The 288,358-nt window shown below is 37.0% G+C and overlaps 16 protein-coding genes and 1 pseudogene across 25 annotated transcripts; 11 read left to right on the plus strand and 6 right to left on the minus strand.

Moving 5' to 3' along the window:
- Positions 1-260: 260 nt before the first annotated feature.
- LOC109078356 (GTPase IMAP family member 7-like) lies at positions 261-10,193 on the plus strand. 5 transcript variants are annotated; one of them, XM_019093654.2, is made up of 4 exons: positions 261-564; positions 8,800-8,921; positions 9,059-9,116; positions 9,274-10,193. In XM_019093654.2, the coding sequence occupies exons 2-4, from the start codon at positions 8,805-8,807 to the stop codon at positions 10,176-10,178; spliced, it is 1,080 nt and encodes a 359-aa protein (XP_018949199.1). In that variant the 5' UTR covers positions 261-564; positions 8,800-8,804; the 3' UTR covers positions 10,179-10,193. The 5 variants fall into 5 exon arrangements, with proteins under 5 accessions (XP_018949199.1, XP_018949196.1, XP_018949198.1 ...); XM_019093651.2 differs by having other exon boundaries at positions 261-460; positions 8,797-8,921; XM_019093653.2 differs by having other exon boundaries at positions 261-460.
- Positions 10,194-14,892: 4,699 nt separating this feature from the next.
- On the plus strand, positions 14,893-15,461 carry LOC122136046 (annotated as a pseudogene).
- A 5,811-nt stretch (positions 15,462-21,272) lies between these two features.
- LOC109065394 (sterile alpha motif domain-containing protein 9-like) lies at positions 21,273-24,578 on the plus strand. The gene is made up of 2 exons (XM_042716592.1): positions 21,273-21,641; positions 21,856-24,578. The coding sequence occupies exons 1-2, from the start codon at positions 21,615-21,617 to the stop codon at positions 23,317-23,319; spliced, it is 1,491 nt and encodes a 496-aa protein (XP_042572526.1). The 5' UTR covers positions 21,273-21,614; the 3' UTR covers positions 23,320-24,578.
- A 2,689-nt stretch (positions 24,579-27,267) lies between these two features.
- Positions 27,268-33,152, minus strand: LOC109065331 (GTPase IMAP family member 9-like). The gene is made up of 5 exons (XM_042717579.1): positions 33,137-33,152; positions 31,570-31,660; positions 30,496-30,584; positions 29,798-29,923; positions 27,268-28,956 (listed from the first exon to the last, which is right to left on the minus strand). Exons 1-5 carry the CDS (start codon positions 33,150-33,152, stop codon positions 28,088-28,090), a joined length of 1,191 nt encoding a protein of 396 aa, XP_042573513.1. The 3' UTR covers positions 27,268-28,087.
- A 177-nt stretch (positions 33,153-33,329) lies between these two features.
- On the plus strand, positions 33,330-38,496 carry si:ch211-113e8.5 (uncharacterized protein LOC100307103 homolog). Its single transcript, XM_042717580.1, has 3 exons — positions 33,330-33,335; positions 37,460-37,508; positions 37,679-38,496. The coding sequence occupies exons 1-3, from the start codon at positions 33,330-33,332 to the stop codon at positions 38,359-38,361; spliced, it is 738 nt and encodes a 245-aa protein (XP_042573514.1). The 3' UTR covers positions 38,362-38,496.
- A 2,936-nt stretch (positions 38,497-41,432) lies between these two features.
- On the minus strand, positions 41,433-51,586 carry LOC109044826 (dual specificity testis-specific protein kinase 2-like). The gene is made up of 11 exons (XM_042716593.1): positions 51,364-51,586; positions 50,336-50,896; positions 46,808-46,929; positions 46,499-46,547; positions 46,264-46,410; positions 45,574-45,656; positions 45,302-45,392; positions 45,131-45,214; positions 44,403-44,489; positions 44,187-44,283; positions 41,433-43,416 (listed from the first exon to the last, which is right to left on the minus strand). The coding sequence occupies exons 2-11, from the start codon at positions 50,510-50,512 to the stop codon at positions 42,371-42,373; spliced, it is 1,983 nt and encodes a 660-aa protein (XP_042572527.1). The 5' UTR covers positions 50,513-50,896; positions 51,364-51,586; the 3' UTR covers positions 41,433-42,370.
- Positions 51,587-54,488: 2,902 nt separating this feature from the next.
- On the plus strand, positions 54,489-60,925 carry LOC109091257 (fatty-acid amide hydrolase 2-A). 2 transcript variants are annotated; one of them, XM_042716594.1, is made up of 11 exons: positions 54,489-54,743; positions 55,471-55,553; positions 55,631-55,767; positions 55,847-56,056; positions 58,025-58,144; positions 58,307-58,442; positions 58,770-58,887; positions 58,959-59,078; positions 59,436-59,547; positions 59,751-59,939; positions 60,007-60,925. In XM_042716594.1, the coding sequence occupies exons 1-11, from the start codon at positions 54,558-54,560 to the stop codon at positions 60,192-60,194; spliced, it is 1,599 nt and encodes a 532-aa protein (XP_042572528.1). In that variant the 5' UTR covers positions 54,489-54,557; the 3' UTR covers positions 60,195-60,925. The 2 variants fall into 2 exon arrangements, with proteins under 2 accessions (XP_042572528.1, XP_042572529.1); XM_042716595.1 differs by lacking the exon at positions 54,489-54,743 and adding an exon at positions 54,777-54,888.
- Positions 60,926-63,455: 2,530 nt separating this feature from the next.
- On the plus strand, positions 63,456-68,428 carry LOC122135861 (thioredoxin-like). The gene is made up of 5 exons (XM_042716596.1): positions 63,456-63,692; positions 66,368-66,472; positions 66,559-66,624; positions 68,092-68,157; positions 68,305-68,428. The coding sequence occupies exons 1-5, from the start codon at positions 63,669-63,671 to the stop codon at positions 68,368-68,370; spliced, it is 327 nt and encodes a 108-aa protein (XP_042572530.1). The 5' UTR covers positions 63,456-63,668; the 3' UTR covers positions 68,371-68,428.
- Positions 68,429-72,756: 4,328 nt separating this feature from the next.
- Positions 72,757-185,961, minus strand: maml3 (mastermind-like transcriptional coactivator 3). 3 transcript variants are annotated; one of them, XM_042716597.1, is made up of 5 exons: positions 184,816-185,961; positions 121,272-122,843; positions 75,033-75,302; positions 74,780-74,855; positions 72,757-73,840 (listed from the first exon to the last, which is right to left on the minus strand). In XM_042716597.1, the coding sequence occupies exons 1-5, from the start codon at positions 185,230-185,232 to the stop codon at positions 72,867-72,869; spliced, it is 3,309 nt and encodes a 1,102-aa protein (XP_042572531.1). In that variant the 5' UTR covers positions 185,233-185,961; the 3' UTR covers positions 72,757-72,866. The 3 variants fall into 3 exon arrangements, with proteins under 3 accessions (XP_042572531.1, XP_042572532.1, XP_042572533.1); XM_042716598.1 differs by having other exon boundaries at positions 184,840-185,951; XM_042716599.1 differs by lacking the exon at positions 184,816-185,961 and adding an exon at positions 184,447-184,807.
- Positions 185,962-200,069: 14,108 nt separating this feature from the next.
- Positions 200,070-205,087, plus strand: LOC109103922 (short coiled-coil protein A-like). Of its 3 annotated transcripts, none has more exons than XM_019117271.2 (4): positions 200,070-200,310; positions 202,981-203,052; positions 203,164-203,244; positions 203,449-205,087. In XM_019117271.2, exons 1-4 carry the CDS (start codon positions 200,247-200,249, stop codon positions 203,589-203,591), a joined length of 360 nt encoding a protein of 119 aa, XP_018972816.1. In that variant the 5' UTR covers positions 200,070-200,246; the 3' UTR covers positions 203,592-205,087. The 3 variants fall into 3 exon arrangements, with proteins under 3 accessions (XP_018972816.1, XP_018972818.1, XP_018972817.2); XM_019117273.2 differs by lacking the exon at positions 200,070-200,310 and adding an exon at positions 202,463-202,609; XM_019117272.2 differs by lacking the exon at positions 200,070-200,310 and having other exon boundaries at positions 202,881-203,052.
- On the minus strand, positions 204,846-214,141 carry clgn (calmegin). The gene is made up of 16 exons (XM_042716600.1): positions 214,089-214,141; positions 213,747-213,838; positions 212,949-213,122; positions 212,705-212,778; positions 212,311-212,369; positions 212,030-212,171; positions 211,867-211,948; positions 211,473-211,665; positions 211,014-211,203; positions 210,645-210,758; positions 209,392-209,548; positions 208,996-209,211; positions 208,780-208,896; positions 207,153-207,303; positions 206,952-207,067; positions 204,846-205,849 (listed from the first exon to the last, which is right to left on the minus strand). The coding sequence occupies exons 3-16, from the start codon at positions 213,120-213,122 to the stop codon at positions 205,769-205,771; spliced, it is 1,866 nt and encodes a 621-aa protein (XP_042572534.1). The 5' UTR covers positions 213,747-213,838; positions 214,089-214,141; the 3' UTR covers positions 204,846-205,768.
- A 1,242-nt stretch (positions 214,142-215,383) lies between these two features.
- On the plus strand, positions 215,384-236,297 carry LOC109103923 (N-alpha-acetyltransferase 15, NatA auxiliary subunit). Its single transcript, XM_042716601.1, has 20 exons — positions 215,384-215,654; positions 223,038-223,122; positions 224,681-224,785; positions 225,376-225,533; positions 227,406-227,540; positions 228,583-228,736; positions 228,918-229,037; positions 229,133-229,228; positions 229,315-229,421; positions 229,505-229,577; positions 231,232-231,401; positions 231,584-231,736; positions 231,821-231,949; positions 232,045-232,258; positions 233,007-233,200; positions 233,369-233,477; positions 233,632-233,730; positions 233,906-234,049; positions 234,147-234,244; positions 235,297-236,297. The coding sequence occupies exons 1-20, from the start codon at positions 215,601-215,603 to the stop codon at positions 235,495-235,497; spliced, it is 2,598 nt and encodes an 865-aa protein (XP_042572535.1). The 5' UTR covers positions 215,384-215,600; the 3' UTR covers positions 235,498-236,297.
- Positions 236,298-236,672: 375 nt separating this feature from the next.
- LOC109103924 (ras-related protein Rab-33B-like) lies at positions 236,673-244,120 on the plus strand. Its single transcript, XM_019117275.2, has 2 exons — positions 236,673-237,038; positions 243,023-244,120. Exons 1-2 carry the CDS (start codon positions 236,823-236,825, stop codon positions 243,494-243,496), a joined length of 690 nt encoding a protein of 229 aa, XP_018972820.1. The 5' UTR covers positions 236,673-236,822; the 3' UTR covers positions 243,497-244,120.
- Positions 244,121-245,799: 1,679 nt separating this feature from the next.
- On the minus strand, positions 245,800-248,428 carry LOC109104321 (GTPase IMAP family member 7-like). Its single transcript, XM_019117668.2, has 2 exons — positions 248,325-248,428; positions 245,800-247,688 (listed from the first exon to the last, which is right to left on the minus strand). The coding sequence occupies exons 1-2, from the start codon at positions 248,326-248,328 to the stop codon at positions 246,922-246,924; spliced, it is 771 nt and encodes a 256-aa protein (XP_018973213.1). The 5' UTR covers positions 248,329-248,428; the 3' UTR covers positions 245,800-246,921.
- A 13,511-nt stretch (positions 248,429-261,939) lies between these two features.
- Positions 261,940-263,624, minus strand: LOC109070136 (GTPase IMAP family member 4-like). The gene is made up of 2 exons (XM_019086733.2): positions 263,523-263,624; positions 261,940-263,420 (listed from the first exon to the last, which is right to left on the minus strand). The coding sequence occupies exons 1-2, from the start codon at positions 263,611-263,613 to the stop codon at positions 262,705-262,707; spliced, it is 807 nt and encodes a 268-aa protein (XP_018942278.1). The 5' UTR covers positions 263,614-263,624; the 3' UTR covers positions 261,940-262,704.
- Positions 263,492-268,892, plus strand: LOC109070135 (GTPase IMAP family member 7). Its single transcript, XM_019086732.2, has 4 exons — positions 263,492-263,784; positions 265,746-267,094; positions 267,210-267,261; positions 267,670-268,892. The coding sequence occupies exons 2-3, from the start codon at positions 265,795-265,797 to the stop codon at positions 267,254-267,256; spliced, it is 1,347 nt and encodes a 448-aa protein (XP_018942277.2). The 5' UTR covers positions 263,492-263,784; positions 265,746-265,794; the 3' UTR covers positions 267,257-267,261; positions 267,670-268,892.
- Positions 268,893-272,319: 3,427 nt separating this feature from the next.
- Positions 272,320-281,809, plus strand: LOC109070131 (serine protease HTRA3-like). Its single transcript, XM_042716602.1, has 8 exons — positions 272,320-273,168; positions 274,545-274,644; positions 274,904-275,126; positions 277,690-278,022; positions 278,114-278,228; positions 279,454-279,511; positions 280,850-280,945; positions 281,112-281,809. Exons 1-4 carry the CDS (start codon positions 272,751-272,753, stop codon positions 277,945-277,947), a joined length of 999 nt encoding a protein of 332 aa, XP_042572536.1. The 5' UTR covers positions 272,320-272,750; the 3' UTR covers positions 277,948-278,022; positions 278,114-278,228; positions 279,454-279,511; positions 280,850-280,945; positions 281,112-281,809.
- Positions 281,810-288,358: the final 6,549 nt, after the last annotated feature.

A 288,358-nucleotide genomic window follows, 5' to 3' on the forward strand; every position in this document is an offset into this window, starting at 1 on the left:
ATTATTGGGTAATTACTGTAAATAGTAAGAATAAAGACCTACATTTATCAGATAATCAGAATATGTTACACATAATAAGGAAACAATTCTTAGTGGTAGCCTAAAATATTAGCAGACAGCAGCAGCATTAATGTTTCATTTCTTTTCTATAGAAGCATTTAGATGCTCGTGACAATTTCTAGTTTGTTCAATTGATGTTTTCTCTAGCATTAAGACATGAAACATCTTTAACAGCACCGCTCATCTCTGATGCTGATCATTCCGGTTTAGCGTCTAATCTAACGTGTGCGCGCTCCCGCGCGAACATTTGCTGAACAACGACCCCTGGTCACAGTTTTCGCTAGGTCACAGATTTCCAAGAGCAGATTTCGACACAACACCGGACTTCCTCGCAACGATCCAGACGGAGAAGCTCTTTGAAAGCGCCTGACCCGCCTCAATTTCCCCGTAAACAACACAGGTATTTCTGTGGTATTTCAGGTACGCCTCCCTTGTATATACACATTCCTTCTCGACTAGGTATTCAAAGATGTGTACCTGACTGACCTCCGGTAAATCAGACAGGTCTGTAGAATAACATTCTTGCCTCAACATTTTGTTGAACGGGTCTGGTACTGCAACTTTGTTGCATTTAAGTGGCCAAATAACGGTTCTTTTCTTCTACTGGTAACCCAAAATAATAATGACTAGACATAGTTTTAACTTGCCAGCTAATTTACTTGTTATTTATTAAGCTATTATTAGAAATCTACTCTAGAGGGACTTCGCTGTTGTTGTTGTTATTATTGAGTGACTGCTAAAATCTACCAGAAGTTAAGTTAGGGCCACAAACCCGCGCATACGCAGTAACGTTTATGTTGTTGGCGTTGAAACTGTCTATAAAAGGGAAACCTGAAGTCTGGAGAAGGCAAAAAGAAAGGGAGAGATCAGTTGTTTTTGCTTGTTTGTGAGATCAGAATTTTCCCTTTTGTATAGATTTTAAAGTACAGAATATTTCTGGATTTAATTTACTGCTATATTTCTAAGACTTTTGAATGAAGTACTTTGTTACAGTTGCAAGCTATTTCACCCAATTTTTTAAAAATTACACAATGCATTTTGTTGTGGGTACTTGAGATCTTACAAGGGTAAATAAAGAACTGGGACTGGTTGCATAAACTGTTTAAACTAGTTTTAAAAAGTTAGTCATTTTATTTTCTTCAAGACTGGTCATAACTTTTTTTATTCAGTTATAAAAAGGTAAATTGGTCTTATTTGCATTGGGAAAGTAACTGATTACTCCTTGGCAACTGCTAGTTGGTCAAACTAGTTCTTAAGACACAGTCTTAACATGGTGGCTAACTGGCCTCTGGTTGATTCAATATGTTTTGTATAGTATTTTCTTTAACCTTGACTTCAAAAACTATGTCAGAAAAAGGGTAATATTTTATGTATTTGAGGTCTGAGATGTGGAAACAGTGAAGAGAGAGAGAGGACAGACATTTAGCATTTTAGGTCTGCATTGGCGTCTAATCATCCAGTATTGTCTTAAATAGCCTACAAGCACTTCATCTTTTATAACATGGGATTTTGACCAAATCTAATCAGTCTTGATCTTTGTAAAATGTTGCAACAAGCTGTTATTTATTTGTTTTTGGGAAAAATTACAGTTTTGGACATAAGGTAATAATAATAATAATAATAAAAACTTAAAGTAACTACAAATGAGCATGTAAAGCAAATATCCATGTGGAGAAATTATGTTTTATTTACAAGGTTCGGGAGGAGCACGATCAGATAATCAGCCAATCTGCCACAGGTGTAACCCCTTTAGCTAATCATCCTAACTAGCACAATATGTATATGTACACAGCCTTCTTACCTCTATTCTACCCATCCCTTCTCCACCTCAACTTCTTATTTTTAGGCCATGTCCACACATACACAGGTATTTTTTTTAATAAACAGGAGTTTTTCCTTCTTCCTTCTTAAAAAAAAAAAAAAATGCAAAAAATCCACATGAAAACGCAAAAGCATGTTATGAAGCAGTGTCAAGAGCATGCCTTCTCTCGTGGTGTTTAATGGCGGATGGCATACAACTCTTAGGTGTATTTTTACCACCAGCTGATTCAAGAGCATGCCAAGCCAACAAGTGGCCATATAATTTCAACCGTAAAGCCCAATCAGAAGCCTGAAAAAGTTTCCAGTAGGCAGAGATCACAAGCCAAAATTTCAAGCCAAATCACAGGACATCACAAGCCAAAATTTCCGGTTTCACTGTCTACATGATAACAGTGACCGTGATTTCACCAAGGACAACGTGTTCTTACGTGTACATTCTCATTCATCCTGGAACAACATTCCAATCAGCCATTCAGAATCGAGGGATAAGTTTTCAAGAAATGTCAGTTTTAGGCTTACAATCAGGGTTAGATGTTTCTACACCCTTGTTATTTACTTATAATTTCCCTCTGATTTTAGGAATAAATTATGGGTAGGGTTAGGTTTACTGGTAGGGATTGGGTTAGCTCTATAGTTTTGGACAACAATGTTGATCCAGGATCAACAAAAGATGTTGATCCAAGAACATGTCTTACTTGGCAAAATCACGGTGACATGATAACACTGCAACCGGAGTTTTGTAAAATCTTCACCCTGGCAGGCGTTTTCAAAAATGTTTGCTAACATCCACCCACACCTACTCCTAAAATTCCACATTCGTGTGGACAGGGCCTTAATCTATTCTCATCCCATTCTAGGGGAGTTCTTTGGGTTTGGGTTATATTCCGGGCTCTGAGCCCTCCCCCAGGACAGCACGCCAAAATATGCTTACTATTTGCTCAATCATATTATATGTAAGGGAGAACTTGTGAAAATCTGTGTGGAGCATGTTCTCGAACCACACAATGCCCCCCCCCCTTACCTGTTTGCATCTCTGTATCAAAATAGGTGCAAGGTCCTGGGGGGTATTCCAGAAAGCAGGTTATGTGACATACCCGGGTATGTTTAAGAGTAAGTAAGTGGATAACCTCAACTTTCGGTTCCAAAAATGGAGGTAACTTTCAGGGTATGTTAGTAGTCATAGCAACTCACTCTTTGATCCGGAGCAGGTTATGTTCCAGGGTTAGTTTACTTCAGCGAGCCTTCAGTGGGCATGACAGATAGCACACAGCATTAATATAATATTACAATTTAATATAGCTTATTTTTATATATATATACTATATATATATATAGATATATATATATATATATATATTAGCTATATATAATATTATTGTTTTTTTGATATGTTAATGAGGAAGCACTAATATAAGTAATAAATAAGGTAACATTATTCTAATATGATTATTTCTTTTATTGCCATATATAAGAGTTATCTGTATAAATTATAAAACACTATGACAAGGTTTAACATATAAATATTTATTTATTTTATTTATTACATGTTTTTGATTATCTCACACATGGATTTTGTATAATGTGTAAATTTCTAAAATCAAAAATACATATCTGATATGACTTTAATATATAATTAGCATAAAACAAAAAATATAATTCACATTCTCAAGGATTAAAAGATTACATGGAAAAAAATCAAAAAAAAAAAATCACGGTCATCTATTAGGTGGCGATATGCACTAAGCATGTAAACAACTAATGAACAAAGAAGAAGAAAGAAACAGCTTGGCGCGCTTTTTCTTAGCGTCCGTTTCCAGTGACTCGTCGATTCGTCGCTCTGTTGAGAATGTCTTGATCTTAACCAGGAACATACTCTGAGTTGAATGAACTTACTCCCGGACGCATTTTTTTGGAACCACATACCTCGAGTAAGCAAGGTTTGGGGTTAATCAACCGAGAGTTCAGGGTTTAGTTCACGGTAAGTTAACCCTGCTTTCTGGAATACACCCCTGTTGGGCTATGGGCGTGTTTGTTTTGGTGCTTTCAAATATCAAGAAAAAAATAGTTTAGTGCACCTTTAACAGTGTCACAGGATCAGACAGGGATCGTCAACAAGTACTTCAACTCAACCGTTTACTTGCAGGCGTTCAGGAGACACAGGCTGTGTTCGAAATGCCATACTATCATACTACTCTTACTATTTCTGCAGTATCCAGTATGTACAGTCGTGGCCAAAAGTTTTGAGAATTACATAAATATTGAAAATTGGAAAAGTTGCTGCTTAAGTTTTTATAATAGCAATTTGCATATACTCCAGAATGTTATGAAGAGTGATCAGATGAATTGCATAGTCCTTCTTTGCCATGAAAATTAACTTAATCCCAAAAAAACCTTTCCACTGCATTTCATTGCTGTCATTAAAGGACCTGTTGAGATCATTTCAGTAATCATCTTGTTAACTCAGGTGAGAATGTTGACGAGCACAAGGCTGGAGATCATTATGTCAGGCTGATTGGGTTAGAATGGCAGACTGGTGACCTGCAAAGAAACGCGTGCAGCCATCATTGCGTTGCATAAAAATGGCTTCACAGGCAAGGATATCGTGGCTACTAAGATTGCACCTAAATCAACAATTTATAGGTTCATCAAAAACTTCAAGGAAAGAGGTTCAATTCTTGTAAAGAAGGCTTCAGGGCATCCAAAGAAAGTCCAGCAAGCACCAGGATCGTCTCCTAAAGAGGATTCAGCTGCGGGATCGGAGTGCCACCAGTGCAGAGCTTGCTCAGGAATGGCAGCAGGCAGGTGTGAGCGCATCTGCACGCACAATGAGGCGAAGACTTTTGGAAGATGGCCTGGTGTCAAGAAGGGCAGCAAAGAAGCCACTTCTCTCAAAAAAAAACATCAGGGACAGATTGATCTTCTGCAGAAAGTATAGTGAATGGACTGCTGAGGACTGGGGCAAAGTCATATTCTCCGATGAAGCCCCTTTCCGATTGTTTGGGGCATCTGGAAAAAGGCTTGTCCGGAGAAGAAAAGGTGAGCGCTACCATCAGTCCTGTGTCATGCCAACAGTAAAGCATCCTGAGACCATTCATGTGTGGGGTTGCTTCTCATCCAAGGGGAGTGGGCTCACTCACAATTCTGCCCATAAGCACAGCCATGAATAAAGAATACCAAAACACCCTCCAACAGCAACTTCTTCCAACAATCCAACAACAGTTTGGTGAAGAACAATGCATTTTCCAGCACGATGGAGCACCGTGCCATAAGGCAAAAGTGATAACTAAGTGGCTCGGGGACCAGAATGTTGAAATTTTGGGTCCATGGCCTGGAAACTCCCCAGATCTCAATCCCATTGAGATCTTGTGGTCAATCCTCAAGAGGCGGGTGGACAAACAAAAACCCACTAATTCTGACAAACTCCAAGAAGTTATTATGAAAGAATGGCTTGCTATCAGTCAGGATTTGGCCCAGAAGTTGATTGAGAGCATGCCCAGTCGAATTGCAGAGGTCCTGAAAAAAAGAAGGGCCAACACTGCAAATACTGACTCTTTGCATAAATGTCATGTAATTGTCGATAAAAGCCTTTGAAACGTATGAAGTGCTTGTAATTATATTTCAGTACATCACAGAAACAACTGAAACAAAGATCTAAAAGCAGTTTAGCAGCAAACTTTTTGAAAACTAATATTTATGTAATTCTCAAAAGTTTTGGCCATGACTGTATGCTGTGCATAGTATGCAGATTTTCTGTATGCATGTAATACCCTGTATTAATAATAGTGCTCCTGTAGCTCAAGTGGTAGAGCATTGCGTTAACAAGCTCAAGGTTGGGGGTTCGATTCCCCGGGAACACATGATAGGTAAAAATTGATAGCCTGAATGCACTGTTAGTCACTTTGAATAAAAGCGTCTGCTAAATGCATTAATTTAATTTAATTTAATTTAATACCCGGATGACCTACTATATTCGCCAGAATCTTCTAATGGGATACTGCATGGGATACTGTTTCCCAGAACGCAACGCGCTCCATGTGACGTTTCATCTTCAAATGTGTGAGTGAACAGGAGGCGGGGAATAGTAATTATAAATGTAACACTTGTATTTATATGTATATGCATATACATGTAAACTACAAACTATCACAAAAACAAGTTAGTAGGACAAAAAATTGCATTTCCATCTCTACAGCACGTTTCGTTCAGTAGACGACCTTTATCTTGCTAGCGCCATTGCACTATTTAATCTCTACAGCACGTTTCCGATGCATTTTGTGCTTCTCCTTTTCCCATCACATAACAGATCAGAAGACCCGAGTTCGATCCTGGCTTTTGTAAAACTTGTGCTTCTCCTTTTCCCATCACATAACAGATCAGAAAGAAATTTATTTTCAATAAAAATTAAAGAAATATTTGAAAAGTGGAAATAAAATGCCACAATAATACAGTGTTGTGTGTGCTTTAGGTTGGTTTTTGCCCAACAATTTACACTCAATATGTTATTGCATACTGTTTTATAATGTACTACAGTATTAAGGTATAAATATCTGCCACCTAACTACTATTTACACTCCTGTTGCTAAAGAAAATGCTGCTATTTTAGTGTAAACAGAATTGATCATTATTTGCACTAAGTGTAAGTATCAAAAATATCGATAAAGACAGCTCAGTGTTGATTTAGTTCTGTCCAATATGTAAAGTTAATCAATTATTAAATGAGTTCAATTGGGCATTATAGCATTGTTTACTAGTATGAAGCCTTATTAACGAGCCTTTGTAAAAAGAACATCATTTATTTGTGAAGTAACAATATCAGCAGCTGTGCTGAATTAATGTTCAGTGTTTGTCATGTGACAACACTTAAGCGTACTACTCTGAAACATTTATTGCTTATTGTATACTGTTTCACACACTATTCTTTAAAAAATAATACGTAGTATGCACTGTGTACTGGGCAGTAAGCAGTAAGCAAATATGCCTTTTCGAACACAGCCACAGTGAAGTTAACAGGTGCGTCAGCAATTGTTAACTTGAATAACTTAAAAGGGTCATATGATGCGATTTCAAGTTTTCCTTTCTCTTTGGAGTGTTACAAGCTGATCCCTAAAGTTGCAATGACTAAAGTCTCAAACCCAAAGAGATATTCTTTATAAAAGTTAAGACTTGTCCACGCCCTCCTAAAAAGCCCCGTTTAAACACGCCCCGACATGTCTACATCACGATGTGGGAAGATTTGCATAACGCCACCCAAATGTTCACGCAAAGAAACAAGGCGTAACTTTATTGTTGCCGCTACCACAGCCGCCATGTTGTAAAGAAGCTGTGTGTTTGGTTGCGAAAGCGAAAATACTTAGTTCGGCCTTCCAAAAGAGGACACAACTAGAAATCAGTGGTTAAGTTGTATTTACAACACTGTTCCAGAACAGTTCAAACCAAATATTCAGATCTATTCAGCACATTTTATGGAGGACTGTTTCCCGATCCTGGGAGGGTACGTTCTATGTACGTCTACAATGCTGGCTGTTCTGACTCACAGTCTGTAAGTACGTTTACATATGTAAAGGATTTGCCACTGATGATTCAAATGCGAGATTTGAGCAGTGTAGAGTAGCGCTTGTTGTTTGTAGTTTCTCGGATCACAAATGCAGACATGGTTTTATGTTTACGCGGCGTGATGCAACGTGTAAAAAGACCATATAAGTCATTATAATCCGTAATTATGTCCCCACTGGATGCAACAAATACCTCATTTATAATGGGTTTTAATGTTTTTGTCTCGTCGCACTGGGCTGACAGTATGGTGAGGGGCGTAACATTTCCGTCACCCGCTTGAGGTATTCAGCCAATCACAACGCACTGGATAACAGGCCAATCAGAGCACACCTCGTTTTTCAGAACGATGAGCTTTTTAAAAATCTACACGTTTCAGAAAGGCGGGGCATAGAGGAGCAACAATAATGAACAGTTTGCGGAAAATGTGTTTTCTGAACCTTAAACCGCATAAACACATTTAATTACACCAAATACACAAAATAATGTTCTTTTTAGCAACGTCATATGACCCCTTTAACTCTCGGAATGACAAAGACGGATGGAAGGTAGGTAATCATAGCAGAGAGTCAGGATGGAATTGACTCTGACAAACAGATACAGTTTAACATGGAATTAAAAACAGGTTTTCCAAGTTTGCAGTGGTTCATTATTTAAAATAAGGGCTGGGATATCTAAACAAACCTTTCCCTTATAAAGAAAAGTAAAAAAATCCTATACATAACAGACATCCAGACTCTCATGAGCACCACATCATAGGTGAGTTAACTATATCTACTACATAAAAAAAAGGAATTATTTACTTTATATTGAAATGACCAAACTTTCTGAATGAAAAGCAAGTACATTTTGCTGGTGGTATAGCCGCTAACTGTAAATCCAGGGTGAAAGAGACAACAACTTGACATGCTGTATGCAACTTTAAGGTGCTCAAAAGAGATTGCTGATGAGTTAGGAACATAATATTTCTTATTTCTCTATTTTAAACACTGTGCCAACAGGCAATTGCACACATTTATGTGCTTTTTGTATGTCAATAACTGGAAAACTGTACATATGCTGTAGCCTTTTCTGGTCATACACTTATAAAAATAAGTTTCTTTATTGGACGTCACCATGAAGATCCTTTAACATCCATGGAATCGTTTGATAGCACAAAAGGGTCTTTATAGTGGAATAATGTTCTTTAGATTATTAAAATGTTTAAGATTATTAAAAGGTCCCTTGAAGTCAGAGGCTTCAGGGCACCTGCTGATTGATTTGGTCCATAATCCATATTCCAAGATTCTTTTTTTTTTACACTCATATTTTAGGATTGTGTATATATATATAGCAAGAACAACAGTTTTGACCTTACTCTTTCAGCAGTAGTTATGGAGGACACTGAAAATTCTCCTGCAAAACCAGCAGTGACCGCAAACTCTTGGGTCTCATCTTCCTTCATTATAGTGTGTGGTATAATTGGTGTCATTGCCGCGATAACGGTGCAGGTATGTATTTAAAAATTCTTATGCAAGTCACAATAAAAAACAACCATAATAACAACATATGTAACATTTTTGACATAAAAATATGTGATTATGTAAATAAATATGGAAATGTGATAAAATGTTGCTATCATTTCTAGATGTTTAGGCAACAAAATCATCAAAATGGTGCTTCAGGACATGATTTTAGTGATATAGGTAAAATGTTTGTTTTTTGTTTTTCTTAAAATTTTGGTCCCAATAATATTCAATAAATATTGCATTGACTTTAAAAATAAATATAAGTAAAATTTAAAGATATTAGCAAGAGATTATGAGTTTTTTTGTAATTTCTGTAATTCTTCACAATATTCAGTGCATCATCCAGCCGAGCCGCTCCGGATTCTTTTGGTTGGAAAAACAGGGGTGGGGAAGAGTGCAACAGGCAACACTATCCTTGGACAGAAGGTTTTTAAATCAGAGATATCATCCTCCTCTGTGACTGGACAATGTGAAAAGTTTCATGCAATAATAAATGGCAGAAAAGTATCTGTCATTGACTCTCCAGGTCTGTTTGACACCAGCCTAACTGTAGATGAAGTCATTGATAGAGTTAAACTCTGTATCCCACTCTCTGCTCCTGGTCCACATGTCTTCTTAGTTGTGATACAGCTGGGTAGATTCACAGATGAAGAAGCAGAAGCAGTAAGAATTATCCAAACAATTTTTGGTGAGGAGTCTTCCATATACACCATGGTACTGTTCACTCATGGAGATCGACTAGAGGGCAAAAACATTCACACATTTGTGCGGGACAACTCAAAACTGCTCAATTTCATCAAAACATGCAGTGGACGATACCATGTGTTCAACAATAAAGAACAAAATCCCGAACAGGTCATTCAGTTGCTTGACCAGATTGATAAAATGGTCACTGGGAATGGTGGGCAATACTACACCAGTGAGATGCTTGAAATGGTAGAAAGAGAAATTGAGAAAAAGAAACGGCGCATCCTGAAGGAGAGAGAGGAGCAGAGAAAGAAGGCGATAGAAGATATTAGAGGCAGATTTAAAGGAGAACATTTTGAACGAGCAAAGAAAAAGCTGGATGATGATCAGGAGCAGAAAGCAAGAGAGGAAGCTGAGAGAGACCCTTCCTTTTTTGAAAAACTGATCAATCTGTTAAAGGACCTAATCTATGGATTCTTTCGTAAAGCCCGTTTCCCATCACAAGACATGTTATTTAACATTCTTAAATCTACAAAAACTGGTCAATTCTAATCAAAAAAAATCATCTATCTTCCTTACTTATTACATACATTCTACCTACCTAAAAAAAGTTTTAACATTACATTACATTTATGCATTTAGCTTTTATTCAAAGCGACTTACAGTGCATTTAGGCTAACACTTTTTACCTAACGTGTTCCCTGGGAATCGAACCCACAACCTTTTGCGCTGCTAACGTCACTAATACATCACTAAGACTGAAATTTTATTTAAGGCTACTGAGAATAATTTCAGAACTTTAACATAATTGAATATGATTTTAAATGTGGCTAAATGTTGAATGGCTTTGTGCTTTTCTTTTGACACTTTTTATTTCTGAGTGTAGTGTTTGGCCTTGTATATGATTTGTATGCTTTTTAATAAACTTGTGCATATAAATCCTACTCAGTTTTCCTTTTTTTTTTTTTTTTATAAAAATCAATACAAAATAACATTGTAAATAGCAAAGTGCTGTATAAATGCCTCATTCATTCATTCAAAAAGAATTGTTTATAGAAAGTAATGATGACGTGATAGTTGTCAGGGTATAAACCTGACTGAGAGCAGGAGTTAGTGAACCCAAACACTTATTTATTGAACAGGTTATATTAATGAAGCAATACAGGTGAGTATAGTAATATGCAGACAGAACCATGATGGTGAAGGAAAGAAATGTGAATCACATACTAACAGCTTGGACTGGTAAGTATGCTGGTAAGGTCACAATACACACACAGGTACAAGAAGAGATCATGGACATCCTTGGACAGTGTAAGGATCCACCCAGATTGGCCCAAAGATGGAATCCAATTGGTGGGTGAAGGTATAAAGTTCACTTAGTTTCAATTTTAATCTAGCTCCAATTTCAAGTGATCATTAAATTTAGGCAGTATTTCTAATTAAAAACTGATCACAAATATCGATGATGTAGTCATTTAGATATTTGATTAATCTGGAAATTCCATACTTTCAATTATTCATTCATTAAGGACCTGTTATCGCTTAGCAATTCACTTGGCCAACAGTAAACGCTCGGACACAAATTCGACAGTTCTGGTCTTACTCAGATGATACAGGGTGGTTATAATACCTTTAAGTGTGCTGTACCCTGCTAGCAAATAAAAAAAGTGTATTCTTATTTTATAACCACAAAAACTGCATCTTGTTAAGCCAGTGACAGTCAGAAATCAGAAGATCACTAATGATGAGCCTGCTTCACTCAATGATTTCATATAGATCATCCTGGCCCGCAGATTTGCGGAAACACAGACTGCACTGGATCTAAAATAATGATTTCATAAGATCAGGGCCGATTCAAGAAACTAAAAGAAAGTAAGCTCATCTAAATTTAGGTCTCCTAAAAAATCTAAAAAATAACGGGCGTATCAGTCCTAAATTTAGGTCTCCTAAATATTACTCCTAAATAGTATTTCACAAAGATTTTTAGTGCTAAAAATAACTCCTCAGGAGTAGTGAAGAGGACTTTTAAGGCACTAAGACCAAGCCACAAACTATCCTAAAATGGCTGTTGCCGGCAATGCCGCACAGAATGTAAACATTTTAGAAATATTTGACACGATCTTTCATTATCACCTCGGTTTTGAAGGTTTTCTATTTTTCCTTTGATTATGTCCTTGTTTTCTAACCAGTTGGCAAGAAAGTAACAGCTGTGCTTGTGTCCAGTTTGGTTTTATTTTATGTTTGGATGTCTTACTATCAGCCATGATTATTCTACTCTGTTAATTAAAAGGCTGTTTATATGCATGTATATGTCAGAGGCTGACAATTAGCTTGGTCTAATAAATATAATAAATCTCTGACAGAGACTATCAGCCAATCACTGTGGGCACAGTTAGTACGCAAGCTGACATCATCCATAGCAACGAGGTCAACCCCGCCCTTTTTATCTTACCACTAAGAGTTCTCCTAACTAGCACTAAAAGTTTTTAGCTTTTAAGAGTTTTCTCTTAAAACCAATTCACAAAGCTGCTGAGACAAACTTTTACTAAGAAGTAGAGGGAAGTCTTAAGCTAAGAGTAAGGGGGCAGGGTTGGCCTCATTGTAATGCATGATATCAGTGTAACCCCTCTCTCCCGGGTACTCACCACAACACCTCGTCCTCACTCCGAGTGGGCCTCAAACCCGGGTCTCTGGCATGGGAGGCGGACGCACTAACAAGGAGGCAGTGAGGTTTACCTGCACAGCACTACTCGCTGGCCTCCGTTACACATACATCAATGGAAAGATTATTTATTATACATCAATGGAAAGATTATTTATTCTCACCCACTAAACTTACTCCCATTCGGGGTCACGGCACCAATGTAACCCCTCTATCCTGGGGTTAGTGCGTTTTTGAGATCAGGGGAGTGAGGTTTACCTGCACAACACCTACTCGCTGGCCTCTGTTACACTAGCATTCTTAGTACTAATTATGCACACAGTGATTTGCTGATGGGCCAGGCTCTGTGAAGAGATTTATACATAGAAATATTGTAGAGCATAATTTTATGTTGTCATATTCAAATAAAGGTTTAAAAATAAAAATGTTAATTGCCACATTCAAATAAATATTTTAAAATGCAAGCTAAGAGTCACTTATTAAATAAGTATACAGTATTGTTCAGCTAATTAGCAGCCTCTTACATGTATGCTTCTTGTAAACATGAATATACATATAATCATGGCTGATAGTATGCAAACGTAAAAGAAAACCAAACTGGATGCAAAAAGAGCTGTTACTTCTTGCCCAACTGGTTAATGAAAACAAGGATATAGGCTAATCAAAGGAAACTTGTCCCTGACAAGTTCTAGAACAGTCATAATACCCCCGCGATTAAGGCGATATACCTTTTTTTTAAAACTGATTATTGTCAAATGTTTCTAAAATGTTTACATTCCAAGGCAGATTGCCAGCAACAGCCATTTTAGGATTGGTTTTAGTTACTTAGGAGTCCTCTTCATTAATCCTAAAGTTTCACAGATTTAGAATCTAAATTTAGTGCTAAAACGCGTGTGAAATAGAGCAAAAACTTTGGAAATGACCAGCCCATTATTTTTAAGACCCACTACTAAATCAAGACTATCTACTAAATACTCTAATCATTAAATACTTATATCACCAAAATAGTTAACACACCCAAATATGAACATTCTGTCATTAATTACTCACCCTCGTGTCGTTTCAAACCCATAAGACCTTCCTTTATCTTCGGAACACAAATTAAGATATTTTCGATGGAATCTGGAGCTGTCAGACCCTGCATAGACAGCAACGCAACTGAAATGTTCCCAAGTCCAGAAACGTAGCAAGAAGATCTGTCAATTAATCCATGTGACATCAGTGGTTCATCCGCAATTATACGAAGCTACGAGAATACTTTTTGTGCGCAAAAGAACAAAAAAAAAAGACTTTATTCAACAATTTGTCTCCTCCGCATCACCCTGGTGCCATTTTGGAGAATATCTCAGCTGCGTCATTGCTGGAGGAGCCGTTGCCGGCCATCAGGAGACAAAGGCAGTACCACCACCGGGAACAGTGTCTGAGGGTCTCTCAGCTAGTTGAGGACAGAATGGCAGTGTGTTTAGGGAACCAGGCTAAGAATTTTCTTTTTCCCTCTATCGTCACTGTTTCTGCTCATCCATCTGTGTCATTTCTCTACGCCTCATCTGTCCTTTGCCCCTGCTGCTGCCATTACGATGCATGCATGTGTACCGAACAAATACAGTGTTGTTTTAACCCCTGCATGTGCAGAACTTAATTCAAAACTTCTAGTTTTAAATATCTTCATTTTAATGAATCAACATCGATTCTTAAATCCCAAAATCAAATTTTAATCTGTGCTATTTCAGTTGATATGCATGAGCAAAACTTCACCATATGACAGCTATATAAAAATGATTTTGTGGTGAAGTAAATACTACATAAAAACAAATGTAATTTCTACATTAATTTAGTTCAGGCAAGAATTATAACAGAGAAGTAAATTTTGATACGCAAACTGACCTGTTTACGTACTCCAATGGACCTATCCCACTGATGGTGTACCTTCCATTGTGTGCTGGTGGCCTGAAGAGAGACCCAAGTATTGAGGTCTCTGTGTTCAATTTCCATCCCCTCCCCAGATTGCTTCCTCCTCCAAAATAATTGATTTGAGCTTTCAAAAACCAAGACATAGATATCTTACAAATTATCGGAAAAATCAAACTTGTTTTTCTTTTACACAGAAAGACAGAGAGATGCGAGTTCCCTGGCTGAATACACTTTGTCAATACGCACTGCAGTAAACAAGCTGTCCTACTTGCTTCCAGATGCGTACACTTAACCTGGCATGAAGCTCGGCATTAGGGGCTTGTCCTTAAAGGCCTTTGAATGAGAGGGGCCATTGTTTTGGAGGGGCATTTTATAATGCATCACATCACGTTTGGCCATACAACCTGGATTAATATATCAGAACATTAAAGACATAATCTGCTGTCTGGAGTGAGATTTTGGGGACCAAATTCAATTTGGAAAATTGGGAGTAAAAGTTAATGAGAACGAACACAACTGAATTTTGCAAAATTAACAAAAACAAAAAAAAAACAAAACACCACATTCTATTGGGCTGATGATCACTCAGGGCACCTTTTTTGTAGCAATGTTGGCAACCCAGGGGCCTCTTTCGATAAACCTGTGCCATTATAACTGCATGACTGTGCAAGCAATTAAATGTTGTAAACATTTAATGGAAGAAAATGATCAGTTATTGACACCCCAGGTCTGTTTGACAACCAGCCTTACTGTAGATGAAGTGATCAACAGAATTAAGCAGTGCATTTTGTTCTCTGCTCCTGGTGCACGTATCTTCTTAGTTGTGATTCAGCTGGGCAGATTTACAGATAAAGATGCAGAAGCTGTTAGGATCATTCAAAACATTTTTTGGTGAGGAATCCTCCACATACACCATGGCACTGTTCACTCATGGAGATGTAATTAAGGGCAAAAACATTCACAAATTTGTGCAGAACAGGCCAAAATTGGTCAATTTCATTAAAACACATGGTGGAGGATTCCATGACCATGTGTTTAATAATGAAGAATAGAATCCACAACAGGTCATTGGGTTGTTTGAACAGATTGACAAAATGGTCACTGGAAATGATGGGCAACATTACACCAATGAGATGCTTGATATTGCAGAGAAAGAGATAGAGGCAGAAAAAATTCCCATACTAAAAGAGGAGCAGAGACAGAAGGAAATAAATGTCCTGAGTGCTAAACTTGAAAAAGCGAAAAAAACAATTGCACAATGAATATGAACACAATGGTAGGTTCTCCTGTTATTAAGAACTTTTTTCTTCAATAAGATTAAAATCAATAGTTCAAAAGAAACATGAATCCTGAAAAGAGCAAGAAAAACATTTCTCATATTTTATGTGGAATTACATGCATTATACCTCCTGCTAAATGTAATTAAATAAATAAATAGAAACATTTATTATAGCAAAAAAAAAATAATAATAATTATAATAATAAAATGTTGTATTTGTTTTTTGGCTTATTACTTCAGTAAAACATGAAACAATAGCCTAACATACACACCCACAGTTTGAATGCCTTCTCAAACAGGCAATTCTTGTGTCCTAAATTGCTCACTGGTTGACTACTGCTTATTTAGTAAATGTTTTATAACATTTTATATGCAGGAGAAATGGGAAAAAGTGAGCAAATTCCAACATCATATAAATTGAAAAATATATTTATAGTTTACATGTACCTTTGCGAAACTGAATAGGCTGTCATCTCTATGTGCTTTTGTCTCTTTTGTTGTATCAGTGCTTGACTTCTGTGTGATCTTTTTGGGGGAGAACACTGCCACCTTAAGAAAATAAAATCATCTTTATAATTTATTTCAGTCTTTTAATGGGGTTGTTTAAGCATATAAAGATATGCTTAAACAACTCTATTGTTTAAGCATATGCTTAACCCCAATTATGAATTCATAATTGCATTCTACTGTTATTGATATAAATATATTTCAGCTATTGTGAGAGACTAGCTACAGCGCAGTCAACATGGTCATGATTTACTGTCTGTCAAGCTCAAAAAATACCATAAAGTAGTTGCCTACATTTATGTGTCACACCCCAGAACTGTGTTTGTGTGAGACAGAATACTGGACCTAAAAGTGAGAAAGTAGCAGTTCTGGGAAAACATATAATAAGTAGTGACTAAAGCAGAATTCAAGGCCCAGACATTTTTTCCACGGTTTCATTATTTGGAGTTATTCATCTCATATGGCATATGTCATTAATAGCTTGTGAATGTGACATGTAATAAAGTCTTTGCCTTGTCAAGATTTAGCACCCTGTATTGTACACTAAACTTTATTTGCTGTGGAGTACCTGTAATTTAAATTACAATATGGCACTATCAAGGCAAAGATGATATATTAAGACATATTATGAACAACCTGATAAAATAAAATCCCATGGCAAACTGAAGCACTGAAATATGGGGGAAAAAGATGGAAAGGGAAAAAGATTTTTCAATAATTAAACACTGCATCATCAGAGCTGGTATTGTGGCTTTATCAGACACTTGCACCTAACATTTTATGAAAATCAAGTTATGACATTTATTGTAGCTATGGGTGCTTAGTTTTTCTTGTTGTTTAATACAGTTGGCCAAAATCTCATAATATAAACAATGAAGCGCTATATGCACAGGATATTTAAAACATAATCTAGATGGCAAATGCTTATACTCTTCCCTGCACACCACTAACCACTTTCCTGCACGGGGATACCCTCTTTTCAATCCGATCCCCCATGTACACATTGGTAACCTCGCCCCGTTGTAAGAACATTGTTTTGACCGTCTAGGACCATGACGAGGGACTTAATAAGAGACAATTGAGCTACCAGTGTCCCCCAGCAAGCTTGTCAGGAAAACATCCGTAACCGACTGAATGTCGCCACAACAATTTGCATAGTTTTTGTCCCTTCCCACCAAAGTCATTGTCATGGTAATTCCTCTCTAGGGGGCATAACAAAATCCAGTCAATTTGGGCTTCCTTACCGGGCACACTGGAGCCTGTTTTTTTTGTACCCTGGCTGCTGACATGAAAAACAAATGAGCCGTTGACCAGTTGAAATTTTTCAGCCCTTGTGTACCTGCCGTAATCTCTTGGGGTGGGTGGCTCAGTCAGACCCATGACCACTAGCATGTTGGGGGTAGCGTGCTTTACCTTTAGGGGGTTGAGAACGTGGAACAGTTCTATGAGCGTTTACGTACTGCTGGCCCACTTGGCAGCTTCCAGTCCCTGATGTTGGCTCATGCTCCTTAACCCAGGTTCGGCTGTCGAAAGGGAGCACTCGAAGTAACTGTTCCAAGATCACAAGTTTCTCTCCAAGCTCCTCTTTGGTATGCTGATCCGGTCTCCCACACCCAGGCGCTGATAGAGAATTTCACAGACGATGATACGTTTCTGTCGGAGACTCCCCTTCTGGCACTGTCGCTGCCCGGGAATCGTTGACGGTAAAGTCCTCTGGTGAGATGTTGAATTTCTGCAGAAGCGCATCTTTCAGGTGGTCATAATCATCTGCTTGATTTCCTCATCCCATCGCAAGGTATGCCTCCAACGCCTGTCCAGTCAACAGTGGCACCAACCGACAGCTCCACTCCTCCCTTGGCCACTGCCAGGCCCCTGGCCAGCCGCTCAAACCGCCGAAGGTAGTTCTCGATGTCATCCCCTGCTGTAGAACTGGCACCGTGGCATCTCCGTTCGACGAGGCGGCAACCTCCCCTGAGTAGAAGCTCTTGGTGAATCAATAAGTTTGAACTGGTGCGTTGTCTGTGGTTGCTCTCCGTGGTGCAGGATCGGGAGTTCCATCCGCATGCTCCCGGTATATCACTGGGAGTTCACTGTTGCAGGCCGGACTGTCTGCAGAATGGATTCTCGTAACCCCTGGAGCTCCGAAGGTACCTGTCCCTCCCTTAGCTGCTGCGCACTGAGAAAATCTCTCATGAGGCTCACCATGCCCTCACTGAACGGGTTGGGCCTGGCTCACCCTGGGCACTTGAAACGCCCCCCTGATGCCTCCTCCTCCTCCGACGATGAATGTCCCCCAGCGTGTCCCAGGCAACATCCTCTTCAAACGGCAGCCTTTGCTTGGGAAACGCAAACCAGGTCTTTTCCCTTTTGGCACTTTCTTACGGGTAGCATCCCCACCGCTGCCCACCAAATGTGATGCAGATCTACTGCGGGACGTCTTAGGTCCAGGGAAAAAAAAAAAAGATATGATGGCTTGACCCGTAGAAGTAAATGAAAGGTGACTTTTTCTTATTTACAGTGTGCCGTAAAAAATATCCTGTGGTGAGAGTAAATATTATTTACACAAGCGCTAAGTCCAAAACCCACCACAAATCCCCCCCCCCCCCCAGCAAAGTACCAAACAAAATAAACGAACAAAATATATGCACAAACGAGTATCCCAGTAATACAATACGTTTAGTTTTCGCTCACGGCAACCACAGTAGCACAGCTCGCTGACTTGGTAAACAAGCCCCTCGTTCTTCTTCTTCTTCTTTCTGTTATTGGCGGTTGGCAAGACTAGCTTATTACAGACTAGCATTACCGCCACCATCTGAACTGGAGTGTGGGAGGCATCGATGCATGTATATGTATCATATATGTATGTATATCATACTAAATAATACCACTAATAGAAGCCCCCCTCGTTCGGAGCCTGGCCTCCCTTCTTCTATAGGCCAGGCTCCACCCCCTACCTGGAGGGTACCCATTAGCGGGTAGTATTTAATCTTACACTCCCATTTTAAACCATAAACTTCACATAAAACATCAATCATATATAACACAAAACCATAACCCCATTATTGAAGTATATACCTAATAACAAATAATTACATTCAATATATTTTCCCCTTTCCTGCAGAAAAGACAAGACAGTTCCCCAACACAGAAACAATCGGACTACAATCGCATTGCGCCGGCGCGGCGGCGCAGGCAGTGCATGTCAAAAGGCGGGCGCCGCTTGATTGTTTGGTTTGGCCGGGACCAACGCGGAAGTCCGACTACTCCATATACATACACAAGACAAGAAAACGAACTAAAAATAAAACTTTAAAAACTAACAGCAGAGCGTCTGTGTGATTGAACCGGGGTATGTAAACTGTAAAGGGATGAAGAGAGTGTGAAATCTCCGTATGCCATTCCGATTACGTGTGCACCCGCTCGTCCGATGGCGAAACAGCCGGGTAGGAATGAGGTATGTGTGTATGTAATGTATGTATTGAAATGTGTGTGCCAGTACTGCTGTTTCCCAACAGTGAAGATCAACTCTTCACACACCTTCATCACTTGACACCCAACATATTAAAAACAAATAAACACACTCTAACTAAAAACAAACATAACATCAACAAATCACTTCTTGCTAATGAAACCCCCACAGTGTCTCATCCTTTAAAAAAACCATTAATAAATTCACAAAATAATAAACAATAAGATAACTACTATAAAAAATTGAATACACCAGTGCTGGTTTTATTCATTTATTTTATTTTGTCTCATTCATTACTCATTTATTGTCTTCTTTATTACTTTGGTGGTGTAATTATATTGTGTAATTTACGTATATTTAAATGCTTTGGCAATACTATAATACAAATGTCATGCCAAATAAACCAACTTTAACCTTAACCTCAACTAGAACCGACACACACTTCCAAGTTACCATCCTCATAACAAGTGGAAAAACGCAGATAAGAATTTCGCATACGACGAGATGTGAGAAACCGAGGGTCAGTTTAAGTATTGAGACGCACCTATAAACTACGTTTTTAGTCCATGGTCCTTGGAATATGGCATTCAACAAATCTGCCAACATCTACATCTGTTGAAAAGTCAGTTAAAACCACTTAAAACTGCTGCTGCTTCCAGCCAACATCACATCCCATCCCTTCATCACACAAAACACAAGAAAAGAACCTGTCCTAACAAAAAGCACTAATTATAGTTATAAGTTCTGCAGTTGTAGGGGAGACCGAGAGAGTTGTAAACACGGGGTCAGTTGTTAGGCCGGTGACACACTGGATGCGTGGCGTGTCCGTTTTTCTACACTGTGTTTGGACAAGTCGGTATTTTTTTTTTTATTTCATCATCAGTATCCTGTCAACTCCGCAACTTTTTTTTTTTTTTTTTTTTTTTTTGATTTAGCGAAAATCTAGTTAAATTGAACTAGATGCAGGTATAGCCGAAATCACAGTACAGCCGTTGTCTTTATCTAATGTGTATTTGATTCGACGGCTCCATTATAAACCAGGATTTTAGTGCAAATGACATCTTGGAAGGGAGAGCTGGTTATGTAGTCTTAAAGGGCCGCGTTTCAGTCACTATTTCATATTCATCCCATTGTCTGACAACAGAAACAAACATATATCAATGACAGCAGAGAATTTGGCTGCTTTAAAATAAAGAAACCTATGTGAGCACAGATATTTAACGACTTTTCAAGCAGGCTTTAGCTACTATTTTCCATTGAAAGAAGTTGGCAACAGTGTAGGGCAAGCTGTCTCTCCCATAACACTGAGCTTACAGGAGAAGTGGCATGTGACTTTGATAAACATGGCTGATTTTATGACCAAAAAACAAGGTTTCAGGAAAGAAACTTTAAAAAAAAAATTTTTTTATTAAGATTGTTTATTTGCATAGCATTGTAGATTTCACTTAGATTACCTAAAGTTGCCATTTCTCCAGTTTAACTTGATGCTTTGCTTTCATGCTATGCCATAATGGAATTTAATGATTTAATGATGATTCATTATGACTGCTGGTCATTATGGGTGCTTGATATACAGTCTGGCAGTCTGACTGTTAATCAAAATGTTGAACTTGACATACTGTATGATGTAAAAAAATTGAAATCACCACGTTAGATGGGTTTTAGCAGGGGTTTTCAGCACGGAGGGCTGCCTTTCCTGAGCATGTTCAAGGGCACATTAAATATGACAGAAAGAAGTTAACAGGATCTGATGTTCAAAAGAAATCTAACTTTTTATTACCGAACATTTCATCACTGTCTCGCCTTTTTTATGGACTCTAGGACATACATAGCACATACTGTAGGTGTTGTGTACTCCCTGTGCGCATTCTCTCTATTGACCTGAATGTATGGAAATGTAAAGCAGCCGATGTGAAACTTAATTTGTTTATAATTTGGTTAAAAGAAATGTTACAACTGTTGTGTTTAGGCCATAAAAAAAGTACCCTTGTGTTTAGAAGTAGCAGATCTATAAAATAAAATAAAATAAACATGGTGAACTGTACTGATGCTTCATTTTTAACATTTTCACTGCAAGTGATGCGGAATAGCTCATATTTGCATTATATTTTATGCATTTTTAGGTGGATTAGGGTGGAAAGGAAGGATTAAATAAGAGCAATGGAGCAAAAAGAACCACCAGAAAAGGTATCATAAATTTGTTTGCATTGTTTTTTTATTTTTAATATATTTGAGTTTCCAATTCAGATGGAAAATTAGTTTCAACTTTGAAATATCAGAGATAAAAAAAAATCATTGTCTGTTCATACAAATATTTAACTTAGAATTTCAGTGATTTAGACTTTTATTAATTTGAATGAATAAAAATTTCTTAATATCAATTTTTACATTATCTTTTCAGCATCTAGAATGTTCCGAACACAACAAATCAAACCTGATGAACATGGTTGACTGGACTAAAGATGTGGTCTGTGAGTGGCTTATCAAAAATAATGTCCCTGAGCAGTATGCTAAGATTCTTTACAGTGAGGATGTTTATGGTGCCTCTTTAATTCATTTTGACAAACAAGGCCTTCTAGACATTGGTTTAACAAATGGACCTGCGGTTCACATCACTAAAATAGTGGCCGAGTTCAAAACATCCTCAGAAAACTTCAAGCACAGTGCCATACCCAAGGACACAGATGCATCAGAAGGGACCTCTGCAGCACAGAATTTCCAACTAGAAAAAGAAGCAGCTGAAAGTCCTACCACTGGATCTGCTGAAATAGAGACACCTGCTCAAATCAGCATTGAAGAAAACAGGAATGGTATATCAAGAGTGCAGAGATGGTCATTCACCTCAGAAGACATACCCAAATATACAGGCAGTGAATGGAAGTCTTTCTATAATGCGTCAACTTTTCAAGATGAGAACGTTCTACAATTGGAGCAACAGAATAACGGCATGTACACCAAAGGAGATGAGGCAAGTGGTGCACAATCACTGGCTTTACCTTTGACACAATGCACAAAACAAACAAATCATATGGGGAGTGAGACCAAAGCACAGCTGATCGTCTCAGAGAACCCAGAGGACATTATGAACAGAGGTCAGCATTGTGCACCCCGCTCTTTTGATAAAAGCAGCGAAACATTTGTATACAAACAAAATGACATACTTCCACCTGAGACTGGCCCAAGCAACCTCATTGACCCTCTACATGAGTACAAACTCATGACAAACACAAAGAACGCTTTAGAAGAGAATGTTTTCAAAAAATTCAGAGATGAAACATTCCGGTTTGCTGCAGCATGCATGAATTCTCGAACAAATGGAACTATCCATTTTGGTGTTGGAGATGAACCACTGTATAAACATGGACAAATTATTGGACTAGAGGTGCCATCTCGTAATAAATATGTAGAAGAATTTGATAAGGGTCTAAAGGAGCACTTCAAAGGAAAAAGTAACATTGCAATGACATGCATTAGGCCCCCCAAGTTTGTAAAAGTAAAATGTCCAGATAACAAGGACAAGTGGGTTATTGAGATTGATGTTGTCCCAAAGTATAAATTAACTCAGAAGAAACTTTTTTACACTACATTAGACAAGAAGAAAAAGAAGCCAAAGTGCCTTTTCATTCGTTCTGGTGCAAACACCATTAATTATTTACCTGAAAATAATCTTAAGATTTTTAAGCAGAACTTGAAGAACTTAAAAAAAGATTTAGAATTATGGGATTTAGCTAGACAGTTAGCTGAAGAGGATATAGCTAAGACATGTTTCCACCAATGCATTTCTTCCAGAGACCAGCGTCAGTGGTGCACCAACCCTAAAGCCAAACAAACCCCCCACCCCACCCCTGAACCGCGATTGTCCTAGTTAAGCGATCCCCTGCCCCTCCAGAGTAAGTTTTTATTGTTTTCAATGAGAGCATAGTATTTTAAAGAAGCCAGCAGCGGAACAAGGTGCTGAGCATCTATTCAACACTGTGCACTGGCCTCTATTTTCTGGTCACAAAAAGTTGAAAAATATTCAACTGTAGCCTTGGCTATTGTAAGAATAGACTGCAAGCACAAGTGTATAATACATAAAATGCTTTGTTTACTGTCCAGTTGGTACTTTTTGTATGTTTTTCTGTGATATTTTTGTTATTTGCCAATTATTGATTTTGTTTATATTTGATATCAGGGAAAAACGTCTTTCAAATCTGTGGTGTGGGGACATTTTGGTTTTGCCGTTGAATATAATGGTATAAGCATCCCCCCAAAAATGACTGTTTACAAGCATTGTTTTACACAACCTACTCAACTGGAAATACTTCCAACTTGATTGCACATCTGCGGTGCCATCACATAGCAATATCACTGTCTAAGCAAGACAGCAGAGCAGTCATCCAAAAAGTGTTCATTGCCAAAGATTTGCAGCTGTTTTCAGTGATTGAGATTAGAGACTCTCACACTTTTTTTTCTACTTTTTTACGACCTCTATGAAAAGACATGCAACAGCATCATAGATGAATTGGCTAAAGCACAGAGCCTTGCTCTGGCTACACATAGTTGGACATTGCGGGCAACAGAGAGTAATCTCGCTGTTACTGTCACTAGATGTCAGATTGGGAAATTAAGGGTGCAGTACTCCAAACCCATCCCCTGTATGAAAGTCATACAAGTGCTCATTTGGCAGAAGAGTTGACAAATGCTGTGAATATGTGGAAGTTGGGGAGGCCCCCATCCGCATATTTACTCGTAGTAACCACAGATAATGCTGCAAATATTGTGAATGCAGTCCATGAAGCTGATGGACTTGGGCCACGGATACAAGTTAGCAGACAGTATTCATGTGGATGCTGATTGATTCTTCTGGTGGGAAACAAATGAATGCAAGTTCCCCCAAAATATAGCAAAAGTTGCACAATGACACCTTTGTGTCCCAGGTACTGTACCTTGTGAGTGAAGTGTAAACCAGCCTCGCCTTGCTACAGACAATGTTGTCAATGTAGGCTTATCTTTTACAGAAGAACCTCAAAATACAGGAATAGATAGCTGACCTAAGTGAAATTGCACTTTGCATTTTGAATGAAGGCTACTGTACTAGGGTCCTGGTAAATTTAATTGAGATGGTTAATTTATGTAAACTGAAAAACAATTACAACAAACATTTTTTAAAATTATCAATTTATTTATAAATACATTTTTACAATTACATTATTTAGGAATTCATGTGTTCCCCAGTTCATATATGAAATACCAGCAGCTGTGAGCTGCCAGTGTTAAGAAGAGTATTGCAATAATTTTTTTTTTTTTCTTGTCCTATTACTGTTTCTGTAGATGTGCCAAGCCATCAGAACTGAACAGAAATGGAATGTTAGTTAACTGAACTGTGTGTTAACTGTATTGTTGCATCCCTAGTAAGGTGTTTTTATGTATAGAAAAACACTGTGATACCAGTGAGGGTCACATGCTGTAAAAAGTGTTTTGTTCAAATAGTACGTTAGCTAGAGGGGATATCTTGTCTTTTCATATTTATCTTATTCATCAGAGGCCTTCCTGAACTCGAGTTTTTTTTTTTTATGTTCTTTGATTTGATGCCACTCCCCTTGATTGTTTTGTACTTCATTTTTCTTTTACTAATGCATTTTTTTATGAATAAATGTTTATTATTGCATTGTACCTTCAGTGTTCACTGTAATTTTTGTCCTAGCACATAATTTATACAAAATATAACTCTAACTTCTCCAAGTGTGGGTCTCTGTAGATCGTAATCAGGCAATTATCAAATTGAGTCTCTGCGATACTACTGTTAGACTGATGATTTGAGATAAATAGGCTTTGTTAAATAAAAACAGTCATTCATTCTATGCCTTTGCTTAGATTGCTGTCAATGTTTACTGTCTCTTTGACATTTTATTTTAATATCAAAATTGTAAAATGTGTGGATTATACCTCACACCTGCACAAACACATTACAATTTGGTTGTGTGTACATCTGCACAAGAGCATCTAAAATTGTATATTAAGCTTTTTCTGTCTCTGTTAGGCAGAATTACTGTCAAGCATGCATTACACTCATTTGTCATTAAACGTGAGGCTAGTAGAGGAGTTGATAGAGAGTCTAGTGGAGGATTGAGAAGCTGGATCAGCTTTTAGGATCTGTATGTACATTTATGCAATAGCTGCATTAGTGTATTTAAGTTTGAAGTTAAATATGAGTATGAGAAAGATTTTATGAGTATTAATAGCTATTAGGGCACTAATAGGCTTCTTGAATTTCCCATCATCCCCCTAACCAGCTGGAATCCAGCACAAAACTTGAAGTTCTACATGCATTTCTGCTTTGTTTCCTGTATAGATGGCAGTCAACAGCATGTGGTCACTTATTGTCAGTGGCAGCTCGTCAGAATTTTGAGGTGAAAATGAGAGGAGGACTATTTAAAGTTAATAAAATTCACAATTCATTTCAGTTAATGTCTCATCTTGGCTGGGGATGCTGGCGTGGCGGCCATGACGTAAGCAGACTCAGAAATGGCAGCCATGTCGTGACGAGACTCTGGACAATCAGTTGAGATGTGATGAGACTCTAGAACGGCAGCCATTTTCCGAAGAGACTCTTGTGTGGTGGCCATCTTGCGATGGAGCTTTTGAATGGTGGCCATGTTGTTAAGACTCTCTTGTGTGACTGGCATGATGTGAGCAGGTACTGGCTTGGCAGATGTGACGTGACGTGAAGAGGACTTGGCGTAGCAGGCTTGACGTGAACAGGTGCTGACTTGGTAGGCATGACGTGGGCAAACCCTGGCATGTGGTGAGTAGGTCCTGGAGTCGCAGACATGACATGAGCAGACTCTGGTTTGGCAGGCATGGTGGCTGCTGCAGGATTGCAGTGTTCCTCATCCGCAATCCCCACAGTAAATGATGAACCAGCCAGCAGAAGAGCATGGTCAATATATTCCTCCAGTGACCAACAAATCTTTCCCCCAGGCAACTGAGAATGAATAGGTTAATTTAAACCAATTCAAAAGATGTCCTTAAGCGCTACGTCATTAAAATCCACTGGCACAAACACAAAAGTCCTGAACATATTCCTCAATAGCCTGAATACCCTGACGAAGGTGGAGGAGACGAACAACTGCTGGGTTCATTTTGGTGGTCGTGTATTTTGTAATGAGTCCACTGAAGGTGAGCGTAGTGAGAACCCAAGTGCAGTTTATTTACAAGTGATCCAGACACCCAAACAATAAACGAAGACTTGACCAGACACTACACTACAACACACTACACTACAACACACTACACTACAACACACTACACTACAACACACGACTTTAACATAACCAGACTACAACACAAGACTTGAACAGACTTGATGAACAATGCATGAACAGACTAGACTCACCGATAGGGTGGCCATTTGTGCCAGATCCGCCGGACACGCCTGAACATGTTTTCAGGTGGGTTCTACGGAAGTCGCGTTGGTCGACCGCATACGTCATCGAGGTGACTTTCAAATAACTTTAGACTTAAGATTTATTTATTTTAAGACTTGACATTGACCTTGACTTGTAACGGTTGACTTTTCTGAATTTGAACCCGAAATATTAACCTTGAGACGTATGAGGTCGACCAACCAAAACGCACCAGAAAACATGTACATGACTACAATGGCCACCCTACTCACCGACAGCAGGTTACAACATCAATACACGACAAGGAACAATGGCAAAAACATGACTACTTATAACAAACAATACAGGTCACATGACAAGAACAAGCCAATGGGGAACAAGACACATGAATAAGACAACCAATCAGAACAAGACACAATGAACAAGAGGAACCAATAGCATGAGGACAAGAGGGCAAGGGAAGCATGACACTAACAGCATGACACAAACTACAAAATAAAAGACATGAAAACAATGAACAAGAAACAAAACCCAAAACAGACCTTACAATATAGCAATGACCTACAAATTAAAAGCAATAAAGCTGGTCTTTTTAAATATGCGGATGACATGGTCTTGGTGCAGCTTTGTTCATAGAGTCAATTGCTGAGTGAGCAAACCTATTTCAAAAATAGTACAGCCTTGAAGACTGGAGTAAACTAAGTGTTGTTAGTCAATAAATCTTAGAAATGGTATATAAAAGGCATGATGAGATTCGTAATCACGAGTGGACCGAGGGGTCCCCCACTCACTACCTCGCACTGGGCCCCCCCCCGGCTTGGGATGGCTTTGTTTATGTCACATTTATGAGCAATAAATGACATATTGCAAAGTAAGTAAGTGTTATGGCATGCATAACTCTAATTATTAAAAATGTGAAGAAAAAATTCCTGAGAACATAAGTTTGTCTTTGAATCCTCCACTGCTCATATTTTTCCAGAACTACTGTTGGGAACACAGCTAGCCAATCCATGTTTGCTTTAGCTGCTGGCTAATTTTAAGTAAACTAAAAGATGTGCTACATTTGTGATAGTAATACATGACACATATCTTTCTATAATATACCAAAATGGGCACCATGCAACATACAAAACATACAGAATTTTAATACCCCTAATCGGCCTTCAGTGTCAAATACACTACAACAAGCTGTGAACAGGTCTCTAAATAGAAAAAAAACACTGGTTATCAACAAGTACAAACCATTCACTGATTTTGTCCAAGTTTTCTCATAATGAACTTTTCAAGAGTAGTGAACAGAAACTCTGCGATTATTTTGAGAAATGTGTTATTTCTCTCCGCTTTCTCTCTTGCCTCCCTCTCCTTTCTTTCCCACAGCTCTGTTATGGCTTGTTTTAGAGCCTCTGCTTCATATTTGATTTTAAGTTCCTCCAGTTCTTTGCTCTTCTGCGCTTGGTTTTCCATTAAGATTTGTTGGGTTTCCTCTTGAATGGCAATCTCTGCCTTCTCAAGTATTTCATTGGTATAAAAGTGCCCTCCGTTCTCAGAAATCATCTTGTGCATTTTTTCAAAAAGTTGATCAACCTGCATGGTATCTTTGTCCTCATTATTAAAAACATGATATCGCTTCTGGCATTTCTCAAAGAGTGTCTTCAGATCAGGATTGCCAGCGATGAACTCTTGGATATTTCTACCCTCAAACTTTTCTCCATGTGTAAACAAAATCATGGCGTGCTTACTTGCATCTTCTCCAAAGATCTTAAGAAAGATGTCCACGGTGTCTCTGTCCTCTTTTGTGAAGCGACCAGGCTGAAGCACCAGTAAGAAGACGTGTGGACCGGGAGTAGAAAGAGGAATACACAGCTTAATTCTATTGACCATCTCCTCTATAGTAAAGCTGGGGTCAAACAGTCCTGGTGTGTCAATAACAGCAACCTTTGTGCTGTTGACATTCTTTCCAGCTTTCCAGCAAACCTTTGTCACAGACGATGATGACAAATTCACTTTAAAAAACTTTTCACCAAGAATGGTGTTTCCAGTGGCACTTTTTCCAACTCCAGTCTTTCCCAAGAGAACAATCCTGAGCTCTTCACAAGGATTCTGCTGCTCTGGCCCTGTTTAAAGGCAATGAACAAATAAATTGTATAACTTAACAATGTAATGTTACATCATCCGCATATAAATATACTGTAGAAATTCTGACACTAAAACAAATCCTTGTTTTTCTTCAAGAAGGTTATAGATGTGCCTGTGTTTTAAACAGTTATTTTTTCTTGATAACAAAATTGTTAAGTGTGTGCAAGACCACAATGTTCACTGTCATGTCTTTTAACGAATGTCAGTGGGTCAAGTTTGCATCTTGGTTTAGAAAAAAATAACTAATGAAAATAACTGCCTTTAATTCCATGTTTCAAGCACAGCCAAAAGCAGTCAATCAAAAATTCATAGCATAATATTCTATGACAAACTTTCTGTTCATTTTTTATTTAATAACAAATAAAATGTTTACACTAGAATCATTCATAAGTAAACTTCAACACACCATTACCATTGACTAGTAGTTCCTACATTTTCAAATAGGCAAAAAAAAAAAAAAATTGTACTATTATGACATTATAACAACATTTTTAACATTAATTTAACATCATGTGTTTTATAGAGTATATAACTATAGAAATCAACTGCATATCATTTTTAAAGTGTGAATATACATGCTTTCTTTCTTTAAAACAATGAATATACATGCTTTCTTCCAAACAATGCTTCAAAGGCACATCTGTGTACCTATATTTCAAAGTGCTCTACATAGATGTAATTTCTGTTTCATTAAATCAATTAGTGTACATGCTATATTGCTATCACTGAGTAACTATTTTTTCATCAGCTTTTTCATAAGATAAAACAGTGGTAATAAACCAATTAAATACACCTTCTTGTTGTCATTGTTGAACAGACCGTGCACCATTTTCCAAAATGTTTCATTCTGAGTAACATCTACTTCCACCATCTCATCACTTGGGGCACTTGGAGCACTCAGAGAATACTCTGGGATTTTACTCTGTGACTCTGTCTCGTCAAATTCTCAAAACATCAACACATCAACAGAACCACAACACCAACAATCTCAAAAGCAAAAGTGTAACATTCTATTCCAGGACTTTCCCTGCTCCTTGTTTGTCCTAACATAATATTTTTTGTTTCTCTTTTCTAACTGACAGTCGACTTTCTTAAAGAGCTCACTGACCTGACATGTGTTTTCTCTGTCAGTATTACTGAACATATGATACTGTGAGCCACATTTTTGGATGAGTTTCTGCAGGTTTTTATCCTCTCTTACAAACTGGTCTATTCTTTTATTCTTAAGTTTGTCTCCATATGTAAAAAGCACTATTATGAATAAATTCACATTTGAGCACAACATCTTCTGGAGATGTCTTTCTTGCTCAGTGAAGCGACCCAACTGAATAACGAGGAGAAAAGCATGGGGTCCAGGTTCACACAAAGTCAAAGCTCTCTCTAACTCCTGCTCTATATTTGTATTAGAAGCATCACTGTTCAATAAGCCAGGAGTGTCCACAACAGTCACCATACAACAACATACAACAGCACACCTCCGTACACTAGAGAATATGATATAAGATCCTATGAGAAACCATTGAAACCCTTCTCGGCCCAGAATGGTGTTTCCTGCTGCACTCTTCCCAACCCCCTGAAGGCCGACCAGAACCAGTCGAAGGTGCTCCTTCACTCCTGGAAAACAACTTAATTTGTTCAAAAAAAATCTACTTTGTATATTAACAAACACACAATGTTACACAAGCATTGAACATTAAGGCATTACGTATCTTAAAAAAAAAAAAAACAAAACTTTTTTTACTAAATTATTTTTATTAATATAACATTTACATTATAATTATGCATTGCAGCACTAAAAGGAACTACAGTGATCCAAAATATTTTTTTCCCATTGCTATAGCATTGAATGTATAGACAGTACAAAATGTGGTATAAAATATGGAAAAGTGTTGTCATTTCTTTCTCAATAATTATGCTAATCAATGACAGTTCAATGACTGATTAAGCAATCAGAAAGCGTGTCTCATTGAAAAGGGCAGGTTTTCACAACAACAGCGGCAGCAACAGCACCTCCAGCCACTGCCAAACCAGCTTTCAGAAACTTATTGTTTCTACCCACCAACTCTCCCGCCCATGAGTGAACAGCACCATGGTGTATTTTGACGCTTGTTCACCAAAGATTTTCTGAATTTGCTCCACAGTATTATTGTGAACACGCTTCACCATTTACAGTACATGGTGTGGTTTTGTTCACAGCTTGTTCACCAAAGATTTTCCTGAATTCGTTGCTCCACAGTATTTTATGAAGTGTCCTAGATCAGCTGTAAATAACAAACTCTAGCTTTTCTGTCTGCTTCAACCACGATAAAACAGCACCAGGGCCTGGTGCAGAGAGCGATATGCCACAGTTTTTTTTTTTGAATTCAATCACAGTATTTTCCTCTTTTGTGTCAATCTCCTAGCCTGGAGTGTCAATAATGAGCCACATGCAAGCCTGGAGTGTCAATAATGGCCACCTTTTGCTTAAAAAAAACCCCACTGTCAATAACACAACCTTTTGCCAATCAACAGTAACACAGGACTAACACAGTACTAAAACAAAAAATTTGAAAAAAAAGAAAGTCATGAATGAAATAAACTTGTTTTCTCGCATGATGGTATTTGCTGCTGCATTCTTTCCTACTCCAGTTTTTCCAATCAGTAGAATTCTTATTTCATCACTGCTCTTCATCTTCATCTGCACTGTTAAAGGACAAGGATATTATGACATCTGTATTATTTACTAAGAGTTGGAGGATTTGTTCTCAGTTAAAAGGAGGGAAAATAGTTACAGACCTCTACTTTAATTGCAAAAAATAGCAGTATTTTTGTAGACACTTTAGTGGTGTATACTATAGCACCCATTGTTAAAATTACACTTTTGCAAATCTTTACCTTATCACCTCTCTTAGGCCTTCCTATTTAACCAACAACACTGGAACTGGGAATTCTCCGGAGATACAATTTTTAGTTCCACTTGAGATTCCTGACATTTCTAACCCTAACAGAACTCTTTAAAACATTGTAGATGAGTGTGTATGATGATATTCATTTTGCCATGAATTCAGTACCAAATAAGTGTCAAACAATTAGTGCATTCTTTGCATTACAACCATATATCTTCAGTTTTACAATCATGAAAAAAATACCACCACTGTACAGTATATGAAATTAGATGAAAAATCTTGCTTTTGGACAGTGCTTTTGGATAAAGATGTAGGCCTATTATTTTATGTTGTTCTGCATATCAAATCATAAAATAAGTACATAAAATGCTCTACTACACAACTGACAAAATTGTGAATTGTTGCTGTCTGTTTATTTCAGTGCACTTCTGCATTGCTACACATTTGAATGTCCAGCATAAATGATTTTTTCTCAAATGCTTTGGCACATTATTCAAAACAATCTTGACTAATCTCTAAACTCTAAGTGCAGTTGTCAAAACTGTTTTCTGAAACATCAGAAACCTATTGCATGTCTGCAAAAGGTAGTAACTCACCCAAAGCATTTAATTCATACTTCATTTTATGTCTCTGAAAATGTACAATTTTTTTTTTTCCAAAAGTGTACAAAAAATTCACAAACTTTTCCAAAAAATTCTGGAGACTTTCAGGAAATTTACAGGAAATTCCACCAATTTGCAACCCTAATGGCAAGCCATTTGCCAACTTAGCAGACATTACAACCATTCCATGTCTGATATTTATGGAATTTACACACTTGTCTAATAGATTTTGATAATGGAATAGATCATTTTGCATGTGAATGCTTACATGATGAAAGAATGTTTAAAAGTTCTGACAAGTTTGACAATTTCACTGACAATCAATTCATCAGTTTTAATCAACAAGCCATGTGCATTTAGTTAATGTGCAGATTTTAGACAATTGCATTACTCATTTGCACACATGGGCTAAAACACACAATTTGCTTAAATCAAAAAGAAATTCAAATCTTAAAAACTAATAACTAAATCTAAATCTAAAGGACTAATTGTTCGGACATCTGAACTTATTGTTTTGAGGAAAATAACTCTCATTTAATAACTGAACCAAAGCGATTGAGAAAAACTGTAATATAAAATATTTAAATGTTATAGTAATAGTATTTATGTAAAATATTATTATTATATATGTAAAAAATTTACAGAAATGTGAAGACAAAATAATGTTTTACCTTTTTCTTTTTCCATAGTTTGAAGAAGTGGATGGAAGTATATTTGTATTTTGTTGTTGTTGTTGTTGCACTCTGCTGAAGACTTTCTGTCCTATGGAAAATAACCAATTTTAGATTCTTCCTATTTTGGCCCTCCCATATCCAATTAAATTTTACAAGCATTCTTGGTGAGTCACAGTCTTCAGGATGAGGGATGGAGGTATACTTAACAAAATCCAAACCAAAAACTTCAAATGCGGATTGTTCTTCTTCCTAAATTTAATAGGAAATTTCTTATTTCAATCGCCACCCTGGCACAAGACATTGTTTTCTTCCTAAGTCACGGGCCACAGTATATATCACTAAAAATAATATCCAAAAAAAAACAACACAAAACCAACATTCAAAAAAAAAACAAAAATAAACTAAACCAACAACAGTGTAGATGTTCAAACACCTTCAAAATAATTTCTACTATCTTTCAAAAAATTTTCATTTATCCTACACATAAAACTTTCCATCACAATATTTTTGTTATGTTTCACATGAGAAAGTCATACAGGTTTGGAGTCACATGAGGGTGATCCCTGAAAAAAAAAGTTATTTTTTCCCCCTGTCATTGGAAATAGATTTCACAACAAAAAAAAAAACGAAAAAAATACAATAACATCCATGGTTATTTTAAATCAATTTTAAACTAATTCTCATGGTTATTTTAAATCAATTTAAACTAATTCTGTGGGAAATTAAATAGCTTAGTTAATTTCTGTTTAAACAATGAAAATATAGATAAATTGTGTATTGTGTATTGTGTATTGTGTATTGCACATGCTCTGATGTCAGGGATTTCTTTAAATATATTTGTCAGAAATTCTCAAATTAAGTTATGAAATGTGGAGGGAAGCACTGCAAGTATTATTTAGACAAATAAATCTTTACAAAACAACCTAGGAAACATGACATTTAAAAAACAACAACAGCAGCAAATGCAGCGAAATAGAGCCATTGGAACAAAATGGCAAATGTAATTTAATGGGCAAATATTCCATTAAATTAATACAAAGAAAGAAAAAAAAACACAAACACATCAATCTATAAATTTAAAATACACAATCACACAATAATACAACAATAAAACTAGAAAAAAATTAAAGAAAATTAAAAAAAAAGCACATGCAGGCACAGTACATTATCCTCTTAAAGATTCATTACTTATTATGTAAAGCATAACTAAAAAAAAAAAAAAAAAAAAAAATATAAATAAAAAAATATACAACATACACAAAATAAAACTTACCTACATGACTAAATGTTTGGAGGCATTGACTAAATGTTAAGGTATCAGATGACAGAAGAACAACAGAAAAATCTGAAGTGTCATTTGATTCCACTCACAAACAAACATTCAAAAATAAAGAACAAACAGAAATAGATAAAAAAAAACTAAAATAACCATTTACACAGAGGAATTGAAAGGTATGGATTCAACTTACAGATTTAGAGAAATTAACATGAATTTTAGCATTGCAAATATCATTAATGTTATTTAAATTATACAGTTCTAGAAATAAACTACAAATAATTCAAATGCATCATATTAACATCTAGTTAACACATATTTGAAATCACAGCCAGTCTAAAGGACATGAATCCATAATACCCAAGACCTGCTTACAGTTCTTCTTTGATGCTATTGCAGTTGGTTTATGGATAATTACCACTATCACTATTAAAATATCATTGCTTGTTGTTTTGACTCTGCTCTGGAGTTTCAGAATAGCTTGAATGTTACAGTTTTTTATTTGCTTTGGTACTATTTTCACAAGCAGCTGTTACATTTTCAAAACTATTAGTATCACAACAGATCCTCAAAAGTGCACTTTTTTTCAAACGTTTCAAAATATTTTGAATTGTCTTAGTACAATACACACAAATCACATAGTGAAAACTCTTTTCACTACACAAAATAAGTGTTTCATCTACACTTGAAGATATGATCTGATCATCATCAGTCTGTCTGGTTTGACATGAAGATACAGAACAAAACGAGACAGACTAAATCCAGAAGAACTGTGCCAACATCTCCAAGATGCTTCAAAAAACCTACCTAAAAAGTATACAGTATAAAAGTGATGCATTTTGTTTGTTGTGTTTGGACAAATGGTACTGTACACATAGATATTTGTGTTTTGTGTTTCAGATATTTTAAAGTATTGGCTGATTGTATTAACTATTGTGAAAACATTTGAGAGTTTTGTGCACATTGTTTTGTGAAAATTATTTGCATGATTTGTAATTTGAAAATGTACAATCTGTTTAGGACAATTACAAAGTGATCAGATCACTGTGTTAACTGTTTTGAGAACAGTGACCTGAGTTTGGAGAAATGTGTCAAATCAATTGAGAAAAACTGTAATGGAAGAAAAATAAAATCAGTTTCAGTCTTTTTGACACAAGTAAGAGTGAAAAAGTAGTAGAGACAGACATTAAGAGGTGTATATCTTATTCTGCTCCTGGTCCACATACCATAGTTGTTATTAAACTAAAAATATTCACAAATGAAAATGCAAAAACAATAGAATGAATTATGATCAGTTTCACAATGATGAGAAAAACAGCCACTTCCATTGTACAGCATATTAAATAACATGAAAAAAAAAAAAAAAAAACTTGTGCCAGTGCTTTTGGGTAAAGATTGGTTTTTTTTTTTTTTTGGATAGATTTTGTACATCAAATTTTTTATTTAATACATAAAATGCTCTACTACATAAAGACCTTGGCACAACACAGGTTTTCCACATCAAGTGCCGCCCGCGTTTTGATAAATTGTTACAGTACTGCCTAGAGCGTCAACAGAGTCTGGGTTGGTGCAGCATGAATATGATTCCTTTAAATATGTGTTTTAACATACACATAACATACACAAAGGTTGAAGGACAGCAGTAGTGTCATGTAATCCCTGACAAACAGACTTTTTTCCAGTTGGTTTTGTTCTAAGTAAAACTGAAATTAGATTTCCCAAAAGGGTGCGGCTGGAATATGCAATTTATTTTCAACATACCACCTATGGCTTATGCAAATACCAGACCTCTTTTAAACTCTTTCTCTTTCTATCACTTGTAGTGTGGATTGTTCTTCTTCCTAGATTTGGTGGGAAATGTTAGGTTTACATCATTTGCTAACTGTAGTTTACAGACTATTTGAGATTTGCGGACTGGCTATTGTGCAAAAACTTTATTTAATAAAGAAAATAGTATTAAAATCATCCATGTTATATCAGTCAGTCAAACTAATGCAGTGAGAGTTTAAATAGCTTAATCAAATTCTTTTTAACCAATGAAAATTATTTAAATAAATCATGTTTATTCTGTTATGCCAGTGTTTTCTTTTAATATATTTGTCAGAAATTCTCAGTTCAGGTTATGATATTTGTGAAGAAGCACCAAGTACTTGATAAATAAATTTGACAAAACAACCAAAGAAACATGACATAAAAAAAAAAAAACGCAACAGGTGCATGTAAATGTAAATGCAATTTCAGGAGAACAAATGTTCCACTTAGAGCACCATATATGATTTAAATGAAAGAAAGATGAGACAGACAAATTGTTCTTTCCATGTAGAATTTGCACTTATAGTAGTCTCAAATAACATTCCTTAAAAAAAAAAAAGACTGACGGAATATTCTAAATATGCTGCTTAGAAAGAACATCATCCTCTATCAGACAGCAAAGGCTTGTACTGGGTTCTTGCTGCAATGCAGTATTTTTCAGGTGTGTACAGTGAATATGCGAGGGCCTTGTGTACAATCCTCCTCAAACTTGCACACTTTAACTTGCTCAGACACTTTGATTAATTGTGACTTGATTATTTACACAATCACAAAATAATTAACAGGATGCCTAACAACTAAGTATCGAAATAAAAATTTTAATTTTAGAATTTAATGTAAAGTATTTGCTTAAAAAAATGAGCAAAATTATTTAAAAAATTCACCCCTATGGTCACTTAATTGTGAAATTAATTCAAACTAAAATATTATGATCCATTTGAAAAACATTGAGTTCAACATTGCGATATATTGTGACGTGTTTAAACTATGAAAGTGGACTGCATAACCAGAATGGCTCTGATAATTTCTTATTTCTTTCTCTGATAATTATTGTGTTTTTTTAAAAAGGTTAATATATGTATCATTTTAAACAACAAAATAAATGAATAATTTCTTTGTCTTTGTTCAAAGACATTTCAGTATTTAAAATTATGATATATATATATTTTTTATTACACCTATAAGGCATCAATAATTGTATGAATATTTTATATTCATATACTTGTTTGCAGATCAGGAAAAATGAGACCAACACTTCATTCAATGCTGAACCAGAGACAGGTAAAATTGTCAGTTAAACTGGTCTTAAATTGGTGTTTTTTTCCAACTGTAGATGTATTTGTGCTTTGTATGGATAAACAAAACTAATAGAATTGTTATGATTATTAAAATTTTTGAATCATTGAAATTATTTATTATAATTATCTGTTTCATAAATCATTACATTATAGATGAGATCCGGATTGTCCTGATCGGAAAGACAGGGGTTGGAAAAAGTGCAACAGGAAACACCATCCTGGGAAAGGAAGTCTTCATATCCAGTACTTCAGCTTCATCTGTCACCCAAGACTGTACAAAGAAATGTAACATTATTAATGGGAGAAAAATCTCAATTATTGACACACTTGGTTTGTTTGACACAAGAAAAGGTGAAGAAAGTAAACAAAAGGTAATGGAAGAAATTAAGATGTGTATATCTTATTCTGCTCCAGGTCCACATGCCTTTCTAATTGTTATGAAATTGGAAAGATTCACAGAAGAAAATGAAAAAACAATAGAATTTATTGAACGATTATTTGGTAAAGATGCAATACCTTATACCATGGCACTGTTCACTCATGGAAAACTACTTAAAGGGAAGGATATTGAAACATTTGTGAGTGAAAATTCTGAACTACAAAATTTTGACAGAAAATGTGGGGAGCGCTGCTTTGTGATTGACAACGACAAACAGGATCCAGCACAGGTTATGCAGCTGCTAGACAAAATTGATGAAATGGTTAGTATTAATGGTGGACAATACTACACTAATGAAATGCTTCAGGAAGCAGAGAGAGCTGAGGAGGAGAAACAACGGATCATGAAGGAGACTGAAGAACAGCTTCAATTCTTGCCCGTTCCTCCTGTTTCTTAGCTAATTGCCTTTTCCTTTTTTCTCATTCTTCCTGCACAAGATTTTGATGATTACGCTCTACAGCCTCCATCTCCCTCTTTCGCTGTTCTTCAGTTTCCTTCATGATCTGTTGTTTCTCCTCCTCGATTGCTTTCTCTGCTTCCTGAAGCATTTCATTAGAAATGTTTATCTTTGAGTAATATCTGCTTCCATCTTTGTTAATATTTTATCACTTAGAGCACTTCCCAGAGGAGAAATGTGTTGCTCAGTGGTGGCTCTTCCTAAGCTCAAGAGACTTAGATGAGATTCTCATATATCTCTCATTTTAGTATCAACAGCATTTTAGATGTTTCTCCTAACATTCCTTAGGAGGAATAAAAGTAGACACCACTGAGACATGAGATAGCTATGAGAGAAAGGATTCCAAAATGACAATAGAAGAGAAACATGGGAGATCTCTGTTGTCTTGCTGCAACAAGTAAACTGCTGGAGAGTTTCTGGACAGTTATACTAAAAAAGTTCAACAGCTCTGTTAGATTGGTTAAGTAACATTACCTACAGTCTACTTTAAGTAATTTTGTTAATATGTATATTTCTATGATAATGGTATCTTTCCTTAATTATCCATATTGTCTGCTAGCAAATATTACACTAACATAGCATATCTGTTTATAATGATGCTGAGCACGGAATGTCCTGAATGCTTTCATTCATATTTCGCTGTTCATCCTATGTTTTTATTAATAATTTAAGTGTATTTTACTGTTTATAACTGTTTGTATTTGCATATTAAATAAAATGAAATTAACTAAAAATCTATAATCTACTAACAGCTCACCCATAGAAAATAAATAATTGTAAAAAATTACCAACTGATTATCAGCACACCACTTTTGATCCACGACGTTGCAACTAATTGCCAAAAAATCAACATTATACACACCCACTTTTGATCCACGACGTTGCAAGTATGTGAAAACACTACTAGTTACTGTTGCTATATGACAAACAATGCAACTCTCACATACTAGTTACTGTTGCTATATGACAAACAATGCAACTCTCACAATACACACCATGTTCTCAAGTAGTGAAAAGTACATTGCGGAGCACAGAGAAAACTGACAACTAGTGATGGGACGATTCACAGCTAGATTATGACAATGCTTGTCAGTTTTCTGATTAAGCTCTGTAGCTAAAACAATTTCTACAAACAATTCAAATACGTTTTAATGTAAAAATGACAGTTTCTACATTCAATAATAAAATAAATAATATTTCATAAATAACAATTCACTGACATTTATTAAAGCTGCTGTTCCCCAGAACTAATAAAAGTAATAATAGTGATAAGTGCTTTGCTTTCAGAGAGAAGGAGGTTCTCTTTTAGAAAGAAATCTTTACACAGTAACATAACACATGGACCTTACAAATCCATCCACGTCCCATCCGCTATAACATCACTTCATCATTGACACAAAGGAGGCAAGTTCTGAATGTCTGTGCTGTTCAGATACACATGATCAAATTGCTTTCATCTATGCATGGAAAATTATAGTCATAATCAAGCCGACTTTTCATTAACAGCTTCTTAGCTTCAGCTTCAGCCCAATTCTATGCTTCACAAATTAGTATTAGAAAATATATATACGCTTCAAGAACCTGTTTAAACCAAGAGCACTTATTGCATCCATATCTCGTCTCAGAATTCAGAAGACACAAATGCCTTGAGACAACTTCACCTCTGATGCCAGTCTGAAGGGAAGTTTTAACGTGCTAGACAGCTTCTTGTCTATTGTCATGCATTGATATGTACAGATCACTCTTTTGTACAGTACTCAGCATGCAGATACTTCCTATGCTCATTTCATAAGCAGATGTACATAAACAAGCATGAGGAAATTCAGTGGATGTGTTTCTGAGGCGTAATCCACACTTCAGCATAACAGACTCGGAATCTCAGAACTAAACTAATGCAAAAATTCAGTTTAGACTCAGTGAATTACTGTTTCAGTCCCAGACTAGTATTGACCCACAATGAATCTAGGTTCCTGTGAAAATTTACAATCATGTTTAAACAGAGCAAAAAAAAAAAATAAAAAGTTAATAATTTGTGCTGGGGTGTGTCATACTTGTCTTGAGCAAATGTTAGTGGCCATCAGAAAACACTTTGTGCAAGATGCTCTTTTGCTTTTTAAATACGATTCTGTACCTTGAACATCACAAAAAAGCTGAGCTAGATCAAACGTGAAGATAAATGACCTCTAACATCTCTCATGCCAGAGGAATCTGTTTTTTCTACAGCAGCAGTGATCTAACAAGAGTGTATCCTCCAGACCACAAGGGGGGGATAAAAAATGTAAACCGCTATCTTCTACAAACACTCCTGCACATCTTCATTTTGTGTAAAACTCAAAATGTAACAGTTTTCATTTAAAAAATGCCTATTAAACAGTACACTTTAAATAATTACCATGATTTACTGCATACATTGCATCTAAACATACACATGTATCACAAAAATGTCTCAACTAATGTCAGACATCAGTAGCTAGTGTCACACTCTGAATCCACTCTCACAGCAAAGTGAACTGCATTCAGTCTTTCTGAGGAATGCTTATATAATAAATAAATAAATCAGTTAATACACTTTAAATGCTTGACATGCCACTGTTATCATGTAGGTCACCCTTGCTACAAACACAGTATTTTTTCTTTTTAAACACAGTGGCTTTCAGTCAATCAAACATTTATGGAGCCAAAAAGAGCACACAATAAAAAGCAGCCATTGTTGTACAGTAATGGTATTAAGTTATTCTGAATTACGGCAAAAAAAGACCATGATAAAGAACTGGCACTATGGAACCAGCATGCCTTTCATTCCTCACTTCTATCCTCTGTGTGTCTCATACACACCTCTGAAGGGATAGTTCACCCAAAAACAAAAGGTTTTACTGCTATATATAATGCACTATATATAATGCAATATATATATATATATATATATATATATATATATATATATATATATATATATATATATATATATAATATATATACTTTTAAGGGCTGGCCAATTTGGAATATTTTTTTTTCATCCAGCAGATGGCTTGAATACTGTGGAATTATTTTGAGGGTGGGAATCACTCTAGAATAAGTGCATTTACCTTATTATTCATTCTTTTAAGGGCTGGCCAATTTGGAAAAAATGTAAAAAAAAAATTAAGTTACACTTAAAAAGTTTACAAGAAACAACTTTCTTGAACCATAAATTAAACATAGTTTAAAGTAATCTCTTTCCACTTAAGTTTTCATAGGCCACATTGCCATTGTTTTTGTTTAATTCAAAATGACTATAAAGCAACAATTAATATTATGATTTTTTTTGGTGATATGAAATAAAAATATTAAACAAAACAATAAATATACTGTAACAATAGCATTTAATGGAAATTTTACAATTGGGCATTTAATAAATATAATTTTATTTTATAGTACAACCGTAAAATTATTATTATAATAAAAGTATTTTTTAAATATATGCACTGCTGGTTTCAGAGTGAAGTGCGGCACTGTTCATTTAGACGTGCTCTCAATCTGAAACTGTTAGTGAATATATTGCAACCTATGCAATTTGACAATCACATTAAGCCGTATCATACTATCAGTTTAATTTTTTAATATAGTGTGTAACCCTAAAAAAATCTGTTATTATTTACTCACCCTCATATCAAAAATCGTATGGCTTTCTTTATTCTGTAAAATAGAAAGAAGATATTTTAAAGAAGGATTTAAACATCCAAACAATGGAAAAGCACTGACTTTCACCATATATAGACAAAAAACAGTGTGGCATTTTTCAAAACATTGTTTGTGTTTCCCAGAATAAAGTAAGTCAAACAGGTTCGGAACAACATCAAGGCGAGTAAATGACAGAATTTTCATTTTTGGGTGAACTATCCCTTTAATTGAACCCACACTGCATACACTGTGTGGCACTGCAGTTTCTGAGATGTCGCAGTGGTCATCTTTAGGTCTGGGCCTCTGGTAGGGGTAAGCCTGGCTCACAAGTAGCTGTGGATGGAGCCAGACCCATTGCTCCCCGACAGAGCAGTGCCTTTGCTGTGGCTGTGGATGCTTCCCCTCTGTTGAAGTTCCTGTACGGTCGTCGCAGTGGTCCATGGCGCGGGGGAGGAGCTCTGCGCAGGCACAGAGAAGGGAAGCTGAACCCAGCCAGACAGCAGGCTGGACAAGAAATCACATCGTCTTGTTCATTAGTGGGTGGTAAAGGCTCCGGAGCGGGGCCTCGGTAACCGTTCAGTCTTGCCCATGCCATTGGCCGCCCAGGCCTCAGCAGTCCATTGTTATTGTCCAAACGGGGAAGGGGGGGTAATAACGGTGGTCCATTAGAGATGGCTGTAGCCCAACCACTGGACTGCAAGGACGAGGAATAAGAAGAACCGCTGATAAGCCGCTTCCCTGACACGTTTCCTTCTGCCGTGTCGGGCGAGCTGCTACAGTCCATGGGCTCTGTGAGGCTCACTCCCTCCTTCTCCACCTCTTCATCCTCCTCTTCCTCTTCTAACCGTTCTAAAGACACCATATCTAAGTCCAGAACCAGGCCTGAGTCCTCCACAGCGTCTTGCCATCCTTCTGCCTCGTTCTCTTTCATTCTATCTCTCAGTTCTTCAGTCCTCTCCTCCTCTTCTCGGCCCTCTTGGTCCCGGAAGGGTAGCTGTCGCCCCAGCTCGGGGGTGCACGGCAGGGAGCGACACCTTCGAGGGGGACCTCGGAGCCCCGGGCTCCCGTTTAGTGGTTGGGAGGCACAGGGGTCTGGAGGTGGTGGAAGGGTAAAGGTAAGAGAGATGACAGATTTGCTAGGGGTGTCGAACAGCTTGATGCGACCACCGTTGAGGTCTTGGCGAAGAGAGAATGGGTTGACCCGTGCAGGCGTGCCTAAACACGGTGGAGTGGCAGGGGGCAATACATCTGATTGACTACGGGACAGGCGCTGGTCACCAGGATGGCACGGTGAGCTTCTCCTCCTATACGGACTGACGTCAATTGCAATTGGTTCTAAGGAAACCACAACAAGGATTGGTTGTCAGAGAACTGGTAAAAGTGCAAAATTATTTCTTGGTGAATGTAAAAAGAGTGATTTTAAAAAAGTGATTTTAAAGATGGATAAATATTTTTAATCTTTAATTTTGAGTTCTGAATGAATAAGCTGCTAACTGGTAAATATATTTAAATTAACATGTGATATACAATACCTTTCAAAAGATTGGGGTCAGTAAGATTTTTTTGTGTTTTTAAAAAAGTCTCTTATGTTCACAAAGGCTGCATTTATTTAATTAAAAAAAATGTAATTGTAAAATATTACAATTTACAAAAAACTTTCTATTTAAATATATTTTAAAATGTAATTTATTTCCGTGATTGCAAAGCTGAATTTTCAGCAGCCATTACTCCAGCCTTCAGTGTCACGTGATCCTTCAGAAATAGTTATGTTATGCTGTTTGGTGCTCAAGAAACATTTCTTCATCATATTATTATTATCAGTGTTGAAAACAATTGTGTAACCTAATTTTTTTTATTACATTTTATTTGAAGTAGACATGTTTTGAAACCATTTAAAAGCCTTTACTATCACTTTTGATAAATTGAATGTATCCTTGGTGAACAAAAGGATTCTTTATTTAAAAAAAATATCTAACTGGCACCAAACTTTTTTAACAATAGTGCATATATAATTTATTTATCTTTTATTCAATATTATTAAATTAATGTATTACACTGATTTAGTGCTTTCAACCCCCTGTCTGTGTTATCTGTAACATACTTACCTAGAATGACTGGAGCTTCACTCATCTTCCTCTCTCTCTCTATCCTCTCAAGTGTCACTACTATTTCAGAAAAGGCAGGACGACTGTCTGCACTCATCTACCACAGAAAGAGCATAGCAAACTAAAAACAACTGAGAGCATGACATGTACAGTTTCATAAAGTACTGTACTCTGTGTTACTGAATTTCTGAGTGTATATGTGCGTATGTGGCTCACACTGCAGCAATTGACAGCCAGAAGAAGGAATGAAGGTGGACAGTCTCCCACCATTTGCTCAAAGGCATCCACATCCAGTCCAAAATCCTACAGACAAACAGACAGATGATATTGCACACTTACTGCTCTGTTCAGGCATCTTCTCATGCAAATTTGAGATTTATCATGAGGTTTGCAATAATTAACACTGTGTTGCTTTCAAAAAATAAAAAATAAAATAAAATAAAAAATTTAAAAAATTAATATGAAAAACATATTTTTATGGAAATATACTCCATCATGCTGCTTCACCAGCAGAGGGAGACATCACTCTAAAAAGTAAACATTGATCAATGAAAAATGTAACATCAGTGAATTCTTAGAATGGATCTGGATGCACTATATGGTTACGCATATGCACACATCATATTTATAAATAAACATGGGAGCAAATAAAACAAAACGAAAATAATCAAATTATTTTTGCATTCATTTGATTACATTTTAGTATGACAGATATATTTTGAGTTTTAATACTTAGCAAGAATATGAACATTTCAGTTATCATTACCCAAAAATATAAAAATATAATCACAGGCTAAGGCTTGTCCTAGATTAAATTTAGCTATTAATAATTAGCTACATCATGATTTTTTTTTTTTTTTACAGCTTGATGTATGTCTGGTAAACCAGTTACATGATTCTGTGGTTGATTCTATGCTTCATGTGGTGGCGTGCAGCTGATGTACCTCTGTTCGTGGGAGGATATCTGGGTCAGCCTCAATTCGAGCAATAATCTCACAAAGGATTATTCCATACCCAAAAACATCCACCTATGGTATGAAAATGAGATGTATAAAGTTACACAAGCACACAAGTAGAGTTGGATGTTGACTTGTTAGTGTTCAAAGACAAGAAACCTTCTCATTGTACAGCTCTCCTCTTAACATTTCTGGAGCCATCCAGTAGGGGGAGCCCACAACAGCCAAAGGCTGCTTTTCAACACCATCACTGTAGACAAGCAAGACAAAGCATAGGTCATTTCAATCAATATTAGGCCTGTGTTTAGAATATAGTCTTTTTGGATAGCTATCATGTCTCTGGTTAAGTACTGATCCATTTAAAATGTCATCATCAACTGTGTGTCAAAAAAGCTGTATTATTTGTGTGTAAAAAGGAGAGATGTACTGACCTGTAATCAGGGATTTTCTCTGCCAGCCCAAAGTCCCCAACCACAGCGTTAAAAGCACCATTGTCACAACGGACCAGACAGTTCTGTATAGTACAGTAGTACAGTCAGGGTATTTCATAGGATATAATGTTAAGAGTATTTCAGTGTTCTTCTTATTCATAGAATACTGCATTGATGATGCATTTTTGTAGGCCAAAACCCAAAACGAGTTAGCATGTTAGCACTTCTGTTTCCATCATCCTGAAGTCATCCTTAAATAGGTTTTTGGTTAAACGCCTAAAATAAAGTATGTAGTAAACACAAACTCAAGATATTTTAAAGTTTTATTCTATGACCAAAGACATCAGTAATACACCCTTGTGTTTTTTAAAGCTTTTACTTGCTAACAAGTGGCTAAATGGGACTATATTGGTTGTTGAGGAAATTTAACCTTATCACGCCGACCAACTAAACTCATCTACTCACTAGTTTACTTTTAAAGCCTCATTGGGTTTATAATCACGTTTATAATCACAATCTAATCACAATTCCAACTCAAGTTTTCAGGTAAATGTTTTTTAAATCAAGACTGAAACATTGTTATCAGAAGCTTAATATTGATGACATTAAAGTCATGTAACCGGGGTGTTATTTGTTCACTTTTTACTATTGTCTACAATAAACCATATATGACTGTCATTGTGTCTGTACCTTTGATGTAAGATCTCGGTGGAAAATGCCCTTGCTGTGTAGATACTGCAGCCCTCTTGCAATGTCCAGAGACAGACCTATTCTCACGCTCCATGACAGATATATGTCACTGTCCAGCAGCTGCTCCAGGTTGCCCCCATTTATGTACTGTAAACAAAGTGACATTACAGTTATTATTATATCAACCAGACAGTCCATTTACTACTGAAGTCTGGATTTCTATGCAATGGCTTACCTCTGTAAGAGCATGAAGCTGTCCTTCATGAACACACACCCCCCAAAACCTAATGAAGGTGAGAACAACTATTTATTTTCTATATTTTTGGATTCCTTTTGTGAATATGCACCTTCAACCTGGGATTGTTTTCCAACAGGATACATAAAAATCTAATTTTTATCACATTCAAGACAGACCCTACAAATACACAACTCAAGAAAAATGTTATTCATGCCATTGCACTGTAGTATTTTATAACATTCAATGAATACAGAGAGAAGTATTCCCTGTTTTATATACATAAAGGAACAATGCTAAATCTCACACCTGAGGATGTTGGGGTGGCAAAGGCGGTTCATGAGTTGCACCTCTCTCAGCATGTTGGCTTTGTTGCTGGCCAGTGTGTTCATCTTCAGAGCCATCACCTGTCCTGTGATCCTGTGCTGCACCTGCACAATACACACACACTTATTCAGTGACACTACTAACAATAAAATCTTTGTATGATACATAGACCAGAGATACCCAAACAAGCCCATAACCATTTGCCCTTTCGATTTGGCTCATCATGCTACAAATGGTACTAAACCAAAATAAGTATTTTACCACCACGGGTACCGCAGTCATTTCTTCAGCAAATGCATTTGCAGCTTTTAACTGCTTTAACCATAGACTTCTACAGGTGGACATGTTTGAGAGTAGCAGGGGGTGAGATCTGACTGTTGTAATCAGCAGATATTCTAAGAAAAGCACTATCTGCTACAGGGTGATTTCATGTATGTTATATATGTTTTTTTCTTCATATATGTTATATGTGCAGCATGTTTGTGGATGTATTGGCAGTGGCAAGTCTTAACAGCAGCAGTGTAGGAGGTCTATTCCACCAAGACCAAATACATTAACAGTGTAATGTATATTACTAAACTTTCAGAGAGTTGTTATGACAGAAATAATTATATATATTAATATCAAGCTTATGTAGGTAGAAACTGTAGGGTGCTTATCATCTCCCATAATTTTTACATATTCTCATGAAAATCATGAATACACTACAAAAATGGACATGAAATAATACTTTTAGTAAGATTTATTACTAAGTGAAAAAACATCACCAGGCTAAAAAAGAATACACTTGTTTTCAAGACACATTCTCTGAAAAGAGAATCATCTTAGTTTTTTATTTACATTTTTAATGTTAGGCTATATAAAATGTTAAGATCCTTAATGGTTCCCTTTCCAAAATATTTCCATTGTACACTATGCCGGAGTGCCTAAAACTCCACATCTGGTCGGCACAGCAGAGTATGTGCTTGATGGCTCAGGCCATTCAGTCGTGTAAATGACCTGCACTCATTCAGGATAAAATCTATGTACATCTGCACAAGAGCATCTAAAGCTGTATCTTAAGCTTTTTCTGGCCCTACTAGGCAGAATTTCTCTGTAACATGCATTAGACTGATTTGTCATTAAATGTGAGGCTAGGAGTTGAGGATAGAGAATCGAGTGGAGGATTGAGAAGCTGGATCAGCTTTTAGGATCTGTTTTTACAATAATGCAGTAGTTGCATAAGTGCATTTAAGTTTGAATTAAATATGGCTTTGTGTGTTTATGAGGTAGAGAGATCTGGAGAAAGATCCAGTAGAGTATGCTGAGTATTAATAGCCATTAGTGCACTAATAGGCTTTCTGGATTTCCCATCATCCCAACTAACCAGCGGGAATCCAGGACATCATCACATCAACGTCACACACAAAACATGGGCATCACCCACTACCATCACCAAACACCACAACATACATCATCCCATATCTATAAATCAGATATCGGACTGACTTTGATTCATAACTATTTGGAAACCGCATGTCAGTAATACATTCATATTTCATATTATGCTTTACAGAGTCATTTGTCATTTAGACATAATTATTTTATTACACTTTTTTGCTATGACACCACATCTTAATGTTGACTTCTAAAAAGGAAAATTAAAGGCACAAACACAAACCACTTTCATTAAACATTCAATTTTTCAAAAGTTACATGCACTGCAAAATGATGTAGTTGTCTAGGCCTACTGTAGAGCAAAAATATAGATATTCAAAAATGTGCCATAACAGCTCTATTTTTCTTTATCTATAGATACCAATAAAAGCTATGCATTAGAAATTAGACCTCTTTAGTTAGTAAATAATAGTTTAAAATGTATGCTCACATTACATTACCACAGTAGTTGTAGTACTGAAAGGAATTTGTAATTCTGACTTTACTATAACCACTAATGAAGAAGGACAGCTAATGACTGCTCCACAAAAAAACAAAACATAAACCAGGAATGAATAAGAGTAACTAAATTTACATCGTGGTCCACAATGTTCTTAAAAAGTATGAAAGGAGTCTCTATTATTAAATATGGGACAATACTAGTGGACAAACTTTCAAATGAAAGCAATAGACATGGGCATATAAACACACACATACCCCTCCGTGAAGAGGCAAACAGATTAGGGCAGGTTGGTAATCTGATTATACTGTCGAGTACAACCAACCTGTCTTATCATTAATCACAGACACTGTTGGTCTTAACACGGACACATTTGACTCTGTTGTATTATATACTATACAAGATGATCGAGACTGTGAGATATTTGTCATTTTTTAAAACTACACAGGCATTCAAATTCTAGTGTATGCATACAAGTTGCTTTAAAGTGTTAGTTCACCCAAAAATGAAAATTATGTAATTTATGACTCACCCTCATGTCGTTCCAAACCCGTAAGACCTCCGTTCATCTTCGAAACACAGTTTAAGATATTTTAGATTATTATTGGAGCAAAATGTATTTTCGATGCTTCAATAAATTTTAACGGACCCTCTGATGTCACATGGACCACTTTGAAGATGTTTTTATTACCTTTCTGGACGTGGACAGTATACCGTACATACATTTTCAATGGAGGGACAGAAAGCTCTCGGACTAAATCTGAAATATCTTAAACTGTGTTCTGAAGATGAACGGAGGTCTTACGGGTTTGGAACGACATGAGAGTGAGTCATTAATTACATAATTTTCATTTTTGGCTGAACTAACCCTTTAAACTATTTCTTTATGAACAATATTCAGAACCAATTTCTTTTTTGACACAATATTGAAATGATCATTAAAAAAACGTAATATTAATTATGGACTATTTTTAATATTATAATCTGTTTTATGGCGTTGAGAAATTATTATACAATAAAGTTTTTTTTACAGGACTGCTATTCTTCAATGAGAAAAAATTTAACAAAAATGTTAATATGTTAACTGGTTTTCATTAATCATTAACATCACTGAATCAACCTAAATACATTAATTTATACCAACATTTATACCAACAAAGCTAAATTTTATCAGGTAGAAGTGGCTCTTTAAAGAAACAATTGCTGGTGAAAATTTTGAAGGTAGTGGCATTTTTTGGTAGACACAAAATTAAAATAAAATACATAAAAAATAAAGATGAGTTTTACACACACATATTGGTCAAACTGATTACTGATAATCAATTTCCACTATAAACTACAGTTTAAGGTTGTATTGTATTAGAGGCTCATCTCTCATCTCACAGTCAATGTCATTGTGAATTCATCTCACTAGCGGCCTGAATGCTCATAATTAATAGTAGGTATTTTATGACATCCATGGACTGTTCAAATCATGCAAACTCCCTCTAACTGCTTCCATCCTTAACTTAATAGTCATTTAAAGTGCAGAAGGGGCAACCAATCATCTGTCAGAAAAACAAAAAAAAACCTTGACCACTGTAGGTCTAGGACCGTGGATTATCGTTTATAGATATAATAAGAGGCAAATTTACCTTAAAGACTTCTGAGAAGAACCCAGAACCGATTTTTTCACAGCAAAAATCGTCAATTCGTGCCAGGCTGGACACGGCACTTCGCAGAGCCCGGTACGACGACGGCCGGATCCGGTTAGGCCCGTACAGGGCATGCAGAGGGGGTTCACATGTTTCTTGGTTATCATCTTGATCCATTATGATGGACAGGCAGGCAGCGGGTCCCTTTAACGCAACCAAGTCCAAATATCCATATCCCGCGTCAGAGGCACTACAAACAATCACTTACAAAAACAGCTCAGTAACTAATAAAAGGTAGTGCAATGGTGTAAACCACATAAAACTACCCGATTGATTATTCTCCAAAAAGGGCAAATGAACGCAAATGACGCAAAGTGCGCTCGAGCTCTTTCCAGAGAGATGCGGTTGCCATGGTTCATTTTCCGGTCGCTCGCGCGGTCCTTGAATCAGCGTGCACTCCAGAAAGGTCGCGCGTTATCGCCAGCAGCTCTGATAAACAGAGCTGTCCTCTCCAGTATCTGTAGCTGTGGCCGGTAGTTTCACTCCAAACGGCTGCACCACCTGCAAAAAGGGTTAAATATGGTTTAAAAATAAATAATGTCTCATTACACCTTCAAAGACATGGGTTTATTAATCACTTGAAGCTCAATAAATTGTGCTATCGATATGGAGAGATGCAGCTTTAATTTTACCGAAGCCTCTTTACATAAACAGAATACAGCACAATAATTCTAATGGCTAGAAGAAATGCGGTGTGTCCGCACCATCTGTCAAGCCTGGCTGCAGACAGGATCCATTGCGGATTGTTGCTGAAATGACATGACCGCTAAAGGGCTTGCTCTAAATGCAATTTGCTTTTCACCTTTATTAATTTTCAAAGCGAATACCGTTTTGCTGACTTAGCTGGTTATTATTTTCTATTAGACATGCGATATTATAATAAGTGTCATGCACATGTAGCCGGGGACGGCATGCACGTAGCCGGGCCCATGCGGCTGCTTTAGGATATGATGGCACTGTAACGTTACCTGATTTTTAGCAGGATCGAAAAAACTTTCTCGTTTGGGCACCAACGTTGCATTTAGCAGATCTTCAGTGTTTAGTCAACAAAATCTCATTCGCAAGCTGTCACCGTCCGTCTCGGCCATAATGAAACGCGTATGCCGCTTGTAAATTTGCCCGTTCATTGGTGAAGAATAGAGGCAGGTCTTGGCAAGGCTGGACATTGCGCGTCGAGCATGCGCAGTAAATGCTCCAACGTGTGCCAGTGTGATTCTGCACTGCATTCTTCATTTTGTTTCCAGAAAATACCCAGACGCTACAGGCTGCAAGTTTTGGAGATCGTAGCTTGACTGAGTTTGAAAGCGTTTTTACATTTGCCTTTATTTGTGATATGAGCTTTCGTAATTTGGCTTCTGATTGGCCGCATTATACATCAATCAAGCATTCGAGCCAATGAGCGGCCAGTGCGCTGACTTGGCTGAACTATGATGTCATCTTTACATTTTATGTCACATTGCGACGTCCATAAAGATGCAGTCAGTGTTTTGGATGATATCATCATAGACATAAATACCTAGACACCCCGTTGGCCGCTTTTAGCCGTTGCTGCGATACGTCAACGCGTCCACCTGTTTGTGAGGGCAAGACTGCCTTAAAAATAAATGGAAGTAAACGGGGCAGCTGAAGTTTTTTTCTGGATAAAAACACGATAACGTTTACATTTATCAACCGATTTCAGAGGTTTATGATCTACACGCAGTTAAGCTAACTTTGCCTCCAGTTATTTAGTTAGGTTTGGAAAATTATTAATTTTCGTAAGAAATTGTGAAAGCTCATACTTGTCTCACTTGCTGATTTTTTCGGTTTACAATTCTAATGCTAATTTAGTATAACTGTGACATATCCCGTAAAACTTAGTTACAGTGGTAAAATATTATGATCTGATACAGCGCACAGTAAAAACATAGTAAAAGTGACATGTAATATTAAAAAATATATGTTGTACAACTTGTAGTAAAGTGAATAATATAAAAAGCGAGTACAACAGTACACTAACATAAGGGATATAATAGATTTATAATAGCACAAAGTATACGTATAATACCATAATAAATAAATGAATAACAATAGATGAATAATAGCAAGAAAATATGTAATATCAAGGGTGGAATAATACAGAATAGACAAATGTAGTTTTATAATAGTATTTTTGTGATAATTATTAAACAAATTAAGACACAACTAATGACACACACACACACACACATACATTCATATATATAGCCTCGTCTCTTGGAAATGCAGAGAACAGCTTTCTTCAGCTTTCCTTGTCCTGTTTGCAATTGACTAAAATACATATATATATATATATAAATCAGTTCAGAGTTTTATGATAAGCTATGAAATCATTATAATCAAGTGATGATAAACTTACTCTCTGTAAATAAATAATGTTATTGAAATTAAATAGATGCTTTAGCTCCTTCACTAATCCTGGCAGTCTGAGACTTGTCAAAGTGCTCACTGCACATATTGTGCTTATAACACAATTTAGTTTATGATATAAACTACAATTTAAGATAAACTTAAAAAGAATTAATTTAAACTTTGATTTCTTATAAAGTCTCAGCTTTCACAGCTATATCGCTAAAGGGGTCATATGATGCGATTTAAATTTTTCCTTTCTCTTTGGAGTGTTACAAGCTTTTGGTGAATAAAGAAGATCTGTGAAGTTGCAAAGACTAAAGTCTCAAATCCAAAGAGATATTCTTTATAAAAGTTAACACTCGTTCACGCCCCCCTGAAACGGCTCTTTCAAACAGGCCCCCACATCTCTACGTCACTATGTGGGAATATTTGCATAACACCGCCCAGATGTTCACACAAAGAAAGAAGGCTTACCTTTTATTCTCTTGTAGTATTGTTGTTGCTGCAGCCGTCATGTCGTATAGGCTCTGTGTGATTCACTGTGACAGCGAAACTACTTTGTTTGGCCAAAAGAGGACGATATCCGCTTTGTCATGCCTCAAGCTGATCCGTGCTGGTCGCTGAGGAAATACATCAACTTTGCCCTGTGGATCGCCGAATCGGATTTCACCGTGGACGAAGCGGCGTCCAGCCCGGGGTCGTCACATTTGGTTGCTGCACACACAAGGTACGCTCCTTCATAGAATCCGCCTCTGCTCACTTAAGCCGGCCGCGGTTCACTCTAGACCGCGGCTCACTCAAGGCCGCATTGTGTGCCGCTGTTTTATTGAGAAAACGAAACTACTTTGTTTTTGCCTTCCAAAAGAGGACATGAATAGAAATTATGTTTATATCATGAATATAACATTTCTCAGCAAAACAACAACATTAAAATAACATTAAAATTAATAAGTAATGTCAAACAAATTATGCTCATTTTACTCGCATAAATTTTCACTTTCAGATAAAAAAAAAGATCAACAGTCTGAATCTCCTGCCATGTTCATCAATAGGTGGCACCAGAGTAAAATGTGTGCTTCAAACCCTTATTTATTTTTCATTAATCCAAAAACTTTGAAACCTATCGGTTCAAAATTTCACTTCCTGTCATTCCAAACCAAATTCCAACTAATTGTAATTAATTATAAATAATCCAAAATGTAAATATATAATATATATATATATTATATAAATAATATATATATATTATATATAAAATATATATAAGAATCTAAAAATGCTGAGTTTTGCCTAACCCTCTTTTTTAAAATAATAATTCATCAAATAAATAAAAAAGAAATATTTATATGCATTTAATAATTTCCCCATGTTTCTTTTTTTCCAATATTAGATTGAGAGGTTTGGAAATACCTTCTAAATATACATTTTATTACTGGGCAAACATTAAACATATTTCTTTTATATAAAACAGTACATATCTAAGAATCAATATATTTTGGAATATTGCTTTGAATCAAAGACATTTGCTTGTTTTTAACCCATTCCCACTAGTTATTTCAGGCTGAGATCCTCTGGTTGATCTCTCCAGTGAGTACAGTATCATCTTTACTATAAATTCACTGAAGTTTGTTCAGACTTCTGAAATAATATATGACTTTTTTAACATTAACCTCCATGTATCCAGCTGCAAGGATTCAGTAACACCGCTCTGCATGTAGAGGGCAGTGAAGAGCTAATTCCTGTTTCACTTTGAAACCAAGCTGCGTACTGGTGTCACTGCTGCTCATTGACGATGGCTTTGACCCGGTTCGAGCGGTTCTTGGGCCGATTGCTTCGAGCTGTGGTTTGGATGCTCTTCGCCGCTTTTAATTTATTTGCACCCCAGCAGAGGCATGGAGTTTCGCGACTCCCACCCATCACTAACCCACTTCTGCTGCTCTCAGCGAGGCAGCTTGCCCGAAAGATTCGCCGGAAAGAAGTAAGATGTAAATAAAAGCTGCCTAGGCTTCATGGCTTGGTAATTATAAATAACAGCATAACCGCGATGACATGTTAGTTACTCTTTGAGTGACGCTACGGTAAAGATCTCATTTCACACCCTCACGAGGAAGAGATGCGACAAGGTGAATTGCAATGAATGCTGGGAGTTGTAGTTGTTTCAAAACAGTTTCTACAGTTTTATAACGTAGTTTATTAACAGAACTAGTTAATTATGTTAACTAAATATGAACTAGTTTATAGGAATTCACGAGTTTCCAAGACTGTTCAAAGGTCAGCAGTAGTAATGAAATCAAGAGCTATATTATTTAGGGCCTAAAGTCTCTTATAGGTAACCTATGTGTATCAAACAAGTTATTTCGTCGTTAATTTTCAATTCCCTAATTTGATTGTACAAAAAAAAATATTGTAGTTAATTTACATTTAATATTATATAGTAGTTTTATATATCAACTTTTTTAATAATCAGGAAAAAATATTACAAATATTAAAAATATTACATTGTCTTTTGTGAACAGACAAATATAACACAGTGCAGCGTGCACATTTTTATTTTTCGAGGCATTTAGCTCCATGATTGATATTCACAGTACACTTGACCTAGGTTTTCAATCTGTCTTTCAGTTAAGTTCTCACAACAAATTTGGTATGTTTTACTGCATTATGCAACCTAAACACTTATTGATTTCCTTCCAATTTGTCTCTAGGTAATGAGTGTTGAAGTGGTCCAGGCCTACATTGACCGCATCCAAGAAGTGAACCCGCTTATCAATGCCATGGTCAAAGACAGGTACAGTAAGTGAGTTCAAGAGTAAAATTAAACCTACATTTCGTTCTGAATCTGAAAACACATTCTCATTTCTTCAGGTTTTCTGCAGCGCTTCAGGAAGCTGCACAGGTTGACAAATTAATAGAGGAGGAGATGGGAGGAGAGGAGGTGCTGGAGGACAGGCTACCTCTGCTCGGAGTACCCATCACTGTTAAAGAGGCATTTGCACTGCAAGGTATGAGACATTTTGCAAACCCTTTTTTTCAAAATGGTAAATATCTGTGGGATAGCACTTTTTGTTTTCTCCCTTACAGGCATGCCTAACTCAACAGGGCTGTTGACCAGACGGGATCTGGTTTCAGGAGTAGATGCCCCATCTGTTGCTCTGTTGAAGAGGGCAGGAGCGATTCCACTGGGTGTGACTAACTGCAGTGAGCTCTGTATGTGGCTAGAGTCCCACAACCGCCTCTATGGCATCACTAACAACCCCTATGACTTTGAGAGAATTGCAGGCGGCAGTTCAGGTCATTTTTACACACATACACACATCCAGACACTTTAATCAAAGTAAAACTGACAGAAAAATCCAACCCACAGTCAATCATTTGCTGGCCTGTTTGTTCAATTCTATGCACTTTTAAAAAAATCACTTTATTAAATATCTTTTACCCCTAAATAAATTAGTTAAAAATGTAAAATAATAAAAAGGATAAAGGATTCAGTCAATAAGGTTTCCATGGGTCTTAAAAAGTCTTAATTTGCCCTTCCACAAATTAAAGGGATACTCCACCCCAAAATGAAAATTTTGTCATTAATGCCAAGTAAATAACAGTGTCAAGGTTCATAAAAGGTATGAAAGTCGTCATCAGAATACTCCATCTGTCATCAGACATGCAATCTGGGTTATATGAAGCGACGGGAACACTTTTTGTAAGCGAAGAAAACAAAAATAACGAATTTATTCAACAATTCCTTTGTCAACAGTCTCCTCTGTGTCTGTCCATATCACAGTATGTTGTATGCGTTTCTGTATCATCCGCGGCACAAGGATGCACTGTTTCTATGTGTATTTAGCTTTAATTTGAAAGAAAACAGCACACTCTTGTGGCATGGCTGATATAGAAGAGTATACGCAGCATATGGTGATATGAAGAGACACAGACGAGACTGTTGACAAAGGAATTGTTGATTATTGTATAATATTATAGTCGTTATTTTTGTTTTCTTCACTTACAAAAAGTATTCTCGTCGCTTCATATAACCCAGATTGCATGTCTGATGGCAGATGGAGTATTCTGACGACGACTTTCATACCTTTTATGGACCTTGACACTGTTATTTAGTCTATGGGACAGTCACAGGCCTCCAGGTTTTCATCCAAAATATCTTAAATTGTGTCCCGAAGACGAACTGAGCGTTTACGGGTTTGGAACAACATGGGGGAAAGTGATTAATGACAAAATTTTCATTTTGGGGTGGAGTATCCCTTTAAGGATTTAAAAAGGAGTTGAATCAGAGCAGAAAGTCTTAAATTTATAAAGTCATTGAATTATTGGTTGCATGCAGTACTACTACTACTACGACGACTAATATCCTTCTAAGTATTTTTGACTTGTTTTCCAGTACAAATGTCTAAACAGCCTTAAATCAAGAGATTTCTTATTTGAGAAACAAAACGAAAACATTTAAAGTCTTGTTTTCTAAGAAATTGAACAAAATTAAGTGTATTAAATAAGTTAAATGCTTAAAACAAGAAAAAATATCTGACAATAAGTTATGAAAACTTGTTTTCCCATTGAATTAAGTAGATTTTTTTGTTGAAGTCATTTTAATCAATTTCTAAGAAAATAAGACTTCCTATGTCATTTTGCTTCTCAGATAAATGTATCTGGATGTATGAATCTTTAGACTGGAACTGGAAATCAAGAAAAAATATTGAGGAAGAACATAATTTTTTTGCAGTGTGATAAGAAGGTACAGTAAAAATTCTTTCCATATTCTAGTCAAGCTTTGTTTATAAAATTAATTAAAAATGGGGATCTATTGGAAGTTGTATATTCAGACTGTTAGTAATACAACTCATTTTCTAATTCCAAGACATTTACATTTAGAGATCATACTGTGTTCCCTTAAATTTGGTCCTTAAATTTTATTTACTTGGTCTTAATAAGATTTTTAAAACCTGATAATAACTTGACCTTTGTAAAACCTGCACAAACCCCGTATTCATAAAAACCTTATGCTTTAACAGCTGCAAAACCACAAGATCACATGACCAGCCAAGGCATACATTATTCCCTGTATCTTTGTAATCCTATTTCTTTCGTACACTTTTTCAAAGAAAAAAGTAATTATAGCTGACTGTGAAAAGTGCTCTGCATTTTTAAAACAGCATCTGTAACTGAAAACTATTGCTTTTGCAGTAGAAGTCCATGATGACCTCCAGGGCAACATGAATCAAAATTAAATGTGATTAATAATCTCAACTGTAGGAGGTGAAGGCAGTATATTGGGTGCTGGTGCCTCTGTGATTGGAGTTGGGTCGGATATTGGGGGTAGTATCCGTATTCCCTGCTTTTTCAATGGCATCTTCGGACACAAGCCATCAACAGGTAAGAGGAATAGGTGTAGTTGTTTGCATGTATTGGTAAGTAGGATAATGGAGAGTGACACAGATGGAGTGCATGGTTTCTCTTTATACTTCACATATTGTGGTAATGTTGATTAAGGTTATGAGGAACACAGACTACATATGGTTTTCTCTGTACATCCAGGTATTGTAAGCAATGATGGTCAGTATCCTCCAGCCTCTGGACTGCAGATGGGATTTCTGTGTACAGGACCCATGTGCCGCTATGCTGAAGACCTGATTCCCATGCTAAGCATCATGGGAGGACCCAATGCAAATAAGTAATAGACTACACTATTTACTAAATGACTAGACAGATATGATCATCACAACAACACTGTAAAGCTTTACATAAATGTAATCTACAGTACACTGCTACTCAAACATTTGTGGTCTGTTAGAGGTGTTTTTAAAAAAAACATTAGTCTCCTAATGTAGTTAGAATATAGAATGTATCCTCCTTATATTTTTATATATATTATTGTTTACCTTGAAACATATTGTATAGGGTAGCTTTTATTTCAATCTCTCAGTTTATCCATTTTAATTTTGGTCAGCCGCTGTTAGAAATGTATCCTAAATGATCACTTCTCTTTCACTTCTGGTAGATTGGGTCTGTCTGCTGAAGTAGATTTGAAAAAGCTGAGGTTCTTCTCTGTTCCCCACAATGGAGGCTCTCATTTGGTCTCTCCAGTTGACGCACAGCTGCTTCAGGCACAGAAAACGGTAAGTGAGTGTGTGTGGATTGGCTTCAGTCAAATGAATTTGCTCTCATACTGGGATTTTGGGTTTTTTAGGTGGTCAGACGTTTAGAGGCAGACCTTGGGGTCAAGGTCCAAGAGCTGTTTATTCCTCAGCTCAAATACTCCTTTCAGATCTGGGGAACTATGATGGCCTCACCTGGCAAAGATGGAAAGGTGGGGTTTTTTGCCATTATAATTTTCATTGCTTCATCATATACAACATTTAATATGTTGAATAAATGAATACTGGATAAAATATTAAATTCAATTTCAGAGGATGACAAATGAGTTCATCAAAATGAAGGTGAAGTTGAGACTGGCATTAAAATGATGTTATAAAAGTATAATTAAGTTTAGATGCCTGAGTTAACCAAAGCATATTGTCTGTTATTCCTTTTTATATACATGTTTTCTTAACAGAAGCAGATAATTTTAAAACTGTATGTTAGGGTACTGTTTAACATTGAATGATGTTCTAGTTGTCAACATGATTTTTGTCAGATTTTGTATGTTTTTTTCCCCCCATCTCAGCCTCCCACCACCTTTGCAGAGCTAATGAGTGAAGGCGGGAAGAAGGTTTGGCCTGTCTGGGAGCTGTTCAAGTGGTTTCTGGGATTTTCTTCTCACACCTTAGCAGCAATAGGTGTGTGACAGAGCAAATGAGCTTGTGCACTTTTAACTGTGACTGACCGAATCCCCCTTCCATCCATGTCTGATTATACCTTTATTGTCTTCCTGTGACAAGCGTTCCCAAAAGTGTGCAGAATCGGCAAATACTTTTTTCCCGGATGTATCTGAAGATGAATGCGTATGATAATAGTGTTCCTTTCTGTCTCTCTTTCTCAGGTCTGGCTCTAGTTGAGCTGTTCCAGAGTTCCCATCCATCTCCATTCATTCTACAGCAGAAGGAGAGTCTGCAGCAGGAGCTGGAGGAGTTGCTGGGCACAGACGGAGTGCTGCTGTACCCCTCTCATCCCCAGATCGCTCCCAAACATCATCACCCCGTTTTCACACCCTTCAACTTCTCTTACACTGGTAAGTGTTGTTGGTTGGGATCTACTTATTATGGAGTTGGGGCTCTAAGTGGCTCTGTTCTCTGCAGGTATCTTTAATATCCTGGGTTTACCAGTAACCCAGTGTCCATTAGGGCTGAGTGAGGAGGGTTTGCCCCTGGGTGTACAGATTGTGACAGGTAAATTACAGGACCGTCTCTCTTTGGCCACTGCCCTCTACCTGGAGAAAGCTTTTGGTGGCTGGAGGGAACCAGGCAAGTCAGGCGCCAAGCCTTAATCCACCTCATGCGTCTGCAACAACAGGACCACATGACCAGTAACATACTGAACCACATATACATGTGTGACCATCCAAAGCTTACTTACATTCATTCTTCCTTTTAAGTGCAGAGTGCATTTTACATTAACTGACATTTTTCAGAGGGCTGCATTTGTGTTTACCCATATGTAAATGTGTTATTACATTTTCATTAATAAAAAATGGAGTGGATGCTGGATCCAGAACAAAAAATAGAGATATTTACATGAGACGTCTATTAATGTTATAACTATGTGAGAAATACCGTATTTAATTTCATAACAGTACATATTTTGTTTTTTGTTTTTTACTTTAGTGCACTACAAACAAGGATGTTTGAACACATTTGTGTTCTTCATTGTTTCCTCTTAACAAACTTCTCAAGAGCAGGCTCTTTCTTGTGACAAATCTATTTAATCTTTAGAATATCCTTTGCCATAAGCAGATTTCAGTGTTTTAGAAGGAGGACATTTTGTTGCACTCAAAGGGCATAAAACAATCATTTAGAAGTAAATATCAAGCTGGGGCATTTAAATGCTGGGCATTGGCAGTTTTCTTGGCCTTTATTACTCATATTTTGTTGTTGGTTTCTCTGAAAAATCTGGTCAAATATTTTTTTAATGTGCTGACATATTGAATGATGCCTAATGCAGTAACATGAAATAAAATCCAAAAAGAAAAATAATAATAATAAAAAACTTTTGATGTGATCTTCCCAAGTATTAAGTGTTATACTTGTCATCTTAGTATATTTTTAAAATTTCCTAATAAATATGTCTGAATTCTCAGCAACATAGTAACATAAATAATCAGCATGTCATGAACAGTGATCATCAATATATCGTTTTATAACTTAGAAATGGAAAGCAGATGACATTGCATGCATTTATGAATTCATTATGTAAGGGATCATGAATAAAGTCAGATAACTCAGCTGGATATAGTGAGAATATTTCACAAAACTGAAATTCTTTTTCCTTCTCTCACCTTTTTGCATTTCTTTGTAAATCATATCACCATATTCAAAGTCACTTAAATTTACCTCTTAGGTTGAACCAATAAAACAAAAACTTTGATTAAAAAAAAAAATTCATTTGCAAAGTAGAAACGGCTTGTACAACTGCAAATTTTCACCTTTTCAATATATTTTGTGTTGATGTCAGTCCAGTTTTATTTATTTATTGACGAGAGGACTACCTGGCCACCAGGTGACAGCATTTTCACATTATGTCATGTCTACGCTACTGTTTCAAAAATTCACAGATTTTATAGTGGGTCATTAGCAAACTGTATATAATGAGCGAGTACATCACAAATTAATCTACCAAGCCGCCTTTTTGTCCTATCCCAAATCACTATGGTACATTTATAATAAGTGATTATTTTGGACTATTGTAGACTGTTCAGGTCGTCACCGCTGCGGAGTAAATAACACATACCTGCGTGAATCGCCATAGACGTGAACTTGGAGAAGTAGCTCCGGTTAGAATGTTCTTCCGCGGGATGCGTGCAGTTCTGTTTATTAACCGCTAGAGCGCCCAAATTTACACAGTGTTGCTTTAACAAATAAGTTTTATGGTACAAATATTCATATTACTACTATTATTACAACCTGAGCTGGTTAAACAGTCACATTCACGTGTTCTCTTTACTCTTATGTTAGGGCACTCCCTGCTGGCATTCTTTTGCCTTCAGGTTAGTTTGTCTCCTACTGTAAATTGGGACTGTCTCCAGGTTTTCAATGTATTGTTTTTTTTTTTCTGATTCATTTGATACACTGTCTACAACTGAGATACAAAACACCTAGGAAACGGTAAACAAAGCAAGACAGGTCCAATTTACAATCACCGCTTTAGAGCTGTGGACTGATTAGATATGAGAGGCTTTCATTAAGGTTTACAATTTAATTATAATTACAGTCTTTCTGTAAAATGTTGGCTTTTAAATTGAACATCATGTGTGGACTGAAGACTAGTAAGTCCACACAATGTCTTTGCTCTTCTTTTTTCTTCCTGCAGTGTTTTTAAATTTTTTTTTATTTTATTGCATCACACAGTTATACCAACAAAACATCTCAGCATTTTCACATTCATCCAGGTTTTTGTAAAACAAATAATTTAATATTTAATTTGTTGAAATGAAATTTTGTTGTAATACTATTCCAACAGATTTAGCATCATTTCACTGTGATGTGTGAACTGCTTTAAAAGTAGCTGTTTACACAAATCCTATGTTCCACAGTGAAAGCCTTCACAGGCCATCTTAGATCTCATTACTAAACTAACATTATGGTCATGTCTCAGACAAACTTTTAAGGCTATACAACCGCCCTCATATGACCTTTAAGCAGTTGTAAATAAAAGGCTTTCTTTCCAAATGATGGAGACAAAACACCTGGAATCTGTGAATAGCTACGAGCCTGGATGAAGGATGCGACAGAAAGAGAAGGATGTTTTGTATCTGTGGCAACATCGTACTCAGAGACTTCAAAGAGCAAGGCTTAATCATTTCCAGATCCTAAAACAACACACTCATCACCACCATCTCATGCATTTTCATCAGTGTTCGAAGAAAACTATTAACATGATTGAATGGGATGGAATGAGGCATCACAGAACAGGCTGAGAGAAATGGAAAGCTGTCCAAAAGAACAGAAAAAAGGAGCAGCGTATGGAACTAGACCTGAGAATTATCTGTGTAGCAGTGTGAACGCTTAACATTTTTAAAAAATCATGCATTCTCCAATAAACAAAATAAATAAAGTCTCATTCAAATATACATGTATTCATTTATAATTTACCATCTGTTTTTTTATTTAATGGGGTATTTTTAGCAGGTGTCATTCATCACAGGTAGTGACTGTGTCTATTTAATATTCATTATTTTAACATGAACATGTTTTATTTTTTCACACCTGTTTGCAAACAAGACAAGTTTATTAGATAAAATATCTGCACTGTGATAATCAGAAACTACTGAATGTAATGATTTCAGTTCAACACAAGTTATATTGCAATGCTAGAAAGTACCACTTGCTGGCTACTAAAAAGTGTTTTACTATAAATGTACAATCACTGTAAAGTTAACTTAAGTGAATTGTTAAAAGTGTGGTGAAAATTTGTTTATGCAAATTTAAAATGGATTGCTTGAGACCTTTGTCCACGTGGATTTATTAAAATTAAGTGCTGTAAAATATCTAAAACATCTTACAGACACCTAATGCAGCAAGAATGTCCAGTGCTGCTCCCACATCACGGAGCCCCAAACAATCAAGTAGGGCTCGTGATTTCTGGCCTGTAGTGCACCAGCGTGAGCGCGTTTAGGGGTAGGGCTTTTTGAATGAGGCGATGCTTTTTAGACTGCACGCTTGATTCAGACAGAGCAGAGGCTCATTTCCGGGCGAGTGAGTTGAAAATTTGTTTTCTGAGCTCCAGACAGCAGTAAAGCGAGAAAATGATCGTCGTCATTGAAGATCAGGTAAGATCGCTGCTTCAATTCAAGACAAAATATATATTTTTTTAATTTATTTTTTACTCAAAATCACGCGGTATGCATAGGGCGGACACGTTTTTGCTGACTAACTGCCCATCAATCCGGTTTCATTTAAGTTTGTTGAAAATTCAACAGCTGTGTGTGAGAATTCCCAAAGTATCAGGAAGAAATAAACTTAAATAAGTCAGTTCAGACTGTGTTTGTAAAAAATGTAGTTAACGTTAGCCTATCAGCTAACCAGTTCTTTAACATTACGTTACTTCGCTACAGCAGATACCAAACATGCTTAGTTTTCGCCCATGATATACCGCTTTCATGAAATTCATTTGATGTTATCTGCACTGCAACAGTTGTGTTGTAAAATACGTGAAATGCATAGTTTTGTGGCAGCTTGCATGTCGCTTCGTTACGTAACTTTCAGCTTGCGAGAACGCAGTGTGGTCTAAACCTTGAAAACCCTTGAAATTAACGTGTTCTCATTCATAGTTTCACCCAGAAAACTAAATCAGCACGCTCTTACTAACATATCGTTTATTTCGGCGGTCGCGGCCTGAAGACACATGCTCCAGCCCAAGCGCGCCATCAGGTCACGTTGGTGGGACTCTTGTCTTTTTTTTTTGGCACGGGAGCATTTGATCCTTTGCCGCAGTGAAGAAGACTAGACGGTGTACAAGAACATTATTAAATGTCGGTATATTTCTTACTGTTTGTTGTAGTCAGATGCGCCCTATTATTTGATTGCGTCTGTTAAAGATAAATCGTGTAATAATTCTTCCCAAATGTTGACCTTGATGGTCTACCGATGTGGTTTTGTGTTGTTACCTAGGACATGTGGTCTGTATATATTTATGTCCAATTTAATAATAGCAAATAGTATAGGTTATACATTAAATAGCACAATTGTTTTACACAATAAAGTTAAAGAAATAGGTAACTCAAGAATGAAAATAGTTTTACTCACCCACTTGTTGTTCCAAACCTGAATGAATTTCTTTCTTCTGCTTTACACAAAAGAAGATGCTTTGAAGAATGTTGGTAACCAAACAGGTGATGGTAGCCACTCACTTCCATAGGTTTTTTTTATTTTTATTTTTTTTACCTACAATCAGTGGAGGAACCTGGAAGGGACCAGCAACCAGTCTGGGGTGGCACACAAATCTTTATTATTTCAATATAAAAATGTTTTTACTGGACTGTTTTAGTGCCTAAAACACAATTGAGTATAATAAATTTCTGCTTAACTATAACTGAGATTTGTGAATTAGATCAAGTAATACTGAGAGAATATGATTTTTTTTTTTTTATTATTATTATTCCTCACCTCCAGGTATTTTTAATAGTTTTATTGCTTATTCAGCTTCTTAAAACTCCCAAATGCTTGCTCTCTGAACATTGCATACTCATGGATGGGGCATGCAAACAGTGATTAAAATGTGAAAAGGGCGGGAAGTCAACAGTAGACCTAAATGCCAGAATGTAAAATTAGTTATTTTATGCATTCAAATAGTTTCATTTTCGCTTATTTTCTAGTATAAGTGTACTGTTATCACATTTATTTGTGCGTTAGATTACAAATAAAAAAAATACATATCAGCTTGTGCCTTATATTGTGATCTCGAATTGCAGAATATATTTTAGTAAATTTTTTGTGCTGTGTATACATGCATATTTTGCAGCTTTAATCACCTTTTTGGTAATTTCATGACTTAGCTGATGACAGAACTAGGAATGTATGCTCATAGTTTCTTGTGCGGGTTATTTATGATGAAGTGATAAAGAGCATGCACCACATATTTGCGTGCCGTTGAAGAGTGTGTGCCGTGAGCACAATAAAACGGCTGATGGGACAGAAAAGTGTGTTTTACTGACATATAGTAACATCTCATCAGACTGCAGTTCACAGTTGTTCTGCTGAAGCTCATTTGGCTGCTGTAGTGCTTCTGCTTGTTTTGCACCTGACACTGAGCTGAGGTGAAGCTGAAGTGCGTGTCTGAAAATTTCCCCGTTTGATGTAGTCATAGAGAGATACGGCGGGGTCACATCTTAGTAAATGCATTTCTTGTCAAGAAAAAAAGGGACACAAACAGCAGTTTTGGGTCAGTGATGGCTTCCGCCCCTGCCTGTAATGCAAGTTAATGGCTACCGTGAAACTGTTTGGTTACCAACATTTTTCAAATCATCTTTTATGCTCCACACAAGAAAGAAACTTATATAGGATCATAAAAACTTGAAGGTGAGTAAATGCTGAGTTTTCATTTTTGGGTGAACTATCCCTTTAAGCATTATTTTTCAAAACAGTTCTATATAAAAGTAGTTCATTGTGTAACTGGAAAAATGTATCCAGTTTGTATTTCTTCTCCAACAATGAAAACAAAGCATCAAGCTTTGTGGATCACCAAGCAATGCATGGAATGAAAACTGGTCTGGAGCAGCATAAAAGTGGAGTGGAGTACCAGATTTGATCTCTATTCAACACATTCTGCTTCCACTCCACAGTCTGGAATGCTGTGAATGTAGATAAAATCCATGATTAAATGAACCATTTGTGTGTGTGTGTGTTTGTGCTGATGCCTCTAAAAAACAAGGGTCCACAGCAACACTATCTTAAAGAATTGCAGTGATGACAAAACAGGAAATCCAACATTGGTTTGTGTTCACAGGATGGCTTTGACAAAGCTCTAGCTGCTGCAGGTGACAAGCTTGTAGTGGTGGATTTTACAGCCACATGGTGTGGGCCGTGTCAGATGATCGCGCCATTTTACAAGGTAAGGAACCAACTTTAAATCACTATGTAGGAGTCGTTTGAACAGACGACTTTGACACAGATTCTCATTGTCATTCCTCACTTCAGGGCCTGTCTGAAAATCCATCCTATGCTAATGTGGTCTTCCTCAAAGTGGATGTAGATGATGCACAGGTGAGTTTTCTTTTTTGGTACTGTAGTGTTGTAAAAATCATGTTGGAAATCTTGGAATCACAGTTAATATGAGATCCCAGCTTGTAAAAAGCTTTCATGTCCTTGTAGAACTTGTAACTTTCTAAGAGTTCAATTTACCTGACTGCCACAGGGTCATGTGGAGCCACTCAAAATGCCAGCGACTGAAGTGAAATGTAATTTAGTTGTAAGGTTTCTGTTTAAGAATTCCTATTTTGTCTCTTGTTAATGAACAATTAATTTGAAAAATATTGAAAGACACACATAAGTTTAGCACAGAGCTTAATATTTAATGTCTAATGTCCTGCTTAATAAAATTTAGAAGCATATTATAAGCATTTGCATAACTGTTAGTTGAAGTATTGTGATTTTGTGAATTTATTATTCAGATTACACATTCATGGTTGCATTAATAGTGTTGCCATAGAAATGCATAATCCATCGAAGACATGAACAGCTCAGAGTAACAAAAAAATTCCAGGTTATCATCTAGTAATAGACCCTTTTCACATTTGTGGGGTTCTCAGAAGCAGAATTTTTTTTATTATAGTTGTCAAAATGTATATAATGGTTAGGGAAACTACAACAAAAATAAATTGTTCTCATTTGCCTCAATGATAAAAAATATCTACAATAGCATTTCTGTGACTTTCCAAATGAGGAAAATAATGAAGAGATTGATTACATTGGTTTGAAGGGAGATAGATGTTGAATTTGCCGTCAGTCCCTGAGTCTTTGTATTAGAAACACTCACATGGCAGCGCTTTTATGTAACTTAATTCCAGGGTAGGAAAAGACAAAGTGTAGTGTTATAAATGTACATAAATTACCTGCTGTTCACTTAAGAGCACTATTTGAGAACACCAAAATTTTATGTTTGTTAGTAAACTAACAGACAGGCCAGTGTGAAAATTTGGACTGAAACTGGTAGCCAGAAGGAATTCAATATGACCGTTTCACAGTAATTCACTCACCAGAAACTCCTCTTGTATGAGAGGAAAAGCTTTGGCTTTTATGAATCTTCTTGTTCATTCCTCATGCAACCATAGTTTGGGCCTACATCCATTTAGATTAAAGAAATGTCAGCCCAAGGTTGTTGGTGTTTTTGTTTTTTTAAGGGGAAGTGGGTTCTTAATTTGCTGTTTAGCTCATGATGTGTACCACTAGAGGGCAGCAGAGTTACATTAACTTTATGCTCTGTATAGCCTTCATCCAAACCAAACTTTTTTTTGATTCTGTTCATTTTTCTGAATGTGCCCTGCAAGTCCTATTTTTATTCAATCATATTTGCACAATGCATTGATTTTCTTTACATGATTTTCTTCAACTTTTACAATTTGGTCTACATTATACAAAAAGCTGATTTATTTTTTTTTTTAAATAAATGCAGTTGGATTAGAGCAATAAAGCGTCTTAAGAAATATTAAAGTGATGTTCTGTGTTTTGCAGGATGTCGCCCAGTCTTGTGACATTAAATGTATGCCAACATTCCACTTCTACAAGAACGGAAAGAAGGTTTGTTCTGTTGTCTTTCCTCTAGTTGAGCTAATAATAGTCACATATCAACTATACAAAGTTAAAGATATGTCTCTGTGAATATGCTGAGTTTGATTTACTTCCAGTTATTGTTTAGTTGATTTAATCTGCTGTTTTCTCTTGTAGCTGGACGAGTTCTCTGGGTCCAACAAGGATAAACTGGAAGAGATGTTGAAACAACTCAAAGGCTAAGCCTGATATGACCCACTCATAAATGTTACCTGTGCAGCCTAAGCTCCAGTTTTACAAACAATAACTCCCCACTTTGTTATTCAGTTATTAACTGTCATTTTCTAGTCGTTTTACGGCGATTTTAGCAGGTCCAAATCTGCCTTACAAAATCTTTCATCCATTTCCATGATTACCGCTGTAAAAAATAACAGAGAATGTTGATATTCTGCTTTTTAAAAAACAACAAACAAAAATAAAAAAAAAATAACACATATGTCCATTTTTTTAAACTTTAAGCATTCATATTGTTAGACAGGTTGTCTCATTTGTCCATTTTTTTAAAAATTTTTTTTTTTTTTTGGTAGTTGCATGAATTGTTTGTGACCAGCTTGTTGTGTCTGGACGGGGGTTGCAATCATGTGTTTAGTAGATTTTATTCTAGCATCTTTATCACCAAGGTAATCTTATTTAAAGTCAAGCATTGGCAATTTTACATCCTGATCAACAGGTTCTACAGAAAGAGGGACTGTTTCTATGCTACTGTGTGTGTAAATCACATCAATCTCAAAAGGCATCTCTATTCAAACAGTGTGTGAATAGTTAACTCCATTGTTTGTGTTACTTAAAAACTAACTGAGAATGTAAAATGGTATAAAAAATTTACCATAGAACATCCCTAACATCCCTTTTTTTTCCACTTCCACCAAAGAAACAAGGATAAAATGGTATCAATATTTGACCATAGGTTTGGGGAACAGCCCTTTTTTTGTTTTTTGGCCACTGCCACTCAAGAAGTATGCATATTCATGAAAATGACCCCTGAAGTGATAAAAGACCAATAACAAGGAATCTTTTACAATTCCTGAAATGTGTCTCAACAAAATTATGGATGGAATCAAACAGCTAGTGTGCAGGCTTTATATTGAGTGTGTTATGGATGTTAGAATAGACTTACAAGTGAAAGAGAAAGTGTTTTGCTTTGAGAAGAGAGACATTATGAAAACAAACGTTACTCTGATGACATTTTGGTAAGGGTGTAAACTTTGTAAGGCAATCATTTTCGAGAAGGCCTCGTCTCTGTCCTGTTGAAATAAGAGTCTTGCTGCCATCTAGCGGTCATTACAGGAACAAAGTTATGAGGATCAATCAGCCTACAGTAGGCTACATAGCTCTATATAGGCCCACAATTATGCACTGTCCAATAAAACCATATTTTAAACCTAAATTGTCATTATGTTTGCCAATCTTGTAATGTCCTTATGTTTTAAATTTGAATGAATGCAAAACATGATGTATTTCAGCGAAAGATTACTTAATTCCCATCTATTTCATATTTGCTTTATTAAAAGGGAAATAGCATTTTATTCCATGTTCTAATTATTTTATTAAATGTGTTTTGTACATTTTACTTAGATTAGAATCAAGCAATAGGCCACATGTGGAAGGAAAAAAGTGGAAGAACACTCACACATGATTTGTTCTGGTCTTCCAGATGGTTGCTGGTGGTTTCGCAGCACTGGCTGTTTTTATTAGATCAGATTAAAGGACGATTTTATTTAACTAATGGACGAAGTGCTGAGGGACTAGGTGACCCCATTTAGCAGGGAACCCCACGGGACAGGGCAGTCTGTGTGTTTATATCTGATCTCTACTCTTCTGGAGCACATCCAAACAAACCTCCGTCCTCAACCCCCGTTCTCTCTCCCTCACATTTGTCACAGCGAGGTTGTCTCACCCCTGAAGATGAGTAATGGCAGTGTCATAGTGACACTTCTCCATTCATCATAATCAGAAGCTAGCGTGCCAAAGCAGCACAGCACAAAAGAGAAAGATACCAAGAGAAGGGGAGTGATGATATTAAACAACGCTATTTAGCATATGTGCCTTTAATCAGGATATAAAGACACCAGCCCTGTGTCTCTCATTACCATTTCTCCTACTAGGTTTTATACAAACAAGCAACAACAATGTACATTTTTTTTTATTACTTTCATTTATTATTCTTTCTTTCTGATAAAGACTAACTCGTGGTAGACACAATCACAAATGACAACGATGTGAGGGATAGATTCCCTGTCGGTCATATTCGTGTGTAAATTTCAGTTTTATCAGAACATTTTAATATTGCCTACAAACCACTGAACAGTCTGCCCCTCACTGTCTCGTTTTCCTTAAAGGAAAATATACGTACCTACCTTAACTATGGCCCATTTCTTGTTTTACCACTTTTTTCTCATTTTCTTCAGTTTCTTTCTTGTATAATTTAAACTGATATATAAACAGATCAAACTTGCAATACTGCTATACTCTTTCCTTCAAGCAAATAAATTGCAGAGACATATTTTAATGAGAACATTTTTAATGATCAATCTCTTTAATGTATTTTTTTCTGAAAAACAAATTCTTTGTAACTCTCTGGCATTACCATTTACATAATTCTGTACATGAAAAAAGAAGGGGGAAAAAAGCACTGCTTTAGATAGAGTAAAATTTTAAAACTAGAAAAAAACCTTCAAAATAAAAATTAGAGGAGGTTTACATTACAAATTAGTAGTAAGACATTGTCTGAAGTGCAATGGTATAGCTCAGATGAGTTTAAAAGTCGAAAAAAAAAGATGAAATAAAAATACTTCTCTATCTTAAACAGCAATATCTTTACAGTGAGTAGAGACGTATCCTCTGATGTATTTAAAATTGTAAAAACATATTTACAAATAACTGTATCTGATATATATCTTTATCCATCACATATATGTCAGCACCAGTACGAAATAAAAAGAAGAAAAAGATAAGCTAGATGACTTCAACAAAAATCAAAAACATGTTCATCTTGGTCCCAGATTGTTGATATTTGGTGAGACGGCACGAGGACGTGGGCTTTTCCCTCTCCATCTGCAATCCTCTTGACAGGGCAACAATATAACACTGCGAAACACTGAAGATGTGAATGCGGTCAATCTCCCATTAAGACTAAATAAAAAAAAGGGCAAGTCAGTCACAATGTTACATTCATGCTCATTCTTCAGAGAGCGGAAACAATAAAACTAGAGTTTGATTACAAAGACACCATGACTATAATACCATAATAGCGCAGCAACACACAACAGAGCAGAAGAGACTGATCTTCTTATTTGTGTGCCATCTCAAGGTAAACAACAAAAAACTAAAGTCTGGCTAGTAAGATACCATATTGAGACTTCGTTTGAAATTAGCTGACAAACTCACAACAATGAACACAAGTTGGAGGAAATGGGTAGGAAATATAGTAGCAAATTAATTCAATTTTTGTTTTGGTTGAAAATTTGTCACAGTTGAAAGAGAAAGTTGTATGCAATACAGTTGGCTTGATGTTGTCTTGATGTGCTTGTCTTTCCTGTCAGGCGTTGTGTAGCAGGGAAAGCAGTGTCAGTGTGTTCAAGAGCTGGAAGTGGTGCAGTGAAATGAAACGTTACAGAAACTAATAAATATTTGTCATCTGAAGAGTAAAATAAAAGATGAAAAGTGGTATGACCCATCAGCGGAAATACAGTATGTATGGTGTATTTCATTTTTTCTTTTTAAAATATCTTTAACCAGTGTCCACAAGCAATAATGTTCAGGTAAAGAAAGGAAGAAAATAGAATGTTGGTTAGAATTTAAATATTGGATTAAAATTCTAGATGTATGAATTAAAACGCAAATGTCTGTGGGCTGTTAAAATCTTTATACTTTATGAGTTACATGTCATAGTATCCTTTCTAGCTGCCATTGTGACTAAAGAAAACATCTTTCTCACAGTTTTAGGGAGGGGAGGGAGACGTTTGTAGCTGCCAAATCTCTTCAAGCTATATTAACACACACACACATGGCTTCACTCTTCTATTGACACTGGTCGCCTAGCGACAGCAGAGCATCCATCTTGCATGCACTGAGAGCACACAGAGTCTGATGTGTTTTGTTGTGATGCTCATACACACACAAGCACAAAGCAGAGCAAATGCAGAGGATGAACACATGTCAAGAGCAGCGAAAAAGGGAGCGAGAGAAGATACGTCAGAGAAGAAAGATGTGTGGGTGAACTGTTTGGTTTGGGAAAAGGGATCTATTGTTGACAAAGGCCCACCTCAAATTTCCACACACACTTTCATACAGGAACAGGATGTCAGAATAAGGGTGAACTAAAAACGATATATAAACACATCCATTAAAATCTTTCCCAATGCTGTTTTGCAGGTTTTCAGTGCCTCTTGCCCTTAATGCAGCAGAAAGGACATGAGAGGGGAAAAAAAGACAGAAAGGAATCAAATCCAAACTGGGTATTTCTTCAAAAACAGAAAAAAAAAAAAAAAAACAGAACACCAGATCCTTACTTGAGAAGCAACCCAAACAGAGAGGAATTGGTTTAAATATTGTGACAGCACACACATGTAATACACAACATGTAATATATTTCTTAGATTTTTTCGACCATGTAATTAAAAAAAAACATTAAAATCACATTTTCCATAAAATTGTCCTGTTTAAAAAAAAAACTTACGCTATTGGCTGGGGAAAAACTCTTCCATCCAACTTTCCGTCGAATCCAAATCAGTCCCATCTGACAAGCCGAATGAAACCCCGGCCCCAGCCCCTGATTGGCTGCCATAACCGTACGCCAGGTCCTGACTGGACGTCCTCTGGTAGCCCTGAGGCTGACCCCCTGGCATGTACGGCCCACCCCCTCCCGATGCTCCCGGCATGCCCTGAGCAGGGCCCTGTCCGAAAGCGGCCATGTTGGGCACACCCTGGTTCATGCCTGGCATCACCATTCCCCGCGGCTGGTTGGTCCTTGGTTGCCCTGCCATGTGCGGCATCATCGGCCCACCCATTGCTGCTGGGTTTATCGAACGAGGGTCCACAATAGTCTGTCCACCCATCGCTTGTGTGAAATGCTGCTTGGCCATTCTAGGAGCCTGGCCACCTTGCATGGCGTATGCAGGGTTACTGTTAAACACCACCATGTCGTTTGAAGTCCTTCCGCCCATGGCTTGTATGTTTTGCTGCTGCTGCGGCCACGTCTGGCCCCCGCCTCCCATCATGCTTTGCAGTCTCTGAACTTTGGCCATCGGCTGCCCACCAGGGGCAACAATGGCTGATTTTATTTGCTGCTGCGGGAGTGACGGGTTCATTAGCATTCCCTGCCCATACCCGCCTCCGGCGCCTCCCCCGACCATCCCTTGCCCGCCGGCGCCCGCTTGTCTCTGTGCCATCACCATGCCGGGCTGGTTGGGATGGTGCTGCTGTTGCTGCTGGAGCATTTGGCCCATATTTGGGTTCATCCCTTGGTACATCCCAGTCTGTGTACCTGCCTGGCCTCCGTATGCCATACTCATGTCACCCTGCGAAGGTATGCCACCCGAGTTCTGGACGGGCGTCATCTGCAGTATCCCGGGGTTCTGTTGCTGCTGCAGAAGTCGAGCGTTGCGCATGTTCTGCAGTGTCTGGTTCCTTGCTGCCATCTCCTGGGGCGTGCCTAAAATAATTTACAATTAAATAATATTAACTGACATCTGTTGTTCTTATTACATTTCCAGTACATCAAAGGCTTGTTTCAATTAAAGTCAAATGGCATAAGTACACAGTTTCAAATGCATAGCGAATCACTATCATTTGTATATGATGACATAAACTGCACACTGAAATCTTCAGATGTCTGTGCATCAAATTATTAATTCCATGTTTGACACCTTACAGCTTCGATGAACACATATGTATAACATGTTAAATTATGTTGACAAAAAGGCATCAAACAAAAATTGATATAAAGCTAAATAAAACGGATTTCCTGCTTGTAGCCCTAACACACGACTGAAAAATACTGCTTTTCCGCATAATTTGAGCTTATGAAGCTGCATTTCTGATATTGTTGTCAGATTTTACTGTTGATATGAAATATTAAAATATAATTTTGTCAAACTGTTTATGAGATTTTAGTCTCCATTCTAGTAGACAGAAGTTGTACTTTTACCTGCATTTAATGTATGTAAAAGATGTCCCGCAAATGAACTGATTTTGATTTAAGTCAAATAACCAAAGAAACTTATGAAATATTTTGTCCACTGGTGCCTAAATTTAAATTTAACATTCAGCAACAAAATAATCAAAAGATGGGCTCCCTGTAACTGCAACAGTCTAAGTTTAAGTGAATGAAAGTGTGTGTTCATTAGAAATGTTGACAGATGCACTGGGTGTTTAAGTGGCAAGCATTTTTTTAATGTGAATGAGAAAATTATCTTTATTTTGAAATGGAGAAATGCACTTAGAGGTTTAAAGGAAGAGTTGAGATTCACTATTTACTTCAGGATCTTGCATTGCTAAACACCATAAGCCACTGGGCCACAAAGTAATATGGTCATTACAACTAGTGGCAAAGTGTTTCGTGTTTGGGCATGTGTACTTGTGTGTGTCTTGCCTTGAAACTGCTGGAGCGGGTATGGATTCCTCTGTGCCTGACTCATCTGTCTGGGGAGATGCTGCTGTTGTTGTAACTGGAAAAAGAAGGGAAGCAAAGTTGAAAAATGCATGAATATCAAAATTCCTTATCAATAGTTTTAGAAAGCAGAACTCCGAAGTCACAGAGGGTCAGCAGCTGCTTGCACACTCACAAGTGTGATATTTCATACGAGTATTTTAAACAAAAGCCCTGCACTGTCAGTGGCACTCACCTGTTCTGCCAGCATGTGCTGCTGCTGTTGCTGTTGTCTCTGTTCTCTCATTAGCTGTGCTTTCTGCTGCTCCATCAGATGGAGCTGGACCCTCTTTTCCTGCTCCATAGCCATCATCTGCTTCATCATGGCCGCCTGCTGTTGCTGCTGTGGATTGGGCAGATAGCCGCCAGGCCCCGCCCCATTAGGCCCTGATGAGGTCACACCCCCTGGTCCTCCGTGAGGTGGCTGGACTCCACCAGCCTGTCGCGGCAGACCAACCACACCTTCCTACAGGCACGAGAAAAGAGAGCTGATCAGAGAGTGTTCTGTATAACAGATGATTCACTTCATTTATTCAGCCATTAAAATATTGACAACTAAGAGACATAATATGGTTCTAATTGCTTAACAGATCATTTTCAGAGTGAACTGTCAGTTACTAAATTAAACAACAAAATTATGAAAGAATTCTATTTCAAATAATTGCTGTTCTTTTGAAAATTTTGAACATAAATTGATAAGAACCACTGATAAGAAATGTTTCTGGAGCAGCAAATCAGCATATTAGAATGATCTGAAGGATCGTCCGACACTGAAGACTGGAATAATGGCTACTGAAAATTCAGCTTAATTACAACAGGATTAAATTACATTGCAAAATATATCAAAATAGAATATATATATATATATATATATATATATAATATTATATATATATTATCTATTTATATATATGATAATCAATTTTAATAATATTTCACAGTTTTCTGTTTCTGATCAAAATAAATGCAGCCTTTGTGAGCACAAGAGACTTCTTAAAAAAAGATTAAATGTAGAATTAATTTTTACAATGTCATACATTAAACCTGGCATACTTTTATCAAAATTGGATCCCTAATGAACAAAAAATAAAACCTCACAACAAAGATAATGGGAGCTGTGGAGATCTCTTTCTCCTGTGTGGGGTCAGGAAAAGATTTCCCTCTGAATAATGGTGAAGGTAATATAAAATTACTTCTAGCACACTGGAAATAGACTGCGGTCTTGTCTGAGACGATATAAACTGAGATCCAAAACAAAGAGTCATGAGACACAGACCAAGTGTTTATAGTCTTACAGATCTGACGTCCAAGAAAACTAAACTGAGACAACACGTAACCGTTTTCAGGCCTTTTGCTACTTTTTTAATAGGAACATTAAGAGCTAGACTAGGGAATGTTAGGCATAGGAGGGGGAGCTGTTGCAAACTGGATTCAAACTCGCATTATCCGCGCAAGCACCACATAATTCAATGTGCCCAAGCACATTCACTAACCGCAAGGCTCCAATCTGGAGCGATCATTTTATTTAAACCAACTCTCCACGAGGCTCTTATAACAGAATAAATAATGAAACACAAACATGCACACGCCACAGGAGACTGTTCAGATAAATCTAGACCAGACCGGTCAATGAGCGCAAATCTGTGTGTAGACAGCTGGATCTCTTCTGTTAACCAGTCATGCTGCCCAAACGTGCGCCGATCGGCACGCACGCATCTCTTTTGAAAAGCGGACAGGCCAGAGGGGGGCAGTGTTGATCTTTTATTCCCCATCACTCCTTCACTCTCTTTCTCTCGCTCCCTTTTCGAGTCGTCATCTATCTCTATTTCTTCCACCTCTGTGCCTATGTCTCCATTCCGTTCTCGGTCTTTCCCTCCTTCCTCCACATTTCCCTTTACCTCCGCTCTTTTTCTTCTCTTTCACCCTCACCGCCATACATGCTCTTTTTCATCACGATCCCCTCATCTCCCCCCTTTCCCTTCAGCTCTCTCTGCAGATGGCTTAATCATGAGTGGTGTAAAAGATGTGTCTCCTTCTTCCTGCCGGATAATGTGTGTGAGCCAAAGACTCCTCAACCGAGCATGGAGAGAAAGAGAGATGAGGGGTGAGAGAAAAGGACTCGAATGACAGAAAAAAAAACATTAAAGAGAGGAGAGAGAGAAAAAAACAGGAAAGAGCAACAGAGAGATAGAGAGAGAGAGCAGGTAGCCAGGCAACAGTGGCTGTAATGTTGAGCAGATGGTGCTCATAGGAGCCATGATGGACGACAGCGGGCAGCAGCCGCGAGAGAGAGAGAGACCGGGAGAGAGCAGCGTAAATTAAGTCTCTCTCTTTTATCCTCTCTTCCTCCTCTTTCTGTCTCCATTGCTGATTCCGTATCCATCTTTTCTCTTTCGTTCACACATGTGTGAACCACTCTTGATCCTACAGTTAGTGCTTTGTCATCTTTCTCTGAAATTAAACTGTCAACTAAAAAGGTTGTTGAAGACTGGAGGATCAGTGCAAATACAGTTAGAATGTTTTGTATAATAAGATGGTTTACAAACTGACAGAATAATTACTGAACTTGAAATTGTTACTGAAAGTGTAGTAGTGCGTATTTTCTGCAGCAGTAGCAAAACCAAAAAAGTAATTGGGTGAATTATGTTTCCAAACAGGTTTCCAGGACACTCCTACTGCCCATGTTTAGGCCAAGCGGCAACCTCCCGCTCTCTCTCGTGAGGCCAACACGGAAGTGACTTAAACTGTAATTCGTCAACTGACCGCTAGAGGCTGGCTGCAAAAGTTCTGCATAATTAAGGGCGTGGCCACTTGAGTGACAGGTGGATTGGCGCTGCTGTCACCATCGTCATGATAGGTGGGTGTGGCGTCAGCAACCAGTTCCTGCCTTTTTGCCCTTTTTTGATTATCCAGGAGTGATGCACAGTGACGCACTGCCAAGATGGCGACGGTCGGCTCCGCCTACTTTAGGCTTCAAAAATGCTCTTCGGAATCCTACGGGTGACGTCATGGACACTACGTCCATGTTTTTTAATAGTCTATGGTTTAGGCAAACAAGTAGCCCCGCCCCAAACACATGCTTTTGAAATCACCACAGAACTTGCACTCTTCAAAGATGTCAACCTAGAAATGGTTCGATTACCTTTACTTGCCAAACTTTTAAGTTTTTTGAACAAAATAGTGTAATTTCTGTAGCACCAGTACACTAAATGGAACTGGAAAAAAAGAAAAAAAAAATACAGAGTTCTGGCATGAAACTCTAGATGGCGCAGTCTGATAGATCTAACTCAGTATAAAATAATGACCACATCATCACGTCACAGCTTATTGGTTCTCTCCTGTATCAGCAGCCAATGAGCTTGCTGATCAACATTCAAATACTTGGCTAATGCTTGCGGTAGAAGTTTGCAGCGCACTTCAGAAACCCTCCACCTTCACCAGCTCCACCTGTATAGATCTGCTATTGGGTAATCATGTTATATGTGCAGCAGCAGAATTTCTTACATGCTCAGCAGCATGTAGTGGATGTATTGGCAGTAGCAAGTCCCTGTACTTGCTCTGCTGCAGCAGCAGCAGCGTAGCAGGTCTATTCCACCAAGACCAAACACATTAACATTGTCATGTACACTACCATGCAAATCACTCTAAGAGTTGTCATAACAGAACTAAAACAATGACTTAAAACAGGTTTCCTGCACAGGTTCTTCAGTGTATTTACACTTTTAGGAGAAATCAACCTATGGCTTACGTGCAGTTGTCTAAGCACATTAAGAAGAAAGTATTTTAAAATGTAAATGGCGCTCTTAGCTGGGTGAAAGCATTAAGTGTGAGTTTTTTTTTTGCCATTACTATGATAGAACTGACAGGAAGCAAAGTGGGGGAGAGATAGGTGTTGGGATTGAGAAAGGCCATTGAGTTGGGATTCGAACTCAGGACGCCTATAGCGCAATGGAGCTGTATCGGCGTGCTGCCCACAAGGCTATCTGTGCAAGGTTTTAATAAAGTCACACTCAAATTCATATTGGATTTCTTTTAAAGATGGTGTATTTGTAGATACATAAATGATCTAACACTTTTAGGAGAAATCAACCTACAAATGGCTTATGTACAGTTGTCTAAGCACATTAAGAAGAAAGCATTTTAAAATCTAAATGGCACTCTAATCTATAGGTGAGAGCATTAAGTGTGTTTTTTTTTTTGCCATTTTTGCCTTTATTATGATAGGACAGATCAGAACTGACAGGAAGTGAAGTGGGAGAGTGATAGGGGTGGGATCGGGAAAGGTCCTCGATTTGGGATTCGAACTCGGGACGCCCGTAGCACAGCAGCGCTGTACTGTATGTTGGCGCACTGGACACAAGACTATTGGTGCCAACTAAATGCGAGGTTTTACCAAAGTAAACAAACAAACAGGCAAGACTATCTGATGGCGGGGAACTCTTAAAAGTTCAGCTCATCTGTAGTTGTTAAAGGTGTTGAAGGATGTGCTAAGGAAAACAGCTCACTGCAGTTTGCACAAAGCAATACATAGTGCAATACAGAGAGTCAGAGTGATTGCTTTTTTATTGATCTCATGCATACACACACAAACACACATTGATTACCAGTAGTGAGCCTCGGCCCAGATCAGACACTAATCTGAGGGGCTTGCTCACAACATCCCCTCTAATATTACACCACACGCCAACACACGGCCCTCATGAGGGCGTTTGTGTGTGTGGGTGGTGGTAGTAGTGACTGGCCAATTCAACAAATCTGAATTGAATACTGACAGACGTGCACATCAACTCAAGCTATGGCATCTTAAATGTGTTCAAGAATTTTGGCAATGCCAATGATGCATAAATTTAGCCTTGGCAGATCATTAGCAAGTTGAGGCCCAATATGGCTTAAAACACTCCAGAGACAAAGCTTGAGCTGCTCCCAAATGGATGACAGAATTTTTAATGGTCAATGCCTGGTGGCATATATACACCCCGTATAACCACTGCTCTTATATTTATGCATGCGTTTTTATGCAAAGCAGCTTGGTGCTTTATTAGTTCATGCAATCCCTGGTAACTGAAATTGCGACCATCACATTGGTAGCAATGCTTTACTGTTACTCTCAAGCATCATTACCTTAGAAGGATTGATTAAACAGACTGATGAAATAAAAATACACTACAACAAAGGTGTGGAGGGGCCACTGTCTATCGAAACCACCAGGTGCTGCCTCCTTTATCAGATTATTTGCTTGAATATCAATTATGTCAAATCTACTGAGCATGTGTGCAAACAAATGAGAGCCTGGCAGGCAAGGATCACCAGCCAAAACCAAGAAATCTACATCACAAATTGACCACAAACAAAAGCATATTTTATGTGATCCTCACATCTACTGGTGCAATGACAAAGAACAAAGAAATGCCAGAGTATCTGTTCTTTTGTGTCAAAACCTCTATAACACACCTGTTATGAGGTAGGACCGGCCGGGCTGCAGCTCACCCCCTCATTCCCCACTCTTCCGTCCCCTTTTGCACAAACTCTCCACCTCTCTCTACCCCAACCTTTTGCCCTCCCTTCCCTCCCCATGTTGCATTATCTTTCCCAGCTTCTATATTCCCTTTCTCCCTCTCTCTGTTCCTCTGCACAGAAGCCATTAGTGGTGGCCGTAAAGCCATATTTCTGTCTACAGCTCAATTACACGCACACACACTCACGCGTGCACAGGTTCAGTGCCAGTTCATTGAGCATTATGGATAGAAATCCATCCACAGCTCTGATTTCTCCATATGAATCCTTAATAAACAATTCCAGTAAACAGACTGAAACATCAAATGATGATGTTAACCCCCAGATGTTCATTTCAACAGCCAAAGTGGGTGACCACATCTACAAAATCAGATGTCACTTAAAATAGCCTGAAATGAAATGATCGCCCTTTGAGAAAGATGGGCGTTAAAATGCAAGAGATACGGTGTCTGAATGAGCCTACTTGTTTTCCTTTGTTTGGACAAGTCCGCGGCGTGAAAGTGTGCATTGTTCGTTGGCTTCGCCTCAAAGTTTCAGAAATAAATAGCGAGCACACACGGCTCAATTAAACACAGACGGACTCTCTCTGTGTGGATCTGCAGGTAGAGGTAAGAGGAGAAAATGATGAAATCTGATGTAAGGATGAGAAAGTAAAGATAATAAAAGCACAGCGAATTAGATGTCTCCCTCATGCTTCCTCGCTCTGTTATGCTCACTCTTCCTGTCTACCACTCTTCTTTTCTCTTTATTGGGGATAAAATGCAGTATTTGGAGCTATTCTGTTCTGCTTTTTTAAAGGAAAAAAGTAAAGGAATTCCATATAGAGGGCCACACAAAATCAGATTCAGAATGATGGACATTCATAAAGTTCTAAGCATTTACTACATGACTATTTATTAAACATCTGGGGTAATTTGTTCATGTTCTCAGATACCAACAATAATGCAATACGTCTTCAGCGTTTTCTACTATGGTTTTTGGTAATTCTGAAGTCTGCAGATTTGCATGCATATGTGCGACCTGCATGTGTCATACGATATGCAGATTTATCCTTAAAACACAACAGAATTCAGAGTTGAATGTCACAACAGGTGCTTGCGCGTGTCTGTTTCAAAATCTTCTCTCATTCTTTCTCCTCTTATCTCTCCTTTGTTTCTCGCAGCTGTGCCTTGTTGAAAGCGATCATGACTAATTATTCAAGGCTCAACAGAAGCAGAAATTATGATGAACTTTATTATCCGAGTGAGAGAATGAGAGAGAGAGAGTGAAAGAAAGATCGGAGGGAAATGTTTTAAGCTGTTGAAACGGTGTTTGATTGGTGAAGGGTTTTTAAGTGCGTCTGCGTCTGTGACAGATTAATTGTCATCTTTTACTGTCTCACTTTCCTGGGATGAGTGAACCAATCATGGCTCCTCTCTCAAGAGGGGAGATAAAATGACCAATCACTGCCTCAGATCTGCTTTCTTTATTGTCCAACATTCCCACACAGGGAGGCAAGCTCAGGCTCTGATAAATTGAGTGTGTGGGTACGTGTGGAATGAGGGAAGCAGAGTGTGTCAATACTACATATGAGCTTTGTTCCAAATCCTAGTAAGCTGCCCACCTAGAGAGCATTTTAAGGCACCAAAAAGTACAAAAAGGCAATGTTATGATGCCTTGTAAAAGAAGGCCAATCAAAAATATAAATTCTGTCATCATTTACTAAGTCTCATGCCGTTCCAAATGTGTATGATGTACTTTTTTTCTGTGGAACATGGAAAATATTTATATATATATATATTTTTTTTTAACATGCATACAAGTCAATGGTATGATTTGGTTACCAACATTCTTCAAAATATGTTCTCGTGTTCTACAGAAGAAGGCATACAGGCTTGGAATGACATGATGGAGAGTAAATAATAGAATTTTCATTTTTAGGTGAACTATGCCCCAAGATACCTTGTTTAAGCCCAAATCTAAGGCAGCCCTGACCCATTGCACAAAAGACAATCCCACAATGCACTTCAACAATGTTCATGTAAAGCAACACCACACCACATTAGCACAACCTTTGCATTTTTATGCTTATCTGTGAGTCAAGCTGTTAGCTTAGCAACATGCTAACATCAAATCTCATTGGAATCAATTGCAAGTTAGGTCTCTGTGCACTTCCAGTGCTATATGTGTGAGGCAAAGAAGTGCTGCCTACGTAAAGTGTCCCAAATCACTCACTAGTGACATTTCAGATGCTGCCTTACAAGGTAGCTGTCTATATAGGGGCTAGGTTTCAGAAAGGAGCCATATTGTCTATAATCGCATTTGCAACATGACAGTATTGTGTGTTTGTGATGTGTGCGAGCATGCGCTAGTGCGGCTTTAGTGTTCGGTTTCACAACCACCCTCTCCCAGGCACTTTTTCTCCTGAGCAGCAATTACCAGGGCCTTGATTTATGTGTCCAGTCAAAGAAGCCTCCTCCCCCTCTTTTTTCCTGCCTCTCTCGCAGGCCTTTTATCAGCAAGTCACTCTCTAACAGCACCATAGCCACCCCTGAGACAGACCTCATCAGATAACACACACACGCACGCACGCAATGAAAAAGGCCTCATCCTCTTGGGATGGGGCGCATTCGTTTAAGTATCTGACAGCATAGTATCCATGCGTGCACGTATTCGTGTGCATCACGTTGTATGTTAATGCGGAGGGCATCACACGCAGCTCCTTCTCTGTCTTGCATGTTCTGTCTTTAGTGAGAGATGGGTGGGGGAGGGGCAGAAGAATGCATGGCCTCGGAGGACTTCCGATCCTACCTAGACTTCCGGAGGGAGAGAGAAAAAGAGCTGTTCGAGAGGAAAAAGGGAGGGAGAGGAAAAAGGGAGGTAAACAATCCGGCACACTTACAGAGCGCAGAGGGGAAATAGAGAGGATGAGTTAACGTGTTTAAGAACACACACACACAACACTGCCTCAGAAGAGCTGTTCGTGGGCGAGACTGACACACACACACTTTTCAATGACAAGGAAAAAAAAAGACAGGAAGAGACGAGGTGTCTTTTTTTTTTTTCATTTTTTTTTTTCAACAGCGTGACAGTGTTGACTGTTGATGGCTGGGAGTGTCATTGTGGGCAACAAGAGGGAATTACCAGACATGAAGCAAACTAATTACTGGCTGATTCACTAATTACCTCCAGAGAACGAGACGGAGAGAGAGCTGCTAAGTGAGCATCTCCCCTCCTGTCATGAAATAATGGGAGAGGAAAAGAACAGCAGCCTGACACAATGTGCTTCATGACATCATAATGAGAAATGAACAAAGGCCTGTTTGTTGCATTTTTCTTAAAATAATGCTGACGTATGAACCTGTTGGTTTAAAACTAGAACTACTGTAAACACACATAAAAAAAAATTCTTAGGCGCATTTCGCAATGTTTGGATTACTAATACACTTGCTATTGATGTTAGGCCTATCATCTATTTGGGTTTTTACAGTACAACCTTTCAAAGTATACTCCATTTGAGAGTGCGCTTGACATATGCTAAGAAGAAGTAGGCCTAATCCTTGTCCAGAGTTGTGCCATTTTTTCCAAACATTATGTGCGAAAATAATGTATTCGTACTCATTTAAAGTAGAGTTGCAGGTGTCTTTTAATTCCCCAAAACAAGCACAGATCAATGCAGGTGTCGATTGTTTTTTCGCTGTCTTTAGTAGTTCTGCCTCCTTCGCTTCCTTTCTAACTGTGACACAACAGTCCAGCTTTGTTGCCTCCTTGTGGACAAACTACTGCAATTAGCATTGATAGAAAAACTGTGCCATGTACATATAGTACACAAAAATGTGCACGCTGATAATGAAATTCACGTCACACGGACTGTGCACATACCCTAGCTTATGCGTAAAAAACAAAGTATACTTTAGGAATTAGTTGGTCATAAATGTATGTAAATAAATTTCCCTACTAACCTGCAGAAGTCTAACGGTCATCTGAGCGCTCATAAACAGTGTTTTTCCATTTACAGATCATATTTCATACCTGCTGAGTTACCATTTATAAATGGATTTGACTGATAAACAAGATTTGCTTATGTGTGCTGCATGTTTTCCTCTTGTTGTTAAACACACACACACACACACACACACACACACACACACACACACACACACACACATATATATATATAGGGGAAGTCGTGGCCTAATGGTTAGAGAGTTTGACTTCGGGCCGGCAATACCACGACTGAGGTGCCCTTGAGCAAGGCACCGAACCCCCAACTGCTCCCCGGGTGCCGCAGCAAAAATGGCTGCCCACTGCTCTGGGTGTGTGTTCACGCTGTGTGTGTGTTCACTGCTATGTGTGCACACTTTGGATGGGTTAAATGCAGAGCACGAATTCTGAGTATGGGTTACCATACTTGGCTGTATGTCAGGTCACTTGTCACTTATATATATAATTAATCAGTAAAGCATAAATGGTAACGCACTGGCAGAGCTACTACTATAAATATTTAGAATTTTGGCATAAACATGCAAATTACATAGTTAAATGATTTTCAATAAAAAAAAACATTTAATGTTCTAATATTATTCATCAGAATATTTCTTCTCTTGTCCCTGAAAATGTCTGGATTTTAAGTCTTCTTGCAGAGACTCATTTTAAATGGCGTTTAGTCAACAAGCAGCTATAGCACATTGAAAATATATGTAACCGGACCTTGCGAGCCATACTTGGGTGCGTCACGAAGCTCAGTGCAAGTAGACCATTGAGGGTCTTAACGGTGCGTTTGCTGTCCCGACAACCACCACGCCCAAAGGAGATATTGTAGCTCCTGAGAGGGTCATGTCTATATTGATTTCCTCTCTAACTGCTAAAAAGGGAGAAACACCGTGCAAGAGAGCGAGACAGAAAGAAAGAAACAAGAATATGACGGTGGCAGAGATGTCGGAGGGGAGTGGTAATTACTTCGATAAAGAGACAGAGCGAGGGAGTGAATGAAAGAGAGACTGTGTGACAGAGTGAGAAAAGAGAGTGAGGGAAGGAGGGAATGCTGACACTAGCAGAGAGACAAAGATCTAGATAGAGGAGAGAAAGAGAGGCTCATTTACAGTCTGTCTTTGTGGAGAGGGTCATGAGCTTTTGCACACGCTCAGAGCGTGCCTGTCTACATTAGCTAGCAGAGCGCGTAGCAACGGGGGCTAACGCTAGATCTCACACACGCTCCACAACGGAGGGATGAAAGACACAGGTTAAGACCCTTAAATATCACTGGGATTTAGGTCTGAGAGAGAAACAATGTGAGAGAGAGAGAGAGAGAGAGAGAGAGAGAGAGAGAGAGAGAGAGAGAGAGAGAGAGAGAGAGAGAGAGAGAGAGAGTGATTCAAATAAAAGTAGTGTGAGTTTAGTAGAAAAGAAAATGTTATTTTAAAGGGATAGTTCACCCAAAAATGAACATTCTGTTATTAATCTCACCCTCATGTCGTTCCAAACTTGTAAGACCTTCGTTCATCTTCAGAACACAAATTAAAATATGTTTGATGAAATCCAAGAGCTTTTAGACACTGCATAGACAGCAACACAACTATCATGTAAAGAAAACAAAAATAACAACTGCATCATGGTACTATTGTGTACACAGGTCAAAGACTGACACGGAAGAGAAGAAACTGTATGTTATCTTTGCACAAAAACAGTATTCTTGTAGCTTATAAAATTAAGGTTAAACCACTGATGTGATGTCACATGGACTATTTTAACGATATCGTTGCTACCTTTCTGGGCCCTGAATGTGGTAGGACCCTTGCTGTCTACAGAGGGTCAGAAAAGCTCTTGGATTTCATCAAAAATATCTTAATTTGTGTTCAGAAAATTAACGAAGTTAACGGGTTTGAAATGACAGCGTGAGTAATTAATGACAGAATTTTCATTTTTGGGTGAAATATACCTTTAACTTCATAGTTCCCCCTTTTAGTCAATATAGTAAACATACAGTCAGGGTCTTAAAATGAACTTTCGGCCACACTGTTCAAAAATATTTCTTCTATTTTTATTTTTCCTTAAATATTTGTGACAAAGTACAGGTCAAGGTCACTCACAGCAACGAGATGAGCCAGTATCCATTTCTCTAACACAATACCAATGTGTTCCTCATATTTGAATTTCATGGCTAAATGCGAAAAGTTTTCCACATATTTGTGCCTATGATTTAAAATCTGTGCATCAGCAAGTGTTAGATCAATGTTTTTATAATATAACTTAGAGGTTGACCATGTAACACAGCTTCTAATAAAGTTAAGAGCTGTCTAGTAGCTCATTAGCAAGTTTTATTTACTCACCTAAGCCATTTTTACTCACATTTGGCACTTGGCAAGTGTTCCATTTGGATTCTGCATACATCAGTGGAAAACCCTCTCACACACACAGATACCAAAGGCATGTAAGCAATCATACACACATGAAAAAACACCTGCAGTGAAATTAAGCTTTTAGCGTCAGTAGTAAAACTGACTCAGGCTTTTTCAGTATCTAATGTCATGAAAAAGACCAACTCCTTTCCTCTATTTCAATAAACACCTGAAGCTGTAGCCTGTGTACTGGCCAATTTGCAGCAACACTGCACCCGTTTGAAGAATTGAAACTGCTTCAGTTTGAATCGTCACTCTCTCCCAATGAAGCACACTAAGCTGGGTGGGAGTTTACAGAGCGTTCACAATGTTCGCAACCATCCCTTCCTGGGATGTGCTGAAATGCTTCCAAAATAAACCAGTTGTGGGTTGTCTAAATGATTAGTCGACGAGTCAGTTTTAAGGAAGCCTTGTTAAGTCAGTCTTACTGTCACTTTTGATCAATTTAAAGTATTAGAAAAGATCTGACCCCAAACATTTTGAAACTTAGTTTTGACCTCAAACTTTTTTTGGATGAATTCAGAAAGTATGCTAACAGTGCTGAAGCACATTGTCAGAACATTCCAACTCGCTTTGAGAAGTTTCTGCTCATCCCACTAAACAATATTATTACAAATATTTGAACTAGTCCGTTTTTGGACAGCTACTTGACAAGTTCATTGTCCCGAACCATTACATTACCTCTCCTCCGAAACATCTAAGCAACTTTTAACTACATAAAGTGTTACATGAGGCCAGTTTAAGTTGTCTAGCTTAATACAATCAGTAATGAGAAGACATGTAACATGAGAATAAGATGGCCGCAAGCCTTTTCACTCTTGAAAAGCTAAAAAGCTGTTAAAGGAGCAGAATTGTGATTGGTTCAAACTAAGGTCAATGCATGTTCAAGTCTAAACTTGTCAAGTTAAACAAGCAGACAATCTCCTGTGTGATAGTGGATGTCTGATGGGATGCACAACTACATCCAAAGAAATGAGTTACGTACTTCGAATCAGAGAACAATTTGCTGTACCAGGCTAAATATAATTGCTAAAAGTCATTTAGGAAAGGCTGTTACACACATACACACACACACACGCATACACACCCAGAGCTGTGCATGAATTCCCAGGTGAGTCTGAAGACATGACCATGGCTATTTTTGTCTCATCTTCAAAAAAAGAAAAGGAAAGAAACGGAAAAGGAGGAACGGAAACAAGACTCTAAATATAGTTCAATGCGACATTCCAGAAGAGAATAATTCTCTTTCCTGCAGTTTGACCAGAGATTTAAAGAGCATAGAGAAAGAAAAGAGCGAGACAGAGAATTAAGAAATAAAATTGATATACACTAAGTAATGACCTTAAGAATCACACAAACATGGTATTAATGATTTCAAAGGCCTATGTTGAGAAAATACAGCATACTTCCACTTCATCTCCTTTACAGCTTGCTAAGGGAAGGAAAATAATTGACAAAAAATTGACAACCATTTTTAAAATCATACAAATCAAACTTTTTACAAGAAGTCAAACGAAAGAAGAAAAGAAGATTGCCACACATATATTTCTGAGGTCTCCTCAAAACCAAGTTGGTTACGAACAATACATACTCCTTAATATACAAAGACAAACCTAAATGTTGATTAAGATGTAAATAATGTGTCAATGTTGATTTAATGTTGACTAAATTTATATTACAAAACCATTGGCATCTGCATGTGTTCATTTGTCACACTCATTGTTTCTTTAGGTAATTAGTACAGACTTAAGTTATAATCAGTCTTTTTCTCCATGTTTAAATTAATTCCGCAGATGTTCCTGTAAAATCAGAGCAGAAAATGTGACAAATGTCCACAGGCCTAGTTATGATGCACCTCACCACGTAATTTTGGTTTACTTGCAGCTAGTGTACAGTAAGCAGCCTGACCTTTTACTTGCTGGAGACGGAAGAGGGAGAGACAAGATAAGGTAAGAGCTTTTTCTGCAAGTTCAGCAGGAACTGTTTGTGCTATTCCAATCCAAGGGTGACATGAGGAAAGGGAGGGCAGACATAATCAAACGCTCAAGAGCAGAGAAGCACAGAGAGATGAGATGAAGATGGGCCATTCAGACTAATCACACCCTGAGACTGATGAGCAAATCCATCGAGCTTAATAGCAGCCATCAGAAAGAAAGACAGAAGTGGCGTGGAGCACACATGAGAGAGAGAGAGAGAGAGAGACAGATAGGAGCACAGGTCAGCAGGAAAAAAGAAGGTTTGCTGACTTGTCAGATTTAAGCTCCCCTCCTCCCCCATGTTTCATTAGGACAACTATAACACACTTTTCACAACAACAGAGATCAGGACAACTCCTATTTTGTCCCATTCAAATCAAGAGATCTGTAATTAAAAATTACAACACAGATATAATAATATTCAAATTCTGGTCATCACAGATTAGCTGTTAATTATTTATTTTACGTTATGGTCGATAACTGATAAATGGTTGATAATAATTATAAGAATTCTATACTGTATTGACAAAAAAATTGCACTAGAAATAATACTTTAAAAGTGAGTTTAGATGAGTGTTGATTTTGAGATTTGCTAAAGATAACATTTATTAAAAAATAAATTTAAGAGACTGTTTCATAATGTCATTTTTTTTTTAAAGAAATGACTTTTATTCAGCATTAAAAAAACATCAAATTGATCAAAAGTAAAAACTTTAAGATTATAAAAAATTTTTTTTTTAAATCAAATTAGTGCTGAAAATTCAGCTTTGCCATTATAGAAATAAATTACATTTTTAAATCTATTAAAATAAAAATTTAAATAAAAACAGTTAAAAAATAAAAATAGTTATTTTTAAATTTTTAATAATATTAGTTGATTTTTACAAGAATCTGTCATTTTGACCAATAACTTACCTTTAAAAAGACAATAAAAAAAAAAAAAAAAAAAATCTGTCATTTTGATCACTAACTTCTGTGGTACCTGTATACTGTGTCCTAAATGAAGAAAAAAAAAAAAAACACTTTAAAAAGTGTCCTATTACTAGCGTAGTGCATCCTCAGCTACAGAGGTGATTCCCACGCCAAGGTCAAAAGTCTCAAATAGCAACAAGAGAGCAAACATATCAACAAACATAAATATCAAACACTTTCCAAATCGGTTTTTAGCACACTGAATTAAAGACACCTTCTAAGGTGTGTGTATTTCCACATGACTTTCATAACATAGTCTAAGTGTATTCTCCGGAGAGAAGAAATCTGAGTGAGTTTCAGTGATTTTATGCAATATACAGTATGAAAATCTCTTGAAGGGTGGGTCACTCCAAATATGTTATTATACCAAATTCACCAGAACAATCCACAATGATCTGAATGATCAGAGAGCAGACCACAATGTCAGAAAAATTCCCAATAAACACTCAAAGAACAACAGAACTGAATGAAGTGGAAGAAAAATTGTGGAAAAGAAAACCACGCAACAAGCTGAAAACAACAGAGATAAGGCACAGAAAACATGCCGAGGGCATGAGGAAGGTAGAGGCTGATGACGAATAGAGCAAGAGAGAGAAGAAAGAGAGAGAGGAACAGAGTCTCTACTGCCAGATTAGTGTCTGACGTAACATTATCGCGCTGCTGATAGGAGCAAGAGCTGGAAAGAGCAACCATTAGGGAGGAAGGCAAAGAGTGAAGGAGGGACGAGAGAGGAAGGAGGGGGAGGAGGATGGAAGACTTTATGGCTGGAACAAGACAGACCTTTTACCACCACACACTAAAAAAAAAAAGAGAGTAAGAAAAGACAATGAACAAGGGATGGAATATCGTGAGGCCATGAGAAAGAGAGTGAACAGGCTAGAAAAAGATAAACAGGACTAAGGGGGGAAAACAGAAAATACAATCAAACAGAGAAACAAGATATGAGATGAAATGAATCCAGGCCATATTGGCCATAATTTTTAGGGTTTGGTTCATTCCTGTTATGCACCACACTTTAAACCAAGTAACATTTGAAATACTGACATGCTTGTTTCGTAATTTAAGGACATATTTCTATAAAGGGATATACCAGACTCATATTCTATATTAAAATCTACATTAAAATACAAGATCAGGCACTTAAACTATTATTTAACATGATTTACAGCACACAATTCTTAGAAATCAACTGCTCAGTGAGGTACTCAGAGTTAGTTTACACAAGGGCGTAAACTTAGTTTAATTTTTTAGCGTTTTAACTATCATTTGAAATGTTGATGTTATCATAATTTCTGTAATTTCATTAAAAAGGGTGGACAGAGTAATTAAACAGACTAATAACAAAAAACATCACAGAAATCATAATCTCCGGTGCTAATACTTGCTGATGTTTGAGCTGTTGTTTTCTCACCAAAATAATGGCACTTAGATGATGATGTCATCAGGAACTCGTTTTTGTTAAAGAGATTTTACAAACAAGTAACAGTGTAGAGCTTAAAGCGATAGTTCACCTAAAAATGAAAATTGGCATATTTACTCACCCTCATATCATTCCAAACCTGTATGTTCCAAAGAAAGAAAGTCATACAGTTCTGGAATGATATGAAGGTGATTAAATAATGACAATTTCCAATTCTGCGTGAAGTATCTCTTTCATAATATGGACAAAGTGAAATACTATAAACTGTCCCCAAGGTATATGAACCCCAGACCACCTCTGTGAATTCTCTTCTATTTCTGCTGCAAACATCACCATAGTCTCTCACCCGACCTGAATAAGGAAATTGTTTTCATTTGTCTTGCTCCAGTCATAGACTTAAAACCCCCTTCCCTCACTGATATTCTCTTCTCGACACACACCAGACATCAGAGGGGCTGAGAGAATGCCTGGCATTCCTGAGGCAGAGCCAGAGCGAGGGCCGAGCTTTGAGGGAGGACTGATCCTCCTCAAGCCTCACACCTCCTTCTCACTGCTGGAATGCAGCTCCTTAACCTGTGTGTTTATTCAGATGGACAAACAATAAACTGCAGAGTTTGAGCTGTGGTACATGAAGCACAACGAGCAGCTTGATTTGATTTTCTTCTTTACCTGATCAACTTAGGTGGTGCATGTGAGGAGGTAACAGGTCTGAAGTGGCTTTGGTGAAGAGGGCAAGTACCGAATCTACATATTTTCAATCAAATATGGAGATTAGGTATTGGTGGAGGAAGCCAAGATTATTGTTGCGGTTTCAAACTATTGGATTAACAATAATCTTGAATCCTTTACACTTCAAGGTATCACTTCTGTAAAAGTAAAGTATGCCTAGATTACCTTAAAGGTCTCCTGTGATGCACATATAATTTGGAGATGTTTTTTTGTGGAGTGAGCCTTGTAGGGCTGGTCAAAATACCATTTTTTGAGCTTCGAAGCTTTGGTAGTAATCAACACCGAATATTCGAAGCTTCGGAGGGAGGGGCTGAACATGTTCTTCTCTCTAATAAAGGCAGGAATCTCTGTGTGTCTGTCTGTTTGCATTTTTATTATGTCAAGGACCATTCAACCAATTGACTTCACGCATGGCGGGTGAGTTGCTGCGGACTCAAGGGAGTGCAGTGTCGAATTTTGGTGCAATGTGGACACGCGACACGTTCAGAATGAATAAACTTTTAATAAACTACCGAGCAGCGCGAGCTAGAAGTGGCGCGCCTCAGACAGGCAGGGCTTATATGCTCTGAGAACAGACACTGCACTAGTGATACAAAACACACATGTCTTGTAAAGAGCAATACTTTTAATATAGACAAATTATTATTAGGCCGGACTGCTGTACGTTTTTTTATGACTGCTGTATTCGCAAGTTTTTTCCCAAGCGAATTAAGTGCACATTTTTATCATGTGTAAAATAACTTTTTAACATGGCGGTTAAAAGCAGCTCATTTTTTAAATTTTTTTTACACCAACAATATACTATAAGTGTACTACTTACAGAACTTGTCTTGTCCTCACTCAATTTAAAGTGCACATCTGTGGCCTTGACGTTCATGACGTTCACTCATGGGTGATTCATAAGACGCTTTTCCACTATCGGGACGAACGGTTCTCTTTGTTTAACCATTCCATTCCGTGCCGATCCGGGCCAGTCAGCACGGATACAGTTTCATTTTCCACTGTGGCACATATAACGAAGCTCTTTGGAATGCAATACAAATGCGTCAGTCGTTGCCTTGGTAACGCAAGTGTAATATAAACAGCGATATGGACAATGATCAGATATTTCTGTTTTTGGGACTCCTTTTTTATCTGATACTCAAATCTAAAAAAAAAAAAAAAAACAAAACAACTCCTGACGTGAAAAATAAAATAAACAGAAGGCGATGACGGGTTTAATATCAATAAGACCAAATGTTTCCTCCACAGACCTAACCTAACAAGTTCGAATGAGAACCGTTTTGCGGGGGATGCCAGATGTTTGAGAAAAAAAGAAAGAAACAAAAAAAGATTATTTGAATCTCAAAATTGAAAATCAAATTGAATAATCATGTATTCTGGTCCAGCCCTAGAGCCTTGTAAACAGATGTTTAGGATGGTCTCTGATCAAGGTGTAAAACTAGTCTTAACTGCTTTTTCATATATGAATGCTTTAATTTTGCAAAGCTGAAATGAAGAGGGAAATAGTCCATTAAAATGTTACTTATTGGAATATCATATAGCAAAAATGCATCGTTTTCAACTGGTTTAGGACAAACCATCTTGTCTTGGCCAGTGTGTTTCCATTTGCCACCCACTGTCAGGTGTGAAGCAGCCTGACGTCTCCATATCCAACCTTAACTCTGATGGTGTCGATGAAGCAATAGAGTCTCCTTCCCTTTCATCCACACTGATTTATGACCAGAGCTACCAAGATTGCCTTTAACAGCCCCGACAACCCATGGTCTCGCCTCACAAAGACCCGCGCAAACACACACCATCCCGCACTTCTCCTCGTCAAGGTTAAAGCAGACAAAAACAAATAAATGATCACATCACGACCAGTGTCTCAACTGAGTGCGGACTATAAAATGACCAGTAAGGGCTAGGGACACTAATGAGGCTGTGGAGGTGAAGGTGTTTATGGCTGAAACAAATGAAACCGTGGCGGAAGGCAATCAGGGCCTCAATCACGCACTACAGACGCCGCCAGCGGCAGGTAGGTTTGCTAAGAGCGGCAGCAAATTCGCTCCCCTTGACAGTGAAACCGAAGCTGGTCACACCAGTGATAAATGGCCCTCTTCGCAGCAGGGTCGTCCTCGCGGGAATGCCAGGTTTTTGTCTTTTGACTCCTCCCGGGGTCCGCAGGCCATGACGTTCCCAAATGAGATCCGGTTTAGAATTCTTGCATGCCCTCTGTGCCTCCTATTTTAGAATCCTAACCGCCGCAGCGGGTACAAAGATGCCGTTCTTCATGGCAAGCTGCAAATCCCAAGTGAGTGATTGAGAAAAATGGGGGTTTAAAATGGTCTCTTGTTAAAATGGTGAGGAAAGAAAGATCAGGGTTGACAGAACATGGCAGATGACATATGAGCAGCAAAAATAAATAACAGAACGCCTTGAGGACAGGCTAAAATGGGGATTCAGTGTTCTTACAATAAATCTGACTTTGGATACGTCAGCACATATAGCGCAGATTTTACTACACACTGAGGGGAAACGTCATTGTAGTGTCCATAAAAAACAATACTAAAACTAAACCTAAAAACTACTTTAAAATAGCAAATAAATAAATAATAAAATAAAATAAAATCCTAATGTCCAATTGAGAACCAGATCTCACCCTGTGAGAAGAAGCTGTATTGTTTCACTCTATTGATCTGGACCCATGTCTCTCTCTAGGAAGTGTAGCCTCTCTTCCATGAATGCAGTACCCATCCTCTGACTCTCCTGATTTAGCCCACCAGCCAGCTTACAGGGACACACACATGCACACGTACATCCCAGTTCATAGGCAGGGCTTAGCAGCGTGGAGGGACAATTTCAAGCCTAGTCACTCCGCAGTGACCCCAAACTAGAGACTGCCACTGGATTAGACATTTGCTCTCTCTCTCACACACACCCCTCAAACGCCAATTTACAATCTGTTACACTGTTCATCGCTCTCTAATTCTTTCTAGATCTCATGTGGCTGTGCTCCTCTAAACACTGCTTTAATACTGGACACAGCTGTCTGAAAGATGTTTTTTGTTACTGCCTTCAAACTATTCTTCATTTTTTTTTTACATTCCACTAAAAGAAATTATTCATTGAATTTACAATTTTTTTTTAAGGTAAGTGGTTGCAATCAATTTATTTTAGCTGTTTAAATAAGCAAATTTAGTTAAAAACTTTAATTTTTTTTAATTATATGTAGCTAAAATAAATAGTTTGCAACCACTAACCTTAAAAAAAAAAATAGTATAATTTTTGCAATGTATTTGGTTCCAGCAAAGCATCTGGTCTGCAAAAACTTCCACTATATCCTTCATTTTATTGTCTTTTTCGAAAGTCCTCCGGCATGTCCAGTCAAATACACACACACTTTTACTTTGGACATATGTTTGAAAACATGCTGTGCGAGTGAACTGAGGTAATAATCCAACATAAGTCACATAAATATTCCTATTTTTAACTCATACAAAGGATGTCTGATGATTTTTAGTGAACTGGCTTGCTCAGATGGTTTAAATACATCAGTTTAATAAAAGAATTCACAGATTCCCTTTAGACCCATTATTCATACAAATATTTATTAGAAAACATTTGAAAAAATATTCAGTTAAATACTTCAGTTTCACACTGTGATTTTTATATTTTCTAGTCTCATTGATGGTATTTTGTTTTGTCAACATAACAGAGATCCTAAGTGTTTTTGGAATCTAATCTAACACTTTGTTTACAGTGTCCTTATTAGACATTACATGTATTTACTGTAGTCAATTTTGAATGATTAAACTAACCCTAAATCAAACCCTATTCCTAGCCCATTAGTGAGTACATGTTGTTGTGTATAATTACACTGTAACAAAGGCACATTAAAACAAATATAACCATATATTTTTTAGAATCATTTAATCATACAAACAAATGTTTGTTACCAGAGTAAAACAAAGAGTAGTTATCGGTGACAAGCTATTAGGATCTATTCATCTACATTTTGTTATTAGCTTTTAATATCTTTTTAAAGTGTAGCCTGGCTTTAACTGAACTCTATAACTGTAACTAGTCTAGGCATAAGCTAATCATAAATTCCAAGTAACTTCCACAAAACTGTCTCTATGCACACTGCACCACTTACAATTTCACTTGTGAATTTATCACATTACTCAAAGCTATCCAAGGATCAGTGAACGCTGCTGAAATGTAAAAGGGGGGCGGATTCCGGACCCGGAATTGGTATTCTGTCTGTCTTCACCTTTTCCTACCTCTCTCCCTCTCAATGTGGCATAACAAACCCATACGGACCATGTCCAGCATCTTGACATTCCCCCAGCGTGCGACTCACTCATCTCATAACACCACTGTCCCATCTCTTCCTTTCACTCTCTCTTCCTTTACTTTCTTCACCTCCCTGTGTTATCACTCCCCTTTGGAGAGCTATCTCGCTCCCCTTTGACTTCCTTATCGGTCTGCTCCAGCCCAACACACACACAGGCAAACAAAGAGCTCCATCAACCCTGGGAAGAGGTGTCGAGAGGGGGCAGCGCAGCCAGGGGCTGGTCTGGAGGGGCGGCAGGCGTCTGGAAGGGGGAGTGGGGCAAAACGGGGTTATTTCATTATGGGCTAAAGAGACTGATATGCTGGTTACGGATGTTGACGATGGAGGTAAAGAGACAGAGAGGATGAGAGGGGAAACAGACACAGGGTTACGCTCTTTGTGTGTCTGTCCGTGTTTGTGAGCGCTGCTGAAATGACACCATCAGTGTAGTGGGCGGCAGTGGTTTCTGATAGATGGCTAGACAAGAGGATGGGGGTTGAAAATATCACAGTGTTTTCCTCTCTTATCTGGTGACACAAAACACAGTGAAGTGCAAAATAATTAGGCTAATTTATTACACTGACAATTTTAGTATTTGTCATGGTATATTTTTTACAATGGGATAAGAAGTTTAATGCATGGATGAGTTACAGAATGCCAACCGTGTTACTACACACCTGAAATGTGATAATGCCATGCACTGCATTTCTAAATACTAATAAAAAATATGAAAGGTTAATTGCTGGCTGATAATTAAAGGATAAATAAAGATATTAATTAGAGACAAAGATATTAATAAGAGACAAAGATTAGCATGTGATATACATCAGGGTCGTCACTGGGGATGATACATTGACCTAAAATATGCCAGTCAACCAAAAATATGCTTTATGTAGCAACAGCTAAATGATCCAGAATATTCAAAAATATTTTTTTCATACATTAATAATGATTATATATCAAATATAGTATTTTTTTCACTCAATAATAATAATAATAATAATAAAGCCAAAACAAATTAAAATACTGTCTAGAAAATGTTTTTATTAGTAGTACTAATAAGTACCAATCAAAGTAAATGTAAGTGTTGGATCAGGTATAATAACAATCATCATCATTATCATCATCATCATAATGTTATTACTTTTAAAAGATATACTGTTAACTTAAAAAGTAAACATTTTCCAGAAAGTATTTGAATAAGTCATACGTTTGGCTTTAGTACAAATAAAAGCCAGTTCTGATGACAATGTCAGTTTTAAAGTCATTCTCACCATTTTCCACACACACAATAAATAGGTCTGTATTAGATAAAAAATATATAGTCTTCGCTTTAGAATAAAGTGGTCCCTCTAAAGGAGATCATTGTATTTGGGGGTCCTTGGTAAAGAATGCTTGAAAAGCCCTGACAGAAATTTGTGAGAAGAAAGAAAAGAGAAAAGAAAAATAAAAGAAAAAGAAGAGGAAACTGTGACAGTGAGAAAAAGAGTCCTTATTTTCCTCAGTATTGATATGTTCTATTCTTCATCCACACACACACACACTGAGACACACACATACTGAAACACACACACTGACACACACACACACACACACACACACACACACACACAGACACGACAGAGGAAGAGGAAACAGTAGCAGATCTCCCACATCCAGACTGTACCTGCAGTATCCTCTTCTCTCACTCCCTCCGTTTCAATGGAAATGGGCAGAAACGATCCATTACCACTAATGAATTGATTCAATTGGGCATAATAGAGTCATTTATCTATCAGAGAAAAGCCAATTCATGTTGAGAGAAAGAAAAGTGAACGAGGGGGGAGAGGAAGAAAATGGTGGAAAGGAGGGGGGGATTGTGTGCTCTTGAGGATCGCTCTCATCTTTGGTAACTAGGCCAAAGTGCTAAAGCTTTGCCATAACATGCCACAATGTTGAGCAGTGCATACACACACAGTAAGTGAATGATTCAATTCTGCCTTGAAGCAGCGGGGTCTGTGATAGGCAGAGCAGCGCGTTTCGCAGGAGGGAGATGGAGGGAGCAGGGACCAAATTGAAAGTTAGTGTGCAAAGTGAATTATCTCTGGCTTCGTTGAGCTCCACTGGCTAGGAGGTGAGAGCGTGTTTGTGTGTGTGTGTGTGTGTGTGTGTGTGTGCAGGTGAAAGCAAGGCAGCTTGGGAAATAATGATATTATATGACGGCACAGCCAGGCAGAAAAAGCCACATATACAGACATAAAGATACAAGAGTGAACACGCATTTTTGCAGCCTTGGTTCTGAAATATTTTTCCTTTTCATTTTGTCAATGAAAGAAAAAAAAAAAGAAAAAGACTTCTACGAAATGAACCAAACCATCCAGCTTCAAAATGAATCAGATGATCACAATAAGTGAAGTATAAAAAGCATCTGAAAACTGGGAAAGACAGAAGCACCATGAATTAAACCATTAACCACTGAATTTTAGCATAAATTAAGGCTGTGCAAATAATCGAATGAGATGATCATGCACATCTCTTAAGTAAGTGAACAGGTAAAAAGGTGTTTTTTTGTGTTTTTTTTACACAACCACTGAGGAATTTTAACCAAAGTATGTTGCAGACATTTCATGAAGACCCTAAAGAATCATACCAACTTCAAAACTTGCTTCTATAATCTGCTTCTACACAAGATTTCTACTTCCAAAACTTGCTTCTATAATCTGCTTCTACACAATATTTTGAGATTTTACTTCTGGTTTATTATCAGGTGCTGAAAGTCAATTTCAAGATAAATATAGCAAATCAGACGATAACCATCCCCTAAATCAAACACCACAACCCCTCCCAAGAGGTCAGCCAGCCTGACTTCAGCAAATCCAATGTGCATGATGACTGACAGGCAGAGAGTATTTCTGACTCTTTTTTTTTTTGCCATTTATCTGTCAGGAAACAGAGAAATCTTACGTATGGTGTTCCAAAATAATTGCTTGCTGCACCTAAATAGTTTGGGCGGAAACTGCTTCCACACTTGTACACTGAACACCAGCTGTGATCAAACCCCACGCAAGGATGTTCATATACCTAGAAAAGAAAAACAAGACCACTGCATGCCTTGGCTTTCACTGCAAGTCCATTACTGTGACAAACCTTCCATTCTTTTTGCAATCTGAGCGACAAGTAAAAATGATTTTCTGTGGTAATCGCTAACATGCCACAGATGCAGTCAACAAATCTTGCTACCCAAAATACTCTTTTAGTGCTCCTTTAAGAATTCATAACAATTCTTAGATCTGTAAAGGTTGAAAACCCCCGGATTAGATTAAATATATTTGACAAGAAAATAAATATATTTATTTTAAAAAAAATTAAAGACAAGAACCCAATAACCCTTGTATCATTTACAGCTTTCAGGCCAAGCATAACTGTTGCCACCACAAAACAGACAGATACTCTGTAATGTACCTACATAAGACAATAAGATCTAAACGCCCACACCTGCTGGAGCAGAGAGCTCAAGCTGAGTACATTCTCACCGTGTCAGTCCAACACTTCCATTACGTCTCATTCGTTTAGACAAACATAGTGCGGCCAACAGATAAAGCCCCAAACTCCACATCGTCAGCCTGAAGAATCCTTATCACCGCCTGGGGGACAATGGGTCCTCTCTGATAGGTGACTGCTGCAGTGCCTGATAGGAAAGCTGGCTTCAATCAAACTGTCCATAAATGTGATAAAATGCACTAACAATCGTGTGATGCCAGCACTATTAAGTATCGAGTAACCCATGATAACGAAACTGAAGGGCCGCCAGGAAAAAAACAAATGTGGGTCAGGGGAACTAGCTGGCTTCACTAAACCTGCCATCAATCACATCAACATAGAACTGCATCAAGGGCCAGGACCATAACAAAGGTTTCTAGAGGTGAAATAGAAAGGTAGCTACAGGATGGACTCCTGAAGAGCCCGCAAAGACTTGTGTAGGAGAAGAAAGTATTCGTTTCATGTCCAAACAGTGAGCGAAAGGGCTGCTGAGTGTGGCCGCTGCAGCATTCCCAGTGTCCTCTAATAAGAGAGAGCTAAAGCAGCCACTCCTCCCAAATAACACACGCAGCTCTCTCTCTCTCTCACTGCGAGTCCACAGGCAGTGAAGAGTGGGTGGCAAACACAGTGTGCAATGCTCCTCAGGTTGCAAACAGAAACGAAGAATGAGAGCAGCAAAGAAAGGAAAATTCACATAAATAGAGAGAGAGAAAAAAACGAAATGAAAAAGGATACAGAAACTGTAGATTATCTGATACCTGCAGTTGTAATGAAAGAGTTCTTTCCAACAAGACAGAGTTGATAAAAATTATGTGGAAATTAAAATACTGAGCCTGCATTTAATCCTCTAAATGTTAGAAATATATTCAATCATTTCTTGATTTATACTGTTCTTTGCAATAATTCTATAAATCCAATTTCATAAATCCTTCCATATATAAAAACAAAAGCAAAAAAGTTCAATATAAATCAGTAATACATATAGTTATATAAACAATATAAATAATAAATATCCCAATGACGTATATAATATATAATGATATACAACATTTATAATAAATATAAATAAATGGTACAAAATATAAAACCGTTAAAAGAGATATACACTACCATTCAAAAGTTTAAGGAATGTACATTTTTAAAAAACTTTTATAAAAGATGTCTCTTATTCTAACCAAGGCTAAATTATGAAAAGTAAAAAATATCAACAAAAATACTATTACGAATTAAAATAACCGTTTTCTATATCAGTACATTTAAAAAATTTATTTATTGCTGTGATGGCAAAGCTGAATTTTCAGTAGCCATTACTCCAGTCTTCAGTGTCACATGATATTTCAGAAATCATTGTAGTATACTATTTTGATGCTCAAGAAACATGTCTCATTATTATCAATGATGTGCGGCTTAGTATTTTAGTGGAAACTGATACATTGTTTCAGTATTCTTTGGTAAACAAAGTTCAAAAGAACAGGATTTATTTAAAACAAATTTTTTTGTAACATTATAACTGTAAAGAGAACAGTAACATGCTTTACAAATAAATACAACAACTGCCTGTCAAAACACAAAGACATATGCACATGTTATTAGACAGTTAATACTGAACAAACAATCTCTAAGCATCATTGAGTCTTGGTGTTGACAGATTTTATCTGTCGACACTCACTATGTGAGCGCAGCCGAAGATGTTCAGAGTTATAAAATCACAGATACATATCAATGTCACACCCGGAAATACACTAGATCTGTCTGTCAACAAGAGTGACCTAGACCTGCTGTATCCAAAACCAAAGGCAGCTGCCCAGTTAGTCAATGATTCACAGACTGTGCTGCCGATAAAACATGATGCTTGACTATTTTTAACTTTCTTTCTTAGTTCCTGGACTCATAAAAGTTGAGATATTTTAGCAAAAGTGAATTAAAAATGCACATTTTAATAAATGGATTCCACGTACTGAATTAACACACACAAAGCAACCGACTAATGTTTAGTGTGGTATATTGTCTACTGATTTATTTACCATTTTAAAAAAATAGTATGTGCACAGTGTATACTGTAAGTCATGCAGCATGGTGTAGTTTATTTATAGGCTAACATCAGCTTCTGGAGATTTTGCATTTAGTCTAGACTTGTGATCATTTAAGTAAAGTTTATCATTATGAACAAATCATGTAAGAATCAAAACTTTTGTTGATCACAAACCTTTTCTGCAATAATCCAAAAGCCAGTGGAAAAAATCCTATTGGTTTTTCATCGAGGGATGCTAACTTGTTTCAAGGGAGGCGGTGCCTCCTCAAAATACTGGATGAAAAGAGTTTTAACAGACATCCTAAAGTGTGCTGTAAGTTTGGTAGAGGGTAGTAGTAGAATGAATGGGGGGCAAGACACATGAGAGGAGGCAATGCCTCCACTGTGATATTATTGGATATGACTGGTTATGTTCATCTGTGATTGGTTCATGCGATAAATCCCACCCTGTGTTTGTGCGTGTTCCACATTCACAAACCATTCTGAATGAACAATATAATGGTGTTACTGGGAAGACTGATTTAAAAAAAGCAAGTAAACAATAGGGATGCACGATATGAAAAATTTTAACCGATACCAATAACTGATAAAGTCCTTCTCATGGCCAATTCCAATACAGATACCGATAACCAATAAGTTCATATATTTATATTACAATTTTTATATAATCTGCCATTTGTGCACCCAGGAGAACAGAAAATCTAAGATGGACTGATGAAACTGTTATTTTAGTAGCTCTGGCCTAACTATAATAGCAAACATCAGTCCTCCTGACTCTTCAAATGTTTTTATTTTTTTGTGTAAGCCACCACAATACTTAGTAACATAAAGGGTTTGACAGAACTATGACAGAACTATGGTTTATCTGCAATTAACAACTCATTAACAACAAATTTATTTTCAAGTACTTCAAGCATGACAAGAAATGCATCTATTCAACCTTTTTAGTGTATGAGGATGAGGACGGTATATAGACTTTAAGTCACACGTTTTTCAAATACATAACAAATAAAATACATTGACATGTCAACCTCCAGAAAAAAAATTAAAAACAAAAGTGCAACCTCAACAAAAATACGGGGCATCCTCAAAATTGCTTAGGGCATTGTTAAGATTTCTCTGAAATTATATATTTTAACATAAAATAAATAATAATAATAAACTTAAAATGATTTCCAATTTGCACTACTCAACATGTCTTACCCTCCTCCAAAGTACATATATTTTCAAATGTCTCTGTTTAATGTCTATTGTCTTTTCTGTTTGTTATATGACATCATTAGTAGAATATTCATCATAAAAAAAAGAATCACCAACAACTCACAACAAAAAAATAATATTTTTTTCATCCATAAAAAACGCAGCAGCACAGCAGAAAATAAAAGTTCACTGTCTATGCTGGTGCAAGGGACTGACATTTATTTCCATGCAAGTGAGGCAAGTTCTGGAAACAGGGATTTGTTGCTTCTCCACATCGACGCTCCGTGTTTCAGGCTTAGCGCTAGTAGCTACTGCCATGCTTCATATTCTTTTAATACAGTTTTTCTGCGATGATGACCTTTCAAGAGAGATATAAGATTTGTTGTGTTCTCTGGTTTCCGCTGCAATCGAGAAAAACCTCCAGATGGGCGAAGAAATATTCAAAGCTGCAGTCACTTGCACTTGGAAAGTGGATGAATCTCCGATCAATCTGATTGACTGATTTACCAGCAAACGTACTTCATCGGATCTGGTTATCGGATTTCAATTATTTATCGGAGCTATAAAAATTACGTAATTTTCACCCATATCGGCCATTAATTTATCTGTCTGATAAATATCGTCCATCCCTAGTAAACAACAAACACACTAAGATATAACCAATTTGTTACGTTAAAAAAAGGCCTTGAAATGACCTGAAAACATGATCTGTGGGAGTTTTTAGTAAGTAATCATCTTGGTGAAATTTAACGTAAATCTCCATGTCTGTGACAAATATTTACCAATCTTTGATGACTGATGATGATACAAAAAATTAAAAAATAGTTAAAATAAAACAATTAAAAAAAATATCCAAACATAATCACTAAAAAAAAATATAATACTTAAAAATTTAAAACCCTTAAAAACAATAACTTAATAAATGTAAAATGCTTAAAAACAATAACTTGATGAGATTTATATGTGGCTTTAATAAACAGAATATTGATTACATTGTTAAAGTAAAAATATGAAATAGATTTTTTTCTGTCTGTGTAAGTAATGTTTATTCAATTGACAAAATGTGACTGGAACATGAATTTACATTTGATAAAAATAAAAATGTTTTCCTCATTTCAGAACCTCACCGCACACCACTGTACTCTTATAAAACAAATGTGCATTAAGGTGTTTAAAGGTTACGCAATAGTGGCAGAAAAAAATGTACAAAAAAGATTTTTTCAGTAAGAAATTTTTCATAAACCGTAAAAAATATTTTACAAATTTAAAAGTTAAAACAAAGATTACTCAAGTGCATTTTATAAGAAAATGTTTAGTCTACTTCAAAAATGCATGTTTAATTAATTGTTAGTTGACGTTTCTTTGTAATTGTATGAGTTTTACTAGCAACTTCCGAGTGAAATTTGTTTCCACACCTTTTTTTTTTTTTTTTTTAGTGTGCAGTGTATACTGCACAATAATCAGTACTCAGGCTTTGTTTGCATTCCTCCTGAAACGCTCTCATTGGCACACTTTCTCTCAGCAGCTCTAGTACACCCAAAACTCTGTAAGGACATTCTGTGTCAAAGGTTCATGTTTGTAAACGAGTGTTTAAGTTGATGGCAAAGCGTGCAGGGTTCCTCGGGCATGTTTTTGGAGCCAGTGTGTGTTGGTTCAGGTAGAGTGGAGCGCCACAGCTCTCAGTCTCTCTGCAGTGTGGATCAGGTAGCAGGGTTGTTGGATTATGCTCTTTTAAGAAGGGATTAACCATGTTTCAGCGTTCAAGGCAAATTGCTCTGAGAAGGCATCTTTGGCTACAAAAAAGTTAAATTCTGCACCTAATCCTTTTCAAAGCTCCTTAACTCGCTCTTTCTCTCCTTCCTTCTCACTCTCTCAAGTTGTCAGTGAGCGTTTTGAGAGCTGCCTCCTTTTTTAAGACAATTCACCCACCCTCCCTCCGTCTTTCTTTCAGGATATGACAGTTTGGAGGCTCCTTGGGAAAGATAAGACAGCCTGCATCAACAGGATGAGGTGCCGGTATTACACTAAATATAAAATAATAACACGACTGTTCGACTGGCATATGTATAATGCCACAATACATATTTCTACATGGAAGCAGAGGAAGCTGACACAACAGGGACAAAAGTTTGGCTTTAAATCTCTAGTATTAAAATGAACTCAACGTGTCACTGCGTGGAACCGCGCACGAGTCTGCCGTAATCCAGTTCACTATGGTTTAAGGCGTGAAATAGTGAAGGTCTTTCAGAAGAGAGCAGAGAGCAGCTTGTGTTGATACAGCTTGTGTGTGTGCACGTGCGCAGTTTGGGTGTCATATCCATGACTTTGCCATATGGAAAGAGGCAGCTGTCTTTCTTTTTTTGTGTACGTGGGGGTGTGTGACCCAGGTGTCCCTCACTCTTTTATCTTCCTGTTTCTCTCCTTCAGTTGTGTTGGGAAAACAAGCGGTAAAGCTTGAGGAATGAGGACAGTCACAAAGCTCTTGTTAGTTCTTTGATTTAACCAGAGTGTGATGAAATGTAAAAATGCTTGAAAATGAATAAAAATGTAAAAATGCTTTCTAAAAGGGTTCAGTTTAGGGTGAGCTGATTAAAAACATCATTAGCTCAGTATAAAGCAATGGAATCAGTGGAATGTGCTGCAGGAATGTGCCCTAAAACCTAGAAATCAATAAGCATTTGAGCACTTCTGGTTGCATCGTTCTGAATTCAGAGGGTTTTTAAAGAGGTTTTTAGTTAAATGCCTGAAATAAGGGCTGGGGTTAAAACAAGCTCAAGAAGTTTTCACAATTTATTCTTTGACACAAATTATATCAGTACTACCTCACTCAAGATTTTTGTTGTTGTTGTTGTTTACATGCATTTAAAAAAGATGGTTACTAACAAGTGGCTTAATGGGACTACAGAGGTTGTCGGGGACATTAATAATCATCATGCCTAACAGTAGTGTTGGCCGATATGCTCCTTATTCATATCATCCCAACGTTAGCCTGTGAGATCGTTGATACACAATAGTATCATGCTAATTTATTTAATTATTTGTGAGAGTGAACAAACACTAGGCTAAAAGCAACGTAATGTTAGTGTAACCTATTAATTACACATTAGGCTATAACTTTTAGGTCAAGTATACAGATGTTAAATAGAATCATTGTAAATTTCTAATGCTAAGGCAACATATCCTTAGTAAGCAGCAGCTACAGAAAACGAGCAAAGAATAATTACATTATCTAAGAACATCACTAACTTAAAGGGATACTCCACCCCAAAATTAAAATTTTGTCATTAATTACTAGGGTTGGGAACCGAGAACCGGTTCTAATTCAGAACTGGTTCTGTTTTTTTAAAAGAACCGGAACCGTGAGCAATTTCTAAGTTTCGGTTCCGAAAAAAGTTCTTGTGCGACATGTGACCAAGTGCTGTGAGCGCCCTTGCGCAGGTGTTCTGACGATTCGGCGTTTCCCGTAAAGGATGTCACAAACCAAATAACAGAAACGCTTCCCTGCTTCTTAAATTACTGAGCACATTATTTCCAATAACGCGCACTCCACAGACGCGCCGCGTTGTGTGTTTAACTGCCGAATACATCGTTTCCCACAACTGTACGCGCACTCACGCCTTTGATAACTATGCACGTTGTTTTGTCTGACTGTACATGTACCAGCAGCATGCAGCACCTGCCGCCACTAAATTACATTATATTTGTCCCATATTGTCATTGATATACATACTGACGTCAACTTGGACCACTAAATAAATAGACTGCTATCGTTATGTAAGTATGAGGGTTAGATTATTTAGGGCACAGGTCATTTCAAGAGTGATAAACAAAGTGATAGAAAATATTTATTTTCATGCATTTTAAATGTTTAAAAATGCGGGAACCACTCATTGCATCACACCATCTCCTGACTCCATAAAAGGTATAAAAGTCATCGTCAGAATACTCCATCTGCCATCAGACGTGCAATCTGGGTTATATGAAGCGACGAGAATACTTTTTACAAGCGAAGAAAATCGCATCCTTGTGGCGCGGCTGATACATAAGAGCACACGCAGCCAGTGTTGGGGAAAGTTACTTTTAAAAGTAATGCCTTACAATATTGCGTTACTCCCTAAAAAAGTAACTAAATACGTTACTTAGTTATTTTTATGGAAAGTAATGTGTTACATTACTTTTGCGTTACTTTCACGTTACTTTTTAAATATGAGCAGGGCTTGATTGTTTTTAATATAAGAAGTTCTATTTATAGCAATGTAAAAGCCCTTTCACACCAAAAAGTGTAATGAATAAACCTCAGGCTGAAGGAAAAGTAAATTCACGTCTGTACAGTAGAAACACAGGAGAAGAAGGTTCAACACTCTTCAGCAATAAAAAAAAAAAAAACAATGAAGCACAATTGTTAGTTTATCTAAAGTCATTGTTGATTATTAGTATGGTTGAACTGGATCATTTTAAAGGTCAGCAGCAAAGACACTGTTAATAAAAAGGGAATAGATACATTTGTGTTATTTAATATATTTAGTTATTGCAGGTTTGCGTCATATTCATATTTCACTGTTTTGATTAATTTTGATGAATACTAAATCTGTTTTGTTTTTTGTTTTTTTGTGAGTGGGATGAAATTAATGCACATTCACATTTAGTCTAGAAACTACAGTAACATCATGTTCACACAGCCGCACACAACGCCTCCATACTTCCGATTTCTCCCAATATGGGAATAGGAGGTGTGTCAGTCAAAAAATGGGAATACAAAGTAACTGGCGTTACTTTTTTGAAAAAGTAACTCAGATATTTTCTTGTAAATTAAAAAGTAATGCGTTACTTTACTAGTTACTTGAAAAAAGTAATCTGATTATGTAACTCGCGTTACTTGTTATGCATTACCCCCAACACTGCACGCAGCATACGGTGATATGGAGAGACACAGAGGAGACCGTTGACAAAGGAATTGTTGAATAAAGTTGTTATTTTTGTTTTCTTCACTTACAAAAAGTATTCTCGTCGCTTCATAACGTTACGGTTGAACCACTGATGGCAGATGGACTATTCTGACGATGTCTTTCATACTTTTATGGACCTTGACACTGTTATTTACTTGGCAGTCTATGGGACAGTCACAGGCCTCCCGGTTTTCATCCAAAATATCTTAATTGTGTTCCAAAGACGAACAGAGCTTTTACGGGGTTTGGAACAACATGGGGGTAAGTGATTAATGACAAAATTTTCATTTTGGGGTGGAGTATCCCTTTAAGTGTAGTGTGAGTTTAGGCACTTTATGATACAATGTATGATAAATGAATCTCTTATAATTAGATAGCACCTACATCTGCACTTTGTAGTTTTTGATGAGAGACCAGAATTCAGTCAGCGAACACGTGTGCCATTGCATTCATAAGATCAATGGAATTGTGTGTGATGGGTTGTAATGTGCAACACTATAAAAATGCGTAAAAGGAAACATGATGGAGCTAATAAGCCCTTACATTAATTAGATAATAATACTAGCCTGATAATATAAACAGTAATAATAGTCTTGCGGTCGTCAAAGGCATTAGCCACAGGCAATATCTCTTACTATCGTCGAAACATAATATCATCTACTGGCACAACCCTACCTAACAGGTAAACTCATGTACTCACTAGTTCGCTTTTACAGCCTCGTGCACATATATTAGTGTTATTGCATACTATTCTAACTAAAACTTTCCAATTATTAAATAAAGATTGAAAGAATCTGTCGTAAACTTAGTGAATGTGATGTTCATTTAGGAAGATTAACTTCTGTGAACAAAACATATAAAGGCCGGAATACACCAAGCCGACTAAAGAGCTAGTGGTGATAAAAGCCAGAGTCTGGACAAAAAGCTATACTTGAACACACCGCACTCGGGCTGCATGATTAATTGCATGCGTGTTTCATCAGTAAATCCGGTTCTGTGATTAGGGGTAAATGTCCATCACCTGCTTTCAAATGGAGCGGCATTTACTACACAGAGCCGTAGTTCGCTGACAAGCTATGCAATATCGTGTTCATAACTGGATGCGATTCATCTGCGATTATGGCGCGATATTGCATAGCTTGTCAGTGAACTACGGCTCTGTGTAGCAAGTGCCGCTCCACTTGAAATGGACATTTTCTAATTATCACAGAACCAGCTTTACTGGCGAGACACGCATGACAATCGCATGTGATTAATCATGCATCCCTACACTGCACAGACTATAGCCAAATGCAAATGAACATTTGCGTTCTTTGCCTGCAGCTATCAATAGTAAATATTCATCATTCAAAAGGAGAAACTGAAACAAAGATATACGAGATAAATGCAGATATACAAAACGTAAACAATGCAGCGCTTACCATTTTGAATATCAGTAATGTTGATAACTTTCATCATTTTACATTAGAACATTAAGCAGCTCATGTTGTTATGGAAATATTGACATATTGGAATCATAAACGTTCATTAGGCACAGAAAAGAATCATAAACGTTCATTAGGCACAGAGAGGCACAGAGCTTATTTTCTGCAATAACCCAAAAGAATCATAAACGTTCATTAGGCACAGAGCTTATTTTCTGCAATAACCCAAAAGCCAATAGAAAAAAATCCTACTGGCTTTTTTGTTGAGTGAATTAGAGCAATGCTAAATTCCAGTTTGAAAACACGTCATCAAAAATATTTTATCACTTCAGAACTTTAAAGAACAAACACGTGTGTGAGTGTTTAAGAACCACAACTGTGACAACTGTATTTCACGTATCATAATTGTTCATGTAATTTCACACAACAGTAATAAATTCCATGACCCTGCTTGATTTAAAGATGGGTTTTATCTGCCTGCCGCATCTGTACACAACAATTTTATGTTTATTTCAATTACTGGTTTAGTAATTATTCAAGCTACATGACAAACAACTACTGCCTGTTGTTTTCAAGGTATTGACTTATTATCAATAAAGAGATGGAATCATAACAAAGCCAAAATATCAGTATCAAGCCATAGAAAGTGTCTACATGTTTTGAGGGTGGGCGAGGAAAAATGCTACTCACTGCAATCTCCCAGCAGCAGTAAATACACTAAAGACTAAATAACAATCCTCACATGTTGACAGGTGTCATACATTTCCATACACACACATGTGCAAGCTCCGCACACACAAAACTCCCACCTTTCCCATCTAGAGTCTGCCATTGATTTCGGAAGTAAAGCGCTACGAGCCATGGTATCTATGGCAACACAGTGGCAGAGACGGCCAAAGTTTCTCTCTCTCTCTTATTGGTGAGGTATCCTCACTGGAGGAAGTGAGAGGAGGGGGAAGAGGAAGAGAGAGAGAGGCATAATTCTTATTCTGTGCTACAGGCCAGTGTTGGCTTCATAGCACACTGGCAGCAGAAGCATCCTGGTCCCTGCATACTAAACAGAGGTCTGTCATCCAAGCACACGCTAACACGAACGTGAATCTTATAAATATCCAGACTGTTTTATAGCCTGTGTTCTTATAGCGACAACACTCAAACACAAGCTTACGTATATGAGGAAGCCGCATCTAAGCAGGCTTTGGAAAATCAAACGCTAATACACGCGGGCAGGCAGACTGCCACTGCAGGCTGCTTTTTCCTGGGCACCATATGCCCCAGCGCACACACATACACACACACCTCCTCCTGGCCTGTGCACGAACCCCCCACCACCATCCTCTTTCCATCTTCTCTGCTCTCTATCTCCTCCCTCCCTCTCCTCTGCCATGATCCATGTGGTCTCTCCATCTGTCAGTGTTAGCGCGCGGACAAAGAGAGGAGTGCAGCAGTGGCAGCGCTCTCTCACACTCACACACACACACACACATTACAGTCAGCACACACAGGTATTGCAGTGCAATATAACAAGCACGTACCTGCAGCTTAAGACGCATTCACAGCAGGCGACGTGAGTGAATCTCAAAAAACAATTACTGGGGCTTGTTTCAACACAAAATTCATGTGCATGTTGACAATGAACACATTTTTTGGAGGTTTTTATTAGATTCTTCCGCATATGCACTGCAGCACTTATGGCGTACCGGTCACTGTTGGCACCATAGGTGCAGTGGGAATCATATTGCATGATACTGCTTCACAACATGATGTCTGGATGCCATATTTTACTTTTTTCCCCATAAAAATCTAAGTGCACACACAAATTTGATCTGAATGTGGATGGGGCTGTATGAAAATATTTAGCAAGCAACTACACATTCCCATGTGTAGACGGAACCGCATCGTGACAATCGTATTGCAAAACATCCAGCAATCTCTGTCTGCATGTGTATGGCTTTAGTGATGATGGTTTAAAGGGGATTGATTTAAAGATGCAAATTAATATTGTGAATATTGTGTGAATATTACAACAACACCAAAAAGAGCCAATAAATAAAGAAACGTAAAATGTATAAAATACTAAAAAAGCAAAACTAAAAATATTCCACTAAAAAGATCCAAATTGTAAATAAATAAACTAAAAATATACATAAATTATAAAATGAAACAAACACTAAAAAGTCCAAATTATAAATAAATAAATATACTAATTAATAAAAATATACATTAAATGTAAAATATAAAATAATATGCTGCTAAAAACATCCAAACAACAATTATAACAATTAAAATATTTCAAAAATAATAAAGAATTAAAATAAAATAAAAATTGGATGATACTCACCAACTCACTCACTATAGTTGCTGGATGGCCATCAGGACTCATTCCTTGACTAATACTTGGTGTCAGTGTAATCTTTTAAGTAACATGTTATCTATTATTACAAAAACACACTATGATTTTGTTCTGTGTGAATAAAAATATATATCCAATAAAAAGCTGTACATGTGCCACACAAACCAATCTGAATTAGGCCAATTAGAACTGTCAATGTATAAAATAGAAGCACAAACAGACCACATTGAAACCATGTGGTGTCAAATCAACAAAGGTTAACATCAACTTGAGAATACAATATCTCTTAACCTTATTCAACCAACTTCAGCATTAGTCAGACTTGGTTTATTCTACTCAGCCATAAGCTATAACCCAAAGACAGTCACTATAGTATCTATACGGACCCTCCTTCTGTAGCTCATTCATGGCTGTGTCAATATAGTTCAGTGCAGAGATGATGACTAGAGGCCCCCTGTGAGTACGCAATAGATAAACATACATCATTATGGGACGTCAAGTGGAGAAAATATTGCCACAACTGGGAATTGTGTGTGTGTGTTTACAAACTCTTTATACAACTAGTTGCTAAAACAACCCTCCATCGTTGTATCTGCCCTCTTTCCTTGTTGACACACACAAGTGCACACAAATGCCTTTGTTTAGGCAGCACAGCGACGGTCGGTGGTGGTTTTGTCTGGTGTCTGTGTTGTCAAGGATACAACGAGTGTGGTGTGCTTCAGCCCCCACCCGCTCTTTCCTCCCTTCCTCACTCCTGCAGGATCTGAGAGCGGCTCAGCTCAATCCCTGATGTGTGCGCGCACGCGCGTGTGTGTGTGTGTGTGTGAGAGAGAGAGTGTCTGATGAGGAAGGGGGTTTGAAGGAAAGCAATACCTCTCCTTCCTGTGAATAAAGAGATGTGGGGGAAGGGGAGAGGACAAGAGCGGTAGGGTGGTCTTTTTATGATTTCTCTGAATTATGAATTTCTCGGAATCTCTGAATTTCTCCGCTGTTTGAGATTTATTCCACAAGACTCTGCGCTTCCGTGGCACATGAAAGATGACCGTAATACAGACAGAACTCCAGGTGCATGTGTCAGCACATGCTAGCCATATGAATGAACTTTTAACTCTGAAGATAAGATAGAGATGTCATAATACTGCCTTTCTTTGTCACTGTGGGAAAAAAGAACCAAACAGTGTCTTTCTTAGTGGTGCTTGCTAAGGCAAACACTGCAATTGTCCATACTTAGGCTGCAGGATTTGAAGGAACCTACTAACCCTGGCACGTACTGTAATTCGACCCACGCACTTGTGCTATGAGCCTAAATGATACCTTGAAAAGGTGATGCTACCTGACGAGAGGAATGCTATTACATTCAAAGTGTTCAGATATATCATTTGGCTTGGTGTGATAAACAAAAGAGCAAAAAAAATCAACTCAAAATCCACTAAACGTTGAAGGAGAGACTAAGCTTTACCTCAGGACTATTTAGGCACAGGCTTATTTGAGTGAGTAACCACCTCCACAAGCAATAACAAACAACAACAAACAACACAGAACAAACAACAACAAAAAAATTGCATGGCAACACAAATACAACCGTAACACCCTGACAACCACCCAGCAAGCACCTAGTATACACATACACAGAGAGCAACTACACACACCAACACTTAGCTAAGCCCTACTGTAGCGATCACAGACTTTATCAATGTGCTAAAAACCATTTAAAATACCTGCACAGTAACACCCTAGCAACACTCCAGCAACCAAATAGTCGGTAAACATTTCGCGACCACCTACAAAACCAACTAGAACATCTTACAAACCACAGACACACCCTGGGAACCATCCATACCTTGATAGCAAAGCCCTAACAACCACTTATAGGGCCATATGATTTCTGCAATGTGGAAAACACGGACAGAAACAAATAAAACATACATAAAAACTCTAATTTAACATAAAACGGCAATTTTTGTAAAAAAACAAAAAACAGAGAATGTGGAAATTGTTAGAACAACTCAACATTAATTAGTCACTTCTTCAGCATTTTACCATTTCTTTTGAGTAAAACTATGCAATGCCTGATAAAGCAGAATTTGTGAGCACAGCTCTGCTTTGTGTACAGCTATTACCGGGGAAACCTCTATCTTTGCTGCTCTAAAAGCGCCTCCTGCTGGCAGAGAATGAATTTGCATTTTCAATAAGCCTGTCTGATTTACACAGCAAACATATTTGGCTTGTTATCTGAAATAATGTACTTTGCTGTGGTAAATGATTCTTTACGGATGTCTACCAGAAGTTACGTTTGGGTAACAAAAGCACACATGCACAGTCACATTTGTTCATGTTGTTGCCGTTGAAACCAACTTTATGTAAGCCGTCTGCTATATTGGAAGGGACAGACCACCAGTCCATGAACACTTGAGAGCAAGTAGACTGTGCATCTACAGCTGTAGTACTGCAATAGACTTCAGCAGATGATTTTGCTGATTTAACACACTACAACAGACAAGGGTGCTAGTTAACACAACATTAAAACTAAGTTACCATAGTTTAAAAACCTGTTAATACATATAAAACACAAATCAACTTTCTCGCTATGGGTGCATCTCAATCAGCTCCCTAGCTCCTGAGCTCGTGAATCAGTAGATCATGTACATGAATTCGGGCACTGGTAAGTTTCCTGGCTTACTGTACGTTGGGACAGTGATCACTCGAATTCCAGTGACATGACGACATACAACGTCAACGGACAACATTGTAGAAGGTCATCACTGGAATTAATAAACAACAGGCAGGACCAATATTATTTTGATATAATTTTTTTAATTCTCTTTAAATACATCTTTCACATACATTTACAAAAAACATTCCGAACAAATATTAAAAACATTAAAATAAATTCACTAACACCTATGGAGACAGATTAGTCTCAAATATAATTCACGCAAAAAACACGATTCACACATGCGTAAACAATTTCACATGCATGAAACCTAATTCACGTACACACAAAAAAAAAATCACGTGCGTAAAAAAAAAATATATTCACAAAAAGCAATTCACATGCGCAAAATAAAATTATATATTCATAAAATACATTTCACAAATGCAAAACACAATTCGTAGATATACAACTGTGCACAAAAACCTTTGAATGTTTAAAATGTACGAGTGTCTGAATGTACAAATCGTCATTTACTACGAATCCACTCGGATTTGTGTGTGTGTGTTTTTGAGACTTTCCTGGCAGAGCTCTCTTCCCACGTGGGTCTGTCGTACTCTTTAGCCAATCAGATGCGAGCCTTACCATTCAACCAATCATATCATAGCCACCGAGAGTGCATTCAGAAGCTCGCAGGCAATCGGCGAGACGTCAAGAGAGAAGCCCATAGAAGCCCTGGCGTTACATTTTAAAATACTATACAAAATATTAATCAGAATACTTACTCCTGCTCACTCATGCCAAAGAACTCCCCGCTTAAGCTCGCCGTCTCTGCAAGATTAACGATGGCAGTTTACACACACAGCTACTAGAAGATTTACATCTGTCAGACAGGTTGCTGACGTCATCAAGCTTATTTTGAGTCTGCGCGTCAGAAACCGAAGTTCTAAAAATCGCTAAAAATGGGCTTCACTTGTCTCAATTGAGTTCCAATGGGGCGCTGTGTCCATTTCTTTTACTGTCTATGGGATTACTGATGTAAAGGCTTAATTTCCGTTCTAATTAATCCATATTGCGCAAAAGGTGCGCAGAATCGTGCTCCTTGAAGCACTCTCAGTGGCTTATGATATGATTGGTTGAATGGTAAGCTCGCATCTGATTGGCTAAAGAGTACGACAGACCCACTGGGAAGAGAGCTCTGCCAGGGAAAGTCTCAAAAAACACACACACAAAATCCGAGTGGATTCGTAGTAAATGACGATTTGTACATTCAGACACTCGTACATTTTAAACATTCAAAGGTTTTTTGTGCACAGTTGTATATCTACGAATTGTGTTTTGCATTTGTGAAATGTATTTTATGAATATATAATTTTATTTTGCTCATGTGAATTGCTTTTTGTGAATATTTTGTGAATTTTTTTTCTGTGTACGTGAAATTAGGTTTTCATGCATGTGAAATTGTTACGCATGTGTGAATCGTGTTTTTTGCGTGAATTACTATTGCATGTCATTATAATTATCATATTACCTGTCTAGCGATGTGTGTTTTTATGTTGAAATATACTAAAAAACAATTTGTCTTTTCAATCTTCTATTGCATGTCATTATATTTATCAAATTGTCTTGTGTGGGTTATGTTTAACGCTTCGGAAATGTGATTATATTTCCGGTAAGGGAGCATAGTGTGTGCCGAAGCTCCCTAGAATTTGCGATGCATTGTGGGATTTTTCAGGGAGCGAACATTCCAGTGCACTGGAAGGATTTATTGATTGAGACAACCCTTAAAATGGCCGACTCACTGATCAGTGCCCTGACTACTGAACAAGGGAGCTGATTGAGATGCACCCTGTGTCTTCACGAATTTAAATCTTGGCAACTTTTAAAATAAGATGCTGTGCAGTGTTGTGGCATCTTGGAAAACTCATTAACTTTTTACTGTGAGTGACAACACTGTGTCCGTTCCAAGATGGCAGAGGCTTCGATGTGTCAGGAGCAGCTGAATATGGCATCTATGTATACATAGCTATGCTAGGAACATAAGCAAACATTTAGCAACCACCTAGCCTTCCCAATGTGTTAAACCACTTAAAACACCTTAAGTAATGGTACAATCAACAAAATTTCACAGACAAAAAAGTCCATTGCCTAATGTCAATAATGTAGTGATGAATGAAGCACTGCTCACACAGATGCCATTTTCAAACCAAGCAACTTTCTGTTGGATAAAACGTCAAATTATCTTTAAGTTTAACCTGTTTCAAAATCTGTGTTTGGAAATCATTCGCCTTCACATTTTTATCCAATTAATGGATTTCATCCAAGAAAATTCAGCAAAAAATGGTAGATGTGATGGCACCTTTAGAATCAACATTGTAATACCCAACAACCTAGCAACATGCTAAAACCACTTAGAACACCTTAAGCCCGATTTGGACTGTAATTGTTTCTCATTTGGACGTCAGTAAAAATAAATTTACATATCACCTCAGTGATAAAACTCATGGATTCGGATGGCGATCTATTCACAGTGGAGAAGCCAGTTCTGTGATCCTACGAACATGGGAATGTGCTGCTCACGTGACCAGTCACATGATTGCCTGCTGCAAAATTTTTTTATTTTATTTACAAATGTATTCTATTATTGTGTAAAATGTATTTAAAAATACTTATAGAAAATGTATTCTTATTATTCATTATATAAAATGTATTTATAATATACATTTTATAATATATAATCCTATGTATTATCTGATTATTTAAATCTCCTGTTTGAAAATATACACGCTTAGTTGTATATAATTATACGCGATATTATCCGTTTATAAAACACATTTTAAAATTGTATCTCATACCCGCTGCTGCCATAATAAAGGCCCATTTTGAATGTTTATTGGCTTTTCTTCTCTTTCTGCTCCCAGTTGCTGCGGTGGAGCAGTTTTGAAGTACTGTTCTTTTAAATACTTTCCAGCATTTCAGAAATAAATATAAATGCAAATTACACCGAAGTACAACTTTACCTTACGGTGTTCGGGAGTGCTCAAAAAGGGGTTTAAACACTGAATTTTGAATCGATTTCTTCTCAAACTCAGAGATGTGGATTCGACAGCAATTAAATAACGACCATTGTGTTTGTCAAAAAACAGTAGGTAATTCGGCCGGGGGATTTTTATTATGGGGTGGTGAGAGAAAAACACTGACATCCTGGATTCGGAAGGGATTAAAATCCGAATAGGGCTTTAGAAAACCAAAAAATCACTTACATCCCCCTGAGAAAAAATTACCGTCCGAATAGGGCTTTAGAAAACCACCCAAAACATGTGCTAAAAACTACTCAGACGACTTAGAATTCTCATAGTAACACCCTGGTAACCACTCCTAACACCCTAACAACCACAAACCAAAGCCCTATTAATCTCCCACAACACTCTAGAATGTGCTTTGAAAAAACCTCTCAGAACACTACATAAATTGCTTAGTAATGCCCTAGAAACCACCTTGTAAGCAAACATCTAGCAACTATCCAACACAGCAAGTTTTGCTCTGCTAAGTACCATTAATAGTTTTTTGTAAATATATAAAACATCACTCTTGTCACACCAGACTACTTAGGCAACCCTACTGTTCATATTAAAAGATAAGCATCGCTAAGCATCTATTAGTTTCACACACAAGCTTTACATTGACATTAGCCCTAGCACAAACTCACACACACAAACAAACAAAGCTCAGTTAGCCCACCAAATCGTTTCCCCTTCTTTCCTTTTGATCACCCACGAATAAATTACAACCGTCACAGCGATATGCAAAAATGTCATGGAGTGACAATCAAAGCCTGACTAAAAAGCTTTTAAGGACCGTGCTAAAGTTTCATAATCGCACACTAATAAGATTATGCAAACTCATCCATTCAGCCACCTGTGTATGAAAAAAGAAAAGAAGAAACAGAAAACCAAACAACTAGATGCGTTCTGAACTCTATGAATGTGTGTTAAAGGAAGCCATTGAGAGAAAGCTTTTACTGAATGTCTTTACCTTCACAAGCAACCATAATTATTGCTAATTGCAATTCCACCCCCGTTCCAAGACTATCCACCAAAAGCATCCAACGCTTTTAATCAATAACTTTATGGACTGTCTATTGTCTAGATGAAAGATCCAATAAGATGCTAAATTCAAAATGCATTATCCAATCAAAACTCACCATTCCTCAACTCCAAATGAGAGTTGATGCACACAGAGTACCAAGACAACAGTAATAGTGAAGTTCTGAAAGCAAGAAGCCCATAATTTGACAATATAATAATACCGAATCTCCCTGTTTTCTATTCATTTGTGTAAATCAAATACAGTGTACTTAAAAAGTCTGAGAACACTAGTGGAATTAAACCCTTGTTTCTTTTTTATTATTATTTTTTATTAAACATTATCTTATCAGCAACAAATCTGAGTGAAATTTTGAAAAGACTGAACACATTTTTTTTAAACTGTATTTAAAATTGAAGATTTTCAATTTGTTCTAAGAATTAACAAAATACAAAATGCATGATTTGTTATTGATTTAGAGATCTGCACACATATAACACTTCATATGCTAATTTACAAAATGCATGTGGTGGGATTTGTTATTGATTTAAAGATCTGCACACATATAACACTTCACATGTTCTATATGGACAAAAGGGACATAAGAAATGTAGAAATGTCATATTATGAGAAGCATAAGCATTGCGTGCAAATTGTCTGAATTTAGCGCCTGAGCTAAGCTAGCATCTTTTGGTTTGCTGACACAAATCTTAAATATTTTGCTAGCCACTTTACTGCAGGTCGATTATCGTTCTAATTGGTGTGTAACAAGATTTACCAGTAATAACTACAAGAACCGGAGATGATGCTGCGCTAAAAGGAAGCAAAGAAGTAATTCTGAAATGCAGACCTCAGGCAAAACAAAAATTAGCATTAGCGATGAAGACACCAGTTTGGCAGGTCTTAGGTGGCTGAGAAAACATGATGTGAAGAATTAGCAAATGTTCGTCAGGATTATATCTACTACATTCAAAGCAATGAAAGCAGAATTTTTGTGCGGACATGTACATAGAGCAAGCGTACCTTATGATACCATACCAATTAAACTGAGAAAAATATCATCAATAGTGTATTTAGAAGGAAGGAAATTACAAAAGAGCACAAATTTCTCTTTTTCATACTCTATTCTCTTTCATAGTACTTTTCTCTCATTTAGTCTTTGATTTCATTTTCACCTTTTCCATAATTCATACCATCTTTTACTTATGATCTACCTTAATTCTGCTTTTTCTCTCATTCTATCTCTTTCTTTCTCTCTACCTTGTTTCGCTCTTCTGCTGCATTTTCCTCAGGCTGAAAAAGAACCAACCATCATAAATCTACCCCTTTATTGCTTCTGAGGAGAAAGAACGAGGGAAAAAGGGAAGGGAGGGGGGACATGGGAGATGCAGGAGAAGAAAAAAAGAGAGGAAAAGGGGTGGAGGAATATCTAATCTCAGAGCAAGAGCTACTGGACCCAATGAACAGATGGATAAAATGAAAGGAGGAGAGAGAAGGAGCTTGGGAGGGGCTGAGGATGTCACCATTAATGAGAATAATTTACAGTTTAGAAGCTAGCAGACTCGAGACCTCTTCAGTAACTGAGACCACCACCAGCACCCCTCCAATTACTAAAGGCATTCTAGCACTCATGGCTGACTTTTTCCATGTAAACAGTAGTCTAACTAAAGAACTGTGTTAGATAATCATGCAACAGATAGTAACAAATTTCACACTTCCTATTAGCTGTGGACTGAAGGCCACAAACAATGAGAGAATGGCAGTGACATTTAAGTGAACTGTAATGAGTAATTTCAAAATCCTATCAATTCCTGACACTGAAACAAGAGCTTCTCTCTTCTTTTAATGTTGCCATTTGCTCTTTATTTCAAGGAAAGGATGAGGGAAAGGGATTTTGGTGGCTACGGGGACATCGGAGGTTGGCGCATAGGCATAAATGTATTACAGAGTGTCGATTTCCTATTCCAAGAGCTAGCTGTTGCTCAGGGCAACAGGAACCATTACTGTCCCACTGCACAACACCGATATAAAATCCAGAGTTATGGGTAAGGGCTTATCAGTTCGACTCTTAGCATGTCTCTAGGCAAACTGCCCGATGCTGAAGCTTTATCTGAATGATTAAGAGTTAGCTTTTAGTTTTGCATAGTCAGACTTTTGTCTAAAATTTCACAAGTTTAGCATCTTATAACATCCACTTAAACAAGAAGAGCCATCTAACTGGCATGTTAAAGCAACCAATCACAGGAATAATAGAACAAATTAAAAAGGTAAGTAGATTACACCACAATAATAGAACAAATTAAAAAGGTTTTAAAAAAAAAAAAGAATAATAATGGTCCAGATGTTTATGAATGACTAGCTATATAGAAACGCACAAAAAATAAATAATGCATTATTTAATAGTGCATTAAGACTGGTGTGCTATATGCACCAGACAGTCAATGAACAGACTGTGAGGAGACCAATGGATTTTTGGGTATTGATTTTTTTTTTTTTTTTTTTTTTTTTTTTTATACATTGATTTTTTTTTTTTTTTTTTTTTTTTTTTTTCAAAATGGCAAGTGCCTCAACAACAAAATGCACTTACATACATTCCCACCAAAGAAATTTTCCAAATCACACAACAACAAAAATAAAAAACACCAAGAAAGTTGGCTAGTGCCTAAACAACAAAATGTAAAACCACTGTGTTTGTCCCAAGCACAGACTAACAAAGATACAGTATACCAAGAATTGCTGACGTAACTCTAAAGCGGACAGCTCAAATGTAACAACCATCCAACCACAAAAATCTCAAAGATTAGCTAATACACATCCAATTTACAACTGCTGCCCTGGAGCAGGAAATACTCAATTCAAATACTGATATTTAGCTCTCCATAACATAGCATGAATAAAAATCAAGGAACTTACCTGTACATGCTGCTGCATAGAGCCATATGGCATGCCTTGACTCAGCGCTTTTTGCTTTAACATCATCATCCTCTTCTGTTCTTCACTTAAATGGGCTGACTGGTTGGGCATTGGACCTGGAGCTTGTGGTGGCCCACCCCCGGTGCCCTGCATGTAGGGCATCATCGGGTTTTTGGCTTGATTGGCCATGGGCGGCGTCATCCGCTGACTCATGTGGTCTACTCCACTGAAATGAGTCAGTGGCTTGGTGTTGCTATAAGAAAGCTGCTTATTGAGGTTGTTTTGGGCAGCCAAGTTATTAGGTTGCTGCTGCTGCTGTTGCTGGTTGAGCATGTTCATGTGGTTCTGTGGGAGGTAGTTGTTCATGCTTGGTGTTTTTGGCCCCATTGTGTTGCCAGCACTGAAAGCCTGCGTATACATCATGGGGCTATTTGGTTTGTCTGGGTTAAAGGGTCCACTGTATGGGCTTGTTGGTGCTCCTGCAGGTGACCAGTTTGCTGCCTGGGACTGTTGTTGGTGTTTTTGTTGGACAAGTTTGGCACGTTGCTGCTGCTGGGCAGCCATTTGCTTCAGCTGCTCGGCCGGTGAAAGTTCAGAGGTGGGTGGGACAGGTACACCTCCTCCTGTTCCCCCTGAACCAGGACCACCTCCTGTTACTGGAGTTGATGCCATGGGGTCAACGCCAGGACCTGCATTCATCATAAATCCATTCCCGGGCCTTGAGGCCTGGGTCTGCGCTTGGGTGGGAGTTTGCGGAGAACGTGCCACACAGTTAGCAGGCGATCCTGATGGCATTCCAACTGCTGGTGACTGCTGCAATGGTTGCTGGGGTGGTGTCCCATTGGCAGCAGTTGCAAACGGGGGACCAGAGGAAGATGGTCGCACCTGAGGTGACCCCATGGACATCTGTCCACTTTGCGGTAGCGGTGTACTGTTGGGTGCCGTAGCTACAGAGTTAGGTGCTGGGTCTTGTGCAAGCTGCGTTTGTTCTGTTGTGGCCCGTGTGAAGTCACTCACTTCCTTTTTCTCTTCAAAGTCCTCATTGAAGAGGTCGTGCATGTCGTCCTCAGGCACTGTGTTGGCCAGCTCATCAATCAGTTCCTGCCATTCCTGGTCATTCAGATTGATGTCAGAGAATAGCTTGTTCTGATTTGAAAGCGAAGTTTCAGAGGACTCAATTCCACTGCCGTCATCCAAAGGCTCTTGTTTCATGTCCTTTAGTAGGCTAAAGCCATCTTCCAACTCCAATGAACCATTCAGTTTAATATCAGGCATGCCACCATTTTTGCCTAAATCCTCAGGTCGTCCTGTAATATGGTTTGTACCAGCATTGCCATTGCCGGTTCCGTTGTTTGAGGAGGCACTGTTGTTGCCCGAGGGCAAGGTGGGTTTGATGTCCATTGGATGAAGTGGGGAAATGGGCGGGAGGCTACCAAGAGAGTCCATTCCAGTGCATCCTTCCTTACGGAGACTCTTTGTAGTGGGAGAATAACTATTATCACTGAGGCCATTTTGGTCACCATTTAAAGGAGACCGGGCACTGTCCAATTTCCTCTTCACTGTCTCCTGGAGCTGAGAGAGAAATTAAAGAGAGAACAATGGTTAGAAGGTCTCTTCAGGTCAATATGAAAACACATTTTCAGAATATTGTTGTCGTACATTCACAATATCTTGTAATGCTACCTAGTGAAGCAGTTTTACAGTGTATAAATAGCCAGGCATGGTACTATTCAAACAATTATTTACATTTCAGAGCAGAAGGACGTCAGAGTGGTTTCTAGTCCAGAATGCCAAAATTTACATAGGTAATATATTCTCGCTATCAAAACACTTCACGATAGAAAAAGTTTTCTGCCAATGGTCTTCATTGTGGTTACTTGTACATGTGTTAAAAAATTAAACATTCACTTGATATTTGCTCTTTTTGTTTATCTGATAGTACAGAAGATCTTTCACCAAGGTGTTGTCTTGACATCAAATGAGGGAAGGTATTTTGTTCAACACAAACTGCCCACAGTGGCTCACATCAGTGATGTCAAACAATCCGTATCTTTTATATTTTTCAGCAAAGTTGTTATAAAGTGGATGAATTAAACTGACTACTCAAAAGAAGTCTTAGTGTGCTCATCCAGCAGCATGGTTCTATGAGAATGAATCAGTTCCATTTTAAAAACTGGATCTTTTTTTTTTTTTTTTTTTTTTTTAAACACAAGGACACTTTCTATCTGACTGTCAGATCAGGTTTCTCATGAACTCTTAACCAACCTAATTATGCAAGGCTACCTTTAGACAAACTATTGAATTGAGTCATTCAACTGACTGGTTTGTCCGTTTTGAAAATATGTAGTTTTGCACATGCCTGTTTTACTGGCACTGCACACATAAGTCAAACATATAAATTCTCACTGCACAGAGAATCACTGATAGGAGGGAAATGGTGATGAGTGTCAGTTATCACTTCACAATTACATAGAGAGAGAAAAGAGAGAGAGAATAGAGGAGAGGGAATCAGTTGCAAAACAAACTGAGTTTCATTGTTCACACATGGGCACACTTTTATCCCACAATGCTCTTCTGCTTAATTTGTCTCAGCCATTAAGCTGTGTCTAACCCGCTCAACACAAGCATGCTAGACAGTAACACACATGTACATGCCAACAGAGGTTAGGGACAGGGGACAAACCTTAAAAATGTCATTACTGCCTTAAATAGCATTACATATTGGCACAATCAACCACAAATTAGGAGGGGAAAAAGGTGCAATCAGCCGTAATGAGAGTTTAAGCATTCCTCCAGTTAATTCACAAATGACACAACATTCAGTTGTGTCACTTTGCAGACGGTCCCTTCCCTCTCGCTATTGCAGGGCAGTGCAGTGGGGAATGAACAACGGCAAATATTGACGGGGAAAGAGTGATAGATGCCTCCTGAGAGGTGAGGATAGAAAAGAAGGTGAAAAGCGTTTCCCATCATCTCTCCTCATCATTCGGTTTGTGCTAATGACTCTCACAGTGAACACATTTAACATTGTGTTAATTACAGAAGTGAAATGTGTGCGTAAACCTGGAGATGTAGATGAACCACAAGAACATTAGTGACAAAATTCTCCCCATACACAATAGCAGGATTCCACCCACCATATCCACTTATCCCAGTGGACTTCGGTGTGTGTGTGTGTGCATGCTACAAATCTCACACACACACACACACACCACCGAAACATGCGAAATGAGATTCTGAAACAACAAGATTCATGGATCTTCTCTCCGAGCCTCCTCTGAGGTAATACTCCAACCCCCCCAAAAACATTCTATCTCTTTCTCTCAGTCTGTCTCTCCTTACATGACCAGAAGAACAGCGAGATCATGATGGGAAACAAGAAAGGGTGATGCTTGCTGGCTAGCTTGATGCAAAAGAAGGAGATAAGCAGGATAAAATGAGGCATGCACACACATACAAAACACGTTCTGCTGCAGTCTAACTCTATAAGACTTTTACACTGTCTGGCTATGCTTAACAGACACTGCATGTACTGTAAGCTATACTGTAGCAAGCTCAAATATGACCCTCGCGTTCATGTTGACTGTAGGTCTGCGTGGGGTTGCATCTTTCATTGTTACACCTCTGTCGTGTGCAGCTGCTAAGGGGGTTGTCAAGGCAACCGTTGTCACGACGGCTGTCAATATTCGTGCCGTTTATCATGCCATAAAGACGATTAGGATGACTGTCACTCACATAGAGAGAGACTGGGAGAGAGAGAACGAGAGAAAGAAATCAAGGCAGAAATCGAGAACAATGTGGCTCACACATAAAACCGGCTGCATTCATAGAGTCAGTGTTGGGGACTGACAACAATATTTGTAAAATTGTGCTGTACATACTGCGGTTATGAACCAGTAACCAAAGTCAATCTAACTGGTCAAAGCATATAACAATAGCTTGGAGTGCCACCAGTGGAAAATGAAATGAAAATTCATTACAATACAATAAAATCTAAAAATAAAATAAAATAATTAAATAAAATATAAAATTAAATGAAAAAAATTAAACAAAAATCAAATAACCAAAATTAAAATTTATAACAAAATACTAAATAAAATAAAAAGCATCTCTTTACATAATATTGTCATTATTGCTATTACAACTAAATATTAAATTACAATTAATATGTACCATTGTTTACTAAAAGTGATATTTTTATGGTTATTTTGTCTTCATAAATTGTATTGTGACAAGCACCCATTTAAATAAATAAATATATTTTATATTTATTATAATGATTGTAACATTACTATTATTATTATTATTATTATTAACTATAGGTTGTTTTCATGGTTACTTTGTCACTCATTTCTAAGTTCTATTAAAAGGAACCCTAATTACCAGTAAAAATAGTACTGGCAAACACATTCTGCTATTGAGACCATTCCTCTTAATGCCTTTTAAATTTGTGGATGACTTGCTAAGCCTTTTCTCACTCCACTCCTGCACCCTATCGGTCCGTGTGTGATGAATCCTCTCAGAGTGGCACATGATTGATATCAATAATGATCATCTTCCTGCAAAGACTCTGCATGCTAAGTGAGGCGTAATTAGGTATGTTTAGCACCAACCCCCTCTAGCAGACATCTTCACTGACGTCTGGGGTCGAGTGGTACTGAACGGATAGCATAACTAGCGACGCCATAAGCCAACAGACAGAGACCCATCTAGCTAGCAGCATTTGGCTCAAAACCGCCATAATAGGATAAGAACGTCGAGAAAACCTCCCCAAACCATCAACCAGCATTGCAGTCTAAATAAAACACGCGGCGGAGGTAGAGACAGGAAAATACATAAATTCTTTTCATACTTTTTGTCAGGTTTCCACACATCCACCTGTGAACTTCTATATACCCAACTCATGCTGATGTTTGTTTTTCTCCATTTCACTGCCTATTAAAGTGTTCAGTAGCTCACACAAACACACTCCCTCTCCTGCTCTCTTCACAGTCACCATGTGGGAGAGCACATGGATAAAGGGAGAGAGAGATATACAAGAGGGAGGGAGGGAAAGACAGAAGAGCTCTTCAGACAGACGGTAATGCTTTCATGTGACTGGAGAGAGAGAGAGAGAAAGAGAGAGAGAAAGAGAGCGCAATGGGTGGGGGAGAGAACCACCAAGGTGCAGTTGTTATAGCAACCTCCTGATCCCGAAGCCCCTCCCCCCAGCTCCTGGGCTGAGTGCACTGGACACCTCTGCCAATAATCTCTCTCGCTCTTTCTCTCTAGTGGTCTCCCTCCCTAATGTTTTCTTTCCTCTCTCTCCCCTTCAATACATACCCTACACTTTTTTCCTAATCTACTAAATTTTCTTCTTTATGTCTCAATCTCTGTGCACTCTTCTTTGTCAACGTATGCAATACTTACCCTGTGTTACTGACTTTGTCTCGTAACCGTATTGTACAAAATAACAGAAAACACAACCTTGATTATTTCACCTACAGGGTCCACCTAGCAAATGAGCAAAGATATGTTGCATTTCTAGGTAAGAAAATGCTAAATTGTCTCTAAATCGCAGTCAGGTACAAACTATGGTTATATTGTGTCCAAACAGGTTTCCAGTGACATGACATTTGTTTGTCCAAAAAGACTGCAAAAATTGCTGTGCAACGTGGCATGATTACAACCAGTCAGATGATGTTTGACATTTAAAAGTACAGCATGAAGAAAAGAATTCTGGACCAATAAGATTTTAGAGTGGGCGGAGCTACTAAGTGTGACAAATGAATGACAATGCCCTGTTGCTTGTTGCAGAAGCTTAGGACAGAACAAAGAGGTGGTATTTATTGTATTATTCAATAAAATAAAAAATAAAATTAATAAATAAAAAATGGCATTAACAGATACCATTACATAAGTCCCTATAATTAATACAGAAAAACAAAACTATATGATAACATGTAGTTTAGTAATACAGTAACATGTAGTTTATCTGTACTAAGAATTCACATAAAAAATAAAATATATTATTAATACAATAAATAAATACAAAAAGACAAACACAAATGAACAATACGTCACAGATATGATTAAGAAAATATAATTAAAAATGGATATTAATTTGCAATTTTAAATGTTTTTATTGCATGTGTTAAACAGACAACAACAACATCTTAAATTAACACAACAAAAACACATTATATAACCCTTATCTAAAAACAATCTTTAAAAAAAACGAAACATGTAGTGCTTTCAGGTCTTTATGTGTGTATGTGTTTAATCAACATCATTAAATTGAGCTCTTGAATGTGCACGGTACAATAAAGGCAGGTTGACATGTGTGTATGTGTTTAATCAACATCATTAAATTGAGCTCTTGAATGTGCACGGTACAATAAAGGCAGGTTGACCTTTGACACACAACAGATAACACAGCTAAACACACAACACAGTCACTTACACACAGCCTCTCTCGAGTAAATACTGCGCAGAGTACTCATCTGAAAAATGTGGTTTGTGTAAGTGTGTATGTGTACGTGTGTGTTCTAGAGCTCACAAGTTTACACATATGCAGAATAAATTAGAACAATCATAAACATATGCAGAATAAAATATAAAAATAATAAACAAGTTTACACACATGCAGAATAAATTAGAACATTCATAAACATTTCATTTTATTTTTTATTTATTTATTACAACCCCCAGGAAGCTATTTGCCATAGCATAAATTTACATATATTCCATTAGACATAATAGTAACTGAAATTACAAATTATCCTGTTCAAGAGTTTACATATCCCTGGTTCTTAATATTGCATGTTGACCCTTGAGCTACTATTATTTGTAGCTCTGTGTTAATGTGTACTAGACCCTGGATTGTCCTGGCTAGTAAAGCAGCTCATTGTTTCTAATATTAATTATTAATATTAATAAAAAAAATAAAAAAAAACTTTCATGAGAGAAGCGGCGATGCCTGAATCAACAACAAATTGCTCTTTTGAGTTAAATCTCTGATTAAAGGTTAATCCAGATCATAGTCTGAATGATTCATTAAAGAATTGGACTGATTCAACTCGCTAGTTAACCAATATTTTGGTCTATTAGTCAACAAAGCCATTGTATAACCTCAGCAGACTTGAAAAGTAGCACACAACTCATGTGACCCTGGACCACAAAACCGGTCTTAAGTCACATGGGTATATTTTTAACAATAGCCAACAATACATTGTACGATATGGGTCAAAATGAACAATTTTCCTTTTATGCCAAAAATCATAAGAATACTAAGTAAATATCATGTTCCATGAAGATATTTTGTAAATTTCCTACCGTAAATATATCAAAACTATATTTTTGATTAGTAATATGCCTTATGACTGGTTTTAAGGTCCAGGGTCACATATGGCCCACTTTTACTCAAGTTTTAAAGCACAAGTCCCTATTCAGTATAAAGCAAGGAAAAGAGTGACCAGCACATTATTCAAATTTTTTCTGTGTAACACACACACAAAATAAATAAACAATAAATAAAGTCACAACAATGACAGAAGGTTCTATTTTAGGTGATTTATCCCTTTAAGAACCATATGTACGTATGTACTTTTAAACAACAACGTGTCTATGAAATAAGCATATCTGTTATGCATGTTCTTTAGGACAATACTACTAAAAAAAAAATTGTATGATGACTCTTACTCGTTTTAAAATGCTAAACATCTTGTAGATTATGCAAGGGATACATAAACATATGAGGACTGTACGTAATTAAATGCACACAACATAGACAGCTGTATTAAAACCAAATTAGTCATTTTTAACTTGTTGCAAGCTGTTGTTTTGTGATCAATGCACGTTGTTCACGCTTGAATCAAGTTGTAGGGAAATTTTGGAATGTTGTGGTTAGCTGGAAAAAATGTATTACCTCACCCCTCCTTTCTCTCTCTCTCTCTCTCTCTATCTGTTCTACCTCACTCTCTCCCTCGTGAGTTCCTGTCTGTGGGATACAGAGGTTTATAAATAACTCTCAGCCCAGTACAGTGTTTTTGTGAGTGCGTGTGGTGGCAGTATGTGTGAAGATGGAAGGAGCACCCACTGGTTAACACTAATATAATAAGATATTAATGAGGGAGAAGAAGAAGAGAGAGAGAGCGAGATAGAAGGAAGACAGGAGGGGGAGGACAGGAGAGAGCAGAAGCAGAAGAAAGGAGGGAGGAGAAAGAGGGGGCACGGAGAGTCAGCACACGAGGCTTCCGCTCGTTGAGCAACACCGCCTCCTCCTAAACGCTGCTAAATACTCGCTCTCTCTCGCTCGCCGTCTCCCTCCCTCACTGTTAATGGCAGCCTGTTTAAACACTGGCTGAGTGAATGTGTGTGTGTGTGCACTGTAGCGCCTGGGTGCATGTTAAACACAGTCCCTGAAATCCTACTCCAATCCAATAAAGCCTTCAGCAGCCCTGCCAGCAGAGACAATTACTGCACCTCACCCGAAGGGAGACCGATTTCGGGTCAGAGAGAGAGAGAGAGAGAGAGAGAGAGAGAGAGAGAGAGAGAGCCTTCAGAAACGGAAGGGGAGAGAGAAAGAGAGAACAGGAGCATGGAGAATGAGGGAGGGAAGACAAAGAGCGGCTCGTCACAATAAACTGAGAATGTCATAATCATCTGTACATTACTCACACGCTCTTCAGGCTAAGCTCCTCCCACTGACTTCATTTGGCACATTCTTAATAACTTCCAGTCATCCATTCATCACTCTGTAAATATGGGTTTGACGGTAACTAGTTTGACTTGTGAGGTATGTCTCACATATATGTGATACACATGCAAATATACAGAGGGATACAGATCAATGAGGATTGTGCTGTTGTGCTTAAGTGAAAAGTAAGACAAAATGAATTGCATTTCTCACAGCTTGGTTGCCATTTACATCTACTTACATCTAAATAAGGCTTCCAAAACAACCACACAAAAAAGTAAAGTGCTAGCAATTAATTTGCTAAATTAACAATTATTTATATTATTTAAAGACAATGTAATAATCAAGCTCAACAAAAAAAAACTTTATTCCCTACCACTGTTTTCACAACACGTCTTCAATTGGCCATATTGGCAGCACTGAGCATAAATTAAACCTTAAATTTTTAAACAAACTAAACAATTAAATTTTTATCTTTATGACCTTATATTTTTAAATATACTCAACTATTAAAGGTGGATTTTTTTTTCTAATGAAAGAGTGCATTTTTTATCTTACATAATTGAATACTAATTAAAAGGCTTCTGTGTTATAAACACATAACTGCAAGTGGAAAAAAAACTATTTTTGGTTATCTGTTAATTTTTTTGAACAACTGAAATCAAAGCTTACTTGAAATGAAGACATCTTATGAAAAGAGTCACATTTCAGTTTTATTGTAAAAAGCATGTTTCCATTTTTTGCAAACAAAATAAATATTGGCATGTCAACACAAAAAAGGCGTGAAAAAGTAGCGGACTGGCCAACGCGTCCTGTGTGAAGCACAAAGGAGTTCCGGCGCTTGTTCCGTGTTTCTTGCAAACAAAATACATTTGAAATACTCATTGGCATGTCAAAAGTAGAAAATAACCAGTGTTTCTTGCAAACAAAATACATTTGAAATACTCATGCAAAAAGTAGAAAATAACTTCTCTTGTAAATGAATATTATTTTAAATAATGCAATGTGAAAAGAAGAAAAGAATAACTTGCATCTCCTGTAAAGAAATATTTAAAATAATGAATGTAAATAGAACACTGATTAAGAGAAAGAGCATGTCACCATCTCAAGGATCTTGTCCTGTCCCTCTGTATGTGCAAGTATTTACCCTACGTTCTTACTGGCCATTCACTCAGAACACGCCTTTATGTCTAAAACCGCGAGATGCAGTGCTCAGGAATGGTTAAAAAAAAGCGTAGTGCAGAATGCCATGCCATGTTGCATTCAAACATAAAAGTTGCCATGCCAACCTGCTACTGTAAACAAAAGCTATCAATGCTTTCCCCACCTCTGGGGTCTTCTGATGGTCCACTGTTTTGGAACTGACATTGATGAGTGGCGCTGCGTGTAAAAGTTTAAATTCTTTTAACGCACCTCATGTGAGAGACGCTGCAATTGACTCGAGCGCAATGGTCATACACGTCACTCGGTAGTATGTTTTTAAGGAAAAGTATTAATAGGATTAAAAAAAAAATGACATGGGAAAATTAAGTCGGTTAGAGGTTCTGAATTTTGGTTTTGATTTCTTTTTTATTAATCATCCAGCCCTACACTGACTGAACCAAACAGAACTCGCAACTTTTGTTTGATTATTGCTGCTGAAAATGGCCAGTTATTGTCATGTTTGGGGCTGTACTAATAGGTCGTACAGGGAAAAACATTTGAAGTACTATAGACTACCAAAGGTTCGAACAAATCAAGGAGAAAAGCGCAAAAAAATTTTTGTGGATGGCCAAACTGGACCAGGATTTCCAGGAAAAGAATCTTGACAAAATCCATGTTTGTTCTTATCATTTCTTGTCAGGTAGGTGAAATATTAGGCTAATATCTTAATTCATATTGCTCGTACCTATCTTTACCACCTATTAACTTCAAAATATCGCACCCTTTCCTACTTATTAAGTTCTTCTCTATCTGATCTTGCGGCTTTCACACTTTTTTTTCTTGGTTTAGACAGCTTAAATTAGCAGAACAATGTATTCAGTAGGAAATTAACCATGCAATCCATGCTGTTGTTCACATCTGAGTATCTCCAGTCCGGGTAACTGACCAAACCGTGACGTAGGTGCCAAAAAACACTTTTCTATATTCACTAAATGAGCTATTTTTTAAAAAAAAATTAGCAATATAGTAAGCTAGCAGGCTAAGCTGTTAGCATGCTAACCCATGTTTTCCAACCTTGTTCCTGGAGGCACACAGTCTCCTTTATCTGTCCCATTCATTTTTGGTTTGGGATTCTCTGCTAACGAGCTGATGAGCTGAATCAGTTGTGTTTAATTAGGAAGAGTTTGAAAATGTGTTGTGTTGGTGTGCCTCCAGGAACAGGGTTGGGAAACACTGTGCTAACCAAAGGCTATCCGAAAAAACATCCCCTGCTTCCAAATATGCATACTTCCATGCTATATAGCAGGCAAAAACTGTAAGTGAAAAGAATAGCATGTGTTACAGGCTCATTAAAGTTCATTTATGTAAGTCTTAATAGTGGCAAATTTTAGGCATTAAGACCAATAAGAAATACCTGCTGTTCATTTGAACCAAACAAATACCGTAAAGGGGTTGGTAAACATGTTAAAGCCATTCGTTGAATGTGATATTAGCAATTTCAATCCAGATCAGTTCTACATCTGCCACATGACATTTTACGATCCGATGGGTACGGAAACATAATCCACTGACTGCAGATTTCAAAACACTTTTATCGACTGGATAATCAAGGATAATCTCACACAACATGACAACTCAACATTCCTGAAGACAAAAAACATTGAGCATTGATAACTGCTCAAGTTGTGATCACCGCAGAACAATTGTAAATTTAAAATTTAACATTCAACCAACAGCAAACAGAAGACTTAAAAAGTTAACATGGGTGGATTTTCCTGAGACTACCCAAAACACCCGCAGGTGGAAATGATGGAAATGATAGAGAAGAAGCTATTCATGATTGATTAACGCATTCCCACTAGCCCAGTGCTACTGACTCAATTACGAGACTACAGCAGAAAATCACCCCATTTCAGACACCTGACATATTTTAACTCCAGAAATATGTCTGTGTACAAGCAGGTCTACAGCAATATGCTAATGGACTTTTATTGCCTAAAGCCCCATTCACACCATGAACAATAACTATAAAGATAACTAGATTGAGATTGAGAATGATTTTTAGAACTATATCTTTATTGTTGCCTTTATAGTTTTCGTCCTTGGTGTGAACAGGGCTTAATGGGTAATTAGCATTGATGCTACAGGTTAAACTCCTCACAAAATGCTTGTCCCAAATGGCACTTCTTAAACTTTTCTGTCTTTCTAAGTCTTTCAATTTGGTGATGTACTGACATCTGGCATTGTCTCTATTCGAATATACATGTTGCCTTACTATACAGCAGGTGAAAACTGTAAAGAGCAGTGTGTCCAAATTCATAGTATTCATAAAACAGGTGAAAAGTACCCTGATGACCTTCTGCTTCTGATGAGAATCTATGCTGGACACTTTACTATCCCATGATGCCACAGGAGAGGAGTTGTTAATGGCAGTGAAGCGACTCAAGTCTAAAAAAAATTATAAAAAAAAAAAAACATAAAAAAGGAACAAACAAATCAAGAAATCACCACATCTATACTAGAACAAAAGCAAGCACTTATTCAAAAGAAGAACCTGCTCAAGGAATCTGCAGTTTTGGACTTGACCACAGCGATGGGAGGAGAGCGACAGATACCCCATAACCTCTCTTCATCTCTCTGTCACCCCCTCATGTCATTTACCTTCATCTTATGACAGCAGGAAATGAAAACTTGCTTTACAGTTATCTTGTTGACCATTTTATTACTTTAATTTCTCTCCCTCCTCATTCTTTCCAATTACCCATCTGTTTATGCAAACTATTTCTCTGTTTATATCTTTCCATCCCTGCTTTCGCCACCCCCCCTCCCTCCAAATGCTCTTTTCTCTGTCTGTCTCTCTTTCTCTATTTTTAGTGTTCCACTGCTTCCTGTTCTTGGAGCCGTACCACAGCAAGAAGGAGGGGGGAAAGAGAGAGAGAGAAAATGTGGATGGGCGGAGGAAGAAAGGAAGTGAGGAGAGGAGGGGTTTGTGCCTGCTGTCCTCAGTCCTCTGTAAATCAATCCGGCCATTTGCCTGTCCTTTTCCTCTCTCCACCACCTCCCTTTCTCCCTCCATCTCTCCCCTCACACAGAGATCAGGCTCAAAGCAGGAGGAAAGTCATAAAACAAGGGAAGAGGGTGAGAGAGAGAGACACGGAGGAAGAAAAAGCGATAGGAAAGGAAAAGGAGGGAAAGAAAGGCCAGAGTAAGCCAATATTGTTAAAGCAGAAATGCATTAAGAAGAAAAAAGGGATAAAGTTATTTTTAAACCAAAAATGAGCTCCTATATATATATATATATATATATATATATATATATATATATATCTATATATACACACACACACATATTGAGTCTATTTGGACAGGATGAGCTTTCTAAATGATGTCTCAGTTGCAGTTATTAATAGAGTATCATGTCATTTCACATACTGATTCAAACAGGATCGGGATCGCTGCAGTTTCTACTAAGGTCTTGTCTGGATGTGGCTTTTACTGAAGGTCATGTGCTCTGGATATGTGCATCACAGCATTTATTGAAACACACAAGACTATAACAGATGAAAGGAAGGAATATATTAAGATGAGGATCATACGTGACACTGCTATTGTCATGGCCAATCTGGTAAGCAAGAAAGAAGGTTTCTGAGTTGTTTAACTGGTAGAGGACAGCTGTAGAAGCATCAAGGTCATAGTTTTGATTCTTAAAAGGATAGTTCACCCAAAAATTAAAATTCTGTCATTAATTAGTTACTCTCACGTCGAAGTTAAACGTTGAGTTTATTGTCATTAAGACCTTTGTTTATCTTCAGAACACAAATTAAGATATGTTTGATTAAATCCGAGAGCTTTCTGACCCTGCATAGACAGCAATGCAACTGATGCGTTCAAAGCCCAGAAAGGTAGCAAGAACATCGATTAAATAATCCATGTGACATCAGTGGTTCAACCGTAATGTTATGAAGCTACAAGAATACTTTTTGTGCACAAAAGAAAACAAAAATAACGACTTTATTCAACAATTTCTTCTCTTCCGTGCTTGCCTTCGATGCGTGTTCACAAGAGTATTCTCGTAGCTTCATAAAATCACAACTACAACTGATATCACATGGACTATTTTAATGATTTCCTTACTGCATTTTCATTTATGGATGAACTATCCCTTCAAGAAACACACAAACTGGCAAGTTGTATAGCAGTTAATTCAACAGTTGAACCAACCTTGATTTGTTATTTTATCCAGAAAGTTGGCAAAAAAGTCTAACTTCATTACCAAGGTGCACTTTAACCAAAACTTAAAAGATACAACAATCTTATAAAGGTGTCATTAAACAAATCCACATGAATCAAATGGTTTGATTTGCTTTGTATGTGTGTATGTTTATATTTTAATAAAAGTATTAAATCTGTTCATCAATCTCATCTCTTCACAAGACTTGGATTAAACTGCTAGATTCATATGGATTTGTTTAACTTTATAACCTTTTTTCAAATCATTTAAGTTTTTGTTATCTAGTCTTTCAATGGATAAATAGAAATCTCATGTTTCATTAAAAAAAGAAACACATAAGTTGACATGAAATCAAAAACGTATCCAAATTACCTCCATTTAATGCATTGTATGTTATTTAAAATAAGAAAAAAATAATATTTGCTCCACCTTTAAAACAACTACACTTTTGGCAGACATCGCAAAGCCTTCTTATTCTCAACTCCCTGTGCTCTACCTGTCATACAGAGACGTCTTTTCACAACCACCATAAAGTCTTCTGACTGAAGTCCAGCTCACTTTTTTTTTAATCTTAAAATTGGCTTTATTTTAACAACTGCAGATGGGGCTTATTTCAGGGTGGTATCTGGGTTTGCCCCCTCTGGGTGGGACAGGGTGGCTTTGACTTGGTGCCATTTAGGCCAGGGGCAAAGGGGGAGAGAGAGAAAGAAAGGAGGGTGTCCCTCCTCAGCTCGCCAGCCAGATGGTCTGGTCACCACGGCTGCGTTGTCCCCGCCAGGAGGTGCTTTGATACTGGAGCGTGTGTCTCTGTGCATGTGTACAATGCCCTTCTGTTATACACATAGTCCCTTTATTTCTCAATCTCAGTATAAGAAAAAAATATTTGTTATATGTGTATATGGCTGAACAACCAGGATGGTCTGCTGGATCAAAGCCAATGCGAATGTGTTTCAGGCCAGCTGACGGACTGTGACCTACCCTACGGGGCCGATGCATTATCATAGAGAGTCTTGAAAAAAAAAAAAAAAAAAAAAAAAAAAAAACACTTTCCGACAAAAGTTTAAATCAAGATTATGGGGCCAGTGTATGAACGCATAGCTGCTTATATTTGTAACACTATATAAACATTATAGTTGTGTTATTTCTAGCCATTATCTCATATAAACACCAAATTATGTTGTACAGAAAACCTATTATTAAATTGAAAAAAATAAATAAAAATAAAATAATTCAAATATTAACAAAAAAACATCTCTGAACTACAACTGTGACTGGTACAGAGTAAAACTTCCTGCTAAATCCTGTGAATAAAGTCACGGAGTTACATTAAAGCTGTATCATTCCCAGCAATTATCACACATCAACATTTGTAAACTAAACAATTAATAAAAAATACAATTACTGATATACTGGCACACAAAAAAATACAATGTAAAAGCTTTTTATTTCTGTGGCCGGTGAAAATGTTGGCAGGGCAAGAAAGATCTGAAAAAAAAAAAAAATTCGTCATTGTTAAGGCCTGGTGTGTGCACCTGTTATACAAGCATCCTTACAGAAAGAGGCAAAGCAGAGAACAGCAATAATATATTTCATAGAACATCAACGAGGAGTTTGTTTTTCCAGATGCTTTTAAAGAGAAATGGAAGTACAGACAGTAACCTCATAATATTCTCAGAAATACACAAAAACTCATACAAATGGACATACACCATACACATCTTTTCATATTCAATGATGAGTAAGACACCTGCTGCTGACTTCAAATGGGTGTGTGTGTGTGTGTGTACATCTGGAGTGTGTGTGAATAAGTGGATGAGAGTGTGCACCTGTGCATGATTCAGTCTGAGCGTGTGTGTGTGTGTGTGTGTGTGTGTGTGTGTGTGTGTGTGTGTGTGTGTGTATGGCAGTCTGTCTTCCCTAACTGGCGCGCAGGCAGCGGATGGCTGAGTACAGCTGACCCAATCGTGCCGGAGAGAAAGTGAGAGAGAAGGAAAGAAAAACAGAGAAATTCTTAAAAAGAGATGCAGATGCTTTGGTGCCATCAAGCATCACTGACATATTTTTCACTCTACATACTTTTCCCTTTTAAATGTTCCACTTTTTCCATGTTTTCTTCTTCCACAAATCGGCTTTTTAAAGGGTGGTGGGGGTTTGGTTGAAGAAGAGACAGAGAGGCTACCATGGAAACAAAGCACATCACCGATATGAGCATCCCTGATGGCACTCTGGCGAGGCAATAACTGTGTCCCACTGGCCTCACTTTGAGAGAGTGTGTGTGTATGTGTGTGTTATGGCATGAGGAGCAACAGAGGATGTGCGGTGTTATTCTGTATTCTATGAACAAAGGTTTTCAAGAGAGCCAGACTTTGAGAGAGAGAGAGAGAGAGAGAGAGTGCACAGACACATGGAGCTGCTCTCCTGTTGGCCCCAGTATAGGTTCTCGGGCAGAGGGCAATTGAAATATTATTGAGCGACTAAGTATACTCTAATGACAAACTCCAAGAAGAGAAAAGACGGAAAAGAATAGGGCTGCAAACTAATAGAAAAAAAAATTGCTAAAAATCCTGAAAATAATAACCAACCAATTTCATTTGCTATTTCTGGGTCTTTCCACTCTGATGTAGGCTTGGACAAAAAAAAACATAAAAAAGGTAATTGCAACTTTTTATCTCATGATTCAGAATTTATATTTCAAAATTCAGACTTCACCTCCTCACAATTCTGAAAAAAAAAAAAAAAAAGTTACAATTACCTTGTTAATTTTTTTTTTTTATCCTGTGGCAGAAATGTCACTTAAGTGAAAAAACCATATTGTAAAAAAAAAAAAAAAAAAAGAAAAACTACGGCATATTTATGTTTTGTTATCATGTGACCACTTCCATTTTGCAAAACATAAATGTTAACATCACTAATACTTAAAGTGTGCATCAAAATTCTGGCCCATAATTGATTAATGATTGATATAAAAAAAATTATAATATTTTCTATAAAATAAAATGAAAAAAGCACTAAAATCAATTGTTTTTAATGCTACAAGTGAGTTTAGACGTTTTAACGTAGAGTTTAAAAAATGCAAATTCATTTTGCTTAGATAACTTTTAAATAATTGCCAATCAATATCAACATTTTACATTTTTTTTTGTTTGTTTCTCCAGATGCTTATAAACACAAATGCATGTAATTTCATATGAACAAATAAACTGTAATATTACTGAACCCACCTGTTCTGCATGCTTTCAAATTGCTGCTTTGTCACCTTTACATTATTGGTTGACCGATATAATGCCAAGGCCGATATATCGGTCGATATTTGACTTTTTAAAAAATTATTGCCTGGTAAGTATTTCCTGTTTAACCAATAAAAAAAGTCTTTGGCTGAGACTTTTTTTATTTTGACGGTGCAGCAGACTTTTATTTTGACAGCTCTGAGAAGGTCGGGACCCTGAGATTGTGTAATAGGCCTATATATTTTTGAATATAGCATATTATAAAGAGTCTTTTCAAAAGAGAATACTAGTCAAGATGTGAAATATATCAAATAAACAACATTAATATAATATCATCATTTTTTTTTTTTTTAGCTGCAGCCCTGAAAAAGAAAAGAATCACATTTCACTAACTTGTGTGCTCCAGTGCAAGGAGCTAGAAAGCTGCAGCAGACATACCAAGAGACTCTGTCTGTGTATGTCAAGGAAGCGCAACATTAATCCATTTTTCATTTCCTGCCAAGCTGCATTTGGACTTCTTTGAGGGGTCTCTCTTTCCCAGAGATTGTATGTTCAAGTGTTAATGCACATGTGGATGGTACGGTAACCATTTTCCTGTTCAGTAGTGCGGATAAACATGCACAGTACTGCTGCTCACGTGAACGCTCACAAACTAATAACCATGTGTGCAGATCATAGATTCAAAGTGGGACCTGCCCACTTTCTTGCATTTGTTCTCCCATCAACTTGCATTACATGTTATAAAGCCTTTATTACACGTTTAGAATAGGTATAGCATTCATTGCAATGCTTTAAAAAAAGCACACAATATGACAGGTTTTGCCAAAGATTAAAACATGATTAGTGCAATTTATTCTTAAGGAATAAGCAAAGTGAGCATTATATAAAGTATATAAACTGTGTAGCTCATTTCTAGAACACAAATTTTCAACAAATAAGGGCTCACACACACACAACACCTTGGCTAATTACACTATTTAAAATATCTCTTAAGTGTAATTCAAACATAACCACTGTGACAAGGAAATATGTCATAAACATGCCTAGACTGCATGAGTGTGAAAGAAATCTTGAGTAAGATGGTTATACTTGAGGTCTGTGCTTTGATTAGGCTTTCTGATAATACTTCACAAAGGACATCATTACATTACATGGTCTGTCACTAACTTATGTGCACTTACAAATAAATTCATAAATAAAAGTGAATTGCAGACAGATGCGACTCAGTGGTTTAAAAGTTCTTAATCTATCCTCTAGTGGCCATCAAGTTTTGGATGGGTGATGTGTCACAGCCTGTTACTCCTACACTGAATGATGAATTATAATTTCAGTGTGACTAGTGTCAGAATGTGATGACTTCTAACAGGTTTCACAAACACTGCCATTGATTAGCTCCACACCTCTGGTTAAAGCTAATGTTTTTGAGTGCTTTATTTTGCACATTCAGTCTGTGAATGGCTTAGTTTATGTTAGTCCACCCCACAAACAAATCCATGATTCCAACTGACTTCTATTTTATGGACAAAGAAAAACAGTGAAACTCATTGGGAAGTGAAACTGTTTGGTCACCAACATTCTTCAAAATATATTTTTTCAGGTCCCACAGAAGAAAGTAAGCAATGCAGGTTTGGAACGACATGAGAGCAAGTACGAAATGATGATAGAACTATCATTTTTGGATGGACTATCCCTTTAAGATGGGATGGGAGAAAGTATTTTAACATCTAAACACTCACATATAAGAGCCATTTTAAATCCAAAAAGGTTCTAAAAAGAAACAAAGCATCCCTATGAACCTTACAAATTTGTTTCCCCTCCACTTTTTTTTTTTAACTTTTGATTTAGCTTTTGTTCAGATATGTGAACTGTTCTCAGATGCTCATGAAAATTCATTTGTTATGAACTGTTTTAGTTTCAAAAAAGAAAAAACACTGCTTGCAAGTTTTGTCAGTGATTGATAGCGCTTAGTCATGTCATTCTTAGTGTGAATCTGTTAGAAGCAACAGCAAAACAGTGAACTAAGGGACATCAAGCATAAATGTGTACAGATCTGCTTACTTCATGCTAGGAGCTTTGCTTTCTTCATGACATCACGACTTATGGACCAAATACATGGAGTTGAAAAGACGTTTGATTCCACCGCTCTATTTTATACTACAATACCTTGCATACACCACAGACAATAAAAGCTACAGTAAAATAAACATCTTAATGAAAGTTCAAAATATGTTTGAGGGAGAGCATTGATGTGCAAAAATAACCTCCAGATTAGCATGAACTTTCTACTGAAAGTGAGACAGAAAGTGATCAAATGAAATGAGTAACTGAAAGCAGAGGAAAGAAAGGCTACATACTGATGACTCATCTGTGTGTGTGTGTGTGTGTGTGTGTGTGTTCAAGAGAGATAAAAGGATGGAGCTGTATCCCAGGCAGCCTTTCTGTTTGTTGGACCAATTAGGAAGCGCTAAGAGAAGCTAATCTAATCACAGAGGCGGTCCCAGCTGCTGTTTACACACACACACACACACACACACACACACACACACACACACACACACACACACACACACACACACTGAGGGAGAGAAAAGAGAACACACAACCTTCATGAATGGACCCTGGGTGATCAAAACACCTGTATTTGTTCATTCAGTTCATGTCAGCTCATTCATGTATTCATTGTTTCTTGCCCTTTTGAGCCACATGATTCTTAGCTTTTCTAACTCCTGACAAGTTTTCTTGGCCTGATAGTAAAATAACTTTCACCTTAAGGACTACAAAGGCCTCTATCTCCCTAGAGTGGTCTCAGATGACTATAAGTGGTAGAAATACAGCTGATATCTGAGCTTGAGAGCAAGAACATTTCATGCATTAGTTCAATAATAAAAGAAGCTAGAGTTTATATATATTATACAGGGTAATGGAGTCTGTAAGTACACTAACTGTGTATTACGTACAGGTACACTTACACACACACACACACACACACACACACACACACACACACACACACAAACAAAACACCATGATAGCAATACTCATGACACTAAAATAATGCATTAAACATTAATTTAACAACATAAGACGTAACATAATTCACTGGTAAAAAAATTTTTTTTCTGGTTTACTAAATACAGTAACCAAAATGTACATATATTCATTTTAGCAGATGTTAAATCCAAAGGAAAAAAATGACAACCATTAGCAAATCAGACACTTTGCTAATCACTTTGACTAAGAGTGTGTTTACACACACTTATAGAAAAGTAAGAGCATACTTCTCTCTTTAATCCACATGATCTGAGGTATTATTAATGTACATAAACATGTGGGACGAGTTTCAGGCTGAAACGCCAAATAATAAAACTAATTAAAGAAGGTATGTGAGCCCTTTAAGTAGCTATGTTTTGATGATGTCTGGGGTCATGAAGATGTTAACCATTTAAGCGGGAGACCCAACCTGCTGCTGCATGTAGTTTAACTGCAAGTAAAAGCTCCTCTATTTCACACCTTTCCTCTGAGGGAAAAACAGATTCTCTTTTATTAAATGACAATGACACACACATTCACACACAAACACACACATGCATGCAAGGAAGCCGTGCGAGTGAAGAGCAATAGCTAACAGCACTACTATTCATCAACTGTGCCACAAATAGAACAAAGTAATTAGACTGCAGCTGAATATGTTGAATTAGAGACTCAGAGAGAGAGAGAACCGTGTTGTTGCAGTTAGAAGGGCGAAATGAGGCCTAAACACCACTAAAAGCTGGGCGGCAATATACTGAATGGCGCTCAGAGGAGAAGAGAGAAAGAAAAGGAGAGTTTATTTCAATATGTTGGGAGAACTCTTCTTAAGTCAGCATGATAGTATTGATTCACACTCCTGAGTGTGTGTTTGTGTGCGAGTGCGCTTGTGGAAGCTCCTAATACACCCCAGTCTGTAATCTGAACAAATCACAGTTATCACTGCACTGGTGACTGTGTTTAAAGGTCAAAGGCGTGATTTCACACCCACACAAATACAACCTCAAGTCTTTCAGTGTAATCCAAATTACTGGTAGTGAAAGGCCGATACACTGGACATTATTTGTTTAGATGTTTTAATTACGACATTTGTGTTACCAACATGCATAAATAGACATTTTCTGTCTTTAAGAAACTTAATTTTTGTTAAAAAATGGAAAAAAACAAAAAATTTAGTAAAGATCATGTAAAATAAAAGAATTGTTCATTTAAATGTAACAATTCTATGAAAATCCTATTTAATCTTGGGTGTAGGATGGAATGTAATTTTTTCCATTGTCACAAATTTGCTTATTTATTTCTAATCAAGAAATAGCACCAACCAAGCCAATCCTGTGAAATAAATAAATTACACCGCATCTGACTATGCATAGAAATTTTATTATGACTGGATTTTTCTTTTTAAGATTATCTGCATTAATCTTTTTTTTTTTTTATCTGAATCTTGCTGTGACTTATACAATACAGAAAAGTGCACACATTTGCTTTCGTGCCAAACAAGAGAGAATTTGCATTGCGCAGTTTCAGTTTCACTTTAAAGAAATTCATTTAGGTTTAATGTTTACAATAAACACTGTTTATTATGGATTCCATTATAATGTATGTATTGTATTCCTGTTCTGTTCTGAACACTGTTAAATTTTAAGGATTTGTTGCTTTGTGAAGGGAAACATGTTTACAGTATTTATGTTTGTAAACATTTCATTTTTATTTACTGTTATTTTAATGTAATAATAAAATGTGATTTGTTCACTCATTTTTTTTTTCTTTTGAATAAATGGTAAACCATTATTCTTTGGTTGTAGATTCACTACAACCAAGGCTGTCGTTACAGAAATAAATCTGGAAAAAAATGTTTGGTCCCACAAAGGTCTTTTACACTCTAGCCTCTCACTGGCCCCAGAGGAAAGTCGGCCCACCCATTAAAGTGTTGTCTTGAATCCCTGAAGGATTCCCTGACTACCACTATCCACCACGACCCGACTCGACTCATCAGCCCCAAATGAGTAAAAGCTCAGAGAGTTCTAAAAAGCCTCTCCACATCTTTCTGAAGGGTGTAAAAAGTCTGGATGAGCAGCAGAAAACCAACACTGGAGGGTTAAAGCGAGTTCTTCCCAGACACATAAGGAAAAGAACATTCTCATCCGAGCGGGTGAATCACAACGCTCTCCACACAAGCAAGTACACCTGAGCCCTGAGAAAGGGGGAGGAGAGGGAAGCGAGAGTGAGAGAAATAATGATTTTTCTCCCTTTTAAAGCAATGCAAATTGTTGCTGTGGTGAAGCGGAGTTGAGCGTTTGCACAAACACACACACACACACGCAGCTCAACCATGTCTGATAATGACAAATAGTGCCCCATGGGCTCCGATCAACAACCTATCATAACATCCGAAAATAAATCCACCTTGTTTACGAGTACAAAAAACCCAATTCCAGAGATACACACAAACACACACCTCAGGTCTGGACGAATGACAGGGACTGTACTCAGGTGGTAGCCTGCTCCCTGCTTACCCACAATGCCAGGCGGCGGCTCCGAAGTCACATTTGGTTGGGTAGAGGAGTAATGGCAGGCTTGAGCGAATGTATTACGATGGCAAATGACAACATTAACATATAAATGACTTCCTACCAAACACATCTGCTAATGTGTGGTTAGTGCCAGCGACACACACACACACACACACACACACACACACACACAAAAACAAACACACACACACACACGCACAATAAGACTGTATATTCTCTTCTAAATGTGACTGTCACAGCACGGACAAGGGTGTGTGAGGATGGCCTTGTTTACTGGAGGAGTGTGTGCATGTAGTGTGAGTGAGATGGCTCACTGCAATGATTGTCTAATGTCACTATCATCATGTCGCTTAAAACACACCCAGCCACACACACGCACGCACCCACCCACTCAGAGTGTGTCAGGAGCGAGACTGGTTTGGACAGGAAACAGCATGTCCAGATTGCCCCTGAGACAGGAAAAGGATTGGGTGTCGTGTCTGTTTCAGCACTCAGCAATGCTGTAGAGAGAAGCGTTGTTGTTGCTTCAAAGGAATACGTCAACCTAAAAATGACAGTTTTGTCTTAATTTACTCGTGGTCATGTTGCTCCAAACCTGTATAATGTTCTTTTTTCAAAATTTTTAAGGAATTATCTTACCCGCTATTTTCAATATAGTAAAAAGTTGAATGAGGACTCGAGCTGTCACGCTCCAATGTAACAATAAAAGTGATTTGGAAGACGTTGGTATTCACAAGGGATGGGTATTGAGAGATTTCTATGAATTGATTCGATTCGGATTCACACGCTCTTGATTCAATACAGATTCATGTGGCTATATCTCAGTACAGCACAGGTCAATATACTGTAAGGAAAAAAATCTCTCACCTAATGCTTTAAATTATATAAGGAACCCTCAGTTTATACATTACTATAATATTAATGATCCAAACTATTAAATGTAATTTTTATTTCCTTCAATTATTTTCCTTTTTGGCTTTCCTGAGGTAAACAATGTTACATGACAGACTTACACTTTACAGGCTTTTGCAATCACATATGATCTGATACATTACAGTAAGTTGTACGGTTTCTTTTTACATACCTTCTGACGTTCGATCATTTTTATTTCTTGCTACAACAAGCAGTAAAGAGGTTCACTTGTGCTCTGAGATGCCACTGGAGTTGAGGTGGCTACAATACTCTTTACATTTACTGCAGCAAAACAACAGTTAATTCATAAATAAAAATCACAAACTAAAAAACATTAAAACAACAATAAAACTCAATAATTCACCCTCGTGAATGTAAACTACGCTGATTTCATTCAGCGAAATCACACGCATGCTGAACGTAAACAACGCTCATTATGTTGATTACGTTATTGGGTACTCTCCAAAATGGCGGAAGACAGTAACTCGGGGAGAAGAATTGCTGAATAAATTATGCTTTTTTTGTTTTTTCTTTTTTGCACAAAAGTATTCTTGTAGCATCGTAAAATTACGGTTGAACCACTGATGTCACATGGACTATTTTACCGATGTCCATGCTATGTTTTTTTGCATTGATCATGGTAATATCATTGCCATCTATGGAGGGTCAAAGAGCTCTCAGATTCCATCAAAAATATCTTAATTTGTGTTTTGAAGATGAACAAAGGTCTTGCAGGTTTGGAATGACATGAGGATGAGTGATTTATGACAGAATTTACATTTTTGGGTGAACTATACCTTTAAGCATTTGCATCTTTTCTGAAGCTTCAAAGCTCCAGATTCATTGTAATAGGACGGAAAAGAGCAATCAGCACATTCTCCAAATTTCATGTTTACCTTTTATACAGGTTTGAAACAACAATTTTTGTTTGTATAACCATCCCACTGTATTATAACCAGCAAAGAATGCAAAGTCATATCTTATACTGATCTGAGGGCAGTTTTGACCCTCTAACATTCAAATTACACATGAGAAAAACTACCAGTCGAAGTCCAGTGACCAACAGAAACCGCTTCCAGCACATAGTATTTTACTTATGAAAAAAAGCTTTTAGACAGAGCCAGTCTGAAAAGAAAAAGAGCGTGAAGGCAACAAAAGGAGTGAAGCTGTTGCCTGAAGCCTGTCTTCTTCCGTGTTTCCTTCAGCTTTGTGTGTCTGTTCCCTCGCTTTTTCCTCTCTCCCTCAGAGCGCCTCCGGGCATCAAGCCCGCCACACGTCACAGAGCTTGGCCGAACAGAGAGAAGCGTGTGTGTGTGTGTGTGTGTATGTGTGTATATGTGTGGGCTTTGTTCCAGAGCGGTAAGGGCTGTTTACTTACTTGTGCACTCAAGCCTGAGTTCACTCTTTCTCTCCACACACACACACGCTCTGAATACCACCCATTTCCTGTGAGCCAATCATCTTCCTCTCCAAACTCTCTGCTCCTAAACTATCCCTCTCCGTTTCGCTCTCACCTCACCAACCCATCTGTCTTTCCCTCCTCTGTTGCATGCGATCTCTCCATCCTCCTATGCGCCCTCCTCCATCACTTATTCATGAGCTCTCTCTCTCTCCCTGTGTAACACACACTCTCGCCTTCTCACAACCGGCGTTGTATCCGTAACCATGGTGACTGCTTTGATTGACATGGTGTAAATGGCACGCGGCTACATTGGAGGGCCGGTCCTCTTTAAGGGGGTGGGAATTACAGTCAAGACCCTTAAAGGGGTAGTTATTATCGCTCATCGTAACAGTCCCTTAGCAGAAACAAAGAGGTCGCCTCAAGAGCGGTAGAGAATTAAAGGGATTTTTAAGGCGAGGAGTCGACGGAAACGTTAGTATCAATTATGTATGACGAAAGGTCACCCTCTCTGCTTTCCCATTGATTAGCATGAATCACTCGTTTGCTGATTGTTTGATGTAATTAGCAGACTGGCAACAGTGATTAATACTGTGGGTTTGAACAATAAATGATCTAGCAGAAGCGTGCGGTGTGTGTTTATGGGGGTAATAACAGAGGAAAGGAGGGGAAAGCATGTCAGACGAATCTGATTGCAGCGTGAGGTCTTACAATATTAACCACAACCGTGACACATCAGAAAGGCTGCATATGTGTTCACACAGACACAAGAGAGAGTCGACAGCGGCAAAAGCAATCGAAAACGTGCAATGATAAATCTCAGAATAACACATTCAGATCACATTCATCCTAAAATCAGAAGTAAAAAAAAAAAAAAACTGAAGCTTTTTTAGGACTACCCCTTCCCTTTTTTATTGTGACATTACTGTCATAATTAAGTAGATTTTTTCCCAAACATTTATTTTTAATTCCTATTATACTTAATGTGGATTCTCATCACAGTAATAAAATTTTGTACTAAAAATAATTATAAAAAAAATAACCACTGTAATCATTTAAGTACAGGAAATAAAACGTATACTTATTTAAAATATTGTATAGTGCTATTACACAACCATATTTATAATTTTTTGTTTAAATTATTTAAAAGTTGTGCAACATCATACATGCTACAACATTAATATAATTACATAATATTTTAGGAACAAATATCAATGCATTTTTTTTATATAATAATGTAATTATGATAAATTAATTTAATAATTTTTCTTTTTTTTCTAAATTTTGTTTTTAGGGGTAAAATTAAACCTTAAATCCAATATCATGTCAAATGTGTTAATAAAGAACATCACATAATTAGCCAGAGAACTGGATGTTCATGTTCTCCAAACCGGCAGGCGAACGCAGAGATTGTCCTCTTCACCTCTCTTCCTGCTCTTTATCTCTTTTCTGTCACACCCGCTCTTCCATCTCATATCCTGCGCCACAATCTCTCTCCTCCGACACACTCCCATCCATCCTTTTCATGTGCTCTCTTTCTCACTCTGAAGTGTGTAATCGTGATGGGGGCTGGTAGGTCTTGACTGGGGGGTAGGGACACACACACACACACACACACACACACAGACACACACACAGATCTGTGTCTGGATCTACTGTGGCAAGCGGTCAATTTGATGCATTAATGATTAGGAGAGAGTCAAAGACGCCATTTGCACAACGGCTCCGGTTGAGAAGCATTTCACCTGTGTGTTTACTGCAGAGGTGTCTGTGTGTGTGTGTCTGTGTGTCTGTGTGTATAAAGTCAATTGTTCCGATGTGGCGAGATGACAGACTACAGCCCATCTGGCTTTGGGCTGTTAACGCACCCATCAGCAGAGATGTTCCAGCCCTTCACAAACACGGAGACACACACACAGAGCACAACTGCACTTTCCCTGGCTGCTTCCTGCAGCCAATCAGAAGCTGATGTGCCTCTTTGACTTCCTGGTCTCCACAGACTCTCTTAAAGTGACCGTACACACAGTTTTTGGCATCGCTCCTGAATATACAAATACACACCGCACGCACACTTCCAGAAATGCTGTAAGATGTGTGTGATTTTAACACAATCTTTATAGAAAAAAAAAAAGAGGTTTGATGTTTAAACAAGCACACACATTTAGCAAACCATACTTCGTGCCAGGAAAAAGCTCTCTCTATCATTTCTCTCTGCTCCGCTTGGCATTTGAGAAGCCGCCTGAGGGCATTCGGTAACCACGTCACCACACACAGGGCATTGTCAATACAAAAATACTGCCAGCTGCCAATTAAAACAGACAAGAGTCTCAGCCAATGAGAAGGCTGGTTTGAAGAGAGAAGGCGGGAGTGTGTTTGATTACAGAAGCTGTGTCAATGAGCGCTGTGCCATTAGAATGGAGTAGGGCTACTTAACATGACAGGGAGAGACGCAGGCATTCACACAAAAGTGCAGACTCTTTCTGAACACCTCCCAGCCACATTTCTAAAGCAAAACACTGGGGCTGAGGATGGCTGGGGTTACACACACACACAAAGCACGGCAAACACCTCATAACCCACCGCCCCCAACCACGTAGCTGCTCCCTGGGGGTCTGCCGGCTTCCTCTTACTCCCTGTCATTCACATGTCCTTTGTCTTCGAAAGACTTTGGTGGTGGACAGTAAAGGCTATACGACAAAGCCTCTAAGACAAATCAGTTCACTTGGTAGCTATCTTGGTAACGCCCCCAGGAAGCTGTTTTCATGTAGGTAGAGAGCAGGTTAAGTGCAGCTCCTGTCCGCTTGAACGGAAAAAGACTAAAATCACTGTTTGTGAATAGGCCTGTTGCAATAATCAATATATAGACATATCACACAATATATATGTACATGACCTCAACCATTTTTGGTGACGCAATATATCGCCAATTATATTTACTTAAAAATTCATGTCACCATGTTTTGTACATTCCACTTGTGCCTATGTTTTATGCAGCTTCTTGTACATAATGTGGCGTAGTCATGAGGTGCTAGTTCAAATTTAAAAAATGCTTCTAAAAAAAAAAAAAGTTTCATATGCAGATATGGTCTTGTTTAGGGATCTGTGTGGGAATCCTTTGTGCATATGAACATCTAAATGCTAAATAGGGATTTTTGAGCAAGTGTGCCCCCTAATTTACAGAGAAAAGAAGGCCAGGGAAAAAATCTGTAGATGGAAAAATCTCCATACAAGTTCTTTGTGCATTTTTCTTTTTTCTACTTTGCACTTTTTGTTAGAAAATGTTTATTTAATATTCATTCAGGTTTTTTTTTAAGGTTTCTAATATTTTGATACTTAATTTCCATGATCTAAATATTCTTAAAAATTCAAAGTTTGTTGTCATTTGGAAGTGTGTAGGCCTTCTTGCATTATTATGCTGTTACATGATTAAAATGAAAATAATATTGCTCATCACAATTAATTCTGGGGCAATATATCGCACAACAAAAAGCTGTTATCGTGACAGGCCTTTTTGTGAAGACTGGTTCAATAGCGTATAACAACCAAAAATAAAATCAGACAACAATAGTATCAAAATTTAGCATAGCATGGCATAAATGGAGGGTGAGGCAGTGGGAAACTGCTGCCCACGTTCCCCAACCGCTTGTCCCATCCATTATTTTTGCCTCTTTTTCCTGTTCATGAAACTTCCATCATGGAACTTCCGAAAGCCCTTCCTCCATGATGTTTATTGACATTGTGAAGAATCACTCAAGAACAAATTTAGTGATCGTCCCTACAGTCAAAGAAGAAAACAACTTTGTCTAGTCTAGAATTAGTTTAGTGTAAAGTGTGCACCGAAAAGGCAGAAAACTTGATTGTGTATCTTTAAATTAGACAAAAAAAAAAAAAAAAAAAAAACCGGCCCACCAAAAATAAACCAAAACCAAACCAAACCAAAACACACCACAACAAAACTTCTCTATAAAGAAGCCAATTAGCTCTTGTACCTGAAAGGCCAAGAGGCATATTGAGCATTGCAATTTCTCCAACAATTTTTTTTTTTATAACTGGAACATCTCCTCCTAGTGTCTGTTCCATATGAGAGAATTGGTAAAAAATATACAAAGAGAAATGTATTTATTGAGAAAAATATTAAAATGTATTTATTGAGAAAAATATTAAGCGTGAGAGAGAGAGAGAGCACAGGAGAGGGCGAGAGAGATTGAGAGAGTACTGGATGAAACAAGTTCAGGGCAGTTCTCTTGCCAGTTCTTCCTCCACACACATTCCTGTGGCTGCATGGGGCGCACTGTGTCTGTGTGTGTGAGTGAGGCAACACAGAAACAGCTAAAAAAGAGAGGACCATGTGTCAAGACGTTTACAGAAAAGATAGCACAAAAACTAAAAAGTTAAACAACAGGAAAATAACTCTACAGAACTGTCTCTACACTGACATTTTGTCCCATTTCAAAACATATTTTTATATTTTCAGACTTTTTAACATACAAATGACTGTGTGTCAGATCAGCGTGCACAACAACAAAACAACTTCTAAGACACTTCTGATACATCTCAAATTTTCTTCAAGAAACAAACGTGTTGGGGAGAGATGCCAAACAGTTCATATGATAGCTCCAGCCAATCATTTCATCCAATCTGAGGGAACACCTCAAGTCTTATAATGCTTCATTAAGCCCTGCACTTCATAATTAATGCTACTGAGCAGGTCAAACAGGGAACTTAAAATAACTAAAATGCTCAGACAGGTAGATCACTGCTTTCCAGGAAATTAATTTTACAGCTAGATGGACTGTAACCATCAACAGGAAAGATTTAGTGCACATTAAGATAAACCAGCATAATGTCACATAATGGGTTCTGGATTAAAGGGATAGTTCACCCAAAAATGAAAATTCTTCCATAATTACACACCCTCATGTCGTTCCAAACCTGTAAGACCTTCGCTCATCTTCGGAACACAAACCTCCATAGACAGCAACGCAACGGACACGTTCAAGGCCCAGAAAGGTAGTAAAGGCATCATTAAAATAGTCCATGTGACATCAGTGGTTCAACCGTAATCTTATGAAGCTACAAAAATACTGTTGGGTGCAAATAAAACAATAATTTATTCTCTTCTTTGCCAGCTTTGATGTGTGTTCACAAGAGTAAGTGTGAACTAAGTGTCTTACGGGTTTGGAACGACATGAGGGTGCGTAATTAAAAGAATTTTGGCCGAACAATCCCTTTAAATATAACTGGCAAAGCATGTGAAGAATTCTGTCCATCACCACAGAAAATTTCACAATGAAATTGGCAAACAGATCGCCAGAAATCCACTTAAAATAACAGTCTATGAGGCAATTTGGGTATGTTGCACCATAAAACTCCATTGTAGGTGCATTTCTGCCAGTCTGTTGGAATTATTTGGTGTTTTACTTTTACAAAATGAGACACAAACAGGCAGGCTGCTGGCAGGGATTAAATACTTGACATTTCTTGATTTCACAAAGATGCGGTCTAACCATGTATCAACTGCACTGCTGGGGTCAATACAGATGGAAACATTTCCTCTGATGCATTGATCAGCATAGCACTTCTTGTTTTGCCAAAATCAGTTTGCCAATATTCCTGAATTCAGACAATTTTCCATCCCAAAATGACTTCAATAGACGTGAGAACACCACTTGTTACTGGTGTATCATACTGTACAGTATGTAGAGTAGCTAAGCCAATGAAGTGACACTTCTGTACTATCTATCTTCAAACAAATTAAAGCAATTATTGTCTATATGATTTGTAGATGAAGATCATAGGAAACCCAAGATCACTTTTCATGACAACCCTTAACCTCACACAAACAGATAAATGTCACACCTCAAACACACCTAGAAAAAAAGTCACATGGAACATAGTAAAGATGAGAAGTTATATCAGTGTTTGTGATCATAATAAAAGGAATTACTGTTATCATCGTTTTCATGGTCATCATCATGCCAAGCTCTACATATTCATGCATAAAAACTCTCAGATTGTATTACACACATCTGACACCTACACAAACTGAGAATCTGTTTACACCTGGTTTATGCCTTATGCAAGTGAACCAAAATAAAGCAAAAAGGCCATATTGTAACAATTTAGTTTCAAAATACACTTGAAACACTTAAAACCCGAAGTAAACAGGCCAAAGATAAAATTGCAATGAGCATAATTTTGGATACAGCCACATGAAATGATACCTCTACTGTGCTAAAAATACACTTGCGCTTAAATATTTATGCTTACAAGTTACAGTCCATTTCTAAAAACAAAAAACAAATTTCTTCACACAAACACTACACACAAAGCTTATATTTTAATCTAATAACATACTTTCCCCAAACTATTCTCCATGAAATTTACTTCAAAAAATGTCCTGAAAATATAGGTGACCCTGGACCACAAAACTTTTGAAATTGTGATTTATACATCATCTGCAAGATGGATAAATAAGCTTTCCATTGTGATGTATGGTTTGTTAGGATAGGATAATATTTTATTAAAAAATCTGGAATCTGAGTGTGCAAAAATATATAAAATCCTAATATATATAATGAAGGTTCTTAGCACTGCCCACATACAAATCATACATTTACTTTTGATATTTTGGATCCATTTACATAATATCCTAATGATTTTTGGCTATAAAATCACTAATTTTGCCCATACAATGTATTGTTGGCTATTGCTACCCCATGCTACTTATGACTGGTTTTGTGCTCCAGGGTCACATATGGGGAAGTCCTGAAAAAAAAAAAAAAAAAAGCATCTGCAAGGCACAATAAAACTTCCACTTTGCTAGATTTGTGCATAATGCAAAACAAACTTGCACAGGAAGAACACAAAGAACTTCCCTCCAACCTTCTCAGGTTGCTAATATTATACTTGATTGATCACTTGAAGTTACACAATAGTATTGTAATTTAAAATAACCGTTTTCTATTTGATTCAATTTTACTTATTCCTTCAGTGTTACTAAATCCTTCAGAAATCTTTCTAATATGCTAATTTGGTTATTATAAATTTATAAAAGTTTCACTAAATAATATTTTTAATGCAATCTTTTTTCCCCAAGTTTATTGAATTCTTGCTAATAAAAGTATAACATTATGCCTTTACTGTCACATTATACCATTCCTTTTATTGAATTCTCTCTAACAAAAGAACAATTGAATGTGTGCTTGCTGTAGTAAAGTTATCATTTCTTAAAAGAACGTCTCGATAACCCCAAACTTTTGAACAGTAGTGTATGTTTTTAAAGCTTTAATATGATTTCAGTACTCTGACAACTGCCCGGAATAAACATATTTAGTTCAGAATGCAAACTGATTAAAGGCTCGAGTCGTAACAAACAGCAGCATTTCATCACGGTCTCACAATACTCAGTAAAATAACATGGAATTAAAAGATGTTTCAAATAAACATGTAAAACCAAAATAACTCTTACCTGTACCCGTAAAGAAGCAGAGCAGGGGAGCGCCAGGAATAACATGAGGGAAAAAAGGAGAAAAGAATCATGATTATTGTGATGAATCTAATTATGTATTACATTCTTTATTTACTCACTGTAATATTAAAGATTTTGCTTTGGTATAGACACATGAAATCAAAGCGTCTGTTTTTTTCTACAAACTAACATGAAAGATAAAGAAACACAAAAGTACTGAAAATACACACAAACTTACAAGCATTTACACCAAAGCCATCAACAACACACAAAAAGGTAGAAAGGATGACCCTCCCACACAACCGCAAAAGAGAGAATGATGCCCTCACATAACTAAGTGCATTACAACCTTGCAGCACTCCTCCAGGCCATTAGGGGACACTAACACAAATCTTCTGCCCCAGACTCACTGATCTATTGCACTGTTCAGCGTGGACCTCTTGAATTTATTTTTTGAATTAAGACAAACCTGAATCAATTCAGCATGTTATTAACTTGACCTTCCATTTCCAATGTGAGGAATAAACCAGTGTTAATATCACCTGCAATTTTTAAAAACTCCTTCTCTTATTCGATCATACCTGCAAAATGCAGCCATTGTTTAAAGAAAGTTTCATTTATTTCTAAGTCAGGAAAACACCATAGGGCTGGACGATATGGCCCAAAATTTATATCACATTATTTCTTAATTTCGGTCGATAAGATATAATTCCGATATCGATATGAACACTATAAAAAGCCTCGTAAAAACTGCCAAGAACGCCCACAACAGATGTCAGTGTATATACATTTATGAAAAATGAATTTGCCAAGTCTGACACCTCATTTAAAACCATTTAATATTTTTGGGAAAAAAAAAAAAAATTTAACATGTATTTATTTAGCCTTCATACAAACAATAAATGTGAAATCCCTGTCAAAAAATAATTTCAGTCCCCACTAAATTAAAATTAATATCTTTTAACTTCAAACTGTAGGCTAATATATACTACCAGTCAAAAGCTTTTAATTTGAACAGTAAGATTTTTAATGTTTTTAAAGAATTCTCTTCTGCTCACCAAGCCTGCATTTATTTGATCCAAACTACAGCAAGAAAAGTAACATTTTGAAATATTTTTTACTATTTAAAATAACTGTTTTATATTTGGAAATATTTTAAAATGTTATTTTATTCCTGTGATTTCAAAGCTATATTTTTAGAATCATTACTGCTCAAAAATAATTTGTTGAAATCAGCTGAGTAGGTTTCTTGATGAATAGAAAGTTTAGAAGAAAATTTATTTGAAATAGAAATATTTTTAACATTATAAATGTCTTTATCATCACTTTTGATCAATTTAAAGCATCTCTGCTAAATAAAAATTTCAATAATTTCTTTCCAAAAAAAGAAAGAAAGAAAGAAATGATGCTGACTCAAAGCTTTTGAATGTAATCAAATCAAATCTAATCAAAATGTAATGTTACAAAAGCTTTGTTTCAGATAAATGCTGATCTTTGGATCTTTCTATTCATCAAATAATCCTGAAAAAAAAGTACTCAACTCTCTTAAATATTGATAATCAGCAAATCAGCATAATAGACATGATTTCTGAATATCATGTCAAGACTGGAGTAATGATGCTGAAATTCAGCTTTGATCACAGGAATAAACTACATTTTAAAATAAAACAGTTATTTTAAATAGTAAAAATATTTCAAAGTTTAACTGTTTTTGCAGTACTTTGGATATAGATTGAAACAAATGTGCTTTAGTCAGTATAAAGAGTATGAAGAGTGCTCTTGAGTTGCTGCAGGAAAAAAAAAACATGTTGCTGGAGCCGGGCTTAAATGCAAACTGATTGTCTGCCAGCAGGAGGCGCTGTGAGAGTGGTAGACCCAGCGGTTTTCTCCAGTAACGGCTATAATCAAAGGAGCTGCGCCTATGAACGCTTCTTTATCAGATAAAATGAAAATGCCATCGAAACTTTTCTGAAAACAGTCGGTTCCCTTCAGAGATACATTCATATAAAACACCCGCGACATGTTTTGATTTTGAAACGTACAGTGCTCAATTTATCAACGAAGTCAAAAACGCCACAAATAAATCAATGTATGGGAAACACTGGTATATCCCCGAAATATCGGAAATGTGTTTAAAAACCATATCACCGTTATTGAATTTTTTTTTTATCGCGATACATATTACAATATTTTTTAGAAAGAAAAATATTTCTAAGTCAGGAAAACACCATTAACTAAATTTAACATGGAATGTTATGTGACAATGTAGCATACTACTGTTTGAAACATTTATCTGTTTTACAATATTTTTTAGAAAGAAAAATAGGCTCTGGGTGTCCCAATTCAACTTTATACTACACATTGTTATTTAAGTACAATTAATAAAATTTTACAAATATATATAGGCTCTGGGTGTCCCAATTCAACTTTATACTACACATTGTTATTTAAGTACAATTAAGATATTTTTATTAATATTTTACATTTTTATTCAAGTTTTTGAATTTGTATTTGTTTATATTTTGATATTTTCTGTTTACATTTTAATTAAAGTTGAATTCTGAGTAATTCTGTTGTTTGTTTTATTTTTATTAGTTTTAATTGTTTTATTAATTGATTAGTTTATATATATATAATTATATATATATATATATATATATAGATATATATATATATATATATATTATATATATATATATATATATATATATATCTATATATGTCTATATATTTATTCATTCTTATTTTAGTATATTACCAAACAATAAAACCAGGTGTTTTTTTTTTTAAGTGTTTTATTTAATGTTTTTAAATGACTTCATTTAACTATAATGAGTCTGATAGTACACTCTATAAATACATGCTTTAGGATGGTAAAGTACATACTTGTCACATACTTTGTGTTCATATGCATTAGCATACATTAAATTAATTCACACAAAACTGATTATTGCTCCACTTTTAACTTCAACTATTTAAAAACTGTTGTGGCAAACTCTGCTTCGCATTCCTCTTTTGTAGCACAAAGAAATAGCATATTACCCTGAAAAGCACCAGATATAAAATGCACCAGATGTCATCCAGCATGTTTGGTGTACTATTTGCAATGTACTGTTATGCGTTTACTTCACACAGGTTCCCTGAAAATCAGCAAGTAGTAGCACTCAAAAAAAGGTTGGCAAGGCTACGTTCAATAACACTGCAAACGTACAGCGCAAACAAGACAGAGGGTGCAAGCGGGGAAAAAAAGAGAAGTGGAAAAGCCAAAGATTTGAGATCAAGACGAGAGAGAATGTTTGGTGGGTTGAAAGCCCTGCAAAGGTGAGGAGATGAGAGAGATGAAGCAGATCACTCGGATTGCGAGTTACATAAACGCAGACTGTGTGTGTGCGCATGTGTGTTAGCAGCAGTCCGAGAGAGAGAGAGAGAGAGATCTGACGCATCAGTACACACGAGTTAAGACTACATAGAGTAAGAGTTGAAGTGTGTTGGTGTAGTGGACCTGTGTTTCAGGCACATGCAGTGTAATCTTCTTACTGTCTGTGGGTGCAAGCTCACTGCTGCCATTATATAACTGCTAATACATACACACAAAACAGCAACCGTCAAGCCGTGCCATACCCTGACCTCTCACACACTTACACTCATACTGTTCAGAATAGATGGACACACTTGAAATCAAAAGTCCCTGTCAGTGTCCTTACTTCCTCTTTAGTATATGTCTCTGTTTGCCCTGAGTGTCTGTCTCCATCATCAGTTGAACATTACACATAACTTGACAAACTGCCCATCTATTGAAAATAGGAAGGTACCAACATTAAAATGTGATATTCTATACTAAATATAATTAATATAAATAAAAAAATTTTAAAAATAATAAAAAAAATATCAATTGATTTTAGTTACCTGTCTTTTAGAGTAACCTGAATAAAATATTTGTTATTGTTCTGTCTGTCTTGAGTTACCTGTCTTTTATCGTAGCCCCTTTAAAATATTTGTGGTTAATTAAATTATTTAACAAAAAAAAAAAAGTCACATAACTGTCACAGATCTCTCATCTGCTTCTGAAAAATGTTGACTTGTAAAAGCTCTGGTAAAATAAATTACAAAGTTGACAATTTCCCAAAGGTTTACTGAACTAAACACTTCACTGAAAAGTTTTGACTGAGTAAAATTGTTGCTCATTAGAGTTCTGGACTGTTTAATAACATAAAATATTAAACCAAACGATCACATAGGAAAGAAAACCTTCACAAAGTTGATGTGTGTTTGAGCCGTCATACTCGCAATGTGAGTTGCCTCGTTTTCCAATTCCATTCCCCCTTTAATGTTCAAAGCTTCAACAAAATAAAATGTCCTGTAAATAAAGACACGGGCAAAGATTTAACATTCCTTTCCACTTATCAGTTGTTCATATCAATGTTCTTGCACTGCACAGCCTGAGAATGATTATTTGGCTCAAGTTTAAATTAACCTGAGTTCCACATTCATCCTTCTTTGTAGTGTTGTCACGGTACCAAAATTTCAGTATTCAGTACCAATACCAGTGAAAATCCACCGTTCTCGGTACCAATTTCAGTCATATTTAATTATTTAATTAAAAAAAAAACATTAAAAAACCTCCATTTAATCAAAAACATTAAAAAACATAACAACCTAATTAAAGGGATTTTGAATGAAAAACAGTAAATAAAATTTAAACCATCATTAAATAAATTCATTAAAAAGCCTCTGAAAAACAAAAAACATCAAATAACACGTCATCCATTTTTTTTTTTTTTTTTACCCTAATAAAAGTTATAGGATCATTAAATAGTTAATAAAGAAACTTAAGTCTGATGCTCATTATATTAGCGCTTATGCTAATGATTAACTACTCTAATAACAGCGTTCATTTCAAGCCGACATTCAAATTAAAATATTTCATAGTATTCATAACACAAGCGGTGTTTCCCACAGCGGCATATGCAAATTCATTCTCTGCCAGCAGGAGGTGCTTGTAGAGTGGCAAGAGAGAGTGCACCAAGAACCGGGTTGACCGGGTACTCGTACCGTACTGGTACCGTAACATTTTCGTTTTTTTTCCAGACTTTGTACCGAAGTACTGGGTCTTTTGACAACACTAATCCTTTGTGTAGCTACGTTGAGTGTTTCGATCAAACTCAAACCTGCTGGGCATGTGTATTGTGTAAGCTTCTCCATCAGGGGTCTATGTGGAGTAAAGTTTCTTATATACCAAGTTTAAGGTCAACACCGTTTCACAGATGGTTTAGCATGAAACCACATACAGTGAAATAAAAGGGCAATATCTTAATGAAGGGAATACTAGAAATCAAGCCCTTCTGAAGGAAATGAAAAAAAAAAAAAACACCCCATAAATACATCATGACTGACAAAAGACGGACACACAGGATACAAAAACAAAATGTGGAGTCACGTTTCTGTCGTTTCTTAATTGGTATGTCAGCATTACCATTTCAGTCAAAAAATGTAAAAAAAGATTGTATTTTCCTCAATTTATCCATCTTTCAATAATGTCCATGACTGTTTTGTTCAGATACACATTTAAGAGCAAGTGCTGATGATCCTTCGCTGACACCTATTTTCGTACAGAAGGGTTTACGAGACCACTAAAGTAAAGCACCATTTAAGACTGAATCCTAAGAAGACCCATGAACTGAACTGCCCTCGAGTGTCCTCATCTCGTCTGAGCTGCTGATAATCAGATGGCTTCTTCCCTCTCGCCTGAGCACTAAAAACGTCATTCGTTGTTAGATCATTATTGTTTAACAAGATGACAAAGCTGGCGTTTTGAAACATATAACTTTGTTCACCTTTATTTCAACTGACTGGGGTGATTATTTGAGCTACGTTTGTCTGATGTTGAAAAAGAAAGGCAACTCGACTGAAATGGAGACTAAAAAGTGTGTGGATTTAGTCTGAAGAAGGATTTGTGGAGAAATATCCCAAATTTTTGGTTTTCCTATTCTTTTGCGTGGTTCCCTTGGGTATTTGACCAATAAGTGTATCGGCACACACCAACAAGCACATGGCATACAAACAAACAACCGATTTTACCATTCTGCACTGCCTCCGAGTTTAATTTTCACTGCTATGAAAAGCTTCTATAGAATGAGAGGAGATGTGGTTGAGTAAACAGGCTTTCTTTGTCAACATTTCGCCATTTACCTGTGAGTAATCTGTACATATGTACTCAACGAGAGCACTAGGGTCTCACAGAAAAGCGAGTTAAGTGAACACTAAAATAGGCCTCCTACAACAAGCATTTTAACTGAGCAATGAAAGGTAGATTTAGATACACTTTGGCGTATTTTATGAAACATATTTTGCACTCCGAACAAGGGCCGATCGATTATGGCGATTACAAAACTAAGTCGATTTGCGTGGAATGCGTCAACGCGTCACACTTAGGGATATGCCGGTATCAAATTTTCATGTTGCGATTAATTGATCATGTTTTACCACGGTATACGGTATTATCACGGTATTGAAATTAAGTTTTAAAAAAGTGGTCATAATACAGTATAACAGGTTAAATAACTTTTTTCTTATAACCAAAAATAACTGAACATTTAAATGCAATAAAGCAAAAACAAAAAATATATTTAAAGTTAAAAATTTTTACACCGATTAAAGTGCAAAAGAACTTTAAAGACCCATAGGTATCACTTTACAATAAGACCTCATTAGTTAACCTTAGTTAATGCATTAACATTCACAATGAGCAATAGCTACATTTGCTACAGAAGTTACTAAGTCTGTGTTAAAAAATACAAGTCTTAGCTTGTTAGCTCATTAAATAACACAGTTGCAACTTTCAACAATGTGTTATTAAATATTGGAATGTTCAGAAGAATTTTTCAATGGCACTAATGAACCCTAATGTAAAGTGTTAATGACCATAAAGAATCAAAACACTTTCAAACAATATCTAGGACATGTTATAGTCCAGATTAAAATGGAAAAAAAAATATGCTAAATATTATTTTATATTATTTAAAATGTTTAGAAAGTAGCAATTTATGGGGTTTCCGGGTAAGGGCTGCATTTTCTGCAGTTTAGCGCCATCTGCTGTCAGAGAGTGGCATGTGCTTTCATTCAGCGCGTCTCTCACGTGTTCCTCCATGTGCTTCTTGTGCGTGCTTGTTTACATCAGAGTTCACACAGGTCTTTAAAGCAGCATACAAACGGTGTTTTTTGGCCAGTTGATGGGAAAAGTATTCTTAAAAATGCATTTCAAATTCTGAAATTTGTAATATAGATTATTCTCGGTATTTGGAAGTGCCCACGATAACAATATCGTGCATATTAATTACCGCGATTAATACCGAATACCGGCACAAGTCTAGTCACACTGCTTACGTTCATCCTTAATCAGACTGATATCTTTCACGCAAAACAAGACTCACTGCATCAGACGCTAATGGCTATTTATGCTTAATATAGTTAACAATTCTGATAAAACTTCCTGGTTTATGGACATTGCCATCTTTGATATTTTCACTAAGGTTTCCTGAATGTGGTTGTGACTTCAGCTGTTTGTTCATACAAGTATTCAAACAATATTCAAGTGATTCATATACTGTAAATATACTGTAAGACTCACACCTGCAAGCAAGAGCTGTTGTCAATCCCAAACAGTGACTCTGAATGCAGCACAGACTTCACTGAGAGATGCCTTTTAATTCTTCTACTTTTTTCATGTTGGGATTATTGTTATTATATTTGTGAAGTCAGCATTTTATAAGAACATGTTTAAATAAATTATTTAAAGATTAATGGCAGAAGTTATGGTTATTTATTGGAGTGTTAACTAAGATTATTGTTAAGGATTAATTGACTAATAAATAGATTCCATGTTAAAAATAATCAACAGATTAATTGGAAAAATAATCGATCATCAAAATATTTGTTTGTTACAGCCCTACTCTGAACTCTTGTTTTAAGCCATTATAATTCCCACATGTACGTTAAAATAAACCTACAATATCAACTACAGTTAATCCAAGTAAGTGATAATATACAGTCAGATAGTAATTATCGCAAAATAAACCTTACCAGGGTATATTATCCTACTTATTACATGGCTACATATCAAATACGCAAGTAAATGGACATGAAATATTGATTTGAGTTGAAATAATTATATCATGTGAGAAGAAAGACACCACAGAGTGATATGAGAGACATGAAAGCATTACACTGAGATTGGCTGCCAGGACAACAGTCAAATATGACTTAGTGGTCATTATACAAAAATATCTGAGAACCGCAGAATGCCGTAATCAAATACACAACTTAATACTGAATACTCTACCAAATGCACTTATTGAAAATGTAGCATTTACCAATATTTTAAATGTGCTTTTGTTATTTTTTAAATATTTCTATTTAGCTTTAAATTATTTTTCAGTTTTAGTAATTTTAGTACTTATTTTATTTCGGTTAGTGTTGAAGGCAACATTTCTAATTTTTGTTTTTAAGTTTATCAAATATTAAATTATTCATCATACTACCAAATTCATTTTATAATTTTAGCTATCAATAACAACACTGGTTAATTTTATCTATTTAATCCAATAACAACACTGGTTATCACAATCCTTTTAGTGCCACTTTATAAAAGCATAAAACTTATTAAGAAATGTGTGTGTTTTGTGTATTCTAACTTGTGCATATGATCAGCTCAGAGCAGGAATATAGTCTTCTTTGCTACATCTGGGAGGCCAGACATTTAAAATAAATAAATAAAAAATGTTAGACTGTCTCCCATTTCTCCTGCCCCATTAGTTTTCTGGCTCACTCTGCTGTCTAAATCACACATTTGCCAGTTTAAATGTTGAACACATCCAGTATCCATGCAGAAGTTTGCAAATACTGCTGGAGACAGCACCTAAACGGCGCTTGACCACGGTTCAAGATCAATAGAAGCAGAATACAGAGGTATGTTTCCCTGGAGCCACTTTCTGTGGCTCACTTCACCTCCTGCTCCGGCTTTAACGGTGTCGCAGTAATTAGAGGAGATGGTGCAAGCACACAACTCATGAAAAGTACAACAATGTCTTCACGCCCACACGTCACAAGATATAACTGCACAAACAGCACAAAGCAAGAAAGAAGCAAACAAACAAGTAAAACACTAAATGTAGCTGGAAAATTTCTCGCTAAACTTCCAAAGCTGAACTGCTGAAGTGTGCATGCTACTATAACCTTACAATAGCAAACCTTGAGCTTAATGAAGAATCAATGTGGAATGTTAGCATGCTCAAAAAATGACGTTTGCAACTGCATTCTCTTTCCATGAGATCAAATTCCTATTATCATATTCACAGCGCAACCATCAACTAAATCAATATCAAAACTCACTGACCCTGTGTAAGAGTAAACATTGTGACATGCACATAGCTAAACACATGCCTTCACAAGGATGTCAAATCTCCTTCCAAAAGTAAAACAGATTAGACAGATAGATAGATAGATAGATAGATAGATAGATAGATAGATAGATAGATAGATAGATAGATAGATAAAAAAATTAATTAAAATAAATTAGTTTTAACAAATACTTTTCTATTTTTATATTTATGTAGGCAAAATGTACAGCAAGCCAATAAAACCAACTACCCAATATAGATTTTAGCCTAAAATATTACTAATAATTAACTATTATTTACAATTAATTAACTTCAAAACCACATACTATATGCTTAAACAGACCCAACACTCAAAAAACTACACAGAACAAATACAGATACATGGAAAATATGTATTTGAATGGGAATTTTTTTTTTTTTAAACAAATAAGCAGCTCTCCCCATTTCTACTCTCACTAACTACTTCCTGCCCACCCTACCTCTTTCTCCCCCTCTTTCCTTCAGGATGGCCCGCCCTCATTACACTTGTGAGAGCGCAAGCTAGTCGAGGGTGTATTTTTAGCCTCATGTTTGCAGATTAGCAGAGTATTTTTAGACGCTGTTATCCAATAGCACACCCTCTCCTATGCACACACACGTCACAGGGGCTCTGCTTACTACTGCCTTAACATTTAAGACAGACAGACAGACAGACAGAGACAGAGAGAGAGAGAGAGAGAGAGAGAGAGAGAGAGAGAGAGAGAGAGAGAGAGAGAGAGTTTTAGATGAGAGAGAGAGAGAGAGAGAGAGAGTTGGGTAGAGAGAGAGATGTGTGTGAGTTAAAGTGTGTACATCTTATATCTTATATAATCTTATATATATATATATATTATATAATATATATATATATATATTTTATATAATTTTTTTATAAGCAAATGTTATGTAATATATATATATATATATATATATATATATATATATATATATATATATATATATATACACAGTCATGGCCAAAAGTGTTGGCAATGAGTGACATAAATTTTGTGTTTTGCAAAGTTTGCTGCTTCAGTATTTGTAGATTATTTTTCCACATGTTCCTATGGTATACTGAAAAACAATGATAAGCATATCATAAGTTTTAATGACTTTTATTGGCAAAAAAATATAATGGGTCAATATTTATAACATAACCTCTGCAATTCGCTCTGACATGCTGAATATTAGCTTCTGGGCCAAATCCTGACTGATGGCCATCCATTCTCGGAGTTGATCACAATTTGTGGGCTTCTGCTTGTCCACTCACCTTTTGAGGACTGAGCACAGGTTCTCTATGGGATTGAGATCCGGGGAGTTGCCTGGCCACGGATCCAAAATTGAAATGTAATGATCTTCGAGCCACTTCTTTATCACTCTTGCTATGTGACATGGCGCTCCATCATGCTGGAAAATGCACGGATCATCACGAAATTGCACATGGATCTTTGGAAGAAGTCGCTCTTGCAGGACGTTTTTATTCATGGCAGTGTTTTTGGGCAGAATTATGAGCGAGCCCACTCCTTTGGTTGAAAAGCAACCCCCCACACGCATGGTCTCAGGATGCTTCACTGTTGGCATGTCACAGGACTCATGGTAGGGTTCACCTTTTCTTGTCCCAAACAGTCAGAAAGGAGCTTCATCAGAGAAAATAACTTACAGTCTTCTGCTGTCCAATCCTTGCACTTCCTGCAGAATTTCATCTGTCCTTGACGTTTTACTTGGAGAGAAGTGGCTTCTTTGCTGCCCTTCTTGACACTAGGATGTTGTCCAAAAGTCTTGGCCTCACTGTGTTTGCAGATTCTCTCACACCAACCTGCTGCCATTCCTGAGTAAGCTCTGCACTGCTGGTGACACGATCCCAAAGCTGACTCCTCAGGAGGAGACGGTCCTGGTGCTTGCTGGACACTCTGGGACGTCCTGAAGACTTCTTCACTGCAGTTGAACATCTCTCCTTGAAGTTCTTAATGATCTGGTAAATGGTTCTTTCAGGTGCAATATTCTTTGTAGCATTTTCCTTGCATGTGAGGCCATTTTTGATGAAAAGCGATGATAACTGAACGTGGTTCTTTGGAGGTAACATTGCTAACAAGAACACAATGATTGGAAACACTTCTTCCCTTCTTTTATGGCAATCAGTCTGCTCTTACAATCTAACTAGTATGATAGTGATTTCACCTGACTAGTACTCATTCACACTTTCACATGTGCTGCTGATATGATTAGTCGATCAATGTTAGCTGGTCGTTTTGTGTCAGGATAAAAAAAAAAAGAAATTTGATTTTTTTTTTTTTTTTGGTGAAAAGTAAATTTTTTGGGCCAATTAAGCTTTTATCAATTATTTCAAATGCATCTGATCACTCTGCACAATAATCTAGAAACAATGTGAATGAACACCACAATAGCTTAAGCAGCAAACTTTGCAAAACACAAAATTTATGTCACTGCCAAAACTTTTGGCCATGACTGTATGTATGTGTGTGTGTGTGTGTATATATATATATATATATATATATATATATATATATATATATATATACCTTACATACACACACACACACACACACACACACACAAACATGATCAAACGCTACCTGACTGAAACCACAAACAACACAGGCCACTTCCTAACGCTACAAATGACTGTATAAGCTCTACAGCGGCCACTTGCTTTATAATTATAAGTAACAGAATCAGAAAAAAAGCCGCTAACCCTTACTTTCTCCCTCTCTCTCTTTCTGTTTTTAGAGAGAACATTACATAATTTTCTCTCTGAAATGAGCACAGTCTAGTCTTTTCGCAAAAAAACACACAAACACACACTGACAGATCCGAGATGACAGCCAGGCTATTCCCGGCTGTCTGCATCACTGTCACCATGACAACTCCCAGAGATAGAAAGAGAAAACGAGAGAGAAAGAGAAACGCTAACAGTGAACACCTGATAAGCTAGACCAAAAACAGGATGCAAGGTCTCCATCATGCGCAAAAGGTTACATTAGCAGTCAAAAGAAGCTTTCGTTGAGCCCAATGTAAACAAACACAATGAAGAACAAACTATAACTACAAAAAAACCACCTGACATCCAACCTCAAAGTCAACTTAGTCATATCTCATCATCACATACAAATTCGACAAGGTTAATTTAGGATGAAAACATAAATATTTGCATATGGTTTGAGATCACACAAACCTCTTTGCACATTTTTATGCTTAAAGGGATACTCCACCCTAAAATTACAATTTTGTCATTAATCACCTTCATGTCATTCCAAACCCATAAAAGCTTCGTTCGTCTTCGGAACACAATTTAAGATATTTTGGATGAAAACCGGGAGGCTTGAGACTGTCCCACAGACTCTCAAGTAAGTAACACTGTCAAGGTCCAAGCATCGTCAGAATAGTCCATCTGCCATCAGTTATTCAACCGTAACGTTATGAAGCGACGAGAATACTTTTTGTACAGAAATAAAATTAAATAACGACTTTATTCAACAATTCCTCTCCTCTGTGTCTCTCCAAATCAGCGTAGCGACATTTTGACAAATCTGAGCAGTACGCAGTTCGCTCTTCGGTATCAGTGCACAGGGATACTTTTTTACGTTTATTTACGCTTTGGTTCGAAAGAAAACAGTGCATCAGAGCAGCACGGCTGACACAGAAGAGCGTACGCCACGTGTACTGCTCAGATTTGTAAAAATTTTTATTTTTATTTTCTTCATGTAAAAAAGTATTCTCATCGCTTCATAACATTACGGTTGAATCATTGATGGCAGATGGACTATTCTGACGATGCTTTTCATACTTTCCTGGACCAGTTTTTACTTACTTGCCAGTCTATGTGACAGTCTCAAGCCTCCCGGTTTTCATCCAAAATATCTTAAATTGTGTTCTGAAGTCGAACAAAGCTTTTACTGGTTTGGAACGACATGGGGGAAAGTGATCAATGACAAAATAATCATTTTGGGGTGGAGTATCCCTTTAAATGCTAAAGAGTGTAATTTAAATATTAAAATATTTATACATCTAAATATTTTCTCTGTCCCAGCTCAGAAACAATTACAATTAAACTTTTCAATTACTTTAATCTTTTGTTAAAGTAAGGTGTACACACTGGCTCTGTGTCACCATTAGGGCTGGATAAAAAAATATTGATATCTCGATATTAATCGATTCTCTTTTTTTAAGAAATATAAATCTTTGGGTAGATTTGATTCAAGAACGATTTTTGCAAATTCAGAAAAATTAAATAACATTCAATTGCACTTCCCATCCAATATATCACAGTAAGCATTGTGCTTTGGTGCTTTTAATATGGAACAAAGTATCAGATTAAAAATTCTGTCCATTGTATTGCTGTATTCAAACAATAAATGCCGTTTTGGCGCCGTTTAATCTGGAGTGACAGATCGTTGTAGCACCTCAGTTTAGTAGCTCATGTGAACTAATCATTTCCTCCACATTAAAGGGGTCATATGATGCGATTTTAAATTTTCCTTTCTCTTTGGAGTGTTACAAGCTCTTGGTGCATAAAGAATTTCTGTAAAGTTGCAAAGACTAAAGTCTCAAATCCAATGAGATATTCTTTATAAAAGTTAAGAGTCAACCACACACACCCCTAAAAAAGCTCATTCTAACATGCCCCCACATGTCTACGTCACAATGTGGGAAGATTTGCATAAAACATTAAAACCCATTACTAGGGGTGTAAGAAAATATAGATACATGTGAGTATTGCAATATTTTGTTTGCCGATACTGTATCGATTCTCAAAAACAGAATATCGATATGTATGAGTAAAGTGCAGTATGAGTATTTTATTATAAAAAGACCATATATAATTTTAGACCATGCTTTAAAGGTTCACAGTTTAAGTTTACAACTGTGACATACAATGTCATAACATTTTGATCTGAACAAAAAAATTACATCTGCTTAATATAAATGAAAAAAGAAAGTTCTTGCAGGATTCCTAAAGAAAACAAAACAATTGTAAAACAATAAAATAAATACAGTTGTTGAACATTCTCAGAACATTTCAACTTGGATTTCTCAGGTTTTTCAGTTTGTATTTATGTTCCATGTGGAATCGCCGAGACCATGACGCATGCACCGCCCCGACTGCACAAATTGCCCCCACCACGAGAAAAAGCTTCAGCCGCGCGGCTGGCAAGCATACCTCCAGCGCACTCCGCAAGAAGGCTCTTCACACGGGACGCGGCGGAACCGAGGTGCCACTCGCGCCGCTGTCCCGGGGTGGACATTACCACAAAAGCCCAAATGACATCACACTTCAGCTTTGTACACCGAGGCGGGAACTTACTATTTATTAAGGCTAATTATAGTGGCGTGCCTTAATGCTAGGGCTGTGCAAAAAATCGAATACGATTTTCCATGCGCGTCTCTTCAGTAAAGACGCTCCTGTGATTAGTAGTATATCTCCAGCACGTGCGTTAAGATCAGGGTTGCCAGGTTTTCACAACAAATCCTGCCCAGTTGCTTCTCAAAACTTAGTCCAAAACTAGCCCAATCGCGTTTCCAGGAGGTTCCCCGATAAAAATGCATCCCGGGGAGGTTGGTACTGTCTACTCAAACAAACCCCTGGAAATACACACATATTAAAGTCCAAATAAAAATTTATTGGTATTGGGTTCGCTTCAACCCGCGGACATGAAAAACAACCGCAGACTTGGCAATACTGGTTCAGGTGGAGCGGCATTTACTACACAGAGCCGTAGTCCACCGACAAGCTACACAAAATCGCTTTCAAAATCGACAAAGAATCGCCTGCGATTTTAAAATCGATTTTGTGTAGATTGTCAGTGAATTACGGCTCTGTGTAGTAAATGCCAACCAGTGTTGCCAAGTCTGCGGTTGTTTTTCATGTCCGCGGGTTGAAGCAACCCCAATACCAATAACGTGATATTTAGCCCCTAAAATGTGAATATTACCAGGGCAACCCTGACAAAAAACTTATATTTTAACCCCGGGATGCAATTTTTATCGGGGAACCTCCTGGAAACGCGATTGGACTAGTTTTGAGAAGCAACTGGGCAGGATTTGTTGTGAAAACCTGGCAACCCTGATCTGAACGCACGTGCTGGAGATATACTACTAATCACAGGAGCGTCTTTACTGAAGAGCCCAATCGTATTCGATTTTTTGCACAGCCCTACTTAATGCTAGTATTTCCTGTCATTGTTTAAGTTCAGAGATGAAAAAACTGCTATCTAGCGGACGGGATACAAACTTAAAACGAAACAACAGCCATGAATCTTTTATGAATTATTATTATTCTTTTTTTCAATAACGATATTCTGTTTTTGAGAATCAATACAGTACCGGCAAACAAAATATCGCGATACTCATGTGTATCGATATTTTCTTACACCCCTAGTAATGGGTTTTAATGTTTTTGTCTGGTCATGCAGGTAGGCAGCACAGTATGGTAAGGGGCGTAACATTTCTGTCACACACTTGAGATATTCGGCCAATCACAATGCACTGGATAGCTGGCCAATCAGAGCACACCTTGCTTTTCAGACCGATGAGCTTTGTAAAAGACGACACGTTTCAGAAAGGCAGGGCATAGAGGAGAAACAATAATGTATATTATGTGGAAAATAATGTTTTTTTTTTTTTTAACCTTAAACCACATAAACACATTTCATTACACCAAATACACAAAATAATGTTCTTTTTAGCAACATCATATGACCCCTTTAATACCAGCTTCAGCACAAAATAAACATGAGTCATGACTAGGGCTGGGCAAAAAAAAATAGATTTTTCGATTAATCGTTTTTTTTTAAATGACGTCGATTCGATGAACCGTGAATCGATCTTTTCCGGTATTTATTTCAGCAAACATTTAAAAGAAGATCTGATTAATGTGAATCTTTTCATTAGTCAATTCATTAGTCTTTACTCATTTTCAAAAAACATCTAAAGACTCATCTTTTTCGCCTGCACTTAACCAACTAATACTAGTACTTACCTTTTCTTTTTCTTGTCTATCATATTCATAAAAAAATACTAGACTAACTGTACTAGACTAACTGAGACTTGTCATAGCACTTGTATACCATTGTTGTTCTCTTGTTGATCTGATTGTTTCTACTGTTCTCATTTGTAAGTCGCTTTGGATAAAAGCGTCTGCTAAATGATTAAATGTAAATGTAAATGTAGTCTTCTCCACTAAGTTAGATGTCACCCTCTTAAATACCTTGCGCAATGTTACAACAGAAAGCCTGTCACTCATTCAGTGCTTATCTGCTAAACTGTAAATCGCTTTACATCACATTATGTAATTTTACTGTAAAATAATAAAATAAAATATAGAAAAAAAATTTTATATTCCACATTTTTCACCACAAAAAAACAACAATTGTTTTTTTTTTCTCCAATATTATCATGTAAATCCTTTCATCATATAGATTCATTTTTATATCACTCTGATCAAGACCTATCATCATATACATGATCATATATGAATATTGGCCATGCTTTTTGGACAGTAGAATTTATCTTGTGACATTGTCTGTTGTGCTACATGCTTAAAAATAAAGTTTATTTATTGGCTATTTGATAGTTCCATGAAGAACCTTTAACATCCATGGAGCCTTTCCATTGGACAAAAAGTTCTTCATAGTGGAAAAAGGTCCTTCAGATTATTAAAAGTTTGTTCACATTAGGGAAAAATGGTTCTTTTAAAAAAAACTGTTCAATGAAAGGTTCTTTGGGGAAACAAAGACTTATTTTAAGAGTGTACCTGTGCTGACAAGCACCATAATAATACATTTTAGGACAAAGGCGAATTTTGGTCGTTCAAGTACAGTCCCTGACAAAAGTCTTGTCGCTTATCTATTTTGTAGAAACACCTGCTATTAACCTGACTTTTAATTAATCAATTGGTGTTAGAAATAGCTCATATGAGAAGCTAAAACCCTCCCAAATGATGTTTATAATGCCACTGAAATAAATTAGTTTCACTGAAAAAAGATTTATCATTTAATCAAGACAGAAAGGTCAAATTTTGGCAAGACAAAGTTTTGTCGCCTATACAGAAATTGAATAATTTACTGCAAAAATATGTCAGCAAATTAAGTAGTGGTGCTGTGAGATCCAAATTTAATATCTTGTATGACTTCCATGAGCTTGAAGGACTGCATCCATGCGGTTTTGGCAAGGATTCATACAATTTATTGATGAAGTCATCAGGAATAGCAAAGAAAGCAGTGCATGCCTTCCAGAGTTCATCAATATTCTTTGGTTTCGTCTTCCATGCTTCCTCTTTCATCCTACCCCACATATGCTCAATGATGTTCATGTCTGGTCACTGGGTTGGCCAATCCTGGAGCATCTTGATCTTCTTCGCCTTGAGGAACTTTGATGTGGAGATGGAAGAATGCGATGGAGCACCATCCTGCTGCAGAATTTGGCCTCTTTTATGGTTGGGAATATAAGAGGTAGCTAAGATTTCTTGGTATTTTAGACTATTGATGTTGCCTTCCACCCTGCAGATCTCTCGCACACCCCCATACTGGATGTAACCCCCAGACCATGATTTTTCCGCCACCAAACTTCACTGTTTTCTGGGTGAATCTCAGATCCATGCGGGCTCCAGTAGGTCTCCTGCAATATTTGCAGCGACTGGTGAAATTCAACAGAAGATTCATCTGAAAAATCCACCTTCTGCCACTTTTCCAGCGTCCATCCTTTTAGCAGGCTGTGGGCCTTGGCAAATGCCACACAGTTTTTCAATTGTCTTTTGTTTAGTGCTGGCTTCTGGGTTCTGATTCGACCATGGAGGCCATTTCGAGACAGAATCCGACAAACTGTTCTGGTTGACTCAGGGACTTTAGGTGACCAGGTCTTGTGGAGCTCTGCTGCAGTGGAAAATGGGCTGGCTTTGGATTTTCAAGCCAACAAACGGCCCTCTCAAGCAGTTGTCTTGCGGGGTCTGCCTGACCTGGGCTTGTCAAAAATGTCTCCAGGTCTTCCAATGTTTTTTTTTCTATCCTCTGTACTTGAGGCTGAGACACATTGAAGGTGTCTGCCACATCAGCAGTGGATCTGGTCTTCAGCCTCTTGATAATCAAAACTTTAGTCTCAGGGTGAATCTTAGGCATGTTTGCAGAGGTCTAGTTGCAGTTGATGCAAAAGTCTAGTGTACTGGGGTTGTTTTTATACACACCTGAGACCTTATTGATCCATTATTAGTCACAGGTGAAACTCATATGACTAGGCGACAACACTTATGTCTTTGCAAAAATTGACTCAATGGGCTTTACCAAGCTGTGAATATTAAAATACTTTTTGACAGTTTCGTTTTGCACTGAAACATTATTACAAAAGCTGTTGGGATTAAAATAAGCCATTACTTTTTAAAAAATCTTGATTAGAAATATATTTCAGCAGCACTTCAGGTCAATTTGTACACAAGCGACAAGACTTTTGTCAGGGACTGTAGATGGGTTTATTAACATTATATCACTTAATGAAAAATATATATGCTTAAAAGTTGTAAAATATACAAGCACCATGCCATCCTGTACTACTTGAAACATGGCAACCACCGCTGTCAGTTTTTTTATTGTAAATTTAATGGGATATTTTTTAATGGACCAAAGCATTACTCTATTTGTCCCAACACAGCAACAGCGGCTCGACCGATGGTGTGAGTTTGGGGGCGGGACTATCTGCTAGACCAACCAATAGAAGACGTTGGGAGTGTTTAAAATAAGATGGTGGGAATGTTCAAAATAACCTGTTGGAAAAATAACAATTTAGCAATTTAATTCAATAACACTCCTGGGGTAGAAATGATATACTTCGGCTTTAAGACAAATCATTAAATCAATCAAGATTATGATGCACTTAATTTATATAACAGTATTAAATAACAGTTCCACAATGAAAAGAAATACACGGTACAAAACTCTATATTTTCATGTGTATACACATGTACATGCGTGTACGAGTGTGTGTTGCTCAACTGTATCCTGGCAACATGAGAGAAAGAGGGAGGAGTGTAGTAGTCTGTCTCTTTCTCTCTAAGGGAGCGTCTGTTTTGAAATATGTATGAGTGTGCATGCTCAGTTTCACTTTTCTCATTTCTGCATACTTGGAAAGCAGCTTCATTCCCTGAAGAGCAAACCTCCAGTTCGGCAGCACAAGCGCTGCGTAACCTGCATCATTAGGGGGCAATACCACATGCAAAGACTCAAGACAACACAGCCCATGGGACACTTATTACAGTTTGCTCTAACAATAAAGAGGAGTATGAAATGCCACTTAGTCTCATACTGTTGTGGATGTCACAGCAGGTCAATAAAAGTTGAGAAGGTCTTAGTAATTGGCGTGAAATACAAAGTATAGAGGACACTGAAAATCAGTAAAGTATAAAGGAAACTATTGAAGAGGTTTTACTTTTTGCATTTGTTATCTAGCTGTTTTCTGAACCAGTCTGTTTAAACAAGGAAGTTATAAACCTGATCCAGAGAGCTTGACTAAAAATCTTCTCTATTCTACAAATCAAATATATCATCCAATCAATCCACTAAAATAATGTATTACCATCCAAAAAAAAAATAACTTTTCTATTTTAATATATTTTAAGATGTAATCTATTCCTGTGATTGCAAAGTCTTGAGTGTCACATGGTCTTTCAGAAATTATTGTAATAAGCTGATCTGAGAAACATTTCTCAAGAAACATTTCTTATTCAATGTTCAAAACCGTTTTGCTGCTTAATATTTCTTTGGAAACTGCTATTTTCAGGATTCTCTGATGAATAGAAAGTTCTAAAGAGCAACATTTATTTGAAATACAAATATTATGTAACATTTTAAATATTTTTACTGTCACTTTTGATCATTTAAAAGGAAGCGTTCACCCAAAAAATTAATTGTCATGAATTACTCACCCTCATGTCGTTCCAAACCCGTAAGACCTTCGTTCATACACAAATTAAGATATTTTTAATGCAATCCGATGCTTTCTGACCCTCCATAGACCACTAACACAACTGACCCATTCAAGGTCCAGAAAGGTAATAAGAACATCGTCAAAATAGTCCATAGTTTCATAGTTTTGTAATGTTATGTTGCTACGAGAATACTTTTGTGTGCAAAAAAAACACCAAAAATAACGACTTTATTCAACAATTTCTTGTAAGTCTGCGACGTGTGTTCATGACAGTATTTATGGGTCTTACAGGTTTGGAATGACATGAGGGTGAGTAATTAATGACAGAATATTCATTTTTTGGTGAACTATCACTTTAAATATAAATGAAAAAGCATGTGAAGAATGCTATCCATCACCAAAGAAAATTACCTCACATTTCAAATTTTTGGTAGTTTTTACAATAAAAAATAACAAACAGACTGACAGAAATCCACTTAAAATAACTTAAAATATGTGTTTTTTCAACAATTTATTTGACAATTTCTTCTGTTCCATGTCAGTCTTTGACGCACGTTCATGATAGTACCATGATGCATACATGTGCATTCTTCCTCTCTTTGCAAACAAGGTGCAGTGCATTCAGGTTCCACCTCAAAAACCCACATCCTAAATAACCCTCGACGAAGCAACCCTCGAAGAATGAAGTCGTTATTTTTGTTTTCTTTGTGCACAAAAAGTATTCTCGTAGCTTCATAAAATTACGGTTGAACCACTGATGTCACACGGACTATTTTAACGAAGTCCTTACTACCTTTCTGGGCCACCCTGCGTTGTAACGGCTGTAGATCTGGACAATATTCATCAAAACATCATGATAAAAATAGCATTTGTGAACACACGTACATCTACAATTATTCGATAATTAGGACCAGAGAACACGGGGGCAAGGAGTCAATCCATGGTCCATTAAGTTTCTGAAAAACAAACACTTTCAAAAGTATGTTCCAAAACCGTACACACCACATGCTGATCTGTCTGTGTGCATCTGTGTTTATTAGACTTGTGACGGCTTTGGATTCGTCATCCATGATAATTATAACATATGACAAAGGCGTTAGAGTTGGTAAGTTTGAATAATTCCTGTGAATCAGTTCAAATCGTCCTTTGATTTATTCATTTCAAAATTTAGATTCAGCTTGTATTGTGGTTAAAAAAAAAAAGTTAAATAATGTTTTTTGTACTGTTGTAAAATTTCAAGCTGCGATGTGAAAGTAACTATAATGGTGCAGATAGACCTATTGTACTTTGTTTCTGATTCTGGTTGAAGTTCACTAAAATGAGGAAGAGGCCCAAGAGGAAGGAAATGCGTTAAGAAACAACAAATGTCCATTTTGTAACAGAACATACAAATTACATGTTTCACATTATATGAATATTATATGAAGATGACCACTACAGGGCCAAGTAAAAATAGCTTCTACCTTATTAGTTTAAAGTTCCTAGTCACATGTAACAAAAAAGATGAAGCAATATCATACCTCCAATTACACATAATCCCATCAGTCCAATGTGTAAAAGCCTGTTGATCTGGTCTAAGCAGAAGTGAAATGCTAAGACAAGGACTAAGCTCACTCTGTGCAGACCGCCAATGACAGATAATCCCATCAGCGCAAAAGTTCATTTTGAGAGGGTTGACGCCACTATGCTTATCCTACAAAGTCAATTCCAAATTAAAGTGCAAATGGGTCTTACCATAACACACAGTTTACATGGAGACTATATAAAGTACTGTTCAAAAGTCTGCAGTTTTTTTAGGAAATTAATACTTGAATTCATCAAGGATGCATTAAATTAATCAAAAGTGCCAGTAAATACATTTATAATGTTACAAAAAAGCATGTACCAAGGTTCCCACAATATATATTGAGCAGCACAACTGTTTTCAACACTGATAACTATAAGAAATTAAGGATCATGGGATACAGAAGCCTGGCATAATGGCTGCTGAAAATTCAGCTTTGCCACCACAAGAATAAATTACATTTAGGGCCGTGCAAAAAATCGAATGCGATTTTCATGCGCATCTCCACAGTAAAGACGCTCCTGTGATTAGTAGTATATCTCCAGCACGTGCGTTCAGATCAGGATTGCCAGGTTTTCAAAACAAAACCTGCCCAATTGCTTCTCAAAACTAGTCCAATCGCGTTTCGTTCCGGGCGATAATAATACACATTTTTTGGCAGAGTTCCCTTGGTAATATTCACATTTTAGGGGCTAAATATCACGTTATTGGTATTGGGGTCACTTCAACCCGCAAACATGAAAAACAACCACAGACTTGGCAACACTGGTTGGCATTTACACCACAGAGCCGTAATTCACTGACAATCTACACAAAATCGATTTTAAAATCGCAGGCAATTCTTTGTCGATGAAATTTTCATGTTGCGATTAATCGCTAATGCTTTTATCACTGTATATGGCAAAAAGGTGTTGTCAAACTATAACAGGTTTAATAACTTTCCTCATAACAGAAAAAACTGAACATTTACATACAATAAATACACAAAAATGTATAAAGTAAAAAAATGTACACAGATTAAAGTGCAAAAGAATTATAAAAGACCAATAAGTAACAATTTACAATAGGATCTTATTAGTTAATCTTATGGCGCTTTTCCACTGCGTGGTACGACTCGGCTCTGCACAGTTTCCATTTCCACTGCAGTTTAGTAATGCTTTAGAGTGGGTGGGATTATTCAAGTCATTATAGTTACACTGCCTCTACTGCCACGACTCCTAAAAAAAAAACTTTTTCATTCCATGTCGCCCCATCAATCTCTCGCTGGATCCACTCCTCTGCTATCAACAAGAGTAATGTCTGTACTCCCGCAACAGACAACAAAACTTTTTGGTTGTTAAAAAAGGTGAGCTCATTCAAAACAGTTGAGTTCGATCCTTGGCTGGCTGTACTGATTTAAATCTAGCGGTTCTTTTGTGTTTGTGTTACAAGTTCAGTGACGCAGTGATGATTCTCTCCGGCCAATCCGTGATCAGCAGAGTTTACACGTCATGTTTTGGTAACGGTACGGTTCACTTGGAACCTCAACTGAGGTGGTACTAAAAAAAATACGAGGTTACCAGGAACTGTACCCAGCCGAAAACCCCCCAAAAGTGAACTGTACGGAGCCGTACGGTGCCGTACCATGCAGTGGAAAAGCATCATAAGTTAATGCATTAACAATTAATAATGAACAATAGCTACATTTGCTGCTGAAGTTATTAATTTTTGTTTAAAAAATACAACTGGTGGTTCAATAAATAACACAGTTGCACCTTTTGATTTTAACAATGTTATTAAATATTGAAATTACCTGAACTTTACTAATGAATTCTTCATTGGCAGTTTGTTAACTAATGAATTAAACAATGTTAATTAAAAGAGCCTTAAGTACAGCCTAAAGTGTGTGACTAAACAATAAAGAATCAAAACATATTCAAACAATACCTACTGTATTGCATGTTGCAGTCAAAATTAAAATGTAAAAAAAAATAATTAAATAAAAAGCCTATTTAGTCTAAATATTTAAGTATTTGGTGATGTGATGAACTGCGAATACAAAAATCTGAATGGCTGTTTATACCATAGATATGTAGTTTAAACTATTTAAATACGTTTTTAGAAAGTAGCGCCGCAGCTTTGTTTCACAGGTTTCTGGGGTAACGGCAGCATCTCCGCAGATAAGCGCCATCTGCTGTCAGAGAGTGAATGTGCTTTCATTCAGAGCATCTCCTTCATTCGTTTAGCCATGCGCTTCTCATCCATGCTTGTTTACATGAGAGTGCGCATGCGTCTTTCACGCAGCACAGACATACAGCGGTGTTGTGCATTGTGACCAGTTGATAGGGAAAATATTCTCTAAATGCTTTCAAAAAAAAAAAAAAAAATCGGAATTATTTGTAATAAATAATTATTCATGGTATTTTGAAGTGCCCATGATAACAATATCGTGCATGTTTATTATCGTGATATATCACATTACCGAATATCAGCACGTCTAATTTCACATAGCGCTGGGCAGTTTGACCACAAATCCGTTTAACAGCAAGAAACAGTTGCAGAACCACAGCATTTTAATCACAATCCAAACAAACATGCTATATTATAGCATGAGCAATTTTTATGTAATTTAGATTGTATAATTTCAAAATTGAAAATATAAGAATGCAAGTTCACTCTCTGACAACAGGTGGCACTTATGGAACAGCAGCGATAGAACATTTCCTTGGTTACTGCAGTACAGTAATATACATTATGTGGAGGTAAGACAAAAATAAAATACAATCTAAACTTGGATAAAATGTGTGAAGGCATCACAGCAAGAGTGCTATAACGAGGCTTTTGTCCAATGACACAAGACAGGATTCTAAAACTGGGATTATGACAGCAGTACTGTGTGCGTACAGACTGGACATGGATTAGCATGTGGTGCGTTTAGTGTTTCATGCAAATGCCAGAGAGATGAAAATGTGTTTATAAAGAGTACATATGCCAGCATGTTCAACTACTCACTACTTAAAAACAGCACCTCAAAATTGCACGATGATGTGTTACTTGCCTATTCTTTGCAATTATGTGAAGTTTACTATAAATTTCAAAGTGAAAATTGTATCAATGTAAATCCTACACCCAAAAAAGTTTCCTTTAATGCAAATGCGCGAGCATCTGAATGAAAGATCATGGTTGTTGTCTGACACAATCTGGTCATTCATCCGATGACTCCTGATGAGTGTTTGGCCCTGGTCAACTCCAACTCCAGACAATGAGGACAAGAAACCGTTCGTGTGTCTCGAACATGTGTATGTTATGTCTGTGCACCAGTTTCTGTGTGACTCAAGGCCAAAGCAGCGGGAAACCTTGCCATAGAGGAGCTGCATAAGTGTGTGTGTGTGTGTGTGTCTGATGACACTCATCTATATTTAACTGGCTCTCTCATACGGTATGAAAGAAAGGCAGAGGCAGAGACTGACTTCCAGGCATCTTCCTAATCAATAATGAAGCGGTTTGCAGTTTGCCTTCAAACAAACACACACACAAACCCGATAAGATGCTCCACAGAGGTAAAATATTCTCTCTTTTGCAGAAAGGTATATATTGTGTGTCAGATTTTCTAACTAGCAATAATACTAACAAACCTAAACACAAAAAAAAAACTAGCAATAGTCTGAACAAACAGTACTTCTAACCAGGTCTTGGAACATGTAGTATCTTCTTCAGCCTTTGTTCGATGTCTATACATAAAAAAAAAATTCCCCAAGACACTTGACCTTATTTAAGATTTTCAGAGAATGGACACTCAGAACAGATGATGTGTCACCGGTACTCAAAGATCCAACATGAAAGAAGATGCTTCACAGAGATGGTGAGAAGATGATCAAGTGGGCCATGAATCACTTGTTTTCCAAGAACAAGCTTTATAGTAGACTTCACTGTTTCTGGATCAGTCTTTGCATCTGAAGCACTGAGATGATCAGTGACCAACGTGATGATGTCGGAATTCATCATACTGGAACTGGTGGAACATAGTGGACTTAATATGTGCTCCATCTCTCATTCTTTCTCCATTTCTCTCTCTCTAACATCCAAACCTCATCAAAAATCTGACAGCCACTGGGTACTTTCTCACAACTTTCACAGACATGTATTAACACGTCTGCCTGCCTTCTCATCCAGATGTGAATTTACATGATGTGTAAGGACATTCGCATAACATGCAACTACAACAGTGCTAAGATCTGGCTTCGACTGCCAGTACACATACAAAGCATGAAAATCCTTTAGCAGCTGCTGTAAATGCACTCTACAGAGGTCAAAATATCAGGAAATAACATCATTACGTCTAATATTAGTGCTGAAAAAACACCAGGGTGTTGCGACTGTGAAAAATTACTTGGGTGCACTGGTGCGAGAGATTTCTGACACCTGATCAAAACTCACAAACTTGAACAAAATCCTACAAGAAAACCCTGTAATGCATCTAACCTTTTAGTGGAAATTATGTTCACAAAGATGCTCATAAGGTGATGAATCAGTGCTGTTGTTGTTGTTTGGCAAAATAAAATAAAAGTCTTTTGTCATATATTAGGTCTATCTTAAGTTTCTGATTTTGTAATAGTTCATTATTCAGTTTTGCAATGCTTACGCCTGATGCATTTTGACAGAAAAAGCGAACTTTTGAACTTTGTTTCAACACAAATGCGTGTAGAATCAGTGGCAGAGCTTGTCTATTCACTACCTAAGTGCAAATGACAAAGCCTGGGTTAAGTGCAAGCTCTACAAATTGGATAAAGCCAAACTCAAACAGCTTCAAAGAGAAAAATCGATGCAAAATGGCCAAAAATTGTTAATGGCATATTTATTTATTTAGCCACAGCATTTCTTTCCAAATAATATCACTATTTGAGAGCCTAGTCTGCTTAACAGGCCATGAGTGTGTGACACCTATTGAGGCCTGAATACACAATATCAGGAGCGGGAAAAAACAAGCGCTCATAAACAAACACAAATGCAGAAAAGTTTCAGGTGTTCATTATGAAATGGCCAACATAGACGACAAAAAAAAAACGGCATACTTCTTGCAAAACATATTGATTGTGCTTTTGGCAAAAGAAATCATGCATACTTTTAACAGCCTTTCTTGAAAAGTTATCAAACCTTTGCGCCTGGAGAGTTTTGACTCTTCTCCATAAAGATTCATAAATTACATCTCTCGGCTATGGTACTGTACAACTGACACGCAAACCACAACAAGGCATGAAATCACCTGGTGTAAGAGCAAAGCATGAGTAATTCACTGGATCACACAAGTTTAAAAGGTGCCAATATGCATGTGAACAGTAGGAATCATGAAACATCTCAGTTAATGCTGAAAATTCACTACTGTCCAGCAACTTGAGTATTCCATAGGACGACCAGTTGTGAGCACAAATAGGTCTAATGCTTCGTTTCGGTTCTCTCTGAGAAAGCAGAGGGTTTCCTGATGCTGAGCACTTGCGTGTGGACATATTGCATGTGTGTATGTGTGTGTGTATGAATGCACAACCATGGAACCAATAAGCCTCAATATTAAAAATGCCCAAAGACAGCCATATAGGATATCATCTTCTCTGAAATGTTTTACGGTGTGTGTGTAAAAGAAATGGCGACGAAAAAACACTCTCACAGCAATACTGATTTAACTGCATGGACTATGTGCTGCAGTGTTGACATACACCTTGTCCCACATTCCAGTGGACATGTGTACATGCATACCAGCATGAAAGTGTGTGCTGCAACCATAACACAGCAGAGAGCATGAAGTGTGATTAAGGGAGGTCGTAGTGCCAGTAACACCAGCAGTACAACACTGCAGCAAGAGAATACTAAACTAAATCAAAAACTAAGCTATTTAGCTTGTGACAAAAAATGACAAAAGCACTAGACATAATCACTAAAACTAAATTAAGATAAACCAGAAATATAAAAAAAGTTATATGAAGTTAATTTAAAATATTAATAAATATACTACATCAATAAATAATAATAAAATAACACAGAAAACACTATACAGGTGTACCTGTAAAGTACTGAGAAAAGTAAAACTGTAAATTGTGTAATTTAAGACTTGAGGCTGTACATATTTTCTCCTTCCTATTCTGACACAGACAAAAGGTGCGAGGATTCTGGTTACTGACTTCAGTAACATTACTTCCCTATCTAGCGCTCTTGGGTTAGTTTCTGTTTATCATTCATTTAACAAACAGCTAACCCTAGTACACAACTCCAAACCTCTTAAAATTACAAGAAAATCTGCCAAACACAAATAATGAAAAAAAAAAAAAAAAAAAAAAATAAAAAATGGTCCATACAACTTGTGCACTACATTCCAAATTTTCTGATGTTAGCTTTTTGAGAAAGAGATTGAATTTCACTCATATTACCCAAGTAGGCCTAGTTGGACAACATTGACTATTTTATCCATACTATGGAAGTCAAAGGGAACCAGAAAATGTTTGGTTACCAACATTCTTCAAAATATCTTCTCTTGTGTTTAAAGCTACTTGAGGGTGAGTAAATGACAACAATTTACATTTTTGGGCGACCTATCCCTTTAAGGCAGATAATTCATATAAAAAAATACAAATAAAAATGGGGGAAAGGTAATATCTTACAAAAGAACTGCTAACAGAAACTAGAACTGCAAAGTTTTCAGGTATCCTATGTTCCTGACAAACAACCCCTGCAAGAAAATAAATTATTTTTATAAACGACCGCAGCTTTTCTGAGTGCTGAAATGCTTACACACAGACACGCACAGTGAGACGCTTCGCACACATTTATACTTGCGCTACCAGACTTGTAGGCCTCACAGCAAACACATACACAAGACAAGAAAGTTACACAGTGGTAATATGCTCTTGGAGTGTCTGACGTCACAAACCTCATGTAACCCTGCCAACTCAGGAGTTAAATTTAGATCTTGGGCACTGGTCCCAGACACTGCAAAACAATGTGATACCGCAAGCACTGCTTTAGCTGGAGAATACACACACAGCTGCTGGGCGCGACTTTAGAACTGATAAAGTGTGCATTAAACACACTAGAAGAAAACTACTGTGAACTTTAAGAACTGCAACTTGGTCCAGAGGTGAGTTTGTGCTGAAACCTAAACTTTCAGAGAAAGACATCTCAAAGCTCGATTCAAAGTGAAATGAAGCGATTCATTCTGTAATTTTTCAGCTTCTGGTGCTGGTTTCTGTTTTTGTACAATATACAAAGACTTTGTTCATATGTGGTATTAAAATCAATATCAGATGATGCGTTAGAAACAGGACAGCACAAAATATGGGTTTCAAAATACCAGTTCAAATTCATTTGGACCCTACAGTAACAGGCCAGTGTTGAAAAAATGTGTTTCATGATTTGAAATGAAGCCTACTTATGAAATTGATCACCCTTACAAAACAAATCTTACCTATAAAAGTGTACCTCAGGGCAAACGAGGCCTAAAAGAGATACTACTGGAACCTCAGGGCTGAAGACTGCAAGGTTGCACCTTCCTTTATCTCTTGGGGTTAAGATAAAATGTCATCACCTTACACTGGTTTCAAACTGTACTGCCATGACACACATGACTCACAAAGACTTGCACACATGCATATACATGAATTTTTTTTTTTTGAGAACTGACTAAATAAACCAAAATAAGACATTTTAACATGTACTACGCCTAAAAAGTCTAACTACCCATTCCATAATGCATGCACAAAATATGAAAGTAATACCTTAAAAATGTACAGGTGTTAGCCTCTGAAGAGTGTAAATCAATATAACAATATTCATCTGTATAAATTAGGCATCATTTAAAAACAATTAACATTAAAGGCTTTTTAAGCTGTTATTTATCCAGTTAGCATGCTGGGGAACACTGACTTTACCTATAGAAAGCATGCATACACGTGCAGCAATTTCCTCACATAAATGTTGTCTACCTAGGCAGCTTGCTGGGTTTTGACACACAGCCATTGTGAGGGGTCTGAACCCATTCGCACGCACAAGACCCTAACTCGACTTGATACAGCCACCTAGCTGCAGCACGGTGCTTATGTGGAGAAAGACAGAAGCAGTGAGCCTGTGGTCTCTTTAAATCGCAATGACTCCGATGTGAAGCATTTGCTGCTTATGTACCGCCTCACAGTAATGTCCACACCGCACAGAGGGAGGTCGACTAAACATTCCAAAAACGACTTTAAACCCACCTACACAAAACTCAAAAAAAAGACTCACCTACCAAATAAAAGAGGATTGACACAAAAGGCACCGACACTATGCTCCTCCGCAAGCGACTGACTCACTGTAACTTTTCTGCGGTGGCGTCGGAACCGAGAGTCTGGAGATACTAACAAACTGATAAGTGCTCATCCTGCAAGTGTAGCCTGTTTGTTTCCTCGCCATCGCCATCATTTATTTCTCATGAAATGATATCCACAGAATCCCCCTAAAGAGTTGCACTGAGAGCTAAATGTGGCTTCGACTGCTTCGAAAATAAAACAACAAAAACAGGCTGCAGTGTGTAGCATCATTTCAAACAGCGCGCCTAAAAAGCAACTAAAACTAGTAGAGTACACTACTTTTATCATTCAAACCAGTGCAAATCGAGCAGTAAAAAACGAAAACGCACAATCGCGTACTTTAACGTTACTTAGCAAGCTGATTTTGATTTTCAACTCCCATTGTGTTATCTGAACATGTAACACGCCTGAACTACAAGTAGTAAGTAGGAGGAGATCGAGTGACATCATCAACTACTACATAACTTTAAACAGACTGTAGCCTACTGCAAAGTAGCGAAACACCTCCAAAGTTACTCCAAGCTCTAACGCACATCCACACGACTGCGAATAGTCCGCAAATCGTGTTGAAGTATGCTTATATGTGTTATTATAAGTGCACCAATTGAGAGTTTTCCGTGTAAGAACACAGACCCCGAGCGAAAGTTAGCACTGCAACCCAAACAAACCGCGCGGAGAGGAGACGCGTGTAAAAGAGCAGTCACGCACGTTATAACGGAGCGCGGAACTCACCGCGATCAGAGTGCTGCTCCTCTGCTCGGCGCTCGCGCTCGAATCGGGCTCTTGTTGCTTGCTCTGCTGTTTGCTGTTGCTGGATTTTTTGGCCCGCTGCTCTAAACTCCGCTGGTACAGACTCAACGTCTCCCGGCGGTCCAGCTCCAGCTGCTCGGCGTGCGCTTGATGGTATCTGCCCTCGCAGTTGACGTGGTGCCGCCGGCAGCCCTCGATCCGCTGCCGCAGCCGCTCCACCACCGTGCTGTGCTTCGGTATGCCCACGTTACCACCGCCGCCGCCGGTGCTGCTGTTGGTTGCATTAATGGCAGAGTTTAAGTTCACGTTACTGTTATTAATGCAAATGCCGCCGCCGGTCGGTACGGCAGCGGGGCTGGCAAAATCCCCCATCATCTGTGATTCGGGAAGAACTTTGTCAAGCCCCCCTGACTCTCTCTCTCTCCCCTCTCCAAAGCGGGGCAGAAGTCCGCTTCGCCAGGGAGGCAGATACAGTGAAATTGTGGAGAAAGAAGCGTTTAAATGAGAGTAAATCCCTCCTCCGGGAGGATCGCCGTGTCAACCATTCAATAGACAACAGTGCGGGACCGGGTCTGTTACTCTCTCGCCTCTACTGGAGCTCCATCAAACATCCGGATGTTACTCGCAACCATCACGCGTAAGCGCCGCTGCTGCGCGCCCGTCGTTTTATTGTGTTGTCCTTTTGAAAAAAGTTTTGCCGTCTGCTGCGAACAGGCTCCGGAGTTGTTTCGTGAACTTGCATTTCATTAGTTTGGCCGGCGAAACCCTCCCCGAGCGCGAACAAGGTGTGCAGTTTCTTAAAGTCCCGATGGCTGGAGAGGAAATCCTAAAGTCGCTGTGTACAGCAGCTGCCACCATCACAATAATCAAGCTCTCCCCTCCTCCATGCTAGCGGAGTGATATCAGGACAACAGCCGAGCGAAGAGCAGCCACCAGCCTGCGAGCAGCACGCCAGCTCCGCGCAAAACACGGCGCGGAATCTAGTGCGCCGGACGTGGAGTCAATATTGACTTTAGAGGAGGTGAACTATAGAGCGGTGTAATGCTTTACCGGCGGGTTGGGGTACTGCATCTGATACTCACGAGTTCACGAGAGTGCAAAGCGCTATCTATCTATCGGACTGTGAGGTATTACAGTGATACATATTTTTACACTATAAACACGTACAAAAAATAAAATATATTAGAAAAATTTAGAAATACTGAAAAATAAATACAAATAAAATTAAATAAATGATTGTTAAAAATTAAATGTCAAATATTGAAATAAAATATTTTTAAAGTATTATTAATATTATTATTCTAACTTAAAAACTAAGGTTCTTCTGTGGGTTTTAGGTTCAGCAGTCAGTGGTTCTTTGGAGTTTAAAAGTTACATTGCAGGTTTTTCTGATCAGAGTTGGTTAACTTACTGTGTTCTTTAACGTACAGCATAGATGTTTTTTTTTAAAGAACTGGAAAAGCAGCTTTCTAGAACCTATGACACCTGACTGTAAAACAGTTTTTTTTTTAGATAAATAAAAGAATAATAATATTAAAATGCTATTTATTTGTTTGTTTATTCATTTATTTACTCACTCATTCATGCCATTTTTCTTTCCTAAACAATATAAATTATTTCTTGTAAAACACCAAAAAGCCCACGCTATTTCTCACAAAATAAATTTTCATGTAATTAACATACAAAAAAACAATTCCCCACCACTTGTGGCTTCACAGATTGTCCACTCATCTACTACCATCGATAGCTCTCAGAATATAATACACACATCTAAAATAATTACACACGAAATTAACAAAACCATTCTAATGTGGCTTGTGTGCAGAAGATAATACACATATCTTAAGAAGTGACAGAAGAAAGTAACAGGATCAGGTGAGGCCCTGAAGCACTGGCTGCAGTCAGTAAATGATGATAAGGGGGCTGGCCGGTTTTGTAGGTGTGTGTGTGTGTGTGTGTGTGTGTGTGAGTAATTGTGAAAAAGTGCTGCTGCCCAGTCTGGTTTGCTGAGTGAGGCTGAAACGAATTGCAAACACATTCATTCTCTCTCTCTCTCTCTCTCTCTCTCTAGCACATATACACAGATATAGTCAAGGCCAAAAGTTTGTGAACACCCTGTATTTTGCTGGGACTATTCTGGACCTGTGTCTCTAGGCCATCAAGATCAGCCTTTCTCCTGTTGTAATTGTATATAATACAGTGTGCCAGACAGACTCTTTTAATTTTTTGTTATTATCTTTGATCAAACTAGCAGGTATGCTAGATGGTTTTCATATATTTTAAAAACTCAGTCTTAGATGAGAACTGAGGAAGTTAGCGGAATATTTGAATTGGCTGAACATTGATGCATAATTAAAGTTTTTTAATTGTTAGTAATTTTAAATATGGTTTCACAGTGGTCTCACTCTTATTTGTCTTTTTTGATGCACAAACAAAACAACACATTTCTGAGCATTTTTGGTACTGCATTAAAGAAAAGTGCAGTGAAAATTATATCAGGGGAACAGTTTATGTGAAAATTCTTGTTGGTGAAGAATAATATATGAGATGGCACAAATGTTTATTTGCCCTCATGTGTCCATCAAGGAAACGAGTGAGTGAAATGCTTTTGGTGTAAATCTCTGCCTCATGGAGCAATTCTTGGAAAAAAGCAGTAGGGCTATTACTTTCAAAATTCTAGGAATATAAATAACAAATCCTCCCAGGTTTAGCACTCTCTGTACTTTCTGGAATGGTTGATACTGACATAGTTGTTGGAACTGCTCTTTAGTGTTTGTGCTACTGGTTTGTTTTTCTTCTGGATCTTTTACTTGGTCTAACAGCTACAGAACTTAATAAGATCTGAACAAACAGGTGTGGTGAACAGTTCCCCTTATCTGAAACGTGCTTTACACCATGCACTGCGCTTATAATAGACACAGAACAGCATAACTTCTGTAAACATGCATTTTCTCTAAAGTTTGTTATTGGAAACCTGGTCGTTACTTGTGTCACGTACAAATAATTCAACACCCATTACCAACAATTGCTTTTGTAATGTAAAACCAAAACAATAAAAAAACACATAAAATTTTAAAAACAGATCTATTATAACAACAATAATATATTTAAAATATGTAGAAAAACACTAGAAAAAACAACAAAAGCACCATGGAGTGATGTTATTGTTGTTTTAAGTCAATCTCTAATGGATTTCAAGCTGTCACATTTATGAATCACCCTACAAATATAAAATGTGACCCCTAAGCGCTTCTCCTCCTACAACACTCATGTTCATCAGGAACTATTTTTACTCTTGAATCACTATAAATATCTTGATTATTTCGATTATCTTACAACATTACAACTTTTGTTCAAAATTTAGCAGTCAGTAGGTTTTTTTTTTTTTATATCAAAATTTAAAATAAAATCAAAAATAACATAAAAAATATTTTTTTCCAGTAAGGAGGTATAAAATTATATCAAAAGTGACAGTAAAAATTTTTATAATTTAAAAAAGATATATATTTCAAATCAATGCAGTTCATTTTTTTGAAAAATGTTTTCACAAAAATATTTACATTGTTAATAATATGAAATGTTTCTTGAGTGCCAAATCAGCATATTAGAATGATTTCTGAAGGATCGTGTGAAAACTGGAGTAATGGCTGTAAAAACTGTAATAATATTTCAAAAATATTAGTGTTTCCTGCATCATTTTAGATTTAATAAATGCAGCAGTGCTGAGCAAGATTTTTAAACAGTATTGTGACTGTATGAGAAATCAAATAAAATACAAAGTATATTTGTCTTGTTTTCTGGTAATATGAGAGACATTTAGTTGTTTTCAAAGAAATGAAATGAAATTTAGTGAAGTTTAAAAACTATTTGCCAATGGGATAAAAACACTTTTTGCTTTGAGTTTTTACCTCAGAGTTTTTACCTTTAAAGGTTTTTTGGAAAGCAAAATTAAGAAACTTCCAGATCACTGAAATGAAAACAAAAATACTGAAACTGTTATTATTATTTGCAGTCCATCAAATGTATGTGTGAGAAAAGGGGATGGACACTGAATCAGAAAAAGAAACAAGTCATATGGTCCACGTTTTCTGTGTTGGGAAGCATTGTAAATATTTAATGTGGTCACCCATCCATTAGAGTGCTAATAAACAGAATCAATGGAGCTGATAGATTGACTATCCATGAAGAGACCGAAAGAGAGCGAGAGCACACAAAAGAGGAAGCATTTTAAAGCTTTCCTTTCTTGCTTTTAATAATCCACAAGAATAATAGTACTATTGAGGGGCTAGAAATTTATTTCTAGCACACTGACTTTTATAAATATACAAACAAGACAAAAAAAAATATATATGTACATATAAATACAAAAACACAACTACAATGAGTAGTTTGTGTGTGTGTGTGCTTTTTGCAGGCAGCTCCGTGCTGGATACGTGACTTCCTGTGTGTAGTAACTGACATTTGTGTGAGTGTGTCAGTGTGTGTGTGTGTGTGTTAGGAGTGAGGGGATCTCTGACTCATTCCCTTGGTATTCAAAAAAAAGGATCCGATCTCTCAAGAAGAAGAATTAATGAGAGTTTTTTAGGACAAGAGGTTGGAGGACAAAAGGGAAAGGCATGTGCGCAGGGGAGAAAACTGCAAAGACGAATTACAAGAAGAAAGAGAGAAGAGAAGCCATGACAGGTGTGCTGGCAGTATGCAGTGTGCCGTGGATCAGTGGAAATGCTCCCAGTCACGCATCCAACATGCAGTCGCTTAATGTACAGAGGGAGGGAGGTGTGTGGGTGTCCTAATTTCTGCATAGTCATGACTCCACACTGTCTGCTCCGCCTTGTGACCGGCCTTAAATCATAACACTTCCTACAGGCCTTAAAATCCTCAACGATACAGTTGAGTGCATATTACATTTGCAAAGGTGTAATTTTTTTCTTCATGTTGGCAGTTGGTCGATATGACTTTCAGCTTGGATTTTGACACCTAGTGGTGTGGATGCAGCATCATGCAAAAGCAAACAATTTGAACATGATCTAAACATGCTGGCTTTCATGAGGCAACCAGTTTCATGTGAAAGAAAACTTATAAATAAATAAAACAATGTATTTGTTTGTACATCAATACATGTTTTGTAACACTACTATAATTATATGCCAAACTGTTACTGTAAATCTGCCATAAAATGCAAATAAAACAAACAAATAAATAAATGCTGGTGCGTTTTTATTTGTTTATTTATCGATTTAAAGAAATATACATATAGTAACACCACTGTAATTATTTACAAAATTGTTAAAACAAACAAACCGTGCTGTGGCTTTATTTATTTACACATCTTGTCACACCACTATAATTACATTAATAATTATTATATTAATCATATGTTATTGTAAATCTGCCTATAGTGCAAACAAAAAAAGCTAAAACATTTAAATCTATAAAGGGGCATTCAGGAATTTTTATAAATAAATGGTTTAAATGCAGAGTATATTTTATGGTACACATTTGAATCAAAAATATGACAACTGTAAGTCTAAAATTAGAAAATCTTCTTATGCATGCATGTCAACAATGAAAAGAAGTGCTATCAAAAAAAAAAAAAAAAAAAATGTTGTATTATATGTATGTATTTTCCAGCAGCTGGTGTTCTAAATCTGTTTTACACTGTCGCTTTTGCTACAGCCAAAGCATGTTTACAGTGAAGTAAAGACAACATGTGTTACGCATACACTCTCTGACCTGTGTGGAAATGCACATCGCTCCAGGATCTTGGCTGAAGAATCAATGGCAGAACAGCAGACTGCAGCAGACAACAGAGGCGAGCAAACGATTGGCCTGTGCTTTTAACCACACTCTTGTTTGCTGCCTTTTTCCTCTTTTTTTTATTTTATAGGAAACCAAAAAAAAAAAAAAAAAAATGAAAAGACTGCATTTATTCCTCCAAAAAATGTTAAAAATCTTCTGAAATCACACAGCTTCTTTGCTCTCCACAGCATTTGAAATGACTATGAAAAGTTGCATGGATATCGATTAAAAAGATCTTGAATATGAGGCCATACTGAATAAAGAGAATTTATCACATGGCAATAAGCATCAAACAGAAAGAGTTTGATAAGTAAAATTGTATTAACTCTTACCAAAACCCAAAGCACAACGCCAATACAGTGCAGATGTGGAGTTGAAACTATATGTTGCTAACATCAGGTTGACTTAGCTTGCAGTTCTCTTACAGTTGTCATCTTCTACAGCAGGGAAAAGGAGCATAAATGGCAACAACATAACAGAGACAGCTCACATGAGACTGAGCTCTGAGATCTGTCTAGGGTTTTTACCATGGTTTGATTACACTGGAAAGACAACCTTTTCCCCGGAACACTTGAACAAAGACATTCCTTTTTCCCAAAAGAACAGATTTATGCATCTTTTGTCATCTTGACAAAAGAACTCAGGCGTGGTTGTGTTAATCATACTAATTAAAGAAAATGAGATGCATGGAACAGTTCCCAAGATTCAACTGTCCACATGCAAATTTAATTGGCATACAGTATGGTGCGAACTCCAACATGCTTTAAATGTCTGTTTAAAATTCGGTGATAGAATAGTCATAACAAGCTTCCTAGATTACCAAAAAAACAAATGCAGATCTGTGCCAAGATGGCTACTTACTGTATACTAAGTAAATAACTGTATAATTGATGATTTTCTTTCTTCCTTTCATAAAGACTGTTTAGCATGCTTTTATGATACTTTTGCATAATTTTTTTATATTAGCTTACGGCTAATAGCATAAAATATATGACACACTATTTTCTGCAATATGTCTGCCTTTTGTTTTGATGGATGACAAAATTTCCATTTTTTGGTGAACTATTCCTTTAATGGGGGTTAAAGAAACCCTCATTTTGAAAACAACATTTTGTTTTGACAACTTTGTTTTCACGTATATACCAAAATCATGGTTGCAGTCACAGTAATGACTGTCCAAACCACTAATAGCAGTTTGGTTGGCCAGTTAGCATTGTTATGTTGCAACCAGGTGTTTTCTCACTGACATGTAACCACTCTGTCTCTCTGTGTCTCTCTGTCTCTCTGAGTCGATGGCATTAGATGTAGACCTATGTGGGCAACATGTACCAAACAGTGTAAAATAAGAACATGACCTCATTGTTTGTTTACTTGCTCAATCATAGATTAGTGTTTTTCACATTTGACTTGTCATGGTGAGTCTTGGACTCCTGGACTGCCTTAGGGCGACCCAATGACTAAGCATATTTTAGTACATGCAAAACACAGCCTGAATTCTTCATAAATAAATAAATGAGCACTGAAAGAAAGTGATTAACATTCAGAAAATGTTGACTGTCAACCACAAGAGATCAAGCTAATACAAGCTTTGTATACTTCTAGCAAAATATGTAAATTAAAGGAAGAGTTAAAAATAATAATAATAATAATTACTAAAAATGTTTGCCTTTCCCTTCAGGATATCCAAGATGTAAAATAGTTTTTTTCTTTATCAGAACAGATTTGGAGAAATTTAGCATCACCAATGGGTCCTCTGCACTGAATGGGTGCTGTCAGAATGAGAGCCCAAACAGCTGATAAAAGCATTATAAGTAATCCACACCACTCCAGTCCATCAGTAAATGTCTTGTGAAGCAAGCTGTGTGTTTGTAATAAATAAATTCAACATTAAGACATTTTTAACTTTTAAACTGTTACTTCCAGCTAAAATATGAGTCCTCACTCTATAATAATGCTTTTTCTAGTGAAAAAGTCGTCTAATCTGAATCAGGGGAGATATGTGCACAAATCAGGTGCTGTTTAGAAGTGAAAACAGTCCAAACCAGTACTAAACAATTATGTCATTGGATCTGATGTGAGAGGACAACAGGGGCTTTTTCACTGGAGGAAGTGTTATTGTGGATTATGGACTCATATTTAGGCCAGAAACGATGGTTTAAAGTTAAAACTTCTTAATGATTTGTTTATTACAAACATGCAGCGTTTTGCTTCAGGAGATGATGATTGATGGACTGGAGCCATGTGGATTGCTTGTGGATTATTGTGATGTTTTTATCAGTTGTTTGGGCTCTCATTCTGACGGCACCCATTCACTGCAGAGGATCCATTGGTGAGAAAGTCATGTAATGCTGAATTTCTCCACATCTGTTCTGATGAAGTAACAAACTCATCTACATCTTGGGTGGCCTGAAGATGAGTACATTTTCAGCAAATGTTTATTTTTGGGTGAACTATTCTTTTAAAAACAGTTTAAAACATGATCAAATAAACATTATTTGTTTAATCAATTTATAAAACAAATATTAGTTTGATAATTTATTCTTAATAACGTGATGCTGCAGTAAACCAAAAACAAATGATTTGAATTGGATCACAAAACAAAAAATATATATAAAAATACAAATCAAATGATGTTACTTGGGTGTCACAGCTTGTAATATATAAAATGTAAAATGTTTTGTAATGGAGTGAAATCACGAAACAAAATATATCCATTCAAATACCAAATACAGTATTAACAAAATATCACTTTTAAAGGATTATGCCAAAATTATGACACTGGCATATGGTTTTTTTGGAATATTTTGTGTTTAAAATGAGGTAATTTCCATGCTAAGCTTTGTTAGGTTTCTTTAAAAATTTAATAAATCAAGAAAAAAATAAAATAAAACGTGCCCAATACTTTCAAAATATGACAGGAAAGACTAACGTATTCATAAATTTTGAAAATACAGATGTTGTTTTATTACAAATTCATGTTTACAAGGCAAATTCAGTGACAAAAGGGAAAGATTGAGAGAAAGGTGACTATGTGATAACACTAGCACTCTACAAAAGACCTTAGAGCTTTCTAAAACATGAAATGGAGTCATTGGCAGGTGAGTTGGATTTTGGTTTTACCTCCAAACAATGCACATCAGATGCGTATGCTTATGTGAGGAGAGGATATCATTACTAAAAGCAACCCATGTATTTTGTGATCGCTCAAACTCAAGGAAGTCCATGGATCAGTGATCGAAAAATGTAACTAAACCCACATGCATTATCACGCACACACCTAGACCAACTGAGATCTGTTAAATATTTTAAAGCCAATTCCATTAGTAAAATGAATTACACAGAAAGATAGACAGGTAAGAAAGACACACAAACACACCTATTCATGAACTCACAATATGTTCATGCATAATCTATGTACACATCTATTTGTGTCCTATTTAAAGACACAAAACACTGATATTTATATCTATCATTTTTTAAAATTATTATTATTATTTAAACTCACAGATAAAAAAGAAAGCCTGTGTGCTAGTACTAAACAGTGTTAGACAGTGAAAACCCTGGTGATTATCTGATCATTTCAGGACATGAAAAGTTGCAGTCAGGACACTGACACACACACACACACACACACACACACACACACACACACAGAGAGAGAGAGAGAGAGAGAGAGAGAGAGAGAGAGAGAGAGAGAGAGAGAGAGAGAGAGAGAGAGAGCTCAGATTAAATTCTCCCACTTAAAGTAGACATGTTCACATTTATTAACGATTGCTTCTTATCTATTAATACAGTAAATACAATATTCACATAAAGTGTTATAGCTGAATTGTTTTTGAACTGTGAATCATGTGCTCAGATGAATGTATACAAGGACAAATCAAATGAAGATTAAATAAAGGCCACTTATGACATGAGATCATAAGAACAGTCTAGACCTACTGTACTTGGTTTGTAGCATGTATCTGAGTATGTATTCATGTTTTGTGTTCATTATGAAATGATTATGTAATGAAATCTACTATTGAGTCAGCTTCTGTGAATGTTTTGGGAGATATACAGCATCATTATGCACTACCCAACTTTATAAAATTAATAACAACAAACTAAATTATTTAAATCACTAAAACTTAAAGTTACTTATAAAAAAAACTATCTATCTATCTATCCATCCATCCATCCATCCATCCATCTATCTATCTATCTATCCATCTATCTATCTATCTATCTATCTATCTATCTATCTATCTATCTATCTATCTATCCATCCATCTATCTATCATCCTATCCATCCGTCCATCCATCCATCCATCCATCCATCCATCCTCTGTCTGTCCATCCAACCATCCATCCTGTCTGTCTGTCTGTCTACAAGAACAACAGAAAAATATACGAGTACAACAAATTTAAAATGAGAATTGGAATGAGAGACCAGGTCAACTGGAGAAACTGGGACTTTAGAGAGAAAGATGGATGAACTTGAGTGAAGAGGTGAGAAGAATGAATTGGACTACAGTTATGAGCCGGCAGTGCGGAAGAGCAAAACATGAAGAGGAATGAGTCGAGCTGAACTATGGAATGTGAAACTACAGGTTACAGATTAAGGAAAGGTAAACTTCCAAGAAGGTCATTCAAAATGTTAAGTGTTTTTGTCTGATTAGAGGGAGGGTTGATAAGATTGTGCTAAACTGTTCTCATGTTGGTCCTCTTCAAAATGTAGTGAGAGAACATACAAGAGAGAATGGCAGTAATGGAATATCAGTCAGAATATTAAGACCTGTTTCTCATTGAGAAACAGAGCAGGAGGATTTCAACCTTCACCTTACCTTCACCCTACCTTATTAATCATTATTAAGTAATTTTATTGTTAATTATTATTAAAATGAATACATTTTGAAATATATAGAATATTAATAAGATAATCCCTCACAGACCACCAGGGGTCGCAGATTTATTTATTTATTTATTTATTTTTTAGAAAGCCAGGCTATAGCGCTTTTCTCAACCTTTTTGACTCCAAGGCATTTTTGACTAGTGGGCCTGGCTCCCTGGCTTAGAAACACTGCTTAAGAGTGTTCTTGTCCGTAAGTGCAGCCCAATTTTTACCATAATAGAATAACCAAAACCAACATGGTGTCATGAAGTTAGATTAAGACAAGGTGATTTTAATTTCATTACAACAACAAATGCATATCATCTTTAACCTGCTTAACAAGATGGATGTACAAGGAGTTCCCTGTTAGTGCTGATGATTGTTTTTCTATTATTAGCAAAATTTGCATTATAGTCAGTGATGGCTGATATTTTGAAATGAGTATTTGGAGGTGCAAACTGGAGATAATAAGAAAGACCACGACTCCAATGGATCTTAGAAAAGAGTGTGTTTAGCGTGTGGATTTATGGTTGGAGGTTCTGTTGGGCGAGGAAGATGACGTGATGATGCCATAGAGACCATCTGCAGAGATGGCCCTGGCACTCCACCACGATGACAGTTTCTTCCTGTAGTGTCACCGCAACAACGCCTCGCACTACCCTTCCTGAAGTCTCTCCAGGGCCAGCCCTCCCAAATTCTCTCTTACACACTCATATACATATCATACTCTCAGCATGAGCATCTAAACATATTTGGACAACAAATCAATTAAGGGATGGACCTCTAAATACTAGATGCTTTGTAACTAGCATTACAAACTATCTTAGATCTTAAATTTCAATGTCACATAAAATACATATATACTTGTTTTTTTCTGCATTATGTGTTTTTATTATTGCATAAAAAGCAGGACCATTTACAGATTTGCGATTCCTTTCTTGTTATAATTTCATGCACTTATAACTTCATGCACTACGTAGAAGGGACGTGATTTGGAACATGTTTTCTGTGTCTGGGGTTTAGTTGTACTGCATCATTTTGCAGTGCAGGCAGATTGAACCTCGGCTGGATGTCACGCCTCAAAGCACTGGAGCCAGGTTCAGTGCCGCCTCCTCTTCCCCTGGCTTGGCTGAGCAAAACGTGGGCACAGGGGCACCTTCACTCCCTGGTGTGTCCTATATGGTCTGAACAGGCTATGTTAGGATATTATATGGTCACCGGCAACATGATTTCTGTTGATGAGGAGGAAAGATCTGCTTGGCGAGTAAAAAAAAGAGGAAGGTGGAATTGGTGTGAAAAACAGAAAACAGAAAACCACATGCAGGTGTGTACTATACTGCATGGTATTATTAAAACAGCATATAGGCCTAGTACATTACAAAGCTGTTTGACTGGTTGATGTTTTCAGTGACCCTTTTTTGCTGTGCACATCTTTCCACCAGTAGGTGGCAACAAGTAACTGCTTTTAAGAGTAAGTCATTGAATTAGTCACTCAACCTATTTTTTATTTTTATTTTTTTTCAAAACTAACTGTTTAGAAATAAAACAAGTGACTGGCTGCATCAGAAATCACATGTTCTCCGAGTATGTTTCTTTTATATATGTACTTACATTGGAACCTTTAAAAAAGTATGTTCTATAGTTTGAATGTGTGTAGCATGAATGCAAGTTACCCTATATTACCTTCTTGTTTTTGAACTGCTACTGTATATAAAAGCTCTTCTTTGTTCACAGCATTACATTTACATTACAGCCATTCTGGCTGTACTGGGAGAGATCCCATAGTGGCACGTGTTTGGTTAATTACTGTTCTTGCACCAGTCAAAAAATAACATTAATTCTCATTGCTCTGCTGGTGTTCCTTAACCCAAAGCTGATTTTGGTCTGTACAGGATTGTTTGTTGCTTGTGCTTATGCACAGTACAGATGGGTCGAGCCTCCTTTACAAGCACCAAGAGAGCCACTGCCAGCCGTGGGCATCTGTTAACTTTGCAGTCAGATAGCAATGAGAGAGAGAACGAGAGACTGCCTATACATCTCCATTAGTGTTTATGCGTCAATCTGCCCCTCTATCTGTCAAATTCTTATCTCCGGTCAATATATAATTTTGTTTCTCCCTTCCATCTCTCTTATTTTCTTGACTTCACCATCTCAACCTTCATCATCCTCTCTTTACAATTCCCTTATTCCTTCCATTTCATTCACTCACTTTTCATCTGAAGATACATTTATGCTGTAAATACTAACATATATCTCAAATTAAATTTGATGACTTGAGCTTAAACTATTTTGTTATTTTTACAAACTTTAAAGGAATAGTTCACCCAACAATGAAAATTTGCTGAAAATATACTGAAGTTTGTTTCTTCATGGGAACAGATTTGGAGAAATTTAGCATTGCATCACTTGCTCACCGATGGATCCTCTGCAGTGAATGGGTGCCGTCATAATGACTTCAAACAGCTGATTAAAAACATCACAATAATCCACAAGATTTCCACACCACTCCAGTTTATCAATTAACGTCTTGTGAAGTGAGAAGTTGTGTGTTTGTAAAAAACAAATCCATCATTACAGCATTTTAACTTTGAATTGTTTTTTCTAATATGAATCCTTAATAACTTTTCCTTCAGTGACAAAGTCCATTCCCTATTGTCTTTTGATTAGGCTTGTTAATTTTGCATTAACTGTTTCTCTGCCGTGTAATCACTGTCTTGTAAATGCTCAGGCTTCCACAGAAGTGTATGGCTGTCATATAAAACCCCTAACCTCTAAAAAAAGAACTAATTCAAAGATCTTGGCAATAAAAAAGATTATTATATGAAACAGCAACAATTTAAACTTGAATAAGCATGGAACATTTGTAGGAAATGATGTGTTGTTCAGTTACCTTGAATATAATCAAAGGTACAATCTAAATGAATCACATCAATTAGTTTTGTTTTAATAAAAATGATGGTGCAGTCACTTTACAGATGAATCTATGGGAGCCATATTGTTGTGTAATAATTGGTGTTGCTAAGATTAACAACACTAGCTTCACCAATCATGCAGTAATTTTGTAAAGCTGAAAAGATGTTATTTCCTGACTACAGTCTATAGCTGTCATATTATTTATTATTAGGGCATTGCAAATTATGTTTATGCTTTAAAATGTTACATTTATTATACTACTACACATTTAATAGACAAAATGTCTGACAAAATACATATTAAAATTAACATGAAAAATAAAATACTATTACTTAATAGACAGAATTAAAAGCGCACACAAACATTTAACCTAATTAAAAGGCAGCTATGATGCATAAGTATGCTTATTTATTTTGACAAGCATTACATCTGTGTTTCATGAGCACAGCTAGAGACCAACAGAGACGATGAAAACACTGTCAATTCCTCGTGTAATTTATGACAGGCTTTAACCACTAGGAGGCACTTCACACATACTTGTCAGACGATTATCAAAGCTCTGTTGGCAACAGACAGACGACAATGTGATTCCGTACAGATGATCCTTGCCAAATATATTAAAATTATAACATTTAATATTTTGCAACATTTAACCATTCAAGGCCATGCCCTATACTTTAAAAAAATTGTTTATACAAATAAAAATAAAAAAACATATAAAAAATAGTTAAAACTTGAAACTATATATATATATATATAAACATACATATATAAAATAAAGTTTGCTAATCAGATTTTAAAAATAGTTAAAAAATAGTTAAAACTTGAAACTATTTTAGACAGCACCTAGTGCATGTGTTTAGTCTAAAATTTTAATCTTAATTATATAATCCATTAGTCTAGGCTATGTGTTTTCCTTTCTTAGGAGTATTCTAAAGTATATGATGTAATGCTAAATCTCTCTGAATCTGTGAAGAAACAAACTCATCTACATCTTAAATGGCGTGCAGGTGAGTCCATTTTCAGCAAATTTTCATTTTGGCTTTTAAAGACCCAATGCAATTTTTGTCATTTGAAGTCCATGTCTGTTGACATTTCATGAAGATACACTGAAATGAGACAAATAAAGAATTGCCATGCTATGGTTTTAAAAATGCAGCCTTTGCATAAGAAGTATTTTCTGCAGGTGTTTGAGTTTAACTCAAACAATAAGTATTTTCTGCAGGTGTTTGAGTTTAACTAAAACACAACAAAAAAAAATAAAACAAAACAAAACACCACCAGAGTGCCAATCAATGCATCACGGCAAGTCTTTTCAGTAGCTTGTAGTAATACTTCAGGCTTTTTACAACACTGATCAAAGTGCAAACCAATTAAGTCGGTGTAGTTAAGCACTGCCATGTGGTTTTGTTTGTGTGAGGCCATCAGACGCTTCCTTTAGTTAATGTGTCACACTGTAGCACAGATGAGATGAGACAGATGGTGCGAGAAAGTTAAAGGTGTGCGCAGTTGGGTGAGAAGGTGGGGGGATCTCACTGTAATCTGAGAAAGTGAACGAGTGAACGTTGGCTCTCTCAGCAGGCGTCGCCCTAAAGTCTGCTTCAGTTTTGTCACCTGAGTTACCACACAGGTCTGGTTGGTAACCGTGGTGATGGTGAATAATTGAAAGGGTAAGGCCGGACAAACTACACAGCCTTTCAGGAAGAGAAAGAGAGAAAAGAACCTTTTCAAAGACATTTAGTTGAACTTATTTAACTGTTGTTTTGCTAATAAGCTACACTCACATTTGCGAACACTCTCGGTCATGGAAGGAGACGTGAATGAAGATGATGGGACTTTTACTAACATCTCACTAGCTGATGATTCAGGTAAGACTTGCCTTGTCTTGTCTTAAAGCTGATCTGAAACCAGTTCTCTTTGTCCAGGAAACAGTTCAGTGAGAGAACTGGGAAATGTACATGAATAGAAGCACACAGGTGCACATTATGCACTCTCATTATGAGTATATTAACACCAAACCCTGGATTCAGTCTATTAGTCAACATGTTTTCTTTCAGTTAGAATAGGTTTTGTATTGCTTTTTTGAAATTTTTGGTCATAGGCCTCACATCAACCGTATTTCTGGAAAAAAAATCTGCTCTGGATATAAAAACTAAAACAATATCTCGGTGATACTGATGTAACACTGCCCACTTCATATTGTCTTTAAAAATTATGTACTACTAACATTTATATTAATACTTTGACACAATGCATATATTGTGAACATACACTGTACTTACATTTAAAAAATAATAACACATTTATAACATAGGTATACTTTTATGTAGTTGCATCTATAGTTGCATGATTGATCAAAGCCAAACATTAAACCTAACCATAGCACCAAACCTGCCCAAATCTTACCCTACTCCACCTCAACAGTAACACAACATGAACTCAATAAGTGCATATACCCAATTACTATATTATCATTATGTTATTATTTCGTTTACATAATAAAGACAACTAATATTAAGTACCAGAATTTTCACTTTCATTTTTTAAATGATGCATTAAGTATACTTTCAGCAGTAGGCTATAAGTTAGCGCAATAACTTAAGTACCTAAATGCTTTAGTGCTGTGCAGCATGTGGTTTTCTTGTCCAAATACAGGAATGAATGGAGAGGCACTGTGTCAACACATGTCAGAAACCTCCATAAGAGTCAGTAGGTGTGTGCTTGTGTACAGGGACTGTGCAGAGACGAGCTCACATACACAATAAGCATGTGTGAATAGCTACTGCCAGAGCAGTCAGTAAGTAGAACAAAGGCTGCATATTTCAGATGACTCACGTCTACTCTGAGCGGTCATTTTTAAAGGGATAGTTCACCTAATAATGAAATATTGGTCATCATTTACTCACCCTGATGTAGTTTCCAAACCTTTATGACTTTTAGTTCTTGTGAGGAACACAAACGATGTTGGTGAGTACAGACTGGAGCAGGTTGTCACACTAGAAAAAAAAGCATTTGAACATTACAACCGTTGCTAAGCAGAAACAGTATAACATATGGTGACCTTTTGTGACAACATGCCCCAATAGCTGGACATGTTGTCAAATTAAACGGGATATGTTTCCATTAAACCGCTATTATAAACCACAAAATGTAAATATTAAAAACATATATGAAACAAAATAACATAAAAAACTATTCAAACTTTGTTTTTGGCACACAGGTATTGTGAGTGATGCATGTCTAACACTTAAAACACATATGATATCTTTCCTCGTCCTGACATTTATGAAAAATACCCTAGTCCTAAGAACACAATTCATCAAAATCTTTCATCATTATGTAGTTGATTCCTAATATTTGAATGCTTGGCTGTTTGGTTTTATTATGTTTTAGTTTAGGGGACAGATTTTACCAGAATTATTTATGATTCGTATTAGAATGATTCTATGATTCTAATGATTCTATGATTCTATTTATGTGACAACAAAGTAGCATTCTATCATATGAATGTTTTAAATTCATTTTTAACAAAAAATATTCTAATAAGGAGAAATGTTTATTATGTTTCATACTGCATTCTATTTCATGTACTATTCTTTAAAAACAGAAGGCAGAATGCAGTAACCAGATGCTATCGCTTTGTGCCCAGCCTCATATTTATAGAGAGCTTTGTCTCCCTCTGTCAGTGCTTTTCGGTAGTGAGTGCAATGCTAGAGAGAAACAGAGAAGCGATGAGGTAACGGGTGGTCTGTATCATTACCTTGACATCAGCTTTGGAGTCTTAATAATTTTTGACCATCTTTAATAACGCTTATCAACAAAATCAAAAACCAGGAACAACTAAATCACTATAAAATCTACAACATCACAAATTAAATTCTTCATTATCACATGCGATCATGTTTATTTTCGGTCGGCGTTAATTTATTACTATTATTTTATCTTTACCATGTGTATTAGTTGCTGATTATTTAACTGAGTTTGTTATCCGGGTCATTTAAAGCGGTCTCTAACAAGTCTTTTAGCACCCAGGATGCTGTAGCGGCCTGTAATGCATGAGAACCAATGGAGACTGATGATGATTAGACGTGGCATGAATTAAAACTTCATAAAACTAAGTTAAAATGTCATGTCTCGAGTACAAATAGCAAGATAATTACGTTTTAGGCATGCAAATTGTAATCTACTGCGTCGGAGGCAAAACTAAGATGCCGTCGCGCATAAGCTCACTTAACGCGATCGTGAACTATATTTCTTTATGTCTTGCGATGGTTTGTTGTGTTAGCCAATAGATCATTTGATACCAATCTAACCATACTTCTAAATATATTTCTATATTTCTTTCTATTATCCAATAGCTCAGTGAATACCAAACCGTATCTTGATGCGCTGGGACCTTGAGTTTACACTGTATTTGTGTGGTACTCCAACGAATACCGTGGAATTAACGTTACTTTTGTACATGTTCAGAAACATAATTACTTGTTTGTATTGTAAGCATATTTTATATCACACTGATAATAGCCTATCTCTCACAGCTGACGGAGAAACGACAGTCCTGCGCTTCAGACCAGAGGAACAGTATAGCACCATGAACTGTGAGATTGATGGTAAATATCACCCACAGTTTGGTATTATATTTTATATCATGTTGTTAAAATGCGTGTTTCTTCAGTTTAAGTTGCTTTGGAGCAATTTCAGATATGTATGTGTGTTTTCAGGAGAAACGGAGAATCAAGTCGAGCAGGAGGAGAAGAGGAGACTCATAAACCAAGTGTTGGAGCTACAACACACACTTGAAGGTTTGAAAGTCTTTGAGTGTACAGTTTAATATAGAACTATTGTCTGTGTGGTTAACTGTTGCTGTTTTGTTTTGTAGCTGAATAGACCGGTCATGTTTCTGTTTTTCCTCTAACCATTCTACTCTGATCCACTCAAGACTGTCTAAATGGTTGCCGGAAATTGCTAAGTGATGCACTCTAATGTGTTTTGTCTGTTTCCATTAGACCTCTCTGCGCGTGTGGACGCAGTGAAAGAGGAGAACCTCAAGCTCAAATCGGAGAACCAGGTTCTCGGGCAGTACATCGAGAACCTCATGTCTGCCTCCAGCGTGTTTCAGACCACCGACACCAAGAGCAAACGGAAATAACGTGTGGGTCACGTTTACTTTATCCATCATCTTCTCTGTCCAGCATTCAAACTACTAGCTCATACATATAAGCCGCTGTTGTTTTGTATTTATTTTGTTGTACAATTTACTGATGCATCTCAGTATGGTATGGGTAATACTTGAATGGACTGAGCTGCTGCCTTTCCTTGTCAGCTAACTGTGTTACAGGATTTAACAGGATGCCTGATGCAGTTTGTGATCAGATAAGTACAGAGCTGGTGTAATACAATATAATTTCGCATTTAGCAGGTACATAATCAATCTCAGACCCTCTCATTGACTTCACAACCTTATTAAATACTAGACAGTTGAAGTCAGGTTCTTTTAAAAATACAATTATGCTGAATTTCAGCTTTTTTTTGGCTTTCCGCTACTAACATTTACAATGTACAGCAAGATTGAACACAGATATGTTCTCTTGAAAGTGCATGACATCCCATAACTAAAATGCATGATGTGAAAGGCTAAGGATGGATAAACCTAAATTAGTCCTTCCTCACTTGGCATGTCATTTTTCTCATTTAAACCAAAGTTATTGGCAACTATCTTAATGCAAGTTGCTCAGCTGGTGCAGAAAGTATGCAATTTCTGTAATTTCCTGACTCACTGGTTTAAACAACGTACCTCCTCATATGTTACATTATTTGAGTAACCAAATGACATTTACTCGCTTTCATACTTGGATTTATCTTAAAAGGTCTGACTAGTGCACTAACCCGACATCTTTTGATCAGGATCAATTGATAGAAACTGGCTCGCAGTGTAAACTGCAGCATTGTGTTGGAGAGTTTGCTCTTCGTGGTCATGTCCTTTGGATTGAGGGACTTAAAATGGATGAAATGAATGGATTTTAGCTTTTACTGCTTTCAAAGACTGAAGTGAGGTTGAGTCTGCTGAGTGATATTGATCTGATTGCTCCAAAGTGTCTTCTTGAGCGGCATTTCTGTAAGGACAGATGCTCTGCTCTTTGCTCAGAGTTTGCTGATGTGAAATTTCACTTACTATGAATTAATGACATGACACTTAAGCATCTGTCACAACACTACACACTCAATCTAATTTTATTTTTGTTAAAAACTTTATTTGTGTAATTTATGTTTGCAAGCACCCATTGTAAAGTACTGCCTGTTCTGAAAGTGTACATTTTATTTTGTTACAATTATGCCTTTAATAAAATACTTTGCCTTTGCAAAAACGAGTGTTCCTGGTGAAGTCATGTCAAAGGTGCACAAATTTATAGTAAATATTTATTTCCAAGAGCAATGAACAGTTTGCAAACATGTAAACAAAAGGCTGTCTTTGTAAGGCTTAACACAACCAAAAAAAAAGCAGAAAAACAAAAGTATTGATCACTTGGAAAACAACCTGTCTGCTTTCAAAGCTCAATAGTTTCATACATGGTGGTCAGTCTGTTTTCAGTGTGCTTGTGTCTGGGTCTGCTGTAAGAGAGTGTCAGTGATGACGCTGAGCCGAGATCAGCTCTGACTGTGCATAATGACTTTCTTCAATGCCAAAAAAGCAATACTGATTTGCATTTCTAGCACTTCAGTGACCTAGATGTTTGGTGAAGGCGGCTCCTGGTTTGACGGAGCTCTTCTCCAGAGCCTGCTAACAGTGGTAATGACAGTAGAATGCAAGAATAAAAAGTCCTATTTCTAAACTCAGTTGCATCATTTTTCAAACAAGATACAAACAATAAATACGATCAGAGCGATTTGATCATAACTTAAAAACCCACAAGTAACTGAACCCTTTTTTGAATAACTTGAACAGAAAACTTGAGGTGATCATAAACTAGGTCGTCTTTCTAAAATATCCATTGTACATTTCCCTTCACAGTATTCAGACTTATTAGTAGGGAAACACTGGCCCAGTACTACTTGAATAGTAATCTATGAAGAAAAAGAAATAGGAAAAACTTGGAGCTAAAACTCAGCAGGTCTGACTTTTGTATCTAAAACTGTAACCGATGAGAACTAAGCGGAAGACTGAAAGAGGGGAGGCAAGGTTCGGTCGGATGAAGATTGACCTCTTCAGGAGAGCGGCTAGGTTTGCCGTTTTTTTGCATGCTGAAGGGCATATTGCCAAAAGCATGCAGCAAAAAGAGGCAAAGGAACGAGAGAAGGGAGGAAGAAACGTGGGCAAAATGTGGATTTTCAGTCCTTCCGTACTCTTCTCTTTCTCACAGCTTTAGGTTCTTCTCCTCCGTTCTGAATTCCTTCATCAGCGTCCTTCATCTGCAAAGACCCAAAACTGTCAGTCTAACAACAATCAGTGGATCTAGATAATCAGTGCAAACTGAAATCTCAGTCTAGCAAAACATGGCACAATCACACAGTGTTTATTCAAAATAAAATCAAACTCCCTGACTTGTTCATAATTTTTCTAGCAGGTTATTTCCAACTGTGTTAGTACTGATGGAACCCTGTTTCTGCCACTGTATGAAAATTAAAAAAAGGTAACTTAATTTTTTATCTTACGATTCTGCCGCAATTTTGACTTTTTTTCAGAACTGGACTTCATAACTTGCGATTACGAGTTTATATCTCAATTCTGAGAGAAAAAATATATCACACAAAACTGACAGTCAATACCCATAAATTCCAAATTACATCTCACAAAATTGACAAATCATACATAACAACTAGATGAAGAACATTTTAAAAGACATTTTTATCATAATTGAATCCAGATTATTTCTCACAATTTGGACAAAAACTTCTAGATTTATTACTAAAATTTAATTGAATCATTAAAAAAACATAAATTAAACTAAAAAAAATAAATTGAAAAATTAAAAAAATAACTATAAAACAAAAAAAAACAATTCTAAAAACAAACCATCTAGAAAACTGAAAAACAGAATTTGGGAAATGAAACAAATAAAAAACTTTAAAAAAAAAATAATACAAAAAAAAACAAAAAAAAAAAACCAAAATGGGGCAAGAAGTGAATCATTTACAAGCACGTCTCATTATTTTCATTTTTTGTCCTTTGTTATTTTTCCAGAAGTGTTTGCAACATCAAATAATAGCAATATAAACGATACTGTCAAAGTATAGAGGGGAAACTTTGATAAAACTTTCTCCAGAAGAGGATGAGTATTAATCCTGCATTGATGTGTCTCATCACAGCACCATCCAGAAGAGGATGAGTATTAATCCTGCATTGATGTGTGTGTTACATTTTACTACTGTATATACACTGACATCATTTTTTTTATTGATAGCAGCATCTCTGCGATTGAAGCAAACATCGCGCATTTGCAGCCTCTATTCGCATCTTTGCATTGACTTGATTGATTAAATTTGTGTTTTAAGTCAATGCGAACTTGCTTACTTCATCCTCTGAGGGTGTGTCATTTGGCTTACTGGCTTCTTCCTCCTCTTCCTCCTCCTCTGTATCTCCACCACCTTTTCCAATGTCGTTGTCCATCCCATCCCCATTCTCGTTACCTGAAAAGGGAGTCCGAAAATTATGTATAACAACTACACTAAAAAATACTTAAAACAGCAAACAAGGATAAATCATTTTACAAACCAGTAGCTTCAGTATCTTCCTCTGCTTTTGTTTCATCTTCATCTTTCCCTTTCTCCGCCTCCTCGTCCTCCTCTTCTTCTTCTTCTGCTACCTCCTCTGGTTCGGCTTTGGGCTCATCGATTTTCTTGTATACATAGTCATCATCCGACTTCTGCAATACACATACAAGTGTGTGAGCTGAGAATATTCAAGAAGCAGTTGGTCAAGAGGACCGAGACGTGCACCATCCTGTTCATATCTGGTGACAAACCTGTAGAACGCTTCAGGGCAGGCCGCTGATTGCCTGTTGTTATGCTACCAATGATAAATACACATTAAGAGGATTTTGGACTTGCAAGCTAATCCTAAACACCCTAATCTTTAGCAATATATCAAATGGGGTTAGCATGGTAAACCAGATTTATCAACTGTGTTATGCTCAGAAAATAGCTAGATGTAATGAGGTCTGTTTAAGTGGATCTCATCACACTGCAAACACACACAACAACAAACACTGCATTTGAGCCAGGATTCTCAGAATGACCAACACTTGAGATTGAGTATGACAGTCCCGGCCATTTACATTGCTTGGTGAGTTCGGGGGTATATGGCCCCTTGAAAAAAAAAATGCAAATTTCCCCGATCTACATATGTGTATTTTAAGTCTGGAGGACAAAAATTTGGATGACGATAGCTGTCTTTTTCATTTTTTATCTGTGTCAGTGAAGGAAAAAATACACATGGTCATGAAAATCAGCATTTGGGTTTGCAATGACAACATTTGAACATGTTAGGTAAATAATAACAGAATTTTCATTTTTAGGTGAATTATGTGTTTAATATAAGAGAGCAGACCGGCCATAAACATATCAGTATACAAAGGCTGTAGACGCTTTTTTTCTTAATAAATGCTAAATGCTAACCACATCCTATAAACTCACTTTTCAAAGCCACACGTTTTACCACATTCTAGTTTAGGTCTGAGGATGATAAGTGAATTTACAGAAAGCCTATCAGGAAAATGTAACTAAGTTCATTAAATTCATGCACAATATGCAGAAGAATTTGTTGTTAATCTTATGCTTAATATGTTGTTAACTGTATTGATTGTGTTGTACAATCTCTGGATTTTACTGTTAAGTCATTTAAAACATCTAACATAACAGGTGTCAAATATAAAGTATTTACTAACTTATGTCTTACATCTCACTTTTTGACCAAAGCACCATGTTAGAATTTACACTTGGTTGCTGTAAAAGGTTGCTATAATACTCGTCTCCAAGCACTGATATACTGTACAATATCTTTGCAGCACCGAAGTACAGCTATTATTAGGTAATTATTTCTGGACCTCTGGGACCTCAATGGTGGGTACAGCCTTGAACACAGTACCTCTTTTCTAAAGACTTACTGAAAAACAATGATATTTCCATCTTGGATGCTGATTGGTTGATACAGCATTTCAGCCCTAAAATGCCTTGCTTTAAAAAAACTGGACTGTGATGAAAGCAGATTATGTAATGAATTATTACGCTGTACCCACACATCTTTATGATTCACAGCCTAAATATAGCTGTAAATCAGGCCTGCTATATCAAGTGTTTTATTCTGCATTCAATGGGATCTCCTCTGTGGGGTCAGGACGTACCTTTGGCCAGCAGAAGAGCACAGCCAGTCCAATAGGCAAACCAACGGTGAGGATGTAAACCACCCACAGCCAGGGCCTCTCTTCCGCAGCCAGTGCCAACTGACTCAACACTCCAGGCTAAGATAGAAAGAAACAGTCTGAGTATGTCAACCAAACCAAAGCCCAGTGAGCAATGACGCCCAGAGCAAAACGCGGGGGCGAGAGGCAGAGGCATACCTCATTGGCACTAGCCACCAGTTTTTTGAGTCCCCAGCTGTCTGCAGCCCAGCGGTCCGCCACTTCCTTTTCCGAGGTAATAATGAAATTGTCGAAGAAAATGTCAGAGGTCATAGACCACAGCTCCAGACCCACAGCACTGAATGACTCCATCCTAAACGGGTGAAGATCCTCAAAGTAGTCAGGGTTTGCAATCTTCCGTGGACTCCACACACCCTGTAAACAAAGATGTTGAATAGAAATATCTTTTTGTGATACTTAAAGATCTGTGGTCATCGTATCCAACTCATAAATTAAAATTTTGGCTAAAACAGTTGCAGGCTTAGTGTGTCATTTGCTTGTACTGAATCAAATATGGGCACTTAGGCAGCATTTCCAGACTCCAGGTGTTAATACCTGGTAGTTTGGGTTGTCTATGAGAGGAGCTTTCCATTTGCCCTTATACTGAGGATTGTTGATCATGGGCGGCTTCCATTCACCACAGCCAGGAGCGGCTGAACATGCAGGATTTGGCACCTGAGGAGCCTCCCATTCTCCATCCATTTCTTCATCCCTGAGAGAGAGGGGGGTAAAGAGAATATTACTGATAAGTAGCTAGAAAAGGATGAAATACAGCTAAAATGAAAGCATAGGGTATTACACAGATGACTGTCTACCAATACTATCAGATAAAAGGGGCTAGACTGAGGCGTATAATATAATTCATGGAATAATTGCATAATAATAATGTACTTGGTGTTGTACAAAATTTCCAGCGCCAAAGATAACTGACTTTCTCATTTGAGCTGCCTCAGGGGATTTTTCTGTTCACACAGGCCGAGCATGAATTCCAGCATAACGCTTCTATTTTAATGGTGAGAGTGTGTAGCTATATCATATTTGACAACTGTTTCACAATAGAAATGTTTAACGACCAATAGTAATATCCAGGGATGAGAACTACTCAATATTTGTCAAATTTCGCCATTTTGAATTGCAAATATAATAAATGCAATGTAATTTTTAACTGAATGTGACAAGACCAAAAACATCATAACATTTTCAGCATTTTATGCATACAATTAGGAATGAATGTGTGCACACTGTAAACTTTGTGAAAATTCACTTCTAGAAAAAGAAATGAGTTAAACGTGGCTTTGACTCATGTGTGTTTATAGGTTGTGGTTAGGACAGTTATTTAGTCTATTAAAACAAAAAAATATTTGCAAGTAGTACAAATGCATTACTTTACAATTAATTCTACTTCTTGAACTTTCTTTATTTTTCTCTTTATTAATTCTCTTAATTTTCTGTTTTAAACAAGAAAGCCCAAGTGTCTCAAATGTTTGGAAATCAATTGGAAAATGTTGCCCCTTAATGAAAAAGATAATTTCTTTCACTGTTGTGAACTGACCATTGCACTGAATATAAAAAAAAGCTTTGGGAGTCAGCTGTCCATGAAAGGCCTAAACCTACCAAAGCAAATTCCCAAAGATTAGATAGATACATTATTGATAGATAGATAGATGCATAGATTATTATTTTATGGTACTTCTGTACTGAAATGATATTCTTATGAATATTAAAAGTGGCAAATAAATTGATTCTCATTAGAAGCTCTTTGTTGTGCACTGCCACAAGCCTCTGGATTAAAAGACTTTATTTCTCACCAGTCATCAGGCTTTTCTGCAGCGGGGTCAGACACAAACTCTGGCTCATCATCCAACCAACCATCAGGCTTCACTGCATCAGGATCAGGCACCTTAGCTGGGGCATCCTCGTCCCTAGATAGATCAAGAAGAAAATGGGTCTTGACATAGCACTGCTGCTATTTTTTAAGGATAATATGACTTTGCATGATTTGCATGGTTCCCTACTCATTTAAATGCCATGTCTGTCACTATGACTATGAAATTAAATACATACAAATTAAATAATAGTTACAACAAAATACTGTATAATGCAAGTAAACACAAATAAAAAGACACAAGCTATAAGAAACTTGTTAAGTGCATTCTTGACTCATTCATATATCTCACCAGTCTTCAGGTTTGACTGCTTCTGGGTCAGGGATTTTGGCTCTCTCATCCCAGTCCTCTGGCTTGGAGTCTTTGGGATCATCAGTCTCTTTTGGAGGGTTCACAGGCGGAACGACATCTGTCAACAGACTTCCCCTGCTAACACTGGACTGATCCAGAAACATCTCATAGCTATTGTCAGGATTTAAAACTGAGAAAAGGAGAAGAGAGTACAAATATTTATTGAATAATTTAATTTAAAAAAAGACTGCTTTGTTAAACAAAAAATCGCTTTACAATAATGTTTCATTTCTTATGCAATATGGTTGGTGAATCAATTTTTAGATTTCACCACCAGTTAATGCAATTGATTAATCTGTTATAACATTTATTGTATCTATATAATAACAGTAATAATAACAATAATGTAATGAGTTCCCACATGCTTTCAATTATAGTAATACTAGTTAGTCTACACACCAAGTGTATAGAGGTGAGTCTTTTTATCGGTGTAGATCTTCTTCAGATCAACGTCTGGTCGTTTGGCATGTTTTTCTTCCACATCTCCATTAAGAGGATTTTTATGTCTGAAGATGAAGTGCAGTTTGTAGTCCTCTCCGCATTTGTCCGGCCCAAACATGATGCTGTACGGTGTCCGGTCGTTAAACTGCTCCTGTGAGTCAAAGGACACACACAAATCACCTCTAAAATATACAATATCACTTATTTCCTTTAAAATAGCAATTTTATATCGTATTGCTGTTCAAATCCAGTATTTTTCCATTTCAATTTCTATCAAATCTGTTTACTTTGTATTTTATGTCATGTTTTTTACAAACTTGTTCTGATCATATAAAGCAGTCAATGAAGATACCAGGTTTAAATCTTCTGAGTCTGACAACAGCTTGATGTAAGCGCCGCCACAATCAATTCCATTTTGAAAGTTGACCTCATACCTGCATACATTGGTTTTTGTTAGAATGCACAAGCTTTATTTTTCAAATGTCATAAAAATTGCATCTAAGAAGCCCACTCACTGGACAATAAGGGGCTTGTCCTTAAATACGAAGGGTTTGTTAAGCAGAGCAGCGATGGCATGGTGCTTAGCACGAGATTTCAGAACCAAGCCCAAATCACCAGGCACCTTGTTTTCCTTCAGGGGCTCAACCTCCCATTTACCTACAGGCACGAAAAACATATACAAACAGTTTTTAGAAGAGGGGTTGATGATAAAATATATTTTGAGTATTATTTAAAATCGGACAATCATAAAGCAACACTCAAAAATCACAAATGGAAACGATGCTGGAAAACTAACCGTCGTATTTTGCAATATCTTCATCAGCATCCTCTTTCATTGTTTTAGACACCTGCCAACTGCAGAAAACAATAAAAAATTAAAAAGCTAACAAACAATTAAGCAACAAGTAAGAGCAAACCAGGCAGTGTGAATAGAATATATATTCAAAATACATATAGAGATCATTAATATTCAATACACAATTATATATATATATATATATATATATAAAATCAGTTTACCCACAGAAAAGCTGTATTTTTTTAAATGTGTATATCTGCTAAATATAACTGATGTCCTACATTTAAAAGTGCAGTTAAATAAAGGTGATCTCAAAGCAAACATGAATGGATTACAAGCCACAAATTATTAGAATAATAATAATAATAATAATCTGATAAGATTCACAAACCTGCTCAAAGACTCATCATCAAATGTGGCAGTGAAGTACACTTCTCCTGTCGGAACTGGGGTCTTGTATGTTACCTATGTGTGCCAAATAATGCATATTTACAAACGACATAAAATAGCTCATAACCCAAGCCATTTAGTTTGAACACTGATCATGGATAGCTCTACTGATACATATTTTGCTTTTTTGGTGAGCAATGTGCATTGCAACAAATATTTTTTATTTGGAATGAGTGGTGACTTACCTCAAAAGACACATTGGCGTCTGCCTCAGTGCTTTCTTCACTGTCTGTCTCCATGTCCACATCTCCATCTTCCACTTGAGCCTCCTCTTCATCATCAGGCTCTTCTATCTGGGCCCATGTTACCATGGAGATGGAGAGCAACAAGAGACACGTCCAGCGCCACCGCAACTTCATCTACCAAAACAAATGAATAAAAAAAAACAAGCACCCAAAAAAAACAAAACATAAATAAAAATCACCTTTAAAAAATAAAATATATATAAATATATAATTTATTTTATATACTTCTTTGGGGCGGAACGTCTTATCTTACGACACGTTGTGACCCAGATATTGATCGACACATCTGCCATCAGAAGAGGAGCTTATTTTGTACTATTATCAAAATGTAATACTTCATTAAATATTGAAAGTTGAACATTATGCCAGCAGAAAAAAAGCGAGTCACAGGTAACTTAATAACGTTAAGTTAACGTTAATCTTCAGAAAATATTTATATTAAATTCCATATTTTACATTTAATCACAATTACTTCCAGCTCTTCTGTGTTTGAGGTTTCTGAAAATAGTCATAAATTGTATTTTTTTTTTTAAATAGTATTGTTTACAATATTTCTAACAATATATTACATTATAATAACGCCCTCTGGCTAGCTGCGGTACCGTTAGCTGGGTGATGACGATGATGAAGACGATGATGGTGATGATGATGGCTGTCTGCGCGTTCAACGTTTATAGTGTTTAGCAAAATAAATAAATAAATAAATAAATAAATAAATAAATGTCTTTGTTCACTCACCTCCTCCAGCTGAATGAATATTGCCAATGTTTCGGTTGACTGTAGCTTCAGCGGATGGGTTTGTCTTCCAGTGTTTCGGCGCGAAGAGTCCGCTATGAATGAGAGCGATAGTCAGTGTTATCAGGGTTAGGGCTGGAAGGGATACAGCTGCGGCTACTAGGCATGCGCACTAAAGCGTAATTTTTGTCATACTGTACAACAATAATTACTATTTTTTCATTATTGTAAGGGGTAGGTTTAGGGTTTGGGTAGTTGTAGGCGTTAATAAAACACAATCTAATAGGTAGAAAATTAATTTCATTGTTCGTTTCCGGTCGGAGCTGTATCGCTTCTAACCACAACCTGGGGCAAGTTCATGCTCAAACCGGTGTGCAACGTTTTGTCGGGGCTGAACCTGTTTTTATACAGTCTATGGGCTGAACTCTAGCCTTATAATCAGAAGCGCAGGGTGCCACTACTGACAACGTCCCCTATAAAAAAAAAACCACCTACACCACACAAAACAAAATAAAAATCAATATAAACAAATACAAATATTTATTTGCCACTGGATAAAATCCACTTTTACAACTCACGCCAAAATAAAAGGTTCATTCATTTATCTAGTCATGTGCTGAATTCGGAACCGCATACTAGCATACTGCTTTATTTATTTTAGAAATAATAAGATAAGAATGCTACCACGGTGTTTCAAATCCAACAATTTTATAGATGCTGTCAACTGCTCCTCTGTGATAAAATCCACTTCCGCATCACCCATCAAAATAAAGGCCCCATTAATTTATACAACCTTTTGTTTTTATATACCTTTTACACACTGACACTTGATCCTCTGACTACTGTAATTAAAAACAGTTTTATTATCCTTTTTATTATCCTTTTTAATTAATATGTTAAAGACGTTTATATAAATGCATCAGTGAATATCACTCAGACACTTCAAATTTAATATATATATTAAATGATCAATATGCATTTTAAGAAGCCTATTTCCAATTAGAAGTGTCTGAGTGATATTCCTAGACGTACAGCCTACCATAAAGATCGCACCTGACCAATGAATGTTAAACATAAAAACACCAGAGAGGTTATTTTATTTAAATAAATAACACCAAAAAAGTCTATTATTTAACTTTATCAACATAGGAGGAAAATGCATAGGATTTATCCTTTGATACATGTATTGGGCGTGAATGTAGACTATTTCCGCGGTTTCTGTAACGTTAGTAGACAAGGAACGATACTGGATTCAAATTAAATTTTATATAGAGGGAAATAAATAGGCTGTATATATTACCCTGTTCTTTAATTAGCCTATTAATATTATTTGGGAATTTCCATATACATAACATGAAATTTTTATTTTATGAATGATTTAATACAAAACAGCACTGTTTTAAAATATATATATATTTTTTAAGTATATATTATTATATTATAAAACGGCGAAGGACACATTTGTTTTATTTTATTGTATTATAATTTAACACCTTATTTTTTCTAATTATTGATTACATACAATTTAAACCTTTTTTCATTATATAATGTAAGTATTTTTCTATTGTTGATGTTTATATTATTAGCGGTAATCTGTTTGACCTAGAAATGGTGCGCCCCCTGCTGTCAGTGACGAGCAGCAGAGCAGCTTGACCCGGAGGAGAAGCGCCGCCTCGGCCATTTTGGGCTCAAAGGGGGCTTTCTGTCACCACGTGAGGGCTGGGTTAGTTAGTCCGACACGGGCACTAAATCGAGCCGAGCGAGGACTCAGAGAACCAGGGGGTATAAACCGGGGAAGACGCCGCCTCACACACGCGCACTCATTTCACATGTGCTGATAGAGAGAGAGAGTAAAGGATGCCGACAGTCACTCTGCCTCCCAAAGAAAACGCTCTGTTCAAGAGGATCCTGGTGAGTGCTAATACTTCAGTGCAGCAACATCCTCCTACCAAATAAAGCATGTGGGCGACCGTCATGAGTGTGATTGAGAGCTGTTAATGCTCGCTTAAGAGCTGTTAATGCAGCACTTTTTAGCGCGTGCAAAACTGAACGATCAAGAGTCGCTTTCTGTCAAATGGAGGTTAGCTTTTAGCTTTTTAGCTGCTAGCTGTCAGTGTGTTGATGTAGCTTACACACAGACAAAAAGCTGTTGGAAAGAAACTGTCAGTGGTTGGATAAAAGCATGCGAGACTTATAGTCTTTGTTTATTTGATTTTTTATAAGGCATTAGCACTAACAGTTACGTTTATATGTTCAAGCTGCTCTGTTTTGAGGCTGAATGTTGCATGTCAGTAGCTGAAAGCAGTCTCTGGCCTGTTTATCCAGAAGATCACTTTTAAAGATCCTCTGAATACGGTTTTAGTCGAGTTTTGGTTTAGTTGAGCTTCCCGGAGTTGTTTGAGAAGAGAGGACGAGATGAGCATGTTTCTGCCGAAGGAGACCCTGGAAGTGTAGTGATGCTCAACTTAAAAACTACAAACACTCGACGAGTTTATTCACGGCTAATTCACTGTCAAGTCAAGCGTTATTTTCATTATATGTAGTCATTTAAACTGCTGACTTTATCAAGGATTTTATATATTATAAATGTATAAGGTTTGGATGTGGGCACTAATTTGAGATGGACATAAGTTGCTAGACTGCATGAGAGTTGACACTGACTGCATGATGGGCTTTCAAACCACAAACTCACCAAAACTTTCAGCGCTTGTCTGTTTTAAAAGCAAAAAAGAAGAAAAAAGCATCACTGTTTTTTTTGCACAAGGATGCATATAGTTGAGTGTTTTTGTTTTGTTTTTTGGCTATTTGATCGTAGCCCAAACCAATTGCTAAATTGGTGGAACTGATATGTATTTTTAATTTTTTTTGCTGAAAAATCCTGTTAAGCTGTTTAGGGTTTGTCATGCATTAAAGATTGTAGTGTTTGTGTTGTGGTTTTGACATAAGCTTTGCATATGCAGTCTATTCCATGCATATGCAATGTTGAACTGCACTTATAACAAGGCAAGTTTACAAAAACCTTTTAACAGTCTGCTGATATGATGCACAAATGTTTTAAAGAGCATTTTATGCATTATCATTTTTAGTTAATTTGTCTAAAATGCAAAATACAAAACTGCAGAATTTTCACACAGAGGTAGTAATTTTTTATCATGTAAAATTCTTAATACTATATGTGAGCGTTTATGCTCATTTATTACATCTGATCTGTATTTGATTGATCACAATGTCATTATGAATCCACTGAATGATTTAAAACAACTTTTAAGTTGTGTTCAATAGTGGTAGACCGATATATCGCCAAGGCCGATATTTGGCATTTTTCAAATATTGGCATCAGCTGATAAGTTTTTCTGTTTGGCCGATGCGTTTGAGGTAGGACTTTTATTTTGACGGCGCTGAGAGTGGCATTATTTTAACAATTTCTTTCATGGATTTTTAATTTATACACATACTATTTATGTTTTTAAAATGGCACAGATTTTTAAATATCTAAAAGTACACTCTTAACAACAGTCAGTCACACATTATAATATAATATCAGGATAATTAAGTATTATTTAATGATAGAACTTTAGTAATTAGAGTTAAATCTTGGTAACCACGTATGAATGCAAAGGCATTTTAACAGAATTTAGGGAAAAAACTAGCAATAATACTGATAAGATGATGATGATAATAATAATACGAATTCTACTAAGAACAGTATAAAATGCACTATAAGGATTAACGAGCTGCTGGATTCATGAATATTAATCAGGTTGTGTGCGTTTGCTTGAATTGATTTGCTGAAATCAAAACAGGGACGATAATAGGTGAGCACCAGCCAATGAGATTGTCAAACCCGACAGTTCTTAAAATCTGAAAAAAATCCAAAGGAACTCTGTTTTTTTGACAGGAAAATACTACAAAGAATATCGTTTACATGTTGTACGTCCATTCTGCATGTATGTAAGACTCTCTCGCTCTCTCTGGTCTCACCAAAGCGATGGCGAGTTGTGCTCCTTTACACCAGAGTTTACGATACGTCAAACACACGTGCGCTGCACATCCATTCGGATGAACTGAAAAATAGCACAGATCGCTTGATGGAGAGTGAAACTCGGAAGCGCTCGGTCAGAGTGTTCGACGAGTGAAAATATATCTGTGCTAATCTTAGCCTCCAGTTCACACACTGGGGAGTAAAATCTGAGAATAGACATCATTTAGTCGCCCAGAGTGAAGATTTAGTTGCATATGTGAGTGATTTACTCACAGTGTAGAGGGTTGCATCATGCTATTGTTTTCAGACTATGAGCCATTCACACTTAAAGGACTGATTATGGAATGGAATTATGGTGTTGGAATGTTCAGAAACATTATACCGTCGCTCAGCCTTTTCAAACTTCTTTTTGCCCCCAAACAAAGAACGAAAATAAACTTTGTTTGAAGAATATCGGGGCCTTTACAACGTGTAACTTCTTAGACGTCCCAACATCTGACAAACCCAGATTTAATCGATTGGGTTCTGCAAATATAAACGTTGACCAGCAGCAACCCGGTGAACATGTCTGTTGCTGTTTTCTGCGTCCGTCGTGCAATGTGAATTGGCCCGAAGTCACTTTGGATAAAATCGTTTGCCAAATGCATACATGTAAATCTAAATGTAAATGTTTGGTTTGGAGTCTGAGAAACTCTGTTACCATGGTTACGGTGTATAAAGATTTTTGATGATGGTAAAGCTGAAGGACTGACCCCCTGGAACTCTCATTACATTCATGATCAATGTAAAAAGATGCTCATTGATGTTAAGTGTGTAATATATCATTATTAACTGGCACGTGATAATAGGGCTATGCTAACCAACAAAACCTTGACCTCTTGGTCAGGATGATTGTCTGAGGGACTTAAGATCATTGTCCGAATGTGGATTCACAGAGTTGCTTTTTAATGCCAGAGAATTAAAAGGACAGTCACACAAGATTGAGTTCCGTTCTGTACCATTAGTGTATCTGGTTTTATGAAATGTATCTTGAATGTTGCCAGTTACATAAGAGTCAGTTTTTTTTAGTCTTAACTAAAACTGTTTAATTAAAATTGTGAATTGAAATACAGGTGCATCTCAAAAAATTAGAATATCGTGAAAACGTTTTTTTTTTATTTATTTTTTTATTGTAACTTGTTTCAAAAAGTAAAACTTTCATATTTTCTAGATTCATTACATGTAAAGTAAAACATTTCAAAAGTTTTTTTTGTTTAAATTTTGATGATTAGAGCTTACAGCTCATGAAAGTCAAAAATCCAGTAGCTCAAAATATTGAAATGTTTCCTAAAATCAATCAATCAATCAAAAAAAAAAAAAAAAAAAAAAGGATTTGCAAAACTAAAAAGCTCAAGTTCTTTAAAGTATGTTCATTTATGCACTCAATACTTGGTCTGGGCTCCTTTAGTACACATTCCAGCATCAGTGAGGTGTGGCATGGAAGTGATCAGCCTGCTGTGACACTGCTGAGGCACTATTGAAGCACAGGTTTCTTTAATGGCGGCCTTCAGTTCGTCTGTATTGTTCCTCATCTTTCTCTTGAAAATATCCCATAGATTCCATATGGGGTTCAGGTCAGGCATGTTGACTGGCAAATCAAGCACAGTAATATTATGGTCAGGGCACTGTGGGCAGGTGCTAAGTCCTGCTGGAAAAGAAAATCAGCATCTCCATAAAGATGTCAGCAGATGGAAGCCTAAAGTGCTCCAAAATCTCCTGGTAGATGGCTGCATTCACTTTGGACTCGATTAAACCCAATGGACCGACACCAGTCATCACTGACTTCGGAAACTTCACACTGGACTTCAAGCAGCTTGGATTCTGTGCCTCTCCAGTCTTCCTCCAGGCTCCAGACCTTGATTTCCAAATGAAATGCAAAATGCAGTTCTTTTTCTCCTTAGCCCAGGTAAGATGCTTCTGATGTTGTTTCTGTTTCAGAAGTGGCTTGGTAGCCCTTTTCCTGAAGATGTCTGAGCGTGATGACTCTTGATGCAGCGACTCCAGCTTCAGTCCACTCCTTGTGAAGCTCTTCCAATTGTTTTAATCAGATTTGTTTGACAGTATTCTCAAGTTTGCAGTCATCCCTGTTGCTTGTGCACCTTTTCCTACCCATTTACTTCCTTCCAAGTAAGCTTTGCATTTAATATGCTTTGATACAGCACTCTGTAAACACCCACCCCTTTCAGTAATGAGCTTCTGTGACTTTCCCTCTTTGCTTACTTTCCCCATTATTGTGGTTTCCAAGAACAAGAGATACCCAGAATTTATACTGTAGGGATGGTAATTTAATGACACTCAAATGTAAATATTCAAATATTTTGAGATACTGGATTTTTGACTTATGAGCTGTAAGCTGTAATAATCAAAATTAAAACAAAAAAACTTTTCAAATGTTTCTCTTTAAATGTAATGAATCTAGAATATATGAAAGTTTCACTTTTTGAAATAAGTTACCAAAAAAAAAGGATATTCTAATTTTTTGATATGCACCTGTATACGTAAAATAAAATATAGGCTAAACATTAGATAATTAAAAAATAAAAAAAACGAAAAATATAAAAAAAAACTAAACATCAATAAAATAAAACCACAATATAGATTTTTTTTCCCAACAAGATTACAGTGCTTTTATTGTTGCCCGATAAATTTGAAAAAATGTTTATTGTGTGTAGTAATGTGTATTTTGCCCTTTGAATTTGTATGCGTTTACACATGATGTATTTAAACAGTATCGAAATCACTCACAAAGTAAGTACGTTCACAGAGCCAACATAAAATTAAAGAAAAATGCTTAAATATCTGAAGAAATATCAGTAAAATCGATTATCGGCCAATCTCTGATAATATTATATATGCAAACAATTTAAACTAAAATTAGAGCAGAAAATATAACAATAAAAGCTAATGCAAAATATAAAAATGCTAAAATATTACTTTAGTATTACTAAAATAACATTGATAGGAATCTCATATCAAAGTCATAATAAAATTAAGTTACTTAATAACTTAATATTCCTTAATGTTCCTGATCTTATTTCGCAAAAATTAATCAGTGCATGTTATTTCAAAGAAAAAACATTTGTCTTTCATCAAAGCATCAACATGCTTTGCGTCTGAAATTTCCTCTTTGTCTTATATTTGAATATTTTGTTTCGGTAACATCATAATTTGCGTCTTTATAATAATCTATTTAACTCAAGCTTAAAATGATTCATCTTTTAAGAGAAACTAGATCGTTTGAAGTTTCATGGGAATCTGGAGTATGTAGGTGGTGTACATTAACATTTTGAATTCATTGTTCTATTGTAAGCCACTAACACAGTTGTTAGGATCTGCTGGGGCTGCTGTCATAATAGTTTCCAAAGCCTCTGTTTTTATGGTTTTGGTATATAAGATTGCCTGAATTTTGATTTGAAGTCACTGATTCAGTAGTGCTGTACTAAATGTGGAAGAGCAGATTCCAGATTTGTTGACAGAATGAGGTGATGTTAGTGATCTCACCACCTGCTGGCTGAGCAGAGGCCTGTGTAATAAAGAGGAAACAGAAGCTGCTCCAAATAGAACTGCTCAGAGTAAATTACCATCATTTACAGAGTTTGCAGGGGACAATGTGAGCGTGTGTGTGTATCGACACATGGTTAGACTGCCATGGATTGTCTTTAGAAAGCACTAACCATAAGAAAAGATGGTACTGCTAAGGATCTGCATATGCAGTTTTTATTTAGGAGAACCTTAAGTTAAATAATACATTTACTATAAAAATAAAGAGGTTCATCTAAAGAAAAAAAAAACATTTTCTTCTGTAGAGGATTGCATCCATTGCTTTTATTTTTATTTGTGAAACTGAATATGCCTAGAAAATTGTTACCAGCTGTTTCTTTTTAGTAACACTTACTTTTCTAGGTTGTACCTATCCAAACTTTTTTGAGACGTATTGCAGCCATCATGCTCAAAATTACCTTATTTTTTTCCTTTAGATTGTACATTTTATCAGTTTAAACATTTGATGTTTTCTTCTTTTGATATGTTCTATTGTGAATATAATATGGGTTTGTGAGATTTGCGAATCCTTGCATTCTGTTTTTACATTTTACACAGCATCCCACATGTTACACAGCGTACTTCAAAGGGGTCATATGAGGCGATTTCAAGTTTTCCTTTCTCTTTGGAGTGTTACAAGCTGTTTGTGCATTGATAAGATTCCTTAAGCTGCAACGACTAAAGTCTCAAACCCAAAGAGATATTCTTTATAAAAGTTAAGATTCATCCATGCCCTTCTAAAACGCCTCGTTTAAACATGCCCCTACATGTCTACGTCACTGTGCGGGAAGATTTGCATAACACCGCCCAAATGTTTACGCAAAGAAACAAGGCGTAACTTTCATTCTCACTGTAGTATTGTTGCCGCCGCCACGTTGTGGAGACGCTGTGTGTTTCGTTGTGAAACTGAAGCTACTTTGTTTGGCCTTCAAAAAGAGGACACAACTAGAAATCAGTGGTTAAGTTGTATTTACAACACTGTTCCAGAACAGTTCAAACCAAATAATTGTGTGTGTGCAACGCGTTTAACGGAGGACTGTTTCCTGAACCTACAATGCCAGCTGTTCTGACTTAAAACCTGTTTTTTTCATATTTAAAGAATTTGCCACTGATGATTCAAACGCGAGTTTTGAGCAGTGTAGAGTAGCGCTTGTTGTTTGTTTTTTCTCCTTTAACAAATTCAGATAAATGGATTTATGTTTACGTGCGCAATGCGATACGCAACACGTAAAAAGACAATTCAAGTCATTATAATCTGTAAGTATGTCCCCACTGGATGCAACAAATGCCTCGTTTGTAATGGGTTTTATTGGTTTTGTCTGGTCGTGCTGGGACACGGCATCACAATATGGTAAGTGGTGTAACATTTCCGTCACACACGAGAGGTATTCGGCCAATCACAACACACTGTATAGCTGGCCAATCAGAGCACACCTCGGTTTTCAGAACGATGAGGTTTGTAAAAATCGACATGTTTCAGAAAGGTGGGGAATAGAGGAGAAGCAAAAATTTACAGTATGTGGAAAATGTTTTTTTGAACCGTAAACCACATAAACACATTGCATTACACCAAATACACAAAATAATGTTCTTTTTAGCAACATCATATGACCCCTTTATCATTAACAACGCTTTTTCACAACAACAGATTTTTTTTTTTCTCTCCCTCAATCTCTTTTTATTTCTTTCTTTTTTTTTTTTCTATTAATGTTTTTTCTCTCATATGTACTCAGAGATGTTATGAACACAAGCAGTACAGAAATGGACTGAAATTCTGCAAACAGATTCTCTCCAATCCCAAGTTCTCTGAACATGGAGGTAAGAACCCTGCTTGGAAGTGTTCATGACGTACAACTACACTCCTATTTCATTTTAATGTGAGTAACATGGACACAAATTGAAATGAATTAATATATTCTGAGTAGGCCTGGGCGATAAAACGGAATCGATATTTATCAACGGTACTCTTTCATTGATAACGAATGAAAAAATGTTCGATATAGCGCACGATATTAGGCACATGCTATGAGAAGACAGCACACACAAACACGAACATGAGTGCTGTGCCTGGCTGTGATGAGTATTGTGAATAAAAAAAAATTAATATTAGTAGTAAAATCGCATTTGAATGCAAAAATGGTATGTTAGGTGTGCATCAGGGAGTGTCATCAGTGGCGCGCGAGATGCGGTGATGATGTAAGTGTTGCTGCATTTTAATGTTTTGTTAGTCTAACCCACGAAACATGCCACTGCTGCGTTATTCATTCAAAATATTAGAGAAATATAGTAGCTCAATGCTTAAAATTTTGATTAGCTTAAAACTGAAACCAAGCCAGTGTTTCTCGCAGACTTGGACTCTATTTGTGGCAGCATATATGCTAATTCATTCTCTGCCAGCAGGAGGTGCTTAGAGCAAGAGAGATAGCGGTTTCCCGGTAAAGCTTCGCTCACAAACGCTGCTTTATCAGGCATTACATGCAAGATGAAATATAAATGATATCCAGAATTTTCTTAAGACATTTGTTTTCCTTCTAGAATGCCATGCAAAGTTAAAACAGTTTAAACGTTTAGAAAACACGTCTTGAATTTGTGGAGGTTTATTCCTTTTTACTGCGTCTCATATTTTCGAATGCAATCTGTGTGATCGACGATTTGGCTCTTTTTTTGATTTATGCAATGCATAAATACATGATGCTGTTTCGTTCGTAGTTGTTTATGCAATTTATGAAATTATATTTGATTTATATATGTTAATTTAGACATTATGGATGTTTTTTATGGACCATTATTTCATTGCGTTGACAATTTAATACGCTGCATTGTTTTGCTCTTTGCACCCTCCTGTGGCCTTGGGAGACAAGCCAAAAGCCTTATTTAATCTGCATATAACACATTAGACGTATTTAATCTGCAAACAACACAAATTGGTTAAATTAAAAACACAGTGGTTAAATAAAAAAAAAAAACAATTCTGTTGCGCTTTGTTTTAAAAAAAACAGTTATAAAAATGTCAATAATTATCGATACCAAAATGATTTAAAACATTATATCGTTGATACATTTTTTAGCTGTATCGCCCAGCCCTAATACTGTGTTCATATCCATTGACAACTGTTAGGAAGATTAGAGACTGGGTAGAATGACCAGTTAGGCAGTTATAAAAATAGCCAAATATCAGTTTGGCATGTTATCACTACATAAAGACATGCATATTCATGTAATTTTAGACTGCAGTGATATAATCAAGGTTACTAGAAATTGTGTTGTCTTTAACATAAAAAGTTCCTGTCCGATATGTGCAGGCGTTTGTTTACTTAGCGCATGATAGTTTCCAAAGGGTTAATGGGTAAAAAGTTAAAAGATATGATCTTTGCAGAGACACTGGCGATGAAAGGCCTGACCCTGAACTGCCTGGGGAAGAAAGAAGAAGCCTATGAACTTGTCCGCAGAGGTCTCAGAAATGACCTGAAGAGCCACGTCTGTATCCTTGGATATAGAGACTGACACACACATTTGAAAGCTTTTAGTTTGAAATTTATACACTGTAGTATGATAATGGTCTCTGTGTTGGAGCAGTCGGAATGAGTTTACTTCCTCATGTTCACAGCAGCAGAATTAACACTTGAGTATTTGTCTCGATTTGAAGCCTGTCGCTGCGGGTGGGGGTGATGGACCCTGGCCAAGATTCCTGCCCTGTGTCTGATTATGATGTGCAGTGACACCATGAACTGTTTAGAGAGCCAAACACACAGTGCAGTGTTTCCTCGCTGACAGACAAATGCTTCACATCCTAGAAGTTTGGGTTTCACAGAGAAAAATACTAAATTACTTCATTCTTTTATTGGTTGTACACCCTTACCACAGTTTTTGAAATGCTTAAGTTTATTTGAATTTAAGTGAAAATGTTTCTCTTTGTGTTTAAGGGTGTGTAGACTGACGACAGACTGAAGTCAGCTTAATACTAAATATTTTCCTATTTTATTAATGTGGATGGCCTTGATGAAAACAAACAGTAGTTCTCTGTAGTGTCTCTATGAAGTTCCCCTGCTCTCCTTAACATGACATTTTCAGGCTGGCACGTGTATGGTTTGCTCCAGAGGTCTGACAAGAAGTATGACGAGGCTATTAAGTGCTACAGAAACGCACTGAAATGGGACAAAGACAACTTGCAGATCCTTCGAGATCTCTCCCTCCTGCAGATCCAGATGAGAGACCTGGAGGGTTACAGGGTGAGCATGTGTATAAGTATGAGTTTCATTTTATTTGTTGAATTACACTAATGTTCAAAATTGTACAAAATAATTCTTTTTTGTGTTCCGTACAATTTTTTTGGAAGACACTAATGCTTTTAATCAGCAAGGATGAATTAAAATATTTAAAAGTGACAGTAAAGCCATTTATCAGGACTTGAATTTCTGCGTGAGTTTGTGGGTATTGTGCATAATTTTACTAATTCCCACAGGTTCCACATTTATTATGCAGGAAATTCCTGCAAACATTTATCTACAAAAGCGTGCAAGTTTAATAAGTAAATGAATCCCCACAGATGATCAGATCAAATCAGTATTTTGAAAAGTTTGTGAGAGACTGTAATTTCACATACAGCATGAGTGATTCAGCACTACCGCGTCTCACTTTTTCAAGAGATGCAAATTTTTTACTTGCATGCTGTTTTCTAAGCTCTTACACCCAAAATGTGCACTCACAGAGCCTTCTCTCCGACAGCTCACAAATACTGGATTGAGGTTTTTTTTTGTGGTTCATGGTGGTTAAACGGTCAGATACACAAAAAATTATTTGAAAATGCCCATCTTGGTGTGTATTCACATAAACCCAGTCGATTATGTCTTAAGTGAACATATTGGATTCGTGCATTCGGTCTTAAAGTGACAGCAGTGCTGTTGTCTGTGTTAATCAAACAAAACAAAGACAAAATCACTCACTTCTCTTGACTGAATAACTTTTGTAACTTTAAATGTAAGAATTAATCTGTATTTATTTATAGAGTGAAGACTATCCATTGTAATTTTATATTTGATTAATTAATTCAATTTCTGTAGTATTTCTGCAGCTGAATACTAATTGTAGACCTACCTGAAAATCTCAAATCAGTGTTATATTTGTATATTTATTATATATTTATTCATCTTTACCAATTCTCACCATTTCAAATAATTTACTCTCACTTATTTTATTATTATTGAATGTTTACTTGTCTTTTTTTTAAGGTAAAACAAATTAATTTCAAATGTTTGAAATCAAAATTTCTTGAGTCGTGTGCATCAACATGTAATTATAGAAATTTTAACAACATAAATACTTTAAGGAAATGGGTCTAAAATGTTTCTTGAGCACCAAATCATATTATAATGATTTCTGAAGTATCATGAGACACTGAAATAATGGTTTCTAAAAATTCAGATTTGCCGTTACGGAAATAAAATACATTTATTTCAAAATATATAACATGGAAAACCATTATCTTAAATTGTAATAATATAACACTGTTTTACTGTATTTTTCAAAAAAAAGCATCCTTAATAAGAAAATAATTGACCTAAATCAATAGAACCATATTATTACACATTATTTAATGTAAAAAACCCCTTTTAAATGTAAAATATATTATTTAAAATAAGTTAGTATTAATTGCATTAATGTAATTAATAGCCCCATATTATTGCACAGTGTTGAGGTGAAACACTTAGGATACATGATTATGTTGAGCCAAATACAGCAGCCGTGACTCAGCAATGTCCATTTCCTGTCTCTTGAGCTTGCTTCTCTCTCCTCCTCTCCTGTGTCTTTATTTCTTTGTCTTCTGCGGTATAATAAAGTGGGTGTTTAATGTTTCATACCCTCGGGCTACTCTGATACCTACTTTTACCACTGAAATGAAAGCCTTTCATATGTGGGCTTTGTGCAATATGGATCCACTGATGTTTTCTGTAGTTTTAGATTGTACTTTGTTACATTGTTTTGAAAGGGATCTAATTTCACCTCTGCATTCAGCAAGAACTTAAACCTTTTTAAAGCTTGAACCTTGTAAATACCTAACAGCAGAGAAATCCCTCGTTCTGACTGTATTGACTCTCTTATAGGAGACCCGGTATCAGCTGCTGCAGTTGCGGCCAGCGCAGCGAGCGTCATGGATTGGCTACGCCATTGCATATCACCTCTTAGAGGACTATGAGATGGCTGCCAAAATCATTGAGGAGTTTAGAAAAACACAACAGGTAAATACAGACATGACAAGATACAGCAAGATTGTCACAATACCCAAAAGTTAATAATTTATACCAGTACCAATAAAAACAAGATTTTAAACTCCAATTTTTGAAATTGAAAACAAGTATCACAAAAAATGACTAGACAAATGAAATTAAAACAATGGCTTGTACAAGTCAGAATAAGTACTATTTATACACATTTATAAATTTGTAGTAATATTTTTGATTTTTCTTTTCAGTTTTCATTTGAATTTGTATTATTTTGATGTGCATTTGTTATTTTTAGTAGTTTTTAGTTTTTGTTACATAATTTGAGTAATATTTATGTATTTACATATTTCTAGTAATTTTAGTATTTCATTTTATATTTTTTCAATTAGAAACCAAGGCAACATTTCTAATTTTCATTTTCACCTAATTTCTACTTTTTTTTTCTCTGAATTTTTTTTTTCAGTTGTTCTGAAATTATGAATTTTTTTTAGTTAACAAATAAAATAATTTTTAACTTAAACACTCGTGCAAGTATAAAAAAAAGAAACATTTTTTCAAATATTATTGCTTGACTAATATTAAGGACAGTCTTTTATCTTAATGTGTTTTGTGTTTATTACATGGGACAGTGGAGATTTGATAGGAAAGTGAAGGGGAATTTTACACTCACATCTGCATTGTGTCGAACCACAAGCACTGTTCTCAGAGCATGTAAAAATATCACATTTAGTGTTAAAGTACCTGTACTTTTTACATCCCTATTAGCTTGGAATAGATTTGAAAGAACAGGGGCAGAAGTAACAGGAGTGGCTAATGAGGTATTGTGAAGATGTCAACCTGCCACTCCAGGGCAACAGGCAACACAATGGCATGCGTTTTTGTGGCGTCCAAGATAAGACGCTTACTTCCTCTCATTGGTTTCTAGCACAAAGGGAAACTACAAGCTGGCAGGCTAAAAAAAAAAAGATTCCTAATTGTTATGTAGTGGAATGAGTTTACGTAATAAATCCTTTCTGTATTCGTTTTTTATAATGTTTGTGAATGTTTGATTTTTCAGACGTCCCCTGACAAGGTGGATTATGAGTACAGTGAGCTGCTGCTGTATCAGAATCAGGTCTTGAGGGAGGCGGGACTCTTCAGAGAAGCTCTGGAGCATCTCACCACCTACGAGAAACAGATCTGTGATAAACTGGCCGTGGAGGAAACCAAAGGTACATCAATGCACCTCTTTCTTCCAAGTTTTTCCTTTTTTTTCTGCTTTTATATTATTTTGTCCATTATGCAGTTTTTCCTATTCACATTTTGCTTGCATAGCAGATTGACTTCCTGTTTCTGGTGCCCTATGGAAAATTCTCTCTTTTTATTTTAACTCCCCGTGTTGTGGATATGTAGGGGAGCTGCTGTTGAGTCTGGAACGGTTTGAGGAGGCGGCAGATGTATACAGACAACTACAGGAGAGAAATCCTGAAAACTGGTCTTATTACCATGGGCTGGAAAAAGCACTCAAGCCTGGTACACATGAAAAATTATTTGTCTGCATATTTTTATCTCATCTTATACACACTAGTAAGAGTTTAACAAAACGCAGCAATTCTGGTGTTTTTTAGCAAGTACACAAGAGAAGCTGAAGATCTATGAGGAGGCCTGGGAGAAGTACCCTAAAGGCCTCGTACCTCGCAGATTACCGCTCAGCTTCCTGTCTGGTAGGCAGTTCTTCCTCTGGTCTAATACATCAGCTTCTTCTGCAAGTTGTGCGTATGTTGAGTGAAATTGTTTCTGTATTGTTTAGGAGATAAGTTTCGGGAGTGTCTGGATCCATATTTAAGAATGAACTTCAGTAAGGGCTGTCCTCCTGTCTTCACCACACTCAGATCTCTCTATCAGGACAAAGAGAAGGTGAGGACAGAATCTAATCACACAGAACATTCTAACTAGGGTTTACATCCAAATGTTTTTTTCACATTTTGTTATAATTGCAGGTCTCAATAATTGAAGAATTAGTTGTTGGTTTTGAAACGTCATTACGGAGCTGTCGAATGTTCAGCCCAAATGTTATTAACAATTTAAAGTACTTAACAATCATAAATAAAAAGAACAAAATATGACCACACTATATAAAAAATTTTTTGAGTATAAAATAAAATGTCAATTTGGAATATAACTTGCAGAGCACAAAACTCTCTCTAGTGCAAAAATACTGTATTAAAATATTGTTGTAACTATGTGGACACCCACATTTATGTGGAAAAAGAGTTAAAGGGTTAGTTCACCCAAAAATGAAATTTCTGTCATTAATTACTCACCCTCATGTCGTTCCAAACCTGTAAGACCTACATTCATCATCAAAACACAAATCATTCTGACCCTGCATAGACAGCAACACAACTGACACGTTCAAGGCCCAGAAAGGTAGTAGAACATTGTAAAAATAGTCCATATGACATCAGAGCTTCAACTGTAAGGGCTGTCAAATGATTTAACACGATTAATCACATCCAAAATAAAAGTTTCGTTTACATAATATATGTATGTGTACAGGGTATATTTATTATGTATATATAAATACACACACATAAATTATATATTTAGAAAATATTTACATGTATATACATTTATATATTTATATTTTTATATTTTATATTATATATAAATATATTTAATATATAAACATAACATATTCTTCTTAAATATATACATGCATGTGTGTGTATTATATATACATAATAAATATACACAGTATACACACATATAAATAACACAAAAAAATATTACATGAGATAAAAATAAAATTTATTAATAATATGAAAGTACTAAAAAATAGTCCATATGACATCAGAGCTTCAACTGTAATTTTAAGAAGCTGCGAGAATACTTTTTGTGTTTAAAGAAAACAAAAATAATTACTTTATTCAGCAATTTCTTATCTTTCATGTCAGAATTCGATCTGCATTCAAGACAGTACCATGATGCCAGAATGTAAGTTCCTGCATCAGCAGCACCATATGCATGCGCCGTGGTACTCTTGTGAATGCATGGTGGAGACTGACACGGAAGAGAAGAAATTGTTGAATATAGTCATTATTTTTGTTTTCTTTGCGCACAAAAATATGTAAAATGTAGAAATAAATATGTAGACATTTTGCCAGGCCATTTGCTGTTCCTGGCAGTGTGTAGCACCTTCTGCTCTGTGTATCCTTCAGAAGAATCCCAAAATGAGAATTTAGCAGCTAAAATTTGAATTATCAAGCTCCCTGATAATATCAGTCTGGTTTTTACAGTTTAAATCAACATAATGCAGACTTTGCCAAGATTTTAAATGAAGAACACTTTTATAAACTGTTCTTATTTATAAAGTATAGTTTTTTTTATAATGCATATATATCTGTCTATCCATTTCCTATTAGTATAATTATTATTATGAATAATAATAACAATTGGACTTTATTTTTTATATATAATTTAATTATAATTAAACACAAAATAAACAAAAAAACATTAAATTCACAGTACTGAAAAAAACAGGCTAAATAAAACTAATAAAAATACATTAGAAAATGCTTGTATAAAACTACATTAGTGCAAAGAAGCAAACATAAGTGGACATTATAGAGAAATAAATATGATGCTTTTAATGCTGTGGTGAGCTGCCTAATGTGTATTAGTGGATTAGCATTACCTGTTTGGTTCTGTTGATGTTTACATATAGATGATGGCAAGGAGGAGCCGCCCACTACGTTACTCTGGGTGCAGTATTTCCTGGCTCAGCACTATGATCAGATCGGCCAGCACACCAAGGCTCTCGAATACATCAACGCTGCCATTGAGAGCACACCTACTCTGATAGAGCTCTTTCTCATTAAAGCCAAGATATACAAGGTACAAAATGCATTGCACACAATTACTATTTTGCAGATTTATTCAAATTGCAGTATGCTAATTAAAACGATGATTGCAGTGACTTTGAACAGTGTGGGTAATTCAAAGAAAATTAGAATAATTATCTGGGTTCGGTGATTAGATTGTAATAATCCTTGTCCTATTTGTATTTCCTCACTCAGCATGCTGGGAATATCCGGGAAGCAGCTCGTTGGATGGATGAAGCTCAGGCCTTGGACACAGCAGACCGTTTTATTAACTCCAAATGCGCCAAGTATCTGCTTAAAGCGGGTCTGATTAAGGAGGCTGAGGAAATGTGCGCCAAATTCACAAGGGTAAGGGAAGTGCGTGCGTACTTTTGAGTACCTAATCTTCTCATAGGTGTTTTAATGTGTAACCGCTTTGTTCCTCTCTCTCAGGAGGGAGCGTCTGCGGTAGAGAATCTGAATGAGATGCAGTGCATGTGGTTCCAGACTGAATGTGCTCTGGCCTATAAATCCATGAAGAAATATGGAGAAGCACTCAAAAAATGCCACGAGATTGAAAGGGTTAGTCGTCTTTGCTTTGTCAATATATAATGGTATTTGTGTGTTGCTTTTACCTCCTCATCTGACTACGTCCTTCTCCCATTTGTTTATAACAGCACTTTGTAGAGATAACAGATGACCAGTTTGACTTCCATACATACTGCATGCGGAAGATGACGCTGCGTTCCTATGTGGACCTGCTTAAACTGGAGGATGTGTTACGTATGCACCCATTCTACTTCAAAGCCTCACAAACCGCCATCCTAATCTACCTCAACCTGCATGACAACCCGCTAACGGATGACAGCAAGGAACTACAGGCTGATACTGGTAATGTGACATAAATCTTTAGAAACCAGTTTCTGTCATGGAATAAAAAAATAAAGGTATTTGCGACTTTTACCCCTGACAGTTTTGACATTTTTCCTAGCAAGACAAAAAAGACGTAATTAGCGTAATTATTTGTTCTGTGGTTGAAACAACAAAACTAGTGCTGACAAACGATTAAATCGCATCCAAAATAAGTTTTTGTTTACATAATATATGTATGTGTACTATGTATATTTATCATGCATGTATAAATACACACACATGCATGTTTATATTTCAGAAAAAAATTATTTATATGTATTAAATATTTATTTATAATAGAAATGATGTGAATATAAATATTGACGTAAATATTTATAAAAATATATACTGTATGTGTATTTGTATATACATAATAAATATACACCTAACACATTATGCAAAACCAAACTTTTATCCTGGAATGCGATTAATTGTTTGACAGCACTAAAAAAAACTGAATTGCAAGAGATGTAGTTAATTGCATTAAGAGATGTAGACTCAGTATTTAAAGGAACAAAGTCATATTTTGAGATGTAAAGAGTTTTTGCATTTTTCACAGTTCTGAGAAAAAGGTCTTTTCAATTTCGAGAAAACAGTGCAAATTGTGTGAAAGAGGAAAAAGTTGTAATTAATTTTTTTTTTCTATGCCAAAAATGGGCTTCCATACACTAAGCACACTTTAAACATACACAGACTTGCTTCAATGTTACTTCTGTTTTCCAAACAGGGAACCTGACTGACAAAGAACTGAAGAAGTTAAGGAATAAGCAACGGAGAGCACAGAAGAAAGCACAGCTGGAGGAAGAAAAAAAGAATGCAGAGAAAGAAAAACAGTTAAAGAACCAGAAAAAGAAAAAAGAGGATGATGACGAAGAGATCGGCGGACCTAAAGAGGAACTTATACCAGAGAAACTCGCCAGGGTGTGTGCTTGTTTTAAGAGTACTGTTTGTGAAAGTGGGGAATTCTTTATCTAAAATGCTTCTAAACAATTTGTTTCTTTAGTAGGAACCCAAGGGGAAATTCAAAGAAACTCAAAGACTTTTATTGTGCTTGGACAAAAACATCTTTCTTTCTCTTTCATTTTTAAGGTTGAGAACCCATTAGATGAAGCTGTAAAGTTCTTGACACCCTTGAAAAACCTGGTGAAGAATAAGATAGACACACACCTTCTGGCCTTTGAGATCTACTTTAGGAAAGGTATATGCTTTACACCTACATTTATACAGTCTAATAATAGTTTTTTTTTGATAATGTTTCTCTTGGATGTATGAAAGAAATGATCCATTACGACTTCCATTCCATCGCGACTTAAATATTAGATGCATAATTTCAATGTTCTTTGTCCTCACAGAAAAGTTCCTGTTAATGCTACAGTCAGTGAAGAGGGCCTATGCAATAGACCCGGACCACCCTTGGCTTCACCAGTGTTTAGTGCGCTTCTTTAAAGGAGGTGAGTTAACCCAGGTTGCCTCTTGCTCTTAGTATAGTAGGTTTTTTTTTTAGTTTTTATATCAGTTGGTCTCTGTCTTATTTGTTGCTTTTGACAAAATATTCACCTCAATGTGTTGTGATTGGTTGTATTGTTAAATTAGTTTGGTAATGTGTTGCTATTGATTGGCTGACAGTGTCCGAAAGTAAAGACCTAGCAGAATCGGTCAGCATGGTTCTCAAGCAGGAAATCTCCAGGCTGTTTGGGGAAAGTAATGGAAAGAGCTTTAACCAGGCCTTCCTCACCAAGCACTTCAATTCCATCCCTCATCGAGTAGCAGGTGCACATACTCAACACTTTTTTTTTTTTTTTTTTTTTTTTAACTGCTAATTTTTCACGTTAAGTTTCTTAATTTCACCTGTTTTCTTCCTTTACAGCTGCCAAAATGATGTTCTACTTAGACCCTTCAACACAGAAGAAAGCGGTGGACCTGGCTATAGCACTTGATGAGTCACTGAACAACAGAAACATTCAGGTACATAATGGGCTACATGACTTTAAAGGATTAGTTCACTTCCAGAATAAAAATTTCCTGATAATTCACTCACCCCATGTCATCCAAGATGTTCATGTCTGTCTGTCTTCAGTTGAAAAGAAATTAAGGATTTTGAGGAAAACATTCCAGGATTTTCCTCCATATAGTGGACTTCAAAGGGAGCCAATGAGTTGAAGGTCCAAATCGCAGTTTCAGTGCAGCTTCAAATGGCTCTACACGATCCCAGCCATGAAATAAGGGTCTTATCTAGCAAAACTATCAACCATTTTCTTAAAAGAATAAAAAGGATATACTTTCTAACTACAAATGCTTGTCTTGCACTAGCTCTGCAATGTGCATGTGCGACTTCACGCATTACGTAATCACAATGGAAAAGCCACGCGTGGTTAGTTCTTCATCTGTGTGTACTTTGGTTCAAAAAATTAGGCTAGGGTGAAAAACTCTTTTCTCCTCCAACTTCAAAATCGTCCAACATAGTTGTTTCACCTTTTTTGTAAAGGGCGTTTGACTTTGTAAACACTGGGTCAGTACTTCCGCCTACATCACGTGTGACCTTTCTAACATGACTACATAGTGCGTGAGGTCAAGCTAGTGCAAGACGAGCATTTATGGTTTAAAATTATATACGTTTTTATTATTATTTTTTTTAGAAAACAGCCAATCGTTTCACTAGATTAGACCCGTATTCCTCGGCTGGGATCATGTAGACCCCTTTGAAGATGCAATTTAACGTGCAATTTGAAACTGTTGGCCGCCATTGAAGTCCACTATGGAGAAAAATCCATCCTGTAATGTTTTCCTCAAAACCCTTCATTTCTTTTTGACTGAAGAAAGAAAGATATGAATATCTTGGATGACATGGTGGTGAGTGAATTACCAGGAAGCAGAGGCATTTCTTTAATTACACATTAATTAATTATTAGCTTTTCATCAACTTATGAACCCCCTGCAGTTATGCAACTTATCAACCCCCAATTGGGAAACACTGGTGTATTGCATGCTTATAATATATTAGTACTTTATTTTTGCAGATCTGTACAGAGGTTTTGGAAAACCTGCGTGATGGCAGCCTTGGAGAGGCTAAGGAAACTGCTGAGTTATACCGAGCAGAGTGTCATAAGATCTGCCCCTATACGCTGGCCTTCATGCCCCCAGGCTACGAGGAAAACATGAAGATTGCGGTCAATGGAGACGTCTCCACAGAAACTGAGGAGCTGGCCAATGATATGTGAACATCCGAAGAGGGTGAAGGACTGAGGGAGAAGGTGGAATGGGAAGCGGTGCTGCACTGCCACTGTCAAACACCCGAGACGGTTGCCACTGACGATTGTAATTCTGAGAGGAACTTCCTGCGATCTTGTACACCCCCAGAAATTGCAGTTAGGACTGACAGACAATGACTGTGTTTTGGAGTGGAAGAAGAAGAGGAGGGGTATGGGGGGAGAAGAGAATGAAATGCCCATTTTACTTTTTTAACCTTGCTGATGACTACTCTAACTGAAAACTAGTCAAACATGCATCCCATTTTGAAATACAGTATGTCTGAATGCAAACTTTGTGCAATGGCGAGAGCAAATCCCATAGTCAACAAACCAAGCAAGAGAAGCGCACTCAAACCCATCTTTCCCCTATTTTAAAGAGTAATTTATATGAAAAATAAAAGCTTAAAAGGATGCGTGGCTTGTTGTGCAAAAGATATATTTTGAGTTGGTGTGAAAAGGCAGCTGAATCATTGGATATGTTTAGGGGAGAGACTGGGTGTGGACAGGAAGTGATGTCATAATGGGGAAGCAGCATGTGTAGAGGTTCCTTTTTGTGTATCTTGGAGCTGGAAGAGGCTGTATCCAACAAACGACAGTAAACTGTGATCAAGAGCTTGTGAAGTTGACAAAAGAAAACCCTTTTCCTCCTTTCTCCTTCATTTTACCTCATTCTATCACTCTGTTTGATCCAAATGGGTTACAGTGTTCAAAGAAGAGTTTGTTGTATGATAGATTTTTTTGTAATAAAAAAATCAAACAGTGAGAGCACACATTTGGCACCAGTCCATGCACATCACTCTTTTTTCTCACTGACTTTGGTAAAGTGTTTAAAACTCTTCAAAGCATTTCATCAGCATTTCAAAGCATACTTTGCCTCAATTTTGTTTTTCCAATTCTACACGAGAAACCGTTTTGTTTACTGAAGAGGGATATGAAATAACTGGGTTGTTTTGGTTTCAGGTCCAAGCTGGATGTCACACTTCCCTTTTTAGAAACGGTTCTTTACCACTTTTATTGTATGCATAATTGCATACATGAATTCATGCATAAAATTAATAAATGTTTTTTTTTTTTGTTTGTTTTTTTTTTTTTTGCATAAAAGCAAACGTTTACTTTAATTACCTGCTTTGATATCTAATGACGGGTTCCCTTGAAAACGAGTCCAGGTTTCTCTTATTGAAGGGGAAGTTCTTGTAATCAGTAACCATCAGTCATGGGCATGTGAGGAGTGCTCTGAACTTTTAGCCTCATTTTAACATCCATTTCACATGTTTATTTCGCCACTGGAACGGTAGATGGATTCGTCTTTAGAGAGCTCCACTTCATCGAACGGTAACCCGGTGCGCTGCCGGTGTCGTACCTGTAAGGTCATTGTGATTGGTGATGCCGGTGTCGGTAAGACTTGTCTGACGCACCGCTTCTGCACCGGACAGTTTCCCAGCAGAACGGAGGCTACAATCGGGGTGGATTTCCGTGAGAAACTTCTTGATTTAGAAGGCGAGAAAATTAAAGTAAGTCTACTTTACGGCATTCTGGTTTATTGAGAAACATGTTTATATTTTGAGCATGTTACAAAATGCTGCTTGGATGCATAAAGCTAATTTAGGGAGTGCAATAAAATCTTTGCAAAAACGCGATTAGTTATTATCAGGAATCGGTTGTTTCGAATAACTCATTTATGGAAAAAAAGATGATTAAGCGGTTTTTTATGTCATGCAGTAATTGCGTAATCTCAAGATGTCTTGGCTGGAAAGTTTTCTGCATGTTGATGCATTTTGGTTAACTTTTCACCCCATAAACTTAATCCTAACTACTAACATTATCTTACCATCAATTTAAAGTAATGCATTTCTCTACATGAATTGTTGATTTATCCGTGAACTGAATTAGATTTATCGGGCCCGTTGTCTATTAAATAATTTTTCTTTACTTCTGCTTTAATTTTTATGTGGTAGGTAGATTTACTGCTTGTGAATTCCATTGCGGAACAAGAGCAAAACGTGGGTTTTCACAGCGTTGTCAAGATCTTTTTTTGAGCTTCAAAATTAGGAATTACTTTATACGCACAAATAACCGCTGCTTAACCATTTACATTAGGTCATGACAAGGCCATGTCTTGAACAACAGAATTCAAAACTTAAACTATATAAAAAAAATTCAACAAGAGAATTTCATAAAAAAAGATGTGTGTGTGTGTGTGTGTTCGATACACACACATACATACTATACATGAAAGAAACTTACTGATTCCAAACTTTTGAACGGCAGTGTGTGTGTGTGTGTGTGTGTATCGAACATATGACACACACACAAACACACACACACACACACACACACACACACACACACACACCACACACAATCAGTAAGTTTTTTTTTTTTTTTTTTTTTTTTTTTTTTTTTTTTTTTTAATTATTATTATTTCTTTATTTTTAAACGTTTCTTTCATCAAGCCTGCATTTATTTGATCAATAACACAGGGAAAAAACGTAATTTTGTGAAATATTATTGCAATTTAAAATAACAGTTTTATATTTTAATATACTTTAAAATATAATTTACTCCTGTGAAAAGCTGAATTTTCAGCATTATTACTCCAGTCTTCCTTCAGAATTCAGTCCAATTTTATGTGATTTATAATCAATGTTGGAAACATTTTTGCTGCTGTGATTAGTAGTAAATCAGCATCACCTGCTTTCAGATTGTGCGGCATTCACTAGACAGAGCCGTACGTAGTTCACTGACAGTTAGGCAATATCGCGTTTATAATCGCAGATTAATCGCATTCGATTTAGAACGCGATGTCGTCTAGCCTCTCAGTGAACTACGGTTCTGTGTAGTGAATGCCGCTCAATCTGAAAGCAGGTGATGATGATTTACTACTAATCACGGGACCGGCTTTACTGACGAGATGCGCATAACAATCAAATGCGATTAATTGCACAGTCCTACTGTGCTTCTTGCTGATGCATGTATCGAAACGGATGCTTCTCTATTATTACAGCAGCAAATGCCATAAAGCAGTTTTGAAACAAAATCACAGAACTGAAAAGACCATTTTAAGTTTAAAAGTTAAATATTTATTTCTTTGTACCTCTTTATTACTCTGGAATTCGAAACTGAATTATATTATTATTATTATTATTATTATTATTATTATTGAGTTCATAGGGTATGTTGGTTTTGCTGTTGTAAACACTACTGTTGCTGTTGTAGAAAAATATATTTTTTTTAAATAGAATTTTATTCTAATCCTGTTCTGAATTTATTCATTTTTTGAATGATAGTTGATAAAACAGGATTGATAAGTATAATTTGGAGGATGAGAAAATCAGTCTAAGCCTTCCCAGTGTTGTGATAATTATTTTTAAGGCACTCTACATTTTTTAAATAAATACTGTAATAATAATAGTTAAAAGTATGAATAGTTTTTAGTCAGATAACATAAGACAATACCCCTCGACGCCCTTCAAAACTTTTCTCAATCATATACAGCTAGAACGAAAGAGAATGGGCACCTTTGTTTATAGGCTACTGCTGTGTGTAGAACTGCGTTAGCTGCATTTTTAATATTTAATAAATATTTAATTTTAAGAAAATGTTAGTCGGGTGTTCACTTAGAGGTTTTTAGATTTAAATTTAGATTTAAATTCAAAGAGACAGTATCGATAGTCTATGCATGACCTGACATTTTATTCGTATCCAAAATGAGGAGATGTGAACATCATTTAGCACTGAACTCTCCGAACTCACTGAACTCACTGAAGTTTCATTCAAACTGAAAGCCAGAGGGCCTGATGAGATCATCAGGGGAAAGGTCATCACCTGGATCATTTTATTTACGACTAAATTATTAATTAATTAATTTTAATAATTTAATAATAGATTGGGCAGGCCGTCACAAAAGGGCGTTTAATAAAAGAAAAGAAAAAAAAAAAAAAAACATTCCTTGAAAATGCCCCCTGCACGTGCCTCGATATATTTACAGTAGGATATTTACACAATATCTTTGTAATGTGATCTTAAAAGAAAAAATATACCCATGCTACTTATGACTGGTGTTGTGGTCCAGGGTCACATATTAAAAACCCTAATAAATTTCATTTAAATACCCTCAGGTCAGGTACATGTAACGCTCTGGTTACTTATGTAACCATGGTTCCCTGAGATAAGGAAACAAGCGTTGCGTTGTTATTTTGACTGTTTACTCTATTACTGAAGCCAGATTGGTTATCGTTTGTGTAGCAGCACAAACCAATGGTGCTTGAGCACGCCAGAAGGGGCGGAGCTGAATGCTATAAAAGTCGGCTTGGAGCGCCATCTCATCAGAATCATACGACTGATGCGACAGCAATCGATTCGCGTGCAGCTATAGCATGGCCAGTTACGCAGCACTCATTCCCTTATCTTAGGGAACTGAGGTTACGTGAGGTAACCGGAGTGTTCACCTATCGAAAGGTAACTCCCGTTGTGTCGTCGTTTGATGACTGCTTGGGGAATGTATCCAGTAGCGCCGTGCTATATGCAGATGCAAAACTTAGTCTGCTTCACGAGTTTAGCCCAGGAACACTCAGTGAGGGCTCCATAAGCCTGAGCCACAAAGAGACCCGAGAACATTCAGAGGTCTTCTTGAGATAACTCTCCCCACCCGAGGTGAGGAAAGTAAGCATTAGGCGGATAGGACCTGCTCCTGCAGGGCAGGGAAGTCCAAATTGTAGAATCTAATAAAGGTAGACGGCGATGACCAGCCGGCGGCCGTTCAAATCTCCCCAATAGAGATTCTACTGGACCAGGAACAAGAGGAGGCCATTCTTCTGGTGGAATGGGCACTCACACCTAAAGGGAATTGCAAGCCAGCTGAGGCATAAACCAGAGCTATAGCATCTACTATCCAATGAGATAGTCTTTGCTTTGTGACAAGCAGCCCTTTAGAGTGACCTTCAAAGCACGCAAAAAGCTGCTCTGATTCTCTGAAAGACTCTGACCGCTTAATGTAATCTTGCAGTGCCTGGACAGGGCATAAGTCTCTCTATTGACAAGTCCCATACTGGCACCAACCTAGAGCAAGGAGGGATTAACCCCAAGTGCTTCTAAGAAACGTAACGACCAAGTCATTCCTGCCAATTTTCTGGGCAGCCTCGAGAGAATGAATCACCGCGATGGCTGCCACATAGACTTTGGGCGTGGAAGGGGTGTTCCCCTTATCCAGCAGCTCCTGCATAAAGGTTAGCACATAGGACATGTCAGCTGATACCGGATCCTGGTTCCGTGCTGAACACCAGTCACTGAAGAATGACCACTTGAGGTGTCTGAGATAGAGTATTGGTCTGAGCACACAATCCCTCTCCTTTTCCTCTCAAAACTGTTGCTTCGCTAGACTCAATACTCTCTCAGTGCAAGCAGCCAGCTCCCGCACCTTATGCAAGCAGTGTATGTATTTCGGACCGGAGAACATGCATTATCCTGACTGAAGTGTGAATAATACCTCTGAAGCGAGGTGGCCTGCGTGGAAACTGGAGCGAGTAAACCTCATTCCATGGTTTTTAGAAGAATCCAGCTTGACATAACCGGGGAGGCTTTCCAAGGCAAAAGCCATGCGGCAAGCGGTTACTTTGTTACTAATGGCAGTTCACGGCACAGAGGCGGGGAACTGGCATAAGGGTGTGAGTCTTGTGGGTCCACTATCACAGTGTTAGTTTGCTTGGGTGTGTGCCGAATGAAAAGGACATGCTCAGCTTGAATAGAATTTCCATCACTCAGTTTTGAACGGAGGGATGGAGGGTGAGCGTGAGCTTTCTTTGATGAAGTTTTGGCCTCACCGAGAACTGATCCTTTCCTTTTCCTCTCAAAACTGTTGCTTCGCTAGACTCAATACTCTCTCAGTGCAAGCAGCCAGCTCCCGTAAGTGCAACGTTAGAGTGGGTGTGGTCCAGAAGCATCTAATCTGAAGCTGTCCGTATTCTCCTTTTTAATCCACCTAAAAAGATCAAACCGCTCGTTAGATGATCCTCACGTGAAAACAGCACGTGGGAGCTGTGCCAGCGTGATCACTCAAGCCCTGTTGCTAAGCCGCGTGACTTTACGGTTTCATCTTCTGAGACAGCTGGAAGGGGTGAATTGGAGAGGCAGGGCCGCCTTCATTGAAGAAGGTGAACTGTGAGTGCAGCAGTTCGAGACACATACTCTCATAGCGAGAGCGATCTGTCTTAGTGAGTGCAGCGAGTGCAGCCTCGGCGTGGGCATGGCCCAGGCAAGCAGCCCACTCAAATACGAGGCTGTCAGTGATGTGAAATCACTGGTGACAGCCTTTACTCTGATCCGCCTAGAAGGATTGAGCCACTCAATGTAAGCGAGGGACGCTGATCCTCATGTGTAAAACACACAGGTAGATCAAAGTGCTGCAATGAGAGTGAAACACACGGGACCTGTGCCGGCGTAAAATCACTCAAGCTTGATCTCTAATACTCGCGAGTTTGTTGTTTCTTCTCTGAGGTAACTGGAAGGGGAGAAACGCTAGAGCAGGGAAGGTGGAGCCATCTTCATTGAAGAAGGGGATCTGCGAGTGATGCAGGGACAAACTCACGCTATCGTCTGTGAAAGCAGTCTGTTTCAGTGAGCGCAGCCTCAGCGACGCACACACAAATGTGAAGCTGTCAGCTATCTAAATCATTGGTGACAGCATTTTACTACCATTGGCCTAGAGGGATTGAGCCGCTTGATATAAGAGGGGCGCAATCTCACGTGTAAAACAAACACCGGCGGATCAAAGTGCCAGGGGAGAATGAGCATGCTTGCTTTTGCTGGCGTGAGATCATTCAAACCTGGTTGCTCAGCTCCGCTACTCCAATCTCACTTACAAAAAACAAACAGAAAAATGAGAAACAGGAGAGCAGGGCTGCCTTCATTTAAGAAGGCGATTCGCAAGCAGAGAAGAGCGAGACTCATGCTCTCAGTGAGAGCATTCCGTCTCAGTGAGCACAGTCTCTGCATGGGTGCTGCCAAGACAGGTGAGGACCTCACTGCCACACTCGTGCTCTTACCAGCCGGATAGCCGCAGGGGAAGGCTTCTTCCGCTGCCAGGGCTCTTCTACGGTGGCGAGCTGCAGGCTGAGCGTCTTCCCTCTCCGACTTCTTGACTGAAGAGTCAGCGAAGAGATGGTCTCGTCACTGAAGGAAAAGATTCTGATGAGGTGGCACTCTGAGCCGACTTATATAACAGTTGGCTCTGCCCCTTCTGTCGGGCTCGAGTCCCATTGGTTTGTGCAGCTACACAAACGTTAACCAATCAGGCTTCAGTAATAGAGTAAACAGGAGTTTCCCCAAGCAGTTGTCAAATGACAACGCAATGGGAGTTACATTTCGATAAGGAACCCTATGGAGACCCAGTTTCAGTTTTCAATGTTTCTGTAGCTCAAATGGTACAGCATGGCAAGGTCATGAGTTAAATTTTCTGTATGTACAGAAATATAAATTTCTTCATTTTGTCTCACCTCAGGTACAGCTGTGGGACACGGCTGGTCAGGAGCGTTTTCGTAAAAGCATGGTGCAGCACTACTATCGCAATGTGCACGGAATTGTCTTTGTTTTCGATGTCACTAACCCCACTAGTTTTTGCAATCTTCCCATGTGGATGGATGAATGTCGTCAGCACTCTCTTGGTCTGGATATACCCTGTGCTCTCGTTTGCAACAAGACTGATCTGGTCACTTCGCCGACTGCTTCTGTATTAATCGATCAGGCTCGACATTTGGCTGAAGTCCACGGAATGTCTTTTTATACAACTTCAGCCAAAGCTCGCAAAGGGGACCTGGTGGACAGCATCTTTGTGACATTGGCACAGAGGTTGAAGAGCCAGAGAAGGGAGAGTGTGAATGAATTGGTGTTACAGTGCAGATCTGAGAGCTTTAATATCCCAGCAAAAATCATAACAGCACAGGAGAGCAAGAAGAAATGGACCTGCATCTGCTGACAGATGAATGAACATAAGAGTTATGTGCTTATTTCAGTATGTCCTCTAAATAGGAACAAAAATAGCAGTATGAACTTTGAGAATAACAGATCAATGGTCTTGTGTCAGTGTGTGATGGTATGAAGGCTGGTTTAAATGCCAATTGCTATTTGGATTTTTATAGTCATCTGACTCTCTTGGTTTGGTGGACAAGGTCAAGGCAATGCCTCATAATGAAACAAACTGCAAGAAGGTGAGATTTGTTTTAATTTCCAGTTTCTTTGGAGGCTTGCTGTTGCTGTCTTTAAACATTAAGCAGACAACAGCCAGAGTAACTTCTTGTCAAGAATAATGTTGGACATTAATTGAGGTTGATAGTTATCAGTTTGCTCCAAAATAACTTGCGTAGATAGATATCCAAATTTTCAACCACTTTCAACCCCTTTACTTTATCCTGGAGTTATGAGACTAACGTGAACCTTTTTTCCTGACAGCTGAATCTTCACTTGTACATGCTGCTCTTTATGCTGGGTCAAAGCTATAGTGACTATCCACATCCATGTAATCCAAATTAAATATACTGTATATACAGGTAGCAAAGTGTTTGTATGATTCAATAGACAAAATAAAAAGATCTTCTTGTTCTATTTTGGCTCTTTGTTCTATATTGTCCTCTCAACCTTCTACTCAAACTTAACCCATGATCTGTAGAAAATCCTTTACCTAATTTGGTTTTTCTCATCAAAAAAAAAAAAAAAACTTTTTCAAAAATTTTTGTAAATATCACCCTTTTTCAAAAATTTTTGTGGAGTGGGTGATGGGTGGAAAAGTTCTATCTGAGACTGGCAGAAGAAGAAGAAGAAGCCATGAAGCCACATGGGAATTGTGGAGTGGGTTGGTCTAAGAAGCAAAGCTAGTTCTATCTGAGACTGGCAGAAGGGGAAGGGTTTCAGAGGTGGGAGAGTGAGAATTAAGTCCTGCTCATTAAAACCCATTAATTCCATATTCTGGATGGACCTGGCTATTAGTTTGGGCTCTGGTATGAACATGGCATTAGGCTCTGGCTCTGTGGTGGGCATAGGGTCTCTGACCATTAGAAAGTCTTCCATAAAATCTTCCATTGGCTCACCCCCTGATTAAGGAACAAAAGTTGTCCTATGGATGAAGAAATACTGCTGATAAATGATGTTTTATTAACAGATTTCAGGAGGCGCACGTTCAGATAATCAACCTAATTAACATGATAGTAAATATAAATACAGCCAACTTACCTCTGTCCCATGACGGTTTTTCTGGCATCTGTCCTCCACCCCAACTTCTCACTGCTAACTTAGCTTGAGGATATAGGGAGCTCTCTGGGTCCGGGCTATATTACAAGCTCGGAGCCCTCCCCTCAGACAGCAAGCCAAATATGCTTACTATTTTATCAGTTTGATTATATGTGCAATTATGATTATATGTGCGAATGTAAATGCAAACTCATGAAATCCATAGTTTCTGTCATAGAATATAGGTAAGGATCTAGCATACCAAAAAACTAAACTAAACACACAGAAACACTAGAGTACCACAAAGCAGCAAACCAACGTTTACTATAGATAAGAACCCATTTCTTTATTTTTTTTCCTATTTCATTTCATTTTTAGAAAACTAAGAAAGGAAAGAGAGAGCAGAAAGGAAGGCGGGGTATGAAATCCAGCCTGGAGTGAAAAAAGGATGAGAGGAGCAAAATGTAGATGCACAGTATAAAGCTTTAAAATATGGTCACAATTAAAGATATTTCAGTAAACATGGTAGATAATGGAGCCAAACTCAGCAGCCAAACCATCTGGTGAATATGTTAAAAGCTTTTCTGTACAGCTAAGCTACACAACAGATGAAGTCAGAGAGTCATAATAAATTACAAATTCAATTCATGTAAAGTTGTTACATCAGAGTGCCTCAAGATGGTGTTCTCTCACCATACCTGTTTGTACCTTGTATAACAATGTTGATGGTACTTTGGATACAGATTGTGCATATTTTGTACCTTTTTTTGTACCTAGCTTTTGTACCTTTTTTTCTGAGAGTGCACATATGAAGATGATACCCACATCTACTTAGTTCTATTGCCATAAGTGTCTACCCAGACTTTCTGTTTGTGTCTCTACAATTTAATGCGATCTCACACCTTTTGGACATTGCATGCATATCATAACATGGTCCATACAGCCCTCAAAACAACTTTCAATGTGATTATTGCATAAAGTGCTTCAGTTGGTAAAATCTGTCTTATTTAGAAGGCTTTCACAACTCACTAAAATATGGCAGATACATTTTGTAGCAGTTCTGGATTACTTAATGTCCTAAGTGACATAATCAATCAATCAATCAATCAATCAATCAATCAATTATTGTGATGCATTTTATTATGGGGATTCTGTCCATTCAGATAACATTACAAAAATGCAATTATTTGTCAAATAATATAGTCCTTGAGGAGAGCATCTTACATCAAGCCAAAATGTCCCAATGTCTGCTGTCATCTTGTACAATTGATCGTGAGCTTTTATTACTGTATATGTTTCATCTGTTGTTTAATGAATGTTTATTGCATTTAAGTATTGTGAGTTACCATGATGGTGTTTTGTGTTTGCATGAATGACTCTGTGGCGATCTGTATACTTTAACTTATTTAATCTTTGCATGGTTTTACCTTTTACCACCTGCATTACTATGGTGGTTGTTGTTAAAGGTACAAACGAGCATTAAGCAGTGTTGAATGTATTGATTTACATAAATTTTTGTATTACAATTTTATACTGTACGATTTACAGTGTGTTTTCAGTAGTTTGGTGTTCAAACAACAGTTTAATGTTTTTAATTTTTTTTTGGGGGGGGGGTCTATAAAAAATTTATTTAGAAATGTGTAAGTGGTTGCAGTAAATGTATAAATGCGGTTAAATGAAAAACTATAAGAGTGGAGTGGGATGCAAAAAGATTCACAAAAGAATCAACAATAAAACATGACTTTTTTAAGCCACATTAATAAAACACATGAATGTAAGTAGACTACTAGTAGTAGTAGTAATAATAATAATAGCAAATAGAAATCTAGAAATCTTATAAAGTAAAAGGTTAAAATATAATTGGAGTTAAAAAAAATGGCAAAACAAACATACATAAAATGTCAGTGATTAATGTGTTAAACAATACAGGTATAATACAGAGTCTGTAAACTTCTCACCCCCAACCAAATTCCTAGTGGATTAAGCAGATTATTTGTACATCTTTTAGCAGATAATTAAATGAATAAAAGTGTTCATACATATTTTTAAAAATCAAAAAGATTAATAAAAACATGAATTGTTGGAATTTAACACAATTTAATATTTCTCTTCTGATTTGTGTATTTTGTAGTGCCCCGTTTATACATTTTATGAGATCTTGACATATACTCAAGTAAACTATAGTATGCTGCAAGATGACTTATTCATTCCTTCACGAAATGCTGTTATTTTATTTCTTTTTGTCCGTTTCTTCTGCACTAAAGCTTTTTCTGACTTCTGAATTCTGACTTCTGACTTCAGGTCAGCATCCTTTTCCTTCATGGATCTCTTAGCATTGTTGAGTTCATCTGACTTTGTAAACAGGTTGTGGCTGTAGTAGCGGTTATGGTTCTGCTTTATCATGGCTTCAATCTTCTTCATGAGCTCATCAACTTGTGTATGGTCTGCCTTCTCTCTATTGTTGAGTATATGGTATTTCCCTGTGCATGCATTTATCACTTCTTTTAGCTCTGGTGCTTCCTTAATGTAATCTTCAATTGTGCTTTCTTCAAGATCATCTGCCCTGGTGAACAAGACCATCATGTGTCTGAGCACTTCTCGGCCAAAAGTTGTGTGAATCAATCCAACGATGTTTCTGTCTTCTTTAGTGAAACGCCCAATGGCAATTACAAGAAGAAAGACATGAGGACCTGGGGCTGCAAGTTTGATGCCATTCACAATCTCATTCATGACTTCTTCACTGGACAGTTGTGTGTCATATAGACCAGGAGTGTCCACGACACAAATCTGCTTTCTGTTTATCATCCGTGATTCAAATGAACTCTGTTTAGTGACTAATGTAGCTCTTGCTTCTGACACAAATATCCTTTCACCAAGAATGGTATTTCCTGAAGCACTCTTGCCAACTCCTGTTTTACCGACCAAAACTATGCATATGTCCTGACCTGTAGAGATTTTAAGAAGTATTTGTTAACAAACATTTGCTAATTTGAATGAATATTAACAAGACTACAGTTGTTAGTAGTGCTGGGAACTCAGAAGTGAAGACCAGGAGACTCTTGGGTATCTTCAGCAGAGTTCTTTATTGAGAATGTGACGCTGCAGTCATCAAAAGCCTTACTAAGGCAGTGGTACTTTATAGTTTATATACATTTAGGGGGCAGTGCTTGGAGACAAAGCACCTTGGGAATGACCTTTAACAAAGCATGCAAATTAAGTATTAAGGTATAGCAACCTGCCAAATTTCACCAGTCCTAATCCAATCAGCATAATTTCTCAAAGACTGGGGCAGGGGCACCAAGAGCCATTACAAACAAAAGGTGATATAGTCTCAGTAATCTGGTTAATTTGACTAACAATAAGAGAACAGGAACTGACAGGAACCTCATGCTATAAACTTTGCTAAAGAGAATCATTTGTCTGATGTCATCATATTTACCTTAAATGCTAAATACAATGTACTTCACCTTAGTTCATCATAATAAACTACATAACAAAATATCAACAAACATAAACTAACGCGAATCTTAAATTTGTAATCCCACAGTGGTCATAAGATTGTGGATTGATAAAGAACTTACTCATTGTTGTACCGTTAATGATTCTGTTGGTTGAGTTGCTCCTTCAAGGATTTCAGAAGATCAGATGGCAGTGGTTTTGTTGAAGCAATGAATACGACTTTTGTTTTTAATAATTACCTAAGCCCAACCTCTTCTGCACATGAGTTTTATGATTGGATAGGCTTTTACTTGAACTATTCAGGAAGGTAAATAGATTTAAAGGAGATGTTTCTGAACGCAAGTGTTTATGGCAATCACTTACAAGAAGAAATCAGCTATAGTTAATATAGATTTTTCTTATCGCAATGCATGTTATAAATCTAAGATTTTATACAATATACAAAATATTTCATATTATAGTATTTTGAATACCATGTCTGTCAGCAATAGCCAATCATTGACATATCTGTTGATTTCTTGTACGCAACAGTCAATCAGAGGCATTTAAGAATTCACTCATCGCTCAAATCTCCTGAATTTTGCAGGTGTCGTGTCCAGAATCATCTTATTATGACAATGTGTAGTAGGCACAATTTAAAGAAGAGATTCATTGTGCAGAGTAGTGAACTACATATAATTATATATAGGTCTATATGCAGTTCCAAACGTTCATCAGTGACTAGGATGGTTGCGGGTGAACGTTTGGAACAGCATGCATATTCTTAATCTGAAGATCCATAGATAATAGTTAAACAACAGTTGTATCTCAGGTTATTGGCTCTTACAAGTGTCCAGAGTATCGATAAGACATATGCTGAATGAGTGAACTTCAACAGTTTCAGCTTTTTGTCAAACATTTGGTTTACAGTAAACTGTGACATTCACACACTAGTGGTATTTCATTGTTAATTGGTTTAATAAATAATAATAATAATAATAATAATAATAATAAAAATAAATAAAAAAAATAATAATAATAATAATAAAAACAATTCAACATAATATAAGGTACTACACTTCTGTCATTTGCTTAACTGCTATTCAATTCATTTTAAAGGAATCTTTACGTTTTTGTATGGTTTAAAATGACTACACTGTACTCTTTTAAAAATATTGTTATTTTTTTTTAGCATGTTGGGTAATTTTATTGGGTTATTTTCAATATTTTTTACCCAGTTGCTGGGTAGTTTTCCTTTAACAGCTGCTGACTCATAAACATTATCAGAATGTTTTATTTGAACAATTCGGTTAAATGAACTTTACACCCCATAAAACCAATCTAGAAGGGGTCATATGATGTTGCTAAAAAGAACATTATTTTATGTATTCGGTGTAATTAAATGTGTTTATACATTCTAAGGTTCAGAATCAGAATCAGAATCAGAATGAGCTTTATTGCCAGGTATGTTTAGACATAAGAGGAATTTGTTTTCGTGACAGAAGCTTCTGCATTCCAACAGAATGACAGCGAAAGAACAAAAACACAGATAATAAAAGAATAAAAAATAGAACAAGTAAGGAATAACAATATACAAATTGACAATTGTATGTGCAGGTATATTACAATAGACAGTTTTGTATGTACAGGTATATTAGGTGCAAATTTGAAGTATAGACTAAGTATGTGTGTTAGATAAATAAGTGTATGAGTTTATAAATAGTGTTGTGTGTTCCACAGTTATTGTCAAGTGTTCATGAGATGGGTTGCCTGGGGGAAGAAGCTGTTCCTGTGTCTGGTCATTCTGGTGCTCAGAGCTCTGTAGCGTCGACCAGATGGCAACAGTTCAAAGAGGATGTGTGCTGGATGTGAGGGGTCCAGAGTGATTTTGCCAGCCCTTTTGCTCACTCTGGATAAGTACAGTTCTTGAATAGAAGGGAGGGTTGTATCGATGATTCGCTCAGCAGTCCAGACTACCCTCTGTAGTCTTCTGAGGTCAGATTTGGTAGCTGAGCAGAACCAGACAATTATAGAAGTGCAGAGGATGGATACAATGATGGCGGAGTAGAACTGCTTCAGCAGCTCCTGTGGCAGGTTGAACTTCCTCAGCTGGCAAAGGAAGTACAACCTCTGCTGGGCCTTTTTCACAATGGAGTCAATGTGAATGTCCCAATTTAGGTCCTTAGAGATTGTGGTGCCCAGGAACCTAAATGACTCCACTGCAGTCCCAGTGCTGTTCATGATGGTGAGTGGGGGGAGAGCAGGGGGGTTTCTCCTGAAGTCCACGATCATCTCCACTGTTTTGAGCGTGTTGAGCTCCAGGTTGTTGAGACTTCACCAGACAGCCAGCTCTTTAACCTCCTGTCTGTAAGCAGACTCTTCATCGTCCTGGATGACAACGATGAGTGTGGTGTCGTCTGCAAACTTCAGGAGCTTGACAGAGGAGTCTTTAGATGTGCAGCCGTTGGTGTACAGGGAGAAGAGAACGCAGCCTTGAGGAGCTCCAGTGCTGATCATATGGATGCTGGATGTGTATTTTCCCAGCCTCAATAGCTGCTGCCTGTCTGTCAGGAAACTGTTGATCCACTGACAGACGGAGGTGGACACGGAGATCTGAGTTAGTTTGGGCAGGTGGATGTTTGGGATGATAGTGTTAAAGGCTGAGCTGAAGTCCACTAACAGGATCCCCACATAAGTCCCTGATCTGTCTAGATGTTGCAGAACATAATGCAGTCCAATGCTGACTGCATCTTCCATAGACCTGTTTACTCTGTAGGCAAACTGAAGAGGATCCAGTAATGGTCTAGTAATGTCCTTCAGGTGGGCCAGCATCAGTTTTTCAAAAGACTTCATGACCAAATGACCTGTAGTCATTTAGTCCTTTAATTTTGGATTTCTTTGGGATGGGGATGATGGTGGAGCGATGAAGCATGAAGGGACTTAGTACAGCTCCATTGATCTGTTGAAGATCTGTGTGAAGATAGGGGCCAGCTGGTCAGCACAGGATTTCCGACAGGCTGGTGTAACACAATCTGGGCCTGGTGCTTTTTTCCTTTTCCGCTTCTGGAAGACCTGGCGCACCTTGTCTTCCCTGATTTAAGGTGCAGGTGTGGGGGAGAGGGGGTTGCAGGAGGTGTGAATGGGTATGAATGGTTGTGTGGAGAAGTGTTCAAGGCGGGTGTGGGGTGTTCTTTCAAATCTGTAGTAGAACTCATTCAGATCGTCTGCCAGTTGTTGATTCTCCACAGTGCTGGGGGATGGTGTCTTGTAGTTGGTGGTCTCTTTCAGACTTTTCCACACTGATGCTGAGTCCCTGGAAGTGAACTGAGTCCTTATTTTTTCCGAATAATTCCTCTTTGCCACTCTGATCTCCTTTTCCAGCGTGTATTTGGCCTGTTTATACAAGATATTGTCCCCCTTCCTGTAAGCATCTTCTTTGGCCTGATGGAGCTGTCTGAGTTTTGCAGTGAACCATGGTTTGTCATTGTTGTAAGTTAGATGGGTCCTGGTAGGAATGCACATATCTTCACAGAAACTGATATAGTGGCAGATCAGACCAGATCAGTGGCAGCAGCTTCAATCAGTGAGGACAAAACAAGGTATTTTCACACAAAACATTATTTTCCACATACTGTACATTATTGTTTCTCCTCTATGCCCCACCTTTCTGAAACATGTCATTTTTTACAAAGCTCATCATTCTGAAAAGCGAGGTGTGCTCTGATTGGCCAGCTATCCAGTACTTTGTGATTGGCCAAATGCCTCAAGCATGTGATGGAAATGTTACACCCCTTGTCATACTGTGATGCATATCCCAGTCAGATCACCGGCGAGACAAGACAAAAACAGCAAAACCCATTACAAACGAGCCATTTGTTGCATCCAATGGGGACATAATAACGGATCATAACGACTTATATTGTGTTTTTGCGCATTGCGTTGCATTGCACCGCATAAACATAAAACCATGTCTGCATTTGTGATCAGAGAAACGACAAACAACAAGTGCTACTCTACACCATTGGTTCTCAATTCCAGTCCATGCGCCCCCCAGCTCTGCATATTTTGCACGTCTCTCTTTTGGTGCTTTTCCACTGCATGGTACTTCACTTTACGGCTATTTACCACTCACTACAGTACCATTTACCACTTACTACATTAACTACCACCTCGAACTTATTTTCAAAACCAACCCAGTTGAGGTTCCAAGTGAACCGTACCGTTACCAAAACGTGATGTGTAAACTCTGCTGATCACGGATTGGCCGGAGAGAATCATCACTGAACTTGCGACACAAACACAAAATAACCACTAGATTTAAATCAGCACAGGCAGCGAAGGATAATGCAACTGTATTAAATGAGTACACCTTTTTTTAACAACCAAAAAGTTTTGTTGTCTGTTGCAGAAGTACAGACGTTCCTCTTGTTGATAGCAGAGGAGCAGATCCAGCGAGAGCTTGGCGATGCGGAATGAAAAAGTTTATTTTTAGGAGTTGTGGCAGTAGAAGCGGCGCAGTAACGACATGTAAATAATCCTGCCCACTCTAAAGTGATACTAAACTGCAGTGGAAATCCAAGCCGAGCTGAGCCGAGCCATATCGTAGTGTACTGAGCTGTGCCTAGCCGAGTTGTACCACACAGTGGAAAAGCACCATTTGTTAACACATCTGATTCAGATAATCAGCTCGTTAGAAGTGAGCTCCGTGCATGAACTGTGTTCCCATTAACATGGTCCCTACACAGTGTTCATTGCTCCCTACTCCCTGAGTAGGGGAAATCTGTTGAAGTTTGCCTCACTTCGGAAAATTCATTCACAGATTTGCGCTGCGCAATGTCTTCACACATGAACAAGTGTGTCTGAATCATATACCTCTGTAAATAAATACAATTTAAATTCACGTCTCGCACACTTTAATGCACTTTGAATGGAACATTCAAAGCACGTTTACTTTGAACTATAATCATAGTGGAATATCCTGTGATGTCCACTTCGCAGGGCACTTACGTTCGAATTGAACAAATGTCTGAAGCGATAAGAGAAACATACAAAATGTGCAGAGCAGGGCGGCGCGAGGACTGGAATTGAGAACCGCTACTCTACACTGCTCAAAACTTGCGTTTGAATCATCATTGGCAAATCCTTTACATATGCACAAACACATACAAACTGTGAGTCAAAACAGCCGACATTGTAGTCTTCTCTCCCAGTCTCAGAAAACAGTTCTCCATAAAATGTGCTGCACACTAAATATTTGGATTGAACTGTTCTGGAACAGTGTTAAACAAAGTATTTTCGGACAGCGTCTCCACCACATTTTGGAAGGCCAAAAAAATATTTTTGCTTTCACAATGAAACACACTTCACAACATGGTGCCGGCAGCAACAGCGAGAATCAAAGGTGCGTGAACATTTGGGCGGTGTTATGCAAATCTTCCCACACAGTGACGTAGACACATGGGGGCGTGTTAGAACGAGCCGTTTTAGCGTTTTTAGATTTACTGCTTGTGAATCCCATAGAGCAGGGGTAGGCAAGTTCTGTCCTTGAGAGCTGCAGTCCTGCAGAGTTCAGCTCCAACCCAGATCAAACACACCTGAACAAGGTCATCAATGTCTTCAGGATTACTAAAGCTATAGGTAAGTGAAGTTTTTTAGGGCTGGAGTTGAACCCTGCAGAACTTTTCTACAGCTTCAATAAGAGAACCTACTTTTAAGGAGAAGCTCCAGTCCTACTCACAAACATTAAACAACTGCTTTAAAGATAACCACATTGCATTAAGACGTTTGAGCATACATTTGCCTGTGTCTGTGATTTAAGTAGATCACGTTAATTTTAAGATATTGTCTAGACTTTAACAATAGGCTACAATGGCATTTTCTACTTCTGTCAGTGCAGCATGCTGTTGATCAAGGGTCTTCTGTGAACATCTTACCATCATATTTATTCATATATGTTCCTCCTGTGATATGTTTTTATCACTTATCCACAAATAATTTCCTTTACAATATTTATGTATATGTAAATAAAAAAAATAATGAATTTCATTTAAATAAACTCAGCAGTGCTGAGTAACTGATTATATTTATTACAGTTTCCAAAAATTAATTACTTGTAATTACAATATATTACATTTTAAAATGCTTGCCACAGTTCTTCTGGATTTAGTCTGTCTCAGTTTGTTCAGTTTCTTCATGTCATTCCAGACAGACTGGATAATGATGAGATCAGATCTCTGTGTGGAGCACTGTCAGACTCTCAAAAATCTCATTGGATTATTACAATAATGGCAAAATAAATGTTTGGAAAAGTAAACTGATATTTCCTGCTGTTACATTGCAGCAAAAGATAGAAATAACTGACTTAAAACCCTTTTTTAGCTGGTTAAAATACTAGTGTTCTAATAATTTTGGCCACTGTGTTTCAACATACAGGACCTAAAAAAATAAATAAAATAGTGAAAACTAAATTTCAAAATTCCCCAAAACCCCCGACATAACAAAAAAAATTACCCCAGCTAAAAAAACTAAACCACCCAAAATTTCTAAACCGCGATACGAATTCCGATCCGGGATACGGCTTTTTACTTTCTTTAATACAGTCACCATTAATTATGTTGCATTATGCATCTTTGGTGCATTTTTGCATTAAAGCCCTGCGCGGGGGAGGCAATTTGGCAGTATGCTTATGGAGTCCCGCTTCGATAGCGGCCTAACCTCATTGTTTGGGTCTTGCGGTCTCTCAACTTTCTCATTCACCGATTCTCTATGGGGTTCAGGTCAGGAGAGTTGGCAGGGACCAATTGAGCACAGAATACCATGGTCAGTAAACTAAACCATTCCCTGGTTTTGGCACTATGATCAGGTGCCAGGTCGTGCGCCTTCATTCCATAAAGCCTTTTCAGCAGATGGAAGCCTCCAAAATCATTAGCTATTGACCCTATTGTACATGGCATCACTGACTTTACTTGACACTGGACTTCAGGCATTTGGGCATTTACTCCTTCTCCCCAGTCTTCCTCCAGACTCTGGCATGATTTCCGAATGCAAATTTGACTACTTCACTGGGCAATCACTTGTATGATTGTTTCTGGTTCAAAAGTGCACACTCTGTTGCTTCCGCAGGTCCCCAAGGTCTGGAATCGGTCCTTCTCCACTTTACCTATTCTCATTGTGCAGCGTTTTTGCCCACACTTTTTCCTTCCCCACAGAATTCCTTTCCCACTGAGGTGCCTTGATACAGCACTCTGGGAACAAGCCTATTCGTTCAGAAATTTCTTCTGTACTCTCGCTTGAGGGTGTCAATGATGGCCTTGGCATCGGTTGGCAGTCTACCCCTGATTGCGGTTTTGAGTAATGAACAGGCTGGGAGTTTTTAAAAGCCTCAGGAATCTGTATAATTCAGCTGATTAGGTTAAGCTTTTAGAGTTTTCATGATATCTAATTTTGAGATAACAGAGCTGATGCTAAAATCAAAAAACATATTGAAATATTTAGTTGGTGCTGCAATGACTTTATATATTGAAAGTGAAAATTTTGATCATTTGGGTATTATATACCCCCAAACAAAACAAAAAACCACCCACAAACCCAACCACCAATCAAAACAAATTATATCTCATGTTTAACCACTATAGAGACATCAGAGCCAGCGGCAGATTCCAGAAGATCTGGCTGAGGTGAGGCGTCACGGCGGGTTTATGAGCGCTGAACGGGCGCTGACAACCTGGAGCTCATGCCTCCGAAAACTTTGAAGTTATCTTTATTAACAAATCGTATATTTAAAGTTCAAAGAAGTATATTCTTGCTTAAAAAGCTCTTAAAACTACATTTTGTGACACAAAACAGTATTATTTTTAAAATTATATTGGATTTGGGGGTCCGCCATGACACTCACTTTGAGTAATAGGCCAACTTCGGCAAGCGGAGAGATACAAACAGTGAAATGGCTGTTGGACTTCTGTTGGACTCTATATCACACTCTTATCAGCCAATCTGTTTCGAGGACAGAACTGTTGTATAAATATATATATATATATATATATATATATTGCAATACCAGTAACAAATGTAAATTATTTCCAGTAAGCTATGATACGTTTGGTATCATGTCTTGATAACATGGATGTTTATTGGTTAATGGTTTCATTCATTTTTATTGGATGATGTATCTGATATCTATATCGTGCTCCATATCTTATACGACTCGTTACATTTAGTGCAGTCACGCAGGAAAGTATATTTTTCAGATTAGAAGTGAACTCAGATAAAACATGCACCCTTTCAGGGTAAGGTACAAAGGTGTACCATTTGGAAAGGTACCATCCCATTGATAGTGTTTTGCACCGAGAGTGCAAATACCATGATGATTCCCAGATCTTAGCTGTACAATTTTTTTGTCTTTCAGTTCCTGGAACATATTCTAATCAGTTGTTCCAAGCACAGATGTAAATGACTTCCAGTCAGCATGTTTGGTAGCATGTATTAGATAAAACTTTATTTTAAGGTGTCCTTGTTACACGTTACATGTACTTACTATTATAATAACAGTTAATTATGCATAATTACATGCAAGTCACCCTATAAACCAAACCCTAATCCTAATCCTACCCATATAGTAAGTACTTGTAGTTAATTAATATTACTTAATATTTAAACATATAATTACATTGAAACGATGATGTATGAGCAAAGAATATAAAGATAAGAAAAGAAAATAAAGCTAATAATAATAATAATAATTAGGATAAAAAATAAATTTCCTCCACAAGGACACCTTGAGTGTAACAATGTGTTGTTATCAATACATGACACCAAACATGCACTCTATAGGCCTATATATTTGTTGGTGTTAATGTTTTGATTTCAATGCATGCATATCATATCATGGTCCATATACTACAGTGCCTTGCGAATGTATTCATACCCCTTTATTTTTTCACGTTTTGTTTTGTTGCTGCCTTATGTTAAACTGCTTTAAATTAGTTTTTTTTTTCACAACAGTCTATACACCATTATTGTAAAGCAAAAAATAAAATAAAAAATAACATCTTTGCAAATGTATTAAAAATAAAACTAAAATGATTCCATTGCATAAGTTTTCATTCCTCTGGGACAGTTGAAATTTAGCTCAGGAGAATTCATTTTGCTTGCAGATGTTACATTTCAAGTGAAGTTAACCTGTGGCAAATTCAACTGAACACTCATCTTAATCAAGTCAAGTCAAGTCAAGTCATCTTTATTTATATAGCGCTTTAAACAAAAAAGATTCCGTCAAAGCAACTGAACAACATTAATTAGGAAAACAGTGTGTCAATAATACAAAATGACAGTTAAAGGCAGTTCATCATTGAATTCAGTGATGTCATCATGCAGCTCAGTTCAGTTTAAATGGTATCTGTGCAATAATTTTGCAATCAAGTCAACGATATCGCTGTAAATGAAGTGTCCCCAACTAAGCAAGCCAGAGGGCACAGCGGCAAGGAACCAAAACTCCATCAGTGAGAGGAGAATGGAGAAAAAAAAACCTTGGGAGAAACCAGGCTCAGTTGGGGGCCAGTTCTCCTCTGACCAGACGAAACCAGCAGTTCAATTCCAGGCTGCAGCAAAGTCAGGTTGTGACGAAGAATAATCGTTTCCTGTGGTTTGTCCGTGGTGTCTGAGACAAGGTCTTTACAGGGGATCTGTCTCTGGGGCTCTAGTCCTGGTCTCCGCTGTCTTTCAGGGCTGTAGAGGTCCTCTCTAGGTGCTGATCCCCCATCTTGTCCGGATACAAACTGGATCCGGGTGACTGCAGTGACCATCTGATCTGGATACAGACTGGATCTGGTGGCTACGGTGACCTCGGAATAAGAGAGAAACAGACTAATATGAGCGTAGATGCCATTCTTCTAACGATGTAGCAAGTACATCGGGTGTTATGGGAAGTGTTCCCGGTTCCGGTTCACCTAATTAATGCAGCCTAAAAATCCTTTAACGAATTTGGATATTAGAAGTGTATTAGTAATGTGTAAGCCAGGTTAAAGAGATGGGTCTTTAATCTAGATTTAAACTGCAAGAGTGTGTCAACAATGTTAAGTAGGTTATTCCAGAGTTTGGGCGCTAAATAGGAGAAGGATCTGCCGCCCGCAGTTGACTTTGATATTCTAGGTATTATCAAATTGCCAGGTTTTGAGAACAGAGCGGACGTGGAGGACTATAATGTGAGCTCGTTGAAATACTGAGGTGCTAAACCATTCAGGGCTTTATAAGTAATAAGCAAGATTTTACAAATCTATACGATGTTTGATAGGGAGCCAGTGCAGTGTTGACAGGACCGGGCTAATATGATCATACTTCCTGGTTCTAGTAAGAACTCTAGCTGCTGCATTTTGGACTATCTGGAGTCTAATAAAAGATCTAACAGCTGATAATGCATATCAGAGCAAACACCAAGCCCTGAGGTCAAAAGAACTGCCTGTAGAGCTCAGAAACAGGTTTGCGTCAAGCCACACATCTGTGGAAGAGTTCAGAAAAAAATTCTGCTTTATTGAAGGGTCACAGAAGCATGTAGTCTCTGTTACACTTAATGGAAGAAGTTTGAAACAACCAGGACTCTTCCTAGAGCTGGCCTCCTGGCCAAACTAAACAACTAATGGAGAAGGGCTTTGGTTAGAGTGGTGACCAAGAACCTGATAGTCACTCTAGTTGAGCTTCATGATCATATGTGGAGATAGGAGAAATCTACAGAAGGACAAACATCACTCCAACACTCCGCCGGACTGGGCTTTATGGCGGTGTGGCCAAACTCAATCCTTTCTTCAGTCAAGACACATGAAAACACACTTGGGATTTACAAAAAAGCACCCAAAGGTCCCTCAGACTCTGAGAAACAAGATTCTCTGATCAAACTAAACTCAAATCAAAACATCATGCATGAAACAAACCACTGCTCATCACCTGCAGAGTACCATCCAAAACAAAAATAAAGCTTTATCATACCAACCCCATGCTCCTGTACTTTCATTCAGTGGCAGGGACTGAGGGACTCATCAGAGCAGAATGAAAGCTCAGTGCAGCAAAATATAGAGATAGCCCTAATGAAAGCCTAGTCTGGAGCATTCAGAACCTCAGACTGGGCAGAAGATTCATCTTCCAACAGGACAGTGACCCTAAGCACACAGCAAGAGTATCTTATAGACAACTCTGTGAATGTCCTTGAGTGGCCCAGCCACAGCCTGAGCTTGAACCCAATCAAAAACAAAATTGTGCATTTGCCCCCATCCAACTTGACAGAGCTTGAGAGGTGAAGAGATGAGGAGAAGAATGACAGATAATTGCCAAATGCTGATGAGCAAAGCTTGTACATCAAACAAAAAAAGACTTGAGACTGTAAAGGTGCTTCAGCTAAATATTTAGTTAAGGGTATGAATACTTATGCAATGTATTTATTTCAGTTTTTTATTTTTAATAAATTTACGAAGTTGTGACAATTCTGTTTTTGCTTTGTCAGTATGGTGTATGGAGTGTAGATTGGTGTGGAAAAATAAGGAATTTAAAAAAGTTTATCATAAGGCAGCAACAATAAAATGTGAAAAAAAAAAATAATTAAGGGGTATGAATACTTTTGCAAGGCACTGTATATAGCCCTTTAAATTTATTACAGTCACACAAACTGAACAAAAAGGTCACACAGGTTGTACCAAATTTTCTTCTGCTTCAGTTGGTAAAATCTTTCCTATTTAGAAGGTTTTCATGATTCACTAAAATATGGCAGATAAATTCTGTAGCAGTTCTGGATTACTTAAAGGGATAGTTCACCCAAAAATGAAAATTATGTCATTAATGACTCACCCTCATGTTGTTCCAAACCCGTGAGACCTCCGTTCATCTTCGGAACACAGTTTAAGATATTTTAGATTTAGTCCGAGAGCTTTCTGTTCCTCCATTGAAAATGTATGTACGGTATACTGTCCACATCCAGAAAGGTAATAAAAAACATCAAAGTAGTCCATGTGACATCAGAGGGTCAGTTAGAATTTTTTTTGAAGCATCGAAAATACATTTTGGTCCAAAAATATCAAAAACTACGACTTTATTCAGCATTGTCTTTTCTCCCGGGTCTGTTATGAGCGCGTTCACAACACTGCAGTTTAGTGATATCCGGTTCGCGAATGAATCACTCGATGTAACCGGATCTTCTTGAACCAGTTCATCAAATCGAACTGAATCGTTTGAAAGGGTTCGCGTCAACAATAAGCATTAATCCACAAATGACTTAAGCTGTTAACTTTTTTAAACATGGCTGACACTCCCTCTGAGTTCAAATAAACCAATATCCCCGGAGTAATTCATTTGGACTCAAACACTGACTGAACTGCTGTGAAGAGAGAACTGAAGATGAACACCGAGCCGAGCCAGATAACGAACGAAAGATTGACTCATTCTCGAGTCAAGAACCGTTTCTGTCGGACGTGTCCGGATTCGAGAACCGAGGAGCTGATGATACTGCGCATGCGTGATTCAGCGTGAAAGGCAGACTGACACAAAACCGAACTGGTTCTTTTGATTTGATTCTGAACTGATTCTGTGCTAATGTTATGAGCGTGGGGAAATCGAAGGCTTGAATCAAGGGCAATCATCGCCAATGAAGTCATTACGTCGAGCCCAAAAGAACTGGTGAACCGTTTTCGGCAACCAGTTTATTGAATCAAACTGTCCAAAAGAACCGGTTCGCGGAGCACACAGAAACATCACTACCGGTGATCCGAAAACCGATGCAACGGTTCTTGACTCGAGAACGAGTCAATGTTTCGTTCGTTATCTGGCTCGGCTTGGTGTTTATACTTCTCTCTTCACAGCAGTTCAGTCAGTGTACTGTTTGAGTAAATGAATACTCCGGGATATGGGTTATTTGAACTCAGAGGGAGTGTCAGCCATGTTAAAAAAGTTAACAGCTTAAGTCATTGTGGATTAATGCTTATTGGAGACGCGAACCGTTTCAAACGATTCAGTTCGATTTGTGAACTGGTTCAAGAAAATCCGGTTACACGAGTGATTCGTGCGAACCGGATATCACTAAAACTGCAGTGTTGTGAACGCGCTCACAACAGACCCCGGAGAGAAGACAATGCTGAATAAAAGTCATAGTTTTTGCTATTTTTGGACCAAAATGTATTTTCAATGCTTCAAAAAATGCTAACGGACCCTCTGATGTCACATGGACTACTTTGATGATGTTTTTATTACCTTTCTGGACATGGACAGTATACCGTACATACATTTTCAATGGAGAGACAAGAAAAGCTCTCGGACTAAATCTAAAAATATCTTATACTGTGTTCCGAAGATGAACGGAGGTCTCACGGGTTTGGAACGACATGAGGGTGAGTCATTAATGACATAATTTTCATTTTTGGGTGAACTATCCCTTTAATGTCAAAAATAATATAATTATATATCAAATTCTATTACTTTTATACTGACCAAACAATATTTTCTACTCCCTAACCCTACAACTACCCCTTACAGAAAACTTTGCATTGTTACACTTTCAGATAAACATAATTTACTATTTATAATATTTTTTTCCCCCTGGTGGGGACCACAGGCCGGTCCCCACAATGTCAAAAATTTCAGGTTTACTATCCTTGTGGGGTCATTTGGTGTGTACACACACACACACACACACACACACACACACACACACACACACACACACACACACACACACACACACACACACACACACACACACACACACACGTATGTATACAAGCCAAGTCAGAAAGTCAACTTTATTTCTAAAACACTTTATACAATATAGATTATTTCACAGAAGCTTTACAATAGTAACAAATTCAAATTCTGCTGTAAAGCAGCTCTAACAAGTCAATAATATCATTATACTGCTCAAGTCAGTTCAGTATTGAACTGTGCAAAATTCATCAATTGTACATACATACATTCTGTATACAGTGTATACTGTATGTGCATATGCATGTATGTGCATGTGCAGTTAAAGGAAAACTGTAAGGGTGGAGTGTAATGAAAAGCTGTAAAAAGACTCACAAAAGAGTCAACTATAAAACATTGACTTTCATTTTTTATTTTTCTAGCCACACTAATAAAACACATGAATGTGGTGGTGGTGGTAGTAGGCTGATATTAATAATAATAATAATAATAAATCTAAAAAGTAATTGGAGATAACAAAATTAAAAATAGCAAAACAAACTTACATAAAATGAAAATGGTTACTGTGTTAAAAATTGACAATATGCAATAATAGAGTCTGTAAACTTCTAACCCCCACCAAATTCCTTTAGGAATGAAGCAGATTATCTTTACATGTTCAGTCAGGTAATTAAAAGAATACATAAAGTAAACATATATGTTTTAAAAAATCAAAAAGAAAAACAAAAAGATTAATAAAATCATGAATTGTTAGAATTTAACATTGATTTAATGTTTATCTTCTTACTTGTGAATTTTGTAATGCCCCGTTTATACATTTTATGAAATGCTGGCATCAGATACTCAAGTATGCTATAGTATGCTGCAAGATGACTTATCTGTTTCTTTTTGTAATGCCATTATTTCATTTTTTAGGTCAGCAATAATTCTATCCTTTTCCTTCATGGATCTCTGAGCATTATTGAGTTCATTTGCCATTGTAAACATGTGGTGGCTATAGTAGCCGTTATGATTCTGTTTTATCATAACTTCAATCTTCTTAATGAGCTCATAAACTTGTGTACGGTCTGCCTTCTCTCTATTGTTGAGTATATGGTATTTCCCTGTGCATGCATTTATCACTTCTTTTAGCTCTGGTGCCTCCTCAATGTAATCTTCAATTCTCCTTTCTTCAAGATCATCTGCCCTGGTGAACAAGACCATCATGTGTCTGAGCACTTCTGGGCCAAAGGCTGTGTGAATCAATCCAACGGTGTTCCTCTCTTCTTTAGTGAAGCGCCCAATGGCAATTACAAGAAGAAAGACATGAGGACCTGGAGCTGCAAGTCTGATGCAATTCACAATCTCATTTAAGACTTCTTCATTGGACAGATTTGTGTCATATAGACCAGGAGTGTCCACGACACAAATCTGCTTTCTGTTTATCATCCGCGATTCAAATGCACACTCTTTAGTGATTGATGTACCTCTTGGCTCTGACAAAAATATCCTTTCACCAAGAATAGTATTTCCTGTAGCACTCTTGCCAACTCCTGTTTTACCAACCAAAACTATGCGTATGTCCTGACCTGTTGACATTTTAAGAAGTATTTGTTAACAAATATTTGATCATTTGAACTAATATTGACTAGGATTAAATACAGCTGTTAGTGGATTGATAAAGAACTTACTCATTGTAGTTCTGTTAATGATTTTCCGCTGGTTGTGTTGCTCCCTTAAGGATTTCAGGAGATCAGATGGCAGTGGGTTTGTTGAAGCCATCAGTACAGAGTTCTGTTTATTGCCTTCTGTTTTTAAGAAGGCAATTTAAACCCAAGTCTTTAAGCCCAACCTCTTTTGAACATAAGTTTTATGATTGGATAAGTTTTTACTTGAACTATTTAGGAAGGGAGATGATAGGAAGTGATTCAAAAGGAGATCTGTACTCTGAAGGTAAGAGTTTATGGCACTACTTACAAAAAGAAATCAGCTAGTTGACTAAAATAGATTTTAGTACTTATCACAATGCGTGAAATAAACCTAAGATTTTAGACATTATATAGAATATTTCTAATATAGCATTAGGCACAGTGTTATAGTATTTTTAGCACCATGACTGTCATCTATCTGTCTAGTAGATATAGATTATTGGGGACAATTTAAGTGTTAAAGGCATAGTTCACAAAAAATTTAAATACTATTGAATGTCCCTGGTGACTTGACTGACTGGTTACCCACATTCTTATCCACATACTTCAGCAGAAGAAAGAAACTCATAAAGGTTTGGAACAACTTGATTTTTTTTTTTTTTTTGTGGATGAACTGCTTTTAAAATATGTATTTCTTAGTGTTTGCTGCCTGCTCTACATGCACTACTGCTAAAACAGTTGCTGGTGAACACCCAGCTAGACATTTTTGTTCTAAAAATGTTCTAAGAACATTACCATGCATTGTTCTAACAATGTTTTTAGCGGGTAGTTTTATTTTTGTTCCCAAAACGTTCTCCAATAAAATCGGATAACATTCTCTTCAAACATTCTAAAAATGTTTAGTGATAACATTGTTAGAACATCATTCCCTAATATTCGTATAATGTTTTAGCGGGCGTATGGAACTGCACGCACATTCTTAATCTGAAGACTAAGAGTTAAGATTTATATCTCAGGTGATTGGCTCAAACAAGTGTTGATAAGAGTATGGATAAGCCAAATATATGTTGGATGAGTGAACTTTGACAGTTTTGGCCTTTTGCCACAAAAGTGTGGTAAACTGTGACATGCACACATTTCGTTCTTCACCCTTGTTAATTAGCTGGACTGATGATTAAAATTAATAATCCAAACCTACACTAGACTTGCTGTCATCTGTGTCATTTCAGTGCAATTCAGTTACATTTAAAGTACTTAATTGGCATTTTGTGTTATATTTGAAAAAGTATTATACATAAAAAGTAATGACAAGAGAAAGAAGAGTTTGGGGGATCCTTCTCTACTTTTTTTTTTTTTTAATCTCTGCCAGTGTAGAGATATTCTGCCAAATAACTTTCCAGTTTACTTTAATTTTTCCAGTGTTCCAAAGCCAGTTTACACCACTGAATAAAATGTAAAAGAAGGTAATTGCAGCTCTTTAAAATATTTTGCAGTTCTGACTTTATTTCTCAGAATTGTGACTATATTTCTCCGGATTTTGAGTTTAGCCTATATCTTGCAATTCTGAATTTATTTCTCAGAATTGCACGTTTATAGCTCACAATTCTGACATAATTTCTCATGAAGTGCATGTTTATATCTCACAAGCTCACACTTCAGATTTTCACCAGAAGTATGGTCATCCAGGTAGCCTACCTTACTTTTATAAATACTGTTAATTTATATACACTATTCTTTTCACTTTTTTGCCTATTAGAGAGTAAAATCATATATGGAGCGGTCAGTCACTTATTTAGTTTCTGAATGATTTAGCTTTTATGAGAGAAACATTAAAGCAACCATATGTAGACTAGTTAATATTTTTGAGACTCTGGAGCCCCCTACAGTTAAGTGACTAGAATTTAATGTCGTAAATATAGGCTGTACAACTTCATGTAATTGCTTAGTCATCACCAAAGCTCTCTCTATTTTTTTTTTTTTGTAGGGCATTAAATCATTCTGAAGCGTTTGCTTCTTAAACCAAATCGTGCTTTTCGCGAATTTCGTATTCGCCAAACATAAAATAGGTGCTGAAAAATCCCTACTAATGTGCAGACTGACAGTCTGAGCTGATCATGTAGATAAAGGCGGAGCGGAGTGACAGCCTACAATCACATTCACCATAACAAACAATAACATGGTTTCTATCTGCAATTAAATATGTTGTTGCAAATACTTTTTATTCCACAAAATTAATATGACATTAATCTGTATTACTCTTTCTAGGGCATACTGTATATTTGCTTTTTGGACAGTGTGACATACTACCTTGAGAATGGAAGCCCAAGATAAATTGCAGGTTGTCCTGCTTGGTACGACAGGGTCTGGTAAAAGTGCTTCAGGAAACACCATACTTGGTAAAAAGGTTTTTAAATCATATGCATCTACTCAGTCAGTCACAGTATCAAACCAGACTGAAACAGCGAGAATTAATGGAATGGAAGTCACAGTTGTGGACACTCCTGGATGGCACTGTACTAAAATCTCTGAGGATGAGGTCATGTCACAAATCAAAGCAGCCACTGCGTCACTTGATGGGCATTATGCTTTTCTCATGGTCATCCCCATTGGTTCCTATACAGCAAAAGAGATGCACATGATTTCACAATTACGTAAAATCCTAGGAGATGATTTTTTTACTCATACTACAATTCTGTTTTCATTCAATGATAACCTTGAGTCAAAATCCTTTGATCAGTTTATTACAGAAGAAGAGGGAGCACTGAAGAGTATTATTCAGTGCTGTGGAAATCGAGTGCACACCTGGAACAACAAAGATAGCTCATCTGTGAAGAATTTAAACAAGTTGTTAGAGGATATAAAAGAAACACAGAGAATGAATGAAAAGCCTATGGAGAGCTCTCAGAGTGAAAAGCAAGATGAAAAAATTATCAGAAAACCAGAACAAGATCAAGTCACATCTGATGAAACAATAGGACATTCAGATGCACATATGAAGAAGCACAAGAAAGACACTACAGAACCAATGGACAAGACAAATGAAGAAGTCAGAGTTGTTGTCTTGGGAATGGCTGGGGTAGGAAAGACCTCAACCATTACAACACTTTTAGGAAATGATAACAAAACTGAAAGGAGCCAATCACCGATTAATAAAACCCGAAGGTCTGGGATTAATTTAGTGTTGATTGATTCTCCTGGAATTAAGGAAGAAACAGAAGTGAGTGATTCAATCTCTCAGTCTTTGTCATATGCTGCTCCAGGGCCACATGTCATTATGATTGTAATCAGAGTGGGACAAGTTACCACAGAAAACATCAAAATAATAGATCGCATACACGCGTGCCTCCACAAATCAAGAAAACACACAATTATCCTTTTCTCTGGAAAGGATGATCTAGAAAACAAAGGTATTGAAGAATACATTAAGGAGAATCCAGAGATTGAAAATCTTGTAAAATTGTACGGCAAAAGGTTTCATGCACTGAATAACAAGGACGTCAATGATCAGACTCAAGTTAACCAACTGCTTGAAAAGATTTCTGCAATTTACCACGAAACCGATGGTCACTTCATCAAAGAAAAGAGGAAAGGTCCAGATCACACAGAAGAAAAAAGTATGTACATAATAACATATAACATATTAAATGAAGCATAAAAAATTATGTTTTTTAAAAATTATGTGATTAAGGTTGTGACTGTGTGTGTTTGTGTTTCTTTTCATTTTAATAGAGAAACCAGAAAAACTTAACGATTTAAAGGGGGGCTTATCCATTTAAAAGAGGTATTATGTATTTTCATATTCACTCATAACTCTATAAATACTGATTATTTGATTGCTAAGCATTAAATTGATAGTTCACCATCATCATTTACTCTCCCTCATGTTGTCCTAATCCTGTATAAATTATTTTTTATTTCAGTTTTTATTGATTTTTTTTATACAGTAGAGTAGACCTCAGTGGCTGCCACCGATATAGGTTATTACCATTCTTTAAAATATCTTCTTATGTGTTCAACAGAAGAAAGAAACTCATACAGGTTTGGAACAACTTGAGTTAGTAAATGATGACATTTTTAATTTTTTGGGTGAACTATTCCTTTAATAACATTTTCTGATTGGCTGTCATTGATTGTCTGCTTGATTGTGATGGAAAAAAAAAATGCCTTTTTTGTTTCTCTTCTTTTTAAGACCTCAAGAAATGCAATACAACATCGGAAAAGAGACGTGCTGGAAAATGTTTCATTTTATCATCTTTCCACACTTTCTTTTTTATCTGAATATCAGAGTCACACCAATATTTCTAAAAAACATTATGTTTGCAAATATGTAATATTCTCTTCAAAGATCAGCATTATGTTAACAACAGGTAACAAAGAGCTCAAGACTAAGCAGTGTAAACAGGAGTGAGGATAATAAACAACAAAATAAATATTTCTGTGACAGTAAGTTGGATGTACCAAGTAGGTTAGAAATGAACAAATATAGGCTACTTGTGATGAGGTATTTGTTTTGCACATTGTGTAACGAGTTTCTGACCAGAATCACAGTGCCATACTGAACATCCTAATGATGACTTATCTATCAAGTGTAATCATTACAATCAAATGTACTACACAGGGTATAAATGGTGTTATTATTTAAATACAATACCTTTTTGTCCTTTAAAATACCATTTCCTCGTGCCAATTGGATTCCATCTTGTTTTTGTACTTAATGCAGTTTCTGTTTTGTCATGTGAATTTGTGTGATGTAGGACTATGTTTATCCAGCCTGTTAGTGTATTTTCTTTAATATTTGATTTAATCACTTTTTCTTTTGACTTTTTAACTTAGTATTTGTGAAATTCAATAAACATGAGATTTAAACGTATTAATTGTTTATCTTTCTACTGTTATTTCAGTCAAAGTTTCAGGCGACTTCGGACAAGTCAATTGTCATTAAATTTTCTACCCCTAATCATAACAGAAAACTTTGTTTTTAAATTTTATTAAAACATTCTGAAAAATGTACCTTGCACAGACAGAAAAAAAATATTTTCTGTTTCTTTAATTATGACTTTATAAAGTGGTATCAAACCAGCACCATACACCTTCTTACTGTAAATACAGTGAAAATCCTTGTGTATACGGGAAGAATAGTTAATTGTGTTGTGTTTTGTGTAGAGCTGTTTCATTACCGTATTTGCATTTATATACGCATTTGTCTTTTATTTACAACCATGCAGGTATTTATTTAAATCATCGTCAATACCGTGTCATTTGCAGAACTAATGTTCGCCTCTGGGTGGGGTGTTTTCTCCTTTTTTGTGTCTCTTTGTAGGCTGTTGCCTTTGATTTGTGTCTTGTTTGATATTATAAATGATTGATTCAATAAATCAGTAACAATATACAATATACAGGCTATAATACTAGCCATATAGCCTGTGTATTATTACATATGGAAACAAAACATTTCATATACAGGGGTTGGACGAAATAATACAGTATGAATACCTGGAAAATATGTTTCTCTGTTAAGGTGTATTACCACCATTTGCCTTTAATACATCTTCTAACCTTTTTTAGAATAGATTCAAAAAAACTACTGAATAGTCTCAGTTGAATGACTTGCTTCATGTTGAAGAAAGGATCTGCTTCTCACTCTTTTCTCCAAAACTGCCCACAGTGGTTTGAAAATATTTATGTCATAGGTGATTTATCTGGTGCTCCCTCTGTCCAGGTTTAATAATCAGAAAAACATCGTTGCTGCATTTTGGCACTTAAATATTAAAGCAGTTGCAGCTTTTTTATGAATTTGTGAAGCTCAGTGGATTTTGTGGAAACAGGGTCTTCCCAACAAGGTGAACATTGAGTTTGCTGTCAGTATTGCTGCAGTAATTCTGTGTTGTTTGGACACTATCCTTCTAGTGCAGGAGGATTACTGTCATCCCCACATTCGTTTTTTGTCCACTGTTCTTCTTCATTAAAGTCTTGTCACGCTTTGTCCACAGTCATAATCATAAAGACTGTTGCTCTTAAACACCAAACAATTGGGCAGTTAAGGTTACAGAAAAGTAACTTACTGTAGAAAAAAACTACAGTAATTTAATGGCAGCAAGTGACAAGTAACTTACTGTAGAAAAGAACTACAGTAATTAACCGGCAGCTAGTGACAAGTAACTTACTGTAGAAAAGAACTAAAGTAATTAACCGGCAGCAAGTGACAAGTAACTTACTGAAGAAAATAACTACAGTAATTAACCGGCAGCAAGTGACAAGTAACTTACTGAGGAAAAGAACTAAAGTAATTAACCGGCAGCTAGTGACAAGTAACTTACTGAAGAAAAGAACTAAAGTAATTAACCGGCAGCTAGTGACAAGTAACTTACTGAAGAAAAAGAACTAAAGTAATTAACCGGCAGCAAGTGACAAGTAACTACTGTAGAAAAGAAACTAAAGTAATTAAACCGGCAGCAAGTGACAAGTAACTTACTGTAGAAAAGAACTACAGTAATTAAACCGGCAGCTTGTGACAAGTAACTTACTGTAGAAAAGAACTAAAGTAATTAACCGGCAGCTAGTGACAAGTAACTTACTGAAGAAAAGAAAAGAACTAAAGTAGTAATTAACCGGCAGCAAGTGACAAGTAACTTACTGTAGAAAAGAACTACAGTAATTAACCGGCAGCTTGTGACAAGTAACTTACTGTAGAAAAGAACTACAGTAATTAACCGGCAGCAAGTGACAAGTAACTTACTGTAGAAAAGAACTACAGTAATTAACCGGCAGCTAGTGACAAGTAACTTACTGAAGAAAAGAACTACAGTAATTAACCGGCAGCAAGTGACAAGTAACTTACTGTAAAAAAAGAACTACAGTAATTAACCGGCAGCAAGTGAACAAGTACTTACTGTAGAAAAGAAACTACAGTAATTAAAACGGCAGCAAGTGACAAGTAACTTACTGTAGAAAAGAAACTAAATAAACCGGCAGCTAGTGACAAGTAACTTACTGAAGAAAAGAACTACAGTAATTAACCGGCAGCAAGTGACAAGTAACTTACTGTAAAAAAAGAACTACAGTAATTAACCGGCAGCAAGTGACAAGTAACTTACTGTAGAAAAGAACTACAGTAATTAACCGGCAGCTTGTGACAAGTAACTTACTGAAGAAAAGAACTAAAGTAATTAACCGGCAGCTAGTGACAAGTAACTTACTGAAGAAAAGAACTAAAGTAATTAACCGGCAGCAAGTGACAAGTAACTTACTGTAGAAAAGAACTACAGTAATTAACCGGCAGCTTGTGACAAGTAACTTACTGTAGAAAAGAACTAAAGTAATTAACCGGCAGCTTGACAAGTAACTTACTGAAGAAAGAACTAAAGTAATTAACCGGCAGCAAGTGACAAGTAACTTACTGTAGAAAAGAACTACAGTAATAACCGGCAGCTGTGACAAGTAACTTACTGTAGAAAAGAAACTACAGTAATTAACCGGCAGCAAGTGACAAGTAACTTACTGTAGAAAAGAACTACAGTAATTAACCGGCAGCTAGTGACAAGTAACTTACTGAAGAAAAGAACTACAGTAATAACCGGCAGCAAGTGACAAGTAACTTACTGTAAAAAAAGAACTACAGTAATTAAACCGGCCAGCAAGTGACAAGTAACTTACTGTAGAAAAAGAACACCGGCAGCAAGTGACGCAGCAAGTGACAAGTAACTTACTGTAGAAAAGAACTAAAGTAATTAACCGGCAGCAAGTGACAAGTAACTTACTGTAGAAAAGAACTAAAGTAATTAACCGGCAGCTAGTGACAAGTAACTTACTGAAGAAAAGAACTACAGTAATTAACTGGCAGCTTGTGACAAGTAACTTACTGTTGAAGAAATAACCATATTTTCGCTGTTTTTATTTACAGTAGCAACCATGTAACTGTAAAGAAAAACTCACTAATTTGGAACTTTTTTTCATTTATTTTTTTGTGCTTATTACACAGGACAGTTTAGTGATTGGTGGTGAACGTGAGGGGCAATGGACCTTAAGGCAGGAATTGAACACAGGTCGCCAGAGACAGTTGCACTATATGTCATTGCGCTAACCACTAGACTATCGGTACCAACAGGTTCCATTGCTGTTTAGTTATATTGATTCACCCCCAACCACCCCCCCGCCATCTCTATCTGGGTTTCAGAAAACCCTGGTGTATGGCAGTGTGGTGAAATCGCATTCTTGGGGGGTGAATTTATGATTATGATACTGAAGTTAAAATAGTATGATAATGATTAAAAGTTTGTATGAAGCAGTATAATGGGCTGTTTTTGTACAGGTAAAATAACTGGAAGCAAAAGACACCTTAAGCCAAACAAATACAAGTTACAAATAGTTACACCTGCTCTCTCGTGAAAACTAAGCTGGATATAATAGGTTACTGTATTTTTTTTTTTTTACAGCACATTATTGGTTACTGTAATTTTCAAAACTGCATAATTGCTTATTGTGCTTTCTACAATATGGTATTTACTGTGATAATACATCATTAGTTAGTTGTTATGTTTTCTACAATACATTGGAAGTTACTGTGATTTTCTACGAGACATTGCTGGTTACTGTGACACTCACAGTACTTCTTACATTACTGCAATTTTGAAAGTATGGTATTCTACTGTGAACTAGTATACAGTAATTTCCTGTGAACAAACAGTAAATTGTTGTAGATTTCACATGAATTTCTTACAGTGAAGACAATAAATGCTAAATGAGTTAACTAAGATTTCATCTCTGTACATGAGTACATTAATCTGTATTGTGCAGATTGACACCCCAATCAACATCGGCGTATAGAATTGGCTGTAGCAAAGCTTTTTACATACACTTCATAAAATGTATTTAGGTAATGCGAATACCATTCTAATCTGAGGTGTCTGTTCTGTACTTGAGTAGCCTAATGACTGTGTCTTCTGCTCTTCTCTCTTACCTTGCACTGTCTGATTATATTTTGCCTTCAAAAACATATAGCGGGGTTAAGTTAGTTTTGGATATTCGTGACACATTCAGAGATAAACGGCAATAAATATTATCCAGCACTGTATTTTAAAATGACATAACACAAAGACCACAAGGAAGAGTATACTAGACTTACGTTAACCTCAGGAATTTTCATATCAAACGCATACACGTCATTAGCCTACATCAGCGCGGGATGCACTCTATGGAAAAACCTCACAGAGAATTAAAGTCGTAGCTGATTGAACAAACTAGACACCTGAACTGTACTCGGAAACCGACGGAATGCAGGTCATTCTGTTTGCAGCTACAGTGCTCTTTACGCACGACCTCGCCGTGGCTGAGTCGAAGACGAAATGTCCATCCAAGTGTGATGTGAGTAAATGCCCGAGCCCGAGATGTCCGAGCGGGTATGTGCCCGACCACTGCAGCTGCTGTCTGGTGTGCAGCCAGGGCGAGGGCGCGCCGTGCGGGAGGAAGGATGATGCTCCGTGTGGCGACGGGCTACAATGTAGATTTACAGCCGGTAAGCGACTTTCCAAAGGTGTTTGCCAGTGTAAGACAACTCACAGAGTGTGTGGCAGCGACGGAAAGACCTATGGGAACGTGTGCAGGATGAGGGTAGCCGCGCTAAAAGCGCAACAGCGAGGGCTCCCCGAGATAACCCGAGCGCACAAGGGTCCATGTGGACCATCAAGCTCAGGTCAGTCACCGTTCACTTCAACTACTTATTTTATGTGTGTCTGTGCAATATACTTATAGATATGCAGGGCATATGTCATGTACATGTATATTTATGCATATACCCGTCAATACAAGTAGATAGCAGGCTAAGTAAAAAAAAAAAAGATAGCAATGTATTTAAAACATTTATTTTTAAAACCCAAATAAACAGTTTTTTTGTATATGTGTTGTTTTAATAAGGTTTCATATATAAATAAAATACAGGCCTATATTGTTGGCAAGTTGCCATATATGGTTGTTACATTCTGTAATACCATATTAACATCATCATAATATAGCCTATATCATTAACTTATGTACATATACACATTTTACTATGGGGAGTTTATATATGTTATGGCTTTATCTGATTAGAGAATGCATGTATGTGAAAACTATATATCACCTAACAGGTAACATAAATGGCATAAGTATTTCATTACATTTCCTTATGGGTAGAGTTGGTGCCCCACAGTGGATTTGGACTGGTAACTGAGAGTAGTAACCAATCCTATGTTCCCTATCAGAAAATTTCACAAATGACAGTATTTGACAGTATTTCCTGTCATGAAGTTGCAGTAGTTTGCTAAAGGCAAATATGTTTACGATTCCAGTCAAATTGTTGGCTTACATAAGGGTTTTTATCTTGGTGGTTGTTGAGATTAAATGACAACAGTGGGTGACAAATACACCTGCAAATATTTTAACTTTTGCCTGATGCTACATCCATGCCGATAATTGTCAGTCCAAGACCACTGTTGTGTTTCTTTATGAATGAAGCATGAAGTCACAATAGTTCTGAGTCAGTCAGCTGTGGGACAGTTGTTATATCTCCACTAGTTTTGACTTCTTGTGTGATGTCTGATTTTGTCTGACTGAGGCTTCTTGGAATTTCACAGTCTCCACTAAGACAATTACTTAAACCCTGGATAAAGTGCTAAGATTTGCACACAAATCTAAGGGAAGTAATTAATGTGACACACCTAGTCACAGACAAGCAAAGATCCAAATTATTACAATGGATTTCTTATATCTGTTCTTTGTTATATGCTCAATGGGAGTGTCACTAGCACATGAACCTAACAGAACATTTAGTTCTAAGTATACTGTGGAGGCCACTGATAGTTACAGTTAAAGAACAGTTTTCTGTTTCAATATCAAACTATTAAAAAACTCAAACTCTGGATAATAAATTAAGACCGCATTATTTGACTAAAAATATTAGCATATTAGAATCATAACTAAAATATCACACTAAACACAAGAATTAAGTAATGCCCATCTCATTTCAGTAGTCTTCGTATCTGGCATATCATGTACTTTGATTGATGTGAATGGCTCTTTCTGCTAGTATAGGTCCTGCACATCTGAACAGCCCAAGATACAAGTTTAACTTCATCGCTGATGTCGTGGAGAAGATTGCCCCTGCTGTGGTACATGTTGAGCTCTTCCTCAAGTAAATACCATTCTGGTCTTCATGATGTTGATTTGGTAATGTTTGTACTGGCGATAGCTATAGAGCTATAGAGATATATTTGTATTTTTGCACCTGATTGATGATTCACAATGAAAGTTGTTTTTATATTATCTAATAATGTTGCAATCTACATTTTTATAATCTGGCAACAGTTGATTTTTTTTTTCTTTCAAGCACTTCTAGAAAAGAATGTTCACCTAGTCATGCAATAATCACTGTTTTCAATGTTTGTGTCCAGCCATCCGCTGTTTGGTCGTCATGTACCTCTGTCAAGCGGTTCTGGATTTATAATGACACAGTCCGGTCTGATTGTGACCAATGCTCATGTGGTTGCTAGCAGCGCACCAGTCACAGGCCGTCAGCATCTGCGAGTGCAGCTATACGATGGCAAGACATACGAAGCCTCCATCAGAGACATTGACAAGAAGTCTGATATTGCCACTATCAAAATTAACCCAAAGGTAAGAATCATTTAAAAAAAATTAATAACATTATATATTTAAAACCAGTTCTCCTTAACTTCAACCTTACTGTAAACACCCATTTTATAGTGTTTCCCTGTTGTCCTTTATTTTTATTGTACTGTAAATGTGGAACAAAGCATTGAGTCTGAAAAGTTTAATCTTCAACCTTCTTGGTGTCACCATATTTATGACTCCAGAGGTAGATGGTTTATATCACACAATCTGCCTCGTCTGGACACACTTGGACATGTTATTGTTAGCCTGCTGCACATGTTGACCTACATTTGTGTGAGGGAATTCAAGAGGTGTTGTGCTGTAAGAGGTGTTTTGTTTCCTGATGCATATGGATCTGATTATGGAGAGGCGTAAATGTTCTAGTGCAATATTTCAAAAACCCATTTTTGATTTAGAGTATCAAAGAAAAAAACATTCAGGGTAGGGACTGCTTTCTAAAAAAAATTGAGGAATGTTCCCATGTCAGAGTCTGGATTGCTTGCAGATATTTGTTTCTGTTTATAGTAGCTCATGTCATTTCCTCATCTTTTGCTCTCCAGCTTTAGACCTTTCCACACTGCACCCAATTCTGATTTTTAATATCTGATCTTTTGGACAAATAAGTTCAGTTTGCTCAGGTAGTGTCATGTTGGCCAAGAAGTCAGTGATGGAGTGGTGTAAGATCTTATGCAAGCAGTTTATTAGAATGAAACAAAAACACAAGAAAACCAGGAATCCAAGAAACAAGGGCTGCATCTAAAAAGTGCATACATCCCTAGTAGGGTGAAAAACAGAATTTGGTAAAAGAAGCATGTCTGAATTCATTGTATACGTAACAGAGTAGGAGAAACCAACAATTCCTACTAAACCAACCAACCAGAAGTGTGCATATGATGACCTACTATTTCTGGTGAGCCTACTATTCTGAAGTGTGCATATGATGGACATTTTACTGTCCCATGAGGCCACAGAAGTGGATTTATGAATGGGATTTAAGGGATGTAACTGACGCTAGAAGGTCATGTGATAATGACAACATGGCGAATGTAGTATGTCCAGATTACATTTATATTACACACACACACATACAATATAAAACATACTTTTTTAGCGATTGCGAAATTATTACTTATGCTAAGTAAGTACCTACTCAAGACTGTATACTATTTCAGACGTAGCCAAGGGCTAATATACACAGGACAAACCAAACAAACAAAACACTAACAATTAAACAATAACACTACAGAAAGACAGATTAGAACAAGAGCCAAGAAAAAAACAAAACAATAAGGAAACAAGGACACAATGACAGGAAAAACATGACAGTGTTATCAATTAAGCAATATTCCTTGAGCAAGAGTTGTTCATATCCCCATCCCAGTTGGGATTTTGATGTTTATTCAAGTGAATCAAAGTCATGGAATCACTGTTAAATTTTGATTAGATATTGCAAATCAAATCAACGTTGATATTTTGACCCTGTTTCAGCGTGAAATATAGCCATTTTTTTTCAATGCTTAAAGCGATAGTTCACCCAAAAATGAAAATTTGATGTTTATCTGCTTACCCCAGGGCATCCAAGACATAGGTGACTTTGTTTCTTCAGTAGAACACAAATTATGATTTTTAGCTTCAGGCGTTGCAGTCTCTCAGCAGTACAATGCTTGGCAATGGTAACAAAATCTATGAGATAAAAAAAAAAAAACATGCACAGAAAAATCCAAATTAAAACTCTTCAGCTCGTGACGATACATTGATGTGTAAAGACACAAAACGATCGGTCTGTGCAAAAAACTGAACAGTATTTATATATTTTTTTTTTTTTTACCTCTGATGCACGCAATGTCCGAACTGTTAGAACTCTTGAGAACGCGCTTCACAGCAGCCTGCATCGCAGACTTATAAGTGCATTACCGCCACCTATCTCTCAAATGGACCATTAAAGGGATACTTCACCCTAAAATGAAAATTTTGTCATTAATCACTTAACCCCATGTCGTTCCAAACCCGTAAAAGCTCCGTTCGTCTTCGGAACACATTTTGAATGAAAACCGGGAGGCTTGAGACTGTCCCATAGACTGCCAAGTAAATAACAGTGTCAAGGTCCATAAAAGGTATGAAAGTCGTCGTCAGAATACTCCATCTGCCATCAGACGTGCAATCTGGGTTATATGAAGTGACAGGAACACTTTTTGTAAACAAAGAAAACAAAAATAACGACTTTATTTCGACTTTAATTCCTCTGTCAACGGTCTCCTCTGTGTCTCTCCACATCACAGTATGCTGTGTATGCTCTTCTGTGTCATCCACGCCTCAAGGATGCGCTGTTTTATTTCAAATCAAAGCTAAATACACGTAGAAACAGCGCACCTACATCTTGGATGCCCTGGGGGTAATCACAAAAAAAAAAAAATCTCACTTTTGAATGACATAAAGATTTATTGGCTTATCGCCACCTATTGGCACAAACTGCAACCTGTAGGAAGTGTCAAAGAAGAAAAAATTGTCTGAATCATATTTCAGTTGATTTAATTTGCATCCATTGTTTGTGTTATTTTTCTTGCAGAAAAAATTACCAGTGTTATCACTGGGTCAGTCTGCTGACCTGAGGCCTGGTGAGTTTGTGGTTGCCATTGGCAGTCCATTTGCGCTTCAGAACACAGTCACAACAGGCATCGTCAGCACAACACAGAGAGATGGAAAAGAGCTCGGCATCCATGACTCTGACATGGACTACATCCAAACTGACGCTATCATCAATGTAAGACAAAAGAGAATGATGTTTACAGGCTACAACAACTGTTTAAAAGTTTGTTTTGGCTGAATTTGATTCTCTCTTTCCATTTTTATTCATCAACAATGGGAATATGGAAACTCAGGAGGTCCGCTTGTTAATCTGGTGAGTGTGAATGAAGTTTTAAATCTGGTTAGACACTGGTTAGATATATTTATTAGTGCTAGTTTTTTACATGATATTTCTGTCATGTTAGGACGGTGAGGTGATCGGAATAAACACACTAAAAGTCACTGCAGGGATCTCTTTTGCAATTCCATCAGACCGAATCAATAAATTCCTTGATGAATCTAATGATAAACAGCAGAAAGGTAAGCATCAAGCACAGAGGTAATGCACTAATTGCAAAAGTTAAATTTTTGTTTGGCAATTCCAAAATTAATTCATCAACAAATGTTAGCACGCAAAAATCTGAACTGTCAATGGATGTTCATTTTCATTCGATCATATTAACCCAAGATTACATTTTTGTGAGTGCCACCTCTAAAATAATGGTCTGCCAAGTGAAACAAAATGGCTACAAAACACAAATACATTATGTGTGAAACAGCCCTGTCTGTTATATCCTTGGTGTCCTTTACTTTGATTTCAGTCAAACAAAGGGTAGTCAGGACAAACTTCACAGTCTCAAGCTATGAAGACTGCCACAGGTGAGGTAATTGCTAGCAAATTTCACTTTGCTAGCTAGCAGCTAGTCATCTTGCCCGCCTGATGACATCAAACATGCAAGCTACAACAAAATCAATATTTAACAGGTCCGTCATACAGTTAAATTACTGTGAGAGGAACTAAAGAAGATACACTGTAGATGTTTCGGCCAGAACGCTAAATTGGGTTGTTAACGGTTTATCAAACCTAATATAAAATTGCTTTGCATGAATTTGGCCTAGTAATCTGCTGTTAGCTAACTGCAAGTCAATATAACTCTTTGCTTTGGAGTTTAATTAATATAAAGGCTGTTATTTGTTCAATGCAAATGTTTGTGCTAAGCTATTGTTTGTGAATAACACTTAGCCCAGAGTTCTACAGTTACCTAATGGTGTGTTCAAGTCCTCCTGGGAAGTATTTATGAGTTGTCAGATGCATTCAAATCACTTTGGTTGAAGCGAGATGCTGATGTACCTACAGTATATACTACAAAAAACAGAGCAATAATTTTTTTAACTCTGCTATAAAAGATGACTAAAACATGCACATCAGGTGTGTTTTTACTTGTCATTGAATTCATAAAACTTCCGTTACGTGAATCGTTATTTATTATTTTATAATTGTACAGTGCTATCATATTTTATACATTCAGCAAAAAGTTTATTTTTTATTAATTTCAACAAATTTACCATCAAAACAGACACTCCATCCATTACGTTCACCATGTTTTCTTACTGACATGTCCCGAACCTGGAATCTCGAGGCTTTAAAAAGTCATATTGGCTGTAGTGTTTATGTGCATTCAACTCGTAAATACGATCTTTTTGATATAACTTTAATGCACCATGAAATTGTACAAATTTTTAAAACTAATCATTTCTCTTTCAGATGTAAAAGTCCCAAAGAAAAGATTTATTGGAATCAAAATGGTCACTTTAACAGAGAAGTATGTTGTGTCAATCAATCATTTATGCTTCATCATCAATGCTTTTTTTTCATTTAATAGTGTCAAATTTAATAAAATAAAGCCAACATTAGCTGATCTCATTGCTTAAATATCTAGGTTCAATCAGTAACCTTTCTTAAAGGGGTGGTTGACTGTTTTTTTCTAGGCTTCATTGTGTTTATGGGGTGCAGGCTAACATGTGTTAATGGTTCGTTAAAAAAAAAAAAAAAAAAAACATTATTTTTCCACATAATTTACCTTTATTCTACACGCTCTGTCTCTTCTCCTATAAATGCTCCGATCATTTCCTGGTTTTATGAAGCCCCTCCCTCAGAAATACACAATGGGCTCAGATTGGTTAGCTGGTCCAGTGTGTTGTGATTCGCTAGATAACAACCACGTCTATATTGCTTATTTATATTGCTTATGCTTTACAACATTGATTTTGAAACTCCATGAATTCAATTAGAATCTTTAGAAGACAATTTGAGCTGATTGAGACCCAGAGAATATTAGTGAAGGGGATCGCACAGAACCTGTGCAAGCACGGCTCTTAATGGTATGTTTTTTGTTTGTTTTTTGTCTCATTCTTTTAGATACGCTGTTATTTGGAAATGCTACTACTTATGTTAGCCTTTAATATACGGTTTTATCTGGATTAAGCTTTAATAGAGTACGGCACCTGCATGCATGTCCATGGTTTACGCATCTCATAGCTATGTGAAAAATATCTGTCTGTCTATACACATTGTGTAATTTGAACACAGTTTATTGGAGCTGACGAGCTGAATGATGAGAGAGAGAGAGAGAGCGAGAGCGCGAGAGCAGAGCAGTGGATGCGAGGAACAGTATTAACAAAAGCTGCTTTACAACATTGATTTTGAAACTCCATGAATTCAATTAGAATCTTTAGAAGAAAGAATAGCGATTCATATATAAATAGATGTTTTTGTGCACCCCTAGTTTTAACGGCATGGCAACAGCTCTTCCTCTTCTCTAAAGCAGTGCAGCATTGCCTCACACCCTTTGTTGCGTGTTCCTGGGGCAAGGTTTATGTAAATTTCAGGGTTTGTGATGTCACAAACCCAGGAAGTAACTCATTGTAGTCCCTACGTGCCATTTTTTGTAGGCATTAAACTGCCAGAATTTTAAAAGACGATATCTCCATTTGCATTGAACTTTGAGTGTCGTAAATTTGCAGATATTGTTTATGCTCAAACAGCACTGACTAACGTTAAAAAAGTGAAATCGCAATCAACCACCCCTTTAAAATGAGTCATCTGTGTCTGCTTTCTTTTCCTCAGATCTCAGGTTTTCTATTCTTCTTCTTTTCCTCAGCCTAGTCCAGGAGTTAAAATGGTATAATCCAGACTTTCCAGATATCAGCAGAGGAATTCTTGTCCATGAAGTTGTCCCAGACTCCCCAGCTCAGAAGTATGTCTCAGTCAAAAAATAACTTCTGTATACTCTATCTCAGATTCTCTTTAAAATGCATTTTTAAGATTTAATTTTAATCATGCTGTTAAGTAAAAAACATCATGCACTGATTTGCCCAAAACAAATCACATGTCATTCTCCTTTCATTGGTTCATTTTCACAGAGGTGGGCTCGAAACAGGTGATATTATAGTGAAGCTAAACGGCCATCCTTTGGTCAACACTGGAGAACTACAGGAGGCGATACAGGAAGACATGCCCCTCCTTCTGGAAGTGCGGCGTGGTAGTGATGACCTACTGTTTAACATTGAGCCTAATATCCTCATGCAGTGACAACGTCAGAGATAGGGAACCAGAGGAGTGATCAGAAGGACAAGCACAATTGAAGCAGATTGCTAGAGACTTAAGTGTGCTTGAGTTTCTACAGATGAATGAAGTTATAGGAGCAAATGTCATTGCATCTGGGTTTCAAATGAAAATGGAGGAAAAAAGAATTGCCAACCAAACCACTTCTGACCATTTTTAAAAAATTGTCTCATAAATTTAATTTCCTTCAAGACTGAGTTGGTCTGACTGAGAGATCAATAATCATTTAGAAAAATAAAATACATTGTATACATAGGCTACTGAATGTTTTTGGCACATGAAGTGTATTATTTTAAATGTAAATGATACTGTTGCTTACAGAAAATAAGACCAGTCACAGTGTTCTTTGCACACAGCTTTTGTCTAGGCAATGGCTGATATTGTTTATTTTATTGAAAGCATAATATTTGTAAAATGAATTTTGATAAGTGACTCAGATATTATTTTTTAAAGTTGACAAAGTCTCTGACACTGTTATAATTTACAATTGACTTTAATTATTATTTGTATCACACACTGAATTCTGGAGGAGGAAGAGGCAGAATAAAACCAGACTTTGTGGACTTTGTGAAATTTAGTTCTGGAGGAGGATAATGACAAATGGTTTAGATGGTTCGTTTTATCATTTACTTAACTGATTTGTTCAAGAACTGTCTGAATCATTCACAAAAATGAAATGGTTTAGATGGTTCGTTTTATCATTTACTTAACTGATTTGTTCAAGAACTGTCTGAATCATTCAGCTACAAAACACTGCTTTTTGTTGCTTGTACAGAAAAGAAAAATTTAATAGTAAATACTTTTTTTTTATAAACAGACAAAGCAATAGTTAAGAGTAAATTCTGGTTGTTTATATTGTATTGTTAATATTTATAATATATGTAACCGGGTGAACTGTGAAGAACACACCGAAAACAAAACAGGTTTTTTCTTTGGGTTTATTCTGACTGCTGTGTTGATTAAATGACAGCAGTTGATGGGAGCAAAGTTTAACCTAACCCTGATTGTAAGCCTAAAACAGATATTTCCTGAAAAATTATATCTCAATTCTGATTGGTTGATTGGAATGTTGTGTTAACAAATTAGAGCATTCTTACAGACAGATGTTATGAAATAGCTTTCTGCAATCCAGGATTTCCTGTTTCCAATAATTCACAGTTTAAAGTTTCTTCAAATATTTTGAAGAATGTTGCTGGATAAAATGTTCTTAACAAACGTTGTAACCTACTTTCCTTTTAAGGGGATCTCAGATATTCAAGAGGAGTTCTGCAGTGTTATTTCATCAAGGCATAATCCAAAACATCTAGCAAAGCCTGCAGTGACTCCAACGCTGTCCTGAAGACAGGTAGGTGTGATTGGTAAAGTGGTGAAATGTGACACTTATCTGTGCAAACAAACACTTCTCATCTACACAGACAGTATAAACAAATTATAACACACTTGATTTTGTTTCTTCAAACATATTAGCAGTGGTTATAAACCAGAAAAAAAATAAAAAATACAATAATGCCAGATGTGAGTTTCACATGGTCACTGTACACACTATTTCACAATCAAGTCTGAAATATTAAGTGTGTGTGTATATATATATATATATATATATATATATATATATATATATATATATATATATATATAAACAATTTGGTTTTTGGTTTAACCCTCTCAAAAGATGATAAATGGCAAAAACTCTGTGTTAATAAATTGTATTATTTGGCATTGTTTGGCATATCAAGTTCACAGGCAACCATTTTCTGGAAGTAGGTCACTTCTGAACACATGTCCACACTGACTCTCATGCCAGTTCCTCTCTGCTCTGTTCTGAGGTTGTTTAGAAGCAAAGTGTTTGTGTATCTTGAGCAGTTTGTTGTTTACTAGTTATAAAAATAAAGATTTATATATATATATATATATATATATATATATATATATATATATATATATATATATAATATATTTATTTATATATATATATATATATATATATATATATATATATCAAATAAAGAAATTTTTTTACAATGAGAATCTTTAAGGTTATGTTTATAGAGTCATTTTGACATCTTTGTGCTTTTTGACATGAGCTGTGAGACTGTGTGCATATACTAATTTAGTACAGCATTAAGCAAGATGATACAAATAGCTCATCGAAGGACAAGAAGACATGACTAAGTGTCTGATTTTTAATTCAGGAGTTGGCAAGGCTGAACATTCACGATTTGCCAACATTCTTGTGTTTATTCTAGAATATTTGCTGTTCTCAGCTTGTTTGTGAGCTGTTCTTCCACCTATGTTTTGCTTCAGTCTCACACTGCAAAACGTAACTTTCTTATTATTATATTTTCCAGTGAAAAAATTGAACAAGATAAAATATACTTGACAAATAAATATTTTTATTTAATATCACCTCACCTGACAAATTTTGTTAGATTCTTCATGCCAGTTTCAAAAAGTCAATTAGATATATTCTCTGGAATCAAGTCTTAAAGGGACAGTTCATCCAAAAATGTTATGTAATGTTACGAAGCTACAAGAATACTTTTTGTGCACAAAAGGAATGTACAGGCATGTGTCGTGTCACTCTTGTGAAAGTGTGGCAGAGACTGACACGGAAGAGAAGAAATTATTGAATAAAGTCATTTTTTGTTTTCTTTGCCCACAAAAAAAATGTATTCTCCTGGCTTCATAACAATAAGGTTTAACCACTCATGTCACATGGACTATTTTAATGATGTCCTTACTGCCTCTCCTTGAATGTGGTTGTTCCATTGCTGTCTATGGAGGGTCAGAAAGCTCTTGGATTTCATCAAAAATATCTTAATTTGTGTTCTGAAGATGAATGAATGTCTTATGGGCTTGGAACAACATAATGGGGAATAATTATTAATGAAATAAATATTAATAATAAATAATTATTAATGAAATATGAAAAATATTTATTTTTTAATTAAACTTGAACCTTAAAAGTAAATATAATCAGTCACACATTAGCAATAGCTTAATATAATGTTGCTAAGGCAAGATGATGTTGAAAAATCGTTCATCAATGAAAGAAGAAGATTTGACTAGTCATAATTTTGGTTCAGGAGGTGGCAAGGTTCATTCATGCAACATTCACAAACATTCTAGCATTGCTGACAATATGCTGGTCAGCAAGTGCACACAACTTGAACTTGATAATTTAGCCTTAACTTTTTTCCTATTACACATACTATGTTAGTGAGTAAGATCTTGAATAACGTTGAGAGTTATAAGGATGATGTGGTATTCTTTTTGGCAGCCAACACGCTTTCTCATGTACGTGTCCTAGTTTATTTTGGAGCAAGTAAAGCCAAAGCTGTGACAAAGCAGTCTGAAACCTCAAGCCCTTTGCTGTGGGCTTGATCTGAACTTCAGAAAACTTTTGTCTAGTTGTTTTGGTTCATGTTGTGGTAGAGCTGTATTATTACAACATTATTGATTATTTTAAAAAATACAACAATAGTAATTATACTACTTTTTTTTTCTAGATTTTTTTTTTTTTTTTTTTTTTTTTTTAAACGTGTTTATTGGTTTAAAGTCCTAAAATATACTGGACTGCTTTTGACCTAACAAAGTTCTGCGGTTAATGCCAGAGCCATAGCACAGCAGTAGCACAAATGCTTATGGCACACAAGGTTTTTACTGCTCCTGTGAGGAAACAAGTGTGAGGCCAAACAGCGTCATTTCCCAAACCCACACACTCCTCCTCCCTCCTACTCTTTCCTGTCATCTTTCTTTAATAAAAGTCATAACCTTTTCTTGGCAAAAGCTAAAATAAGGTTCTTTGACATTTCCTACAATCTTGGATAAAGCTTAAGCTGATGAAGACAGACAGTTACTCTCTGTCTAGTCCAGTTTGTGAGGCTATATCACAATTATAGATGGCAGCGAGCACCCTCTGTAGGAACAAACCAAACCAGCTCATGTCACATGCACCTATAGAAAAGAACATTGCAGATTGTTTGACCCTTATCGACCCTATTGTTTTAAGTGCTGTTTTATTCATATATTTATATTGTTTATGTCTTTTGTAACTGAGTGCACTTGTTTGATGTTACTGCATATTGTGACAAGAAATTCTTTGAGAGATTTTTAACTTTCTTCCCTTTGCTGTAAACACTGCTTGTTTCCAGCTGTGACTGACTTGCTCAAGCTGTCAACAGCTGTATTTTCTCTTCTTTTTGAAGTCAGTACTGTTGACCGACCACTAGATGCTGCTGTTTGTTTAGACATAAGTTAAGTCCTGCTCTGTGAGAGACGTGGCACAGTGCTGCATCTACTTTCTTGTGTTTATTCTAGTATAATAGTCTTTCTCGGGATGGTTATGAGTACCAGAGTTGTTTTTCCACCAGATTTTTGCTTAATTCTCATCTTGCAAAAATGTTCTTAATCAACATTTTTCATCTTGTTTACAGCTGAAACATCTAATAACAAGTAACAGTCCATATTCCCAGTATTGCAAATATTAATCCATCTGTTGATTTAATGAAAAGTCCTTTCCTCGGTGTTGTTTAGTAGTTTAATGTTTTAACATCACTGCACATTCCTAAATTCCTTAGCTTTAAAATTTATTCTCTGAAAAAGGAGTGTTATGTATGTAATTTTGCCTCCCATATGAACTCGTTTAGAAATTTCTACTGTAAAACAACACGATAAATTAATGATTAAGAAAAAAAAAATGTTAAATTATTTGTTTGCACAAATATGCATGGTGATATATTTTAATGTCCCAACAAATTCTCTCTCTTTCACACTAATTGTGTAACAGATCATTATAATAGGAAGGCAAGCCAGAAGTCATCTATACGTTCCTGTATTTATAATCCAGTGATTTAGGTCTCGTTTTTTTCTTTCTCTTCCTGTTACTTTTGCACCATTGAGCATCACTCACAGAAACATACAATTACAGATTGAGTTGTTCCAGAGGGGCCCTCCCACAGAGGCTCCTTAGCTAGAGTGACCATCCATCTGCTTATTTTCTGGTCATGTCCTGGCCAGGATTTCTAAGTTGCCTAAAATGTCTGGGTTTTGGCTTTGTTTTCCTATTGTTTTCATACTGAAAAGTAGTTTGACCAAAAGCATGCAGGCATTGTACATAATCAGTTAGGGTGTGCGAGAAAGTGGGATCTACAGAGAACTGTCAAAGCAATGCGTATAAATATTCAATGTATGAGGACTGCAAACAATGCCAAATCCTGGACAGTTTGGACTATGTAGAAATCCTGATCAGGACATGTCCAGGAAAAAATAGGATGTATGATCACCTGACCTTAGTATGGTTTTTTTTTTCTTCAATCGGTAAAAAAGCATTGGGGATTCATACCTCTGGAACACATAGCAGACAAAAACAGTTAAACGGCGGTCACAGACACACTGGCATCTGCTCTACTGTCACTTGGCCAATACAGATTATCTGTTTCCTGCACACGCTGTGCTAATAATCATGTTGACATCTGGTTTATGGATAAAAAAAGATGATTTTTAGATGATAATTAAAGCTGTTAAACTCATAGCATTTTCTTTATATATATATATATATATATATATATATATATAAAACTTTATTTTCTATAGCACCTTTAAATGTTGATCTCAAAGCGCTGAACAAAAACAAATAATACACTGTATAAAATAATACAACAAGCAAAAATATGAAAAGAAATACGAATCAAAACAACAACAATAAAAGAATTTAAAAAATAAATAATACAAATATTTAATTAAAAGCTACCCTAAAAAAATGAGTTTTAAGGTGAGATTTAAAAATGCTAAGAGTTTTGGCTTGCCTTATCTCAATAGGTAAAGAATTCCACAGTTTTGGAGCTAATGAAGAAAAAGCCGTATCGCCCATCAGTCTTAATCGGGTTAATGGAACAGTTAAAAGGCCAGTTTCAGATAAGCGAGGGTCACGTGTTGGAGTATAAGGAATTAAAAGCTCAGACAAATATTGAGGTGCCAACCCATGCAAAGCCTTGTAAGTAAGCATCAAAATTTTAAAATCAACCCTAAAACTAATAGGGAGTCAATGTAAAGACTCCAAGACCAGAGTAATATGATCTCTCATCCTAGTTCTAGTAAGGATTCTAGCAGCCGAATTTTGCACTACCTTCAATTTGTCTAAGGTAGCCAACAAGGCATTACAATAATCAATCCTGGTAAACACAAAAGTGTTTATCAACCTCTTAACAACAGGAAAAGACAGCATTGGATGTAGTCTGACAATATTTCTGAGATGAAAAAAAGGAGGTTTTAACAGTGTTTTGAACATGTGGCTCAAAATGTTAGATTTGAATTGAAAATTTAGTTTTGGTTTAAACTCTATAATTGAACCATCAATGGGCAAAGTAACCAACCCAGCTTTGCGAAATTGGTGGGGTGAACCAATGAGCATAACCTCAGTTTGTATATATATATATATATATTTATTAATTGTAACCAGTGATGTTGTATACACTCAAAGCCACCTCAAATGCACTGATACATGCATCAATTTATGGGATGATGTCATCCTCTTAACCTCTGAGTCTGAATGTCAGTGAATGTCCTTTTTGAGAGCCAGCATGCAAATTTTATCATGTCTAGCTCATCTGTGGCCATAATACTGCAGCATTTAGAGGTTCTTTTTGTCATTTCAATTGATGACTTGCCAGAATTTGTAATGGCAGTTACTCTCTTTGAAAGCTTTTGTCTCAATGTCAAACAAAGATGATTTGCTTTTATTAGTTTGTTTGCAAGCTTGATGCGAACTACCTCTGTGACTCAAAATTTAATTATATTACCTTTAATGCTCTTTAAAACACCAGTTAAAATCATCTTATTTGTCAGTTATTAAAACTTTATGCTAACAGAAACCATTGAGTAGAAACACTGAATCTTTTGGTCGATCTGCCGGGTTGATGATATGTAAATGACCCATCTGTCAGAGAAAGTCATCCACATGGCAACTACAGTACATTTCAATGAGTCCTGAGTCGACCCCAAAATCCCACAAGCTATCAATGACATTTTGTTGTCTCACAGTATA

Source organism: Cyprinus carpio, chromosome B1 (genome assembly GCF_018340385.1).
Source record: "Cyprinus carpio isolate SPL01 chromosome B1, ASM1834038v1, whole genome shotgun sequence".
Classification (NCBI taxonomy): Eukaryota; Metazoa; Chordata; class Actinopteri; order Cypriniformes; family Cyprinidae; genus Cyprinus; species Cyprinus carpio.

Coding starts and splice junctions, on each gene's coding strand:
- LOC109078356 (XM_019093654.2), top strand. CDS start 8,805: ATGGAGGACACTGAAAATTCTCCTGCAAAACCAGCAGTGACCGCAAAC. Junction 8,922..9,058: donor TTGCCGCGATAACGGTGCAG/GTATGTATTTAA, acceptor TATCATTTCTAG/ATGTTTAGGCAACAAAATCA. Junction 9,117..9,273: donor ACATGATTTTAGTGATATAG/GTAAAATGTTTG, acceptor CACAATATTCAG/TGCATCATCCAGCCGAGCCG.
- LOC109065394 (XM_042716592.1), top strand. CDS start 21,615: ATGGAGCAAAAAGAACCACCAGAAAAG. Junction 21,642..21,855: donor AAAAAGAACCACCAGAAAAG/GTATCATAAATT, acceptor TTATCTTTTCAG/CATCTAGAATGTTCCGAACA.
- LOC109065331 (XM_042717579.1), bottom strand. Junction 29,924..30,495: donor GGCCGAGAAGGGTTTCAATG/GTTTCTCATAGG, acceptor TGATGTTTTGAG/AATTTGACGAGACAGAGTCA. Junction 28,957..29,797: donor ATTTTGGAAAATGGTGCACG/GTCTGTTCAACA, acceptor GCCTTTAAACAG/GGCCAGAGCAGCAGAATCCT.
- si:ch211-113e8.5 (XM_042717580.1), top strand. Junction 37,509..37,678: donor CAATGCTGAACCAGAGACAG/GTAAAATTGTCA, acceptor ATTACATTATAG/ATGAGATCCGGATTGTCCTG.
- LOC109044826 (XM_042716593.1), bottom strand. CDS start 50,512: ATGGATCAAGATGATAACCAAGAAACATGTGAACCCCCTCTGCATGCC. Junction 46,930..50,335: donor TCTTCTCAGAAGTCTTTAAG/GTAAATTTGCCT, acceptor TGTATTGTGCAG/GTGCAGCACAGGATCACAGG. Junction 44,284..44,402: donor TGGCTGTCAATTGCTGCAGT/GTGAGCCACATA, acceptor TTTCTGTGGTAG/ATGAGTGCAGACAGTCGTCC.
- LOC109091257 (XM_042716594.1), top strand. CDS start 54,558: ATGGCTTTGACCCGGTTCGAGCGGTTCTTGGGCCGATTGCTTCGAGCT. Junction 58,145..58,306: donor CGGACACAAGCCATCAACAG/GTAAGAGGAATA, acceptor CTGTACATCCAG/GTATTGTAAGCAATGATGGT. Junction 58,443..58,769: donor GGAGGACCCAATGCAAATAA/GTAATAGACTAC, acceptor CACTTCTGGTAG/ATTGGGTCTGTCTGCTGAAG.
- LOC122135861 (XM_042716596.1), top strand. CDS start 63,669: ATGATCGTCGTCATTGAAGATCAG. Junction 66,473..66,558: donor TGATCGCGCCATTTTACAAG/GTAAGGAACCAA, acceptor TCCTCACTTCAG/GGCCTGTCTGAAAATCCATC. Junction 68,158..68,304: donor TCTACAAGAACGGAAAGAAG/GTTTGTTCTGTT, acceptor TTTCTCTTGTAG/CTGGACGAGTTCTCTGGGTC.
- maml3 (XM_042716597.1), bottom strand. CDS start 185,232: ATGATGGGGGATTTTGCCAGCCCCGCTGCCGTACCGACCGGCGGCGGC. Junction 74,856..75,032: donor AGCACATGCTGGCAGAACAG/GTGAGTGCCACT, acceptor TTCTTTTTCCAG/TTACAACAACAGCAGCATCT. Junction 73,841..74,779: donor CCCGCTCCAGCAGTTTCAAG/GCAAGACACACA, acceptor AAATTATTTTAG/GCACGCCCCAGGAGATGGCA.
- LOC109103922 (XM_019117272.2), top strand. CDS start 202,905: ATGTTCAGAAACATAATTACTTGTTTGTATTGTAAGCATATTTTATAT. Junction 203,053..203,163: donor CATGAACTGTGAGATTGATG/GTAAATATCACC, acceptor GTGTGTTTTCAG/GAGAAACGGAGAATCAAGTC. Junction 203,245..203,448: donor GCTACAACACACACTTGAAG/GTTTGAAAGTCT, acceptor TGTTTCCATTAG/ACCTCTCTGCGCGTGTGGAC.
- clgn (XM_042716600.1), bottom strand. CDS start 213,122: ATGAAGTTGCGGTGGCGCTGGACGTGTCTCTTGTTGCTCTCCATCTCC. Junction 212,172..212,310: donor AGATATTGCAAAATACGACG/GTTAGTTTTCCA, acceptor TCGTGCCTGTAG/GTAAATGGGAGGTTGAGCCC. Junction 207,304..208,779: donor TGCTCTTCTGCTGGCCAAAG/GTACGTCCTGAC, acceptor TGTGTATTGCAG/AAGTCGGATGATGACTATGT.
- LOC109103923 (XM_042716601.1), top strand. CDS start 215,601: ATGCCGACAGTCACTCTGCCTCCCAAAGAAAACGCTCTGTTCAAGAGG. Junction 228,737..228,917: donor GGCCGTGGAGGAAACCAAAG/GTACATCAATGC, acceptor GTGGATATGTAG/GGGAGCTGCTGTTGAGTCTG. Junction 234,050..234,146: donor CATCCCTCATCGAGTAGCAG/GTGCACATACTC, acceptor CTTCCTTTACAG/CTGCCAAAATGATGTTCTAC.
- LOC109103924 (XM_019117275.2), top strand. CDS start 236,823: ATGGATTCGTCTTTAGAGAGCTCCACTTCATCGAACGGTAACCCGGTG. Junction 237,039..243,022: donor TAGAAGGCGAGAAAATTAAA/GTAAGTCTACTT, acceptor GTCTCACCTCAG/GTACAGCTGTGGGACACGGC.
- LOC109070136 (XM_019086733.2), bottom strand. CDS start 263,613: ATGGCTTCAACAAACCCACTGCCATCTGATCTCCTGAAATCCTTAAGG. Junction 263,421..263,522: donor CATTAACAGAACTACAATGA/GTAAGTTCTTTA, acceptor AAATGTCAACAG/GTCAGGACATACGCATAGTT.
- LOC109070135 (XM_019086732.2), top strand. CDS start 265,795: ATGGAAGCCCAAGATAAATTGCAGGTTGTCCTGCTTGGTACGACAGGG. Junction 267,095..267,209: donor AGATCACACAGAAGAAAAAA/GTATGTACATAA, acceptor TCATTTTAATAG/AGAAACCAGAAAAACTTAAC.
- LOC109070131 (XM_042716602.1), top strand. CDS start 272,751: ATGCAGGTCATTCTGTTTGCAGCTACAGTGCTCTTTACGCACGACCTC. Junction 274,645..274,903: donor CATGTTGAGCTCTTCCTCAA/GTAAATACCATT, acceptor GTTTGTGTCCAG/CCATCCGCTGTTTGGTCGTC. Junction 275,127..277,689: donor CTATCAAAATTAACCCAAAG/GTAAGAATCATT, acceptor TTTTTCTTGCAG/AAAAAATTACCAGTGTTATC.